General features: G+C 48.9%; 1 protein-coding gene and 1 long non-coding RNA gene across 11 annotated transcripts; one reads left to right on the forward strand and one right to left on the reverse strand.

Moving 5' to 3' along the window:
- Positions 1–51,568: 51,568 nt before the first annotated feature.
- On the forward strand, positions 51,569–230,609 carry COBL (cordon-bleu WH2 repeat protein). 10 transcript variants are annotated; one of them, XM_074341030.1, is made up of 16 exons: positions 51,569–51,818; positions 120,236–120,439; positions 125,980–126,190; positions 128,025–128,253; positions 130,396–130,440; positions 134,029–134,126; positions 136,268–136,342; positions 150,944–151,126; positions 176,128–176,266; positions 177,880–178,050; positions 208,184–208,493; positions 219,552–219,649; positions 220,517–222,411; positions 223,310–223,429; positions 224,052–224,315; positions 229,245–230,609. In XM_074341030.1, the coding sequence occupies exons 1-16, from the start codon at positions 51,778–51,780 to the stop codon at positions 229,260–229,262; spliced, it is 4,101 nt and encodes a 1,366-aa protein (XP_074197131.1). In that variant the 5' UTR covers positions 51,569–51,777; the 3' UTR covers positions 229,263–230,609. The 10 variants fall into 10 exon arrangements, with proteins under 10 accessions (XP_074197131.1, XP_074197138.1, XP_074197132.1 ...); XM_074341035.1 differs by lacking the exon at positions 51,569–51,818 and adding an exon at positions 103,132–103,261; XM_074341033.1 differs by lacking the exon at positions 51,569–51,818 and adding an exon at positions 103,188–103,327.
- LOC141573227 (uncharacterized) lies at positions 57,942–59,305 on the reverse strand. Its single transcript, XR_012498936.1, has 3 exons — positions 59,222–59,305; positions 58,436–58,645; positions 57,942–58,056 (listed from the first exon to the last, which is right to left on the reverse strand). It is a non-coding gene; the product is annotated as an uncharacterized LOC141573227 (long non-coding RNA).
- Positions 230,610–243,793: the final 13,184 nt, after the last annotated feature.

A 243,793-nucleotide genomic window follows, 5' to 3' on the forward strand; every position in this document is an offset into this window, starting at 1 on the left:
GACTTTGCATATGAAAACATGCACTTCTTCCTGCAACTACCATGTTTCTGCGAAAATAAGACTGCGTCTTATATTAGTTTTTGCTCCAAAAGACGCATTAGGGCTTATGTTCAGAGGATGTCATCCTGAAAAATCATGCTAGGGCTTATTTCCGGTTAGGTCTTATTTTCGGGGAAACACAGTATGAGAGAAGACAATTGGCAGTTCTTCTCAAGTTCTTTGTACGAAGGCATGGGTGATTTTAAACTGTCAACCCAGTGGGGATTACGAGTTTTTGCCAAAGAAATCTGGATCCTGAAATTCCTGAGGCTTCCCGACACTTTTCACACCTGCATAAAGCAATACAAGGGTGGGACTTGGACACTGAGAGAGCTGAGTCCCTTGCACAAAGAGACCTTTGCTTTGCTGTTCTGCAGAATTTAGTTGGGGATAATAAAATGATGTCTGGACAAACACCCCATTTATAGTCAAAAGCTTTGTTCACAATACTGATAGACAATGTCAAGAAAAGTACGGCACTAGAAACTTTTGCCAGCATCATATGTGCAGCCGGCATTAGCTCAGTCTAGCAGAGGTGGAATAAATACTGGTCCAAAGAGACAAGAAATTGAATATACAGATGTGAAACCTATGTCACACCAGTCTCAGGATAGCCTGCAGGTGGGGGGATGGCAGAGACAGAGTTCTGAGAAACGAAGGGCTTGAAGCCCAAGAGAGTAGTGGAATGCCCTCTCACTGTGATTGCAGGTGATGAAAACAGGGTCATGAGTAAAGCTGCTCACAGATAAAAATCTATGTGCAGGGTTTGGGTGGACATAAGTTTTCAATTTATTTGGTAAATACCAAGGAGCGTGGTTGCAGGGTTGTGTGGTAAGACTGTAATAATCTGACAGCCTGTCTTCCAATGTGGCCACACCATTTTGTATTCCTACAAGCAAGGAATAGGATTCCTGCTGCGCCTTGTCCTACGCAGTATTTGGTGCGATCAGTGTTTCAAGTCTGACCTTTCTAATCAGTGCATAGTGCTAACTTGTTTGTTCTTAAGTTGAGGAAGTTCCCCTTTATTCCTAGTTTGCTAAGCTATCATAAACACATGTGGGGTTTTATCAAATGCTTTCTCTGCACCTGTTGATGTGATAATGTGGTTTTGCTTCGTTAGCCTGTTGATGTGATGGAATACACTGACTTATTTTCAAATGTTGAAACAGTCTTGCGTACCTGGGGTGAATTCCACTCAGTCTTTGTGTATAATCCTTTTTATGCATTGTTGGATTCAATGTGTTACAATTTTGTTGAGAATTTTTGCATCTGTGTTCATGAGATATGTTGGTTTGCAGTGTTCTATTCTTGTAATGTCTTTGTCTGGTTTGAATATGAAGGTATTGCTGACCTCACAGAATGATTTAGGGAGTACTTTTTTGTTTCTATCTCCTAGAAGAGTTTAGAAAGAACTGGTGTAGTTTTTCTTTTGTTTTGTTTTCATAAATTTTTGGTAGAAACCATTAGTGAACCCATCTGTTTGGGAAGGTTAGTGACTATTGATACAATTTATTTAATAGATATAGGCCTATTCAGATTGTTGATTTCTTCTTGTGTGAATTTGGTAAGTTGTATCTTACAAGGAATTGGTGCCTTTCACCTAGGTTGTTAAATTTGTGAGTATAAAGTTGTTTATACAAATCCCTTATTTTCCTTTTAATGTCCATGGGATCTGTAGTGATGTCCCCTCTTTCATGTTTCACATTTGTAATTTGAGTCCTGTTTCATTTTCATCCTGGTCTGTCTGTCTAACGATTTATCTATTAGGTTGGTGGAAAGGTAACTGCGGTTTTTGCAATTATTTTTAAACTTTTACACTGCCATTACTATTGCACCAACCAATTTTTTTACTGATCTTTACAGCTTTTAGGTTTACTGACTTTATTATGCTCTTGTTTTCAATTGTATTGATTTCTGCTCTGATTTTTCTTATTTCTTTTTGTCTGTTTATTCAGTTTAATTTGTTCTTCTTTTTATCTAGTTTCTTAAGGTAGAAGCGTTACTGATTTTAGATCATTTGTCCTTTCTAATGTATGCAGTCAGTGCTACAACTTTCCCTCTCAGCACTGCTTTTGTTACATTCCACAAGTTTTGATATATTGTATTTTCATTTCATTTTGTTCAAAATATTTTTTAATTTATCTTGAGATTTCTTTTCTGATTAATGTTTTATTTAGAAATGTGCTGCTTATCTCCAAGATATCTTTCTGTTACTAATTTGTGGTTTAATTCCACTGTGATCTGAGCACAGACATTGTATGATTTCTGGCCTTTTAAAGTTAAGGTGTATGGGGGAAAGGGGGGATTGTTTGTGTGTTTTTTTTGGTTTTTTGGGTTTTTGTGGGTTTTTTTGTGTTTTGGTCTTAGAATGTGATCTATCCTGACGACTGTTCCATGTAAGCTTGAGGAGAATGTATACTCTTCTGTTGTGGGATGCAGTCATCTATAGGTGTCAATTTCGTCAAGCTTCTGAGTTCAACTACGTCCTAACTGATTTTCTGCCTGCTGGCTCTGTCCATTTGTAATAAAAGGCTGTTAAACTTTCCAGCTATAACAATGGATTCATCGATTGTCTCACATATTTTGATACTCTGTTGTTAGCTACATACAGATTAAGGATTAGTATGTCTTCTTGGAACATTGACCCAATTTATCATAATATAATGCCTTTCTTTACCTCTGATAACTTCTCTTGCTTTGAAGTCTGCTCTGATATTAATGTCTCAACTCCTGCTTTCTTTTGATTAGTACTAGCATGGTATATCTTTCCGTGTACCTTATTTTCAATCTGTATGCATCTTTACATTTAAAGTGAACTTCTTCTAGACAACACATACTCAGGTCTTTTATTTTTCGCTTCATTCTGACAATGTCTGTTTTTTAATTGGTGTGTTTAGACCATTGATGTTCAAAGTGATTACTGGTATAACTGGATTAATAGCCAACATATTAATTATTGTTTTCTATTTGTTGCTCTTATTCTTTGTTTCTATGTTTGTTTTGCACACTTTTTCTGCCTTTTTTATTTTAGTTGAGCATTTTACATAATTCAATTTTCTCTCCTTTCTTGGCATATCAATTGTATTTTTTTTCCTACTTTTTATAGTGGTTGCCCTAGAGTTTGCAGTATACATTTACAACTAATCCAACACTTTCAAATACCACAATACTGCTTTATGGGTAGAGCAAGTATCTTATAACAACAAAATATTCCACATGTATGTATGTATGTATGTATGTATACACACACATACACATACACACACACACACATACACACACACACACACACACACACACACACACACACACACAGGAGGCCTGACAATTAAGTTTGTGAACTTATTGCAATGATGTTGCTAAACTTTTTTGATATCAAAGGAATTATTCATTATGAATTTGTACCAACTAGACAACAGTTAGCCAACTTTACTATTTGGAAGAGCTGAAAAGACTGCATGAAAAAGTTAGACGACCTGAACTTTTTGCCAACAATTCATGGCTCTTGCATCACGACAATGCACCAGCTCACAAGGCACTGTCTGTGAGGGAGTTTTTAGCCAGTAAACACATAACTGTATTGGAACTCCCTCCCTACTTACCTGACCTGGCCCCCAGTGACTTCTTTCTTTACCCAAAGATAAAGGAATTAGTGAAAGGAAGACATTTTTATGACATTCAGGACATCAATGGTAATATGATGACAGCTCTGATGGCCATTCCAGAAAAAGAGTTCCAAAATTGCTTTGAAGGGTGGACTAGGTGCTGGTGTCGGTGCATAGCTTCCCAAGGGGTGTACTTCAAAGGTGACTGTAGTGATATTCAGCAGTGAGGGGTGTAGCACTTTTTCTAGGATGAGTTCACGAACTTAAGTGACATTCATGTGCGTATACATTGTTGCTATTATTATTTTGAACACACTGCTATCTGTTAGGTCAATTAATAATAAGACAAATAAAAGTGTTTATTTTACCTTCACTTATTCATTCTCTGACTAATTTCCCATCCTTTACGTAGATCCAAGCTACTAACATATATTATTTTATTTTTCTCTGAAAAACTTCTTTTAACATTTCTTTTAAGGCAGGTCAAGTAGCAACAAATTCTCTTCTTGTTTGCCTGAGGAAATCTTTATTTCTTCATAACTTTTGAAGAATAATTTCACAGGATACAGTACTCTAGTTGGTGGGTTGCTCTGTTTGTTGGTTGGTTAGTTTGTTTTTTAATCGAAACACTTCAAATGTTTTACTCCACTCTCCTTTTGCTTACATAGTTTCTGAGGAGATGTCAGATATAATTCTTATCTTTGCTTCTCTCTAGATAAGGTGTTCTTATTTCCCCCCTTGGTTTCTTTCAAGATTTTTATCACTGATTTTCTGAAGCACCAAACTGATATTCCCAAGTGCAGTTTTTCCTGCTTGGTCTTCTCTCATCTTCCTGGACCTGTGGTTTGGTGTCTCACATTAATTTAGGGAAAATTCTCAGTTATTGCTTTTGTTTCGTTCTGTCTTCTCCTTCTGACAGTCCTATTATACTTACGAATAGCCTTTGTATTGTTCATAGTTTTTGAATATTCTATTCTAATTTTCTAGTCTTTTTAATTACTCTTTTTTCTCTCTGCCTATCACTTTATAAATTTTTATTATCATATCTTCAAGCTTGGAGACTTTCCTCAGCCATTTCCAGTCTACCAATGAGTCTATCAAAGACATTCTTTAATTCTATTACAGCGCTTGTAATCTCTAGCATTTCTCTTGGATTCTTTCTTAGAAGTTCCATCTCCCTGATTACATTATACATCTGTTCTTGTATACTGTCTAATTTTTCTCATTAAATCCCTAAGCATACTAATCATAATATTTTAAAATTCCTGATCTGATGATTGCAACATGCCTGCCATATCTGTCTCTGGTTTGTATGCTTGCTTTCTCTCGTCAAACTTTGTTGCCTTTTAGTATGCCTTGTAGTTTTTTGTTCCATGGTGGACCTGATGTACTGGGTACAAGTCACTGCAGTGAACAGGTCTTTAGTGATTCAGAGGCAAGTTGTTGGGGGGAGGGAAGTGCTCTGCAGTCCTAAGATTAGGTCTCAGTCTTTCGGTGACCCTGAGTGCCTGCACTGTGTGTGACCTTCACCGGTGCTTTTCCAGTTTTCCCCCCTCTCCGATGGCACAGGATGGCTGCAGGGGCTGGAGTTAGGTATTTCCCTTGCTCCAATCAGGTTAGGCTCTGACAGATCCCCAGTGGGTTGGTTAAGCTCCGGTAAAAGTTTCTCCTGAGGGCAGACCTTGTTAAAAAGCACAAAATGCTCTAACATATTTCCTTTCCCCCACCCACTGCTGGAAGCCGGTGGGATTTTTCTCTGATATTGACTAGGAGGATATGGTGGCACTCCTGGCAAGACAACTCACAAAACTGGGGGACCCTCCCAAATGACGGGGTCCCCTGAGGTCTTCAGCTCTCAGAGTTGTCCTCACCGAGCCTCCAGTAATTCATCAATTACATGCAGGTTCTCCTTCCCGGCACTGGTTCCCACAGAAGTTTCAGCTCAGGTAAACTTCCATCCCACCTGTCTCTACAGTTTGGGGGCAGCAGTTTGCCCTGTGACCTCTCTTCTCTGACAGATCTAAGAAGAGCTGTTGGTGATTCCGTTTGTTCAGGTTTTCACTGTTGTCAGGATGGAGTGCTAACTTCTGAGCTCCTTACATGTCAGACCAGAAAACGGAAGTCCTTGCCTGAGCTCTTTTTAAGGCAAAGAACTATATGGAAAAATTCTCAGTTTTTTTTGTTTTTTGTTTTGTTTTATTTTGTTTTGTTTTTTCCCGTTAAAATATGATTACTTTGTAGTTCAGTGTGGCTTATCTCAAGTCTTAAGGAAGAAAAATTGTTCTGAGCTTGAGCTAAGAAAACTGTCTTTTCCAATAATCCATTATAGCTTCTTTTAATAAAACACGAGAGGTGCTACCTCCGATGTGTCTCTGTCTTTATGTAAACTGCCAGGAAATGCAGACTTAAGTGCACACTGCATTCAAGTAGCTCTCTTTTTAGCTGGGACTTCAGGTGGAGGTCTCCCTACCCCAGGCTCTCCTTTCATATGCACTTCTTATCTCTCTGCTTTCTGAGGTAATGATTTCTTTATTATAATTGGCCTCAAGTCTTTTGCTCAAATCGGTATAGTATAACTGCTCATGATCTTTCAAAAGCTGGTCCTCTTTTTAAAATATTCTCTTGATAAGCTAAGAGTTCTTGAAGGAGATGCTTCAATAGATCAGCTGGTGATTCTGGAGGCACCAACAGAGAGACAGTCCCCTTCTTAGCACGCAGGAACCATCATAACAACAAGGGTCTCAGTGGAGAAATGAGGGTCAGCCTAGTCGAGCCTGGGCCACAAATGGGAGTAGACAGAAAGAGGACAAACTGCAGCTGAAGCACGAAACTGAAAAGTTTTATTAACTGACCTTTAAAGAAGAACCTAGTTAACTAAGGATACTCCACTAAAAGCCTCTGTGCCAGAACCACTAAATTTCATGATCTGATTGAGTCCTCGGCGGGAGCCCTGGGCCTGAGTGCTAATGGACCTGGACAGCAATGCAAATGTCAATGTCAGTTCCCAGGGAAGCACTTTGGCGAATGCTCCTACCAGCAGGGCTTAAAATAACGTCGGGGGAAGTCAGAGAGCCCCCGCTCTGGGGCCTCCGGAAGGACACGCACCCAAATCCCTGCTCTGTGGAGATGAACTGCCACTGTCCTGACCTCAGACACTGGTTTCTAGCTCCTGAGAGAGGCCAGCACACGCAGGTCCTCTGGCTGCCACACCTCCTGCCACCAGCATCCCCACCCAGCCTCAAACCAGGCTGTCCCGCAAGGTGTGGCCTCTGGCCTGGCCAAGACGTATATTGCTTATGGAGCACTAAAGTATAACAGAAAGGATAAATAAGGAAAAGAATAGAGAGAGAGAGAGAGACCTAGTTGCAGTCATCTTTACATGAATATCCCTGGACTTTCCTGAATCGCTAAATTCAATTTTATTGTAATTCTCTCTAACTGTTTGTCCTTTGAGCAGAAACTTCCTTCTCACTTTCAGGGCACTGTGCGTCCCGTGCCCGCATTATCCTCCATCTCCCTTCTCTCACGGGCAGGTCCTCAGACTGCCGTCCCCAGACCACATCCTGCTAGAAATGCAAGTTCCTGCCTCGTCCTGGACCTACTGAGTCAGGAACTCTGGGCTGGCCCAGCAGTCAGGGTCCTACCTGCCCTCCAGGACACTCAGAGGCGCCTCCCTGCAAGGATTCCTGCGCCAAGAAGACCTGGGCTCACCCCTCCGGTCACTGTATCCAGCGCCAACCCAGAGGCACCCGGTCTTCACCACCACGTGCCAGGCCCAGAACGGCCCCCTCTGGAATCTGCCCTGTGCTGCTCCTTCGAGAGCAGTTTGCTGGGCAGACAACTGTGTGAGCATGTCCCCAGAGGGCAGCTCCCCCATTCGCAGCTCAGGGAAGCACCTCCCCTCTTGGAGGGTCAGTTCCTTGGCTGTCTGGTGCCCCCAGTAGGGCTGTCCTCGCAGGGGTGACATGAAGTGTCTTCAGATGAATACACACGAAGCCCAATGCACAGAGCAGAGACTCAGGAGATGACGATTCTTTCCTTCCATCTAAAGCAGCGACCCATCCCCCGAGCCATCTTAATTGCACGGTGCATTGTTCAACACCCATCACAAATGCTGTTTTTTTCAGGAAGATTTCCTAATGCCCTCCATCATGTCTAGTAAATCCTGCTTTGTGTTTTTGTCATGAGGTGACTCTCCTGTCGCAGTACTCACCAGCAGCGCTGCAGGACCAGGGCGCACGTCCTCGGCTCTCTGCAGCCGGATGCCGTGCACAGAGCGCAGAGGTGTCTGTACCACGTGCGAAGCCCCGGCAGACACCTGACACCGCCTCAGTCACCTCCTGGTCTGTGGGAAGGGAAACACCAGGTGCTCAGCACAGCTTCTCACGTGAATATTCTCCATGCCGCCTCAAGACGTGGGAATGCTGCCTGGTGGACTCGACTCAGTCTATTGAGTATATAGCCCTGTTAGGGGCTCAAAGGTGTCCCCCCAAATTTAGGTGTGTCTGGGCACATCCTTCCTTCCTGGACCCTCCCGTAGTTCCCTCCCGGTAGCTTCCTGCCACAGCCTCCCCTCACGATGGCTCGTCTGGTACCAATACCCTGTTCCTTGGTTAACGTTTTCTATCTCCAGGTCCAACGTGAATGTGATTGATTTTTGGAGCCCACTCTGTGTTCCCACATAGCTTTGTGGTCTCTACACTGGCTCCCACCACAGTTTGTACTTACTGAGTTCTGCACCTCTGTCAGATTGGCAGACACTGACGTACCCCTGAAGCGGCTGTATCCCCTCCTCTCGCACATGGGACGACATAGGACACACTGCCATGCTCAGTGACAGTGAGGTCAGGTTGGACAGCTGCCATGCTGCTGCAGTCCTACACAAGACCTGTGGCCAGAACGTCCCCCAATAAGTCTTTGTCACCACTGTTCTCTGTAGAATAGCGATCGTTGTTTATTCACAGCTGTTAGTTTCTATCTAGAATAAGAGAATGGTTTTGGAGAAACACAGCTTAGTGGGGACAGGAGGAATTCAAATACGGACCTGCTCAGTGGGAGGGGCCTGTCAGACATCCACATGGGAGGGGGGGATACATGTATACATGCTGTTCAAAGATAAACGGAGGTACAGCAAAAATGTTAAGAGTTCATTTAAGCAAAAATAGATTTGACTTGGGCAGCATGCCATCTAACAGGAGCTGTACAAAAACAAAGACTTTTATAGTCAGAGGGAGTGGGAACGAGGTGCTTACAGAGAAAAACAGCACGTTGGTCAAGGGAAGACCACTTTCTTAGGGGTGGCCGGGTTCTACCACCCAGATGACCTCACCAGTGCTGACCAGGGGACTCCTGATTGACTGGTTTGAGATGCCACTTCTGGGAGAGCCAAACTGGGATTAGGTCATGGTTGGTGGTTTAGCGTAAGTGACTCCATTTTGTAACCTGTTACCTTATTTTAAACAAGACAAAGTTCAGGCTACAGGTCGAGGCTAGAGATAGAACTAGGAGGCCCCAGCGAGAAAAACGCATTGGGATTACACATGATGACATAGGGCGGGGTGGGAGGAAAAGAAGGGAAGTGAGACACGAGCCTTGAGACCTTTAACTTTCTCAGCGAGTGATTGGAGCCGCAAGGAGCCACCTAGGCGTCTGAGCCGGGTGGTCAATCAGAGATGCTCACAGAAGCCACGTGGGGGAAGAAACAGTCCTGAGCATTAGGAAGAACGTGAAGGCACCGCTTCCGATGGATGTTATTTTCTCAGTGACACAAGGAGTAAGGCTATTGAGTGAGCAGCAGACCACGTGTTGGAGCTTTGACAAGTGGCGACGTGTAAAGCTGGCAGCGCCAGGCTTCCTGTCCCATTTGGAAGAGATGGAAAAAGGCACACGTCTCTCCACGATGTCGCAAGCATTTACCCTAAAGACACAAAAGTCAAGGAGAAAAGATCTTAGGGGCAAAACACTCTAATCTGTAGCAGTGAATATAATCTCCTGCTGGGTACATTTCAAATAGGTGCCCACAGAGAAAATAGAAGGAAAACAAGACCAGCAAATATCTGACGTGTCAAAGACAACCTAATGCTCTTTTTGTCTTAATGGCCACCCATTCGTTCTGCATTCCTTTTTCTTTTGCAGGTATTTTGCGATGGAAGACTCAAAGTATAGGCTCTGTTATGACGACAACTATTCAAAGCGATTGTCGCACTGAGATCGCCAGGCGTTGCAAACATTTAAAAGTGGGCATTTGCACCAAATGAAAGGAAGTCGTTTCATTCTTTGCCAACCTCTCAGGAAAAGATGCACTTGGTTAAAAGGGTCATGCAATTGCCCAGGAAACAATAACCTCAGATTTTTCACAATAAATAGCATTTCAGTGCCTGTTCCAGTTCCCATTAGGCTTTCCACAGGTACCCGGCCTCTCTTCCCGGGAGCTTACAGCGCTCTCAGAATTGGCCTCATTTGTCCATGTGACAAGGCAGGAGTGGCTGTTTCAAGTCTGTTTTGCAGATGGTAGAGACATGATGCAAACGGACTGGTTTATCTGGGGCGTCTGACTCCTTAGCTACGTGGTTTCAACTAGACAGAAATGTCTGCGAGCAGGACATTCCGAACGAAGAACAAGCACAAAACAAATTGGTGCTTTCGGTAGAAACCAATCTTTCACCAGCCCCGTACAGTACACACGTCTCTTTCCTTCCTACCTAGGTACGTATTTATATTTATAAGGCAATGTTATTTCCTTCTCAGTCATAGTTCTCATACACACGTCAGCATTTCCTTGAAGTGATTTCCCAACACCACAGAGAAAAATTGATTTTGATCTGTCAGAAAGAATTAGGTCCCCAATTTAAAAAGCAATTATTCTCATTGACATCTAATTTGGCAGGAAGCCAGGAGATGGGGCGCTGGGCTGCACTGATGGACCCCAGTAATGGCAGGGCTCAGAGGGAGAGAGGAAGCCAGCAGCACACCTGAGGAGTGGCCCGGCCGGGGCCTGCCAGCTGTGACTTCCGACCAGCCTGGAGGGTGTAAGTCCCGGGCTCCTGGCTGTGAAACGAACCTGTGCCCTCAGATCCTGGGTCGTCAGATCGGCTGGCTTGTCAAGAGAAAAGGGAAGTTTGCATGACTATGTGAGTCTCCACATTTGTAAATGCTGTCAAATATTTCCATTCCTTTTGCGTTCACTGTGTGGGCCAGACGTAACATGTCGGCACCCCAAATCTCTCGGGCCCTGCAGTTTGCAGACTGTGCATGAGAGGAATAGCCAGCTCTCTTGCTCTTTGATCTTTGTGGTTGGTGGTGCTTTTGTTCCAAGAATCAGATGTTGGTGAAAGGAGCCCAGCCTCACGTGATGTGAGGTGGAACTGGAGAGGCAGCCCCAATGTCGGCTGCACTGGCAAAGCCAAACTGTTCATTTACGTCACCTGTCACACTGTTGCCTGCACTTCCATCAGCCTCACAGCTCCCCGGGCTGGCTCTGCCCTGCGTGCTGCGGGGAGGGAACGTGCTAACAAGGAGCCTTCATTGCCCAGATTGAAAAGCCTTCCTTTTCCTGGAGCTTTGGTTTGACTCCTGTAGCCGGGGCCAAGCTCGCTCCAATCAGAGCCGAGCACACACTTCTGATCCGCTATGTCCTACTCTCCTGCCTCCTCAGCCATGGAAACACAAAGAAAATCAGAGAAAATAATGAAACCAAAGAGATAAAAGATGAACTCTTAGATCCTGAATGTTAAATCTGGATCTGTGCCCGTTTTGTTCTAAGTGGCTTATTTAAAAATGCTCCGTTCCCCACCTCAGTGCGGTTCCCCTCTCTCAGCTCCCCTCTGGCTTCCTTTGGGTAAACTCAACCCAAATATTGGCCAACCCCTGCATGCTCACACCTGAAACGGGGTTGTGTACTCACAGGAGGCTTACAGAAAACAAGTAACAAATAATTTAAGGAGTTCATTAGTTAAGAAGTATTTGTAGGCACCCCCTTAAAATCACTTTATTTTGCACTGCTTAAATCCATTCATTTTTTCGCCCCCAGAGGTACGTAGGTCCAGCAGAATGTCTCCTAACAGATTCAGCCTGGACAATAGCAAGGTGGAAATCACTTTAATTCTCATTCCAGAAAAAGGAAAGCACAGACGAAGCTCCTTTCAGTCACGTCAGATGAACGCCTCTGCCTGAAGGTCACAGCCTGACGGCCACAGGAAGACCCAAGTTCCACCAGGGTCTTTCATGCAATCCGACTTTCAACCCTTGTGCTTTAGGAAAAGATATTATTGTTGAACAAACGATTAAGTGTTTCTACGTGAAACCGTTTCTGAAAACATAATCCTGACGTTTTCAGTCTTGGGGGACACGGTCCAGGATTTCTGTGGTGCAACAGTGACACCCAGTGGCTACAGGCAGAAATCTGTCCTTCACCCCAGGTTAGTGAAAGGAGCTGGGAAGAGCCTTTGAGACTCCACAGGAAGGAAGGTGTTGGGGGGGTTGGGGACATTCTGGCCTGATGACACCAGAACATGGTTGGTCAGAGAGGACAGGGGTTTGGGCCTGTCCCAGTGCCAACCACCCTAGCAAGACCTGGAGAACGTGGGCCCACACGAACGATTCTCGTGAACTGAACGTAGACCGGATGATGACAGGTTGTCGATGCTGGACCAATCCTCAGAGACCACCAAGGCCCAAAGCAGTCACGTGACACCCACACATCAGCCCAGGACTCTGTAGGTTGGACAGAAATATGGGCCTCCTAGGCCAGACGTGCTTCCCCGTGGCATCAGAACACACGGCGATAAATTTGAGGGACTATAAAGAAGCGTGTGGGACGAAGTAAGAATATGCCTCTGACCTTTATAGGAATTTAAACTAATACTGAAATACTGAACACTGAGAATTCGTGCAGTTCTGCAAATCACAAGTCAGAGATAATATCAAGTGCCAGCCATGGCTTGTCCCCTTACTATAGTGAGGGTGGAGGCTGTGGCTGTGGAACAAAGCTGGAGACGCTGCTGGGAACTGTCAGACGTGCGCAGGCTGCTGGTCAGATGGCCTTCCTCCCGGTAGGTGGTTCTCCTGGTGCAGAGCCAGGAACTTACAGCTGCCCCTCCAGGAGCAGCACGCGTTTCCCCACCTCACCTCCCCGTAACTCTCAAAGATGGCTTGTTTCTTAATCAGTGACAGGCAAGGCAAGCAGTGTTAGAGCTAGATGACGTGGGCACGAGTGTGAGTTTCTGGTGCCTATTAATTGTGTAAGTTTAGTTAAGTAAGGATGCCAAAAAAATGTATACACATTTTAAGAAAGGAGAAAAATCTATTAAAATTATAATACTCAATATACACTGAAAACAAAAGATGAATACAAGTCACGTTGACTTCTGCAATTATAAGAGGTGCTCAAAGTGGTTACCATCAGTGTCCAGACACTTCAGATTATGGCAAACTACTGCTTGAGCAATGTTGACCAAAGTGTCCACTTGCATACATTTTTTTGGCACCCCTGGTATTTTAAAATAATAACTCTGAACTCACAGAGTGACTGGTAGACTAACAATATAAGCAAGTTTATAGCACCCAGCACCTAAAATGAAATTATTTCTATTCTGACATTTTACTACGAAACATTTCACACATACAGAGAGTTGACAGCATTTCACAGTGGACACCCATCTTATCTCATATTAGCCATCTGGATTCTGCAATTAACATTTCCCTACACTTGCTGTGTCACTTACCTCTCCATCTTGTTATTTTCTGATGTGCGTAAAAGGTGTAGACATCAGTGCATTTCCACTTGCCATTAACTAGAGTTCAATATTTGCTTATGGTCCTATTTTATTCTCTGGAGGTAAAGTTCACATATAATGAAATGCACAAATGTTAAGGAGGCTGTTTGATGGATTCTAGAAAATGCTCATGCTCTAAACCCAAGCCCCTGCCATGATGTAGAACCTCACATCAGCCCGGAAAATTCCTCATGACACATTGCAGTAGGTTCCTGACCCTCCCCAAGAGGCAACCACATCCCTGGTCCTTTTCATCAGACATTGGTTTTGCTCCCATCAAAAAACTGACCCAAAGGGACTCAGAACCTGCGGTACATGGCTGGAGGCCCTGCCTCCCGTAATATACTGACAAAAAGTTCTATCCCAAAATCTACACGTTGCTCATTATGCTTTGTATCTTGGTTTCTAAGAAGAGTTGTATCAATAAGATGACAGATGCACCCACGTGTGCAGTGTGCAAGCGCCGCCTCACTTCACGCGCGGGAACTTTACCAGCAACTGAAGACTTCCTCTGCAGCACCAGCAATGACGCGCTCCACCACCAGATGGCAGCAGCAGCTCGTCCCGAGGGTCCTCGCTGCTCTGTCCAGCGCCTTCAGCACGACGCGTCCTCCACGCCACATTCCCAAAGCGCACTTTCTGTTAGCAACAAGATGCCAGCGATGATGAAGAGCACCGACATTTAAGGACAGAATTGCTAAACAGGTAAATTAACTGCAAGCAAGATTCCACAGAGGAGGCTAAGTAACGTGTGGTGGATATTTGCTTGGGGCTCCTTGGTCAGCCTTGGAAGGGGCGGAGAATGGGCGGGTCAGAGCTGCCGAGGACACAAGTCTGAGGACTGATGACAGAAGGCCGCCTACAGAATTGGTTCCCCGGAGTTAGTGATATTTAACAGGGATGAAGAAAAGACCTTCACTGGAGCTTCAGAAAATAAGTGTCAGCATGAGGGTGAGCAGGTGAATGGGCACAGCATCTCCCAATTCTGTCTCTCAGATTCTAATTTGAATTAACAAAGGATGTGACAAGGCTTCCTCTGCACTGGACCATCAGGAATGATAGGACCCACAGCCAAAAACTATTGGAGAATATTTCATAACAGCCAGGGGAAAAGTTAGAGGATGGTCCCAGGGGCCAGTTCAATACTCACTAATGTTTTTCGCAGTGTTTGCGATGCCCTAGAAACCAAGAAAGCATCACGTCGGTAACCAATTGCATGACAGTGCAGGAAAGAACTAGAAGAACTAGAACACACAGAATTTACAGAGTTGGGAAGGTTTAAAAAGCACTTCCGATGATTAGAAATGATCAAAAGGGTAACGAACCTCTTTCAGCATTTCTTTTTTTTTTTTTAAGATTTTATTGGGGAAGGGGAACAGGACTTTTATTGGGGAACAGTGTGTACTTCCAGGATTTTTTCCAAGTCAAGTTGTCCTTTCAAACTTAGTTGTGGAGGGCACAGCTCAGCTCCAGACCCAGTTGCCGTTCTTAGTTGCAGGGGGCACAGCCCACCATCCCTTGTGGGAGTCGAGGAGTCCAACTGGCAACCTCGTGGTTGAGAGCCCACTGGCCCATGTGGGAATCAAACTGGCAGCCTTTGGAGTTAGGAGCATGGAGCTCCAACCGCCTGAGCCACCAGGCCGGCCGTCTCTTTCAGCATTTCACTCCCTTTCATCAAGAGGTTGAAGTCCAAGATGAGCTCTTGTGGAACATTAAGGAAGAAAATTTGTGTGACGGACGATGGTTAGAACAGACCAGGGCTTTGCAAGTGTGGCCCCTGTCCCACTCATCGCATGCACCACAATTCAGGTATAAAAGGATAATTTTAGGAGGTGCTCAGACATACGTTACCTGACATAACACATGGTAATAGGTTTAATTCTGAGAAACCAATGGACAGGCCTTGTGAGATCTTGACTCACAACCACAGTTCCCACCCACAGCCAAAGGAAACCACGAGAGATGTCCCTCTAGTTGCAAAGGGGGCATTCCCACAGTTAGAGCGTGCTTCACTCCCCCACCTAGCTAAGCGTTTGCCCAAAACCCGAGGCCCATGTGAAGCACCGGTGCAGGCCTCATGCCCGCACTTCCTCCGCCTGGGGCACTCCCACTGCAGCCAGCTCACCAGCTCCTCTGTGTAACCGAAGTCACGTCCTGCTGGTTGCCGGGCTGGGGGGTCACCAGTCCCTTTGCTCTTCGGTCTCAGACCTTGAAACCTTAGAGTTTTACTAAGATAAGTTAAAAGATGGGGGGTGGGGGGAAATCTAAATCCTTTCCAAATAAAGTGAAATACTGAAACATTAATTGCTAAATAACTTCTTAATACAGAAAAAAACGAGAAGATACATTTGGATCTGTTAATGAATGTATTGAGCTTTGCTGAGGAAACACATTTCTAAAAATTATTCAATCTATTACCAGTCAAAAAGTCTCTGTTTTTAGAGATTATAAAATGTATTCATACATTTGCCAGTCTAAAGAATGCCAATTGCTTGTTTGGCTTTCACTAAAATTGAGATTTCTAAGGGTTAAAATCATTGATGTAATATGTGATGATAACAAAACAATTTGATAATAATTATTAACATGACTTTTAAAATACTTTTATGATAAAGTAACTGATGGTTGGTGGGCCTACTCTAGGTAATTTTTGGTTTTACTTGAATCATTTATTCAGCAACTGTTGATGGAATATTTCTTCTATAATAATAAGTTCTAGGCATGGGGTATACAGCCCTCTAAACTAAGTCTCTGCCCTCATATTGCTCACATTTAATGAGGGAGAGACAAATATTAAATAAGTATGTTAGTTTGTTAGGGCTGCCATAACAAAGTGCCACAGGCTGAAGCCACAGAAACTTACTGTCTCAGAGGAGGCCAAAGTCCAAAACCAAGGTGTCAGCTGGGCTGGTTTCTGCTGAGGCCTCTCTCCTCGGCTTGTAGGGGCCAGTTTTCCCCGTGTCCTCACATCCCTGTGTGTCTGTGTCCACATTTCCCTCCTTATAAGGACAAGAGTTATATTGGATTAGGACCCTGTCTTGTGACCTTATTTTAATTTAATGACCTATTTGAAGACCATATGTCCCAATACAGTCACATTCTGACCTCAACATATAAATTTGGAGGGAAGGGGAGGACACAGTCAGCCCATAACAACAGGCAAATGCATTGACAATATCGCACGTGATGGTGATTACCAAGCAAAAACTAAATCGGGGAAGCGGGTGAGGAAGTGCAATCGCAACTACGCTAGTAAGAGAGGACCTCTCTGATGAGGCCGCTGGGAGGAAGAAAGGGAACAAGCCCCGTAAGTGCCGAGGCAGGAACGCTGCCGGCGGGAGGGAAGGATGGGCTGATGCAAAGGTGAGGGGAGGGCACACCTGCTGTGCTCTGGCCGGAGCGGAGCCCCGTGTGGCTGGGCGGAGGTCCTGTGTGGGTATCAGTCACGGCTGGCGCTGAGCCTACCGGCCACGAGAGCTGGTTATTACATGATTTAGGAATTTTGTTTGCAAGTTGATATCACATTGATCGCTTCAGACTGGCTGTGATGGAAAGATTAATACTATGGAAATCAGCAAATGCCACAAATCACGCTTTCCCCTCCCCGCCCTTTGGGGAGCCAGCGGTTAAAACATTTACAGCACATCAGTGGATAAGGAGAGAGGAAATGGGTGATTCAGAGAAATAGCAGGAAGTCAGATCCTGAGGGCTGAAAAGCCACTGCAAGGCTTCTATTCAGAGTGAGTGTGGGGACAGAGTCCCAGAGAGCAGTTTCCAGGCTCTCAGCCTCACGTGGAAAGGTGCTGGCTCAGGTAGTAGATGGTCATCAGCTGTAACTAGTTGGCCATCAGCTGTAACCAGTTAGCCATTGGCCACTGATATAACCGCGGTGTCTACATTGATTGGTTGGTTGGTTGGCAGAGAAGCAAACAGCAGATTGTGGCTCCTGCTTCCTGTGTCTCCAACCCAGCCGCCAGCAAGAAATAGTGGTATGACTCCCCTATCTATGGCTCGTTGGTGTTCCTTTTCAGCCTCACCATATCCTGCGTTCTGGTGCAGGGATCGGGACCAAAGACCCCGAATGACAGTGAGAGAAAGGGCCTTGGAAGGCTTTGAGGCGAAGGGGACACTGCTGGACTTTTGTTTCTAAAGGATGGCTCTGCAGCAATGTGGGGACAGACTTCCAGTGGACAAGGCTGGAAGCAGGCAGACTAGCAAGGAGGCTGGTGCCCAAATCCAGGTGAGAGGTGACGGTGTCTTAGATCCGCAGTACGGAATTGGCCGAGTCGAGAAGACACCGGTAAACTTATTTTGGAAGTAGGAACAGCAGCATAGGCTGCAGAATGTGAGAGAGAGGGGCCTCGGGGTGACTTGGAGGATTGGGCTGCAGCCACCAGCAGAGGAGCTGCCTGGCACTGCTGGAAGCAGGGCAGGCGCCTGGGGCGACGGGAAGTGTGAGGTGGGCATGCAGACCCCGGTGGACTTGTCGAGCAGGCAAACGCTCCTCAATTTCAGAAGAGAGGTCCAGATGCGCTACATTCCCATCTCAAGTACGCGTGACCTTTCCACGCAGGACAAAACAGTGGCCTTGCAATGCAGCTTAGTGTCAGCGCAAGCTTTGCTTGCTCAGGTGTTTGCAACCACGCATCACTAGGGGGCAATATAAGCTAAGTTTTCATTATTTAGCAATCGAAAGGGAATTGGAGCGAGCAGGTAAAATGATGGAGAATGTCAGGGTCAAGAGGCAGGTGTTCTAACCGAGCATGGCGTTTCCCCTTAGAGGCTGAGGGGGGGCCGTGGCATTCTTCAGGAGGGGTCATTTATGTCAGGTCACCAGGAGTCAGGAGATTGGAAAACTGACACGGTCAAAACGAGTGAAAAGGTCATTCTTTACTTGAATCAGACCCACTATTTACTTACTGCATTTGCCCAAATGGTAGGCAAACGGTATCATTTCTTTGTGAGTTAGTGTATCAGTGGTAGTGAGGAGAGCAAGGTCATGCACAGTCCCTATGGCCTTGACAAGGGCAGGGAAAGGTCATGGAAGTCCTTCCTAAGGCCCCTAACGACTTGCCTTTGGAGCTCTATCCACCTGGTTGCAGTTTTCTAGAAAGGACAAGGGGGGTGGTGGCAGGGTTTCCCAAAAGAGCTGTTTGCTCAGAAGCCACAATGAAGCAATGAGTCATCAGTATAAGACATTGAAAGCAAGTTAAATTTGAATGAGGGTAGGAAGCAAAGAGGTGAGAAGGCACATAATCACAGTGTGATTCACTATGTGGGGGAGGGGGAGTGAGTGATTTAAACAAGATCAAGGCCAGGAGCAATTTCCTGGGGGGAGAGTCCCAAAGGCTGCTGCTCCTGAGACCTGCCCTCCAGCTGGGAGGTGCACTGTGGTCATCACCACGCTGGTGGTGCTGGTGGTACCACTGGTGCCTCGGGACCCGCTTTGCGATGCGGGGCAAAGGAGAAATTCAGTCTCACAGCCTCACCATCCACCCGCTAAGGACTTTCCTTAAGGCTCTCGGTAACCTGGAAGGAAAGTTATCTTCACAAGCAAAGAAGAAAACCACACAAGGACCCATTCCATCCAGTGCCTGGGTCCCTGTGCTGAGGACACAATGGTTGTTCTTCCACAACGACGTAGCTACAATCAAAAAAAGATGCGAAAACTCAAAGGTCTGTATAAAACACATAAAACTATAAAACACATATATATGTATTTATCTCAAGTACTTGAGAGTCCCCAGCAATGCTATGAGACAAACGCAATTTTGTCTGCTTTTTACAGTAAGAATCAAAGAGACTAACACTCCCCTTGTGCTCCAGACGAAACTAAAATTTAGCTGTGTGTTTGACTGTTTTTTCCTCAATATAGAAAAAGGCATAGGTTGCTGCAAGTAAAGTGGAACATTTTAAAAGTAGTGATGTGGTTTCTTTTTAAAGATGTTTATTAAAAATATAGCTAACGTACAATATTGTATTTATAGTAGTTTCAGGGGTACACCATAGTTAGTCAACATTTATACACCTAAAGAAGTGATCACCATGATAAGTCCACAACCATCTGACACCGTACAACACTGTCACAAATTATTGACTGTATTCTCTATGCTGTACATTACATCTCCGTGACTGTTTATACTTGGAAATTTGCACCTCTTATTCCCCTTCACATTCCCCCCCCTTTTAAATCTTCCTATTACAATTGACATTCAATATTAATTTCAGGTGTGCAGCATATGGTTAAACATTTATATAATTTAAGAAGTGATTCCCCTGACTAATCTAGCACCCACCTGGCACTATGCATAGTTATTACCATATTATTGTCTATATTCCCTGTGCTTTACTTTACATCCCTGTGACTATTTTGTAACTACCAGTTTGTACTTCTTAATCCCTTCACCTTTTATCACCCACACCCCAACACCCTTCCCATCAGAAAACCACCAAAATGTTTTCTGGATCTATGAGTTTGTTTCAATTTTGTTTGTCTGTTTATTTTGTTATTTAGATTACACTTATAAGAAAAATCGCACTGCATCTGTCTTTCACTCTCTGACATACTCCCCTCAGCACAGTACACTCCAGGTCCATCCATGCTGCCACAGATGTCAAGAACCCATTCATTCCCTTCCAGGGCCGAGCAATATTCCATTGTGTATATGTACCATTTCCTCTTTATCCATTCTTCCATAGATGGACACCCAGGCTGCCTCCATATCTTGGCCATTGTAAACAAGGGGATATACATGTCCCCTTGAAGAAGGTAAGTTGCTTGCTTACATTTTTAGTTATTTTTCTGGACTTTCCTCCTGTTCTTTCATTTGGGATGCATTCCTTTGTCTCCTGATTTTGGCTGCTTCTCTGTTTGTTTTTATGTATTAGGTAGATCTGCTTTGTTTCCCAGTCTTGCCAAGTGGCTTTATGTAGTAGGTACCTTGTGTGGCCCAGTCTCCCTGGTCACCTGCTCCGGGAATGTCCCTTGTGTGGGTTGTATGTGCCCTCCTGTTATAGTAGAGCCTTGATTGCTATTGGCAGGTTAGTGGGTGAGATTGACCCTCAGGCTGATTGGCTGTGGGGTTTGGCCACGTCCACAGCTTATGGGCTGCTGTGGGGGGGGGCTTACCCCCACTGAGTGGGATTTGCCCCAATGGGCTGTGGTACCTATTGAGACCACCCTTTGTGTGTGCTGCTTGTGGGGCTAATTGGGCAGTGCTCTGCTATGGTGTGAAGCCAACCTCTAAATATTTTGGTTCTGAGGCCTCTTGGGAGGGGCTCCGGTGCAGGCCCAGGTCACCCACTGTCTGTGATTGGCCAGAGACTACCTGGTAGGACAAAGTGATCCGTGGTTGTTCACTGCCTGGGCGACACCTGGAGGAGCGTGGGAGAGGCCACACTGTAAACTGAGGATGGCTGTCACCAGCATCGGGTCTGGGGCAGCTCAGCAAAAAGCCAGGACACCCCGAGGGCTGCTGCCACCTGCTGGCTCTCTTAAGGTTCAGCTACTGATAAAGCCTCATGCGGTAGGCAAGTTGGGTGAGGCAGGGTCTCAGGGAGTCACTAGAGTAGGAAGAGATGTGGTCACCAGGCTAATGTAAATTCTGGTTTGGTGCCAGTGCTGAGCTTGGAGCTACTCAGCAAAAGTCTCAAAGCTCACTGAGGCCAGTCACCACCCTCCTGGGGCCAGTGGACTTGATAGTTTTCCTAGGAAGAGTGTAATGCCAGTGGGGCTGGCTGCTCACTGAGAAAATGCCTCTGGTGTTGGGGTAGTTGTGTGGGGCGGGGTCCCAGTGGAGCTCACCAGGCCAATCAGATTCAGACTTGGCCTGTGGGGGCGGACTCAACTCAGGAAATATGGAGACCAATTGCTGGCATGGAAAGAGAACAGGGAAAATGGCAACTATTCTCCAGCCCTGCCATCGAAGCCACACACCTCACTCTGCTCCTCATATGCTTTTGATGCCCCTGAGTCACTGTCCATCCAGTGGAGCCCAGGGTGAGTGTCTGTGAGTGAACAAATCTATGTGTGAGATGTAGAAGAGAACAGCTGGGTTTCCCGCAGCCTCCGACCCACCTGGATGGTCGGAGTCCCCACTGTTTTCCACAGCCAGATGTCGTGGGGGCTCCTCTTCCTCACATCAGTGCTCTGGGCGGGGGAGGCCAGGGTGGGGCTGCGGACTGTCTCTCTCTTCCCGGGAAAACCTCTGCAACTGAGATATCCCACCTGGTTCTCACCTCAAACCCTGTGGAGGTTTGAGACCTGTTCGGTGTTTTCTGCCCCTCCTACTGGTCTCGCCGTGGCTTCTACTTTATATCATTAGTTACAAAACTTCTGTTCCACCAGACTTCAGATGGTTTTCCAGGTTGATTGTTCTATAATTTAGTTGTAATTTTAATATGTTATGGAAAGAACCAGACACAGTGTTTATCTACTCCCCGATCTTGGGCCTCCCCAGTGGTGATGTGGTTCTATGTCTGGGAATATACAGCAGAACTGTCGAAGCAGAAAATCATATTGGCCATCATTCTAAAGTTTACAATTTAATATGTTAACAAGTTACCCTAATGGTTTTTTAAAAAATTGTTGCAGAAGGAGTTATATTTTCAAGTGTAGCCTGGAGCCCCAATGTATGAACTCATAAAAGGTGATGCTTTTTGGCCTAAAGTGGGGGCCCTCATGTTTAGTGTGTCATCACCCCACATCCCACGTGGCTGTCCCTGAGGCTTCATCTTGCAAACTTTCTTTCCCTCGGAAACAATGTGTGTATTTTGGCTAAAAACCAAATTTGTTTAATGCACAAGGTAGTTTTTTAAAAATCAAGTTTAATCTTAAAGACTATACGTATTATTTCATAGTCAAACCACCAGGACCTGGGAGTAAGTGAAACAGTGTTTCCATCCCCATAAGTAGGTTGGAGGGTCAAGGCTTCTACTTCACAGCCCAGCTCAGCCAGCACATTTGGAAGTTAGCGCCTGAAAGCCACACCCAGAATTCCTTTACGATTCCTCATTTCTGTTCTTAGTATCGGTCACCGAGGTTATCAGTGGACAACTTGTTCTCCTTTCCCATCGTCTCAAATCAGTTCACTCCCCACTAGCGCCAACCTACCCTGTCCTTCTCTAATTCCCCAGCAGCGCTCAGCTGCCCATCACTCTCTCCATCCTGAACCTTCACCATCAGTCCTGAAACATGGTCCACATCATGTGACTCCCTTGCTCAGACGTTTTCAGAGCTTCCTGCCCTCACCAGAATGAAGTCCAAACGCACTGGTCCATGGGCCAGGCTGTCAGCCCTGTTGCCCAGCCACTCCGCTGTCTCACTACGCCCCTCCTGTTTATTTAGTCACAGCAGCACTGGGAGGAGATGATTGATGTGACAAACCCAGAACAAGGGGCTCCTGAGGCTGGGCTGAACTGGGAGAGTGTTACCTCAGTCATCAGGGACCAAGAAGGGACATGCATCTCTGACTGGGCTCCAAGGGTTCAAGGTCACAGAGGAGAAGGGAACACTGGGAGCTGAGTCTCTGGGGGTGGGGAGATGGAAACAGAAGGAATGACGTCAGAGTGGGCAGGACTTGGGAGACTGAGGAGCCCTGACGGTGACGCCAGCACCACCTGCACCTGGAAGAGGCTGGTACTAACAATAGAAACACAGACCCTACGTAATAACAGAATTGAACCACTGTGGAGACAGATGTGGTGCAGAAGGAACCACGACGGGAGAGCGGAACGGCGTCCATACGGGGCAGTGAATTGTGACAGGCTGACTAGAGTCCTGTGTTAATTAGGACTGAGGTTCCCTCAGGCCCCAGAAAGAATGTGAGCGCCTCCCACAGACGCAGAGAACGGGTGTCTCTAGTGCCTGCTCATCTCTCTGAGTCAGTGACTCTCCCAACCTCAGGTCTTGTCTTCTTACCGATTTTCCATAAGCTTCCTCTACAGCAAGACCCAATTAAAATGCTGCCGCCTTGATGAAAACACACCTAAAGTGTCTCTTCTACCTGGTAGAAGCTTCCTGTATGCCAGAAGCCAGAGATAACTATTCATGGAAAACTTACACTGAAAAGAAGCTGACGTTGATGTGAGTAGATGGGATGTTTCAGAGCCACCCCGACCTGAGTAGGAGCAGAGGTTTAAGGGCTGTCCATCCAAACCAGAAAACTGCACTCATGGCTGAGCTCTCCTGTGTGCAGGTCTATGGGGTAAACAGGAGAGACCTGGGCTTCTGTAGTTAGAAGACTTGTAGGAATCAAATGCCAGCCAAGGACGTGAATGAGGGAATGGTCAGGCAGTGGGGACATCAGGAAACCCCAGTTTCATGGACAGCAAAGGAGGAGCATGTGGCAAGGAATGGAGTGTCATCATTGTCCAGTGACAAGCGAGGCGAGGACGCTGAGAATTGGGAACAAAAGGCCTCTGGGCTTCACCGCATTCCAGTTGGTGCTCTACGTGTGCAGTGTCAGCAGACTAGAGGGGCCTATGTGATGGAGGCTTAGAGGAAGGAGGGATCCCCAGCGACCACCAGTCGTCACCTACGGACCACACGCTAAAGAAGTTGGGCAGCAAAAGGAAGGGGTTCAGGGCGTAGGTGTCCCACTGGTCAAGCACCATCTGGAGAAGGTGGAGAACTGTGACAGCCAGAGGTGCGGGCAGCTTGTGTGCAGCCTCTCCAGCCTGCCTGCCGTCGTGGCGCCATCTGTGTTCAGGGTGTAATCCCCAGCTTTTCAAGTCGAAATTCCACTTTTTCTGGAGCCCAGCACTGATTTGATCAAGGCCAGTGATTGACACTGACTGACCTCACAAGAGCCAAATGTAGAAACCAGAATATCCACTTATGCAATTACGATAAGCATGAGTCGTTAGGGAAGTGTAATTAAGACTACTGTGAGATTCCTCCAGAAACGTATCAGAATGGGTAAAATTTAAAAGACTTAACAATACCATGTTTCCCCGAAAATAAGACCTAGCCAGACCATCAGCTCCAATGTGTCTTTTGGAGCAAAAATGAATATAAGACCTGGTCTATTCTATTCTATTCTGTTCTATACCTGGCTTATAGTAAAATAAGACCGGGTCTTAATATTACTTTTTGCTCCAAAGACGCTTTAGCACTGATGGTCCGGCGAGGTCTTATCTTTAGGGAAACACAGTAGTAAGGACTGGTGAGCTTGTGTCTCAGTCAGACCTCTCAGATCCTGCTGGTGGGAGTACAAATTGGTACAGCCACTGTGGGAAACTCAGCAGCTGCTACAACTGAGCACACACCTGCTCTCAGACCCAGTGGTTTTATTCCTGGATGTAACGCTGAGAGGTCTTACGTGCTCGTGTCCGCCAAACACATCCCAGAACGGGCACAGCAGCTTTGTCTGTAGTTGCCCAACACGGAAACCAGCCCAAAGGTGACTCAAGAATAGACTAGGTGAATAAATTGTGATGTGGCAGACGACAGAACAGAGCAGAGCGATGTCAGGCGCTAACGGCTACTCCATGGATCTTCAGGGATGGACCTCACACCGAAAGAGGCCAGACACAGACACCGCAGTGCTTGCTCTGGAGTTTTGGTAGGGAAGGGACCAAATACTGGGGATGTAACGGCTCTGTATCTTGACCTACTGTGTGGTAGCATAGTGTACACACAGTTAGAAAACCTCAGGGAGCTGTGTATTTAAGACTGTGCACTTGACAACATTTATGACACTTAACAAACCTTAACAGAAAAGAGCTTCGTTAGATGGTAAGTAGCATTGCAGCATGAAGCTAAGATTTTACTAAATGAATGAGACCTGTTATCTCTGAAAACAATACGAGAACCCTGACGAGATGAGCCCTGAAAACCAGATCAGAAGCCGCTTTCTGATAGAAGTGCTCCTGGAACACAGTAGACACTCAATAAATCTATTGGTAACTAACAAATAATTAATAAACCGAAGCTGATCTAAAGGACTAACTCAAAGAAGCAAGATTAAAACGTTAGTTTAAACCGATCGTAGAAACAGTAGCAAAATAGCACTTTGAAAACTCCCTCTGGCTCTGTCCTCTATCTGTGTTTCTTTATTTTTTAATAACGAGATCCTTTGTAGTGAAGTTGAGGCTCATATTTGTGGCTCAGTGGCAATTTGTTTTAATTTTGTATAAATCTGATACATTGGGAAACCTTGTAAACTAAGTTTGAATTCAATGAGGAGATCCTGGCTTTTTGCCAAAAGTTGGTGATACTAAAATGAACAATGGTAAAGTGAAACTGTCGTAGGTGATGGGTAAATAGTCTTTGTCAAACTTCAACTTAGTGAAATTTGCCCAGCAGGTCAAGTGTGGAAACTTGGATGGCTGAGTCCCCCAAGCTGCCAGTTTCAGGCTGTTACAGAAAATGGTTATTTAACACAGTAAAAGTGGAAGAAACTCCAAAGTGACTTTTCCCCGCATGCTGCTACTTCGAGAAACAAAATCTGTCTCATCCAGTGACACGGTGCCATCTAATAGGCTGTGAAACGTGGCTTAGTGAACTGAACGATTACATTGTCATATGCAACAGCCATTTCTATTTTTTTCCCTTTTTTATTCACTTTTGAATTTTTTTCGATCACACTTGACATACAATATCATATTAGTTTCATGTGTACAGTCTAGTGGTTAGACATTTATATAACTTATGAAGTGATCTCCCAATAAGTCTGGAAGTCTAGTTCCCACCTGGCACCATACAGAGTTATTGCAATATTATTGACTATGTTCCTTAGGCTGTACTTTGCATCCCTGTGCCTTTTTGTAATTACCAATTTAAAGCCACTTATACATTTTATCTTCATTTCTTGTCTTCTTGGGTTCCAATTGTAGAAATCCAGCGAGCACTCCTATGCAATCCGCTCAGGAATACTGGGGACACTGTCGCTTACAGCAGGGAAGTAAGGTTACCCAACAGTGTCATGTCATGAGACTCGCTCTAAGAGAGCCTGGTGGCGGTCGCCGGCAGTGGGCCACCTCTGGGCTCAGTAGCAAAGCTTTACCTGATGGTTTCGCGCCGACACTGAGCAGGGGGAGTAAGTGCGCCCCCTCTGGTACTTCCTGGTAGTGCAAGGAGGGCTAGGCTGGAATCGGGAATAGCAGGTCCTGGAGCAAGGTCGTTTTGTTGAACGTTGATGAGATGCAGTAGGAACTTAATTCTCCTTCATATCAGTTAGCCTGTGGTAAAATCGTTACACATCGTTTTGCTTAAAGGCGCAGAACCTATCAACGGCATTAAGTGAGGACTCAGTGTAGGTACGGTTCAGGTGAAGGCAGTGGAGGGGCGTCGTAGTGGCCTCGCTCGGCTCTTGTACCATCGTGGAGGGATCTTAGCTCAGGTTCTAATCATCAGCCTTCGTGTGTAAGTTCCTGTGTATATGTGTGAGCCCATCACGGATTTGTTTAAGGAAAACGGTTCACATGAACCGAATTCACAAGAAGACAATGTAGAAACCAGATATCAGCTTCCTAAATTATGGTGAGATGTGCCAATATCGAGAAGAGGTATTAGTCATATGTCTTTGCTCTGTTGGAAAACTTACCTGGGAAACAGATTGTAACCAGAAAACTGGGAACAGGCAATTAGTCTGAAGGCAAAGGCCCTGGGGTTGACACGGTCTGAGGCCACATTTCTCCTGGGACCCTGGGCCCACTGGTCACGACTCTGCCCCTGTACACGGAGCTGGAGAAATCTGACCAAGCCTGACCTGTGACGCCTTTTTCTAGGCTCTGTGACGTGCGTGCACGCTGCCTCTATTAACCTGTTCTGCACAGATGTGAACAGGCCCCGGATTCTTGCTCATTCAGATATGTCTTCCTTAGGGCAATTTCTGTGGACAGTTGGGCTCATTAATTATGTGCTGATTTTATTTGCTGAATAATTAGGGTCTGACTTGTAGGTTCTTAGCAGCACCTCACCGTAGCAGCAACACCTATATCCTGCCCACAATTTTGGGTTTAGTCTGATACTAGCTAACCATGTGACTCTGGGCAAGTCAATTCACCTTTTTTGGACCAAAGCTATGGAATCTGTAACATTTAGCATATAAGGCAGAATTTAGACAAAATCGCTTCTTGAGGTTACTTCCAAACTGAAATTAATATTTTCAAGGAGAAGTGAACCTAAAACTCGAGCATTCACATAATACATTAGAGCTCAGATTTGCTTAGAGACCACGGGAATCCTGGCAGATCCCCCTTGGCAGAATTCCTTACGGGTTTTCTGCTCAGTCTCTTAGCAGCCAGTGAAATCACACATGAGGAAATACACTTCTTTTCATACAATGGTTCCTTAGATCAGTTTGACAATTTGCAGTTTATAAGAGTTGACTGCTTCATGACAATTACATGAGGTATCCATTGTCATGTACCCTCATCATACAGACTGGGAGGAAAGGAGCCTCAGAAGTTTTAAGTGGTGTGCCCTCACTGCTCTCTCTGATAATTACAAGCTGAGTGTCCCCCAGGAGAAGTCCAATGTCAAACCCGGTGCCTCTGCCAGCACACAACGTGCCTGGCCTTCAGACCTATTTGCCTCCTCACGACTTACAGGGGATTGCAGCCCCGTGCATTCATGTGAGAGTCTGCTGTCAGCCAGACCATCAGCATGTACAGCAAGCACGATTTAAACAGGGAAGGATAGAAAAGGCAGCTCAGCATACATTCCACATGTGTCGCCCAGAAGCGGGGCTGGTCCACCCCATGGAAAGACTCACTCATGGAATAAGGAACTACTGCACAGGCCCCTGAGTAGCTGAAGTTTCCAGGAGGGAAGGATGCCAAGGCAAATCGGACACCAGGCATCCCATCCGTTCTTCCTCATGGATTGAAACGCAACACCTGCCTCACAACGCACACCCTGCTATCCCTTTCCTTATTTGGAAGGCGCTATCATAGCTCAGACCTGAAATGCGAGCAGCCCTGCCCCTGGACAGCCTGTATTATGTGTCACGAGAACATCAGATCCAGAAAGAGACACTTGGAATGCTTGTGTGCCCAGTAGTCTGTGAAGCTCAACACGAATCTCTGACTTGCAAGCGGCTGGCCTGATGGTGCCCAGTGTACACACTTATGATCATGGGAACGCAAACAGGAAGTGGTGACCAGCTCTTCGGGCTGAGTCAGGAAGCATGACAGGGGATGCTTCTCACGACATCAATGTGAACCAATTGGCTAATTGATAACCACTTCCATGCAATCAAATCGATTCCTCTTTTCTTTGGAAATGTGCCTGAATTGCACATGAGTAAGAGGAATGGAATTTAATTACTATATCTTGGACCAGAGAAGTCAAGATTCTATGTCCTGGTATCTTCTCCCATTCCCTTCCAGCAAAAGGAAGGGAGAGAGAGAGAGAATTTACAATACATACCCATTCACAAATACATGACTAAAATAAAAACTGAATTTAACAATTTGTAATAATTTTACACTGGTATGACCTCCAAAGCACACCTTTCCTTAAGACTCTATGTGAGACAAGAATATGCAATCATAGGATGGGATGGAAGTCGATGGCTGTCCCTGGGACGATTTTGTATCTTTTTACTTTTCGCATTCAATATAAATATAGTTGCCTTTTTTTTTGAGTTATTGATATTCTCCAGAAAATATTTTATTCACATAGCAAGTAATTCATATAATGGAGTACAAAGAACACATACATTCTAACCAAGTTTTTATTATAACTTTATTTTTTGGAATATGCTGGCCACCCAGAGTCCTTGCACTGATTGACAAGCTCCACGAAGGAAGCCGAAGTATCAATCTCTAACATATTTAGCACAAAACAAGGAACTTTTTTTTGTATTTTTATTGCTGACTCCTTCATTTACCAACATAATCATAAACATAAATAATTCGTGTAATTCGTAGGGTGGGTCCATGAGACCATTTTTATGAGCACTTTTTATAGATGGGACCTGCAGTCATGTGAGTGTGATGTGTGACACGGAGCATTGTCACGATGGAGGATGATTTACGGCACAGTTTAAAACACACCTTCTCTCAACCGTGGCTCACACCTGACTGACGGCACCGAACAAGTTGAAACTCGTCACACTCTGTTACTAAAGTTTGATGCACCACTTCCCATATTGAAGATCCCTGCCTTTCCATTGGATGGCACTTGGCAGCAGCATTCACCGTATTTTGTGATCACAATGGAAAGGATCTGTGTCACACATCACTTCTGGTATATGGCAATTTCTGTCAAATAAAAACATTACAGTGTGTCCTCATCCACTTTATTCACCGGATCTGGCAACGTGTGACTTCTAGCTCTTCCCCAAAGTCAAAATGACCATGAAAGGTAAACATTTTTAATCCATTCAGGACATCGAGGCAGCCATGACAGTGAAACTAAAGACACTCATGAAAGAGGACTTCCAGAACTGCTCCAGAAAGTGGCAAGAATGATGGGATAAGTATGTTCAAAGCAAGGGGAAGTCTTCTGAGGAGGATTAATGGCAATGTGTCTTTTACTGTAACATTTTCTTTTGAAATTTAAACATTCACCATGGTTTTTTATCACACCTCATATATCAAATAATAATTTTTAAAAGTTAAAATCACCACAAAACCCACTATCAGAAGTAAACACTCCAACATTGTGTTCCACTGTCTTAAATCTCTCCATGTGTGTTTAAGTGTACAGTTGACCCTTGAACAATGCAGTGTCAAATATCCACAGATAACTTCTGATTCCCCAAAAACATCACTACTAATAGCCCACTGTTGTCCAGAAGCCTTACTGATAACGTAAACAGTTAATTAACATGTATTTTGTATGTTATATGTATTATATACTGTATTCGTACAACAGAGTAAGCTAGAGAAAAGAAAATGTTATTAAGAAAATCATAGGAAAGAGAAAATACATTTACAGTACTGTATATATTTATCGATACCGTAATTTTTCATCACCTGTTTACAAGATGAATCATCGGTCTGTCTGTACCCACATCGATATTACCTTATATGATACAAAGCACTGTAGATGTTACACGTATTACTAGCACTAGACATCAAAAATGGAAAGATAATGTAAAAAAGAAATTTGTATTTATTTACAGGTATAACAATTTATGCATTGACAATGAAAAAGCAGCAGTAGCACTGCTTTAGGACAGCCTATTGCAATCAATACAATTGCTTCACAGTAGTAAGAAAATCTCAAAAAATGTTTCCAATATATTTATTGAAAAGAATTCATGTATAAGTGGACCTGTGCAATGCAAATCCATGCTGTTTAGGGATGAACTGTATACATATTATATATACACACACACACACATATATGTACGTATGTGTGTATGTGTATATATAGTTACAAAGTGTAACTTTTCAAGTTATTAGGCATAATGGGAATAATATCATTAACATAACTCAGTGAAAGCATTCTGTATGCCAAAGACCTTACCAAATGGCCAAGACACTTGGGCACTGATCACATCCCAAAGCGAACATAGTATTTCCACTTGGATCCTAACGGCAAGTGCAAATTCTCTAGCGGGAACTTACGCTAAGGCCATAATGGTGTAATGCAACTTCCCAATCTGCAGCTGCTGGTTAGAAATTATATTTGATGTTAAGGAGGAATCAAAGTGCAGGTGTTAAACAAAAAAGCACTAACCTAACATTCTTTAGAAATTTCCAAATAGCTTAATTGACTAGTATAATGAGTAAAAAATACCAGCCCCTCTCCGGTAGCTGTGGATGAAAGGCCTACACCAGACTCCAAAGATCACTTTGTTTCATCAGTACCGATATTTTGTAGCCAGAAAACTTTCTTTTAGAAGTGGGAGCAGCCTGACTCCTGTGGCAACGCTCCCTGACGTCCTTTTCTAGTTTTCCTTTGACTGGGAGTCTTTTATCTGCTTTCACCTGTATTGGTTCTTGCTGTTTTCGGTCCAGTCTGTACTACAGAGGGCATTTGACACGTTTTCTGTCAGGTGGGTACTTACCTACTTTCAACTCAGGAGGTGCAGAGAGCAACAAAGAGAGAGGGGAAGTGAGGGCTAATGATTGCAAAGGTAATGAGGGAAATGCAAATTACGGAAGGCTCATTTGTCAACCTAATGAGACCTGACACCTTTTTGTATTTCCATCTAAATAGGTAGAAATTTGGGGAATGCTGTTTACCTGTGAAACAGATAAAAGAGAACCATGGGTTCTGACCAGCTCAGGTGAACAGCACAGAAGAGCTGTGCACCCCCTGGTTGGAGCCCCCCCCCATCTAAACACTCCTCTCCCTTGGGACAGTAGTGATGCCTGGTCTCTTGAAATTCATAGAGAATGGTAACCAGCTTGCACATTGTTGAGTCCACTGGACCATCCACACCTGTCAGATGGCAGGGCACCTGAAAACAAAAGCCTTTTGTAGATGGGTTGGCACCATCTGTGAAGTACTCCCACAGCTGCCACCCACATTGTTTTCCCCTCCATAGAAAATAGGAGAAAAGGGGACAGGCAGATAGTATCATACAACTAAGCAAAGGGTCTTTCTTCTGCGGGGGCAGAAGAAACGTTCCTTTAACCCTGCTAGAATCTTTCAGCTTGTCTAATAATCAAATAGACATGAGACAGATTACCAAGAGAAAATGACCAAATTTAATTATATACCTGTATACGTCTAGGAACCCTACATATGTGAGAGGTTGGGAAACAGAGCGTTCAAATGAGGTACGGATGACATTCTGAGCTAAGGATGAGGTAAGGTGTCCTGGGGCTTCAGAGGGGAAGGAGGGTTATTGCTGATAAGAAAAATAGCTGTTCAATAATCAGAAGTTGGCCCTGCCCTATAGGTAGGTCATACAGAGTGACTTCTGGTGGTAACTCGTGCTGGGCAAGGCCCTTAATTTAAACTCTTTAAGGGGGAGAACTCAAGTTACTCATGAGTTCACAGGGTCTCAGTTGGCTTCAGCTCAAAATAATTCACACGCCAAAGAGGCATGTCTTGGGGAGGCCTGTTCTGAACCCCTTCACTTTTTAAAGTGAAAGGCAGCATCCCAATAATCAGAAATGGCAGGACATGTCACCAGGACGGCAACATCATCACAGAGGTCACGGGACATCAGAATGTTTCTTTCATCCATCTAGTTTCCTTGACATTGAGCACAGCTCACTTCTCACCCTGCTGGCAGGAGGATTGATGGTTAACATGGTACCACTTTACGCCATCTGGTTTCATGGTGATAGCTGATTAAAAACTCCGACACTGAGCGCTGCTGTTCAGTGAAGAAGAGCAGACTAGACACTCAACTGCTGATTTGGCGATGTTGACAGAGTTTGAGAAAATATTTACATTTTACACTGGCCCAAAGGGCTCATGACTATTTGTTTTCCTCCTTGTGGTTGTTTTCTCTCTATGAATGTACACATTTCGACACTCAGAACTGACAAACACCAGAATCAAATAACACACACACAAAGGCCTAACATCTCAGGGTCTAACCTCACTGTCAGGTAAGACTACGTTTGTGCCCTGCCAGAGAGATCAGAATTTAGCTTACTTTCAGAAGTCTCTGTGGGGGGAACTTCATCCCCCACTTTGGCAAGTTTTACAGTTAGGCGACCAATTGTTCCACTCTGAATATTCTGCACTGCATTCCGGATTAAAGCATTTCTGCTCTCCTAACCAACCAAATCCAGGTGGTTAATTATTTTGAGTGTTTTCTGCCACCTCAGGCATAGGCTAAGAAGGAATTCAGACAAACCACAGACTAAGAAGGACTTCGAACGGGTGCGTCTTACGATATATGATTTACATACAGCTCAATAAAAAAGGACAGAAGAGGGTAGCACCCCTATACACACACCTTATTTATGTAAATACGTAGGTATGGATTTACTTCTTTGTTTTCTCGGTTGCTTGGCTTTCAAAAGAACCATAATGAATACAATATAAAGCTTGTCTCAGCAATGACGAGGGTTTCGCCCTCTTCCGTCTTCAGTGCAAGACTTTGGTTCTCTGACATGTCATGGCACCTGATGGTAGCTTTCTCTTCTTAGTTAACACTAATTCCACATGTTCTATGTTTATAATTTACTTTTGTTCATCTATATTGGCCTTATGCGTTCATTCATTTATTTTTGCTTGCTTTTGTTATTTATTTTCTATGATATTACAAAATCATGCCCTCTTGTTCAGTACAACTCAGTGGCACTACCATTCACCTGACAGACCAGACTAACCTCACGAGACAGCGCACCTTCCATCTGTCGCCTATACCTTGCTCGCCTTGCTCTGTCCCACCCGCCCCCGTCCCCTGTCTGAGTGCAGTGCGGCTGTAGAGAATCACCACGCTGGCTGATACAGCAGGCGTCACCTGCTCCCTTGGGCCACCGTCTCTGTTGTCTTCTTGCTTTTGTCCCAGTCAGGTGGCCAACTACTGATGAACAGACAGTAGTTTCTACTTTCTTTGTAGCTCTCCTTTTCTCCTAAGACTGTTCTCTCCCCACAGAGTCTAGTCAATGTACTGCTGAACTGTGGAAGCCACAATGTGCCAAGGCCGGTCTGAATTGCTCCCCTCTATTCTGGGGCCCTGTTTGTCCCTGACGAGCTCTGTACCAGCTGCACACGCACGAAGCATGCTTTCCACTCCATCTCGCCCAGGTCATTGATAAAGATGTTAAACAATACTGGGCCCCGGCCCAAGCACTGAAGAACACCTGTTCTGTTACTCTGGTTATCACTGATCCGGCGATAGCCGCTCTCTGGGGACACACCTCCGGCCAGGTGCGCACTAATGCTCGTGATGCTTTCCCCTGCAATTCATGTATCTGTCTGGAAATAGTGGCTTGTTCAAGGGGTTTCATAAATGACGTACAAGCACAGCAGTCACAGAGGTCAACATTTAAAGGAACGTGGAATCATCTGCTATCTAAAAGAACTCTGAGCCTTCACGTGTGTACCTTGCATTAAGAGAAAATAAGGCCATTAATTGTTGCATAAGGGAGTAGTCTTGTACACACAGTCTTGACTCACCACTTACTAACAAGCCCCAAGTCTTATGAACAGGCAATCTGTAACGTGGCCGTGACGATTCACTTTCAAGGATAGTACAAAACAGGCACCTTCCACTAGCAGCTTTCTCTATGCTCGTTTTGGATCTGGTTCTCCATCTAGCTGCTCCTAACTCAAAAATTTCTGACTCAGTGGCATCTTTCTAGGTTATAACTCCTCCCTTAAGATAAAGCTAGATGCAAATGGAACACGAGGTTAAGTTGAAGAGAGGTCCTACGAACGAGCATGGCGGAAACAGGACCATCCAGGCATTTACTTTCACTTTATGATGGACTGAAAGAGTCCCTGCACCCGGTGCAAGGAGCCTGTTGGCAGCGTCTCTCCTCCCCCGGGCTGCAGGCCTGAGGGTCCAGCCCCACGTCCCGCCTGGCACAGCCGCCACTCGTAGCTCAGTGTGGTGACCGGCCACGTCAGAGGGCTGGGCTCAGGTGCCAACTGTGTCCCACCAACTGTGTGAACTGCCGCAACCACTCAATGCCTGTTTCCTCTTCTGCAAAAAGGGGGTAAACCATTACTTCATGGAGGACTTTAAGTGAGTTAATATGTTTAAAAAAAAAAAAACCTCCTTAGAATGTTTTCAGTCACATAGTAATCAGTCAGCTTAAAAATTCTATAAGTCTATGCAGCTCTTCCAAAAATGTCTTCATCTAATTATGATAAAACATCCGACAAACCTTAACTGAGGGATTTTCAATAACACTAATAATGACAGTAATAGGAATAACAAGCTGTCACATTAGAGGAGGCCATTGCATGCGGTGTGGCGCCCCGGCGGATCCTGCCACAGGAGGAGGGGGAAGAGCTGGGCTTGCAGCCGCCGTCTGTGGTTTAGGAAAGTACTGCACCCGTGTCAGGTGCCTGTTTTAAGCATGGCTACTGTTATATAGCACGTGGAGGTGACAGGAAGGTGGGTGAGGGCCGCATGAGAACGCTCCGTGCTATTTTTACAACTTATCTTTAAGTCCAAAACTGTTTGAAAACATTTCAGAATGCTATTTTTCAAAAAAAAATCAAGGTTCTGTTTAGTTTTCAAAACTCTGCTGTGTGTGTGTGACTTAGTGTGGTCCCCACCCCCCGTTGATGTCTTCTTTTATAATTGTATCTTCTTAAACACACACATGTAGAGACGGCAACATGGGAGGTGAGGCCGTGGAGTGCGTGCCCACGTGGCGGTCACCCGGGGCTGGGCGGTCACCCTGCGTAGAGAAGCTGGGGGGGGGGGGCATGCTCAGCTGGCCACACCCGAGAACAGAGACAAGGGCAGAAGTGGGAGGGGTGTGGTGTCCCCAGAGGGTATTGAAGTGACCGATTCCTGCATGTGGCTTGCTGATGGAATGATCCAGCACAAAGAGGAAAATGTGATGGTCCAGGAAAACGCAGAGATGGCAGGAGCAGCTGGGCCTTGGCGCTGAGCCTGGTACCCTCAGGAAGGAGGGAAAGGCAGCTGCCCGGGCGGGTGGATTGAGAGAGGGGAGGCGAGAACGTGCTTTTCTGATTCTTGTTCCCTCCTGAAGATGAGCAGGTGCAGGGAGAGGGGTGGGAAGGGCACGTGGGGACCTCGGGAGATTCACAGGGTGTGAAATGCTGTCGTGGAGGATGGGCCAGCGAATGCCCCAGGGAAACTCCACCTGGCAGGGTGCAGGGCCCCATGAGGTGCGTGGCCCCAAATTCATTCTCCCTGCGGTATCTCCTCCAGTCACTCTCAGCAGACGAGGCCGAGGGCCCGGGTCCTCCAGGTGAGGAGAGGAGGTGGGTGGGAAGGGCCTGGTGTGGAGCCCAGGGTGGAAACGCCTCCCGGGGCCCTGGAGTCAGCTGAAAACAACATGGGTGGCTGACTGCAGTCCAGGGGTGTGGAGGACGCCACCTGGGGCGATGGGGCGTGAGGCTCCTGGGGATGGACAGGGATGTGGCCCTGCAGCTGTGTCCGGATTGGGACGGAGGTGGGGCAGCCACTCTGCTCTTCTCACTCCTCCTCGCTAGCTCGTGGGTGTGTGGGCCTTGGTCTGCTCTCTCCCATCTCATCTTCTCGGGACCTGGTTTTTCAGCTCCGCCCTCTCTTGCATCTTGATTCTATTTCTCAGCCAATGCCTTTGCTTCCCAACTCCATTTTCAAAAGGCTCGTCCCAGTGAGAAACCAGCCTCCAGAACCTGTTGGCTGCACTCGCAGCTCCTGGGGGTTACACATGCTGTGTGGCTCCCCACACCCTTCTTCTGCCTCCACTTCCTGTCACTGCCCTCCAGGGGCCACCGTTGCCTGAGCACCTTCCAATTCTTAGGGAGACCAGACTTCAGCTTACTTTGTCTTCCCCTCTGCTGTAAAATGGAAAAGGGACTTTTAGATTCATTCTAAAATGCAGCGTGTGCACCCAAAGTTACAGATGTGCAGGCTTCCAGAGAGGGTCGTGTACATGGGACATGTGGCAGCTTCCGCCGGCTGAAAACCTGAGGCATCTGCAAAAAAAATGTAAAGGGGACTTGGAAGCAGCCACGGAGACTTAAGGAATTCCAGGAGACAGTGGTAGCGGCTCCCTGAGTCTCGTGAGTTACAGTTGAAACATTTTCCCCCAAGAGTACTCTGGCTTCACTGGATCCCATCAGATCAGTCACAGATAGGACAATCCCAGGGCAGAGAAAACGGCAATTGGTTTTATGTACCTGCCCTAGAATCATCCCTGGGACCCCAACCTCACGCGCCCCTTCCCCTGCCTTGGCAGGGTCCTCATGGTGGTGTTAACCTAAAAATAAAAGGCCTTTCAAAGTGACAGGTGACAAGCATTTATTGAGATCTGTAAGAATAGCTACTGAGGACATACTGATTCAGGCAGAAGCTCGAATAGTGTTACCATGAGGAACAAAGGCCATGGGTGTTTCTGAGACAGGGAAGGGGGACAGTGACATCAATAGAAGGCAGGCATTGCTGTTGGTACACATAACATGACATAATGATGCTAATTTGAAACAATGTTTCAATTTTCAGTCCGATAGGCATCAGTCAGTAGTCATAATATCTGCTTTCTTGTTATTGTTGCAAACAATTCATTAGGACACAATGTTGCTTTAGGGCCGGATCCAAAGGTTATTTTTCCGTCTTAACCTCCAGAAGGTTTGAGGCATTAAACGTGCTGCCGTCCTCTGGGCGGCAGCACTGACTCCATTTTAAAGTGGCTCCGTTTATATTATTTTTTACATCGGCGATCATTCAAGTTTTCTGCTGTTGCTCTTGGCTCCTCTCTGCTCTTAGCATTCCCAATGGAGGTGTCTGCTTCCATCTCACCAGTGCCTGCGCTGCCCTCAGGGCCAACTCTAAGAGCCGTGGATGTGGCCCACACCTTCGGCCTGTGCTCCCAAAGCTGTGCTTCCACTGAGTTTTCGCTCCTGAGCCACTGAGGATCAGCCCTGTACAGGACAGAGCCCCGTCTCAGAGGCAGCAGCGGGCATCCTGCGGAAATGCGGGCGCTCACTGCCCTTCACCCTGTACCTGAAGCACTCTCCCTCTCCTGCTGGAAAGACTTCCTGGTGTCCCTGTGGGAGCCCCTGCGGTGGCAGCGGTGATCGCTAGGTCCTTACAACTCAGAGCCTTCATTCTGGTGTCTGTGGACCTGACCGTCTCTCCTCCAAGTGTCTTTGTCATGTCCCAGGAGGCCTGTTGGAGCCTCTTCCAGGTTGATCACCCGGGACGCTAATGGGATGTGCAGGACCGCCTCCCTCTGGCTCTGAGCCACCCTCATCTGGACTTTGAGGAAAGAGGGAAGTGCGTCAGCACCTCACCCAGGAGAGCACTGTGTGCCTATAGGGAGGACACCCGGGGCAGGAGACCTCAAAGCGGCCCATCAGCCCCGTCCCTCACAGGGGAAGCATCCTTGTGACAGCAGACAAAGGGCCGTGCCATGCAAACCTCGACAAAGCAAAGTTGACTAGGTTTCCTTGGGGTTGCTGACATGAGCTGCCGCCGCCACCAACCTCATGGCCACCATCCGGAAATACAACTGGCAGTGTGTGCTCCCAAGAGGTCCAGAGAGCCATCACTCTGCTGGGGACGGGATGCAGGGGCATGAAGTGAGGCAGGCGCCGTCCACCCAGCCGGGTGACAGGGAGCAGAGGGGTGGGATGCTGTGTCTGCCTGCAGGGGACCCTCTAAGAGGGAAGCCCTGGCCACGCGGGCTGCATGTGAGCAAATGAGGCCCCCAGTCCAAATCGCTGAGTTACTTTCCTCCGTGTGCACCAAGGCCATGAACTTGGTTCTTATTTTTCCTTAACTTCATAGGAAAATTGAACATATCAGGATTGGAAAACCAGCGGGCATTCCACTCCCAGCTGGGGCCCTTCCCCCACATTGCATCTGTGTGCCCATATTGTCATTTGCACACCAGGAGGCCACTAAGCCCTCACCTCCATCAGTCCCAGGTCTGTCTGTTCTCAGTCCAGCAAATAGCTTGCATATGTAAACACTGAATTCCTTCTTATTGATAAGCAGTATTCCTTGTACGGACAGGTGGCAATTTTATTTTTTTCCATTCAACTGTTGTGCACTTGGGTTGTTTCCACTTTGGGGCTCTTACAAATAAGGCAGCTTTGAACATTGATCTGTAAGTCTGTGTGGGCATATGCTTTGATTTCTCTTGAGTAAATACCTAGGATTGGGGTGGCTGGTCATATGGTAATTTTATGTTAACTTGTAAGTAACTTCCAAACTGTTTTCCTTGCTGTGTAATTTACATTCCCACAAGAAGTGGGTGCTAGCTCTGCTTTTTCCACATCCTCTCCAAAATATAATATGCTCAAGTTCTTTAATTTCTGCTATTGCAATGGAAGTGTAATGGCATTTCTTTGTGGTTTTAATTTGCATTGTGGTGCTAATGACTAACGGGGATTTTAAGTTTTTTTGTTTTCAATCTGGATAGCTTTATTTTTTTCTTTTTACTACCTTGGTGTGGCTATAATCTCCAGCACACTGTCTAATAGAGTTCATTAGAGAAAATATACTTGCTTTGTTCATAATTCTAGGGGGAAAATATTCAATCTTTCACCATTAAGTGTGATGCTACCTGTAGGTATTTTATAGATGCCCTTCGTCTGGTTAATAATAATCACTTCTATTCCTGATTTGTTGTTTTTATTTTTTAATCTGGAATGGATGTATGAATTTTACCACTTGCTTTTTTCGTATTAACTCAGATGATCATATGTTTTTTCTTTTTTCTTTTATTAACATGGTGAACTACATTGATTGATGTTTTTTAATTACACCAATTTTTCATTCCTAGGATAAATCTTTTTAGTCGCTATGTTTTAGCATATTACTTATATTTTTTACACATTCTTGAATTTAATTTGCTGAGATTTTGCAACAGCTTTTGACATCTATGTTCATGAGGAGTATTGGTTGTAGTTTTTTTGTGTTTGCCAATTCCCCTGTCTTGTCTTTCTCTGGTTTCGGCATCAGGGTCGAGCCTCATTGAATGAGTTGGGAAATATTTCCTCCTCCTCTATTTTCCAGTGGAGTTTCTGTACAGTTGATACTATTTCTTCCTTAAATGTTTTGTGAAACTCACCAGTGAAACCATCTGGGCCTGGAATTTTCTTTGTGGGAAGGTTTTCAGCTACAAATTGAGTATCGGTAATAGACATTGGGAGTTCTGGGTTACTTCTTTCTGAATGTACTTTGGCAGTTTGTGTCTTTCATAAAATTTGTCCACTTTAAATTGTCAATCTTTCAGAATAAAGTTGTTCAAAATGTTAATTTTTTTTTATCTCTTAATACGTGCAGAGCCTGTAGCGACGTGACCACCTCTCAGTCCTGAGATCAACAACTTGTATCTTTTCTCCAACCTGGTTAGTCTGTCTAGAGGCTTGCAAATTGTATTGTTCTCAAAGAACCAGCGTTTGGTTTCCTTGCTTTTTCTCTAAAGTTTTGTCTACGTTCTAGTTCATTAATTTCTGCTTTGCTCTTTATTATTTCATCTGCTTAGTTTGGGTTTAATTCGCTTTCCTTTTTTCTAGTTTTTTATGGTGAAAACTGAGCTCATTGTCTTGAGACCTTGCTTATTTTCTAATACAGGTCTTTACTCCTATATATTGTCCTCAAGGCTGATCAAACAGCACCCCACAGAATTTATACAGTGTGTTTTCATTCTCATTAAATTAAAATATTTTCTAATTTCCATTTTGACTTATTTGGTTTATGCAGACGTGTGGCATTTGGTTTTCAAAGTTTGGGGTTTTCCAGGTATTGTCTTTGTCATTGATTCTTTTCTTTGCTTTATGCTTATAATTAGTGCCAGATGAAAAGGTGCCTAAGGCAAGATTGGAAGGGCCCCAAACGCAAGAGCTTCTGTCCCTGTGCAGCGAGGGCACAGCCACCCTCTAGATGTTATACATAAATATACTCACCAACCAGGAAGCTCCCTTGAGCTTGTGTTCAGTTTTTATCAAGTTTTAATTATACAGACATGATGAATTAAACCGCTGGCCACATGATTGAACTCAAGTTCTACCCAAGGGGTTGGAGTATGAGGCTGAGAGCTCTAACCCTCTAACCAGGGCTCCGAGTCTCTGACACGGCCAGCTCCTCCCTTGGCACAATTTCAAGGCTAGCCGCGAGTCACGTCAGTAGCATAAACTCAGGGGTAGTCAAACGTGGCTCCTTATGAAAGACAAAAGGCAGTCCTCTCAGGGGATTCCAAGAGTTTTTGAAGCTCTGTGCCATAAACCAGGAACCAACGGGTATCAGATATACTCTGTAGTGTACACGCAAGTAGTTAGGCGTTCTCGAGTCATCTTTCCTCAACTTTTTCCCAGCTCACTCGTGCTGTAGTCAGAGAACATACTGTGAATGAGTTCAGTCACCTAAAATGTGTTGGAAAATGCTCCTTGACAGAATATGATGGGTTTTGATTAAAATTCCATAGGCGCATGAAAAGAATGTGTGCTCTGCAGTGGTTAGGTGTCAGAAAGGTCAAGTTTGCTACCAATTATTTGTTACTTCACTGACTTTTGTGTGGAAAGCGAATTTGTTCTTTTTTAAAATTCATTTTTAATTATAGTTGACATACAATATTATAGTGATTAGACGTTTATATGCTTTAACAGTAATCACCCTGGTAAGTCGAGCAACCATCTGACACCACACATAGTTATCAGGATATTAGTGAATCTCTTCTCCGTGCTGTGCACTACATCCCGTGACTTATGTTTCACAGTTGGAAGTTTGTACTTCTTAATCCCCTTCCTCTTTATGGCCCATTCTCCCTACTCACCGCCCCATCTGGCAAACATCAGGCTTCTCTGTATTTATGAGTCTGTTTCTGTTTCATTTGGTTTGTCCACTGGTTTTGTTTTTTAAATCCCACACATAAATGAAATCATGTGGTATTTATCTTTGTCTGGTTTGTCATTGATTTTAATTTATTTCTATTGTGCTCAGAGATTGTACTTTGTATAACTTGAAACTTTTCATGTTTTTTGACACTTCTTTTATGTCCCAGGAGGTTTTTCATCTTGATAAATATCTCATGTCTACTTGGAAAGAACGTTCATCCTGTTGTTGGTGGAATAGAGTGCTCTCTTTGACTTGTAATTTAGGAGAACGATAAACTCCAAAGTAAGAAATTTTCATCTACAACATACATCTCTCTCAGGTTGAAAACTGGCAGCTATCTCTGCTGTATTTGCCCCAGGGTTATGTTTGCCATAATCCACACAGAACTTTAAAATACCTAAATAGTTCCAACATTCAAAAGTTGGAGTGTATTCACCATTGAAATTCTAGCTCCTTGGATCCAAATAAAGCCTGAATGACCAGGCTAGCAGGATCCCCTGACTTACACACCCAATCCCCCTGAAAACAGGAGGATAAAGTGGAGTTCAGATTTATAATGGGCCTTGAGAGTTCTGCGCAGTGTTCGGACTTGACTCCTTTTAGCTGATAGAAGCCATTGAAGAATGGTAAGGCAGAGAGATGCTGGGTGGTGCCTTGAGACAGTCATACTCACGTGTGGTCAGACCGCTAAGGCATATGAACGGTAGTGCGGTGGTAGAGAGGCAACTGGCACTGTCACCCAGATACAAAAGCGTAAGTGCCTGCAGCGTTGTTGGTCTGAATGTCATGAAACTGCTGGGTCATTTTCTGGTCTGGTTCAAGGGAGGAGACACATGTCACGCCAGCTGCCTCTTAGGTAGCAGGCAGGTTTGTCAGGTTAAACTAGGTTGATTCAAATGGCCTCTGGGTTTTTTCCTTGGCTCTCCAATCATCACCCCTCTGTTTAGTCTCATCAACTACAGCTGCCAAGTGAACAGAAAGATAAAGCAGGAAGAGAGATTAAAATCCAAAATTGGGGGCTGACTACACTCTACTCTTTTAACTCTCAGGACCCAGAAAAAACAATGGACCACTTCCATAAAGGTGTCTGGAATTCATCCTTCACTGCTTGGGAGTTTAGAATTTTTCCAGTTATTTGCTCTCTGTTTTATATACAGTAGCGACAATGAAATCTGCCAGTGTACTTCCTAAGCATATAGTCTGAGATGACAAACATTTGAACATACAAGCGTGGTGTGTGCTTTTGGTCATGGTTTCAAGACCAGCCACCTTCTAGTCACCACAGCCAGTGGTGTCCACACACACTTAGCTTTGTCCTTAGCTGCTCACAGCCTAGAGCTCAGAGGCCATTTCTCCACCTCTGTGCTCCCATTCCTCCTGGTTCTGCAACTTGGGGCCTTGCTGGGTAGGGCTTTCCTTACGATCTCATGAAACTGTAGTGAGATTGTAGTGTGGAAGAGAGGAATTTATCTCTCATCTTTCTCTCAACTCAACTATATACACTCGTGTGCACTATACAGACACGTGCATATACACACACACACACGCAGAGATGCACAAATTCCCTGCCAGGAACGGGGCTGGCCCACAAGACCCAACACTCCATTGAGGCGCGGGGAAGTCGTGAGCTGTTCCTCTTTTCTGAAACATCCACGGATTTACACTTGCTAGTTAGTTATGTGTCAGACAGCGACTTATGCTGGAAACGATGACATGGAAGGAAAGAGAAAAACAGGCCGACCCATAGTTCCTTTTGCATTCCACCCGCCCGTTGGTGGAATGTGTATGTGCCAGGCAGAGAAATGAGAACAGCAGAGCTGGTTCAGTGCAGCGTTTCCACTGCCTTGGTATGAAGGGAGGACATTGGCATGTCTGAGCTACGGAATGCAAACTGTGCCATTTTGACAAGCCCATGCATTAGTGAAAGTCTCTTATATTTGCATTTTAAGCTGGCATTGCACAACATAAAGATAAGTTGTAAGATTCATGCTAATGATTTAATGTGTTTAGGTTTTCTTTACTTAGAATGACAATAAATAGCAAGTGAAAAACACCATGACAAGTTGAGAGAGACACAACTGAAAAAGGAAAAGCTTTATATTTTAGGGCCTTTGAGTACTACATTTTCCCTCTGGTTTCTGAACACAAGGCCTGGCTTTTTCATTTTCCTCTGGACTGCTTGCTGCTGGTCCTTGGCAACTGGATGATGGTCTCTGGAGGAAGTTAAGGAACTAAGATGAACATGAGGCAGGAAGGGGACCTCACAAGGCCCGTTACTACTGATCCCGAGCAGGAAACAAAACACTACTAGAGTGAGTTAGGACACTTCCCTCACTGCCTCTCCTTTGTAGTCTCTGGTGCTTGCCCTGCCCATCACTAGGGGTGCGTTCAGCAGAGCAGGCGGCCCCTCCCTTAGATGAGAATGGTTGAGTCCGTGTGCCCCTCTAGGGCTAGTGTCACTGTAGTGAGTGGGGAGGCGTGGCACAGCCAGGCACGTGGGGCTGCCTGTACCTGGGGAGCCAGAGTGCTGTTTTCTCCTCTTTATAGAAAGAACAGCTGCAGCAAGGCCAGGCTGAGGCTCAAAATCAGATGCCCCTCGGTCTGGTCTTCTCATCGCACTAGGTGATGTCGGGAGCCGTGCGTATGGGCCAGGCCGATGGGCGCCCACGGGAGGATAGCTGGGCTTTGTGTACCTCCTAGATAGCCGCACGCCCTGGTTGGAGAGAAGCCGGGCTGAGCCTCCTGCTCTAGAATCCAGGGATCCACCCAGTCCCCAGGTGCTTTTGGGGTGGATGGTGCCTGAGAAGACACCTGAAGTTACTAGAAAGGGCTGCGCCCAGCATCCTGACCAAGCACTGTCACAGACTTTGCAGCCCAGCCGGCCTCAGCCTGGCTCCAGGCCCGGCGTCCCTGGGCTGTGGAGCGCCCCTGTCTGCACAAGTTGGCAGCACCGGCCATGGCATTGATGGGCTCCAGCTCCCTGCAAGGCGGCGGCTGGAGGAGACCAGACCTCCCCCTGAGGGGTCCTGGGCATTACAGAGGCGGGGCCTCAAGATGGACAAAGGCCTGTGGGGCTCATGTGATTACCTGGAAAAATGAAAGTGATATGTAAACATGCCAGAAGTTCCTGCAAGGGGAGATCTGTTACTTCTGATGAATTTTTAACCTGGGAGTGTGGGAAGGAGCACAATCAATGCACAATTTCAGCTTCTGTCGGCACCTGTCCTGGCTGAGAACCCGCTCCTCAGCTTTGTTTTTCTTTTAATGAGTGCAACAGAAGGAAAAATGGGATGGCAAACCTGCACAGTGGCCTGTGGCATTCACTGGTCTGATATTCCTTTCTGCTTTTTCATTTTAATAAAGGCCCAGGGGTCCCCAGCCAGGATGACATGTGACGGTGCTGAGCACAGATGAGAAGCACACGAGGACCCCTGGGCTGCAGAGGGTGCCCCGTGCCACCTGGCGCCGCGCCTCAATCCAGCTCTGGTGTTACTGCTCCGTACGCTATGCGGCTCTGCCTGGGAGGATTGAAAGCGCATTCCTATCTGTCTGTGTGTGAAGAGTTGCCAATTAAATAGGGAACTTTTGTTGTGAAGGCACGGGCAGCAGAAGCGTCTCTGCTGAAATGTCATTCTAGAAAAGAGCCAGACACCCGTACGACATCTCCATCGTTAGGAATCTGCAGATTTTTGAAAATCTCAGAAAACATTCCTGGAGAATATGTTTGTTATATAACTGAGGTTTTCTAGGCTACAATATCCCGAAAACAAAAATAATGCCCAAATACCACCCAACATCAGAGTACCTAAATATATAAAGCAGATACTAACCAAAATAAAAGGGGAAACACACAGAATCCATTAATAGCTGAAGACTTGAATACCCCACTCTCAAAAATGGATACATCGCCAGACAGAGAATTAACAAGGAAACAGCAGATTTAAACAATATTTTAACCAAATGGATGGAGTATCAGACACATGGTTATATGCAATTTTCTCAAGGGCACATGACACAGTGTCTAAAACAATAACTGGAAGAAAGCTGGAAAATTCACAAATAACGTACTTCTGAACAACCAATGAATCAAAGAAGAAATCAAAAGGAAAAAAAAAATCTTGAGACAAATGAAAATGGAAACACAACATACCAAGACTTATGGGATGCAGCAAAAGCAGTGAGAAGACTGAAGTTTATAATGAAAAATGCCAATATTAAGAAAAAAGAAAGATCTCAAATAAGCAAATAAACAACCTAAAGTTACACTTCAAGGAATTCAAAAAAGAACAAGCTAAGCCCAAATTTAGCAGAATAAAGGAAAATAACACAGAGTAGAGCACAAATAAATGAAATAGATAATACGCAAACCATAAAAAAGATGAACTAAACCAAGAATTGCTTCTTTGAAAAGCTAAACAAAACTGACAAATCTTTACCTAGACTAACCCAAAAAAAAGAGAAAGGACCTAAATAAATAAAATTATAGATAAAACAGGAGAAACTGATACCACAGAAATACAAGGGATGATAATAGATTACTATGAACAACTCTATGCCAAAAAAACTGAACCAACCTAGAAGAAATGGGTGAATTTCTAGAAATATACAAACTACCAAGACTGAATCATGAAGAAATAGAAAATCTGAACAGATCAATAATGAGTAGATGATTGTAAAAGTCATGAAAAGCTCCCAACAGAGAAAAGCCCCAGGACCACACGGTTTCGCTGGTGAATCCTACCAAACATGTAAAGAAGAATTCCCTCCCATCCTTTTCAAATTCTTCAAAAAATGAAAGGAAACACTGCCAAACTCATTTTAGGAGGCCAGCATTGCCCTGATACCAAAGCCAGATAAGGACTCTACAAGAAAAGGAAACTGCAGGCCAATATCCCTGATGAACATAGATGGAAACTTCTCACAGAACACTAGCATGCCAAATTCAAGACAGTACCTCTCAGCTGTTAGAATGCATGTGGTGAAAAGGAGGTGACAAGTGTGGCGAAGGTGTGGAGGAAAGAGAACTGTTGGTAGGAATGTAAGTTGGTGCAGGCACGATGCAAAACAGTATGGAGGTTCCTCAGAAATTAAAAATAGAACTATCATGTGATCCAGCAATTCCTCTTCTGGGTATCTATCCAAAGGGGGAAAAAGTTCACTATCTCAGAAAGACATCTGCACCCCCATGTTCATTGCAGCATTATTCACAGCAGCCAAGACGTGGAGACAACCGGAGTCTATGGACAAACGAGTCATAGAGAAAGGGTAATACATGAATGTTAGTCACCATACAAAGGGGAAATCCTGCCATTGGTGACAGCACGGATAAAGGCATGGAGGGCATTTTGCTGAGTGACATAAAACAGACAGAGAAAGACAAATGCTGTCTGATCTCACTTAAATAATGGAGAGCACGCTGCTGATTGCCTGGAGCAGAGAAGGGGGGGGGGCAGAGATGGGGTGAAGGTGGCCAAAGGTCCACACTTCAGTTATGAGTAAGTCTGGGGGACGTCACGTACAGCATGGGGACGACACTGAACAGTGCTGAATTGTATGTTGCAAAATCACTAAGAGAGTAGATCTTGGAAGTTCTCACCACGCAGAAAACAATTGTCACCATGTGAGGTGGTAGATCCTCACCAGCCTTATCGCGGCGATCATTTTGCAATATATGCATATACCAAGTCGTTACATAGTAGACCTTAGGCTTACACAGCTGTCTGCCAATTACGTCTCAGTAAAGCTGGAGAGATAACAATGTCCAGCGGGAGTAGCAGGAAAACGTCCCTGCCCTTCCCTCTCCGTTGCCCCTAGAGCACTCCGAGCCACCTGTAGCCCTGGGCCTCTCCCGAGGGTGCCTTATACTGCACAGAGAAGTCGGCCCGCAGGCCTGGAGGTGCCCCCAGGCTTGCTCCTGCAGCTCTGTCCTCGCTGCTGTCACCATGTCTGCTTGCGGCTGTGGACAGTCCCTGCTCCAGGGCCTTCCTTCACACTGTCTCACAAAACACTGTCGCTCAGACGCTGTTACCTCTCAGACCTGGCAGCGACAAAATCATTCCGGCCTCTCTCTTCTCCTCGGTACATGTGGCTTGGAGACTCACTAGAAAGATGAAATTATCATTTGGGAAGGAGGCCATGGGTTGTCACAGCAAAGCACCAATTTGCAAAACCGTAAATCAAAAGTTTAGAAATGTCATTATCTTCCATTGGCTGGATCCCCCCACTCTTGAGCCATGTTAGGTAGCAGTTTTCATATGCAAAGCAGTCTGGAAAAAGATGGAATGCTGGTAATTCCAGTTTTGCTTTTTAGAATCACATCAGAATTAAATAACATTGAACAATCATGAAGGATATAGTCTTACATGTACTCTAGTATGTTCTGTACCTCAGCTGAGTGAAAATCAGGCAAGTTCTCCAAGGCAAGATCATGTGTTAAGACAAAACACACATCGGCCCAGGTCAAAAATTCCTCTTTTGTCAAAAGTCCGTGCATGCATGTTCAGAAGAGGCTCAGATTTCCAGAAAATGCTGCAAGGAATCCTAACCCCATTGCATAATCTTTGCGTGGGCTGAGGGTGTAGGTGCAATGTTACGTAAGCTCAGGGCTGAACATCTCTGCAAAGAGGCTGAGAGACGCTTCCTCTTGACAATGCATGATGGGAGAGCACAGCTCTTCGTGTGATCTCACCAGGAGGGAAACTGTGACAGTTGGTGGCTAAAATAAAAGCTTCATGACAAAGTGGCAGAATAGCCAGATTCATACATTCCCTCCATTTGCTACTTGGCAGTGAGTCCGCACACACTTGCTGACAAATACTATTCCCTCTGCTTCTGCGTTCAAAGGCTCATAGGAGAACTGGGTGCTGGGCATACATTAAAGCCACTGTGTTTGTACAATGCAGAGAAAAAAGGGTCTTGGGTAAGGTTGCCTGGGCACACATCTTTGCTCCATGTAACCTTGGGTGACTTAGTTAACTTCCCGAACTCTTAGTGTTTCCATCTCTAAAATGGGGACAACAATAGTATCTATCTTTCGGGTTGCCTCAAAAATTACATGATTAGTGTTAATGAATTTAACATAGTGCGTTCCATCCATTCACTGTCCTCAAATGGTAACTGTTAATACAGTTAATAATTCAGTCACCACATTTATTGTCTATTAGGTACACGCAGTTGAGTTGATTATTATAATAATTATTGAAAGGGATACAAAGAATAAATGTCTACTGGTAGGTACTGGAGGGCAGTCCAGAAGAAATGAACCAGGGACAGAGAGGGGGCGGCTTCAGCTCACAACCCTGTGATTTGGAGACTCTGCATTCATGAGCCTCTCCCAGAGGCCTCAGCCAGGAACAGGCCACCTCATACCCCAAACTTTTCTTGTCCCATCCCAGCCCTCTTGGTTCCTGTCCAGCTCCGATCCACACATGACGGGCTCAGCGTTGGAGGTGGTGTGACCCTGAGACCCTTCCAAACCTGACAGTGATTTCAGGCTTCCTGGGAGTCAGAACCCCTCCTCTGTGTTTCCTACTCAGCTGCTAATACCTGATAGCACTTTGTGGATCCCATCCCTTGGATTAATGGCTGGTGGCTCTGCAGATGGATTAAATGCCTGACAAGGAGCAACAGGTGAGGTGGCACCAGTTATCGGTGACGCCTAATCAAAGAACAGGGTACAGTATGAGATGGCCCGTCTCTGAGGACAAGCTACCCCTACATTCCAGTTTTACTGTGCTTGGTCCTGCCCATAAATTACCACTTTTGAAAAAACATACCACAGTTTTTTAAAAGGGAGGTTAATACTATATAATACTATATAATACCATACAGTTTTCTCAGCTATGCCACCACAGCTATAAGCAACAGGAGACAGACTAAATTAATTGAAATTCATCAAAGGTGAAAAATTTTGTGTTTTAAAAGACACCACCAAGACTGTGAAGGAATAATTCACAAGGGAGAAAATATTTGCAAGTGGTATAGCTGATGAGGACTCATACACAGAACATATAAAGATCCTGCAGAACTTAGCCACTGCACTGCGGTAGCTGGACACTGGCCAAAGCAGGAGCATTTCCACCACAAAAATGCCCTTGCGTTCCACCGGACCTGTTGGCTGGACTTCCTCCTGGGGTCCTCAGCGGGCGCCAGGCCCACCCCCACCCGTCCACTTCTGGGCTCTGGCCCCTCCCAGCTGCCCTTTGTACAGGTATCCAGAGCAAGGAGGTACCCAGAGACACTCAGGAGGACCCCTGATCCCACAGCCTTGAGGTGGGCGGAGGGAGCTGTAGAAATTCATCCGTTCAGTGTTCTCATCACTGTGGGCACCCCCTGCACCCTGCCTGTTACTGTCCTAGGCGCTGGGGTTCAGTGATGAATAAGACAAAGGCCCAATGCTGAGAGCACCTGCTACAGGAGGAGGCGGGGACAATGACCTGGACACAATGTATCCTGACATGACAGGCAGACACATATATATCCCATTCATATAGAATGTATACACTGCATTTATCTGTTTATAAATGTAACAAATATAAAGAGTTCTCTATAAATACAAATAAACTTTATCAAAATACATATAACAAATACACACACACACATAAATGCAGAAGAAAAACAAAGCAGGACAAGGGGAGCAGCAGGCTGTACTTTCATTCTCCTGCCTACAGGAGGCTGATGTTTGAGCAGAGACTGGGGTTTGAACAGCAGGAGGGAAATCCTGTGGGACAGCACCCCAAGCAGAGGCCCCAGGCTGCAAAGGGCAGGGGAGTTGGGAGAAGGCAGCAGAGGCTGAGCTGCAGGGCAATGTGCTCCACAGCCAGGAGCTCAGGTGCAAGCCCCGTTCTGGGTGAGGGCCCCGCCCGACTGCCCAAGACCTTGCTAGCTGGGACGAGGACTGCCGACCGTGTCTACACTGGTCTTCCCCCTTTGTTACTAAGAACGCTGGGGACCAGTGGACAAAGGCTCAGCCAGGTCTCTGATAGCTCATCCAAGCACAGGGTCCTCCAACACTGATCACGCTGCAGGCTCATTAGATCTGCTTTTTATTGGCCTTTTAATTCCAGTCGTTGGAACCACAGGAAATTGTCATTTTGGTAAGTCAGACTGTCACACTAACCCAAGTCTCTTGTTACTTTGGGGTGGGTTAGGAGCACGAAGGTGAACCTCAGGCAGATCAGGGTGACTCTCTCTGGACCCAGCGTGGGCTGCCTCTGCTGGCATTTATGCTACCTGCCCCCCTCTTCCCCCGTCCCCGCTCCCTCCCCTCCCCCCCGCACGGCACTCCTTGGTGGGGTTGTGCAACCACAGCGCCCCGCCGACCAGCTTGGCAAACTTGAACGTGTTTCCAAACGGAGCTCCTGGTGGCACTGCTGGGCCCTGCTCCAGCCCCATTGTTTCCAATATCCCAGGCCGCGGTGGGGGTGGGGTGGGGACTCTGCATTTCTATCAAGTTCCCAGGTGCTGCTGGGCAGGGACCCGCTTTGAGACTCGCCGCACTGGGTGTCTGTTGCATGAATGAAGGTTCTGTTGGGTTTCAGGGCCGAGAGCGCGGCACGGTCACTCACTGCCCTTCTCCAGCCGTCGTCCTCCCCCGCTGGCCCGCCCTCCGCCCGCCTCACCTCTGCTAGGTGTCTCCACTCCCGCAGCTCCTCCCCGCCCCAGCGCGGCGCGCGCGTCCGGACCCCGACCCGGCCCAGAAGGGGCGCACTCCCTCCCTGGGGCGGAGGATAGGGGAGCAGCTGGGAGGCGCCGCCCGACCCGTTCCCGGGACGCACCCCCGGCGGGCGGGCGGCCGGAGCGGCGGGGGCGGCCCCGCGGGGGAGCGGCGCACCTTGCTCCCGGCGCCCCCGCCCCGCGCCAGCCCCTCCCCGCGCGGCCCGGCCCCTTCCTGCCGTCCTCCCGGCCCGCCGCTGTCCTCCGCCGGCCCGCGTGGGCGGACGATGGGTCAGCGCGGAAAAAGTGAATGAGGGCGGCGGCAGCCAGCGCCTGACTGCCGGGCCCGCCGGCTCCATGGACGCGCAGCTCGCCTCGGCGGCCAAGCCCCCCACCGGGTAAGCGGCGGCGGCGGGGCACGGGCCGGGGCTTCGCTGCGCTCGGAGGTCCGCGGCCGCCCCGCGCGCTCGGCGCCGGGAGGGCTCGGGAACGGGAGGGCTCGGGGCACCGGGGCGGGCGCGGGACAGGGCGCCCTTTCTCTGGCCGGCGCAGAAGGGGGTTGTGTACTTTGTGCGCCCGGGTCGTTGCCCAGGTGACAGTGTCACGTTGAGGCCCGAGCATATTTCGCGTGTGTGTGTGCGTGCGCGCGCCGGCCCCCTTTGGGAGGTGCCCGCGGGCAGAGTCCCCACGGAGCCCCGAGCCCCCCTCAAACTCCCTGGAGCGTTCGCCCTGGGGGGTGGGAAGGCGGTGGAGGCCTGGCCTCCGACTCCAGCTGTCACTGACTTTCCGCCTGCGGGTGTTCAGTCGAGTGCCCCCACCCTGGGCCACGGTGCCCGCAAAATAGAGGGGAGGTTTCGCGACTTCTAAGATGTGGGGGTCCCGAGGTCTCGGAGGGTCGTGTAGAGGGCGCTGCCCTGGAGGTTTCCGTAAGGATCAATCTCCCACCCTGGCTTGCTTTTCTGGGGTCCCCTGGACAGTGGACAGGGCGCGAGGTGGGACCGGTCTGAGGTGGAGACCCCGAGCTAAGACCTGAAATCAGGGCTTGGTCCCCGCCTCTGGCCGCACCTTAGCGGTGTGTTAACGTCCTCCTCCCGTGCGTGTGCGGTCACGTGTCACACACATTTTACTCTCAGAAAGTAAAATTCCTTGGACCAGAGAAACAGACCAGCCCTTTACCTGGACAATGAGCCGAGTCTGAGCCGTTGGAGACCCAACCAGGCTGCCGGCCTGGGCGCTGCGGGGCGGCGCGCAGTCCTTTCGGGCTGGTCTGCAGCACAAGTGTTATGAGTCCTGCAAATGGAATGATGGCGGGGCGGGCCAGCACCTGCTCCCCAATAGGCCCACTTTCCACTCTAGCAACTGGTCTTGAACCAGGCCGCTTTGGGGACAACTAATCTGTTTTCTATGCAGTTGTGGTTCACTGACTCACTCAGGCCTGCGCCCGTAGGCCTCCGTGCTGCCCAAGTCTGCAAGAGGTTTTCAAACCGGCTTTTCTTTTTAAACTCTCCCTTTAATGCCAGGAAAACAGGGAGCCAGGTTAGCAAGTTAAATAACACTGAAGCTGAGGAATGTGAAAAAGAACTTTTTTTTTGTAGTGCCTTTAGTGGTGGTTATGTAATTCCCTCTGAGCAAGCAAATCTTCCCCCAAAAGAAAATAAGTGTGGGAACCCCTTTTCATGGTAATGAGCACCCCGACATGACAGAAATATGAAGCAGAATTTCCTTTAAATCAGTGGCTTTGGTGGCCTGTGTGATGAGCCTGTTTAAGGGACTGAATCATTTTGTCACTGTCATCACCTTATACGTGAATATGAAGGAGAGATCATTTAAGAGGCCAGCAAAAGTGTGTCCGGAGCATTTGTAAAGTCCTTTAAAGGAATCTGATCATAGGAGTGGGACGGTGACGAGTGAGACCGGGCACTGTGTCCAGCCTGGTGCCGGATCGGGGAGACGGAACCCAGCGTCTGGTCCTCTCCATGCTTTTCCGAGCTCTGCGTGGCCGTCACACTGCGTCCCCCCAGGAAACAAAGGACTTGTGCCACGGATGTGATAAAACACCAAACTGTTATTACGGATACATGTTGGTTCTTTTCCCACACTCAACCCACAGCATCTGCTCTGCTTGTTTCACCATCTTTGTCCAAGAAATGTAGATGCATGGCTTTTCACTTCTGACATTTCGAATTAGTTTATCAATTGTCATTTGTTTTCGTACCTTTAGAGAAGAGACATCTAGGAAATGTCAGTGTGCTTGTGTTTTCCAGACAGGAATTACATGTTTAATAATGAGCAACTGTCAATTAAAACCTGAGGGGAGAAATGGTCCTGGGCGTTTGGAGTCTCTTATGTAATTGAGGGGTCGTGCTGGCGGACCGGGAAGCAGAGACACGGGTGTGAAATTTCAGGCTTTCGTACATGTTTGCGCCAGTCAGGCCCTGATGGCTGTCCACTGCAGTGACTGTTTCCTCTTCTCCACCCCGATCTTTTGTGGCTTGACAATGAGGCGGAGCCTGCCATGCACTCCAGGGACACGAAGGTCGTTTCCTCTGACACTGTGAGCGATGGTTATCAAATCAGACTTGCAGTCAGTGATCGGTTTTCCACATGATGGTGAACAGCTGCCATCATGCACTTGTCGTTGGCTGGGACTAACAGTCTCGTTCTTGTGTAGAAACGAGCTGGTCGGAGACGAGGACTTTAGACTGTCACGTTATAAAATCAGGTCTTACAAGCGCTTCTTGAGGACCGCTGGGGGCCAGAGAAGTTAGGGAATAAATTCACAGATTGGATGACTGATTAAATTATTAATAGATGGTTATTAGTTATATTTGCTGAGGGCATAAGTATGCATTTTTAGTCGGATTGAAATGGTACGTTTTTAATAGTAATTTCATTAAGACAATGTCTTATGGCAGACTTAACTGACTGGAAAATATTCTTTTAGGAAGGAGGACATGTCAGAAAGAAAAGAACAAGTCAGACTTGGTGTGACTTCAAGGGATTTTAGAGTTCAGGTGAAGTGTAATAATTAACAGAATGTTCTAGAATACAAGAAAAGGCAAATTACCTTTTGGCAAAGTTCTCAAATATTTTTAAGTCCATTTAAGATTATCTGTTTACTTTGAATTTATCTGTTTCTGTGTAAGATGCATTCCAGTAATCGGTTATGGAACAGTGTTAAATTTCGCAGTGGACCTATATGAATAAGAATGTGTTGGGTTTGTCAAGGATACTGGTTAATTTTTTTTCTATGGAGAAAACACATATTTCTGCAGAATGGATTACTCTCCAGTGATATGAAATGTCAAAAGAGCTGGCACATTTGATCAATGGCTGCATTCAAGCACTATGCTTATGTAAAACGCAATGGAACTTTGCTAATCAATTTCATCAAAATATGAGCTTCATGTAGACATAAGGGGTAGCATATCTCTGCATAAATTTGTATTTATTTAATCAAGTTACTAGAAAAGGAATGATTTAAAAAAATTAATCGAAGTGGGTAACGTGCGTTGCTCTTGTCCTGTCAACACCCAACGTGATAATAAGTATAAGAGTCTTGCTATGATGACATTTTCTATTCAGCTCTCACAGCAAACCAATATTAATGGAATGTTAACACGTGTACACCATAATAAGACATTTGGGTTTCTCTTTAAGTTTTCTAGGCTTTTGGCTAACATGTTAGAGAATGTGTTTACATTCTTTAAAATGATAACACCACGTATAATTATTTGTTACATTAAGCTTTTCACACTTATTTGAGGTATATTTTTAAAAGGTGTTACTTCTGAACTATTCTCTTTTTTTTCTATTAATTTATCAGGGTAACAATGGTTAATAATATTAGATAACCCCCAATTTTCATGTTGGCAATTCATCTAAGAAAGTCAAAGTTAGGGTGATGTAAAGTGGAAAGTAGGAACTTGATAATTTTTCTCAATAAATTAGAGGAGTTGGACATTTCCCTGTTATAATATCAGACTATCTTTGAGCTTTTAAATATTTCTCAGTGGCTGTGGTTGTTAAGGATGATGAAACTGCAGTGTGATTAAATTTAAATTTGTAAGGTGTTGGGCCTGTCCCTGTCCTGCGTCCAGGAACTGTGGCCTGCAGCCCCCTCCCCGTCCCCCCCCACCCCGCCCCGTGTTCCCTGTATACCCTTCACCAGAGCCCAGGCAGAGTGACAGCCCCACACACGCAGCTCAGGGGTCAGTGGCCTCTTTGATCTGGGATCTGGGATTTGTGTGCACCCGAGTGCTCCCCTAATTATTAAGAAAATAAGATTATAGGCTGTATCTGCACCCCCATAATAAGTAGTTTAGGTTTCTAGGCCTTTTGTGCTTTGTTACTAAGTTTATCATTGAATTTAATTGCATTTGATCAGAAGTTTTAAAAAGTGAGCAGAAATATTTGATATCAAAGTAGTGTTTAGATCAAGGATGTGCAAATTTAAAATATATAAACACTGGGTTCTGATTTAGACTTGAAGTAAAAGCATTTGGTGCGGGGTTAATGTTTTCATTATGTGTGTCCTCCCATGGCTGCTTCTGTCCCTGTCCACATTTAATGGTGACGGCTGTGGATTCTGTGTGTTGGTTAATTTCAGTTATGCATTTTCAGTTTCTTTGTACTATAACAGAACGTAGATTTGATATATATGAAAGTTTTCATATATCTTCATCTGTACTTTTTCTCTACATAAAATATTTAATTGTGACTTATACGATTGGTATATAGATATATATTACTATATTGATAATATGTTTTTTTACTCTTTTATGATTTTCATTTTTTTAAGCAAACTGTAAATGTTACCCTCCCCTGCCCCCATTTTATGCCTTTGCTTCTTCACTGTCTCCTGCCACTTGAATGTTTACTGTTCAGGGCCACTTGCCGGCTTTCAGCACCTGAATTGATGGCAGCATTGTGTCATATCACATTTGTCAACTGCCTCTTCCTGCAGTAGTTATTAAACCTTTTTCTCGTGTATACTTTATGTGGTTTTATTTGCTTTTTACAAAGCTAATGATGGTCATTATTTTCAAGACCTAATGGTATTGATTCTAGGCTAGACTTTGCTATGTCCTCTGGTGAGTCTCCAGCCATGTCTGTTTCCTATTGTCTGGCTTAGAGACCAAGCCCCTCTGGAGGAAGCTCACTTCCCAGCTGGAAGATACTTTGTAGCCTTTAGGGTTTCACATGCTTCTGTCTGGTCTCCCTGCTTAGCTGTCATCTACAGGTCCAGTCCAATTAGAATAAATTCCACAGCCTAACACATTTCTATTAAAAAAAGGAAAAAGCTTTTCAAGCAACTGTGAGCATGTATTTTATTTAGCTGCATTTGACTAGACAGCTTCTCAGACCACAAATACTTTTGCAGATCCAATCCCCACCTCCACCAAACCGAGTGATACCTTTTTTAAGAGACACTGATTGCTTTAGATAAGTCATTGAAGCCCTTATCCCTTTAAAAATATGTATATATGTGTGTATATATACACATATATATATGATATAAATCTCCAAAGACGATCCAGATAAACCAGGAGTCATTGATCCACCCCCCTTCTCATCTTGTTGCTCAAGAACCCGGATGAAGAACCATTGTCTTAGGGACAGGACGGGCTCCCCTCCCTGCAGGCAGCAGGCTGTCCTTTCTCTGTGGGGCAGGTGGGTGTGCATCTCCCTGGGCGCCCAGAGGGCAGTGGCTTCCTGGGTCAGCAGGGTCGCTTTCCCTCATCACAAATGCCTTCTGGGTGGTAATTATCCCATTTGACTTTCTCCAATCAAAGGTGACAGGCAGGCTTGGTGGGAAGAGCACAGGCTCAGGAATGGAAAGGCCTGGTGGGGTGGGGCCCAGCATCAGCTGTGCAGACTCAGCTGACCCTCCTTAGTGTCCCCTGCGGCCACCCTCGTGGCACCTGCCCCTCCCCCGCCCAGATGTTCGGTATCCATGTCTGTCCAGCACAGGGGCCGCTGAGCACGGGACATGTAGCCAGTGCGACAGAGGCACCTGGGTTTTCACTTGCTTTCGTTTTCATCGTTGAAATGTCAATAGCCCTGGGTGGCCAGTGGTGCCACTGTGGATGGCCAGTTCCAGTGTCTCCTTTGGTCACTGTCCCTTTGTCCTTTCTGAACCAGACCTCCCACTGCTTTGTGATACTTTCTCTCTCCTCCTGGCACACAGTTGCAGCCCTGGCCTCTCTGGCTTCGCCCAGGCCTTGGAGAGTCCCTCCTGGGCTGCCACCTCTGTGGGGAGCCACAAACAGGATTTGGGTTTTGTCTAAGCGTCTGTAACCCACTGAATTCTGAGCTCGGACACAGGGATGGTACTCGAGCGTCTGTGGCGCAGCACATGGCACCCAGACAGAGCCCAGGAAGTCAGTCCTGCTTCCCTGTGTCCACGGAGGGTGTTGGAAGATGATCTCAAGACTCACATAAGCTCTAAAATCATTACCTTTGAAGTGTTCCCAGAAACTCTAGATACCGCCTAAAAAAAAAACAAAAAAGGCCTCTTTTCCTGATACTGCCACTTAATCTTGTTTTCGCCAGACTATGTGACAGCAGATCAGTTGTCACTCAAATATTTCGGACTCTGCTCAGATGCAGCTTGCCAGCTGTGGGTCCTGGGCCCTGCAGAGTGGAGAGGTGTTAGTTGTCTCATTTGAGAAACATAAAGTGACTGTATCAGACAATCCAAAGTGACGGTGGCTTCAAGAGGAGGGCATTCTCTCTGTCCCTTATGAAAAACTCAGTGCTGGTGGCCCAGGGCTGGCGCTGAGGTGTGCTATGCTCTGAATGTCTGTGTCCCCCACCCCGAATTCATACATTGATAATCCCAACCCCCATGTGATGGTGTCAGGAGGTGGGCCCTTGGGATGTGATGAGGTCATGAGGGTGGGGCCCCCGTGATGGGATTAGTGCCCTTAGAAAGAGACCCCACAGAGGGCCCATGGCCCATCTGCCCTGTGAGGACACAGCCAAAAGTCTGGGACCCAGAGGGGGGCCTCACCTGACCCTGCAGGCACCCTGACCACAGACTCCCAGCCCCCAGGACTGCGAGAAATAACTTTCTGTTGTTCATAAGCCACCGAGTCTGTGGAGTTTTCTCATTGCAGCCCAAATCACCAAGATAGGGTGCCAAGTCGTGGGGGCCAGCTTCTTTGTATGTTGTTGCGCTGCCACGGCCCCCATCTGCTCCAGCCTGGCTTGCGGAGGACACCTAGAAGGGGGTCGTGCCTTTCTGTTTAGGGTTTGACCCACAAGTCGTACGTTTCCGGGATCAACCCCCTCGCCCCCCCACTGTATAAGACCTCAGTAGCATTTGCCATTTGTGCAGGTCAGCGGTCTCAGGTACATTCACCCTGTTGTGCAACCACCTCCATTTCCAGGACTGTTTTCCACTTCCCTAAACTGAAATTCTGTCCCCATTAAGCGGTGACTCCCCCGCCCCCAGCCCCTGGCACCCATCTTTCTACTTCCTGTCTCTGTGAGTGTGGCACCTGGAAACAACAGACAAGTGGAATCTTAGCGTGACTGGCTCATCTCACGCAGCGCACTGCCCTCCAGGCCCCATGTCTAGCCTGGGTCAGAAGGTCCTTTATAAGGCAGAGCAATCCTTCACTATCTGAACACACCGCCATGTGAACCATTCTCTGTTGTGGACAGTTTTGCTCCCGCCTGTTGGCTGCTGTGAACGTGAGCGCACAGACACCTGTCCCTGTTTTTACTCCTTTCAGGTAGATGCCCAGAAGTGGGGTGGCTGGGTTGTAGGGGGGTTCTATGTATAGGTTTTTACCTCCGTCCTGTCCGTACAGCGGTGGAACCATTTTGCATTCCCAGCAGCAAGCAGCACAAGGCCTCCCGTTTCTCCACGTCCTCGCCACTGGCCTGTCCCAATGACCTGGCCACTGAAAGGCTTGGCGGCAGCTTCCAGCAGTCTTTGCCGAGAGGGTCACGGGGACTGGGAGGGCAGACTGGCAGGTGACTGTGCTGCTCCCCTTGCCACCAGGTCCTGGGGGGCCCCAGGTTTCGTCAGAATGGGTGCCCCAGCAGGTCCTTGGCTCTGCTGGAAAACATCTCAGTTTGCTCTGAGCACAGCTTGCAGAAAATGGTGCAGGGTTCCACAGGGTGGCTGTGGTCGACTGGCTGCTGGCATCTGGGACTCAGTCTCCCTGTGCGTCCTGAGGGTGGAGAAGGTGGAGGCACCCCGCCCTCTGCAGGAGAGTCTGCGCCCAAGGCTAGCGGTGCCGGCTTCCTGTCTGGAACAGATCAGGATGCCAACATTTTTCTCTTAACGATGTCATCTGTCACCCCTGCCATGCCCACCTTTGCTTGTTGAGGATGGGCACCAGCCTGGAAAGGTGGAGAAGGAAGAGGGCTTCCAGGGCCTGGGGAATTGGGTGGGTTGGAGAGAGCGGGCCTAAAATAATGAGAAGTGCCTGCAGGGGGTTTGTCTCAGCATCGGTGCTCTGTGTGGCCCGAAGAGTCAGAGAATATAAGGGAAATGAACCTACAATTACGTGCAAATAGCTTGAACAATTCCATACTTATGCAGCAAACTGTGGGGAAGGCATGTGATGGAAAAACCAGCTCTGTGTGTGTGTGCCTGCGCTGTGCGTGTGTGAGCATGAGTGTGTGTACACGCGTGTGTGTACGTGTGTGTACATGCGACATGTGTACATGTGTGTACGTGTGTGTACATGTGTGTGTGGGGGTGAGAGTGAAGTTGAAGCTGACTTCTAGCACTTGGCAGAGCAACAAATCCTGAAATCAGATTCTGGCAGTTTTTTCAAACCTAATGTTTTGGGAGTTGAATTTAAAAATAGCTTGGGTGGGAGTGATAATACAGCGAAAGTGTGTATTTGTGCTCACGTGGCTAATTTTGGAGACTTAAATACAGTTTTGTTGGCTGGAGCCCTATTAATTAAGAGCTGAACCCGCAAATGTCCAATACAGAAACCATTGGCTTGGAAAGAGACAGAACCACTGTGGCCAGAATCTCATGCCACTGAGAGCTGCTCCTGCCCAGATGCGGCTCTGCCTGCCCACTCCGCACCAGCTGCCCTGCCCTTCCATCCTGCTGTCTGTAATTATCCTGCAGAATTGCTTTGGGGTAGGATTGAAGGCTTTCTCCCTCCTCCTACTCTGTGTCTAAACCCCTTCTTACATAATGATGGTTAAGGCAGCGTCCTGACACCATCACACACACACAGAGTGAATCACAGTCTCACAAGCACCGAGTCACCCAGTTAGAATCAGAAAGTGTCCTGGGGTCGTGAAGTCTTAGCGTGCCTCGTGCCCAACCACCCGCATCGCTGCCCTTCCCACTTCTCCCAGGCGTTTGGTCGTTTTGATGCACTGACCGCAAGTTCGAGAAGACGCCTGAATGAGGTCCGTGTGTGAATTTTAGAACATTCAGAAAAGGAATGAAAACTAGACTAACTTAAATTGAAAACGACTTTAATTGAAACGTTTCCTTACTAGCCATCAATACTTTTTTAACTTATCATAATGTTTCACATTTTTAGAATGACGAGTTTTGGGTTGTACATTTTTCTAGAAGGAGGAAACGAGAGTTCTTCGAAAGGTCTCGCCTTACTTCGCATTTTAGTCACCTGTGATAATGATATTTCCGGCTGACAGGAGACTCATCATCCGCCCTGGGAGCTGGGATCCCCGTAGGCCAGCCGAACTTGGCAGCAGTCATCTCTCCGCAGCCTATGGCTGGGGTTGTCACGTGGCTGTGAAGTCAGCTCCTTGTCCTGTGCTGTCCCATCACATAAGGCAGAAGCCCAGGGCAGTTTCCAAAGCCCCATTTGCTAAGTAAAGCCCCTGTGTGGTTTCTGCAGGGAGACAGGCGGTGTCAATCAGCTGTTTCTGAGCCACCCGTGTTGCTCGACCGCATTTTCCTGAAGACACGGTTACTTGTGAGCATCTGTGTGGCTTCTTCCTTGCCTGAGACGCACGACACTCCCCACCTGGCATTTCTAGCTGCATACTAACGCCTGCGACCCTTATTTGGCACTTCCTGTTTGAAAGCCGCACGCGGGGTGTGGGAGGAAAGGACCAGATCCAACTTCGTGGGGCACCGTGAACACATTTGTGAATGAATACAGTGCATCCCATCCAGTTGTCCTTTCTCCCCTAGCAGGATGTCTGCCCTGCCTCGGGCTGGCTGAGGAATTAGTAAGCGTTTCCCAGCCTCCCTTTTGTGCTGGATGTAGACTCAGCTCACTGGCTTGTGCCCATAGGTTTACTGAAAGCCCAGACCTGTTCTCCTGCCCCACAAATGGGCTGCTGTGCAAGCAGAAGCTGACAGAGTGGATGCATGTGTGGTGACAGCAGCTGCCTGTGGGACACCTTAGCCTGGGGCGTCGCCTTAGCCTGGGGGTCACTTTCATTTGGGGGTCACCTTAGCCTGGAGGTCACCTTTGCCTGGGCCGAGCCATGACAGCCTCGCCAAGGAGCCGGGTCACCTTTACCTCCTTCGCCCTGCAGGCCGGTGGGCTCCTTGAACAGGAGCCTCCGAGGGCTGGTGTCCTCCGTCTCTGGCCCCCAGCAGGGAGGAGCTCAGAGGAAGGAGAAAGCCCAGTGGCCCTGCAGAGCGGACTGTGGTCCCTGCTGGTGGCCATTGCTGTGCTGCTCTGTTCTGACACCAAGGGACCAGGAAGGGGAAACGCACACCTAGGTGCCCTGCTGGTGTCCAGTTGGGGGTGTTTTAGTGTCGTTGAGGTGCTGTGCACATGGTTTCTTAGCTCACTCGGCGAATACGCGAGCGGAACGGCCCTCCGTCGATTTCCCACTTCACTTTCTTTCCTAACTTGTTCTTCCTCACGTTCACACAAGTGATTTACCCCTCGGGATGTGGTGCTTACCCTGTACGGAACCCTCTCCTACTGGGTAGGGCCGATAGTTGTAAATGGCACGTGCAAAGCAGGGGAGCTACCTTTTGCCTCTTCCTGTCACTGCCGAGCTGGGGAAAACATGGCTGTAGACGAGGCATCTGAATGGCAGCCCCACCGGGAAATGATATGTTTGAAATGTTTCCTTAATGTTTACTTCTCATTTTCTGAGTGTAAAATTATACAGTGTTCTTATGTCAGGGTTTAGACTTTAACAGATGAGGTTAATGGGAAGTAATGGATGACTCGTTTGAAACTGGGCTTTAATAACATACTTGTGTGCAGGCGGTACATACGCCACTTTACTAGCATTTCTACTGAGGTGGGGTGGTGTTTTGATCATTCTGAGTGTCCCCTGGCATTGACATGTGTTTTCATTAACTTCATACATGCAAAAGTGACATGTCATTGGGAAAAAACGATTTTCCCCCAGGCTTCACTTGTGTCCCTTTTTCTTTTGTCAAAGAGAAGTACAGACCACCCGTTGCTCTGCACTGGACGAGGAACACGGGCATTTGGCAGCTGTCTGGTCCCTTCCAGGGTGAGGGTGTGACGATGGTCGGAAAGCCAGGCCTTCGCATCCACTGTCTGCCACTTGAAGGCGGGCAGCCTGGGCGTGCTCAGCCCCCCCAGGACTAACATGGAGATGCTTTAACGCCTGGACGGGGTGTAGTCTCCTGGCTGTTGGGCCGGGGAGGTTCTTACAGGACTTTGCTCCAAACCTGGGCGGCGTCCAACATCCTTGCTTGATATCTTTTCCCCATGAAGAGCATATACAATAAATATGTGAGCTCAGCGCTGCACACAGTCAGCCATCTGTCACATACGTCCTATCAGCTGCTCTGCCGACTGCACAAAGCAAAAGGATGACGCCCTGCACACGTTGGTTTGGAAGTCAGATGCCAGGCCGAGCTCGTCTGTAGGTCCCCTGGGAGGGTGCATCTGTGACCCAGACAGCAGCTCAGAGGGCATTCGCACTCTCCCCGCTTGCGTTGGACCAACAGGCAGCCTACATTTTGGGAAGTGTGTCTACGCTTGTCCCAGGAAACATGGACGAGCTTTGTCAGCCCCGCACCCCAAGCGTGTGAACTTGGTAGAGATCCGTGTTCAGTATTTGCAGCTTTGACAGACATTCCTCTTGACTGTTTAAAGCAGGGGTGTCAAAACTGCGCCCCGCGGGCCAACTGCGGCCCGCAATCCATTCATTGTTAATTGGCCCGCAGCAAATTCCAAAAATATATTTAGTTTACTTAAATAAACCAGGTGAGGCAATACGTACTTCACTTCGAGTGAGTGGCCTGGCTGTTTGTGTATTTTACCGCATATGGCCCTTGGTGAAAACCATTGAAAAAAGTTTGGACACCCCTGGTTTAAAGTAACTTCCTAAGGCTTGAGGGGCTGAGCTTGCTGTGGGCCTCCTGCCGCCTCAGCCTGGGTTGGGCCAGTCCCCCGCCCCCTGCTGCCCACAGCGCCCTCAGCGCCTGTGGCCCCCGCAACTCCGTGCCCTCCACCCGCTGCTGCTCGCAGCCCCACCATCCCCTGCCCCATGTTGTGTTCCTGAAAGTGATGGCTGCGTGGACCTCATCGGGGGGTTGGGCTGTGGACTCCCCATCCAGGTTCTACTATGTCTCGTGTCCCCAGGTTTTATAAAAAAAAGGGCATACAGCGTTTCTAAAAGCAGAAATCCGAAGTTATGGCCTGTTCTGTGAACTTATTAATGGGGCTTGGGAAAATATTGCTGTATTACTGCATTTGAAAAGTAATTTGTGAATGCGTACTCTGAGCAGGCAGTGGTGGAAACAATAGCTTATTTCTAAGAATGCAACCCCACAAGTGGGTATTGTTGTCATAGTTGCAGCATTAGGTTGGGAAAATTGAGCCAATGATTTAGCACATGCCAGAAAGTGAGTCACCACGACTGCCCGTGGGGGCAGCTGAGATGCCTGTGACACAGCCCACTGACTGAGCTTTCTGTCGCCCTGTATCATTTCTTCTTTTAGGATACGAGTAGTGAGTGGTTATGTCAGAGTGACCATGAACTCAGGTTAAGTCCCTACATTTTGAAAGCACTGTTATCCTAGAATTGTGACTCTTTAGAAAAAATAAACTGCCCCCTCACTCTAGCAGTAGAATGTCTTGGGGTAGCATTTGGAAGAAATGTGTTCCCGTACTCACTCACATGTTGATACCATGAGCAGGGTTGAAAGAGGTGAAAAGGTGACTCAAGCAGGACTCTGTCCTCCAGAGGAGAGATGGAGGTGAGCGTGAGTGGCCACAGGGCCAGGGAAGCTCCGAGGAGGGCACAGGAGAGAGGAGGAGGGAGAGGGCGTCCATCAGCCTGGTGAGAACATGGTGGTGCAGGTGGGGCAGGTGGGGCAGGTGGGGCAGGTCACTGCTCCTGCCGTGTGCCCAGGCCACGCAGCAGCAGGACCGGTGTCCTGGGTGCTTATCAGGCACTGCTCAGAGCACTTGTACGTGTCACCTCACTTCACACTTACAGCAGCCTGTGAGTGTGAAATGGGTGCTCCTGTTTCTCCCATTTCTACGTGAGGATCTGAGCCACAAAGCGGTGGGTCAGTGTGACTAGGATCAGCCAGACGCCCTGGTGAACCCAGATCTGAATCCATAGTCACATGACCTAGCACAGCTCTCAACCCTGCCGTGTACCCTTCAATATTTGTGGAAAGGTCACTGTGGGCCCGGACAAAGTTCTGGCCTCAGTCTAGGAAGTGGGCAGGGTTTCCTAGGAAATGTGAGCAGCGGGATCCAAGCCAGGAATGCAGGTGTCGTGGGAGCAATGAGCACGGGGTCTCTGGGCCGTCTCCTGGTTTCTTACTTCATTCCCAGTGTGCCCCAGGAGAGAAGGTAACCACTTACCAGGCCTGGCTCAGGGGACCGCAGCCGGTGCTCACGTCACACAGGTGGGGACTCAGGCCCAGGCCTCCGAGCACACACTGCTCTGTCACCATGGGGCATGTTCAGTACGAAGCACCAGGGAACGCTGGCCACGGGACACAGCCCTCTGTGCTATAATAACTGCAGTTTGAGTTTGAGATCAAAGGCAAGCATTCGCAGATCTAATAATACAGGAAGAAGAAGCGAGGCCAGGGGACCGGGTTTTGGGATCAGAGATGCTGAGCTTGAGTTTGCAGCAGTCAGTCCCAGGGCCAGTGCCACTGAAAGTGTGGTCCCTGGGCCCACCTGCCTGAGCTGAGTATGCAGGTCACACCCGGCACCTGGCACTTCTGTAGCAGCTTGGTGCTCCTGTGTCTCCCCAGTGCCTGCTCGGAGAGGTGCCTGGTGAGCAGGGGGTGCATGGCTGTGCTCTTGTGGCCTGCTGTGGGGGCGCCTGTGGGCTGAGTGCTTTGCGTGCATGTCATTACCCCCTCGGTAGACCTGCCCGTAGGGACCAATACTGGCCCCAGTGTGGGACTGAATCCCAGAGAGGCTAACCGACTTCATCAGCGTTACAGGCCCCACGCTTGTAGTTAGGAGGCAGTGTGACAGCCACCCCCTCTGCCCCCCGCCCCACACCGTTTCAATTGATAGTATGTTCTGTCATTCTCAGCAGGACTGCCAGCCTCTGCTGTCCCCACCCCATTGCAGGCTCTCCGGAGGGCCCAGGTCCGCAGGGCTGGTGTGCCTGGGGCTGAGAGGTGCCAGACATGGGACCTGGGCCCATGCACTGAGGAGTATCACTCCTGCCCCCAGTTTGGAACTGTGACCTCAGGAAGAGACAGGAGAAGCTACGCGGAGCCTGGATCTCCGAGTCCCCACTGGTTTCCCTTCTGTCCCCCAGCAGTGTCAGACTGAGGGGTTTGCACAAGTTCTGTCTTCCTTGACAGCCAACTTCAACCTCCCAGGCGGCCAGACAGCAGGGAAGGGCTGCAGGGACATTGCAGGCTCACTAAATCTGTCTTCAGAATGAAGGCCCAGTGCCCTGAGAGGGTGCATGTGTGCCCGTGTGTGTTTGTGTGCGTGCATGCATGTGTGTATGTATGTGTGTGCACGCATGTGTGTGTATGTGTGAGCATGTGAGCATGTGCACGTGTGCTCGTGTGTGTCTCTGTGTGTGCGCGTGTGTGTGCGTGTGTGTGCAGGTGAGTGTGTGCACGCGTGTGTGCATGTGTGCGCGTGTGTATATACACTATGGAGGTAGTCTCTGCTCCTCTCTGGACAGGACGTGCTGTGCTCCTGTGTGGCCTTGGTGTGGGGCCGGGAGGTCCTAGTTGCCCCAGCAGTACCGGCCCCATCCCTTCCTGGCCCGGGCCATCGCAGTTTAGGGGATGTGTTTCAGGCGGTGTGTCCTTTGCTCTACAGCACATAGTGGTGGGTGTGGGGTGGGGGTCCTGCTTGGCAAGTGTTTCAGGGCGGGATGGGGAGAGAAGAGCTGAGACGGGACGAGGAATACTGCTGGATGAGGCTGTCCTGGGCCAAGTGGACCTGTGCCCACAGCCTGAGTGTCTTCTGTACTCACCTCTGACAGGGCTGCTGCAGGCCAGTGTGTGCTGTTAGGGGACCCAGGGTCGTGCCTGCTGCACAGGTGGCCTCCCTGCTGGTGGTAGTGGCCATTGCTCTTATCTGCTGAGTTGGACAAAGAGTGTGGTGTGTGACGTGAAAGCGTCTGTCGGACGACGATTTACATCTATGCTCTGATTTGTGGCTTTCAGAGAACCAGCATCTACCTTTGGTTAGCCTGCAGGGCAGGCATTTCCTCCACCACTTCCCAGATGGAGAAGTGGCCCCTGCATCATTTAAGGGCCATGACGTGGCTGCCAGGCTGTGGGGCCCACGCCCAGGTGTGTCGCTGCTTGGAGCTCAGCGGTGATGGAGAATGTCACTGCAGGAGCTTGCTTAGGCAGCAAGGCACACGGTGGCCTCAGGAAGACCGGCTGATCCCAGGTGACCAGGTTGAGGAACGTGGGTGAGCGAGTTCTCTACGGCTGCAAAAAGGGGACCCCTAAACTTTGCAGCATCAGGTGGGACTGGCTTTCCTGGCTGTTCTAACTCAGGCTGTGGCACGAGTTGACAGCCATGCTCTCAGTCACATACAGGGTCTGGAGGTGTCGCTGTGTCTTTGCTGACTTCTGGCAGAAGACCACAGTTCTTTGCCACATGGATCGCGCCACGTGCCTGCTTGACTGTCCTCGGCACGTGGCGTCGGTTTCCTGTGCAGCAAGGGGTTCAAGGGGAACGCAAGAGGGAGGCTGCAGTGACTTTCAGGACCGAGTGTCACGTACATCACACTGCATTTGTGAGAAGCAAGTCACCAGATCCAGCCCCACTCACGGGACAGGGATGATGCTTTCCCGTTAAAAGGGAGCAGCGTGAAGCATTGTATTCCCATACTCTGAAACCACCATGGGCAATCTGCCTTTTCCCAGAGCCACTGAGTTCAGCCACTAGCGAGGGCTCGTTCCAAGTCCACACGGGAGGGCTGGGAAGGGAGTTCCATAACCGAGTCCCCGGAGGTGGCCCTGGCACAAACCTTTCTGGTGGTGGGCGTTTACCTGGACCCAGGCTGCACATGGCCGTGAGCGGTACAAGTATGCATTGTTGTTTATACAATGATTCTCGAAATGATTACAGCCTAGCCTGTCATTGAAAAACAAAACAAAGCAGAGCTCAGGTACTGACAGGTGAGCACACATCTCAGTTTGCCCCTGTCCCAGGCTCTTGCCCGGCATTGCTTCTGAATCATGCCTACCTGACTCACGTAGGCACCTGTGTGCCTGTACCTGTTAGGGTCACTCGGCCAGGACACCCAGTTGGCTGGTGCAAACCTCACGTCCGCTCTGTCCTGTAGGCTGTTAACCGGGGATGTACGGCTGAATCGCCTGGGGCTTCCTCATTCTATAGAGGCTGTTGTTCATTTGTAATTCTCCAATTAATGCTTTTACGTCCAGATTCTTACTGCATAACACAGATACCTGGATTCTCTGTCATGAATGTGAACAAGAACTAGGATACGTTTAAAGTTGTTTGAGGAAGAAAATTTCCTTTCTAGGGTTAGTCGTCCCTTTAATCCAATCCCGTGTGCCCCTGTGCTTATAGGATGGGGGTTTGAGAGACTGAGAATGTCCGGTTTTACTGCTTTTATTGAGATACAATTGACGTGTAACACTGTGTTAGCTGTAGGTGTACCCCACAATGATTTGATATGTGAATAGATTGTAAAATGTTTACCGGAGTCAGGTTAGTTAACATGCATACCTCACATAGTTACAAAAAAACTGTTTTTGGTTCCATATGAATTTTAGGATTGTTTGTTCTGTTTTGTCAAAAATGGCACTGGAATTTTGATAGGGATCACATTGAATCTGTGGCTTTGAGAAGTGTGGAGATTTTCACAATATTAACCCATGACCACGGATAGGCTATCTCACTTGTGTCCCCTTCCTGGAGGGCCTCTGATGAAGACATGCTCAGCTCTCCCTGGGGGTTCTGATTCAGCCTGGGGGGTGAGACTCAGCCAGAGAGGAACGCAGGAGCTCCCAGGTGAGTCATGCCCAGTCCTGGCTAAAGAGTATCCGTCGTTCATCCATCGATTGTTCAGCCAGCAAGGCCTTAAACGAATTGTATGAATAAAGATATTGTCCCAGCTCTCACAGAGGCCAGCCTAGGAGTTGCCTTTAGTGTGAAAGAACTGCATGTGTAGGCCCCAAGTGTTCTCTGCTGCAAACATTTTCTCTTCAGAGGTCTTTCTGTGTGCATTTTAATGCACTTCACATGGTTTAAGCAAATTGCTTTGGAAAAAGACAGGCCCAGATTGCAAACAAGCATGCCTGCTCTACTTAGCAGCTGCCTGTGAGAAATCCACAACCTGGAAATGGTCAGAAACAAAAACTGCTCTGGGAAATACTGGCATGGTCATTTATCTTATTGTTTCCCTGAACAATTGTTCGTCTGAAAAATAAATTGATCAAAAAAGACATGGAATATTTAACTTGTGTACAATAATGCTTTGGTAAAAAAAACAAAAAACATAAAAACAATGAAAATAAAGCCCAATCTAATTTTTTATTTGCCCACATTTAATCAACCACCTTCCATGAGCATCTTAGGACAAACTCTGAATTCAAATCGTATGTGTATGATCGTCTTGGTGTTAAGTTTTTGTCATATTCCCTCCACATTATGGGTGTTTGAAAATGAAGTGATACGGGCAGCTGGTTAGCTCAGTTGGTCAGAGCGCGGTGCTCCTAACAACAAGGTCGCCGGTTCGATCCCCACATGGGCCACTGTGAGCTGTGCCCTCCACAACTACATTGAAACAACTACTTGACTTGGAGCTGATGGGTCCTGGGAAAACACACTTAAAATAAATAAAAGTTTTTTAAAAAATGTGTCTGTGTAGAGAGGCCACCTTTAAAAAAAAAAAGAAATGATCCATTTTTACTGGGGTAGGATCATTTCAATATGTATTCGTTTAATAGCTATAATTTTTTAAAAAATGTAAGTCAATTCAAATTCATCCATGTGCTGGCATCCTGGGTGTGGGTAATTTGCCCCTGACCTGACAGCCCACAATGTCCAAGCAAGGACAGATTTCTAAGCAAATAATTATGACAAAGCTGTCACAGGGCTGTGTACACAGTGCCCCCAGAACACCCAGAAAAGAAGGGGCTGTGATTCCCACTTGCGGGGTGGGGCTGAGATAAGTCAGGTTTATTTTTATGAACGGCCTTCCCAGAAAATGGTTCTGCTGAAGCGGTTCTTAAATATAATACTCCTCCCAGGCGTCTGAGAAGCTCGGAGCTGTAAATATCACACCAAGATTAGCTCCCGTAAATAGACACCTGGAGGCTTATTCAATGGGGATTATTTTTTTCCCCTAATGATCAAAAAGCAGGATAAAGAGGTGTGGAAAAGTACACATATCTGAGACTGTCAGCACTGGACACTTTTCAGAAAAGTTAACAAGAAAATTGAGGCGATTAGGTGGTATGCCCAGTGTTGTGGCCCTGGTGGCAGTGCTGGGACATGGCGTCTGTGTAGACCTGCTGCAAGCCGTCAGCACTTACAGTTAAGGAAGGGTGTTATCTGATGGCCCCTGCCTATGTGTTACCACTGCCTTGTCACCAGGATGTCCCGTTTGCTTTGCTGGGTGGGTCCTGCCCCTGCATAGGGCTCCTGTCAGTGGTGGCATGACAGGACAGGGCGATGTCAGTGGCTGCAGGCACGGCCCACACTCGGGATCATTTCTGTGGTTCCATTTAACTTGGGCAGTATTTTGTTAAATGGTTTTGATAACTTGGAATGAGTGATACAGGAGGAAATTATTCTACATAAATGGAGCACAGACCAAGTGCAAACACAGTGCTAGATCCACAGGAGATAGGAAAACACACAGTGATACCTGGACGCGTAAGAGCAAAGATAGAACGAAAATTAAAGCGTTATTCAGACAAAGCTAGACTAAAGTGATCCTGGACTGATGAGAAGCGTAGGCAGAGTGCAGCAGATGTGTGACGTGTGCCCTTCACGCAGTGTCGGGTACCCAGCCTCGGAACCGGAACCCCTGTTGGTTCTCGGTCATGAATTTTCTCTCTCATGCTCTTCTTAGTATTTTGGAGATTAGGTTCCTTTTAAGGGATTTATTCTTTTCCTCTTTGCTATTGAGAAGGTGTGCTGGAATTTGTCCCTGCTGGTTGAGGTCTGTTTACGTGCAATGGTTGAAGCATGTGGTCCGATGAGTTTTGCTGCGTGTTTACACCCTTGAAACCATCACCACAGTCAAGATGGGACTTTTCTGTTGCAGCCAGAGGCTTCCTTGTGCCTCTTTGCAGCCTTTGATCTGCTTTGTCACACTACTTTAAATGACATTTTCTAGAATCTACTGTAAATGGCATTGTGTTGTACATGCAGTGGTGCCTCGGTTTTCGAACGTAATCTGCTCCGGAAGACGGTTCGAGTTCTGAAACGTTCGAAAACCGAGGCACGGTTTCCCCCCAGAAAGGAATGCAAAATGGATTAATCTGTTCCATACCTTTAAAACCAACCCGTAACACTGCAAATTTAGCATGAATTTTACTATCTCATGATACCATAGATCCATAAAACTTACGGCGTTCGTAAACCGAAATGTTCGTCAACGGAGACGTTCGAAAACCAAGGAACCACTGTGCTCTTTTTTGGCCTAGTCTTCCCACTCAGTGTCAGATGAGTTTGATAGTCATTTGCTCAGATAGTCTTTGCACGGATATCGATCACTTTCTCGTGGGTCAATGCCTATGGGTGGAATGGCTGAGCCACGTGATGGGTTATGTTTAATGTTTTGGAAGCCGCCTGTTTTCCCAGCGGCTTTCAACATTCCACCAACAGTGGAAGAGAATTACAGTTACTCAGGCTTTAATGTTCCCCATTCTAGTGTGTGCAACGTTTAATGCATTTTAAATGTAATTTTTTTTTTTTTTTTTTTTTACTGGGGTATCAAATATGTTTAGTATCTTACTTCTTCAGTTCAGTAATTATCTGAACTCAGGGGGAGGTGGCGTAGGGGGGCATCTGCTGCAGGGGTGCCTGTACCTGCTAATGGGTGTGCGCCCAGGCCCGAGGCCATGTGGTCCCTGGGGCCCCTGTGTCCCTGAGGCCCTTGGGGTGCCTGTGGGGTCTGACCCTCTTCACTCTGGGCCCACAGGAAGTGCAAACTCGTGGCCTTAAGCCAGCCACAGGGTACTGGGAGGTTGGCCGAATCCTACTTCGTAGCTTCTGATTCTGCAATTTTTATTATTTACCTTATAATCATTTATTTTTAAATAGTATTTACCCTAAAAAATAGAAAACGATAATTTTAGAATAGATCACTTTTCAGGGGACATTCGGCAGTAAACATCCATTGCTTGCAAGATACAGTGAATTCCATTGAGATTTTAAATGACAGAAACAGAATATTTTTCTTTGGAAAATAAAAGGTGATGGAAAATTTCAAAGCACACAAATGTAGAGAATGTAGCGTGGGGACTGCCGTGGGCCCCGATGGAGCTTGTAAACTGTTAACATTTTGGGGCTTGAGGATTCTGTGGGCAGAGCCCGTCCAATGTCCTTCCATGTGCAAATCCCCGCACGTGCCCAGCTCACCGGCAGGGCTTTCTTCTTGTGCCGTCATCTCATGGTCCTGCCCGACAAAACCCATCACTCCTTCAGGACAACTGGCAGGGCCAAGAGTTTGGCCTCAGTTATTTTCCTTCTAGCTAATCTGTTGGTTCCTGTCACTGCGAGTGTCTCCTCATTTTCTTCCTGTCTCTTCTTGTCACTCCAGCTCCCTCTGTCTCTGTGCCCCTCAGGCGGTCATTGTGGGTGTGTGCTGTGCTCTCGTGTGTACAGGTGTGCGATGGTCTTATCACCCAGAGGCCTGTCTCAGGGACCCTGTGTCATGATCCCGGCGGTGCAGTGTGACAGTGCCAGGGCAGAGTCCAGCCCAGAATGACAAGCCCCGTCCCAGAGGTGTGTCTGCAGGAGCAGGGGGCCCTGGAGCTTCCACAGAAGGCCAGGGTGTTCCTGGGAGCTGGCCTGGCATCTCTGGGCAAGTGTAATGTAGTATTTAGTGTGATCATTTTAACAAGTTAATCTGCCAAAGCTTAGAAACGGGAGGAGGCGGAGGTTGTGAGGAGAGACAGCAGGGCGCCCAGAGCTATGTGGTTACGTCTGAGTTTTAGAAAAATGCCTCCGTCCTTCTGTGCCCTCTATCTCTGTCTTTATTTGGGGGCAAACTCTGGGTTAAGACAAGTTTAACGCAAGGCCAAGCATAGATCATTCCACGGCGCAGACACGTTTTTCTCCAGCCGGCCACCTGAGTGGGGGCAGCTCAGGTTTCACATAGTCCCTGCGGGGGAGGATCCTGGCCTTAGGCTGGCCCGGCCTGCCTGGCTGCTTTGTCTGCAACTTCAAAACCCAAGTGCCCCAACCATGACAGTCAGACTCAAAGTCTGATCAGTTAGGTGTGCTTGTGGCACTTGGTGTCCTCCGGGAACTCACAGCATGTAATTGGTACAGCGGGCATGCGACAGGCCATTCTCTCGTGTCCTGGTGATCGAGTCTACACCCAGCATTGTGTCTGCTGGAGGACAAGTTTCGTCCTTGCACAAATGTGACCAGCCCAGGTTACTGCTGCTCACGTGGGCGTTTCATTTCCCAGCACCTCCTCATGGTAGCACCATCTGTCGTCCTGCACTGATTTGCACTGTGTCCCACCTGTTTTCCCACGACCTTGGTGGAGGGAGAGCCTTGTATGCAGGACGGCTAATGACGCTAAAAACAGAAAACCAGGCCCGGGAGGGTGGAGGGAGGAGACATGTCAGCCATGAAAGCAGTCTGTGTGCACCAGTGAGCATCAGCTCTGTCTTTGTGTTCCTGACAATTTGGGCAGAAAGGGAACTGCTGATTTCCATGGTTCTCGTCACTGAAAGTAGGACAAGTTCTGGTTCCTCAGGTTCCTCACAGTGCCAGTGTTTTTCCTGGCACTGAAAGGTAATTAATGACTCGCACTGGTTTGTTCTGGTCACTGCTGCCCACCTGCGTGCCGAAGCTTGCTGGACAAAGAAGATTATCGACCAAGAAGGGCTCCTGGTGGCTGACTGGGCTCAAACTTAAAAACAAAGCCTAGCAGCCATTGTAAGCAGGGGCCTGTCACACAAACCACACTTCAGGGAGAAGCCCGCACTGAACTGCCTGCCTGCACTGTGCTCCTGCAGCAGAGTCAGCCCTTATAAAGGAGTTCCTGGAATCCGATTTCAACCAATAGGACTGAGACTTTCCATGTCCAATCAGAGCTGTGCAGCTATAGCCTCATTTGCATCTTCACCAACCAGTCAGAGTAGCTCCATCCTGACCAATCAGGACAATGCTTTTTGAAACAAACTGTTAGGATTTGGAGTCCTCATTTGCATGAGGATGGACCAATTAGGGACCAGGGGTGGGGACTTCTCTCTATGTAAGTCAGCTCCCCTCTGACACAGAGAGGGCACTTTCTCTTTTCATGAAAAGTAAACACTGCGTTTCCCTGGCTGGCGCTGAAACACTAAAGACAATCTCCCTGGAGCAGAGCAGGTAGAGCAGAGCTGTCCAGCCAGAGAGGGCCCCCTGGCCCGAGGGCCTCCTCCCTGCCGTGCTGCGCCATAATTGAGCTGTCCCAGACCTGTGCTGTTCTTACCGCCGTGCTGGATCCCAGTTGAGCTGTTTGCACTGAATAAAGTTTCTGTCTTTACTGCACCCAAACTGAGGATTCCTATTGGCATTGAGTTGATGCCAATGACCATCACTTGACATTCCAATTGACAAACGTGTTACTGGCGCCTCCTATGTGTGGAGTATGGTATTAGTGGCTGGAAAAGTAGAAGGAGCCTGGCATGGGGCCAGGTGACTGTTGCCGGTAACGCTGCAGAGGTGGGAGTCTGGCTCTGTGTGTGGGTTGTCACCAGGTAGGGAAGGAGTGAGCCGTCCGTCCACATCGGGATGGCAGGAGCAGGGCACAGAGGTGTGCAGAGCACGGCCTGTTTCTGGAATGATGACAGAGCTGGTTCTCCAGGAAGGGAGGCCAGTGGAGAGGCCGGTGCATCCGCATGAGAAGTCCCTTTGTGCTGCACGTCACAGCCCAGCCTTAGTTAGGCTGAGGAGGAGCGATGCAAGCTCACCAGCTCTTTAGAAAGCGCACTCTGGGAGCTGTGGGGAGGGCAAGGCTGGGGCTGGGAGAGGTGAATCAGGAGGCCACCGTCAGGCCTAGGTAGAAGACGAAGAGGGCTGAGCTCCTTGGGTCAGGCTGTCAGCAGGGACGCAAAGAGGAGGCGTTGCACACATGTGTCAGAGATAAATGACTGTATGTACTGGATAAGGAGGAAAAGGCGATTTGGGGTTTCTAGGGGTGTGACTTAGTCGACAGTGCAAGTGAGAACAGTTAATATTTGAAGGGCACTTTGCAAGGCCCTTTGGCCGTTGCCGAGATGCCATGATCCACAGAGTCCTGTGGGGCAGGTCAATTCCTCTTAGCCTCCTGTTATCTGTGGCTCAGGGAGAGGCAGAGACTTGTTCATAGTCACGCAGCCTCAGGCTCAGTGTCTGATGGTGTGCCCTCGGGCAGTTGACATAGCAAGATCTGGAATCCAGCGCCATTGGGACTAAGGAGCAGAACAACAGCTTTCCCTCTGGATGAGGATTTCGTGACGGGACTCCAGAGGTGCAGCCAGCCTGGCGTGGGCAGACTTGGGGCTTTGCACCCTGGCGGGAAGGCCGGGTGTTCCAACCAGCTTGGGAATCTACAAGGTGGAAATTTTGAAGAAGGGCCTCTCACGCCACGGCAGGAAGTGCTTCTCCACTGTGCTGGCCTCTCATTTTGCTAATGCAGCCCGTGTTCCTGGGGTGGCTGTGCCCTGGGTGCACTCTGAACTTCCCCAGGTTCTCGGATTGTCAGAGAAAATACAGGACACCCAGTTACTTGTGAATTTTAGATAAGCCATGAATATACTTTAGTGTTACCATGTCCCACATGTTCATTGTTTCTCTGGTGTTCCCATGTATCTGGGCATCCTGTGTTTTTCCGAGTTATCCTACCAGGATCAGGGAGCCAAGATTACAATCTGTAAGACCACACTGGCTGTTTTCCCACTGTAACGTGGTGATGCATAGTGAGCAACTACTTGGGGACATGTGTGAAGTAATGGGAGAGGAGAGCATCAACCCCTGCGGGCTGGCCTGGGAGGCTCAGGCAGCCAAGGACTGAGACAGGGGAGGCTGGAGGCCAGATGGTGCAGGGCTGGGGGTGACTGTCACCAGGAGGGGCCTCTGTAATTGCAGGGAGCGCGTAGGTTTAGGAAAGCATGTAGTGAGGGGATGGTGGGGTGGTTCGTGATTTTCCCAAAGGTGTCTGTTAGCAAAGGGGAGAAGAAAAGTGGGGTAGACTAGCTTGCAATATAACCGAATGGCAGACCCAGTCATCATTTGGGACAGAATAATAAGTTCCAAAGAAAAGCAGCAGTCGTGAACCAGTTGGGCACTATCCGTTGTTCACTGAAATGTGATGACTTGTGGACCCTGCTTGCCGGGAGGGGCCTCGAGTGACACTGCAGACATTTCTCTGCCCTCTCGCTCACCCAGGCTGTATCTCTGTGCCAGCCTTATTCACACGTGAAAACAGTAAGTTTTAACCTCTAATGACTATGTTATATTGCTGTTTACAAAGGCAGCAAAGGCTCATGCTTATGTACGATTAGGTGGGGAGGGAGGGTTTCCCGTAGGCATCTGTCTTGAGGATGGAGCTTGAACCCAGTTCTTATTTTCTCTTGGAATTTTCTAAATTTTATTTTTTAAATGAACGTAGAGGCAAATGGACTTACCTGGTGTCCAGTTCTGTTATTTTGATGTGTGTGTAGATCTGTGCAACGCACTGCAGCCAGGGTGGTGCCGTCACCCCCAAAACGCCCTCACACCACCCCTCGTAGCCAACCTGGCGACCACTGCTCAGTTCTCCATCACCATCGTCTCTGCCTTTGCATAAATGCCGTATAAATGGAGTCATTTGGTCTGTATTCTTTTGAGGCTGACTTCTTTCACCCAGCACACCACCTCTGAGATGCACCTGTTTGCACGATTCAACAGCTCGTCCGTTTTTATTGCTGAGTAGTGCGGTTCCATCCCAGCTGGTTAACCCATCCGCCTGTTGAAGGATGCCTGGTTGTTTCCACTGTTCTGTAATTGTGTATCGATCTGCAAAAATGTTCCTCTACAGATGTGCACGTGAGCTTCAGTGGTCACTTCTCTGCGGTACAAACCCAGGAGTGGGAATGCTGGGTCAGGTGGTATGTCTTTAAGTTGATAAGAAACTGCCAAATTGATTTCCAGAGTGTCTGTACCATTTTGCACCCCCTCCAGCAACGTATGAGACTTCCAGTTGCTTCTATCCTCACCAGCACTTGGTATTTTCAAGCTTTTTTCTTTTAGCCATTCTTGTAGGCATGCATTGGTACTAGATCATGGTTTTAACTTGCATTGGCCTAATGGCTAATGACGTGGAACATTTTTCATGTGTTTATTTGCCATCCATGTATCTTCTTTGGTGAAATCTGTGTTCAAGTTTTTTGCCTATTTTTAAATTGGATTATTTGTTTTCTTATATTTTTAAGTTTCTTTATATAACATGGATACAGCACTTTGGTGGTATATGTGATATGGAAGTATTTTTCTCCCAGTCTGTTGTTGAAGAGAGTAGACGTTTGTAATTATGAGGATGCCCCCCTCCCTTTTTTCTTTTCTTTTTTTTGCACTTCATGCTTTAGACATGCTTGGGTGCCTTGTCTAAGAACTCTTACCTAACCACAGGTCATGATGCATTTTCTCCTATGTTGTTACTTTTTCCATTTAGCACTGTGATTTATTTTGAGTTAATTTTTGTACAAGGTGTGAGGTTCAGACCAAAGTCTTCCTCCTCCACTTAGCTAGCATCTTCTTTGCTTTGGTGCACGGTGTCTAGTAGCTGTTCCAAGACCACTGTTGGAAAGACTGCCATTTGTTTAATTGCTTTTGCATCACTGTCAAAAATCAATTGACTGTATTTGTGTGAATCTATTTCTTGATTCTCTATTTTGCTTAATTGATTTATATCTGTTCCTTTACTAATACTATTGAATATTGTAGTTTAAGGTCTTGAATATTGTAGCTTTACAGTTAGTCTTAAAACAGGGTAGTATGATTCTTCCAACTTCCTTTTTTTTTTTTTTCAAAATTGTTCTGGCTATTTTCATTCTTTGCCTTCCCATGTAAATTTTAGAATTAGTTTGTCTGTACCTACAAAAAAAAAAAAATCATGCTGGAAATTTGATTGAAATTTTATTAAATCTGTAAATCAACTTGAGGCTTTCAATCCATGAACAAGATATGTCTGTTCATTTATCTAGGTCTTTTTAAATTTCTTTCATTAGTGGTTTCTCATTTTTAGCATATAGATTCTATCCATATTGGCTAAATTTGTACCTAAATATTTTAGTGTTTTGGAGCCACTGTAAATGGTATTTTAAAATTTCGGTTTCTAGTTGTTCACTGTTGTATAGAAATGTATGTAATTGATTTGTGTGTTGACCTTGTCTCTGTGACTTTGCTAAACTCACTTGTTAATTCTGTAAGGTTTTTGTTTTGTTTTGTTCGCAGATTCTTTGGGATTGTCTGTGTGTGCCTAGAAAACATGTATGGTTTTACTCCCTTCTTTCCAATCTTTGTGCCTTTTACTTCTTTTTCTTTTCTGACTGCACAATGTAGACTTCCAGTCTGAGGATGAATTAAAGGGTGAGAGCATACATCCTTGCCTTGCTCTCTATCTTAGGGAGGAAGCACCCAGCCTCGTAGAGGTTAGTATGGTACGCACTGGAGGTTTTTCATAGAGGAGGCTCCTTTCCATTCTGAGATTGCTGAGTATTTTTGATGTTGAATTAGGCAAAATGCTTTCTTTATTTCAATTGATATGTTCATGTGTTTTTTCTTCTGTAGGCAGTCAATATGGTGAATAACATTTATTGATTTTTCAAATATTGAACCAGCCTTGCATTCCTCAGATAAAACCCACTTGGTTGTGGTGTTTTGTTCCTCTTAAATATTGCTGGATTCAATTTGCTAATATTTTTGAAGATGTTTGCATTTGTGTTCATAAAGGATATTGGTATATAATTTTCTTGGGATATGTTTGTCTGGTTTTGGCAGCAGAATAATATTAGCCTCTTATAATGATTTGGGAAGTGTTCCCTCCTCTTCCATTCTTTGGAAAAGATTATGTGGAATTATTATAATATTTTTTTCTTGAATGTTTAGTAGAATTTGCAAGTGAAACCATCATGGGGCTAAAGATTCATTGTTCATTATGTTTAAAGCCTTCATCAGACATTTCCAATATATGGATCATCTTGTTGTGGCATCTGTTGGTGCCCATGTGAGTTGAGATTTTCCTTGTTCTTCACATGATAAGTAAATCTGGATTGTTTCCCAGATATTCTGAATATTATGGTGTTCTAGCTTTTGTTTAAATCTTATGAGAATATCGATGTTTTTGTTTTATCAGGCAATTGACTCAGTCGGGTTCATGTTTAAATTTCTGCCAAGCTTTCCGTGGTTATTGCTTCAATGTTAGTTCTGCTTATAAAGCTTATACTCTGCATTCAGCTCTTCCCGGCGGTTGTGCCTCCTGGGACCTGGGGGATGGTCTGTCTCAGAGGTCAGTTCTCAAAGCCTTTGGTTGCTGTTGAGGGTCAGATCCTCATGTGTGCTGTTCCCAGATGCCACCAGGAGTCCATAAACAACTTCACGGAGTTTCCTGACCTCCTTTTTGTCTTCAGTCTGCTCAGTGCTGTCTGCTGCTCTGGGCTTCCCCTTTTGGTCCACCAGCCAGAAAACTGGGGCTTTATTTACCCTGCTTTGGGGTGCCGACTTCTGGGGCAAAGCACAAGAAGAGCAGAGAGTGGAAAAAGCAGTGGGGTTTACTGTACCATTGGGACCATAACTTCTCCGAAGGGGGAGCAGAAGTTTCTTCCCTCAGAGGTTCAGGTTCCTTGGGGCTCTTACTGCTGCCACTGTGCCTGCCAGGCCCTCCGCCACCAAAGAACTGCTTGGGGGCCTGAGCTCATGAGAAGAGACGAGCATACAGGAGAATCCCCCTTCTCACTGAGCGTTGGGGACCACTTTCCTTCTCTTGGAGCTGGCTTTAGAGGGTCTCTCCTGGAGCACACTCTGTCCATGCTTTGGCTCTCTGCAGGGTCAGGCTGCATTGAGTTCAGGACTAGAAAACAAGTGGCAAACTTAGCACCAGTTTGGTGGTTTTGTGAGTTCTGGCCTTCATGCACACCTCACCTATTATACTTTACTTCTCAGCTGCTCTGTGCATTCTGGCCAGGTTGTATAGTCCGTTGAGGGGGAGAGACAGGGCACTGTGTGTTTATTCCATTAGAACTCTTTTCCTTTTTCTTTTAAAATGCTTGTGCCTGGTACATCAAGACAATGGAATATTACTTGGCACTAAAAGGAAGTGAGCTATCAGGCCATGAAAAGACATGAAGGAAACGTAAATGCATTTGACTGAGTGAAAAAGCCCGACTGAAAAGGCTACACACTGTGTAATTCTAACTCTATGACATTCTGGAAAAGGCAAAACTATGGAGACAGTAAAAGGACCTGTGGTTGCCAAGGGCTTGGGGACTGGCATGAATGGGGAGCACAGAGGAGTTTTAGAGCAGTGAAAATACCCTGTAAGATTTTGAGTGGTGCGTACATGTCACTAGACATTTGTTCAGACCCACAGACTGTCCGCCACCAAGAGTGATGCTCGAGGTTGAGGATGATTTCTGGGCGATAATGGGGTAATGTACGTTCATCAGTTGTGACAAATGCACCCCAGTTGTGAGATGATAGTGGGAAGCCGGTGCTTGTGTGGGTGAAGGAGGAACACGGGAAATCTCGGTGCCTCCTGCTGGATTCTGCTGTGAACCTAAAACTGCTCTAAACAAGAGTCTGTTCAAAAAAGAAGACATATGCCATAGGAGCTCAAATTAAAATAATTGTCGGACTTGGTGAATATGATTGAAAGTTTCGGGTGGTGTATTTAAAAGTGGAGAGGAAATAAAATGATCAGAGAAAGTGTAATGAAATGTACTTCTGGAAGGACACACAATAACTGCCACACATTTCATTTCCTTTTCTGTAGTTACGGTGTGACTGTGAATTAGTGTCTTCCATACATTTCTTGGTCTGTATCCCGTATTAGAATTACCTGGGTTTTAGTAGATAATTTTAAAGACATTAAAATGCCATGAGTTGATTTAATATTTAGAATGTGTACAATACCTTTCACAGGAGTTTGTTGTGTGGCTTCTCAATATATCATTGGGTTTTGACACGCTAACCCTGTGATTATTAGCCGCTCGGTGCTGGGCTGGTACATAGGGCGGGGCCTGCTGGTAATTTGAGAGTGACAGCAGCTGTCCCAGCCCTCATGGGGCCACAAGTGTGTGGGAGGAGAACGGTCCCCGGCGGCCGCGTGGTGCGTGGGTGCAGGCATTGGTCAGCAGGAAGTGATGAGCAGTCAGCAGGCCAGCCTGTACCAGCTGAGTTATTTCTGTAGTGGCCAGTGATCCCCTGATTTGAAACCATGGAGAAAAACAGACTTCTGCATGTTGAGGGATTTTTGTCCCCCCTGTTCTCCAGATTACAGCTTTTGTTGTGTTTTATTACTTTGGTGGTTGTTGCTTTTGGAAGAAAAGCACAGGGAAGAGGCTGATTTGTCACTCATGGGCTCTGGTGTCTGGACTCCCGGACCTATCTAAATATAGCACCGTTGTCTGTGGTGTGGCTGGAAGGGGGGGCATGAGTGACCATAAATGGGAGTGACGCTGGTCTCTGCTCTGACTGTGCTACCTCAGGTCTAGTTCTCATTCAGTTAATCTCCGGATCAAATTTACCCTGTTTGGCGTGCGTGTGCGTGGGAGTTTCTGTGAATGTGGAGCTTCTAAATTTATTTATCACTTGATATGGGTATGTAAGTTCTAGGGTTTGCAGTGCTGGCACTCAAGGTCGGCCTCTGTGTTTTTAGTGCAGAGGGATTGTCCTTCAGCGGTCCCCAGGGACTGTGCTCCTTATTTCAGGTGTCTCTCTGTGGCGTCGCGTGTAGGCAGAAAGAGGAGAGCAGCAAACGACGTAACTGGCTTGCGCTGTGCTGTGGACAGGAGCAGCCTCTCTCACTTCCCGGATCCTAAGACGCAGCTTGGGCACATGGCTGGGAGCTCAGCGCACATTTCGAGACCCCGGGTAGAAGGGAGGTGATCTGTCTGCCTTGTCCATCTACGATCATTCTGAGTGCTTCCTGTGTGTCAGCGCTGCTCAGTGCGCTCACAGGACACTGTCGAGCTGAGTTCTTGTGGCTGCCCTGGCAGGGCAGCACCACTGTCTCCATTTGACTGCACAAAACTGCAGTGTGCAAGAATATTATCTTCTGTATCTATACAAGTCCATCCATCCATTCATCGTCCACCAATCCATCCATCCATCCATCATCCATTGTCCATTCATCTATCCATATGTACATCATTCATTGTCCATCCATCCATCTATTCATTGTCTGTCCATTCATCCATCCATCCATCCATTGTCCGTCCATCCACACATTCATTCACTGTCCATCCATCCATACATACATTTATTCATTGTCCATTTATGCATCCATCCATTCATCCATTGTCCATCCATCCACCCATCCATCCATCTGTCCATCTCTGTGTTTTGTCATTAGTTATGTAAACATAGGTCACTGTGGTGAATTAGTCCGGTACACAGAATTTTTATTTTTTTAAATTAAGGATCACTGACCCATAGAGAAATAAAGGCTACATATCAACTTAAAAAATTTATTTATCCAGAGAGAAAAATGAAAAAAGCTTGTCACTCATTATACTTCTAAAATTAAAACAATGACCTAACTCTTATTTGGAAAAAATAAACAAAATTTCTTAAATTCTTCTTAAATGTTTATGTCGTATACATCCTAAATAAATACTTAAAGATACACTAAACTCCATTTGGAATTGAATTCTATAATTGGTAGGTGGGGAGGACGGCAGGAAGGAGAAAGAAATAGGTTCAGTCATGGAAGGTAGGAAGAAGAGAGAGATGGACTAGTGGGCAGAGAGAGAAAAACTAGGGCGCCAAGAGACAGGAGGGTGCCGACAGGAACTAAGACGGGGGACAGGCAGAGTGCTGGCTCCTGCTGCAGGTGGTCTGACAACCAGATGGAAATTACACCTGGTATCATGCGTGGCTCAATAGTCCTTTCTCTATTTTTTACAAGTATGTTTTTTAATTTGTTGTTTTTGAACGATGTCACATTTACAGAGATGTTACACGGTTAGTGTAAAGCATTCCCATACCCTCTCATTCAGATTTAACATTCACACTTGCTCTGTCATTCTCTGTGTGCCCTCCTTATATTTATGTGTAGTCTACAGACATACACACACACCACACCACACACACACTCCTCTCTCAGAGCAGGGCGCATCTATCCCTGAGATCCGCCCACCCCGTGCTCCCAGCCCCGCACCCCTCCCTCATCCCAGCTTTCCCTGTCTCTCTATTTCTGACTCCCGTCTTTGACACCCAGAACCTGACTTCCAATACCCTCAATGTGTTTACTTATCAGTTTAATCCCCTGTATATAACCAAACACTTTGCCATGTCATCTGCCTCCTTGATCATCTAAATCAATACTTTTTTAAGAAAAGAAAAGCAAGGAAAGGAAATGAAGTGTACCTTTTAAGAAGAGGTATATATTTCACTGAAACAATGAGGTTGGACCCGTCAATGAAGGTTCACGAGACTTGGGGGACTTTAGAATTTTAGTAGGCAGAAGAGTTTACATTGAAATAAATACTCTACTTCCATCATTTTTTACTAGCAGTTTTATTGAGATGTAATTCATAGGCCATACAGTTTACCCATTTATTTCTGTGAATTTTTCAGATACAGGAAGCCCCTGGGTAATTTCAGGCCAGAGGCCGGTTGTGAGAAGCTCAGCTGCTGGCTCACTTCTCTCATCAGTGCGCTGAGGGGGTGGAAGGTGTACGACCCTCGGGGCTTTCAGTGTGGCATTCTCCAGCGACATCTGGGGTGGGATGGCCAGGGACGGGGTGTGTGCAGCTGCCGGCTGGGCGAGCACGACAGGTGCCTGCATGCTGCCTGTCTGCTGACCGTGAACCTGGCAGCCGTGGAGGTGCTGCCGCTGCTGATTTCACGTGTAGCCATGCCCTCCAGCTGTCTTTGCCAAGCCTGACACTGGGGCTGGAGCCAGGCCTGGAGTCCCTCACCGTCTCAGCATGGGCGTCCGTGCCTTCAGCGCAGCACCAGCCACTCGGCTGTACAGTTCCCTCCGCCTGTTTCAAAGCTCTGACTGCCCAGTCTTCCCCTTTCCTTGTAAGTCTCCCATGAGCCCTCTGCCCTGTATGCTGAAGGCCAGTCTCTTTCTGGGTCTGGGGACCCCTCCCCTCCGGCCCTAGGCACCTTGGGTTGGTCAACACCAGTGTCCAGATTCTCTTGCCTGCAGCTTCACAGAAGGTACTGGGGGGAGTGGGGCCTGAGGGTCAAAGGACGGCCCCGCTGTGGCCACCTGAATGTGGGCGCCTCCCACCTGGGACCCCTTTCCCGGAAGTAGTCCAGGGCTGCACTCCCAGGCAGCCCTGGCAGGAAAACTGGGCACCGCTGCCTTTCTCTGCCCAGAGATTCCAGCCTCTGCACAACCGTGACTTTGAGTGAGTGAAAGAACATCTTATCATGGGTTCAGAATGTGCCATGCACGGCTGTCGGCGTCCACCCTGATCCGTGAGTGCTGATTAAAAGGGATGCCTCCGAATTCCTGTTTTATTGGAACCAAAAGGAGCTGCGTGTGTTTGGACCCTACGTGTCCATCTTCATTTATGAGCGTCAGGATGTTGCTGGATGTCTGTTTCTTCAAACACTTCTCAGGGTTTATTTCAGTAGCTTTTATTTGAAGAAAGCAAAGGGAGTTTCCTGGGAAAAAGAACAGGGCTCACTGCCATTGAAGAAGCAATATGACGATCGTAAGGGCTTCTTTATTAGTACAGAGAAACCCATGAAACCCAGTGGGTCAGATTTAGGGAAAACGAAGATAGACTCGGGGGAGGTGTGCGGCTACACAGGGTCGTCAGGCTTGGAAACACTCGCTTCAGGAAAAAAAAAATGGAGGTAGTTGCTTTCTACTTTCCACTACGAGGTGACAGCTGGAATGCCGGGCCTCTTGGTTGTGTTTTTTTTCACTCTGCCCTGGCCAGGTGGAGATGCCTGAAGAATTCAGAGGCTCCCAGCTGATCAGGGGGCATGGTGGCTGCTGGGGACCTCTCAGCCCTGCCCTTGTGTGTCCCAAGCAGCCTTAGGCGATTTGTGAATGAACAAAAGTGTGGCTGGGCTTCAATAAAGCTCTTCTTTTGCTCCCCCTGCCCCAACCATTTAAAAATCGTACAAACCATTCTTGACTTGTTGGAGGACCATTCGCCAGCCAAGCCCTGCGGCAGTGTCCCTGCCTGCCCTAGCCCCTCGTTGGCAACGAGGAAACGAGATCACATCCACTGTGCACACCTCCTCTTAGTGCTTTTATTCCTGACATCTTAATTCTCGTCCATCCTTCTAAGTACCTGCGTTTCCATATTCCAGGAAGTGGGCTGAGCTGGAGCAGATGGGACCTCTTCCTGGCCTCACTGCCCACTGCGGGCTCGCACCCCTGGTTCTCAGAGTCTCCTCGGTGTGGATCAGGATGCTTTTTAAACATTGAGGAACCAGAGTCTACTGGGGAATGTCCATTTTTCAGAAGCCCTCCGAGATGGTTCTTGTAAACACCAAAGCTCGTGACATGAACCTGAGCTGAAGGGTCATCCCACACGGTCCCTGGGAGCAGGGCTTCACAGGCCATTGAGGACGAGCAGTGTTGGGTTGACGCCTCAGAGACCTGTCCAGGTTTCTAGCTAATGAGCCCCCATAGCAGCTCCATAAAAATAATTCAATTTAACGAAAAATTAGATTTCAGTACCATGTCTTGGAAATGCACATGCATAGCTGCAGATTTTTCAAATCTGATATTCTTGTAGCTTTTTTTTTTTTTTTTTAGGTTGACCAATATGATGCATTTTAGCCACACATATAGTAATATTGAGTAAATTGCCATCCAGTCAATTTTGATGAGCAATATCTTGGGATCTCTTAGATCTCCTCCATCTGTGTAACTTCTGTTTCTGTATTTATTCTTCCCCCCTTTAACTCCCTATTTTCTCTAGAATTATTTCCCTGTCAGACTTCATCTCACAGTTGGATTTGACACTGGTTATTACACTTATGTCAGCATGTTATTTCTCCCAGGAATGCTTGTGTTTGCATTATCTCTCCTTACCCCGCGGACAGCACTGTCTCTCTTAAACGTGAGTCAGGTGCAAGCAGCCAGATGTTCTCGCCTCCTGCCAAACTGCCCTCCGCGTTCCCGGGCCCTCTCTTCCCCCAGGAGACTCCCAGGAACAGAGCCTGGCACACAGTAGGCACATGATAAATGTGGGAATGAATGAGCGTATTGAGGAACTTCAGGACTCTGACCAAGAATTTGCGTCTTTGGAGGAAATCTTGTTTTGAAGTCTTTCTTGAACGGAACTGCTGCTGTTTCGCCTCCTCAGTGCCAGTGCTGGCTCGTAGAAAGAGACCTTTCGAGAGTAAATGTTTTCTCTTCCCCTCTTCTTAAAAGGGTGCATTTTATTTTGCGGCAAGTGAGCTGCATGTGCTCAGACGGGCGTCCAGAGCCGGCTGCTGCCCACAGGTTATGCTTGGCACAGCGTCTCTAAGACAACAGAGGCGCTTCACAGCCTGAGTCTGTTTCAGAGGGTGTGCAAATAGCCTTCAGCTGGAAGTGCGCACACTGGAGGCTTTCTGGCTTCTCTCTGTTTCCTAGTAGTTTACTGACTTGATTAGTCCCAGACGGAGGGGAAGACGCCACACAAAGGGGCTTCTAAGGAGCCCCAGTGTCCAGGGTCACAGCTGGCCACGAGCTTAGGGTGCTTTGCTGCTTGTCCTGTCACATTTCAGTCAGGGCCACAGAGCACACCTTGTTCTCCCCCAAAGCTGCTTTGATAGGAGGACTGGCCTATCTGTGAATGCCAAGTTTCTCATCGAAACTCTCAGCAAACAGATAGTGTCTATAAAGAAACCGTGAAAAGCTCATTCCCTTTCCTGACCGGCTTCCCCAGACTCAGGGATCACTGAGCGGAGCCAAAGCCACGACTGCCTCTGTGCCGGTCTAAGCTCCGTCATGGCTGTTCCCCGGGAGGAAACCAGGAAAGAGACGAAGAGGATGCCCTGGGGATGGTCGAGCTGGAGCCAGTGCTCCTGGCCAGAACCGTGTCTGGCACTGCTGTCAGCAGCCTGAGCAGCTGGGGACGCACCGTCCACATCTGTGCTTTGCTCTCTGACCTCACTGGTCAGGTGAGGGACCCCATGTGGTGGCAGTGTCTTGGCCCTCGTGTCACTTAGGAGCACAGTGTGACACCTCTGGCCTCCCCACAGTGCCACACATCTCTCTCCACTTTTCCTGGGGTCACTGATGTCAGACATGTGACCAGTCGTTGTGAGGACAAAGCCTCCTTCTTTCTACCTCTTGGGGTGCGTGCAGACACAGTAGCCTCGTGGGACCCGTCTGAAGTGGCACTGTGCAATGAGCTATCACGGAGCTGGGGACCTCTTATCTTATTTTGCCCCCTCCTCCCCACCTCCCGCTCTCTGCCCTGGGATTGCAGGATCTACTAAGGGTCAGCCCATGACGTCAAGCTCTGTTTACTGGGGAACCTGACTCAGACACCCTCTTCTTCATCTCCCATCTGTAAGAAGGTGTTAGGGTACTCCTGCTTCATAGAACGGTGAAGATCAAGTGATTTACACGTAGATAACACCTCACAGAGCGACCACTTACTAACTTGGGGCTGTTACCAAGATTTCTTATCATTACATGAAAGTGTGGATGGAAAGACGGTGTTTGAGGGATGACAGTTGTACACACACGCTGTCATTGTGAGTTCACAGTGATGCAGTGAGTGAGGGGGCGTGAGAATTCCAAGGGCACAGCCTCTGCAGAGTCGTTGTCTCCTACACTGAGTGAACGCATGGCGGCATGGACGGCGGCGCTCTCCGGCTGGACAACGCACTAGGTGTGAATGCTGCTGTCTCCCATGCCCAGCTCTGTGACACTTTTCAGGAGAACAGTCCCCGCTTACATATTCTTTGCCCTCCTAGAGAGACGAGGGAAGAGCTGCTTCACTGAAGATATGCGAGAATGATATCTGCGGAATGGCGGATGGTAGGGAACCATCCCCGCTGGACACCCTCCCTCTGGGAGCACAGGGAAGACAGCTGGCACATCCTCTTCCTGCTTCTGCTAAAGTCTGAGCTGCAAGGGTTCACTTGCTAGTTTCTTAGAGGAATGGTCTCCCAAAGGGAGCTGTGTGTCCCAGTGTGCTTACCTCCTGACCAGTGGGTTCAGGGAAGGATAGCTTGGTCTTATCCTTTCCAAAGTTTTATTTTTGTGTAATTTCTGTAATGTTCACATTATGCTAGTGTGATATTGCAATTTATAATAAATATGTATTTGGTCATTCAGATGACCAAAGTCTGTTTCTCCTACTATATATTTGGTCTTCCACAATTCCTGGCTCACAGCTGCAGGAACTCTTGGAAGTTCCTAAATGTTGAGAGTGATAAAGTCTTACGTTATGAAGTGACTTCTGGAAGCACCTAAGGATAGGGGCTGGTTGCCAGGAAACCAACCAGGGGGTTAGAGGATTGAAACTTTCAGTCCCACCCCAGACCTCGGGATGAGAGAAGGGCTGGAGGTTGAATCAATGTCCAGTGTCCAGTGACTTAGCCAATCATGCCTGTGCAATGAAGCCTCCATAAAACCCCACGCGGACAGAGAGCTTCTGGGTTTGTGGAGATTTGGGGAGCGGCGCACCTGGAGAGGGTATGGAAACTCTGAGCCCCTTCCCACAAACTCATACTTGCTCTGTGCATCTCTTCCATCTGCTGTTCCTGGTCATATCCTGTCTGAGAAACCTCTAGTCTGGTAAGTGACTTGTTTCTCTGAGTTATGGGAGCAGCTCTAGCAAATTAATGGAACCCAAGAAGGGTTTTGTGGGAACCTCTGATTTGTAGCCAGTAGGTCAGAAGCACAGGTCACCTGGGCTTGTGGCTGGAGTCTGAGTGTGTGTGTGTGTGTGTGTGTGTGTGTGTGTGTGTGTGTGTTGGGGTGGGGGCCGTCTTGTAAGACTGAGCCCTTAACCTGTGGAATCGGTGCTGTCTCCACATAGATGGTGCCAGAATGAAGTTGAATTCTCTGACATCCTTCTGGTGTCCAAGAATTGTTTGTTGGTTTGGTGGAACCTCTACCTCCCACACACCTCCGTGGAACTGGGTCTGGGAACCCCAATTTAACTAGCAATGTTTATATATTTATAAATGAATTCATGTACAAAAACGGAGCCCCTGCTCGCCAGCATGAATGGCTGACCCCACCTGGTTTGTGCACATCAGTCCACCTGGACAGAGGTGCTGGGAGGAGATCTCTCCTGCGGCCATTGATGACAGGGGCGTGGAACAGTGTACCAGGATTGGCATTGTTCACAACGTAGAGATAACAATGGTTTCAGATTTTATTTACCGAATAATCAAGTTGATGAAATGAAATAAGTCTGTGTGCTCGAGGTTTTTCTTCAAACATTGACCTATGTGGTCTCCACGTTCACTTGGAAGGAGGGCAGTGGCAGATGGAGACTTTTAAAAAGCGAGAAGGTATCTTGGACACTTTTTGTATCATAAGCCACTGTGGCAGGCTGGGCTGTTGTATGGTTTCCTGTGCTTTCTATCTGTAATCATGTTTTTCAGCTTCGCTCCATAATAAACCACAGGTGAGAAGTTCGAGAGCCTTGACGGGGAGATGTAAGTGAATAGGGAAGACAAAATGGGGCTCATTTCGCAGATTTGCCTTAGGATATACTTCCAGACACAGCTCAGTTGCATTTGCAAGTAAACACGGTGTGTTTCTTGGCCTACCTGTCAGTAAAACTCCAAAGACCAAGTCAGAAAATGCGTGTGTGCTGGTGCTAGTATGCTGACATGTGTCCAGCTGTTCATCCGTGGGACGAGGGATTGTCCTTACACATACTGGGTCATTTGGGCAGAAGTCCTGGCAAGTCGCTGTCTGAAAAGCCATTTCTCTCTTTGTCCTTTAGCATAAAAGCCAGTGATCTTTTCAAGAAAAAGGAAAGGAAAATGTCTAACACGCAGCCACTAAGAGCAGCCTTTGCCTGTAACACACAGTCCAGTTTCAGTCTGTTTGACTACGCATTTCGTTTCCGTACAGAATATGAAATACTTTAGCATCGTGTCATTAATTTCCCCACATATAAATAAGGTTGTTTCTCACACAATTAAGGTATGCTAACAGTATGCCCCATTAGTTACGTAAAAAGTCAAGGTTTTCCTTATGTGTAATGAATATTCTAATATGTCACGTTGAATAATTCCCCAGAAGATTTGTAAGCTTACATATTACTGTGAAAGGGGATTGGGAGTCCGAAAAGAGTTGGGAAATACCTATAGGCAGAGTCCCATTGGGTTCTGACTTTTGCTATCCGCGTGTTCTCACAGGGGCGGCTACTCCTTGGGATGTGTGGGTGGGTGTCCAGGTTCTCCTCTGGTCAAACACCTGCTAATCCACGGGGACAGTTGACCCACGTGACTTCCAAGTCCTGATAGAAAGCAGGGAGCCCCCAGCCATGGAGGGAGGGTCACAGTCCGCCTGGCACAGGGAAGGTATGGCTGGGCCCCAGCCCCTCTCTCTGGGCACTTAGGGGTCTCCGCTGGCTCTCCCCTCCTCTCCCACCTGAGCACATGCACTTTGGACCTTTGGACCGCCTGCCCTCCACCTGCGTCGAGTGCAGGAGCTCTGTCCTCAGCGGCCCCTGGCAGCCACTGCCTGGCCATCCTTCTGCCTTGATTTGCCCGCTGCCCGCGGTGTTTGCCGCCTGCCCTGGCGGATTGATTCCCCGCCGGGCGTGGCCTGGTGTACAGGTTGGCGACTGGGGAGCAGCCCATGTGTGGGGTCGCAGGCCCAGGAGCAGCCCCGCTGTGGGGCTCCCCAGGTCCCAGTGCCTCGGGTCTCCTCTCTGCCTGTGGCTTTGAATTGGGGGTGGGCACGCACACCTTGCCAGAATACCAGTGTGAACCTGAAACCCAAGCCTGTGACTGTAAAACGCCTGGGGAAAGAAAAAGAAGGGTAAGAAATTCCTCTGAGGTTCGGCTTTGTAGAGGAACCACGCCTGGATCTCCAGTGGGGCTGCCTCGGTTGTTAAGCGTTGGGCCACTGTCACCTACCTTTTCAGGAGGACATGAAATTAGACACCAAAGCTGTGACAGACCCTCCCACCCCTCCCACCGCAGAGAGGCGTCCTGGGACTGGACGGAAGACAGGACCTGACATCTGCGGCCTCTTCCACCCCACAACTGAAAAATGACTTTTACTTCGGAACATTTGATGTGTGTGTGTGTGTGTGTGTGTGCGATCTATTAATCTGAGAGAACAGTATCTCCGTGTACCTCCAACATGCCCTATTTTATCACCCCATGGCCCAGGCACCCCTCACCCCAACAGCGGTGTTTCGATGTTACGAACTTAATGTACAATGGAAAGCATTTGCTTCAAGCTTCAGGGGTTGCTCTTTTTACTGTGTGTTATTTAGCAGTTACGTGAAGCAGCTCCTCTCTGCCCAGCTGTGCAGGGCTCCATGGTGTGACTGCACCTTAGTTTATCTGGACAGCTCAGAGGAAGGGCGTTTGAGTTGTTTCTGATGTTTCCATGGCGAGCACATCATGTGGACTGGCCTCTTGCGGTCGGGGTCGCCACCCGCGTGGCGGAGCCCAGTGGCTCTGAACTCGGGGAAGAGGCGTCTCAGGGCGGTGAGCCTCCGACTGGCCTCCCTGCAGCCCCGGCTGCTTCCCTCACTGGTAGGGCGTCACTTACCCTCAGTCTCAGTTTCACCGTTTATCAGAATGGGGGTGATGGCGCCTCCCCTGCAGGCTGACATGAGAATTAAAGGAAACACTGTTCTGTGCCCGCCCGGGGCACAGCCCTCAGGAAGCATTCCATAAATGCTAGTTATCTCCTTGCTTGAAATGAGGGTAATGCCCCTTGTGTCAAACTGCTTTCTGGAGACGGAATCGTTATGAAATGTTTCCTGGTTGCCAGAAAGGTGTTCAGTGACATTAGGATTGTGTCACCATCAGCAATACAATCCAACCAAACCAGTCTGGTGGGTTCTGTCCAGGCCTTTCCACTTACCCTTGAACCACAGGCGGCTGGCTGCACCTGAAACCTGTCTGCCCTACAGCCACGCCTGGGGGGGGGGGGCTCCCTTCACCGCCATAGGTGGGCCCACAGTGAACACTCCCAGGTGCTGTGACAAAACACGTTCAGAGCAGCTTACCTACCAAAGGAAACAACACACAAGTTCTTGCCCACGAAGGACGTACAGATGCCTTATGAACAGTTTCCCAGGTTGGTTCCGTCAGCTCCTTTCGTTCCTTAATCCTTAAACCTCCACATAGCGGGTGAACATGCAAAAGTCTTGGCCAGGTGACTAATTTGAGATCCCAGCGTGACCCACGTGGGCCCAGCTCCCGGAGACATGGTCTCCACCACGCTGGTGTATCTGCTGCAGGCAGGAGTCCAAGCCAGGATGTGGGGGACTGACCATGGAGACCAAGTCTGCCTCCTCCTTAGGTGGCCCAGGTGACAAAGTGACATAAGGGACATGGCACAGCATGCAGGGCTGCTGGACGGCAGCCATGGCTTATAAGGGACGAGAGGGACGTGGTGCTGGGAGAGGAAGCAGTGGACAGTGGACAGTCACACTGTGCTCTCAGGTGCCGTCCAGACTTCCCCTTGGCCTCCACCCTCCAACAGCACCCTGCAGCCTGTGCAGACGCGGGGGCTCCCGTGTGGCCACCGACCTCAGTCCCCTGGGCTCTCAGTGCAGCCTGGGCTCTAGCTCAGGCCCCTGTCAGCTCGGTCCTGTCTCCTGAAATGCCAGCCGATTTCCCTGTTTAGGTCCTGTTCTTCCAGGCTCCGCGTTCCTCTTCAGACCTTGTCTGTATTATAGAGAGTCCAATACATGACTAAGTGAAATCAGTAAGAGAACTGAGTTGGGTGGCCGGCCTGGATCTAAAATCCATGCCATTGGGAAGCCATAGCCGTTCAATGTAAACAACAACTCAGGGAATCAGCGTGTTGGACAGGAAATGAGTGTGCGTTAAACAATGCAGCAAAGTAAGGAGAGTTACTAGAACATCTGTCGTTTACCATTTGTGACCGTCATCAAGTCTTGTAGCATCTCTGAGCTCTCGGCCCCTCGCTGGCCAACGGTGCTGGTGACGTTGGCCTCGCCTCCGCAGAGCACGTGAGCACAGGATGCTGCAAGCTGTGTTCCGGAAAGAACACAGGGTGGCTCAAAGTGAGTCCTGGCCCAGCTGCCACCCCTGAGCCAGTGCTGTGGCCCCTGAACACGGAGCCTCACTTCTAACTGGAAGCACAGGGCCCTCTCGGGGTGGGCACCGCCTTTCCATGGCATTCCAGAATTGCATACTGCTACGCGTCATTGTGTGTGCTGGCAGGCCCAAACACTGGGTTTTTCTGACACACAAAGGCTTGCTTGTGACACTGAGAGTTGGCTTTCAAAAGGTCCCAGAAAAGTATGGCTGGGGTGGGGCTCCTGCTGGGAGTTTCATGGCCAGCGCATGTGTGCTGCAGCCCTTCAGTTCACTCAAGTACGTGGAGACGGAGAATGCTCATTTGCTCTTGGCCGTACAAATGCCCAGGGCCTGAGGGAGCAGGAGGCCGTTTCAATGATGCCGGCGCAGTCGCCTGCCTGGGATGCTCCGCCCCTGTGGCTGGGCCCGAGGGGACAGCTGCCGCTACAGTGCTACGAGAAATCCGTGCTCTCAGCTCAGCCGTGTGCCTTTCCAGAGCACATGTCAGATATCCTTTTAGCTGCGGGTGTGTCAGAGCAAGGAATAAAAATAGCCATCAGGCCCTTGGTAGAGAGCCGGACGCATGCCAACCCTGGGTCCAGGCCACTGGTCCTGTCGATACGGCTGCGTCTACACAAGATGGGCTCTTACGCTCTGCGGGAGCTCGGGGACAGGGCAGAGGCTAGGCTGCAACAATGGCTGGTGGCCTGAGTGCGGGAACCTCCTGGGGCCGCTTTTGCTTCGATTTGGTAAAAGGACGGTCTTGCTTTCCTGTGTGGTGATCAGTTTCATGAGCTAATGTGCCCCAGTGCCTGGCTCCCAGCAGGGCCACATGCACGGGGAGGCATGCCCTCCACCCCCAACCTGCAGACCTGTTGACCCTGCCAGTAGGCAGTGAGGTCTCAGCAGCAGGCTTTTCCCCAGACAAGCTAGCAGGCGTTTCCACACCATGCTGCTGCTTGTCCGTTCGCTTTCCTGGTGAGCCTGCATCTGGCCAAGCTTCTGACCACGTGACTCCAGCCTCAGAAATGGAGACTTTCCTCCGCGTGGGTCAGCACACTGGGCATGGATGGCAAGCGGTGTCCCCTGGGAGCGGCTCCGCTTCTTCCTTCAGTCTGGTCACAGAGACCGTGGTGAAGAGCAGACCCGGGAAAGGCCAGAGCACAGCCGTTTGGCTCTTGCCCCCGTGAACGCTGAAGGAAAGTCCGCGCGAACCGGCGGGGTGTCCACTGTCCACCCGGTGTCCCAGGCGGCTTGTCTCCGGCACGTTTTCGTGTCGTGCTCACAACAGCTGTAGGAGGGAGCCAGCATAACGTCCTCATTACATTATGCATCTTAAACATTTATTTTTAGGCAAAGGAATCTGGCATGTTCTAAATAGCAGGGTCAGAAATAGAATAGCGTGCGATTGATTCCAGCTTCACATGGATGCTGTGATTCAGTTTCTTAGTAGTGGTTTTAAGAAATAAATGTTTGGCTAACAGCTCCCCAAACCCACAAAGTACCACTGGAATTAAGGGGAGGGAGGGACACACAGAGACTGAAGTCAGTTGCAGGAAGTAACCTTTTAAACCCAGTTTCAGCTTTTGAATATTATCCGAAGTCAGAGGAACCATGAAACAGGCCGCGTTCACCGAGCCCCGTGCTCAGGTCTGAGGAAGGTCACAGGAAAGTGTGACAGATGGGCTCAGCCTCCCCAGGGGTGGTGTTCTCCTTTAAACTGTCCCCCTCATGACTTCAGTGGGTGGCTGTGATGTTTATGGAAGGAACAGGGTAGGAGAGATCACTCCATCTTGGCTGACAGACTCATGAGAATGCAATACGCCACTTTCTGGAGAGTTCTAGGCTGTCAGCAGTTCCAGAATCTAATCTAGAAGCGTAGTGGAGAGGGCTGTGGAAGCTGTCTTCTCAAAGAAGATGGAAAAGCGGGGGGTGGGGGGGGTGGGGGGGCAGGGGGGGGGAGCTGGAAGGAGAATGATGGGACCCAGGGTAACATGTGGGTATTATTGGGATTTTGTGTGAGACTCTGGCTTAGTTCAAGTTGCAGGTCAGATGCTGAAGATATTTTTTGTCTCTATTTAAAACAAAATAAAACAAAAAACAGTGTATTTTCCTTATATGCAAGTTTGTGTTCAGTTCCCAATTTAATATAAGTAGTACTTATTTCTACAATGGAAGGGCTGTGATTTAATTATGAGAAGTCCCACGCCAACCATCCTGTCCTTTTGTACATAAGAAAAAGAAAAAAAAAAAGTTATTCACAGTGTCACATCATCTACCAAAATCACTCTGCATCAACATAAAAGTGAGAGGGAAAAATCATTATGAGCCGACAAGGAGCAATTCCCAGTGATGGTCGTCAAAGGAAAAAGGCATTCTCAAGGGAACCATTCACAACTGGCTACCTGTTGTGCAACAAATAAGGGGAATAAGAATACACGTACTCTTGGCTTTCTTTTGCAAAAAAATAAAATAACAAGGAAGGGTGGAGATGTGTGGGAATGAGGTAGGTGACATAAAAATAGAAGTGAGACTTTTTGTATGTGCCTTGTTACCTGGCTTTGATTTTTGACCCAGTGTTCATATTCAGAAAACAGGCTATTAATAGTATCAAAAATGACAAAAGGAAACCAATGTTGAAAACACACAGAAACAAAAGAACCTAACTGTATAAAGTTGATAGCGCAACCACCCCGAATAAAGGCTCTACTCTGGTGATTTTTGAACAGTTTCGATTATATACCTTGAGTGGAACATTGTTTAAGAACAAAAGAAATAGCAAAGCACTTTGGAGCTTGACCTGCTTTGATTATAGTTGAGAGAAGTGTTGAGTGTTGGTGTTGTAATTCAGAAATGATTTTGGAGGTATTGAAGGACAGTAGAGAAGGGTAGGACGCACCGGTGTTACTGGACACATAATTGTAACTGTGGGAGAAGGGGCTACAAGCACTGGATTCTCCCCCCCCACCTGCCCATCCCCCATGTATAGAAAAGCAGTGATACTTTTCCGATGGGTACATGAACTATAATTTCCCTCGTAGATCTCCCAGGTATGGAGTTGGGTCAGCCAGGGTCATCCTGTGCCAGAAAGCAAGAAAGTGTTCACATGCCAAGAAAACCCGTGGGTTGTCTTGAGGGGCCTCCTACTGACAAGAAAAGTCATAGTAATAGACTGCAATGTATTACATGTTAAAAATGCATGAGTCCCTAGTATATAATGAGTTCATAGTGTGCGTCAAGGAGATGACTAAGAAAGGAGAAATGGCAGCTAAATAAATTCAGAAGAAATAACGCATTTGAAGAACCTCCCTTGACCTAGGCTAACTCACTGGGTCAAAGGTTTTCGGAGAATTGGGTATTTACACATTCTCATGTCACCCCACGGTCACACGAGGAGTGGCTGATGTTCCTCTGTAGTATTCTTGCCAAAAAAGTGTTTAATACGAATCTAATGATGAAGAAATAGAACAAATAGAGAACATTCTTCCGGCACCTGCACCATAAACAAATATCACCTCTAAATGGATCACGGACTGAAATGTTAGAGCTAAAACTATAAAACTCTTAGAAGAAAACATGGGAGTAAAATGGTCTTGGGTTGGCAAAGGCTTTTTGAAAATGACAGCAAAAGCACAGGTGGCATAAGAAAGCATGGATAAATTGGATTTCACAAAAATTTAAAAATTTTGTATTTCAAAGAACACCGTCAAGAAAGTGAAAAGAAACCCACAAACTAGGGGAAGAATATTTGCAAATCATATATTTGATTGCAGAATGTATAAAGAAGTCTCTTACTACTCAACTACAGAGAGACGAATAACCCAACTGGGAAATGGCCAAAAGGTTTCTGCAGATATTTCTCCAAAAAAGATACACAAATGGCCAATGGGCATGTGAAAAGATGTTCAACATCGTTAGCTGCTAGGAAATGCAAACCAAAACCACTTCACATTCACTGGATGGCTATAATAATAATAATAAAAAAAAAGAATAGCAAGTATTGGCAAGAATGTGCAGAAATTGGAACCTTCATGCGCTGCTGATAGGAGTGTAAAGTGTTGCAGCCACTTTGAAAAATAGTTTGACAGGTCTTCAAAATGTTAAACATGGATTCACCATATGACACAGCAACTCCACTCCTCGGTGGGAAAATATGAAAACATATGTCCACACAAAAAATTGTATGCAGACGTTCATAGCAGCATTGCTCATCTAACTGAAAACGGGAAACAAGCAGAATGTTCATCATCGACTGTTGAATAGAAAAAATAAAATCTGGTCCATTCACACGATGGAAGAGTGTGCAATAATAAAATGAATGGAGTACTACTACTCGCGACAGCATGGCTGGATCTTGGAAACATTACGGTCAGCAAAAGAAGCCAGTCACAAAAGTCCAAACAGTGTATGATTCCACTTACATGAAATGTCTGGAATAGGCAAGTCCACAGAGGCAGAAAGTAGGTCAGTGGTTGCCCAGGGCTGGGGAGATGGAAGGGAAAAGGGGGGTAACTGATATGGGCACAGGGCTTCTTCTGGGGGTGATACAAATATTCTGCAATTGTGGTGGATGGTTGCACACCTCTGTGACTATACTGAAAGCATCAAATTGTGCCGTGTAAATGAGTGAATTTATAATACATGTGAATTAGATCACAATAAAGCTGTTTTTAAAAAGTCAACGCCATGAACAGCAAAAGTACGGGGAGAGTGTTCAAGCTTAAAAGACCTAATGAAAAGCAGTGTGTGAACCTTACTTGTATCCTTGGCTGGAAAAAAAATAACTATGAAAGATAATTGTGGCACAATTCAGGAAATCCCAGTTTGGATGGGATGCTAGATAATATTTTCTTAAGTGTGATAAAGATATTGAGGTTATGTAGGGCAATGTCCTCATTCTTAGGAGTTGTTTGCTAAAGTGTTTTAGGGTGAAGTACAATTTTCTCAGCAACTTACTTTCAAATGATTAAGAAAAATGTGTGTGTGTGTGTGTGTGTGTGTGTGTACAGAGAAGGTGGATCTTGGAGTCTAGTTGGAGGGTATTTTGATGTTCATTGCACCACCAATCTTTGAACATTTTGTAGGGTTGGAATTTTAGTTTTCCGTTTTCAAATTTCACACCACTGTTTCCATTCAACGGGGCAGACATTGCTGAGTACCTACTGTGTGCCTGGCACTGGACCCAGGTGTAGTCACGGAAGTACAGTGTAGTGATGTCCATGCCGTGGGTTACTTTACGAAGTACAGAGAACTTTGTGTAATTTAGAGAAGTGATCCCTGCCTTCAAGTTGCTTGGGACAGCTACTAATGTGTCTAAATCTTGATAACCACCATTGAAAGTGATTTCTAGGTGAATCTCAACTGCGTTGAGCCTGTGGTGGCTTTGCTTGCACCCCCGGGGCAGGTCATCCAAGAACGCTCCTGTGTGAGGAGTTGCAGCTGACACCCTGAAGTGCCAGCCCGCAGCAGGCAGAACTGAATGAACAGAATCGTCTGGAGCAGCAGTTTCCTGTGACAAAGATGTTAGCATTGACCTTCGCCTCTAGAACATCGTGGGCTAATCAGCCAGTAGGTATACTTTGAACTTCGAGCTCACAGACTGCTGCGTGGTGTCCTGGAAAGCGGGATCCCTGACGTGGCAGGCGAGTTCTCTTGGTGTGCTTCCCTCATACAGTTTATATGTCCTCGTGTACGTGCAGGTGCCGCCTCGGTGTTGTGCCACCCAGGGGACGTGACCGTGACTGCTCAAGATGTTAAAAATCATTCACGTTGGAAAAGCACAGTATCATCTCTTATCAGCATAGGACTGTCATTGAGGAGACTTAAGAGCTCCGTAAGCGTTCTTACCACAAGCAGGACTTCTAAAGGTCATTTAAAGCAGGGGATTATAAAACATGACACATCCATCCCTTAGTAAAACATGCAGAGATAGGAGGATTGGCCAGTTCTTTTGATGAAGTCCTCTGTCCACTGTGTGAGTGTGGGCAGGGCTGTGTGGTGCCAGCAGAGCGTGCCCCCAGGGACGGCTGGGGCTGAAATGCAGCCTGTCTACACTCACCACGTCATGCTGCAGGGCCGTGTTTGCACGAAGGCCCACCGCCTCTGTCTAAGGTGCACGAGGGCGCGTACGGCCTGGCCGTCTGGGTCCACTGTTCTTGGTTCAGGAGCGTCTTTCTAAACCACTTCGTGACCGTGCGAACTAGAAACCTCCACTTCCATTTCTTTAAAGTGACGGGTACGTCCACATCATCCGAGTGACAAGTCCCTCTAGCTTTTCACCACGTCCCCTATTCTGTCTTTACAGTTTTCTTGCCCACACCTAATCTGACACTATTTTTTGAAATAAAGTCAATAACCATTACCACGTTTGTCCCCAGTATTGTAGATGGAAAAACCAACTCTTTTATTGTCAAACTTAAATTTTGCCGATTTACATAATATTTAATTAAATTATGTAATTATGGTAATGTGGACAACTAGCCGCGATAAATTTGTAGATAAAAACTGCTTTGTTTCAATCATTGTAAAAGCCACCTAGTGGGAGAAATTCTCTGCGTGCGTCCCCATCACCTGCTGGCTGCCGTGTTTCTTTTGGTGTCGGGGGGACACTGGCCCTGTGCTGGTCAGAGAGGAAAGACTCGCCTGTCAGACTGCGGGCCCCTGGAAGTTGGTGAAGGGAGCGCCCACTCTGCATTTTCTTCTGTTTTAGTGTTTGAGCCATGATGGGCCTGTTGCATTGTATCCGTTTCAGGTGTGCAATGTGATTGGGTGTTTGTATGTATTGCAAAATACAATGATCGCCCCATTACGTTTAGTTAACATCCATCGCATGGTAACACACGTTTTCCTTTTCTTGTGTGAGAACTTTTACAATCTCTCCAGGCAACAACTCTGCAGCTATTTGGTGGATTTGTGTCCATCTTCAGGTTGTCGCTGCTGAAGCTTTCTCAGAGCCAGCTGCTCGATACCGGGCACGAGTGGGACCCTCTGCATGTACGTTTAGGTCTGGTGACCTGGCTGGTGGCCGGCTTCTCCTTGGTAACATCCTGAAGAATGAAAGAACTGAGGGCGTGACCGTGGAGCAGCACAGGAAAGCTCTCCCTGGGGAGCCAGTGACATCAGAGGGAGGTCACACAGCATCGGGGGTGGGGGGCCCGAGGGGGGGGGATGAGGAGGAGTCAGGGAGTTTAATCCAGTGACAGGAACCTTTCAGGATGTGACTCAGGTGATCTGTGGCTGAAGGGTTTCGGAAAACTTCACTGCAGGGTCTCTCCCTCTGCCCTCACTGAGAGCGGGACTTCCTGTCAAAAACCAGATTCCCAGTCAGCTTTTCAGGTGTGAGTTCTGTGGGAGGAGGACGGGAGAGGGTTTTCAGGAATGTCCGTGCGTAAGGTGTAGCCGTCGCTTTTCTCCCGTGTCTGTTGCCTCATCCCTTCCTTCCTCATCAAACATTCCATGTTCTGAGACAGCGTGAATCCCTGCTTTTTGGGTTTATGTCCCAGGTCAGGCGCCTCTTTCTGTCACAGGAGCCTCAGGGCGTCTTTGTGTCACTCCTGCCTGGCTCGTCACGTGTCAGAATTAGCCTGACCCTGTATGGGGTCCTTTATCTGGGCCTGATACCAGCTGTCCCTTAGAGATAAGAGAGAAACAAATGGGTTCCATCATTTAAATGTATGGGTGAGGTATGAACGCACACTTGGATATAGATTATTTTAGAAAAGGGCAGATTCAGTGCGTCTCCATCAAGCCAGTTTATTCCAGTAGATCTTGCAAATCTTAGACCATTGGGGTATTACTGCAATCAGCTTGGAAACGTGAGTTATTTTCAAAGAAATAAAGATCTTAAAATATATCTTAATTGTATTTTTATTTAGGATACTTCTGGAGCTTTTGGGGAGAATCGGACAATTTTCTCCTTAAAATCTGGCCTAATCACTAGGCAGCATCTTTGTGTCTCTGGCTATTATTCTGTATGAGGCTTCTTTTATTTTTATTTTTAAAAAATCTTGCAATTAAAATATTTTTCAAATTATTTTCCATTTAAACTCATATTTAGAGATTTATAGAGACTGGGTAAGCTGAGAGTGTAAAAGCAAATGGAAACTGCATGTGTCTTTAGGAAATAAGCTCCAAAGAAATATTATCTCTTCCCTATTTGTAAAATGGAAAACGAGGTATGACGTGTGCATTACACACTTTCAAAATGCACACGTTTAGGTCCTGTACCCCATCTTGTGCCATCAGCTGACAGCCCTGAGGGAGGGTTAGCCCTTGAGTAGTTTAGGCACCGTGTAGATGTGGGTGGGGCTCCTGAATCACAGCTCAGCCCTGCCATCCACCCCCTCAAGTCCCCCACCACCCGGTTAGGAGCACGACAGCCTTTGTGCCATTCAGTTCAAGTTTCATGATGTGAAAACCTTGATGAGTCCAAAGCCACCTTCTCAGCCTGCCAGCTATTTTGGGAGCATACCTGAAATTTTCTTTTAACAATTCACCCATGTGGTCATTTATTTCTCATGTAATTTAAAAATGATTATTAAACATGTAAATGAGTCTTCTGCAGAAATAAGCCCATTGTTCTTACCAAACTTTGGGAGAAGTCTGGAGGTAAAGCGATGTGTGATAGGACACGTCATTAAGTCAGGGATATTGTAGAGTAACAACCCCCAGAAGTGACTCTCTTTCTTCATAAACAGTTGCATGTTTCCCCAGTCAGCAGTTTAATGCATTTATTAGGATGACAGGGAAGTTATATGACCATAATCTAATGCCACACCCCGTGCCAGGCTGGGCTGTGTAGGGTCCTTCTGGGGCTGAAAGCTGGACAGCCAGGCCAGGGATGTGTACCAGGGGCGAGGGTCATAGGGAGTGACCCATGATAAAGGTGGACGGAGAGGATGGGCAGGAAGCTAGGGAACAGACAGAAGAGCTGGCGGGTGGGGAGATGTGTGGTACATGTGTCCTATTGACAAGGAGTGACGTTTCCAATAGGTACCCAGGATGCCTCAGTGTTGGGCAGGGCTGACTGGCTGCCTGCCTGGGCTCCTGGGCTGCCAGGAACTGAGGAGGTGGCCCTGGTGGTGCAGATCTGTGGCTGTGGCTGTTTGTCTCCCTGGCCAAGCGTGCAATGAAATGCCATTTTGTTAATATGTTCCCATTATGTCAAGTAGGAAATTTAGGTGCTCAACTTACTTTTCTTCATTAAAACTAGGATATTTAATTTTTTTTTTCCAGTTTTGTATTCATGGAGTGATGAAAAGAAGTGGGATATTTTCTAAATGTTACTAGATATTTTTAGTGCTTTCTGCTTAAAATAAATGACACATACATACCACATGGTGTTATTCATAGATGATTTATTTTGCATTTGCAGAAATCTTAATTGAAAATAAAGTCTTTAGATAATGTGGTGCTCATGTCATAATAATTTCCTCCCAAATTTGTAAGTTGCCCTGCAGGTAGGATTGGTCTCTTAGGCAACTCTGTTGTTCATAATTTAATAATGTCAATAATAGTTTTAAAATACCAACATTTGAATAGTGCGTTATGGTTTTCAAGGAGCTGTTTGCGTATTTCACATCACTAACGTACCTCAGTTAAGTGTCTGTCTTATCACTTCTACTAAACTGTTAGCTTCCGGAGATCTGGGACCAGAAGTTACACAATGGTTTATATCACAGACTCCATAGAAAATACCTTGGACGTTCCAAACACCTGGTTACGGAATGCCTGAGTCTCTGTTTAGAATTCTGTGTTCTTTGCGTGGCTTTCCTTCTGTGGATGCCGTTCATTCCCTTGATGGGCATTTAGCAAGCTGAGGTTTTCGGTACGCTGCTGGCAGCTACTGCAGGCGACAGGTGAGGAAGAGGATGAAGGCTTGTACTCCAGGGATGGTGTCTGCACACACAGCTGTGGAGGAAGTGGTGAGCACCCCAAAATCAGAACCATATTTAGAGGTTGCAGAAGTGAGGTCTGAGTTTCATGGGGTGCAGGTGGGGAAGGAAGAGTCTGAGAAGGTGTCTCAGGAAGAGCTACGATTTCTGGGAAATGCCATCGCAGGCATAGGGGCCTCGTCAGCAAGAGCCTGAGGTGGGAAACAGGCAGGGTGGGGGACAGACTATGATGAAGGGAGGGATGGGAGCCCTTGGAAGGGGGTGGGGGTCAGCGGGGGCCTGGAAGTGGAAGCCGGCTTGAAGACTGGGCAGTGAGTGCTCTGTGTTCTCTTAGGCAGTGTCAGAGGCAGTGTCTCTTAGGCAGTGGATACAGAAGGCAGGGGAGCATTTCCTTTACCGGTGGGAGGTCAGCCCTGGGCTGCCACAGGTGATAAAATGATTCCCAAAGAGACAGCATTTCTGCTGGGAAATCAACACCACACTGTGAAAACCCTGCCCTGTGCTTTTGCACAAAGCTGATGGATCACAGGCACCGACAGAGGGCATGGCTTTGGGCTTCTCCAGGGGTCCTGCTTGCACACAGTCAGCTTCTCCCAGGAAGGAAGCCTGGAGGCACCAGGTGGGCCTGCTGGCTGCCCCCACCCCCACACCTGCTGTCCTGGTGCCGGCTGCGCTGTGCCCACCTGGCAGCTCATGAAGAATCATCTCAGCAGCCCTCGTGTGTCTTACTGCACTCTGCACTTCAGAGGACACACACACACTCCTAGGGAAACATCTGGAAGGGTAGCAAGCAGCACAGCTTATTTCTGAGGAAGTGGATCGGGGCCAGTGAGAAGAGCGCCTTGCGATTACTGCCCGTGTATTCGCTTTCATATTGTTTAAGTTTGTATGATGAGCACATCATTTTAAATTCCCAGCAGATGCAATGATCACAGCTGATGTTTACATGGAGAGTTTGCAGTCTTCACGTGTGTGACACCTGTGACCCAGGAGGGAGGGGACACCACTGTGACCTCATTTAAGTACTAGGAACCCCAGGCACACAAGGGTCACTCACACAGGCCACCGAGCCAGTAAGGGGGTTCGGGGAGTGAAACCAGAGCAGTGGGTTCTGCTGCCTCTTAAAGGTGTCATGACAAGGGGACAGACCTGTTTGGACCTCATGGAACAGCTTCCAGAGTAGGTCCCGGTGCGTGAGCTGTGCCACGTGTGCCCACCTCTCTTAGTGGACAGAGCGGGACTGGTGACGCCTCCCAGCACTGTACCTCCAGGCAGGCTTGTCCAAGTCTGCTGGCCCGGCCCTGGTCCCCTTATTCTGGTCTTTCGGTCCTGGCCCCTGGCAACCTTGGCTGCCTTCTGGGTGTGCCCAGCCTGGGCAGGACGCTCCTTTCTGGTGGTCACTAAGGCCTTCCTGTGTGCTGGGCACCTGTGTGAGGAATCGGTCCACGTGGAGATGTGAAAGTGGCATGAGACCAGCCTTCCGGAGAGAAGGTGCGTCCAGAGGCCCTGGGTTCAGGGTCGGGCCCAGGTTTGGGGCATGGAGTTGGGCTGTGCCCTCTCTGCAGCTCGTGCTTCAGGGGCCTGCTCTCAGCGGGCTATGGGGGTGTCGACTGCACATGTGGCACGGAATCCAATCACCAGGACCTATAAAACCCTGGCTTAGGTCGTCCAAGGGTCCGAGCTGTGTGCTTGTGGCTCTTACGAATGTTAAGATCATGAAATTAAATAGCATCAAATAGGTGACCCTCAGACATCGTCCAGTCTTTCGTGGGCGAGAGATTGGGGGTGCAGAGGCATCAGTGGGTGAATGCAGCTGCCCAGTTCACCACCGCTCTAGAACTTTCTGGCACCTTCTGTACATTATTCAATGTGGGGATGAATACAGCCAGGGCCATCTGCAGTGCCCCACTGAGGGATTTGGGTCCTGAAGAGCTCCAAGCATTGCAGAGTGGACCTTCTGGGAACCCGTGGAATGAGGACAGTGGCTTCAGAGGACTTTCTTATCTTTCTAAAAATGTGTGGAATGAGGAAATATTTGTACCTGGCAATGTGGCTTCCTGAGTGCTTCACCTGTTTCTTTCTCTCCTCGTCATGCCTCTTAGTTTGTCAGGTGTCCAGACTTCCATCTCATAAAACTTCTCATTGAAGTTATTTTTATGCAACATTATTATTTTTTAAACAGGAGAATAGCTTATTTCTGTCTCCTTGAGCTGAAGCCCATTACTTAAAATGCAAATCAGAAGTTATGGAAATACTGAGAAGTGGCACGTTTCTTAGTAGACTGTACTGTCAGCTCTGACAGCAAGTAACTGTCCAGCGAACGTTCTAGAAGGATCCTGTGTGTACCTGCCATTCTCACCAGCCCTGGGTTCATTTATGTTCGGATGAGCTGAGATGTGAAATTGTCCTGAACAATGTGTACAAAATATTGTTGGGCTGCAAATGACAGCATAGTACATACCAGTTCGTGGGATAATTGTGAAAAGTTTGCATGTGGTCAGCTTGTTTTTGCTATTGACTAGGTTACTGAGAAGTCGCACCACATTCAAGTCTGGGTTTAGCAACCCATGATTCTCCCTAAAAGACGAGAGATGGTGAAAGGCTAGATGTGCCAGGGAGGGCAGGGCCTTCATTCGCTCATTCATTTGCTCATTCATTCGCTCATTCATTTGTTCACTCATTTGTTCACTCATTTGTTCAACTTGGATACCAGTCAGATGTGTACCAGGTGCTTTTCTGGGGAGCGGAGGCTAGATCAGACGCCGCTCTGTCTGTCCAGAGTGTCCTGCCTGGAAGTGGGTGAGCAGCAGGGCCTCTTCTCAGGAGCCAAGCTCACAGTCCTCTGGGACCAGCTCTCTGGAGAAATTGTAGTTTTATTGTAAATGTTACTGCCGTGAAGCATGTGTAGAGCATAATTCAAAATACTAATAAAATATAGACTACCTTTCAGTGGACATTGCATAAAGCCCATTGATCACAGCCGCGTTTGCTCATTTGTGTGGAACCTCTGGTCCATCGGCACACGGTGCTTCATGATGGACACCGCAGTTTGGAATGAGTGCCAGGCGTTTTCATTCAGCACACAGAAGACCTAAGTGAGACAGTGAATGCGGGGACAGCACACTTTCCTCCATGACGCCAGACTTGTTTGCAGAACTGGACAGAGTCACTGAACGCCGCCCGACTGTTCCCTTGATTTTTTAATGCTAGGGGCAGTGTAATGAACCTACTGTAGTCAAACCAAACCAGTGCTGTGAGGTCCTGGATGTGGCTCGGGGGCACGCTGCCCTCTGAGGGAGTCTGGGCAGGAAAAGGCCTGTAAAAGGGCCCGGAGTCCTCCCTGGGCCACTGTCAGCTCTCAGCCTGATGGCCGGCCCCCGCCACCTTGGTGGGATCCAGTTTTGGGTGGAATTTCCTTTTCTTTCTCTTCCCTTGTGGTACCTAAGGGCACTGCCGTGGTGGTGGTGGTGGGAGAGCCAATAGCCGTGTCAGGACTGAGATGTCAACAAAGCCACTGTGACATAAGCCATCACTCCCTGGGCTCCGTGTGCCCGCTGACCACCCACAGCTTTCCAACAGAAGATGAACCTCAAAGCTTCAGGGACTTAAATCCTTCTGGGGGATCTGGTCGCTATCCAAAACACCATGTAAATATCGTGCTGTTAGATTGTCCTAGCCGCATAATGCTTGTAATAGTCTGAGTAATACTCGGTAATTTCACTCTAATACATCCTTTGTTTTCATTACTAATACGTTCATGTTTCTGAAATAGAGTGGATCTTAAAATACTTCTGTTGATGTTTTCAAAGACGCTATTCACGGTATCCTAGAATGGAGAAAACATGACAATAATTCTGTATTTTTTAGTAATGTCACATTAAGATTTCAAAAGCTAGTGACAAAACCACGCAGACGTGACATAATTTACTATAGGCTCTTCTGTTTTATAAGTTAAAAAATAATTGATAAAGGGATGTAATGTCAGTAGGGTTTGTGTACTGAGATCAGCAAAGCCTAAAAGTAAATTCAGCTGATACATCTTAGCTGACTTTATTTTCCACATTGTTGCTATTTGCGTTTTTAAATGGCTTTTGTAAAGTTTCAGTGTACCTTTCTGTTGCACGTAGGGGAAAAACACTGTAGACAAATCATTGTGAGGATGTAGAGAAGTATACTGCTTTGTTTCAAATCTTTGCTTGTTTAGTAACACATTAGAATTAAGCTGAAAGATACGTTAAGTTTAGCGTGTAAGAGTCATTCATGAGCTCCAAGTCACCTTGCTGAGGGGAAGTAGAAGCAGGCTAGGCTGCGGGACTGGAGGGCAGGTCCTGGCGTCCGGGCAGGAGGCGCCTCTCGGCTCCATGTATTAAAGGACTCCCAGGTCCCAGGTGCCAGGCACTCTGCTGAGCATTTCACCTCATCATTTCGATTTCAATTTGAAAGAAGCCAATGGAATGGAACAGGCTGTAGAGAGAGCCTGCAAGGAAAGGGGTGCCCCTGGGCCCTGTAGGCAGGTAAGGTGTTAGCTAAAGAGTTGGTGCAGACTTGCCCCTGGGCGTGCAGGACAGACGGAGGTGCTCCCAGCCCAGCAGGGCCCTGGCAAGCGCAGACTTGAAGAGGGAGACATGGCCACCCTGAGCCCTGAAGTGGTTGTGGGCTGGGAGGGCATGCAGTGGGGCTCAGCTGCTGCGGGGCCTGGGGACAGACAAAGACAGGTGGAGGTGGGCAGAGAAACTGCTGTCGTTTTCCCTGCACACGTCTTGTTTCCTGAGTGATCCAAGCGCCAGAGGCCCTCACCTGGATCCCCTTATTTTGTACACTCTGCCCTCACCTGGGAGTTCCTGTTCCTGTTACAGGTGGGACCTGATCTCTGATAGACAGCTGGCAAGGGCCCATGTGGCTCCTGGACCCATGCAGCTCCCACCTGAGTGCCCAGCCTCTTGCTGAGGCCTGTGCCCTGAACTTTCACTGTATCCACACCAAGGAGTCTAAGTTGCCAGCCATGAGCCGTTTTATTCAGAAGGGGTCGAATCCCTGAAAAAACCCTTGTTCACCAGAAGGGAAGTAAGTGGGCGGCCCCGTGCTGAGCCCCCTGGCTGCCCCCCCTCACTCCAGACACCTGCCCTCCTTGGAGGCCGCCCTTTGCAGCCAGCCTGTGCACCCAGCCACCCCTGGACGGTCTCTCCACTGCAAGAATTAATTTTCTCTCCTCTGCACGTCTCCTGAGATTTCTCCTTTCCCCGCCTAGTATCTGTGGTATCATAATTTCTTGTCTGACTCTCCCATTATGTTTTAAAGTAACTGCAAGCGGGAACCGGGTTTCTTCCTTTTAGAGCTTCCCACCACCCACTGCGAGGCTGAGTCCCGCTTTCCCCATCCGCACAGGGTGGCTGCGGCCCCTGGACTGCAGCTGTGACAGGTTTGTGACGTGGGTCTGTCTGAACCTCAGGAAGCGGCGTGTTCTTCTCTTGGAAGACAAGCTGAGCAAGGCTAGGCCCTGCTTCCATGAGATGCGGGACGTATTTGAAAACATATCGCCTGATGGGAACCATGGGTCCTTCTGAGGAACATGGAACCGAGTCTCTGCTGAGATTTTCCCGAGTTGCTTAGGCAGTAAATGGCTTTGGGGTGAGTAGAAGGTGGAAATGAGGCTGGACGGGCTGGGTGGGGGCAGTGGCAGCCAGAAAGAGCTCAGAGCAAGGCGGGGTGGGGGGTACTTGGGCTGGGAAGGTGGCCTGCCCCTCACCCTTCCGGGCCACTGCAGCTGGGCCGTCGTGGCCACCAGGTTTGGACATATCCACTGTCCATGCCCCCCTCTTCCTTCCTCTTCTGCTCTTGTGTTCTTTCTCTTTAAGACCGTGTTGTCCGCCTTGGGCCCCTCCCCTCCCTGAGGCCGGTGATCTGGCCCAGCCTGGGAGAAATCTGGGGAGTGGGCCTGGGGGCTTCGGGGGGCAGCATAGCAGACTCCCTTCCAAGTGTTTGGCTTTGGGTTGGTCCTGGATATCACAGCCTTGCACCCAGTTCTGGCACCTTCCACAGCCCTTTCACTGGGTTCTTTGAGGTGGGTGGGGCTTAAGACAGGGCCTGGGAGGCAGGCAGAGCATGGAGGGCTCTGGGCTTGTTCAGTGACAGGAAGGACACCGCCTCCCTCCCACCCTCCCTCTCCACATGACAGGGGGACCCAACCGCGGAGGCCTTGCCCAGCGTGGTGGATTGACAGTGTGTCAGATGATGTGAGACCAGCGTGCCCGTGGCTTAACCAGAAGGGTGTGTCCCCATGTTCTTCTCTCGGGGTTCTTGTCTTGAACTCTCGATGTTGGAGGTGTTTGGGAAACAGGCCCGGCTTTGCTGGACAGCTCTGTGCGCTCGGGTGATGGTGGCAGGTCTGGAGGACCCAGGAGAGGTCGGCGGGGAGCCGCCCGGCTCGGGTTTCTGCAGGCCCAGGCCCTATTTTGAGAATTTGAGAAACAGTTCCCGAGGAGGTTATCAGGTGTCATATTTTCAGAGGAGAATTAGAAGCATCCGGCTCTCAGCTCTCAGCACAGAAAATGTCCACATCGAGCCCGACTCACCCTGGGCCTCTATTTCTGCCTGTGTCTTCATGTCTCGCTGCTGTTTTTGCTGAAGGTGTAGTTGATTGTAGAATAATGTCAACCTACATAAAGTGCCATTTCCATGTATTTTAGTCAGTGAAAGTCCTGTGTATTTACCAGGGGCAGTAGATACATGCTTTTGCTGTTTTTACAGCAAATATGTACGAGTTTCTTCTCAGGAACTTTCCGGTTATGATGAAGTCATGAAAACGTAGGCTCAGAAATCAGACTTTCTCTAGGAGACACCGGGGGGGTGGGGGGGGGGGTGTTCCACGGAGGGTCCTTTCTCTGAACCATGATTCTGGCTGTGGCCTTGAGTGAAAGGACTTGGGTTTGTTTTCCTGAGAAATTCTCACAGCTCTGTTTTGTTCCGATCGGTTACTGGCTGTGTTGAAAGCTGGCTCGTCAGATTTCACTGCTTTTCAGTTATTTACAAAAGTAAATAGAAATAGAACGGGCTTATCAGCAAGCAGCTGGATGCATTTCAGAGTGTGTGGCAGCCTATCTAACTTCTTGCTCTGCAATTTTTATCTTAGGGTTCCCACTCAGTTTCATTCTTTTTTTTCCTTCACACTCTGCTAGAAGGAACTTAATACAACCCTGCTCCTTTTTTTCCCACTGAAGGAGAAAAACAGTGTGCGGCTTGTTGAAAGCAAAGCACTACCCCCGAGGTGGCCTTGTCTTCCGCGTCTGGAATCCCGTCTGCCTGAGACGGGCAGTTTGTTGGTATTGCTTGTCCCTTGCCAGTCCCACCAGTGAAACAGGAGGAAAACTAGAGGTTTTCCCGTGGGTCTTTTGAGCTAAAATCAATGCTCATTGGCCGGCATGTCTTTTTGGATGCTGTTGTGAAACCCAAAGGATTTCTGTCAGGACAAATAGATATCTGTCATTCCCCGAAAATGTAACTAAACCGTAAACAATTTCATTTTAATTAATGTTTGTAAACTTTCATTCTGGAGTAGTTAAGACCTAATTGATGTTTGTATTTAGTATGTCTTATACCTCCTGTGTGATAGGTGACTGCTGTTTCCATGGTGATGTGTGACTTACCCCTGGCCATTTCCATAACTATTATAATATTTAACGCCTTAATCAGTGAAATTCCCTGGTGGTTTCGTGGACTGTGGCTACTAATGGCCAAACAGCTCAGGAACAATTTGAACAAACATTTAGGAGAAAGTCATAAAAACTCTGGTTGTTATTTTCTTTGGGAAATGAGAACAGTCCTTGCTACGGAATCTCAGCTAAGGGCCCTGCTGGGAGGTGCCAGGTCCTCTTCACTGGGCGTCAGGTCCTTCCCCAGACTTGCCACAACCACAGCCACGTGGGTCCTGGGGATTCTGAACTGCCTGCCCTCAGGGTCGTCCAGAAAGGGGAAAGGAGACCCCACATCCCATGCGGTGCTTGTGTGCTTTCCTTTCTCCACTGTGCTCGTCTTTCTGTTTTGGGGGGAGGGGGAGGAAGAGGGAACTCCATTTTTTGACCAAGAAGATGAGGAGGATGAAGACGTGGCCGTTTATGGAGGGGGCTGGGCTCTGCGAGGACGAGCCCGTCTCTGCCAGTTCTCCCTCATGGAGCGAGCCCCGGGCGGGCCCCACAGCCGTAGTTCTGTTGTCACCACACGGTCGCATTTCTCAAATGCTAAGTTCAAGTGCGTATCCAGCTGGAGCTGCCCCTGTCGGTGGGACCCGGGCACCTGCTGGGAGGTGCTGCTTTGTCCTCTGTCAGGAGGAGGAGGACGGTGAGAGGACGTGAGGTAGCGGCCTTGGCACTGACCGCAGCGGAGAGGAAGCAGAGGCCTGTGGGCTTGAAGAGCCGTCCTCGGGCTCGTGGTGGCCTGTCAGACGAGGCTGGTGTTTCACTGGGGGGCAGCCAGGGAGCAGCTTGCCTCCTCGGGACTGTGCTGGCCTGCCAGACCTCCCTGGTGGGAGGAGGTCGACCAGAACGTTGGGGGCTAACTCAGGTGACACTGCAGGTCACACACAGCAAACTGCAGGGGCCTGGCCGCCAGATCCCTTCACCCCCAAGCCTGCCGTGCCCTCCCTGGGACCCTCGGGCCCTTGGCAGGGACGGGAGCTGAGAGCGTCAGGCTCCTAGGCGTGTCTGCCTGCTGCCTTATCTGTTTGGCAGCGTCTCCTGTAATCCTGGGACAGTGGTATTTGGTAGAAACTGAATACAGCCTTCAAGCCTGAAAAACCACACTGCCGCACAGAGACTGGCTGCAGGGAAACAATGAGCAGCTTGCATAGTCTTTTTAGGGGAGAAAAAAAGAAAAATCAAGTCTCTTCAGGAAAAGAAGGTACTGCATCCTGCCTGGGAGATGGCAAGAATTGCTTTACATACAAATTCAACAAATTGTTGGTCGCACAGGGTTGCTTTAGCCGTGTTAAAGGTCTGACCCATCTCTCAGGGAATAATTAGACTTTCTCCCCGAGGGAGCAGCTGCAGTGTCCACACTGGCCCACTCCAAGAAGCGGGGCGACGCGCTGTGTAAGAAGTGGCATCCTCATTAAAGACCTGCTCTGCCCCTCCTCCCTGGTCACCCCTCCTTTTCAGTTTTCACTTCCAAGGTTCAGAAGGTTTGTGACTTTTAACAAGGAACCGAGGCGACTTGTGATTTCGTTTGCTGGATGCGCCGGCCGCAGGGGACGCCTCTGCGAGCTCAGCCCTGCATCAGGTGGCACCTTTATTAATAAGTCACTAGGCTGCTGGGATCCGAGGCCACGCCGTGCGTGGTCTCAGGGCGTGGCTTCACCTCCGTGCTCCCAGGCCAGGGAACCTGGAAGGTGTCTTTCCTTCCCCCGGGCACTGCACTGGCCCAGCCCAGAGAGCCCCGCCGTCCTTGGAGGGGGCTGAGGGAGCCGCGGTGCGAGGCTGGGCACCGCTCGGGATGTGTGCAAACACTCAGGCGGTGTGAGCATGAGTAAGTTGTCTCCTCCGATCTGTTTCGTTTCATGTGATAAGAATGTGTGAAGCCCAGGGAACCAGTGCTGCCTGTGTTGGGGGCAGGAGGGGGCCTTTGCACTGCTGCACCCGCAGTGTGGCAGCCTCCGCTCTGCCTGCCCCCACACACTCATCCCTCAGCGGCACCTGGAGGGTTTGCCGGCTGGGAAATGATCCATACCTGTCCATCTTGCTGAGGCTGCGTAATAGCTGTGGGATCCAGCTCTCAAATGTTCCCTGCTGAGTGTTTGGCTGATGTGTGCTGAGATAGGGTGTTCCCATAGACACGGCCCCAGTCTGGAGTTGGGTGAGTGCTACGGATATCTTTTGTGATTGTGTCTTTGCGAATCCTATCGGGAAAGCTAATCTTTTCATGTTCAGTTACTCAAAGCTTCCCCAACCCCGGGTCAAAACGAAAATTCTATTGTGAGTATGATGTCTCGGTTGGTTTTGAAAGCATCTGCTGTATCCATGAGCTTTTCCTGGGCGTCTTGAGGAGCTAGCTTCTGTCTGCCCTCATGGAGACGGGGTGTGTGTGTGTGTGTGTGTGTGTGACCTACTAACTACACACTAACAAAAATAATCATAGCAGCTATCAGTCATGCGGTGCTGCTTACATTCCAGTGCCGTTCACAGAACTTTTCACACGTCATCTCATTTAATCCTCACGTTAAACCCATCAGATGCACGCTGACATCTGTCTCTGTTCAGCTCTTGGGAAACTAAGGCTTACGAGTTACAGGATCTGCCCAGATAGAGTCGTCTGATGGAGGGTGCACAGCCTGGCAGTGTTGTCGCTGGATCTGAACTCACAGCTGTCTGATCCGCAGCGTGGAACCGGACGGTGGGCACTGCAGCTGTAACACTGGGCTCTGGGGCAGGCTCCCTGTAGCGGTGTCTCTTTGTTGCCCCACATGTGGTGTTTTTATGGGGAAGCCCTTTCCCCTGCCTGTGCGAACGGTCTGGTGGGGTCGTCTGTGTGCCAGGATGTTCTTCGTGCTGCAGGCTGAGTATGGCCTCTTCATCTGACAGCTTCGTGGATACATTTTATCAGCCCCAGCTTATCTGGCTCTGGGGTTGCCTGTTCCTCTTGTTTTAAGTTTTGTGTTTAAAGGCAGAGGTGGTAGGGAAAGCAACCGGGCAGCTTTCCTCATTTCTCATTTATTAGAAGGAATTCTTGTGCTAGAAGGAACATTGCCCTGATGCTGGGAGGTGCTGGCCTCTGAGTGAAGGGGTGACAGGCTTCTCACCAGGGTGCCCACTCAAACGGTGGTTTGCAGGAACTGTGTGTGGGTGAGGTCGTGGGTGCAGCAGACACTCACAGGAGCCTCTGACCCTGATGGCACTGAGGGCCATGGAGTCTGGCTGGGGGCCTGTCCCGCTCACCACCTCCCTCATGCCCCCCTGACTCTGCCTGTTCTCTGTGCTGGGACTTGTGTGAGCTCTGAAGAAGCGTGAGCTCTGGTGGAAGTTCTACTTAGAAACAGGGCTTGTTCAGACCCATGTCATGGCAGACGGCTTATCTCTGTGACCATGTGCGAGCCACTTTCCCCGGGCTGCTGCCCGACCTACGCCATCTCTTCTCAGCCGCCACCGCAGGGCGCCAACGACCTAGGACAGAGCACAGAGCCGGGGCGTGTCACCATCAGCCTCCCAGGTACCCCGGAGTCCTTGTTTTCCGGAAGTAATTAAGGAGGGGCAGTGATGCCTCACGGCCTGGGTAGCCCATGGAGACGCCCGGCTGGCTCTCCAGCCTCTGCAGCTGAGTGACCATCAGTCATCCCGCCTGTAACACGGGAGGTAAACCTGCCCGGTGACGTGAGGACCTAACATACACGAAGTGCTCGGCACGCTGGCTCAGGAGTGTTCAGACACTGAGAGCTAAAAGCCCGTTTAGTGTTGGACTTGGAGACGGGCGCCCGTTGCTGGATGGTGGGTGGGGCTCGTGAGCCTCTGGCAGCTGGTCGTGTGCCCCTTGGTCATGTGTCCCCTGGTCACGTGTCCCTCAGTCATGTGTCCCCCGGTCGTGTGTCCCCCGGTTGTGTGTCCCCCGGTTGTGTGTCCCTGGTCACGTGTTCCCCAGTCATGTGCCCCTTGGTCGTGTGTCCCCCAGTCGTGTGTGTGTCCCCCGGTCGTGTGTTCCCAGTTGTGTGTCCCCCGGTCGTGTGTCCCTGGTCACGTGTCCCCTGTCGTGTGTCCCCCTGTCAGAAGGAAGCAAGGGGTGAGAGGTGGGAAGGAGCCTAGGAAATCATGGGGGGGGGTTTCTTCTCTGATGAGAGTCACTTCTTCATCTTGCTTCCAGTCGGGACTCCGTCTAAAGTACTGCAGAACTTTCTGGACTCTCTCTTTCTGTGTCCCTTTTGCAGCAGTGTCCCTCCCCGTCCCTGGCTCCTGGCCTGGGTGGAGAGGAAGGACCCCACTGCACGTTGTTCTTCATGTACTGAGAGTGTTGTCAAGGCCACCCTACCACCTGCTGTCTCCATAGTATTTTTCTCCCCATCTCTACCAACCAAGTCAGTCTATTCCTAGTTCCGCCTTTTGGGGTCTGGTGAGTCTGTTCCATGTTCTGCTGGAATTTTGTTGCCCCTGAGGGATAAACAAGGTCATGGTTGGTGGCAATAGAAGTCCCAGATTCTCTCTGATGGCAGCGTTCTTCTGGACTCCACGCCCCGAGCACTTAGTAGGTTTAAACTCTCATTGAATTCCCTTAGAAAAGTGTGGCTGTATCTTGCCAAAGGGAAAGCCACCCAGCAGATAAAATATGTTTACAAAAGAAAGCTGGTTACTTCCTCCAGCTGTGCCAGTTCCTCCCCCTGCCCCTGGCTCTTTTCTGGGCATGGCCCTGAAGTAGAGGGACCCGCAGGCCCCCTGAGGTCTGGATCTCAAGGAATGGTTTCTGAGTGGGCAAGGCTGACACCCAGCACCCAGCCTGGCAGGCGATGCTGATGGCCCCCGGGCAGGCCAGGCAGGGATGGATGAGATGCTGTTTCTCTCCACAAGGGCATTTTGAGGTGAGTTCTGAGAGGAGGTCGGGCTCGTGATGGCCGAGGTCCGGTCAGAGCTGAGTGTGCTCTGCTCATGTGGGCAGGTTCCAAAAGGCTCTAGAGTGTTCTTGGAATCATGACTGCCTCTGTGACAGTGACCCACGTATCTCTCTCCTCAAATGTAGACGTGGCCTGCCCAGGCTGAGGTCAGATGGGCGGCCAGGTGGGATCGGCTATCCCGGGGTGGAGAGGAGGCCCTGGGGTGTGGGCTCTGCACACCCCGTCCTCCGAAGGTGCTGGGGTGCAGAGGCCTTCTCTTCACACTCACAGTCGTCAGGGAGCTGGCACAGCAGGTCACGCCTGGTCGTCCTCAGCGTCCTGCTGGCCTGCCTGGCCCATCCCGGACAGACCGTACAGTGATAGACCCCAAATAGCTCACACGGGCAGCAGAAAACACCTGACAAGTCGTGGGCAACACTGAGCAGCGTATGGACCCATGTTAAAAGAGAGAGAAAAGAATGGTTGTGAGCCCTTTGATTAAATTAAAGGTCTTACAATGTTCTGAAATAGCTACAAACATGAAGCTACGCTCCTTTTATCACTGTAAAGCTAAAGCAGATTTTACAAATTAACTGAAACAAAATACAGCACAGAAGAAGTCCCATTCACAAAGGGAATAGTTGTAGCAGGTTATGTAATAGCCACCACTTCTTAGGAGGGGGAGTTCCAGCCCAGCCCTGAGCTAAGCATTTTCTCATTGACTCCGCTTGGCGAGCCTACGAGATCATTCCTGTTTTCCAGACAAGGAAACTGAGGCACAGAGGGCTGCCTCTGTATGTTGCTGAAGTCACACAGAGAGCCAGGCTCTGGACCGGGCTCACTCCCTGTCTGTCCCGATGGCCCTGGGCTGGAATCGCCAACATCCTGGCAAAAGTGCATGAAGTTCCGTGTTTGGTTTCAGTTATTCCCTGTTTATGTGAATCGTTCAACATGAAAATCGTTCAACTCGAAGGTGACGAATATTGCTGATGTCAGTGCCATCCTCACCGTTGCTTTTCTGTGATCCACGTGTTTGTTAAGCAGGAGACTGTCTTTTTAGACACACATGGCCGTTGCTTGTGGAAGTTAAATAAGTATGCAAAATAATGTGCCGTGGTGGCATTATTAACATGCTGGACTTATGTCCCATTGCATGCTTTCTCCAAACCACTGACTCTCAGCTATTACTGTGCCATGCAATCAGCCAGGAGCATTTGAGAGGGCGGTAGACTCGGGAGTCTGGGCGAGGCCCAGAGCCACACGTTTGCCGGGCAGTGTGGGGACAGTCCTGCAGGAGGGCACAGGGAATGCCTCACAGACCCCAGCTGCTCCCTCCGAGGGGAGAGGCGGGTGCCTCGTGCAGCTGTTGGCAGCAGGACGCCCCTGAGGACCATACAGCTGGCTTACAACTGCCAGACCGCCTTCCTGGAGGAAGCAGTTCCAGCTGCAGAAGCATCTGGGTTGAGAATGGCACCTCCCTCCTGCCTGCCACATAAACGGACCCGTTTAGCCAGAGCTGGCTTCACGGGTGGGTCAGTAGCCAGGAGGAGCGGGTGTGCCTGGTTTCTCTGAAATGCCCTTTAAGCACATGCTGTTTACTCCACTGCCTGCCAGGGTAGCCAGCATGTAAATGGGCATGAATCACGTAGCATGTCACTGGGCGAGCTGGCATCAGCATAGCCATGGACTTCAGTGTCTACCAGTGTTGGTCAGTAAGAAAACGTTTGAGGGAAGAAACATGGAGGGGAGTGCCCTTTGGATTCTGCTCTGGGGAAGTGGGGAGATGGGTGGTTTTCTCCTCAGTCTGTAGGCCCCAGGGCTCCTCCAGCCGGGCGGCGGCTGCTGTCCTTGTAGAGTTTGGTTCTAATCCAGCTGCCTGGCTCTGGCCCTGGGCTTTGCAGCCTCTGGGCCCAGGTGGTGTCAGCCATGCAGTCCCCCTGTTACACAGTCCCTGAGGCTCAGGGAGCAGGTCTGGAGCATTCTTTCCTGCTGCTGTGCCTAGAAGAGCTCAGATATAAAACTCAGGTGGCACAGAGCGTGCCGGCTCACATGGGAACCAGCAAACATTGCCCTGAAATTTAGGCAGTAAATGTGATGGTTTTAAGCTAAAACCACTTGGAGTGCTAACTGGTGACCTTTGAAATGCATGAAATGGTTTTACACATCTTTTTTTTTTTTCCATTTTATAAGTCGTTTCTGCAGGGCACACCCAGCGTTTTGACTGGGAGGGGCAGAGGGAGGGAGAGCTGCTTGCTCAGTGACTCATGGCCCTTGGAGCCCAGCTTCCTGCTGGCCTGTGCCGGAGGGACCCTGGGGCACTTGCCCCGGGGCTCAGATTCCTGCAGAAGCCCTATCCTTTTTACCTGCCCTCACACTCCTTGGTCTCAGGTGGACTCAAGGGCACAGCACCTGCACAGAAAGCAGTCACCTGCCTGGCAGTGCAGTGCCTGTCGGGACCTAATGAAAATTACGGGTCCGTGGTAATTACAGGAAACCGGTGGCTCTGTCTCCGTGGTGGGTCCATTGAGGGATGGAGGAGGTCGCTCTGACAAAAGGACTGAATTAGAAGTACGAACTCCTTAAGTTACTGGGATGCGAATTTACGTTATCGGGATGAAAATTTGATTTTATTAGGATGAAATTATGATTAAATTGTGGAAAAAATGCATATAAAATTTACCATGCCAACCACTTGAAAATATTCGGTTCTGTAGTGTTACTTACGCACATTCACCTTGCTGTGCAGCCAAACTCCAGAACTCTTCATCCTGCATAATGGACTCAGTTAAACAAAACATCTCAGTTAAACACAACGTTAAACCCATTCAACACCCCGCCCCGTGACCCCGTCCTTATTTTCCTAGGCTGTTTTGTGGTCTCTTGCTATAATGTATACGTCTCTTAAAGACAGACTTTTCCTAAATAAATGATATGTTGAAGCTTGTTTTCTAACAAATCTGGATTGAGCATTTTGGCACATCAAATTATACGCTTTTAAAGAATATTTAACCAGGACTGGCATAACATTGTTTTTTAAAAATTTGTTTCAGTCACATTGTTTTCAAACACCATAATTTATCCACAGTCTCATTGACCTGTGGTTACATTATTGTATGTTGTTTGCTATTGTAAATGACGTGCTGGGCAGCTGTGAACCTCCCACAATGCACTCCATGGGGTTATTTCTTTAGGATGAATTTCAGAAACGGAATTCCTGTGTGTGAGACCTCAGGCCAGGCTGCCCCCAAGGCAACGATTGGTGTATAGGAGGATTGAAGGCCTTGAGAGCTGTCACCCCTTTGTAGGTCCTCAGATGGGCAGGACATGGGACAGGAGGAGGCATGAGGCCGGCAGGCCTGCTTTCCAGCCCTGCTCGACACCAGTCAGCCCCGGTCACCGTGTGCCTTTGCCAGGGCTATCCATCTCTCTGACCCTCAGTTTTTTCAGCTGCAAAATATTTGGGGCTCAGTGAAGTGAAGTTGCTGAGATTATTGGCATGTGTTCTGGTGTCAAGTCAGTGGGAGCCATTATCAAATACCCAGGGCCTATAGAAAATGGGTTCTTATGTAAAATAAGTGAATACACATGTAATATCACACACACACACACACACACACACACACACACCTGCATAAAGTCATCAGCTCAGTGCCTTCCCTGATTGTCCGGAGGAGACAAGAATTTCTAAAAATGTTCATCAGAGAGGGTGACTCATTGCCAGGTGTTTAGAGAGCTCCTGCAAGGTGAACTGCAAATTCAAAGCATTGCCAGAAAGAAGGCGAAAGGAGAGGAAAGGGGTTGGAGTCACTCATCTCGCCACCAAACAGCCTCCTGCATCCACAGTGGCTGGTGTCAATCGGTGTTGGTCTGACGGACTTTCTGCCTAATTTAGTGTCTTGATGTCGTCATGCTCAGTGTCATGGCACCCTGGATTCCAAACGCTCAGCTGGTCAAGGAGGCAGAGCTGGGGTACAGCTCAGTGCAGGCCCTGAGCTGACAGGGTGACATAACCACCCGTGACCCCGAGAGGGATGGCCCATGCAGGCTCCCACCCCCACCCACACCTTGAGCCGTGAAAATAGCCCCAGTGGGGTGAACACGGTGCAGACGTGTTCTTTCTAGGGACACTGCTTTTCAAAAACACTTTCTCTGTTTTCCTTAATTGTTTGTTTTCTGTTAGCACTGAAATGTGCCAACATACTGATTTTAAAAAGGAAGTGCGACTCAGAAGGGATTTCTGAGGAGCGACAAATGCTTGTAAGAATTGACGATGAGGGAAGCACTTCAAAGCTGCTGGGTATTTATTTCCAGGCGGTTGTGTTATTACTTCCTGAGTTGGAAGCAGCACCTTCATTCAACCCTCTCTCTCGTCATTTAAGGAGGAAGATGAAGGCTCGCGCTCCCCCTCCTCCTGGGAAGGCTGCCACTCCGAACGTGTCCAGCGGACAGAACCCTCCCCGTGGCGTGTCCCCCGTCTGTCAGCAGAACCCGCCCCACATGCAGGACGCCCCGCGGGACAGCGCAATGGACGTCACCGTGGTTCTGCCCAGTGGGATGGAGAGGAGGACCGTGGTGAATGGCAGGTAAGGGCAGGCCCTGCCCTCAGCGTGCACGTCCGAGGGCAGCCAACAGTGGTCCCACTGTGTTGTACTTCCCCAGTGTCAGGTCGGGCCCGGGGCGTCAATCTGGGCATCTGGGCCTACGTGACAACCGGAAAATGATTTTATAGGCTGTTTGAACACACACGTTGGGAACACCGCCCCAGCCTTGGTGGCTGCCTAGAGCTGTTGAGTTTGGGGTACAGCATCTTCAACTTCGGTGACGCCAAAATGCTCTCCAGGGGCTGTCCAGGGGAGTGCTGGGGTCTGCACACCGGGAACCCTCCCGGAGCTGTGGTCCCAGAGGAAGGGCTGGGGGCGGGAATGAGCTGTGGGAGGTGGCAGATGCTCTGTAAGCGAGAGTCAGGTTCTGAGAGTTTCTGTTTCTTTATTTTCCAAGTGTCCCTCGTTCTGAGTCCACTTTCCCACTTCACTGTCACTTGAGGAGCGTGCAGTAATGTGACAGGTTTAAACTGCTTTAATAGATGTGTGGCATTTTAGTAGTGAACGTGTTATGGTTCCCCCACCATTCTTATATTTTGGGGCCAATTTCTAGTTACATTGAACAAAACCACTTCAGTGAGGTATGATTAACACACGAAACACTACCTGTTTCATTTTACAATTTGGTGAGGTGTAGGTAAGTACACATGCGCGAGCCCCTCACCTGTTAGTCTAGTTACCTTTGTTTCTAAAGAAAATGGCCATGGGGTCCAGTTCATAAATGCACAAGGAGCGGTGGCATGCCTGCCTGAAAAGTAAAAATAAGGTGTTGGAAAACATTTTCAGACTGAACACATGCTTCTAATTGTGACTTTATTTTCCCCCTTACAGTGGAAGCCACTGCCGTGTTGTTTTGCAGTGTAGCTACGCATGAGAATAGGGACAACCATAGCGATTGAGGATTAAGTAATTTTCTTTTCTAAGGAGCCCATTATAATCCCTTCTCCAAGGTTTCCTGGGGACTGAGTGTGTCAGAGCAGCAGCCTGCAGGCTTCCTTGACTGGGCCGCCCGTGTAGTAACTATTGCTCTTTCAGCAGCTTCATGTTTTGGGATTGGTTTTATCTGTCATACTCTTTAATATTACAAGTGTGGGCTAAAATCCAGTTCCTGACCCTTGCTTAAAATAGATCTAGTGTGTTTATCAACATGGGTTCTCTGCCCTGTTTTATTAGAGGACATAACCACCATCTCATAGGATAAGCAAGTGGTTTGTAATCTGTGGTGAGCCCCTAACCGTGTTATTTCCTGACATGAAAGCGTCTCGTAAAGAAAACATGATACTAATTGGAGTCTGCTGGAGTCTGCTGGTTCCCTTCTGCATATCCCAGAGATTTTTTTCCCCAAGCTTCCTTGGGCGTTAGCAATGCCAGTGTACGTCCCAGGTTGTTCTTACAAAGATTGAGAGCTGGTATTTCAGGCTGATCGTAGGGAATGTGCTGTGGCCTCCGTGGAGGAAGGGTGCCACCAGCACTTCACTGCCCAGGGCCTCTGGAAGGAGGCCCTGGAGTCCATCACTTTAATTGGGGCACAAGTAGAGCGAAGATCTTTGAAGAGACAACGCCCTTAACCGAAAGAGAGCTTCGTAAACTGTGTCAAGCATTAGAAGGTCGGGGCTGTGTCATGTTGAGGTGGCAATTAGTCCTCTCCAAGTTGGCACACGTCCCCAAGGGACCCGGGCACGAAATGGCAGGTGTGCCCTTTGCAGAATAGAGGGAATCTCCCTCGAGATTCAGTCCTGTGATTCTGACCGTCAGACCCCTTTACAGGATACGTTTGCGACCATGAGGGACTTTTAGGTCCCGACCCTTGTAAAGCAGTGCAGGCACTGGGCCTCCACGTCCCCTCTGGACACAGCCCGCATGTTTCAGGTGACGGCAAGGGAGGCTGTGGGGACCCTCCGCCTGCCCGGCTGTCCTCCATCTGCCAGCCCCCTGCAGCCCCGGGGTGTCGGAGCTGCCTCTGGTTAGGGAAATAGCTGTGCGGTCGGCCTGCTTCTCTGATGGGCCTGTGGCCTGGGCCTTGCTCCCAGGTGAACGGGCACAGGGCTGCAGGGCCCGAAGGAAGCGCACTCTTCTCCAGCAGCCGGTGAGTTAAGAAGGTGCAGTTTTGATGCTGGGGAGTCCACCGGAGAGGTAGGCTGTTCCCTAAATAGCAGGCTAACAGTCACGTTTGGTTGGGTTCAGTTTGTCTTACAGTTTCACTTGACCGATACCGTTTTTATAGACTTTCTTTTTATTTTAGAGCAGTTTTAGGTTCATAGCAAAATTGAGAGGAAGGTACAGTGAGTTGCTACGTACCTGCCCCCCCCCACACACTCACACAGCCTCCCCCACTACCAGCGTCCCCACCGAACAGGACCTGTTCCAGACGATGGGCCTGCAGTGACACAACACTGTCCCCCAGAGTCCCCAGCTTACATTAGTGTTCACTCGGTGCAGTGCCTTCTGGGGGTTTGGACAAATGGACAGTGGTGTGTGTCCACCGTTACAGTATCAAGCCACGTATTTTCATTGCCCTAAAAACCCCCTCAGAGAATATTCCTGGGACACGGAGCTCACGGTGGTTCACGGTGGTTACAGCAGCTTTGGATGAACCCTTTCTTATCAGCCCACACGATAGCTTTCATCATCCAGGTCCTAACGCACCATTTCTCGTGACCACCGCCCTAAAATGTTTCTGCCTCAGTAAGGCTTTGTGTTTGGGCTAAACCCCAGAGAAGTTGGGGGGTGGGGAAATCACTGTGCATTGCAAACTGGAATCATCCACCTGCAATTATGAAACTCCTTCCTGTGAGGGACTATGTAGATTCTAACTGCTACCCTGGGCACAGGTGGGCACGCTCTTTACTAGGCCTGCTGTTGGTGCCCTTATTGTTTTGGGTTTGGTGTCCTACCAGTCAGACAGAGGGGGAGTCTCATTTTGTGGGATCTTAAAGAAAAAAGAAAATGATTTATTCATTGAGCGAAATACACACTGAACACCTAACTTTTATGAGGCGCTGGGAAGAGGACATCCCAGCAAGCAGAAGGAAATGATAGCATTTGCAAAGTGACCAGTGTGGGCAAGAGGCGGGCAGGTTAGAGCTGGACCCAGATGTGAGCCTGGAGCCGTGCCGGTGGCCGACAGACTCCCCTGGCACCGGGCTTCTTCAGGCATCTGTCTCTTTGGTGTCCTGTCTTGTGTTCTGTCTGAGTGTTCCCTTGTACAGGACCTTTTCGGGACTGACCACCTCTGGGAGGGCCCCACTCACATTAGGCCACCTCATGTCTCTCTGGTGCCACATGATGCCACCAGACGGGACTTCCTCCCTGGTCTTCTCTGACTCTGTTACACTGGAGTTTGCCTCACCCAGGGCTTGGGGCCAGATGCTGGCCTTGGTCCCACACACGAAACTAGGCCACGTTCAGCCAGTTTAAGATTTGACAGTGCAGGCAAGTTGTGTGTGTGGGGAAACATCATATCCAGAATCAGCTGCCTCAATGTCATGTGTAACGTTGGCACCGAGGGACCTGTTTTTCCAATGAAGGTCTATGTCGTAAGTGCTAATTTCATGAGGACTTGGGGTGCACTGGTTTCCAGTGTGGTCCCTGACCAACACTGACCGCATCCCCTGGGAACTTGTTAGAAACGCAAATTCCCAGCCCAGAGTTGTGAGTGAATCAGAAACCCTAGGTGGGGCCCCCGATGTCTGCTTTACCAGGCTGGGATTTGGGGTTATGTGCGTGCTAGGCTGTGACAACTTCTGAGTCAGTGTTTCACATATGTTACCGATGATTGGATTGATAGACGGAAGATGACATTGGTAGCTTTTGCGATCTCTGGGGATTACATTCTAAGATCAATTCAAATATTTGACAGTGTGTGTGCATCTGTTTACTTGCTGGAAGGGGACCCTGGGTGGGGATGAGACGGGACACGAGAGTCAGCATCAGATGGGCCAGGTCCCAACCCCAGGTCCACCCCTTCCCAGGATCCCAGGAGAGCAGCCCCTGCCTCTCAGACTTGGGGGTCTGAGAGGGGATAGCGTGACGTGCACAGCAGGCTCCCGGCCACCAGGGCGGCGCAGTCAGAGGTGATAACCGTGTCGTCTTCAGCCTTGTTAGAAGTCCGTTTTCCATGCTGAGGCTTTTCAGTGGAGTGTCGCGTCTCTTGGGTGTTTTCTCTTCCCCGTTTTGTTGCCTTAAGCTGTTGTTAAGATAGAGAAGATTGTTATCCAGGATTGAAGGAATCAGACCGCAGCACGAGAAGTGTGCCCGCCGTGGGGGCACTTGTGAGGGTTAGAATCACCCGCCCCCAGAGAGCCGGGAGAAGGGCCGTCTCCTGAACGTCACCGGTGGTGCCAGTGTCCACTGAGAGTGCCCCTGGTTAAGGCACATGATTTACTTAATCGCTTTCTAGACAGTAGGCGGGGGTGAACTCTGCTGTGGAGATGGTTTTGAAACAATCAGCATTACTGATATTCCTCATCTGTAGCAATTGAATGAGAAATAGGGCACCTGGGGCTCCACCTGTGGTTTTCCTGTCCCATGTCCATGCCCCCCAGCAGCTCACAGCCCTCGCGTGAGTGACAAGTCAGCGGTGCCTGTGTGTTTGCAGGCCTGGTGCGGGTCCCACACCTGCACTCACCTGGTCCCCGGACCCCCGGAGAGCATAATTCTGGCCTGTAATCGTAGCCGTGCCACTTAGTGGTTAACACAGAGATTAAAGGAAAGGACCCATGCTTTCGTGAGAGGTGTAGGTGCCACTTCTTGGGAAATTAGAAAAGGAGAGGTCGGCTTTAAATGTAACAGCGCTCTACCACGCGAAGCTGCACGATGACGCTGCAATTCCCATTCTTTGGGGTGATCTGAAGTGTTGCTCTCTTCCCTCAGTAAATAGTTGCCTGTGATGGAAGCATTATGAAGACGTTTGATGTTCAAAAGTAAGGTTTTTAGCTTTTATGTCTTCAAGAAGGCATACTTTCTTTAGCAAAATAAAGAAAGCTATTCCAGTTTTAAGATACTGCATTATATTCATGAAAATGTAATGTCTTGTGCCCATCAGTGCAGCGGGTCCTCCGGTGACACCCAGCGTCATTTTGTTATAACCGTGATGAGGTGCTGTAGGAACTTAACTCTCGTGTGTATCAATTAACCTATAGAAAAACTGGTCTTGTTACATGGTGGTTCACCTAAAAGTCACAGAACCTGTCGATGAAACTAAGTGAGGACTTCCTACAATGCCATTTGTGCTAACTGACCTTACAGGATTCACACACGCGTGGACCTACCTAGAAATGTGACCGTCTGCCCAGCTATTAGGACTTGGATGTACTGGCTGATCTTTCGGTATTGTTTATCGCTGTTGAGAATGTTAAGATATTACTGTAAAATCGCACGTAAGGAGATAATATGCCGCCATCTTTCTCCATGAGCACAGCTGCTCTGCTCAGTCACCCACGGTTCATTTACGCTGTCCTCACTCAGCTCGTGGGAGGGAGGGTGCAGGTTCCCCCGATGACCATGATGTGTCCCTTTTCCAGCCATGCCATGATGGACCTCCTGGTTGAACTGTGCCTTCAGAACCACCTGAATCCGTCTCACCACGCCCTGGAGATCTGGTCCTCGGAAACCCAACAGCCTTTGAGTTTTAAGCCAAATACTTTAGTTGGGACTCTGAATGTGCACACTGTATTTCTGAAAGAAAAAGTTCCCGAAGAGAAGGTGAAGCCTGGACCGCCTAAAGTGCCTGAGGTCAGTAGGATGGGAGCCCTTTGTCGTGCAGTGACACGCGGGTGCTGGAAGTGCTTTGCAGGGGGCTGGGGAGCCCCTGTTACCTTAGTAACACATGCAGACAGCTGTGGGGACGTCTCTCCATCCATACTAGTAAAGATAGGCACTAAACCGAGTTTATGTTAGAAGACAGAAGTCTCCAGAATAGGTGTATTGTTGTAATGTTGCTCCTTTGGGTATTTTAGAAGAGGAAGGCGTCTAGAGCAGAGCATTCCTTTTGAACTTCCTGCCCAGGTGGAAACGGTCCATCATCCTGCACTTGGCAAGGTGATAGCCACTGGCCCCGTGTAGCTACTGAGCACGGGAAATTCAGCTACTGTGATCGGAAAACTGAACATGTAATTACTTTAAACTCAACCACAACTAGTGGGTGGCTACTGTTCTGGACTGGTTCTGGAGGTTCTGGTTCCATCTGGAGGTCTCCCTGCCTGGGGGGCCAGCAGGATACGTAGATCTGAGCATCTTCTTAGGGCAGGGGAGGGGACATTCCTTTTGAAAAATGGATGTCGGAAATGTTTACTCATTGCAGATGGAGAATGTCTTATTCATTGATTTTGTTCAGGCTTTGGGTTATTGATTAAAACTCACGGCAGCTGCTTATCGTGCTTTTTAAATAAGGCTTTGCTGTGGTTCTTTAGCTCCACTTACAAGCAGTGCTATTTCATATGTTTATATTCTTGGATGTATAAAATGTCTCCTGCTTTGAAAAATGTCAATTTGGCCAATATTTCATCTCCTGTGAATGTCTAGGTTTGGGTGGTTAGTACATTTTAACTGATGCCATCCGTGTACACATTTTTGGAAAGTGTCTTTGTGAATTCTTTAAGCAAAATCAGTATTCAGGGACGAGGGACCGTGTTTACACCCTGTGGCCTCTCTTACCCTCCTGGCCCCTGGGTGCTAACCCCAGGGGTAGGGGAGCTGAGGGCTGTGCATGATTTCAGTTCCAGAAGCATGGGAAAGGCTCTGTGCAGTCCACCTTCCCTCCTAAAATTCATCGAACCCTGGCACGCAGACTGGGCCGGAGAATGAGGGCCGCTCGGAGCCTCTGGTAGGAAACCCATGCTCACTGGGTCCACCCACCAGGCTCTTGGTGCCATGTGGGTGAGCGGTAAAGGCCAAGTAGCAGTTCACTGCATGCGACTCTGGCAGATTAAACGTTTCTGATGGGCCACTTTGTAGACATTTGGAATTAGCTTTAGTCAAAGTGGTTGTTTTTCTTTCTGATTACCATGTGTTGTTTTAAAAACCAAAATGTTTGAGCTTAAGCTATCTCTGTGTGTGTGGTGTGTACATGTGAGTCTGTGTGTGCACAGACGTGCACTCTATGTATCTATGCAGGTATCCACGTTCCTATGTGGGTATCTTGGCTTCTTAAACAAAAATTAGATGTCTTCTTCCATGAGGGGTTTTCTTTATGTCAAACTCCTCATAATCTATTATTTTCCCTTAGAAAATGTGTTTGAGTGCATTGTGGTCAAGTCTGGTCAGAACCCCTGACAGGCAGGCAGACAGACAGCGTCTGCATTGGATTGCAGCTGGCAGCCCCCGCTGGTGTCCATGCCCCTGTGTTGTTAGCAGTTTGTTCATTAGTCAGACAGAGTCTGAGGGAGAGTCGTTCCACTGGATGTTTATTGTTCACTAGTCAGCATGCCATTCTCCCCCATGACCACTGGATTTGTGGAAACACGCAGGCTGCTCCGAGTCTTGCCAGCCCACTTCCAGTGTAGACAGCGCTGAAGCACGGTGTGAAGGTGCACTCACAGCCTTCTCTGTGTCCGGTGTGTTCTCCCAGAAGTCCGTGCGTTTGGTAGTGAACTACCTGCGGACGCAGAAGGCCGTTGTGCGTGTCAGCCCCGAGGTGCCGCTGCAGAACATTCTCCCGGTCATCTGTGCGAAGTGTGACGTCAGCCCCGAGCACGTGGTGCTGCTCAGGGACAACGTGGCCGGCGAGGAGCTGGAGCTCTCCAAGTCCCTGAGCGAGCTGGGGATCAAGGAGCTGTACGCCTGGGACAATAAGAGAGGTGAGTCCTCCCCATGAGAACACGGGCCGCGCGCTGCCAACCGTAGCCCTCCCTGCAGCACTGCAGCGGCCAGGACATGGGTGCCTGACTTTCCAGGCACCTCGAGTCGTGTCCAAACCAGAGCTGACGTGGGCAGAAACAAATCAGGCTGCTGTCGTGCCCTGACTGTAATTCCGCCTTTTCCCCCCTGAGTCCTGAGCGTGCCCGTTACCCCTTCTCCTGTGAGCTTCCGGGAGATAAGAGCGGGAAAGGGGAGGAGAAATGCGGAGGTCCACCCCAAGGGAACTCCCCGAACCCACAAAGAAGCCACATTCTCCTGCATTTCCTTTTCAGGGGCCCAAGTCTGAAACATGGCTCATAATCCAAACAGTGGCAAAAATACACTGAGCTGTTCCCTAACGCTGCCCAAATTTCCCTTCAGTCCCTCAAGACAACTCATGAGCTCGGCCACTGTTGATGCTGGGGACACCTTACCCCTCGTGTGAATTTGGTACTTGGCCTGAGGTCACCGTTAGAGCCATTGAGGAGTGTGGCTGCTGGAGAGGCCAGTCCGGGGACAAGGCCTGATATGTCCCTAATTGACAGAGGGGCTGACTGGATTTAAACAACACTCAGATGCTCCCCCATTAATATTCTTTGACCTTAGAATTATTAAACTGGACTTTATAAAAGTATCTATTTTAATAAGCTTCATTTGATATTTGTGGCTTTTTTATTTATTCCACAAATAGTGAACAAGTTGGGCTTTTAAAATACATACATATTCAAGTTTTTCGTGTTTTTCTTCAGCTTTTTTTGAAATTCTTATAATACAAAAATAGATTTCTTTTTATTACCAAAGTGACTGTGAAATCAGTGATCGTATGGGGACTTCCCTCACCCCCAACCCTCCTGGAGGTTCCGGTCCCCAGGTCTCATTTGACATTGAAGAAAGGGTTTTAGCTCAATTACATATAAGAAGCATAGACTATTTATTCCTTCCCCCAAAAGTGTTCTGACATTTGAGAGCAGTGCATCTTGTGTTGGAGCCAGTTATCTTGTTAAACTCAGACAAGGTCGTTCTCAGCATCTGCTCCCAGCCTGGGTGTAGCCAGGGTGTCTGTCTGCTTATATCTGCCTGACTTAAATTTTGGTTTCCGTGCGTCTCTGGAAACAGAGCTTTCGCTTGGCAAGGCAGAAAGGAAAAGAAAAACTGCCCATGATTAAGTACGTGAAAGAGAGCACCTTACACAAAGCAGCATTTCGGTTTTACGCCACCCGTCAGGTGTATCTTGGAAGGGAGACGTAGAGCCTGTTACCCGGGAGCAGTGGGATAGAACCGGGCTCTCCGCTCGGGAGTGGAGCCCAGCAAGCCTGTGGCGTCCGCAGCACAGAGCTGAATGTTCCTCGGGAAACCTTCCCAGATTTGGAGCCCCCTCTTGGTCCCCACACAGGGAGGACACACAGGTGCAGCCCCTGACCACCAGACTTGGAAGCACTTCTGCACTTGGGGAAACAGCTGTGCCCAAGTCCCCGCGTCCCCTTCTGCACTGCCTTGGGCACCTGTGAGGGATCTTTTCCCTTGGGACCCCAGCAGCCGCCCCAGAAAATAAAGGAGAAGCACCCAGTGTTGCGGGGGGCCTGCTTCAGCCCAGGGCCAGCATTCCTTTCCTCTGGATCGTGCTGTGGCCACGTGCCAGCTGCCTGGAAATACTTGATTCCCACCCAGCCCAGTGCCTCCATCCTCCCCTGCTGACAGTGTTTGAGAAGCAAAGAGGGCACCCTGGAGGACATCCTGGGGAGCCCTGTCCTCTGCCCCTCTCCAGTTACGTCCCCTCCCAGGCCAGCAGCTGCTCCAGAACTTGGGGAGGAGAGGCGGGGCTGCAGGGGATGTGTTGCTAGGCAGAGGCCTTCCTCCTGGGGAATTCCTGGCCTTCGCAGCTTGAGAGCAGAAGACTTTGCTGCCACCTGCTTCCACAGTGGTGCTTAGCAGCCCGGCAGCTGCAGGCTGCAGGCGCTCAAGGCCAGGAAGCAGGCTGCTTTGCACTTGGCCTTCTCCTGGGTAGGCACAGGCAGCCCCCATCCGAGGGGCTGAGGCCTTGGCCGGGCACAGCTGCGGATCTCAGAGCTGCCCCTCACTCTCCCCTCGCCTGCCTTTTCCAGCTCTTCTGACCAAAACTCAGTCGGAGCCTTTCCTGAGCTATCGAGGTACAGTGAGCCTGGAGCGCTTGGCGGGCCAGGCTGCACTTTGCATGGCTCTGGGCTGGGGCGCTGCACGGAGTGACTGTGCAGGAGCCCGGGGATGCAGGTGTGGCTTGCAGCACCTGGGGGCGGGGGCGGCACCTCCGGGGGCGGCACCTCTGGGGGCGATTTGACGCTAAAATGAGGTTGTGGCTTGGTTTCTTGCCTCCCTGGTTGGCTAAGAAAAGAATGTCCATCATGTGAGGATTTGCTGTGCAGATCTGATTGGTAAGAAACAAAGGAGGCTGTTATACGAAACAGCCCTTTATGAACACAAGTTTAGGGCAGAGCAGAAGCCGTCCATGCAGAAGAGGCACCATCCTTCTTGCCTGTACTTACTGCCCTCGAGGTCCACCCTGCCTGCTACAGAATTTAGGGCGGTGTGGGTTGTGACATTGAACCTTTGCTGTCATGGACACGTATGTGAGTGATCCGTCCAGAGTTTGGGTTTATTCTGACACCTACTTCTTAGTAGGTTACATATGGATGTGTATGTAATTAGACACATGTATTTGCATATACTACATATACACAGGCTTAGACATGCACATATATTGGGGTTTTAACGAACCTTTTGGACTATATAACATACAGTCCAGCAAGTTCATTAAGATCCCAATGAGTTTTTACATCTTACAGAAATTCCATGTTTGTTAACTGTTTAGCAGTAGATTTTATGTCTATGAAAGCAGTGAATGCAGGCACACTTGGCATGGGCCGGCGCCCGGTGGGTGCCGTGTGTGACAGTGCTGTGGCCTGGCCGCCATCCATGCTGCTCTTGTGTGTGTATGCGTCCGTCGTGGGTGGGACAGATGGCTGTCACACGTTGTAAGAAGCACCATGACTGGACTGACGATTTGAGCAGCACAGTCACTTACGTGAAGCCTTATTAGTTCTGGTTGATTTGTTGGAATTGGGCTGAGAAGAGCGAGGGACTCAGACAGGCCTGTGTGCCCCTGGCCTCAGGGCAGCAGCGGACACTCGGGGTCATGCCTGTGAGAGCCCTGCCCATGTCACATCCTCAGAAGCGACCTGGTTCTCCCGCTGCCTTTGCTTGCTTGCTGACCTGGTCACGGAGGCCCTGGCTTCCCGTTTTCTCACCTGGGAAAGTGAGGGAGTGGTTCGCATTCGCTGGGGTTCAGGGGCTCCTGCAGCGAGCGCCCCAGCCCCCTGCACCCCTCAGTTCCCCTCCGTCGTTCTCCAGATCATTTTCGTGCTTCTGAACCGTATGTGCTTTCTTACTGATTAAGCCCCACTTTCCTCAGCTTTGTTAGCCTCACTCTACGTGCTCACGGGCAGCTGGGGCCCAGCTCAGCACGGAATCCAGGCCCTGCTGCCTCCAGGCAGCCGCAGGCTGTGGCCACTGAGGAGGTGCCTCTCGGTCCCCATGGGCAGCTCTGGGCCAGGGCCGCCCCATAGCCTGCAGCTCTGTGGGGACGGTGGCCAGCCGCTGCCACTGTCCAGGGAGAGAAACCAGAGGCCCAGTTTCCTGACAGTTTTCTGACCCCTCTTACATTCTGTGGTTGGTGTCCTAGCGGTGTGCCTGTAGCATGGTCTCTCACCTGTCAGCCCCTGTCATGTCATACATGACCTCTATCATGTCACATGCTACTCCGTTCTAGACACACGCTAGGTGTGGACGCACGCATTGAGGTAACCCCAGCTGACACACACCTGCCCTTGAGTGCAGTCCAGTTTACCTTCAGCTCTGTGCCTAACAGGGCTTGGATGCGGCTCGCTGTGACATCCCCGAGCCTGTGTGTCCCGTGTTGATGCACGTCACACCTCGTGACCGAAGCCATCTGCTTGTGGCTTTGGATGTGCAGGCACTGGTCGGCTTGGCTGGAGCCGCTGCATGGACCGAGCGCCTGCCCCGTGACTAAAACCCACGCTGTGCCACTTACAGAATGACGTCGTGAAGATGCGTGTGTGGTGTTTGTGCTGCTGGGTGGGCAGTATTGGTGTCCAGGCATGTGTCACTAACACACTGACCTTCACGTCTGCGCTCTAATTGGAGTGTGACATTCTGGGTCAGCAGACAGAACGTCGACTGATGTTTACCTCGTGTGGGTTGATATTCTGAGGGCAGACTTTGTAAAGTCCCAGTCCAGATTCTTCCACGCGTGGCCTGGAGGGCTGGCTGTGCTGCAGTGGTGTGGGAAGTCATTCCTGTCCTTCAGGAACTTCGCAGTTGTCCCTCCTCTTGCCGCATCTGTGTGCCTCGGGAGAGAACAGCTGGATGAGTTGGTGACAGAGACCTTTGGAGTGTCAGGACATGGTCCGGTGTGGGGCACAGCTGTCCGATTCATCCCCTGCCTGCCCGTCAGGACTGTGAGGCTGGGAGCAGTGGAGGGGTTCTCCCAAGCAGGCCCACTCCTCGGTGCTTCTACCCTCCACCCCACTGGTCCTCAAATGTGGTCCCCACAACCTAAGTGTCCTGGGGCCTTGGTGAACACATGGCTCTGGGCACCCCCAGAGCTTCCCGTTTGAAGGGCTGGGCTGTGCCCAAGTCCCCAGGGATGCTGATTCTGCCGGGGACCTCCTTGTCCTGGGAACCACAGGCCCTGGCTATGTTGTCACCTGCCTGACGAGCATGGGCTCGAGTGTCCCCATCTGGGACACGAGAGGGCCCATTCTAAACTCCTGGGGAAGAACACAGCCAGAAAGGGAGGAGATTCAGGATGTAGAGATCAAGAACAGAAAAAATGATGGGAGAGAAAATGGGACCCCTAGAGAATGTGATTAAAAAGGAACACATGCTGCCTGAGGCAGAGGACAGAGAATCTGGAAACATGGGTTCTGGGAGCCCTGTGGTTATGTCAGCTACCTCCGGGGCCAGCTGTCACCGCTGCCCTGCCCTGGAAATGAGTGGGGCTCTTCCATCAGGAGAGCTGTTGATTTATTTATTTAGTTAGCGTTTTCACCTCACTCACAAAGCAGATATTACATACAGATGTCTCAGTCTTTCGAGCTGTGCTGTCCTGTCACGAGCCCCGTGCAGCTCGTGGTCACCTGGAATGTGGCCAGTCCAAGTTGAGATGTGCTGTGTGACGTGCACACTGCATCTTGAAGACTTAGTACCAAATGAATGTAAACTATCTCATTAGTAGTTCTATGTTGATTACGTAATGGAATGAGAATATTTTAGATATATTGGGTTAACTGAAACATATTAAAACGAGTTCACCTGGTTCCTTTTGATGAAGCTGCCAGAGGATGTGCAGAGTTACATGTGCGGTGCCCTTTGTTTTTCTGTTGGACAGCCCTGCCTGAGAATAGTTTGATTTGTTTTTTCATTCCATACAGGGCACAACCACACCCCGAGAAAAATGCTACCCTAACCCCTGAAGAGTGTAATAATCTGTGGTGATTTCATAAACAGGACTGGAGGCTAGGAGGTGGCTCGAAATGCTCTGAAAGAAATAGTGGATGGTTTTAGTCTCTTGTAGGAACTAAAAGTTGAAGCATAGATTTGTTGAGATTTTTAAAGTGAAGTATTTAATGTCTTGTTTCATACGCTGAAAACTGACTCAGTGCTTTTTGTTTTTCTTCCAGAAACCTTTAGAAAATCATCAGTTGGCAATGATGAGACAGATAAAGAGAAGAAAAAATTTCTGGGATTTTTCAAAGTTAATAAAAGAAGTAATAGTAAGGTAATGGACTCAATGCATATATAATTCTGCATTAGGGAAAAATGGTTTCTTGAGGTGTTTGTACTCAGCCCATCTGGAAGTCTTTGAAGTGTATTTAGGATTAGGAACCCCTTCAGGTAAAGGGGGCTTAGCACTGCGGCAACACAGGATAGGCTAACCGTACTCCGCACTTGAACCCTCCCGTTTCTGTGGGTTCTTCGAGAAGCTGTGCGTGTGTCTCTCTTTTGAGTTCCCCCCTCCTCACTCCTCCTCTCCGACCTGCTGTCAGGATTCCTTAAAAGTACAGAATCAGAATTTCGTGTTTGAATTTCCCGTGATGGTAAATGTGGGCTTCAGGTTCCTGCAGAGTTTGGAGGTAAGTTTGCTGGGACTGCGTTCACCGCTGTCCTTGGTCCTCACGGCACCAGTTCTGTCTCCTTATTTCTCAGACCTCGTTGTTCCTCTGCGGCTTCCTCCTTTTGGGAGATGAAACTGCCAGCAAAGCCAGTAGCAAAGCCAGGAAGGCTTTGGTTTTAAGCAATGTGACAGAGCCTAAGTGTTGGAGACTGGCCCTCAGACTTGGCATCTGATCATTTGGCAGGAGCCACCCGACAGCATGAAAGCGCACAAATGCCACAGACCAGAAGGCCTGGTCGTGATGACAAGGGACTTCGTTTTCTGTCGTGTCCTGTCCCTTCTCCGTCTCAGACTGGCTGGATGTCGTTTTCCTTTCTCCTATGCCTCGTCTTTCATTTAGAGCCCCCTCCCATTCATTTCATTGCATTTCGCTCTGCACATGCCTCATGCAGTCATGCCCTTACTGGCTTATCTGTCGTAGTTTTGGGGATGAACGTCTTCGTTCCTTATCTCTCTCCAGTTTTGTTGTTTGGGATGCTGTGCTCAATGCAGCCTCATTGAATCTTTCCGGAAACCTGGTGAGGGAGGTACCATCGGCCCCATTTTATAGGTGAAGCAGCCAGGCTGCCCCCGCCCCGCCCCAGCCACCGTAGTTCGTGTGGATGCCAGAATCAAGCCCAGCTCGTCTGTCCAGAGCCCTCCACCCCACCCTCGCTCACACTGTACACGGCTGGACAAGTGGGGTCTCAGAGTTTCCGCATCAATGATAAGAGAGTTTGGAGCAAACAATGGTTTTTAAATGATTTCTAAAATCCTATAACGCCCTGCGGTCTATAGAAATCTTAAATGGCGGCACACTAAGGAAAGAGGGAAACCAAGGCATTTGAAGGTAAAGCGAGTCTTCACTATATTGCCTTAAAGGAAAGACATAGACACACGCGTGTGTGTTTTCTGTGTGTGTGTGTGTGTTTGTCTATATATAGATATATAAAAAAAGAGGGTATATGTACAGGAGTATCATTTTTGTTGAAGCAGATGAGGGCAAATGTCTTGTTTTAAAACTGGTGTTTTAATGTTTTTAAAGCATGATAATTTCGTATGACTTTGACATTGTTTATTATCCTAACCCAGTCGTTCTCAAAAGTATCTAAGAGCCCCGTAAGCACCGTAAGACAATTCTGCTCTTGTTGTCACACCCCCGAAGATTCTCATCTGGGGGCCAGGTGGGGCCAGGAGCTGTATTTCCCCCACTGAACCAGCTGCTTCTGTGGCTGGCGGTCAACACACCATCACGCAGAACACGCTCTTAAACAACAAAGTGCGACATCATTACTCTTTACCTCTTACAGATAGGAAGTGAGCTATTGGGTGAACTATTTCTGCGTACACCCAATTCGCAGTGCAGTGGTAAACTGGATTTTAAACTTATGAACCCTCACAACCTAGCTAATCAGTTGGTTTTCTGAGCCAGCTGCATCAGCTCAGACCCACTACTGTTTTATTATCACACATTTTCTAAGCTAAAGTGCTGCTGGGAAAAAGAAAAAAGGACACTCACCCCCATGTGTGTGAGTTTAAAACTGTGGTTTTCCGACCAGCAAGCACCCAGATTCCGGCTGTTTCAGAACAGTGTTCAGGTTATAAGCTGAGGGACGTGGCCACGGGTTGTGCCTTTTTCATGCAGATTCTGCTGCTTAGAAGTATGGCCACGCTGGCGATTTTCGCCTGAATAACTGTGAAGGATGACTTTTTGTTTGCACTTACTCTCATCTGGAGATGACGCGGGGTGTGTGCTTCTGTTCCAGGTGGAGCAGCCCCGGCTGTTGGGGGTGGACAGTGATGAGGATGCCTCACAGCTGACACCGGCCAGGAGCTCAGACGTGAGTACTGACACCAGCCGCTGGTCCCTGCTCGCCGGGCAGAGCTTGTCTCTGCTTTGCACACGCTCGGCCTTCCTAAGTATAAGTCAGCATCGAGACATGCTACGTACAGAGAAGCAGTGATAAATTCCACTTCAAGAAAAAAAAAATTGCTTGCTGATAGGGAGAAAGAGAGAGCGAGAGAGAAGAAAAGAAAGTATTATAAGCAATGTAACAATCCAATGACGAATGTTAAAGGGAGGCTTTTAGAAATAGAAAAGGAGAAGCTGGTGTAGGTCAGCGTGAACAGAAAGTTCACAGGCAAAGAAAGGTCAGTGGTACATAAAGAAATGAGAAGTGTTCCAGCTTACCCGTAATTGAGAAATACAAGTTCAGCGGACGGTGAACTTGCGTGTATCACCCGTTAGATTGGCAGAAGTCACCAGGTTCGTCAGTGTTCTCTGCTGGCTGAGCTGTGGGACCCTGTGCATGCCGCTGAGCAGAATGCAGCGTGCTGCAGCTTTTGGTGGGGAATTTGGCATGATCTAGGCTGAATATGTGGGTATATACTTTTTGACGCAGGGATCCTGCTTTTAGAAACCTATCCCAAAACTCACTGGCAAAAATCTAAAACAACTCCTGTGCAAAGAGAACTGGTTTTTGCAGCAGTGCTTGTAATAGCAAGAGGTGGAGGGAATTGGAGTGGTCCTGAGCAGGGGTTGGTGGCCTGTTCTGTGGTGTAGAAGTCACGTGACCTGAGTTCTAATCCTGGCTGTTATTGACTGTGAGATTCTGAGCAAATGAACACAAAGCGTCCAAAGTAACCTTTTGTGCACTCTTCTCTTGGTTCAAAAATACCAAAACAAAAAACAAATTCTATAAGTTTGACCCATCTATAAAGTTTGTCAACATGAGCTTCATCACATGCCACTGCATTGCTTGTTACTATAAAGTTTAAAAAAGGTTTTTGGTCAATGATGTAAAAAATCACTGCCTTAATTTAAAAAAAATTAAGAATCGTCTGGGGATGTTTTTCCATTTGCCCTGAAATACGCGGATAGTATCGTCTTTGCGTCTTGTGGATGGAAGGAGCTGCTCACTGAAGTGACGTCCGTAGCCAGAGCCCCGATACCTTCCTCATTCAGGTTGAAGTTACCCCCCTGAGTGCCTGACCCCGATGGAGGCGGCTGCAGTACAGGGGGCCTGCACTCAGGGGCCCGGGAGTTTATAGGGACGTCCACCAGTAAAGTGACGCCTTTGGAAAATTTATTGAAAACTACATTATAGTGCAAATTCCATAATTTTCGCTGCCCTGAGTCCCATGCTTGTCAGAGATCCTGTGTTTCTGCCCAGCTTCGCCCGCCTGTTCTCAACCCTGTCTAAGCAGATGCTCAAGAACGCAGGAGCGTATGTTGAGTCACTTCTGCCACCAGGGGGCAGTGCTTTCACAAGCCCAGCGAGTCCTGCGGACTCTCAGGAAGACGGCAAAGCACGGGTTCCTTTTAGCTTGCACAGGGTTGAGCTCCTCGTTAACACCTGACAAAGTTGAGTCCCTCTGTCCCATTACTCGTTGCTGCTTTTCTCTGGGGTGATAAATGATATGAGGGCCATCTTTGACCCCACAGCTCTTTCTCATTTGGGGGGGCTTTTCCTTATGATAGAAACTTGCAAAGGTATTAGGGAATCAAAATCAAACCTGGAAAGGAAATAGAGTCTACAACGTAATTTAGAAAAAACGATCTTAAGGTTCTCTGCATACCTGGTAGCCTATTAAACATGGTTTCTAAAGTTTTCATATCACACCCTCTACAATGCAGTTCTGGAAACTATCAGAGGAAGGTTTTGTTTTTAAAGCTTCAGTGAGGTTTTCTTTCCCCCAAAGCGCTTGATTCGTACAATGGGAATAATACATAAGTAGACCCTGAAAAGTTGGTTGACAGTGCTTACTGCCAATACCTAGTTCTCAATGAAGAAACAAATGTCTTCAACCTGTCGGCTGAACATATAATGTTTGTAGGGACGAGAGGCAGAAAACGTCCCTTTCAAAATATTGATTTTCCCTGTGTCCCCTTGAAACATGGGTGTCTATATTTTTCTGTTGTCTATAGTTCTTTTGTGACCGTCTCCCTGCTCTCCAGCCGACACGTATAAAACTGCCTGCACACAGGTGGGTCGTGTGAGTGACGTGTAAGTTGCTTCTGAAACCAGGGAGCAGCGCCAAGCAGAGCGGCAGCCCATCAGCATCTTTCCCATGTCAGAAAGGGCACCTCTGTCACCCCAGTGGCTGAGGCCTAAGCCTGGGCATCCTCTCTGCCTCCGTGGTCTCCCACACGCCCTGTGTGATGGTCCACACTGTGTCTCGTCTGCTGCCTCCCAATATAAATATATATATATATATATATATATATATATATATATATATATATGAAACCAAGAGCAATGAAAAGGAAAGGGATAGCTCTTCCCCTCTGCCTTAAAAAATACATTTATACATATATATATATATATATATATATATATATATATATATATATATATATATATATATATATCAGGTATATATATCAGGGTATATATATATATATATATATCAGGGTATTTTGACTCTAAAATACATATTTAGTGATATTTCCTAAATAGATTGTCTTTGATATTTGTTTCTTTAACATAATGGATTTCTGTCTTACATCATCTGGATGATTTTCTAGCTTTATAGCAAAAAAATATAAGGAAATCATAAGCGCAGATGATTGTGAAGCATATTCCTTTGAAAATGCCATGATTTACAGGAAGTAAAAAGTATGATTTTCATGTGCATTTGAATTTCCCCGTGTCTGCCTTAGTGTGATAGAATCCTAGGTGGATGCACGGAGATTGGCAGATGTGAATGTTGGCATTTTCACCGCTGATGACCCAGGCCGTCCTCCAGATAAATCATTATAATGGAACCTAGAGCAGATTTGGAACAACTCAACGCAATGTCGTTTAACGTCACCAAGCAGATGTTACCGTTCCTCGCTTTGGGTTCCAGTTAGTCAACGTGTACTGATGTGGGTGCCTGTAGGTCCTGGCTTCTGAGGATTTAATTTGCGGGGACAGAGTTGAATATGTAGCGATGAAACCAAGAATCCCTATGAATTGTGCAGTCTTTTCATTACCAAGTAAAGCTAGCGACCTTTATTTTTCTAAATGTATATTCTGTGACTCTGGCAGTGAGTGGTTCCTAACCCTCTCTTCCCATCCCTCTCAGTTGACTTGAGCTCTGTGAGGGCAGAAGCCGTTTTATCATCACCATCATCAGTATCCCTTTCTGAGTCCTGTGCGAAGCATGGAGGACGGGACACGTCCCACCACTTTCTGCTGGTCTGATTGCTTTCTGGTGTGTCCTCGTGCTTGCAGCCACTCTTGACAAAGAGTCCAGGGCTGGCTGGACCTTGGTGCAGGTTGGCTGTCACTTAATGCAGGTGTGCAGCCTTCCTCACTCTGCGTGGCTTAAGTAAGATGCCATATCCTGAAGGGGCACGCTGAACTCTTCACAACTCTTATATCTCCTAAAAAATGGGAACATGTATTTTCCCACCTTGTTCTACCTACTTAGCCATGTCAGCCACTGCGCAGCCTCCTGTGGAGACCGAGTGGGGAGGCAGCACTGCAGTCCTGACAGCAGTTCCTCTGCTGGCATCTGGTTTCTGACCCATAGTGTCCATAGGACAGACGTCTGTGCCTCGCGGGGTGCAGGGACGCAAGAGACTCACAGGCCACTCACAGGAAGACCGTTCATTGCAGGTGGCACAGAAGCCGACGGGCGACATTTGTAGAGAGCTGGGCTGTCTGTCATGCAGGCCGCAGGTCTTGGACAGACATGATGGTTTGGGTAAGATGTTGCACAGGTACCATGGCTCAGGTGAGACCGGACTCCATCCACATAGTTCATGTGGGAAGGAGCTGACGACTGGTTGGCTGTGTGAGATCATTAGATCAGTGTTGGGAGGCGTGCTGGTGCTGAGTCAGGCCGGGGGCGGTGAGTCTCGCGTCTGAGGGAGGGACTCTCCCCCCAAAAAGCCATCTGATCACCTGTGAGGAGTTTGCAGGTGGGCTCATCCTGGGTGAGAAGTTGACATCCCAGCCTTAAGACCCTGTCATTTGGGGGAAACAGAGCACTCCCCAAAAGCCAGTGCCCCCTTGGGCAGAAGGGGACATGTCACGCTTGGAACTTGTCTCTGTCCAGCCCTGAGCAGCCGCAGGTGGCCTTCGTCCGCATAATGGCAACAGCCACAGTCGGCTTCTGAAAGAGGCCAATGGTTTCCTCGCCCTGGCCTCACTGTCCAGGCTGAAAGCCGGCCAGCTCAAGTTTCTGCTTTCTCCCGGAGGAGTGCAGATGACCTGTCCCCACAGTAGTGCAGATGACCTGTCCCCACAGTTTCTCCAGGAAATGTGAACGTTTATGCTGAGGACAATCAAAATATAGGAAGGAGAATGTGGCCATTTAAAATAACTGTAACTGTCCTTCTCAGCTCTTTGGGGTGCTTCTTTTCTGGGGAACAGAACTCAGAGTCATGGACGTTCTGGGGTTCACTGCTGGCGTGTATCTTGGTGGGGGCCCACGAGCCTGTGCCTTTCCTGTTCCTGGTTGACCAGAGCTGTGGGTTATTCTGCCGAAGCGCCAGCAGAGGGCAGCGGCCACTTAGCAGACGGCGGAGCCCAGGCGCCTGCTCTCCCGCGTCTCCGGCTCGCTCCCCGCTCCTCCAGCGCTTCTGTGGAAGCGAAAAGTACTTTGTTCTCTGCGTGTGTGCAAACGGGCACAGACATGCACACACACGTGTTGAAGTTTCTCCCTGGAGACTGCCAGACTTTTTAATGGACATAAAGCGAATGAGAGACGGTCTAAAGGAAGTGATGATTTTTGTATCTGTTTCCCAGACATGCTGGGAAAAGTAGTGAAACGAACTTGGCAGTGGCTCAAATCTGTGAAAACGCGAGTCCACCAAACACCCTAGAAACCACGAGACAGATCGCTCATTTCAGCACATGGACCAGCGAGGCTCTAAACTGTTCGCGCCGCGAGTGAAACCGTAGCGGGCGTGGGGGAGGGGCGCTTGTGCTGCGATGCGTGTGCAGAAGTGCGTGCGTCCCAAGGAAGGGGTGTGACGGCGACGGGCCAGGAGCCGGGACCCACCTCTCAGTGACCCTCCAGGGGGCACGTTCAGTGCAAGTCCTGTCCCTGCGGTTTCGGGGAAACGATCCTAACCGTGGTCTGGAGCACCGCGTATTTGCAGCCTCCGCAATCCTTAGGCGAACAGCGCGCTCGCACGAGGGGGCGGACCCTGGCGTTTCCCAGTGACGCGCGGGGGTGGGACAAAGACAGGCCAATGGCAGAGCGGTGCGGCTGTGGCCGGGAGCCCTGAGGCTCAGCGTCTTGGCAGAGCCTCATGCAGGGAATGTGAGGTTTGTCTCCGGGCCTTGGAAAACCGATCCAGCAATAGGGGCTGAGCTTTCTGTGTTAGAATTGCAGTTGCAGACTTGAGTATTGACAATGCTCAGAGATTTTTGATGGCAAAAGCGAGTGACCGTATATATGTGTGTGTATACATGTCACACACACGTGCACACACTGAGTCGGGGCTGGGGCGCTGCAGCAGAGCCTGTCACATACTAGGTGCTGCAGGCAGCTCCCTGCCGGTGGCTCCTCGCTCACCGCCCTTTGCTGAGAGTCTGGGAAGCTCGCTCCCCTCCCCTCGCCCCTCCGTGCTCTCTTGCATGCCTCTTACTGAAACTGCTGGGTGTGGATCTAAGACAGGTGTGGGCTAGACCGTGACAGCCCTGATTGGACTGCCAGTGGGCGGGTTTCCAGGGAGGGGGCCCCGGAGATTCTGGATGGGCTGTGGAAAGCCAGACGGTGCTGATGTTGGCCAGGAAGGGCAGGCCAGAACCAAACCTCGCACGTGTTCACGGAGTCTCTGGGCCAAGGTCTCGGAAGCAGTGGCGTCTGAGAGGTGATGAAGGGAATTGGCTCCAGTGGGCAGGTCAGGAGGCTGCCCCGTCTTGGTAAGAGGGGGGCATTGAAGAGCACCCACAATTGTCCTTGAAGTTGGTAGAGCTGCCCCTTACAATTCAGCTGGGAGAGAATCGGGTGGTGACAGGAGCCAAAGCAGAGCCTAAGTTCTGAAGGAGCAAGAAAAGAAGAGTCGCTGATGACTGTCCGTCACCTTCTGCTGCCCTCCCTCACTCCACCTGCCCCCCACTGTTGTGCTCAGTGACCGGCTCAGTGAGAGGAAGGAGGCTTTGCTGACCCAGGACATGGAGGGCCTTCGGGGCCAGCCGAGAACAGGCTGTGAGAATGTGGTCCAGGGACCCCAGTCTGCCTGGGAAGTGTGCCGGTCACCTGTCAGTCCCCCAGAGCCAGCCGCCCCGGGCTGCCGAGTGCTGACTCTCCTCTGAGTGGCAAAACCTCTCCTCCCCCCCTCGTCACCCGTGTCATGTGCTGTACAGGGACTCCTGGCCTGGACAGAAGGTCTGCGTGCGGGTTTGGGGAGCAGGCGCCCCACTATCTCTCCATCACCCACACAGAAAGACGAGAGCACCACACCTCTCCTAGGATTGCAAGCCTATCAACGGCTGCATCTGCTTTCCGGTTTTCTCACGGGCTGCAGAAACTGCGTGTGGTAACTGCGGTGCTGGTTCACGTTTCCTCCTGCCTGCTTCCCACTGAGCTGGGAGATTGAGCAGGTCACCGCTGATCTGCACAGGTGTCCCCTCCATGTCACCTGTCTTCAGCCGGGATATCTGTGTCTCTTCCGCAGGACCCTCCTTCCACCTCTGCTGCTTCCCCGGCCTCTGGGCTGGTGCCACTCCGTGCTCCGGCACCTGCTGCTCCCCTGCTGTCACCTTCCTCCATCCCCTCTTTTTATTTCCTTAATGGGAGACTATCAGAAGAACTCCAGCATCTTAGCGCTGAAGGAGCTATGGCTACGAGAAGATCGCAGTGAGAACCTAACGGAACCTGCGAGGGGACCTTATAGGTGAACTTCACAGTGACCCTGAGATGGGAGCGCCCTGACGTCCCCTCCCTGTGGCCATGCTGACACCCACTGGATCAGCTGGGTGTCCTTTGCGTCAGGGGTGAGGCTACTGGTCATTTGTCAGTAATAGTAAAAATGACAGTATAACAGTGTATGGATGATTTACTTAGATGGACGCTGTTCAGGGTTTCCCCTGGAAAAACACTGCCATGCACTTTCTGACGTGCTTTTCCGAGAGGAAGGTGGAGGGGTGGCTTTGCAGCTCCTGTGCATGTGTGGCCGTGGGGTTCGTCACACACCTGGGTACCAGCCACCACAGAGATCGGGCCTGTAAAAATGTTGGTGGCCGACACTTGAAGGCTCTGTCCAAACAGATAAGGACAAATGAGCCCCCTCTGACCTGGGCAGTGTGTGTGATGGTTGGGCATGGAGACCCTGGACCAGGGGTTCTTTTCCTTGACTTTCAAAAGCAGGGGCCCCTGACAGGACGGCCAACGTCACACTTCCCTAGAGAATGCAAATCCAACCACAGTGTGAATAGTCCTATTTTGGATAATCAATTTTGTGGTCCCGTCTTCTGTAACATGGTGTGTCGAGATCACCATGGACCCTAAATTTCTTTGCAGATAAGAGAGGAACGTTTTGGATGATGCTTTGGAGAGTTAGTTGGCTCAATCCAGAGAGAGACCCTCGAACCACAACTGTGTTTCTTGCTTCTTAAAAATGCCATCCTGCGTTTCTTGAAGGTTAATTTTGCTGGCACACAAATCTAATCAGCTGGATTTCTCCACCTAAGGACTCGGTTACCTGGAGTTACTGAGAAGCCTTCCTGATGTGACACAGGTATCGGAAACAACCAGATCTCCTGCGAAGAGACTTGTCATTTTAGTTTTGTTTCTTTACCACGTAGAGTAATCTTGGCAGTCAGCTCTCAGACCTGCCCGATACAGCTTCCAGCAGCGTTCTCATTTCCTTTCCTCGTGGAGCCTGTGGTTTTCATAACATGCTCAGGAGCCTTTTCATAGGAGACACCTAACGTAGCTCAGCAGAATCCATTTGTCCTACGTGTGGCCATGTATGAAATCTTACTCCTGATGAGTTGGAGTAAACTAAACTTACAAGACAGATTCAAAACGTGCTCCCATGGGGATTACAGGAAATGTTGCATGCACTTTTGAGAGGGGAAACTTCTGTTTTCTTTGTTATTAGGGTTTGATTGTTTATATGAATTAGAAACTTTTTTCTCCCCAAATTAATTGTACCTCAAATCAGGTGAAATCTCGCATTAACCATAGCAGGCCATCTCACTCACATACACACACACACACACACACACACACACACACACACACACGGGCATGTTTAGATGTCATTCTCACAATTCTCAGTCTGGTCCCCCCCGTTAACCCCGCGTGCAGCCAGTCCCCTGGTCCCCTTCAGTCTTCTAATCCCTGCCCTTCTAACTACATTGTGTAGCCTGGGTTCCCTTCTGGAACTTGCCATCGTCCTGCCTTCCTGTAATGCTCTTCCTTCTCTTCCCTCCTCCACACCCTGCCACACCTGGGTAGTGTCTGCTTGCTCACACAGGGCCTGCTGGGCTTGGAGCTCACCCCCAGCACCCCGCGGGCATGACACACTCCCCACAGACCCGTGGCACGCTCCCCGTGGCCTGCCCTGCTCTCCAGTAGGACCACGGCCTTCCTGAGGGAAGGCAGCAACATGATACCTCTGTGAATTGCACGGGTGTTCATTTCGTTTTCATTCCCAAGTTCTCCAGGAATTTCTGGCTTTCTACAATCGCATTATTAAAGTTGCCCAATATCAATAATTGGCATATGCCAAACATTCAAAGGCCTGCTAACAGCCTTGCCTTTAAGACGGTCCCACGGGAAGCTTAAGTGATTACAGCCCCACCCCCACCCCCATGGCTTCACTGAGTTTTCTTGAGAGAAAATCAAACTACCAGTTGAATACGCCTTCTTTGCTCATTTTAATAAAAGCTCCAGCCAGGAGAGAAACAATCCAAAATTGTTTTGATGTTTATAACTCTCAGAGAGCTTATGGGACATTGTATTTTGTTGGCTGAAGTATCTATCCAGACCACGTAGCTTCTACAACTTTTATTCTTGTAAGGAAATGCCATCTCTCTGCCATTCCCATGGGGGCCTGGGCCAAGAGGAGGCTCCGCTCCCACTCGTCTCATATGACAGAACCTAGATTCCTGATTTCCATGACGCAGCCCATCGTGGGGATGAGCTCACGGCAAGCTGGTGTGCCCCGTGCCTCTGGGGTGGCCATTCACTCTGAGTGGCGCAGGTTTCCAAGGTGCCAGCAGACCGCGCGCTTTGGCTGAGCTGTCCAGCTCGGAGCGTGTCTGGCAGGCAGTCTGTGCTGAGGACAAGTACAGCAGGCAGCAAGCACCGTCCCGGGCAGCAAGCTTTGCCTGACGCTCGCCCAGAAGCGTGCCGGCCTCCCCAGAAGGAGAAGCAACATTCTCGCCTTTCTCACCACAACACGCCAGGGGCTTTGATGGATCTGGGCTGCTCTGCCCAGCAGGTCGTCCCGAGTGTGGGTAGGACAGTGGTGTCTGTGTCTCGTGGGGCCTGGTCATGTGGTCCTGCTTTGGATCCCTGCCAAAACCTGTATCAGAAGAGAAGGTGATGTGGAGAACAGGTCTTCCAGATTCCTCTCCCACTTGATTCTTTGACAAAGCATTGGGGGGGGGGGGGGAGGAAAAAGAAAAACAGAGAAGAAAAGTATTGGAATTGAAGTCTTTCAACAGGGAGCAGCATGGTGTGAGGAGAGGTGGCCAGACGGGCTCCTGGTGCTGAGTCGACTCGAATTCCATCCCTAAGGGGTGGAGGCCCTTGAATAGCTCAGCGCATCGTCCTGGGCCCCGGCTTTCTCATCATTAAAAAAAGATTTAGGTTAAAATTTTAATACCTACTAATTATAATACGCATTTATTTAGTTTTAACTAATTTTGATTGTTTGATAAGCATAACTTTTTTGAAAGCATATGTGAAAACATTTTAGTTTTCATATTTACTTTGTTATGTTTTTAATGACATAGTTAAATTTTGTACCCTTGAGGACAGTGACATTTAAATATTTTTGTTGTTCATCTCAATAGAGCACAATTATTTGAAAATGATTATTTTACTGATTTCACTTACATGAAAGCCAAAAATAAATTTTTGTGAAGTAAACATGTTATGCATAACAAAATTAACAAGCAAACCCTCTAAAATCATGCCATCCTAGAAGTATCTGATCTAATTTTGAAGAGTCCATATTGGTAGTACTCTTGGTGGCTGTTTTAGACTATACTCAGGGTAACCAACATACTTCCCTTAACCTTTAAATAGCAAACTCATCGGAATGCCTCACTAGCCATGTCAAGACATCACTCGCAGTTTGGCAGACTCGAGCCCGTGACTGGTCTTCACAAGACACGGTCTTCTTTACCGGAACTGACAGCTTTGAGAAATGGGGGAAAATCACACTTCATCCTTGGTTGTTTGGATTCAATTTGTCTTGAGCAGAAGGGTTTCAGTACAGCGTCTCCCCCTTTGTCTCTGCAAGCACTTTCTCGTCAGAGTCCAGCGTCCTGCACTTTGTGGCCTGAGGACCCAGCCCCGGCCCGAGTGGGGTGGTGCGTGCCTGTGAGCTGCACCGACGCCTAAGACTTGAGCGAAGAGCACACGTGGCCGTGGTACTTGCGTGGAAGCGAAACGCTGACCTTGGATTCAGTTCCTTGCTGGGTACCGATCCCTGGGGAGACAACCGGCTTTCTGCAGTGCTGGGGGCCCCAGCACCGCTATAGGGAAACCCAGGGCTAGTGGGAAGCTGGGCTGTCCCAGCGAGGTCCCTGGTGCTGCAATACTGTCCCTGACTGGGTTGTAGGCAGAACCGATTCCAGAGGCCAAGGGGAAGGCCACCCACCCAGCTGGGAGCTCGGGGTTTCTCTGCAGCTGGAGTCCTGGGTTCACCCCTGGGTCCTGCAGCTCCCCGTAGAGAAGCTGGCTTGTCCCGCCCAGCAGTGTGGCGTTCTTCAGTTACTGTGACAGGACACAATAGGTCCTATTCTAGTCTATTCTGTCCTGTCCTGTAGCGCTGCCACGGGGCCTGTGGATGCACAGCGTCTAGTCTTGTCTCCATCTGACTGTCCCTGCAACTGATAGCAGCCTGTCTGGTGCAGGCTTACAGCCCACAGTCGGAGGTCCCCTCAGGTCTGACACACGAGGGTTGTGATGGCGTTGTACCCTTTTCTCTCTAAGATCCAATGCATTGCCTTTTCGTCAGGAGAAAGACTCCTGAGAAATTCTGGTAAGACTGTGGTAGTCAAAACCTGTGCATGTGGGTGCCAACCTTTGGAAAAGAGCATGACTTCTCCCCAACAACAAAGGGACTTGGTAGTTCAAAGAAAATATTATTGACCAGTTTGGATAGGAACAGGAAACCAAATCTTTCTTGCAGGCAAGCCCTGGTCAGTCCCTCTGGAACTTTGCCACTTTGTAGCAGGAAAGAAAAAAAACCCCTGGAACTGGAATGGTAGGAGCTGAGCCGGGAGGTCTTCGCGCCAGGCTGTGTGGACTCAACTCTTGGTTTTCCATTTTATTTACTGTTGCTGTGAGTCAGCGTTTTAAAGGCCATCTGATACTTAGTGGTATTTTCCACCCAAGTTGTCCTGTGGGTTCTTTGCTCCCTCCTGTGCACAATTTCCAGACGTGCGGAAAGAGGAAGATAGTCAAACCACAAGTGCCCTCTGGGCGGCCAGAGCGTTTTGGCGGAAGGTGGGGAATCACTGCTGGAAGCGGAACGGGGCAGAGGAGCTGACAGACACGTGTGGCAGGTCCCGCGCTCGGCCTGGCTGTGCGTGTGCCGGGTGGTGGGGGATGTTTGTGGGCTGTGGAGAGCAGATCTGGGCTGAAACCCCTGTTGTGTCAACATGCGGTTATGTTCCAGAGACAGAGATGATGGGGTGTGAGAAGCCCACTGTCTGGGGTGGCAGGTGTCAGACCTGGCCGGGAGGCTGGGACAGGTCATGCTCAGCCCTCTCACTGGGGTCCCAACAAGGTCATTCTTACCAAGAATACTTACCAGAGAAGAAGGACGCTCTATGGACACCTCCAATGTGACACACATGTGTTAGGTGCTGACAACTTGGACAGGAATGCGCTTTCCCCGTTTTAAAGATGACACGTTCCCACTGTAAGGTCCCTGCCTGTGTGTGCATCGTGGGGGCCGTCAGGAGAGCTGAGGGCGGATCCTCACCTCCAGGAGGTGACAAGCTGGGTGTCAGATGCCCTGAGGCAATAGGATTGCAGATGTAAAACCTGCGACCGATACACAGTGGATGGGACGGAAAGTGCTTTAAAGGTCTGCACAGAGCTTCAGAAATTGCTCAGGGGCATGTAGAGGACAGACGTGAAGTCCTAGCAGTGCCCAGTGATGGTCAGGCACCACAGCTGTGGACAAGAGGACCTGGAAGCTTTGAGTCTGGACAGGGTGGAGTGAGGACAAGCAGTCTGCCTGGGCTTGTGAAGGGCACGGTCATGGGTGTGTGTCTACGGGACCTGAAAAGGGGCCCTGCGTGCTCCCAGGTAACGATGCAGCATGGTGTATGTCTCTCCTGCATGTTTCACAAGGTCTAACAACCCTCCACACCACATGTTCGCATCTGCTTGCATTTGGGGGTGTAAGCGAGCCAGCCAAGGAAACAGCTCCACAGCTCGAGGTGAATTAGCCAAGCTCCACTCTAATTTGCTTCACTTTACCTTCTGGACCCTCCTTTGTTAAGTAAATGCCCCTTCTGTCTCCTTGGGTCCTCACGCTTGTGATGGAGGTAGATGGAAGGCAGAGGACGTTATAGAACAGAGTTTACTTTGCATTAGCTTATTTCCATAGTAACAGGTCCAAAGTCTGCAGAGCTCAAGGGTTAGGGGAAACGTATTTTTTCTTTTCCTTTTTCCATGGGAGCTTAAAAGGAATTGAGAAATTTTCTGGGGGTCTGGCTATTTCCTGTAGACCCCTCACCTGTTTCCTACGGGAGCTTGCATTTGATGACCAGGTATCAGATACCTTTGATTCTCAGCATCTCACAACGAAGCACAAACTGAAGTAAAATTAACCTTCAGGGGTTGCTTCTTCCCTTTGACTTTCATACTTAAGTTCCAGAAAATCTGAGTCTCAAAAATGTTCTCAGGGAACAGAATGATGGTGTTGTAATTGGCACAACAGAATAGAATTTGAATCTAAGTACAGGTAACACTAGCTATAGCTGAATGTAGCACATTGATTTTAAATACGCAGACCCAGTTGCCCATGTGAAAGCGTCCCCACGAGTTCGTGATGCAACACGTGGGAATGGAGTTGCCCAGAGGTCACTCACCCATCCATTCGCTCATGCAAACGTTGGCTCAGGTCCCCCACACGCCAGGAGCTGTTAGGGGCTGGGACAAGATGGTGGGTGGAAACAGCAGTACTCACTGCCCCATGGACCCCACGTTTGATGGGGGAGAACCAAACCAATATATAATAACCGTACAGCCAGCTCACACACTCCGTGCTGAGAGCTCTGACGGTCTTTCATAGGTAGTAACCCATTTAGTTCCCATGGTGACTTTGTGCTGTAGGTGCTAGTGTTACCCCATGTGGACGGGAGGTAAACCGAAGCAGAAAATAGTGACGAACCTGGCCCGAGGTCACGCAGCTTATGAATGGCAAAGCCAGGAATCGCACGCAGGCAGCCTGTGTGCGTCATCTGTGGGCTTACCTCTCCCTGCACCGGCCTTGGTGTGGAAGGCTTCCGGGCACCGGGCTGGGGTGGACCGCCAGGCAGGGCAGGGGAGAAACCGCAGCAGGGCGGCTACGGGCTCCACTGGGTTTGTAATGTGAAATTAGAACGCGAGTTCTCTAAACGCTGCTGCACAAACACTCGTAGGACTCTATGAAGCAGACCCGACGGGGGAAGGATTGAAAGGACAGGTGTGCCCTTTAGTCTGCTCCCCAGAGGAACATGTAATTAACTGGGTGCTGGGTTGCACTTCATTTTAATTTGCTGTGTGCCTGTTGCTGCCTTCGATCGTCATGTAAAGTCTGCACAGCACATCCTTTGTACCAGTCGTTTGTTCCCACCTTCTGGAAGTTAGAAGGAAGGCGGAGCACTTCTGATGGTGGCAAAGGCGGGGCCTTCTCCATGAGAAATGCACTTCTTGGTCTGTTCTTCTTGTTTTTGGCATCTCAGAGGTCGCTCTGATGACAGAGTCAAGTTTTCAGGAGACTAGTTCATGCCTGCAGCTTGGTCGAGAGCAGTAAATCCTTCCAGCTGGTCAGTGTTGTCTTTGGGGGTTTCACAAGTTGGCCATTCCCTCTGTGATTAAGGAAACAAACCTTATAGCAGGACTCACATGTAAGCTGTCTACGATGATTTTCCCAGGGAAGTGGAAATACGGGCTTTGCACAGGCCATTCCATCCCGATGGTGACCTGATGACAGTGGGAACCTGGACAGACGGTTGGCCCCCTGGTTTGCAGGTCCGAGGGTTCCTACACAGGGAGGGCATCTCAGCGGTGACATTTCATCTGTCTGTCCCCCACAGGGCTGCTTGACGACGCCAAACTCCCCATCGGTGAATTCCCGGTCCATGACGTTGGGTCCATCCCTCTCGCTGAGCAACATCTCGGGGGTGTCGGTCCGGTCGGACATGAAGAAGCGCCGGGCCCCTCCCCCGCCGCCCCTGCTCCGGGCCGGGCCGCCTGCGCAAGACAAGGCATCGGAAAAGGTAGGAACCCGGTGGCTCTCGGGTGTGCATCTCTAAGTGCACCAGGGAATCCCCTGGAAGTGTTCCGTGTACACTCTGATCCTTTAAATCGGTGGCTTTGGCAAGGAGTGTGTAGGGTGAGTAATTGAACTTTATTTACAAGTAAAGAGATGCCACACTGCTTCAGTTATAGGAGGTAGGAAACTATCTTGGTGCCTTTAGTCCTTAAAATCCTGTGTGTTGATTACCATTGAGGTTTAGCATTGACATTTTGGGTATTGTCATGCTCACTTGATGAGAGAACAGCACTGCATGGTCAGGACACTGAGAAGCCTGGCGTTGGTAAAAGACACAAATGGCGCGTAACCGTGTATCCACGCTCCGAATAACAGGTTCACAGGAAGGAGGAGATCTGGGCAGATTAAGTTGCTTTCGATGCGATACAACGCTTGTGTGGGAAGACGTCGTCTTTGCAGAGGCTCCTTGTTAGTGCTTCCCTGAGCGCCACGTCTTGCCTTTGCGAGGGCGTGCCATTCATTACACGCTGACCAGGAAGCGTCCGTGTCCTCAGCAGCTGGCGTCTCCATTCAGACTTCTTTCCTTCAGCTCCCTGCTGGCATCTTAAAACATGACCGGAAATGTCACACTCACTTTCCACGGGGTAGGACATGCTTTGACAGTAACTCCTCTTTTCATGGCTTGCAGTGTGACACTGTGAAAAATGTGAAGTAAAGTGTTTTTCCCCCCAAAGCTGCCCTTGTTAGGGTGGGCTATGGCAGGGACAGCGCCCGATGTGGCAGGTGGGACCTTGCTTTGGGCTGGCATAGACGCCCAGTTCTCCCAGGCAGGGCGGTTTGTGCCCACAGCAGGACCACTGCACCCGCTTTCGAACACGTTGGGCGACCTGTGAGGTGAACATGAGGGTGTGTGTCCTTCATTAAGCTGCGGCTGTCCCCAAGGCCCTGTGCCCCGGCTTCCTGGCAGACGTCACACCACAGATGGAAAATGGAGCACGTTGGTGTGGAACGTACATGCAAAATGCATCAGCGTGTTAGATGTTTCCTCAAATCAGAAAAGATGTCCCTTTCCGATTTTAATGTGTTTATCCAGAGTGGGTAAAGTCTGCTTGAGTGGGGGAAAGTATAGTAAGTAGAGAATCGGGACTTCTGAATGAAAAATAAATAGTACTGTCTCCCCGCAGAATGAACAGGGTTCCCTCTCAGGCAGTAAAAGCTTTTTACTGAAATCTGCTTTATTTGGCAAAGAATGAGTGGAGAAATTGGCTCACAGAAACCATCTCCTTTTTTGAAGCATGTAAGTGGCATATGGGTTAGATTTTTAGCATTTGCTATGAACATGGTTTGTTTGGGTCTTTTTGTTTTTGTTTTGTTTTGCTTTTTTCTTTTTAAATGAAAGCTATTTTGTTGTTTACTAATTTCTGGGAAAGGAACCCAAAAATGTATTGTCGTCGTCACTGGGGAAGAACGTCAATTCCTTCTTCGTGAACTTCCTTCCATAGAAAGATAAGATGTTTGTTTGGAAAGCCTTATTTCTATGCAACTGTTACCAACACCAATATCCTGAATGAGGAGAGAAGGTTTATTTTCAAGGACATGACTAGTTTGTAAGAAATGAGAATGCTTAGGTTTTCACATTTTAAAAGACTTTCTTTCTTATCAACTGGTATTAAAAATTCAGTATTGAGTTATTCAAGTCGTAGGGGTGGAATAATTTCAGTCATCTTCCAGTTTATCTAAAACTCCTTTAAACTGTCACTTTTGTGTCCATATTGGTCACCTGATTATATACTCATAATTTGATCATTAGTGTCTGTTATTTCTAAAAGCACTTTTTGAAGAGATTTTTCGATGAAAGAAATGGGTGTTGTCCTCGTTCAAGGCTGCTAGCAGAGAAATGGGTGAGACGGTCAAGTGACACATTATCTTCCAGGAGATAACACAAGTCTCTGGGTCACACCTGCTTTTCTTGTCCCAGAATCTTGAATGTGGTTTTAATTCTGTGGAACATCCAGACAGGAGTGATACAGGCTAAGTGATTATTTCTCAAACTTGAGTGGCATCTGAAGCACCCCAAAGGGCTTGTGAAAGCACGTTTTCCTTGGCTCTGTGATAAGAGTTTCAGATTCAGTAGGTGTGGGCGGGGCCTGAGGGATTTGCATTTCAAGATGTGCCCGGGTGAACCCCACATTGAGAACCACCAGCCATAGACTGCAACCGCCCTGATCTGCCCTATCTGAATTTGGACCGATCACCTGTGAGAGAGGGTCTCACTCAGTATAAATATTTTTCGTAGATGTGGAGATCTACGGACAATACCTTCAGTAGGAGAAAGTTACCTAAAAATGAAGTCATCTGTGCTATGCAATGATCACAGGTGCAGTTAGCTGAGGCCTACAGTTGTATGTTAAGACAAATCAATGGCTCTCCCTTCTCGCTGGGACCCAGGGGACGCTCCTGTGAGGGGACAGAGGAATTGCCAGTGGTGGGGGGACCTTTCTTGGTTTGTCATCTCCCCGTTCCGCACTGCCCTCTCCCCGTTTTGCTCCAGGCCGAGATGGCCCCTCCTGCTTGCCCTTGGCCCCGATCAATGGCCAGAATTCTTGCTGCACCTGTGTTTGGGTCAGAGCCCCCTTTGTATACCAAGTCTTAGAGACCTGTCTCCAAGGAGACTGATGGAAGTGAAAAAACACTGATTTCAGAAGTGTTGCTCACGGAGCCAACTTACAAATGGCAGCATCTCTGGACAATACCTGCAAAACGTGCTCATCTTGAAGGGAAAAGAAGTGAAAAGAGCCCCAAGAAGTGGGGGTCTCTGCCCTATGCCAGAACTGGAAACGGCCGTCACAGAGTCAGGGTGCCCTGCAGAGCCTGGCTGCCGCTACAGGACACGGCCCCCGGAGCCTGGCCCACCTCTGAGCAGGGTGCTGCATGTCACAGCTTCCCTGTCCTGACGAGGAAGAGCAGGGTGGCAGGATGGTGCAGGTGGCACAGACACTGAGCAGCTGCCAGGCCTTGAGGACCGAGGGAAGGGTCAGGAGCAGTGGTGCGGCCACAGATTGGACCTGCCACGAGTGTGTTTGTTGTCCGTGATATGGGCACAGACCCTCACACAGTCAGGAGATGAAATGGAAGGATGCAAACGGATGCACACGAGACCTAAAGCCCCTGTGTCCCCTCCCGGCCCGCCTACCCTCTCTGTGTTCAGTGCCTTTCTGTGGGCCCAGGTTTCCCTCCCTTGCTCTCTGTGTATCCTGTTAAATTCCCTTCAGTCAGTTTCGTGTCCCGATCTCTCTTAACCATGCTTCTTCAAAATATATACACACACGTGTGTGTGTGTGTGTGTGCGTGTATGTGTATCACACTTTATTCACCATTTGTAAAAATAAGTTGTTTGATTTAACCCCCACAACCATCCTGGCACGTTTGCTGTTTACGATGTCCCTTCTTCAGCTGAGTTGGGGAAACTGAGTCTCAAACCAGGCTTCAGGGCCCGTCAGGGACCATGCAGCCGATTCCAGCCCAGCTCTGCATCCTCCCAAGTCCACTGGTACCGTCTCGCTCACCGCCCTCCTAACCAGAGCGGCCAGGACCATCCCTTCACCTGCAGAAACAGAACAGATGACACAAAGCTGGGTTTAGAGATGGGACACATTCCCTCGGTGAGTTTGCAAGAGACGAAAACAAACCGTGGTCAGGAAGAGGGTGTCGCATCCAGGTGGGGTTCCTACGTAGTCCTCTGGCACTGAGCTCAGAGTTTGCATAGACTTCAAATCACACTCCCTGGCTCACGGCCAGGACTCTTCCGGGTGTGGCAGAAGCCTTCCCACATCCACCTCTGCTACCTGGAACAGCACACGCTGCTGAGGGAGGGCCCCTCTCCTTTCCACTGGGCAGTGTCGTCCCTCCTGGGAGGGTCCAGAGCAGAGCAGGGTGGCATGTTGTGTTGGGCGTCTTTCTCTCCCAGGAGCTGAATGACCCAGGTCACCCTTCCGCCCTCCAGGTTCCCTGCAGTGAAACCCCTATTCCTCCTGCCGCCCAGCGGCCCTTCCTCCTGCGCTGACAGGAAGGGCGGTCTCCGTCCCACGCTGTCCCCTGCCAGACCTTTTGGTCTCTTCTGTGTGTTTGTTTCTGGGCCTGTTATGGATGTTTCTTTCTCTGGAAAATTCAGAAGTCTTACTAGAACGAAAGACATTTCAAGCACCCTCTCCCCCAACAGCACTCCCACCCCCGCTTTTTTTGTCCCAAGCAGGATGCAACAAGTGACTTCCTGTGAAAAGAAAATGCATTTTCCCAGCTGCACCCTCCCCTTTAGCAGGGTACAAACTCTCTTTGCTGTGTTCCCTGCTATTTTGGTTCCTTCAAGATACAAACAGAACCACTTTCTCAGACAGCGGCCACCTTGCGCTCTCTGGTTGTAGACGGCGGTCTAACTCACTCAGGGGCCACATGTCACCCTCTCATGGCTTCTGTCTCTTTCTCTTGGGGTGACGGGCCATTCCGAGACACGGTGACTCAGAATGCATTGTACTACGTTTGTGATTTTCCAGTTTGGTGTCTTTGTAGTGACAACTCACGTTTTCAGCTCTTCTCAGAGCAGAGGGCAGTAACATGACACTACGTAAAGGGACCACGGTGACAAAGTTCAGTAAGAACCATAGCACCCATCTCCGGTCCCCATAGCATGGAGCACACGCAGCTTGTAATTGTCATCCACTTGGCTAAGTCCCCAGCTTGGGACAGTGACTTGTTCCCCACTGTGCCCCTGGTCCCCAGCACAATACCTGGCATGCAGTGGACCCTGAAGGGTATTTCATGAACAGATATAAATAAGGGCCCAATGACAGAACAGCTAAGGAGAGCCATGGAGACCACGAACCTTATTAACGTCAGTCTTCATAAATGACTCGTCATCCACGGAGGGAGGTCTCTGGTGACACACACAGGGACGGTGGCCTGGTGTTGATCAGTGTCTCATGGAGTGTGGGAGGCTTAGGTGGATGGCGGGAAAATAGGTGGGGGGCGGGGTGCTGTCAGGATCTAAGTGACTTGATAAGCTGGGCAGAGGTCAGTCAGATAACTTCCCAGGTAGGGGGTGTTGAGGCTGAGTGAGGGTCTCTAGTGGCCCCTGCGCTCCACATGCTGTAGGCCCCGTATAAGAGTAACCCCGTCCCCAGGTCCCATCCAGTCTCCTGCATATGCCCCAATCCACAGCTGACCCTGGGGCACCCAGATTTCCAGGGCAAGAATGGGGGTGCCTAGGTAAAGACTGCAGGCGCTTTGGCAGTGCTGGCGGTCAGTTGAGGCTGTGAAGTGTTTATGACAGGCTTAGCCTACACCAGCAGAAGTGTGACGATCGATCAGGATGACGTGGCACTCGTCCCACTCAGTGCTAGTCTGTACCTGGACTGACTGTGTGTCAACACCATATTAGAAGAGAAAAAACCAAAACAAAACACTAAGGATCTCCGAAGAGCATTCTGGGAATTGAAGAGACAGGAAGTCACTGTCCCTTATTTTAAAAATAGCAGAAATGAGAATATTTTAGCTGAGAAAAATAAGCTGTCACTGAAGCTCGACATCCCTGGGCAGACGTTTCGGTTCCCACCCTGACACGGGGCTACGCTGTATTTCTCCAAAGGGCAGGGCAGGGACCAGTGTGTGGACATCCTAGAAACGTTTATTTTAGTTGAATATGGGAAAGAATTTCCTGTCAGGCAGAGTTGGGTGAGAGAGTGATGATTGTGGGGACAGAGTCAGATTCAGTGTCTGCTTATATCATCTTCTAGCAAGACATGCTGCATCATCTTGCACTGTCGTACCCACTTTTGGGGGACTGTGGTCCCATTTTATAGATGGCAGGGCACACACGGTTAAGTGACTTGCTCAGGGTCACCACAGTGAGTAGAACTAAACAGCAAAGTAGGATCCCGGTGTTGGGGGAAGTCCGTGTACCATCCACAGTCTGAGTTTCGCCCAGCACACTCACCGCCTACTCGCTTATATGAAGGGCATGCTGGGCTGCTAGGGCTGCCATCACAAAATACCAGTCTGGGAGGCTCATGCAACAGCAAGTGCTTTTCTCACAACTCTGGAGGCTGCAAGCCCACCATCCAAGTGTTGGCAGTTGTAATATTGTGATTTATAAAACCTTTCCTAAAGGATGGGAGCAACAAAGGTGGCTTTTCTTATGTTAATGAGGTGACTTGAAAAGCCCCTAAATACTGGGCTGGTTGCAGGGGAGCCAACCATGGGATTGGAGGGTTGGGACTTTCAGGCCCATCCCTGACCCCCAGGGAGGGGAGAGGAGCTGGAGGTTGAATCAGTCACCAATAGCCAATGATGTAACCAATGGTGCCTATGTAATGAAGCCTCCGTAAAAATCCAGAAGGAGAGCTTCCAGGTTGGTGAGCACATGGAGATTTGGGGGAGTGGCTTGCTTGGAGGGGCATGGAAGCTCTGTGCCCATTCCCCGTGCCTTGCCCTAAGTGTCTTTTCCATCTGGCTGTTCCTGAGTTATATTCTTTCATAACAAACCAATAATCTGGTAAGTAAAATGTTCCTCTGAATTCTGTGAGCCACTCTAGCAAATTAATCAAACACAAGGAGAGGTCATGGGAACCCCAATTTATAGCCAGTCTAGCCAGCTGGTCAGAAGCACAGGTGACACCCTGAACTTGTAATACGTGTCTGAAGTGTTTGTGTGTGGGGGGCAGTCTTGCAGGACTGAGCCCTTCACCTGTGGAGTCTGATGCCATCTCTCTGTGAGGAGAAGTGTCAGGATGGAGTTGAATGGCAGGACCCCCAGCTGGTGTCCGAGGCAGACGCTCAGCGAGGCTGGTTTCTCCTGAGGCCTCTTCTCCGCGCTTGTAGAGGCCGCCTTTCGCTGTCTCACGTGGCTGCACCTGTGTGTGTATCCTTCTGTTTCTTCTTCTTCTATAAGGAAGGCAGTGCTATCAGATGGAGTAGGGCCACCCTAATGGCCTCATTTTACCTTAATCACCTCTTAAAGGCCCTAACTCCACACACGGTCACATTCCGAGGTCCTGGGGGTGAAGGCTTCAGCGTGTGCACTTAGGGGACAGAATTCAGTCTGTAACAAAGTCTCTGTTTATGTGCAAAGCAATGTTCTTGGCCATGAGGAATTCAAGGACGAGTCCTTTCAGTCCCTTAAAAGCCCTCAATATTTGACTGGAGCAGACAATTTCTGCCCCCCAGTAGCAGAGAATGGCCTGTGTGTGGGTGGACTATGGAGAATGGGTCCAAACCAGCAGCAGTGATCCACCCATGGAAGTTCCTGCCTGCAGCCTTGCTTTTTATGATTCCACCTAACCCCCGTTTCAGATCGGATCAGGGGCCAGAGACTGGACTGGGCGAAGGTGTCACTTGTAAATTGTTTCCAGGTCGGTACCATGCACATCATGGATTGAGTCCTGGGGGAGAAAGGTTACATTCTGGCCAGTGGTGTTTTCATTGCTAAGTCCCTTAGTGATGGAAGCCCCTGTGCTAGACCAGCAAAATCACTCCCCATGGCTGTTGGGCAGAGAAGAGCTTCATCCAATCCTCAGCCAACTGGGCCCAAGGTCAGAATAAGGACGGTTATAATGATCCCACAGTGGTTCAGTTCTTGTTGTGTTTCAGGTACTGTGCAAAGACCTATGTACATCATGTGCTGTAAGTAAATCTCTACAGTATGCTTATGAAGTAGGTACCAGTCTTACCTCCATCACACCAGTGCCAACACCAAGGTGTGCCAAAGGCAGGGAGGTAGCAGGGCTGCCGACCTTTCCTGCAGGCAGCTGTCATGCATGGGTGCTGACTGGACTCAGAGGGGACCCTGTGGCCATCGGGTGGCAGGCAGCATGCAGGACTAGGAGATATTCAAGCCTGAATCTCTGCTCTGCACCTTGAGCAGGAGATGATACGGGTCAGGTGGGAGCTCGGCGGTGTATAACGCCCTGTCTGTCTGCTCCATCATCTCCTTTGAGGCAGAGGTTCTCAAATGGAGAGAACGTTTGACATGGAGGACCTTACTTGTTTACTCATCATTGACTGGGAAGTCATGTGTTTACTATTGGAGAATCAAAACTGCAAGCTAAAAAAATAATTCTGAAAATCTTCTTGAAGGAAGAATAGACTCGTGCATGGCCCATGTCACATAGGAGAGCAGTTTCCTAATGCTCCGAGTTCATGGAGCTCTTCTCAACAGCCCGTCTTGCTTGTCATGGAAGGAATTCTGCAGCTGAAACATCTGACAGAATCAGGATGCAATCACTTCACCTCCATATTGGACCTCTGTCAAGGAAATCCAGCCAAACTGGCGAGCTGGTGATGAGGACGCTAGGCTATGGTCCTGTATAAAACTGCTGTCTAGACACAACAACTAAACAAACTGTCTAGACACGACAACTAAACAAAGAGTTCTTTTCGCCTGGCTTGCCAGTACCAAAGATATGTAAACTTGACACGTCCGACGCCCAGGCTGAACGATAAACTACATTAAAAGAAATAAAGTGCCCAGCCACTAGGGCAGGCGTGGCTGCACACCCTGTAAATATATGTACCAATGCAGCTCGGGTGTGGATATCTGTTGATTTTGAGATGCCTCCTGTATTTTTTGGCTCTAGCCAATCGCCAAAAATCTGCTTATCTGCTCATAGAATATATTACAGGGTCTCCAAAGTCTTGACAGGAATGAGGCATAAACAAGAGGCCCTGTGTCAAGTCCTTTTGGACTGAGCCATCCGCCGTTGAGTCTACATTTTTCAAAAACAGTCATGTCATTTCATCTTCGAATGTTCCAGATATAAAGTATACCTGCCTGCTTAGCAAACACACAAAACGAGAGCAGAATGAAATGATGGATGTGCATGAACTCTTTTGCAATAAACAGCCAAGGATCGGTTTTGTTTATGTCCTGAAATATGGAAAAGCAAATATGAAATTTATTACGGTACAGAATGCTCTCTGAGGAGGTTGGAGGAAACGGAGCTGCTGAGGAGGTCATCTCTGGGGTTTCGATGTTTCCTTCTTCCCTGGCTGTGGCCAAAGGGGGGACTGCATTGTGTTCAGGGCAAGTGCTGTTCATTCGCCAACACAAACAGCCATGGGAACCTGCGGGGTCCCTCGCGGAGCCTGTGCAAACAGGCGGCTGCAAAGGAACTTCCTCGGGGGCAGATAACAGCGTGGTCAGTAATCAGAGTTTGCAGGGAGAGGAAATGGGAGCTATTTAAGTAAGTTGTTTCCCATCTACGTTTTGTATGGATCCTTTCCTCCCTGACACTTCCAGCCAAAGAAGCAAGTGTTTGTTTGAAGATTAGATTCTTACATATTTTTAGCTGTCATTAGAGCGTGACATTTTATGGAGGCCACTGATAAAATCAAAATGAAAAGTGAGCTTGCCACTTTTCTACACATTGACTCGTGGTGACACAGAGGAAATGAAAATCTCAGCTTCATATTATAGAGTCCCACTGTTTAAATATCCACTGTTTAAGTATGTTGTTCATACCCTTGGACTCTGTCATTTTTGTCACTTTGCTTCGGTTGCTGCTCATGTCAGCAGGCAGTGTGTTTCACTGGAAAGCGCAACTGGTGACAGTGTGATTTCACTTTTATCCTTACACGTTGCTTCTTTGCATCTAAGTGGTTTTAGGAGTCTTTCCAATCACCTTGGTAATCAACAATCAGAAAAGTGGGTTTTGTCATTGTCACCTTCATCTTTGAAACATTTGATCCATTCCTCAACCAAACGCAATGTTAGTCTCTGTGAAGCTTTTACTGCTTCACTGGGACACACTCAACAGAGTGAGAAAGCAACCTATAAAATGGGAGAAAATATTTGCAAATCATATAGCCAATAAGGGATTAATAGCCCGAACATATAGAGAACTCCTGAAACTCAACAGCAACAAAAAGTAAACAACCCGATTGAAAATGGGTAAAGGACTTGAATAGACATTTAAAGAAAATGTACAAAGGGCCAATAAGCACATGAGAAGATGCTCAGCATCACTAATCATTAAGGAAATGCAAAGCAAACCGCAATGCGATGCCATCTCACTCACATCTGTTAGGCTTAGGATGGCTACTGTAAAAAAAATAAAAAGGACAGTGTGGTCAAGGATGTAGACTAATGAGAACCTTTGTGCGCTGCTGGTGGGATGGAAATTGGTGCAGCCACTATGGAAAACAGTGCGGAGGCTCCTCAAGAAATTAAAACTAGAGCCACCTTATGACACAGCAATTCCACTTCTGGGTACTCATCCAAAGGAAATGAAATCAGGACATTGAAGAGATTCTGCACCCCCATGTTCAGTGCAGCATTAGTCACAAGAGCCAAGCCACAGAAACAGCCTAAGTGTCCTCCAATGGATGAACAATTAAGAAAAGTAGTGTATATACACGATGGAATATTATTCAGCCAAGAAAAAGAAGGAAGTTCCCCCATTTATGACAACATCGATGAACCTGGAGGGCATTATACTAAGTAAAACTACTCAGAGAAGGGCAAATACTGTATGATCTCACTTATATGTGGAATCCGAAAACAAAAAACAAAACAAAACAAAAACCTCATAGAAACAGAAGATTGGTGGTTGCCCAGGGTGGAGATGGGGAAATGAGTGAAGTGGGTCAAAAGCTATAAACCTCCAACTATAAAATGAAGGATTTCTGGGGATGTAAAGTGCAGAATGGCGATTGTAGTTAACAATGCTGCATTACATACTTGAAAGTTGCTAAAAGAGCAGAATTTAAATGTTCTCACAAAAATAAGTAGCTGTGAATTGATGGATGTGTTATCGTGGTGATCATTTCACAATATATATATGGGTATCAAACCATCACGTTGTGCACCTTAAACTTGCACAACGCTGTATGTAAATTATATTCTCAATAAAGTTCTAAAAAATGATCTAAGTCAAAGAAGTAACAAAGGAAATTAGAAACTATTTTTAATAAATAATTTGAATAAAACTATAACATTAAAGTTTGTGGGATGCAGCTACAGAAATGCTTATAGAAAACTTTATAACTTTAATGCTTGTATTAGGAACGAAAAAATTGTTAAAAAAACAAATATTTAAGGTGATAAAAAAATGGAACAAAATAAACCCAAAGGGGGGGGAAAAGAGATATACAGCATAAAGAACATAAATCCATCAAACCCAAGATAATAGAGATAATTGAAATGAACATTTCAACCAGATGGTCAAGTCACGTCTAGATTGATCTAAGGAAATGTGAGAGAACACAAATGAGCAGTATAAGGAATGAAAGACAACTTATTAATGTGATTCTATAAACATTTTAAAAAATAAGGAAATGGTGTAATCTTTATACCAGCAGTTTTGAAAACTTAGATGAAATGGACAAATTCATTACAAAATACGACTTACCAAAATTGGCATAAGCTGAAATAAAAAATCCGATGAGGCCACTGAATACTGTGGTGCTGGCAATGACAGTGATTCTTTACCATTAGTACACACATGCATTCATTATGTATATACAGTATGTACATTCGTTCATTGTGTATATATAGCATATACGTCTGTTCATTATGTATATACAGTACATACATTCATTCATTCCACCAGGTGTTTTGAGTGCCTACTGGATGCTACAGGGAGGTAGCTAAAATGCTCCAGGGAGCCAGTGTTGGCACAGAAAAGAAACAAGTTAACAAATACAAGGAATGTTTTCAGCTGTAAGTGAGTACGGAAGTCCCGCCTTATTCATGGGGACGCATTCTAAGACCCTCGGTGGAATCCTAAAACCACAGACTGTGCCAAATTCCACATATACTATGCTTTTTCCTATACGTATGCGTACATACCTATGATAAAGTTTCATTTACAAATTAGGCACAGTAGGAGATTAAGAGCCATCACTGATAATAAAGTAGAACAGCTACAACAATACACTGTAATAAATTCATGTGAACGTGTCTCTGTCTCTCCAAGTGTCTCATTGTGCTGCACTCACCTTTTCACTTAAAGAAACTCCTTACGGCTTCTCTGTAGCATATCCGAACTGCCAGAACTGCTACTCTTGTGCTTTGGGGCCATTATTCAGTAAAATAAGTGTGACTTGAACACAAGCTCCACAGCCGTTGATCTGCCATCCGAGATGGCTACTAAGTGGCTAATGGACGGGGAATGAGTACGGTGTGGCTATGCCGGACAAAGGGGCGATTGGCGTCGTGGATGCGACAGAGTGGGAGGGTGTGAGATTTCATCACACTCCTTAGCATGGCGAGCAATTCAAAACTTATGAATTGTTGTTTTCTGGAATTTTCCATTTACTCTTTCTGGACCACAGTTGGCACCTGAAACTGCAGCAAGCCAAGTGGAATGAGGACTACGGCACGGGTTCCAGCTGTCAGTGACATGATTGAGACTGAGGTGACAGGGTGGCCGATTAGATTCTGAAGTGGGAGAACAACTCTCGGTGCCAAGAGCTCACTGGCCGTGTGACATCCTGGAGAAGCAAATGCCAGGCAGAGAGACAGCTGTTGTAAGGCTCTCAGTCGGGCACCCTTGTGCTGAGGCTCTGAGAATGGTCGATGTATCATTTGTAAGACAACTTCCAGGTTCATCTCGGCAGTCTGATATTTTGGTCATGTATTAGATGAAAGACAAGCAAGGGGACCCTGTGTGTCTTTATCAATAGTCTTTTCTTGCACGTCTCTAATAAAAATGAACTTCAAAAAGTTATTTCTGCAGCAGGAGAACTTAGTATATACATCAAAGTCTCTCTGTACCTGGTGGTATTTAATGGTCGTGTATGTGTCGGTGCAGACTCAGTTCTGGGAACATTGTTTACATGGGACAGTCTGTGTCATGGTAGATGGCGCTCTTGGCTGCATTTATTTCCTTCAAGCTGGAAAGTTCATTATAACTAAACAGTCCTGAGATGTATGCCCTCTCGGTCCCTGCAGAAGGGCTTCTGGCACATTGTGGTGCCATGTTAGTGCAGGTAACATATGGATGCTCTTGGAGTTTCAATAAAAACCTTATGCAACACTGTCCAGACTTTTCCAGCCTTATAGAAACAGCTGGCTAACTGTGGTTTCTTTGATTATTTAAACTTTTCTCCTAAGTGGGAGGTTTTTGTTTGGGAAAAAAATTATGTTAATTGCCCAATTCCAACACTTATTGTTTCTGCATTTGGAATAGATGGGAACCAGCACTTAACTGTGGGTACCGGTGAGAAAGGACAGAACATAGGGGTGGGGTCTGCTCACACTGGTGCACTGGCCTTGTGGGACTAGCCCTTGGGTGAGGGGCACCCTGTGTGGCCTGTCACAGTGCTGTGGAAAGCCCACATCCATGCCTCACTTTCTAGTCCACTCCCTGTGGATGGGAGGACGGAGACCGGAGACCCGGAGTCGAGGTCTTAGATCTTTTGCAACAATTGAGAGTGCGGGCCACACCCTCTAATTGGCAGTGAGGAGAGGATCAGATAGAATAGCCTGAAGACACACACAGTGGCCGGGGCTGCTCTTGGCATCTTGTGTGGCCTTCGACAAAGCAGGGCAGGAGTGATCTGAGTGAGTGGGTTTAGGTCACATGGAAATGGTTCAGCTCAGTCATAGACTCCTGATTAAGTTTAGACAATTCCCATAAAACAGGCAATCTTAGGTTTTATGCAGAGAATCACACTTCACTCCACCAAGTTCAAGTTTGTTTCATATTTCTAGTAAACCAAAACATTAAGTACTAAGAACAGGGAATAACATATTTTCTGATATGGAGGAGAAATTACTCCAAATGATATTGAAAAGGACGGATTTCTTTGTAAAGGACTCATTCAACCATAGAAAATGTCTTTTTTTCAAAATCTATTGTTTTGGTGGATATAATCACAACAAAAGAAGCAGAGTATTCTTTTGTGTGGTTCTTTGTGTGTTTCTGTTTAGCCTTTTGTGTTTACCAAGGAACAGAGTGTTAAGGCACCACGTCCGTCATTTTAATGCACGGAATTGGGTGACACTGAAATCTTCTAGTCACTGAAATACTAACAAAGAACGTTTTGTCAGAGAAGATAGAAGATTTTTGGAGAGAGATTAGACAAAAGTAAGACTATGGTTTCTTAATGGAAACTTTATAGATAATACCAATGGTAGTTCATGAAAGTGTTTACTTTTCAGTGCATAGTTCTAATAGCCCATAGACTAATAAAGCCTGATTCAGTCTGTAGTATTTATGGGGTTCACATTTGATTTCTTTCAGATATTCTGCATACAATAAGTCCTCATTTAATGTCAATAGGTTCTGTGACTTTAAGCAAAGTGACGTATAACAAATCCAATTTTACTGTAGGCTAATTGATCTAAATAAGAGTTAAGTTTTTAGGGCATCTCATCAGTGTTATAACAAAACACACTGAAAGAAACTGCATTGGTTTGCACTGGACATTTCCGGTCAAGCTTAAGAATACTGCTGAAATCCTGGTCCTAAAATCAACAAAACTTACGATAAAGCTTAGAGGCTCCACATGAGCTGTCACCGCAGGGAAAGTCTGTCCCAGGAGCAGGAACCAATGTGTCCCCGAGAAATGAGCACAGAACACATGCATTCCACACCCCAGACCTATGCCAAAGGATCGCCATCGTTTCTGGAAGAAAGTTGGGATGCCCGGGTTTCCCGCATCTAACGGGTGGACTGCGACATTAAGAGTCATTGCGCTTGTTGGAGTTTTGGGGTTTGATTGTGAGACATGCTGTGAGGCACAGAATGCTTGGGGCATGGTGTCTGGGCACCGTAGGCAGCTGTTGGCAGAGAGATGCCACGCTTATTATATTCAGGACATCTGGACGAGGGTGACTGAAGCTAATGAGGAACTTGTTTGGGACACACCTGCCTCGGTGCATGTGATGTTTACCTGGGCCCTGGGCACGCGTGTCCTCATGCAAGGGCTCCTCGCATGGGCTGTGCGACAGCACAGAAAGGCACAAAGGAAATGGTCCCTGTGCACGTCCTTGATGAGGGAGGGTCCCAGCGCTGGGTCAGCTCCGGCAAGCAACACGGAGAAGCCTCCTGAAAGGCCTGGCCAGCAGCAGTGGGCACGGAACTTACACGGCCCGGGAACCACGGCAAGTTCGTGGGCGTGCAGAGAGGCTTGCGTAGGTCTGGGTCGCCTGGGGAGGCCATTTCATATTTGTAAGTAATTCATATTTACATGTTAATAACAAACGGTATATTTTTAAAGGACCCATTTCTTAAGAATTCTCTGTAGTTCTTGCTTCCAACTTTAGGGGCAAAAGAACTAAGCCACAGAAAAGCAGACCAAACTTCATTGGAATAACAGTGCTTATATGTAGCAAGGATAATTACGCGGTGTGCAGGATACACTTTTTAACATACATAGACTCTAATTTTTAGAACAGTTTGAGGTTTACAGCCAAAGTGAGAAGAAGGGATTGAGAGTTCCCGTACGCCCCACTGCCCTCACACACTCAGCCTCCCGTTATCACCCCCCCACGAGAGTGGTAGGTCCATTTGTTACAACTGATGAACCTACGTTAATACGTCCCTGTCACCCAAAGTGCATGGCTGACCCAGGGTTTTTGGTGTTGGACATTCTGTGGGTGTGGACGGCTGTGCAATGACGTGGATCCACCATTCTGGTATCATACAGGGTATTTTCACTGCCCTAAAAGTGCTCGGAGCTCTGCCTCTTCATCCCTCTCCTGCAGCCCCGATCTCCGTAGCTTTGCCTTTTCCAGAAGTCACATAGTTGGGATCAAACAATACGTAGCCTTTGTAAGTTGGCTCTGTCACTTAGTAATGTGCATTTATCTTTCCTCCAGGTCTTTTCATGGCTTGGTAGCTCATTTCTTCTAGCTCTGAGTAGGATTCTGTTGTCCGGATGGGCCACGGGTGATGGATACACGCATCTCCTGAAGGACATCCCGGTTGCCTCTGAGTTCAGCTGCTGTTAACATCTCTGTGCAGGGTGTCCAGCTGCTTTGATTAAACACCTGGAGCCTGATTGTTAGGTTGTATGATAAGAGGACATGTTTTGTTTTTAAGAAACGACCACTCTGTCTCCTTGCTCTATGGTTTTGCATCCACACCAGCAACGAGTGACAGTTCCTGCTGGTCCACGTCCTCACCCGTGTCTCTTCAGAGAGACCTTTCTCTACCTGCCTGTTTATATTACCCATGTGAACTCTCCATCCCCAGCCCCACAAAAACATGTCACTGCCACGTTTCTATCTTAAGGAAAGTGGATCACTCCCTAAAATTATCCAATTGTTTTTCTGAGTAGAGGGAATGAGTTATCTTTTTTTTTTGTCCCCTTTGTGTAGAACAGCGCCTGGCACAAAGCAGGTATTTAGTCAAATTTTGAATGAATGAATGAATGACAGCACTATGGAAATTGGCTCGGAAAAGGGAGAGATTGGTGTCAAGACAGTGAGATGGGAGGCATTTGAAATAATTCAGGCAGGAAATGCTGAGCCTGAATGAAGGCTAGTAGCAAAGGGAGACAGGTAGGAGGTGTGGTTTCCAGGGACCTTCAGAAAAAGATCTGAGGAGCGTCAGCAGCAGCGTGATCCGGAAGTGAGTGAGGGATGGGCCATCGGTGGCCTCAGTGATGCCCCAACATCCAGCAACACCAGGAAGGGACAGGCAGGGCAGGTCTGTAGGTGTGGATTATGACTTGGGACTTGTGTCTGCAGTATCTTCAGGACACATTCAGGGGAGAGCCAGTTGGCAGCTGTACCTGGAGCTCCCGGGTGGGTGTAGTCGCAGGGACAATTAGAGAAATATCTGTTCATAGGTGAGTCGGGAAGGTGGGAGTGGATGGGAAACAAAAGGAGGGAAGAGAGGAACCCAGAAGGAGCATCGTTCAGAGGACGGAGAGCAGTTGCCCAGGGGAGAAGAAAGAGAACCTGCAGAAAACTGCGCAGCTCAGGGAGGGAGAAAGGTGTGCAGCCGCAGGAGGAGTCTGACTTTTACCCTGAAGACGGAATCTAGGTTCTGGCTGAGGGAGAGGTTGGCCAGACTGGAACGTGGACCACAGTGAGGATGACGCTGGCAGAGGAAGGAGGAACAGGGATGTGTTTGTTGACTTCTGGCAGGGAGTTCCTCCTCCTGGATGGGAGGCTTGTTTGCTCAGGTGGAGGTGCTGTCACAGCCTGGCGAGCGCTGCCTATCGTCACTTCTGTTTGTTAAGAGGAGCCTCGCTAGTGCTGCAGCCCGTCTTCCCCAGACTTCTTTCTAAATCTGAAGCCCCTTGTCTTCTGTCACATCTGTGTGTGGATGTGGGATGGAACCCTGTCCTGTTCCTCGCCAGCACCCTGGGCTTCACCACCGGGAAGGCCTGAGGCCACAGTCAGCATTCAGAGGCGTGAGGGCTTTGCCTGTGGAGCCCACGCCAGCGATGGGCAACTTTCTTACATGCATGGCTACAAAACTGTAAAAATAGGAATGTTTCCACCATTACTTAAAACATAAAAAGATTAGAAACCTACAGATAACTATCTATGCACATATTTCTAGCTAATACTAATTTAGCAGAAAAACTAACCCTTAACAAATATTTCTTGAAATGGTACAAGATTCTTTGGTACACGTTGGGGAATATGAAGGGAAATCAGACTTAAGAATTCCATGTTAAAATCTCTATTAAAAAACCCAAAACTGTGCTAAGTGAGGTAGAAAGAAAGTGCTTACACAGCACCTTGTGTTTCTTCTCATAACTTTCCATGGCGCACGCCCAGTGTTTGCCTTTCTGGAATTACCAAAGGTAGTGGTGATAGAGTTTGTTTTCCCCTGGCAGCATGCCTTCTCCCCCCTGGTAAGAGGGGTTCAGTTTTAGCAGATGGAACATAAACCCCCAAAGAGAGTCCTTTGGTTGGCCGGAGGCAGCAGGGTTTGGTTGAGTTGCCTGAGCCTTGCGTAGGACTAAGAATAAAGCAGAATCCCCAAACATTCGATGGATCCTGGAATTCCCATGGCCAAAAATATTATCTAATAGCAGCAAATAACTGACAAAAATTTCCCCCACCTTGGGGAGAGGTCTGTGGTATGGTTTGTACAGTTTCAGGAAGAACTCTTTTTTTTCTTTCTTTCTTTCTTAATTTAGTAGAGAAATGGCTACATGTCAGATCAGTTAGAATTTGGCCCATGCTGTTCCAGGATGACACCCAGCAGGGACACTGCTGCCATCAAGACTGCCATTTGCTGTCACAGGGTTAGTGCTACTCCATCTGTAGTGACCAAAGAAAAATGGCGGCATATCCTGACAGCAAGAGTCACTTTGGAAATTAAGACTCTACAGGGACATGTAAGGTTCAGAGTCCTGTGTTTTGTATTTCCCTGGTGACCAGGGAGGATGTATTCTTCATGCGGTTATTAGGGAACCTTGCAAGGTGCGGGGTGTCCCCAAAGGCTTCCTCTAAGACCAGGATATGATGTCATCGTCTCCTTGAGGACCTCCCCACATTTTCAGGAGGAAAGGCATGCTTTTGTATTGTACCTGAGCACTGTCTCCGCAAGGCGTCTCTCACCTGGGAGGGACCGCAGAGCAGGCGTTCTAGCCCCCTCGCTCCCCTCCCTCCTGTCCTTCCTCCCCTTCCTCACTCCCTCTTTTTTTTTTGAGCAAGAGACAATCAACAAACATAGAAATGTAAGTGTGTAAAGCAAAAGGAAGCCGGAGCGTGGGACAGGGGTGACAGAGGGTGGGTGGTTTTCAGGGGCCGTCAGGGGGCAGGGTGCACGTAAAGGGGAGGTCAGGCTGGGGACATGTAGGGACAGCCTGGAGGCAGAGCATGGCAGGCTGGGGGCAGTGAGGTGGTGGGGTCAGGTGAGGGTGGTCAGGGCTGTTTTAACACGTTGCGTACAGCGGGGTTTAAATCCCTCATGAAGATTCTCGTGATCCGTACGCAACGTGTTAATGGGAATGTACTTGACATATAACATTGTGTAAATTGATGGTGTGCAACACGGATTTGGCACATTCGCATGTTGTGCTGTTTACATATGATCGCCGTTATATCCATGTTCGCACCTGTCTCAGGTGACGTGATTGTCGTTTGTGTGTGTGTGTGTGTGTGTGTGTGTGTGTGTGTGGTGGGAATAATTAAGTCCTCGTCTCTGAGCAGTTTGGTGATTCTAATCCAGCGTTGTCTGTGTTCACTATCCTGTGCGCTGTCTCAAGGACTTATTTCTCTACTTGTTGTAAGTTTGTGCCCTTATATATCTCTCGTGTCCCCCACACCCAGCCCCTCGTAACCCCCATTTTACTCTCTGTTTTTCTGAGTTTGGCTTTTTAAAATTCATGCATAAGTGTGATCGTACAGTGTTTGTCTTTCTCTGTCTGGCTTGTCTCACTTAATACAATGCCCTGGAGTTCCAACCATGTTGTCTCAGCTGGCACCCAAATGGCCACGAGATGCATGAAAGGTTCTCAGCGTCACCAGGCTCCCAGGAAGTGCCAATCTAAACCACAGTGAGAGGTCACCTCATTCCTGTCAGGATGACCATCATCAATAAATCAACACACAACAGTGCTGGCGAGGCTGTGGAGAAAAGGGATCCCTCATGCACTGTTGGTGGGATTGCAGACTGGTGCAGCCACTATGGAAAACAGTACAGAGGTTCCTTAAAAATTTAAAAATAGAACTACCTTATGATCCAACGATTGCGCTTTCTTATCCGAAGAAATCCCCAAACCCTGATTTGAAAAGGCATCTGCACCGCCATGCTCACGGCAGTGCTGTTTACAGTAGCCCAGACGTGGACGGCTCCCCCCTGTGCTACCCGTTCTCTACATCAGAACTTCTCTTCCCTCCTCAATGCTCTGACCTCCAGTCACGTTCCACGTAACTGGCACAGAGAGATGCAGCGATCAAGGAAGCCGCAGTGGAATGACTGCTCTCTGCAAAGACCCGGAAACCCAGGGCTCTGTCCCTGCCCCAGGGGAGGGCGTCCTGGCTGCCAGACACAGGTGGGAGGCATGTGAGAATCAGCCCTGACCAACCAAAGTGGCCACTGGTTCTAAGGAGGAAGAACACGGTAGGGGCAAGCTTGAGGAAGCGAGCAGAACTGGATTTCGAGTGTGCCTCCAAGAATGTGCGGAAGATATGCCTCAGGTTTCAAAAATGTTTCCTAAAGCAACACCTTCGAGCACAGATTGGTTTCTCATCTGGCCGGGAGGTGGAAGTTCTACCACAAGGGACAGTGAAAATGCCATGGGCTGTCACTGCCCGTGGAGTCACAGGACTGGACGTGGCCGTTCAGAGCTGCAAGGTGTTTCCTTGCAGACCTACTGGATGGGGAAGGCGATGGAAGGAACGTGGTTAAGAGTGTGGGCTTGCAGTCCAGCCATGGTCATAGCCCAACTCTGCCTGCTTGTCAGCGGTGTGGCCTTGGGCAAGTCATGTCCTGCGAGCTTTCGTTTCTTCCTTTAAAACAGGCAGTAAAACACCTCTCTTGGGGGCGTCCGAGGGAGTCCCATGAGATACACTTGGCACCCCTCGTAAATGTTTAATAAATCTTTGTTGCTGCCAATGTTAATACTATTTTCTAAAAGTCTGTAAATATATCTACTAGCAGACTTTTGTCTAAACACCTTAAACTAACAAAAGCTCCAGAAACAAAATGTTGCCTTTACATCTTGCGTTGAGTGGCGTCCTAGACCTTGCCAAACACTTTTCAAACACGTTATCTTCATTAATTTATCAGGAGTTGCTCTGTGCCGGGAAATACATAGTCTTCACCGATGTTTGCTGGGTGGCTGTGATGGGCTCTGCGAGGACTGCCGGGGGCTGAGCTGGGCCGTCTTGGCAGAAGCTCAGGAGTTTGATGTTTCTCCAAGTCTTGTAATGAGGAGTGAGCCAGAACTTTCTTTCAACAGGTGAAATTGCTTTTCCAAACTGGGTAAGCCAGCACTGGCTCCCCGCTCCCCTCTTCTAATTATCTCTGACTTGGTGGTGATACTTAGCAGAACCCCAGAACAGGTTATTGTTATATATGTGGGATCTCGCAGGATTCCCAGGGACCAGCATGAATTCGCAGAAGAAACCCTGTCCCCAACGAAGCCCCAAACTACAGCCCTGGCCGTGTTTCGAGCCTAGAAGGTCATGTAAATGTAGACTCCTCTCTCCTTCAGTAGACTGGGAACAACATGAATTCCGTAATTCCTGGCACAGAATAAGGACTCATCTGCTCGTTGCTTAATTGAAAGAGCAAGAGAACAAATGACATTTGACATACACTGTCTTTTAAGAAGAGATTGAGAAACGTGAACTAGAAAGAAATGCAGGTGGGCAAGTCCATAGCCTATGAACAGTCCTCATTAAGTAGGGACTGACCTGACACTGAGGAAGAAATGCAGGTACCAGAGCCAAGGCTGTATGCCTTTCAATGTTGTCGTCAACAACTGGATGGGAAGGAGAGGCCAGAGTATGGTGGTGCAGGTGGTTAAGGCCAAGCGCCCCACGTGGGAGCCCAGCTCACCCACACACCCACGTTCGAGTGAGAACAAGGGGCCAAAGTCATAAATAGAAGCTAACAGAAAGATGGGACGGTTTGCTGTCCACTTGTTTGAAAGAGTCTCAGTGACTTGATGACAAGCTCAGTGTGAGCTAACCACGTGGCAAGGATTCTTAAAACTGAGACGGCAAGTTTAGAATCTGATGGTCCTGTGAGCTTTCATGTTCCTTACCTCAGAAGTTTCAGTAAAGGCATTTATGGAAAACTCAAAAAAAAAAGAGAAAGAAAAATGAGTGTTGGAAAAATGGAAAGATATAATTACAAAGGTGTTCCAAGAGTTTTATTTGTAATAGCCCAAACCAAATAATCTTAATATTCTGCCAGTGATAAAGGAGGCTAATTGAATTAATTGTGGCTCATGGATCCCATGGAATACTGGGCAGCCTTTTAAAACACATGGGAAAATGTGGCTGATAAAATGAGCTAGTCTGTCTCTCCCCTTTTGAAACCCACTGACGATGAGTAAAAAGTACTGGTCCAGTGTGACAGAAAGAAGACCTCCAGACCCCGCCCTGTCATGCACAGCTGGAGGGTGGCCCTTGCACTCAGGACAGGGAAGAACCTACAGACGCCGGCTGCAGGACCCCAGCCAGGCTGAGTCCACCAAGAACTGCGAGAAGTGAAATCCACGGGCTGACAGCCGGGCCTTCCCACTGGACTCCCGCTCTGAAAGCCCAGCTTCCATCTCAGACAGGAGGCTGGAAGAGTCCCCTGCATGGCAGAGAGAATCCTTGGACGTTTGAGGATCCCCCACTGAGGGGGATTCCTGCCCAGGCACCTGCGGGAATCCCACTAGTGTGTCAACAGACCTCATCCACAGAAACACGCTTAATTATAGGCAATTAGCCAAAAGATCCCCGGAAATTGAGGAGAGGTTGAAATGACAGGTGCCAAGACAAAGAGGGAGGAAAAGCAAGTTGAAAAAAAGACAATGCATAACATAGAAGAAAACAAAATAAAAACCATTTAATAGATGTAAATAATAGCCTCAGAGAGAAAAAAGAAGGTATTGTATCCAGGGAAACATGATAGAATCCACTTTAAAAAATATAGAAAAAGCTCTTGGAAATTAAAAATGTAGATGCAGAATTTTTAAAATTTGCCAGGGTTGGAAAATGAAATAAGCGATTTTATTTTGAAGGAAAAAAAAACATTTTTAAATTAGGCAAGAATATTTCAGAATAATTAGAAAATTGATTTAGAAGCCTCAGTGTTCAACTAATCAGAATCCAGAGGGAGACAGAGAAGAGAAAACAGAGGGAAGAAAAAAAATCTGAAAGAAATAATGCTGGAATATTCTGCAGAATTAAAGGATACATGGATGGCAGGGAACAACAAATGCCCAGACAGTGGGTAACAGGATTCCACCCAGAGTGCGCATGGTGAAATTGTGGGGCTCCAGGCGTGAGAGGAGCCTCAACATTTGCAGAAGGAAAGCAGAGAAGTCCCAGCAGACTGAGAGCCAGCTCAGCTGGATGGGGGCTGCTTGGTGTCTCCCAGCTGGGAGACGCTGCAGTAACGGGTCAGCCTTTTCAGAGACACTGATTTCCAGCCTAGATTTCCACAGGCGCCGCTACTGACTGATCAGGGTAATCGAATAAAAACATTTTTAGATTTTCAAGGTCTCATAACTTTATCTCACACACGTCTTGTCCTAGGAGACTGCTAGAGACTGCTCCGCTGGAATGAAGAAGTGACTTTAAAAAACGAAAAGTACAGCATCCAAGAAACAAGGGGAGGAAAAAGTAGAGGAAAAGGAATTTCCAGGAAAGTCAATCACAAAAAGTTAGAAAACAAATCAGTTATCAAGTTCAGAGGAAACAAAAAAGTAACCTAGAAAGAAAATGTAGTCAGCATACATCTCAGCTGGAGAAACTTCCTCTTGAAGAAAATTTCTGTTTTATATAATTATAATATCTGTAACTATATACGTATAACTACATATGAATGGAAGTCCTGTGCTATAATTTTTGGAAAGACTGGGGAGGAAAAGTGTGAGAGAGAGAGAGAGAGAGTGTGTGTGTGTGTGTGTGTGTGTGTTTCCGCACGTGCATGTATCTCAGACTAAATCCTCCTCTAGAGTAGGAAGCCGAAACCTAACGTGAAAATCGGGAAATCGTAGCATGAGCTCGTTTAGGAGAAGGGAGTTTGTAGTGTTGCTAATGGAGTAGAGGCAGCGGACAAGGAACTCTAAGCTTTATGGAAATATTTGGCTTTTTTGGTCCATGTTTTGCATAAAACACATTGAGAATTGTGAAGGTATAAGACGTGGTTATAATATATTGTAGTAGAAGGATAGAAAAAATACAACTTTTAAAAGAAAAACTAAAGACCAGAAAAATGTATGCCAACTGTTGGTAGTTAATCTGAGTGCTAATAGAGTGATGTTTTTCACTTCCTTTTGCTCATATAACTTGATAAATTTTACAACAAATGTGTATTGCTGGTAAAATTGTAAAAGAAGACTTTTAACACAGACGCACATGCACACACTGTGAGCCTGAGTTAATCAACCAGGGGCCACCAGAGCAGGACTCGATGCCACCGTGGGGGGGGGGGGGCGCTGGTGGGCACCCGTCCCAGGATGAGCCCGGAACCATCTGGACTGACTGGACTGGGGTCCAGGGCGTGGCTGCAGCTCCCTGACGGGGGACCCGAGCACAGTCATGGTTCCGTTACTGGCACATCTCCGCACACGGTCGTGCTCATTAACCACATTTCCACCCGTGAGAGCGAGTGGTGACAACTCTGTGGTGAGGCGGCCAGGAGGACAGTGATGCACTTTCAGGAGCAAGGGCCTCTCACCAGTGCGTTCTGTCCTGCGTTGACCTGCGGCCTTGAGCCGCTGTGAGTTTGTCATTGTCTTTGATGGGAGCTGGGCTGCTCCCCTGAATGGGACCGCCCCACAGGCTAACTGCAGGCCCCACAGGCTGACCGGAGGCCTGACTGTGATCACAGGTCCAGGTCAGCCTGTGCAGTTATGAGTCCTGGCAGCTCAGGACGCGCGGAGGCAGGAGAGTGACCGGAAGTCAGGATGAGGGTGATGCTGGAGCCACCCCTTCCATTCTTCCCTTGGAAGGCACAGTCATGGCAGCTCTTGATAACGCTTCCAGAAGGAATAGTTCTCTTTGGCGTTTGATTAACAGCTAGGGATCCCTGTTCTCATATTTAGGCTGAAGAGAAGTTGCCAACTTACCTGCTTTGCCTGGAGTCCCCACAAAATATGGGGCACAGCCCCAGCCCTGTGCTCAGAGAGGTATTGAGGGGTGTCTGTGAGCATCCTGGGTCACCTCAGGGTCACTCTATGGCGACACAGCAAGGCCTCACCCCACTGCCTGCGCTGCCTGCCCAGGGACCCCAGAAAGGGGACTGGCCACCTGGCTGCCCCCTTTAGAGAACCTTGTTCCATGGAGTTTGTCCAAGCCGTGAGTCCCATATGCACCCCACTCCTGGCAGAACCACCCCGACACTGACTGTCTTTCTGTGTGCTTTACAGGTGTCTCTCGGGTCACAGATGGACTTACAGAAAAAGAAGAGGCGGGCACCAGCCCCCCCGCCACCACAGCCCCCGCCGCCTAGCCCCCTGGTGCCCACGCGCATGGAGGACCGGGAGGAGAACAGGAAGAGCGCGACTGGTGAGTGAGCTCGCCTGCTGACTGCACGCTTCTGGGGCTCACCCGTGTGTGGAAGTTGAGCACTGCTTCTAACTTGCAGTAGCATTAATGTGCAAGATATTTATGCTCAAGAAAGCAAGTCTGGAAATAAACTGTCTGGAGTTGCGAGTCCCCGTAATATCTTACGGGCACATTTTCTGGATGTGATGCAGACATTTACACGGTGGGGATGGTGGGGAAGGTGGAGAACAGCTGAAGCAGCTGCGGGAGTGTGGATGCAGGACGTGTGCCTGGTGGTTCTCAGGATGATGGGTGTGGATGCTGCTTTGAAAGACATCTAGGCCTCAGGACATCTATAGGTCCGTTGACAACAGTTTAGTAACTTTTTGACTGCCCTGTTTGACAGTAATCTCCACTTTCTACCTTTTACATATGCAGCAAAGGCCCTGATATTTAAGAGAAAAGAGAACCCAAAGGAAAGAGGGTGGAATCATAATATCTGTGAGAAGAGGAACCTATTAGATCGTTACATCCCACACCCTCATTACATGTGAAGTGGAGAGAAGTGACAAAGGTCTCTAGATCCACGAGCCGAGGATGGTTTGTTTTTATTCTAAAATAACTTGGTAGTGTTATTTCATTTGTATGGAATACAGTGGGGTCTTGGAGAGCAGGGGTTGCCTGACATAATCCCCCACAATCACAGGTGCATCACAGCTCATAGAAGCCATCGGGTGCCCTCTCCAGTGCCATTTTCTCCACTTGGCACCCACACATTTGCCTTTTGTCCTAATAGCTGTACCCGCCCCCCCGGCCCCAAGGATTAGTGGTCATTGTCAGTGTCTAAAACTTTAGTAAGAGCTACTTAGCTGTTTGTTCTCCAACTCAGGACCCTCTCCAAAGCAGAGCTGAAAATGGCCACTGTAAACAGTGGAACAGGTTGACAGAATGAATGGGCTTAGAGGTTAGCTAAAGTGATGGGTACTTGACCCGTGATCGGGAACAGATAGAGAAAACTAAAACACACGTCTGTGACCTGGGATAGACTGACATTAATAAGAGAAGTGCCTTTTAACTTGACAGAGATGTTTAAGGGGCTTTTAAGAATAGTTTTAAGCCTAGCATTTAAAAATAGTTGCACCCACTAGAAACAAATTACCACTGGGCAGATATTTCCAAATTGGCCTGAGGTTAGAGCACTACGTATGTAAAATGTTCAAGTGTGAGTGTGGCTGGAATTGGTGCTGAGTGAGAGATTTCGTACCTGGTGTGACTAGAGTTGGTGCTTGATGTGGTTGAATTTGGTGCTGGGTGAAGTTGGATTTGGGGATTTGGTGCTGTGTGGTTGGCTTGGGTTCAGGATGTCATTGAACTTGGTGCCACGTTGTTGGATTTGGTACTGGGAGTGTAGGATTTGGTGCCTAATAAGGTTGGATTTGGTGCTGAATGAGGTTGGATTTGGTGCCATGAAGTTGGAGTTGGTGCCGGGTGTGGTTGGAGTTGGTGCCCGCGTGTCTGCCTTTGGAGCTGTGAGGTGGTTCCTGGTACAGGGGAGTGGTGATGATGTGCCCTCTTGGAGGGCAGAGAGCCTGTGGGCTTCACCCTCTGAAGTAACCCCCATTGATTCCATGTAGGTGTTGGACGGCAGGTGCCACAAAAGCCTCCCAGAGGCATGGCTCGGGGGCCCCCGCAATTAGTACTCCCCCCGCCCCCGCCTTACCCTCCTCCAGACACAGACGTTGCAGAGCCTCTCGGCTTTCCCGGGGAAGGCGCTGCTTCCGAGGCCTCCAACTTGAGACCCACACGTACGTGCCCGTCATTCCCTTGTCCATATGTGTTGGCCACTCATCTCTCTGTCCCTGGTGTCGGGGCTGGCTTTCCAGACTTTCCATTCTTGCTTGGGATATTTGTACCTCCCACTCCAGCTTTTCCTTCCAAATGCTCAATGCAGTGTGTCCTGTGCCCAGTGAGTGCTGTGCAGGTACCTGTAGAAAGGGCTTTAACCCGTTCATCACACACACTGTGGTTAGACGTCAGCCAGAATAATACCGCGAGGGTGGAGACAGTCAGCTAGAGGCTCACGATCCTCAGAGTAGAACTAACCTCAGAATGTCTGCAGATGGCGGCGGCCAGCACAGTCCCCCACAGCCGTGATGAGACACGCGTGTCAGCTCACAGGCCAAGCTGCGAGTGCACAGGCGGGCCGTGGTCCAGAGCTGGGAGCGCTAACGAGTTAGACCCTTGGCCCATGTGGCCAGTAGCCAGGCAGTAGCACTGTCACTCTGAAGGCACCAGAGGGGAAATGCTGGATTTGAGCGTAGTAATAGCCAGAAGGAAAGGCTCCTTCTGTTGCTATCTTGTCACACCCCGTCTGAGATCAGGCTCTCCTCATTGTTTCCTGGGATTTCCTCTGGACAGTGATAAACACTACAGATACTCTTCCCAGCTGTGTAACAGTTTGATGTGTTTAACTGTATATATACGTATATAGTTGGCATCCTCCGTACGCCAAGCCTGTGCGTGTCTCTGTCAGAACCCCCCTCACCCCCACCCTGTGCAGTGATGTCTGGTTATAAAGCAAGCACGTCCCGGGCTGTGTTTCCTAGCAGCATCGTGTCACTCTGCACTCAGCCCTGTGAGAGGCTGGTGCCCACACGAGTGCTAGAAAGTTCTTACTTGTCTGCCATTGGACCGTTTGATCCTTTGGACCATTTGTTCCTTTTCCATCTTCTCTGGAAATGACAACTCTCTTACTGCCAGCTTCTGGGGAAAGAAGATAACTGTTGGATTACTTTCTCTAGGCAAAATAATCCTGATTCATTTTATCTTTCTTTACAAATACTTCTCTTCCATCCTTAAAATGTTTGCTTGTCTTGACGTTGCCCATGCTTCCGAATGCAGATGAATTGTTGTAGGGCGCTCAGAAATTTGGGATGAGACGTATTGGTCCGAAAGATGGCAGCCGAGGCTCAGACAGCTCCAAGCGTTTCATCCCTGAAGAAAGCGGGTTTGAGCCCCACACACCTAGGCCATGAGCATTCAGTGGCACTCCTCTGGCTGGTCCCCTCACCCCCAGATGCGCTTCCCTGGGGAACCAGTGAGGGAGGAACAGTAGAGCGAAAACTGTCAAGCTGAGTACAACCCACTCGCAGTTCGGGAATGGCCATAGACCAGTAGCTCTGCGGGGCCTACACAGAATGGAAGGGCCAGGCCTCGTGCACCATCCCACACTGACCTGGTGCAAAGGCGCAGGCCCCAGCTTCCCCCGGCCTCCCTGTGTGTGGGGAGAATGGCAGACAGGGGCTGGGAGGGCAGCTTACAAAGGCCCACGTCAGATTTGAGAAGTAAAGCTTCCTCCCATGTCTCCGGTGCTGTGACAGCATTTCCCTCCCCTGTGCCTCACAGACTTTCCAAAAGAGGTGGGGATAGAGAGTGGAGCCAAGCAACAGACTGGGCCCGCAAAGACGAGACTCACTCTCTGCTCCCCACGTGGCTCTGTGTCCCCTGGTGGACCCCATGTCAGTTCTTCCCAGGAGGTCATCTCCCAGGTCCATGTGATCTGGGGCGCCCCCATCCAGCCCTCCTTCTCTTCCCTTCTCCTCCTCTTGCATCCCACGGAAATGCTGGTTCTGGAGGGAAGAACGGGTGGGACAGGAGGTGGAGGCCCTGCACCAGGGGTCCGTCCCCGCGCGACCTGGCCTGGGCCCTGCAGGGATGGGCTCCACAAGCGTCTGTCCTGCTCCGGAGCCCTGGCTGCTTGTGCACCAGAAGTCTGCGAGTCCCACGTGGAGCTTCTGTCTTTCCTGATGAGCAGAAGTGCCTGACCACTGACCACTGGTACAGCATTCAACATGGGCTCTCCTGCCCACCAGGCAGAAGGCAACCCGCTGTCTTCAATTCAGTCTTGAAAAACGTTGAGGAAAATGAACCCTTTGTTATCGTTTATTTCATTTTTCTCACGTTGAAATCTGGGTGTACTTTCCCGTCTCGAAGGAGCTATAGATTGTGAGCTCCTAAAATGTTACGTGTGACTCTGCCCCTGGTTGGTGTCTACCCCTCACTTACGCTCCGACTCAAACTTCTGGTTCTTTCTAGACGTGGAAGCTCAGTTGTGAGAGTTTTATGTCGGCCACAAGCCCGTGTATATCTCCTTCTGGGTTCCATTTTAGGCCTGTGAACCTTGTAAAAGAAACGGTGTGTCCATGTGGAAACTTACCGAGTACCTACGAGGACCAGGTGGTCCACGTGGCATCATACATGTGAGTTCTCTGTCAGCCACACCACGGCTCTGTCCTTAGGAGAAACTGAGCCAGAGAAGTTATGTCATTGGCCCCAGGCCTTGCCACAGAATCCGTACCTCGATATCTCGGACGCTCAATCTTTCTTTTTCAGTCGTGTTCTGGTCTGGCCTGTTAGAGTGCCTTCAGCTGTGTGGTGGGTACCTTTGAAGGGGTTTCCAATGACCCCCACCCCATGTTCACCCCCTTCTGTAACCTCCCCTTGAACATGGAATGGATTTAGTGATTCCCATCTAATGAACAGACTATGGTAGAAGTAGCGGCATGTCACTTATCACTTGTGAGATTAGGTAACAAAAGACGGGCTTCTATCCTGGGCACAGCCACTCATGCTGGGGAAAGCCAGCTGCCATATTGGGAGCTGCTGCCTGGAGAGATCCCCATGGCAAGGGGCTGAGGCCCTCAGTCCACTGACCGTGGGAACTGTGTCCTGCTAACGGCCACTGGAGTGGCCTGGAAGCAGATCCACTCTTGGTAGGGCCCCTAGTGGAGACCACAGCCTCACATGGCACCTTGATGACAGCCTGAGTGACCTTGAGGGGGGGCACCCTGCTAAGCTGTGTCCAGATTCCAGACCCCCAGAAGCTGAGGGGTAAGAAGTGCTCACTGTTTGAGCCTCGAAGGTGTGAGGTAACTTGCTCTGTAGCAGTTGACAGCTAATACAGACTGCAAGGAAGAGAAGCCCGTCCCAAACCTGCTTGCAGGTGGGGCCATCTTATCTCCTGCAACAGGAGTCCCAGAGTGGACGAGACGTCATGCTGGTTCGGTCTGAAGCCTAACGTTGTCACGGGTTGAGGTTCTCTCCGTCTCTTCTCTGTGTGTCTTTGGGGCTGCCACCTCCTCAGGCTGGTACCGAGGGGGCTATGGTTGGCCCGTGCATCACATCCAGACACCAGCATCTTCAGAGGAGCAAGAGACACTATCTCTTCTAATAGTTTCGTAGGAAAACGCAACTTCTCCCAGAAACCCCCTCCTGCGCTTTCTGTCATGTCTCACTGACTGGAATTGGGTAAGACACAAACCCAATCCCTGGTAAGAATGGATTCACCTTAGAACAGTCAGGCCCGTGCCGGCAGCCAGGGATCAGGGCAGCTGCCCCTGAGGTGTATGGAGGTTGCCAGTCAACACTGCAGCCCTGTTCATTGGCAATGTGGGGCACACACACCTCTTGAACAGCCGAGCCAGGTTGCAGCCGCCAGTTTGGTTGCCGCGTGTGGGTGGTAAGGCATGTCGTATAGAAGTAGGTACAGCTAGGGGACTGTGTGCCCCTAGAGAAGTCAGATGAGTGACTCAAAGGCAGTGTGGCTACCCAGGAACCGTCCTCCTCAAAGGACAATTGAAATGCAGGACTGGCCATGTCAGGCCTGGCCTCCACCTCCATCTGTCATTTCCTGTTTTGCAGACCAGGGGAACTCCCAGAAATGCTCCTGACATTAGAACAGGTGCCCATTTAGCACCCCTAGACTGAAGGTCTGGTTTCTCAATGATCTTAGTAGCTAAGAGGATAGCAGAATAGGGCTGGTGCAGTTATATGTCTGACCTATAAAGTTGTGGAATCCTGTATCTCATTTAAAAGTGCTTCCTGCTATAAGAAGCATACTTTTATCTCTTCCAAAACACAACGCAGCGTTTCCAAAGTCAGCCTGGGGCGAGTGGGAAGCCGTGTGTGTCCAAAGGACTGGCTCTCTGCCATCACTTGTGCCGGACTGCAGCTCCCCTTGCCCAATCGTGTTCTCAGCTCCTGTCTTGCAGCCATGGCTAGGTCAAGGGCAGCTTATAGAGTCCGAGTTGGTAAATACTTACTGCACGAGTGGGAGAAGAATGGTTAAGCTGTGTCACCTCTCACAGCCTAATGGCACAAAGGTCAGCATGAATGGGTCTTTGGAGGTGTGTTTGAGCTTCTTTAGCGTAATTATAGTAACAGTGGAATAGTGGTTCCCTGCTCTGTGTCCTATTATCTTTTTCTTTCTTTTTAATGTGATTTCATACTAACCTTTAGGTAGTTAATAATGGCCAATTGCTTTGTGTGCACGTCTAAACCAATGTAATGGTGCATATGGATTTTTTTTGCTTATAACTTTCTAACCAGGTTGCTGTCTGCTGACATTTGATTTCAGTTGACTCACAGTGATGGAGCCTAGCCCACTAATTGCATTGAATTGTGTGTTTACAAGATTTGCAGTTCTGGTTATGATTAGGCTATTAACAAGTCATCAGTTTCTTATTCCAATGAGAAGACCCTGGGGATTTAAACATCAATGCATATAGAGCTCAAATTACAGAACCTCAATTTGCTTTATATTTTTAAAATCAAACTGTCCAATGACTGTCATTTTTTAATACGTTTTCCTACACCAGCCTTGAGCAAATCAGTCTTTCCTTAGGTATACCTTTCCAGGGTAATTGGCAAAGAATTTTAAAGGCATAGAGTGAAAACGGTTCATTGTTCCTTGTTCTGAATAATGTATAGAGTTAAAGCACCAGTGACAACCATTGTGATGCTTCCAGCCGATGGGCTTTCAGTTTGTGAACAAGTACCTCATTCTAAGGAACTTTAGGGAAGTTCTAAAATAAGGAAAATAAAATGAGAGAAATAAACTACCCATTTTCAACTAGAAGATAATAATTGGAGCTTGGCGAATGTAAAATTAACAGTAATAATAACCACAACAATAATTCCCATTATAGGCAGTCTGATGCAGCAGAACTGAGAATCTGAACATACTTTGGGCACCGCTCTGTGACTTGCTGGCACATGGCTGCAGTCAAACCCCTCACGCCCAGACCAGATGCTGACTGAAGGCTCAGCTCAGTGGAAAGCCGTGCACTCGCCTGAGCAGAGAGCCTAACGCTTAGATAATAGGACATGCCCCTTGAGTTGGGACCAATCCTCCTCAAAGTCACCTAACATTGTACTCTAAAATTTGAACCCAAATTAAACACATTTTCTGCTTCAAAACAAAGTAGCTCATTCTAAAGCTGTGACACAAGTCCAGTTCTGGGATCTTATTTGTCACAGAAGCACCCCTGCAACCCCACAGGTGTGTGGGCTTCAGCACAAGCGGGAGAAGGCTCTTGCCCCTGTTCTGTGTTTATTTGCCGCTTTTTGTCCCATGACAACAGAGCCAGGCACACCTGCTCCTGCTGCCACAAGAAAGGGCTCAGCATCCAGGCCAGTGGGAAGTGGCTGGTGAGCAAGTGGCCCTTCTCATAAAATGGAAGGAAATCGGTGATTGTGGGAGCAGAATCTGTCCCTCCTCAGAAATACATTCAGAAAAATGGAACTGATATTGTAGCCTGCGATTATTGTACCTCGAACACCACTAAATTCACCCAATACGGACTAAAGAACGAATGTTCCTTAGACGCAGAGTGGTGAGAATCACACTAGAGCATCGTGACAGAGCTATGTATAACATTAAAAAAACAGCAACGATGAACTTGTTTCCTTTTGTTTGCTGATTATGTTTTAGCCCTTTATTCACAAGCCACTATGTCCCTGACTTGAGAGAGAGCTGAAGCGCTTAGTGACAACTCAGTGGAGCAGGTGTGCCCTGCACCTGCTCACACCCGCTGGTGAGAACAGGTTGTTGAAATGTCAAGAATCTTTAAGCCAGGGGCTAAACAGAACCATTACTAAAAGTAAATTATGTAAGCTTACAATTAAATACATAATATTAAAACCAAAGGTAACAAATACTGAAAACTCATCCCTTCCTAATTATTTTACTACCTTTTACTATTTCTATGTTCTTGAGGTTATTTGCATATATGAATCAATGTGATTCAATAATATATAAAATCCTATATAGCGTCTTTTCCCAATACCACATTCAGCTACTGGTGTCAGCAGCTGGTAATCAGCCATGGAGGGAGTATTTACACCATGGAAATGGGCAAAGGTTGCAAATCAGGGCTTGATTTATTGCCATATTGATTGTCTAGATGTAAGACAGTGATTGGAGAATATTAAGAAGGAGATTAAATTTAAAAAGCACGTCATATCAGAGGCCAATGCATTGTGCAGAGCACAGAAAAAGTGGAAGACTTAGTCTTTCATCTTTCAAAAACCATTGTTTGACTCAGCAGTTATTCCTGTGATTGACAAACAAGCTAAATTCCAACATATGTCTTCATGGTTTGATGTTCATCTCACGCCTTAACCTAAAATTACCAATGTACATTCAGGTTGAAACTATGCATATTTGTCAGTAGTAATAGGTTGGCTACAGACTTTTAAAATGGGCAGAAATTAATGAAATTATTCTGTGAGAATCAGTTGGTTATAGAGAATTTACAACAAAGAATAGTGTATATTTTATTTTTACTTGTAAATTTTGTGCTCTGCATCCTTTATATCAGTAAAACTTTATCTATCTACCTATCTATCCATCCATCTCTTTTATTTTTTCCAGAGAGCTGGTTACTAACCATTTACCAGCCTACTACTACAAAGGAATAACAAATATAAATAGGAATGCTGAAAGGAAGTAAAATTATTTAGTTAAAAACGCTAACAGCAAATTTATTTTTGATATTCGTTAAGTCACTGCTCACACCCTGGGCTGACACAGATAATCACAAGTGTATATGTCTCGTGAAACGTTAATTTGCAGCATAACATCAAGTTAGGCATAAAATAAAACCAATTTTAGTTCTTACATTGAGAGCTTTGAGAACTTCTGGGTTCATATAAATTTAAGTTCTTCCCAGAAGTAAGGAATGGACAGCTTGATTTTTCAAGAATGGTTCAAGATTTTTATTAATTATTGTGTTGTTTTATTAGTTAAAAAGTGAATAGGACTCACGAGCCAAGCATCCCCTTACTGATAATAGTCTTCTAAACCGTCTTAAGGATTATTATGAGGTGATAAGAATTCAGGCCCAGCCCCTCTTTATTTTAATTCCTACCCCTGGAGGCCTTCAGGGCCTTAAGCGCCTCCCGTGCAATGATGGCCCTGTGTCAGACGGTCAGTCTCTCACTGGAGGAAAAAGCAAGACCCAGGAGGAGTTCGCTCCTTGAGAACAGTGGCTCTCCACAAGCCTTTGCAGTGACGTCTTTCTCCATCTCATCGGTCAGTCAGTCAGTCAGGCAGTCAGTCAGTCAGTCCGTGTTTCCGGAGCGTGTGTGAGCCGCATGCAGTGTCGCATTATCAAGGTTAGACTGCTCTGCAATGGAGAGCATCCTGAAGCTGTGCCTGTTTTTCCTTGGAGCTCTGCAAGTCACTCACACTTTTCCAGGAGATTAGAAAAGGCTTTTGCCTCTCAGCTGGTCGGCATCTGCCAGGAAGGACCTTAGGGTTTCACACCAAATCCACGTCAGGTCATTTGACCACCTAGAGGACACCAGTGAGGGCAGGGATGCTCGCGGTATAGCTCTTCCCGAGCACAGAGACATGCAGGTTGGATCGCTAGACCCTTGTGACAGCGGCCACAGACAAAGACTGAAAGGAAATCAATGCAAGGAACAATAACAGCAGTGTGACTTGGCTGACACCTCACGCTCTGTGCACTGTTAAATCCCCAGGGCCTGCAAGGTGAGTGGTGAGGACCACTTGTGTGATGACAGTTTGCGTTCATACTTTGCCGTTTATTTCCCCCGCAGTTTATTGCTGTGCGTCATTCCCTAGTCACGTCAAGCGCTTCTGACGACATCCCTTCCCGGAGCTGCGCCCTCCGACTTCCGGTCTTCCTGTCCTGACTCTGACTCTCCCGTTCTCCGTGTAACAGGCTCACGTGCATACCGCAGTTTATTCTCTTTAGAATTTACATACAAGTGCGTCAACAACAGAGATTTGTTTGACCAAGGTTCCTATTTCCTTGTAGGAGGCAAAGCCTTTTATATGTAAACTCTAGGTTGATCATACTGACCTGTCTGAAAGTCCCCCTTTCATTAGGATACATGGATACGTTTTTATTGAGAACCTTGCTTTATTTTAATTATTATTAATGCATATTTTTCTCATTCAATATTCAGTTGAAAATGTCTTCCCCGTTTTCCTTTAAACTTAATTGTGTCCGTACATTGGCCAGTGCAGTCAGTGTGCGCAGGACTGAAATATTCTGTCTGCCTAGTCCAACCAAGTGCCTGAACACGTGAACTGCACGTCTAATCTGCAGAAACTGGGACTCAATCCTATCGATGGGCTCAGGGACTCCCAGGACCCAACTTCTTTGTAAGAGTCTTTCAGGTTTTCCTATTACTGTGTCCCCACTGCTTAGATAGTTGACAAAAAGAAAACCGAGGAAGAAGGATGTACCTCATGTCACCTACTCATTGTGCACTCGGCCCTTCACCTACTGGTTCACCAAACATTGAACTTGCTCTATACGAGGCCTTGTGACAACTTCAGGGCTGTTACAGTGAGTGGCACAGGCTCTACCCTTGGATTGTACTCACCTGTGGCTACCAGGTGACAGGAAGTAAGGCGGCTCCATTCGACAAATGCTAATCTGCAGGTCAGTACACATGACCAAATGCTCCAGGGCATGACATCCAGGTCCTGGAGAGGTGGAGACAACTTTGCCGAGAATGTGGCATTCTTCTCCCATTGTGAGAACACCCATCCAACTACTGAGAACTAGTCGTCACCTGAGCTGTCCTGAGACACACAGAGCAGGTGAAAATAGTCATGTTAAGATTCAGGATTTAGGGGCAAAGAACTTGCTTGCTTTCACAAACTTTTTTTGTGCAAAGAGATTTTTGAACTGAAGGATCTTGTCATGTTTCTCTCCGAAAGATTTTTTGTTTTAATGATACTGCTCAAAGTAAGAAAAAAGAATCAGTGAGTGTTTTTTACTTGTCTAACTGTTGTCTGGCTGATCCCATTGAAAACATTAGCAATGACTAATGTAGGAACTATCACAGCTGATACTGGTATTAAAAATAAATATCAAGCAAATTTTTATAGAAATGCATAACTAGTGCTAGCTAGAACCAATCTAGTGCCATGCGTTGGTAAAAAAACACAAAAAAACACACAAGATACAGAAATTACGAGGAAACAGAACAAGTTAGAAAGTGCCTCTTTTTGTGTGTGTTGAAATAAAGAACTTTTGTCTGATAAGTAGCCGTCATTTGACCTCAAATCATTAAGTGGGGAAAGTCTAAACAAGAAAAGGCAATGTTTACCTAAATGTTGGGGAAAGCAGCAGGATTTATGATCCGGACTTTAAAGATTGTAGAAGATTGTACATAATTACAGCAATTAGCGTTTGTGCAAGAAGCAGCTACTAGGCTGAGAAAGATGGCAGTAGGACATCTGAAGGCAGGAAGGAGAAGAACGGGGGAAACGGGTGCTGCCCTTAGAGTTATTGGTCAGGGAGACAGAAAGTACGATGCAAAGGATACATCCAACTCTGTTGAGAAACAGAGGACATAGACGTGGGGGATGAGTACGCAACTCAGTGGAGCTGAACGACTGACGTGAGGAAGGTCGGACGCGGCCCCTCCGATTTACTGGGCCATGAAGTCAGCCTCAGCCGGAGACGTGGACTCTGGACAGTACCTCAGGGGTCTCTGTCACCAAGATGGCCTGATACACAGCTGGGAAACCTCAGGGCAATTTGATGAACGAGTTTTAGCAATCTCCGTATGTCACAACACTGCTAACCAGCATTAGAATCTTCTAGCAATCAGACAGATTAATTCCGTGAAGATTCCGCTGCCTCCCTGCAAAGCCCTTGCATTTCAGAGCTGTTTTCATACCTGATTCACCTCAGAACCCGTCCCTCCTTGGGGGTCATTCGTGCTCCTTGTAAGCCAACATGAGAACAACCTGTTTTTTTCTCCATCATGTTACACATACAATCAAGAGTTACACTAAAAGCACGCATATCTGAGGTAGCCCCCATTTTCTGATCAGCAAGACACAAATCGGATGCCCTGATGACTGGCCTGTACCCCTGAAGTTCACAGGAGTCGCTCAAGAAGACCAGCTGTGCAGCAAGTGTGAATGTAAAACACACATTGACTCTGTGTTACTGTTCAACTACCACTGGCTGAAATTCTTAAATTCTCCCCCAAGAATCACCGTCAGCAGTGACAGTGGGAAATGTTGCAGTTTGTAATTTGCAGCCCAGTTTATATGCCAAGATTTGCCCTCTCACTTCACAGGTGCTTTTGACCTTTTCGTAGGAAGATTCTGAAATTATTTAATGGTAAATAAATGCTCCTAGTTCTACAGATGCAACAGTTTGGACAGATCTTAGTACAGTTTACTCACTGGTATTATTTTAGCATCCGTTCTAAGCAGTCACAGGCCACATCTGTGCTTGTGACGCTTATCAACTGCTAATCTTCACAGTTTTCATGCGAATTTGGGTCCCTAATATGATACTGTTTGTTCCCAACTTTTATAACTCACATAATCTGATTTAAAACATGTCCGTATGCAGACTAACCTTCTCCATGGCAAAACAAGGCTTTTACAATCAGGTGGGATTACGTGTTCTGAACATTACGAGAGGAGGTGAGGGCCCTGCCCGCAGGGCTGGAGGTGTCTGGGGCAGCACGGCTGATTATAGATTGTCTAGGAATTAATCCACTCCCACAGCACTCCCTTCTCTCCCCTCTGAGCTGTGTGTGCGTGTGTGTGCACACACATGTGTGACATGTGTGTTAACTGCTCCGTCATTCATGTCCAACAAATGTGGAGGAGAAAAAAGTCAGAATAGTCTGCCCCTCTTAGTCGCCATGGTGAAATGACAACGAGCAAACTTCAAAGTCTCCGGTGAGGACGAAGGTCCCAGTCTTGAATAAATGGCTGAGGCTCAGCCTTATCTGTGGTCTTAGTCCCAGGCTTGATTTGACACCAGGCGCTACACAGAATCAGCAGCCCTCCTACCACACACTCTCTTCCTGGAAACTGCGGGATTACACTTATCGTCACTTTCTGTGTTTGTTCTGCCTTTAAATGCTTTATGTAACTCTCCTTTTTCCTCCTTCTTAAGACAATAATAAACTTTTATGACTGGATGAAGCTGAGTAAAAGTCAGACGGTGGCATCTGCCTATATCCATCAGTGAGGAAAAAAAACACACCCAAAACGAGATGAGAGCTTTTGAGGTCATTCAGACTGGCTACCTTGTTTCCAGGGTGACAAATCTGCTGTCTGGTTTTAGGGAGGAAAGTGTGGGGTGGGGGAGAACCAAACGTGGGATCTAAATCAGAATGCCAGTGTAGACCACCCTTTCTTTGGCCTGTAAGGAACTTAGGATATAGGGGAAATAGTAATGTATCCGGGTATGTTCCGTATGGATAAGAAGTGGCCGTGAGGAATATAAAGGCTTCCTAAATAGCACAAATTCTAAATCAAAAGCGGAAAATGGCGGGCAGATGCCATATCTGGCCCATGCATTTGTTCTGTTTGATGGATGAAGGTTCCAGTGTTAACTCGGGTTTGCCTCAAACCTCTGTGTCCCCTGGACTGTGAAGTGCCTCCATGTTGGCTGTGGCTCCTCGAGGGCGGAGAGCGTACCCCGTGCGTGCACCGCTCCGCCCTGGGACTCCTGTGAGGTATCATTATTCTAGGGCTGTTGTTTTCACAGTCAGAGAACGAGGGGCCTGTGATGGTGTCTCACAGCCAGGCTCCTGACTGTCGTGGGCAGAAGGGGAAGATGAAAACCAACAGAAATGAAGGCTCAAGGAAAACAAGGGAAACCGGAGTTCTTGGTGGAAGTAAGGGCTGTTTTACCCCTGGCCTGTTTCTCTCACGGACGTCTCCTGCCTAAACCTTGCAGTTTGACTTGCACGCTCAGCCGTTTCTTTCTCCATCTTCTCTTCTGCAGGCAAACCCCAAGTCTGCAGCCACCCTGTGGTGTCGGCAGAGCTGGGAAGGGAGTCCCACTGGATCCTCACGTGCTCCTTCCTCTGTGAGCCCCACTCTGTGTCTCTTCCTCTTACAGGGACACCAGTCCTTTGGGTTAAAACCCACCCTAACACCCTCATTCCAGCTTCATCACATCTTTAAAGTCATGCAAATGCAGTCGTATTCTGAAATACTGGGGGTTGGGACTTTAACATAGGAATTTGTGGGGAACACCAGTCACCCTGTGACAGCTGGTGTTTATTGTCCCCCGTTTGGGGACACAGGCTGCAGAGCCCATGTGGTGCCCATGCACAGGGCCAGTCCGGCTGCTGCCTCTGTCCAGCTGCGCTGACCTTGCCTAAATCCGACAGTGGCCGGGCCACCTGGGGGCTGCCTTGGCAGGTGTGGCCTGGCTGTGCCCTGACTTTGGATTCCAGCCTTGACCCCGAAGTTCACGCAGTATCTGCAGCTCGTATCAGCAGGAAGGCAGGCCCAGGCGCCGGGAGCTGTCTCCAGCAGGCAGGAGCTCACACTCCTCTCTCCACGTCCCAAGTCAGATGTACCTGTTCCCTCTCCTCCTCCCCATGCGCACACTCCTCTCCGCCTGCACTGAGATCTTTCACCAGCTGTGAATGTGTGTACACACGCACACCTGCAACCTGTCTTGTCCTTGGGCACCTCAGAACCGTGAGGCTTTGGAGGTGATTCCTAGCAAGCTCCATGTACCCCTCTTGTTTTCCCTGTGTCCCCTGTGTGGGGGTCACACTGCTGTGAAGTCGTTTTATATGAGCCAGCTGCTAAATGGCACTCCTGAAATCTGTGTCAGTCACACGGCCCTAATGCAATGGATTCCATCATAAAAGTCACCACACTGTCACTGGGTGTCCCCACTGTGAGGCGTGTGAGGAAGGGACCCACGTGTGAACCAGGAGCTCATTGCAGACTTTCCAATGAGCGGGGCGGGGGGGGGGGGGGGGGGTGGGCTCCACAGCCTGGCGGCCTCTGTGCTTTGTTAGATGAGGTTTCTCAGCCTGTACAGGGTTTCTTCAGTTGTTTCAAGCTGCTGAATCAGTTAGTAGGCTCTTTCTTCTTTTGTGATTCAAAACAGAACTGCAACAACATTTAACATCGTAACCATTTTCCAGCGTACACCTCAGCGACACTAATACCTTCGCACGGCCGCAACACAGAACTCCAGGGCTTCGTCATTGCGCCGTCCAGACCTTTATGCCGTTGAGCGTGAACTCCCCGCCCCTCGCCCAGCCGCTGGCACCCACCTTTCTACTTTCTGTTTCTATGAATTTCACTGCTCTAGGAACATCGTACAAGCAGAATCACACAGTATTTGTCTTTTTGTGACTGTCTCATTTCACTTACGTATGTCCTCGAGGTGCATTCATTTTGCAGTATGAGGCAGGATGCACTTCCTATTTAAGGGTGAATAATATCCTGTTAAATGTGCACACTGTGTTTTGGTTATCCATCCATCTGTCCACATGCATTTGGGTGGCTTCCCTCTCTTGGTCACTGTGAATGCTGCTGCAGTGAACAGGAGCTCAGGGTCTCTTTGAGACGTGACTCTCAGTTCTTTTGGATGGATACCCATAAGGATATTGTTGGTGAATCAGTTAGTATGCTTTTGCCTGCAACACACACTGGCTTAGTGCACAAGGAAATTTGTAGAAGTTCCTGCAAGCCTAGCAATTGGGGAGTCCCTTCACCCAAACTCAGTCACGTGGACATTCCGAGCCCTTCAGTGTGGCCCAGGGAGGGCCTGCAGCCATTGGCTGCAGCTAGAATGCACAGACCAATCACCAGCAAGGACGACAGGATGGCCACGTGTGATTGGACGGCCAGGATGCATCTCCCAGGGAACCTGCTGGATGCTGAGGGAAGCATGTCAGCTAAAGTCGAGCCCATGTACTAGGAACGCAGACGACAGCCTTTGGCCTGGGGCAACTCACCCACCTCTCTGTGCTGGACTGTCTTCATTCTGACACCAAAGGTTGTTTGGAGAATTACACATGCGAGAACCAATCAAGCATTTAGAACAATGGCCACCTCTCAATAAATCCTAACTATACGAAGGAGGCCAACATTTCAAATACAGGAGATTGTGCGTTAATGTCTTGGTTTGTGCTTTTCAACAAAATTAGATGTGGCAGCACCAGTTTTCCTCATGAAAGAAACAGTGTGGGATGCAGCAATAAGTGTTTGATCTACACAGATACAGACTGTTGTCTGCCTTTCCCCCACATCTGGACTCACATCTGTCTGTTGCACATGTCCCTTGTGATGGACAGTGGTCCCTGTGTGCCGGTCTGCTTGGGTCCCCTGCTCTAGTCAAACTGGAGAGATGAAGTAACTCAAGCCCTCATTTTAAAAAATCAAATAAGCCTTAAAACATTTCATTTTTTCCTTATATGCTCACACCATGGTGCAGGGCTGTTTCTGACTTCCTCCTTTTTCTTAGGCTATGAAATGACTACATATCACCTTTGAAGAGACTTCTCAGGATGAGTCTGTTTACAGCTCACGAAAATGAAGTGCCCGCTCTGGGCCGTGCCAATCCTTTCCGGGCACTGAGGGTGGTACGTCCTCTCACCCTGTCTTTACGTGACCGCTGGGTCACATGCAGCCTGGGCGCACATGGGGTCCAGGGAGGACGCCACCGCTTACTTCTGTATGTGCCTCAGCTCTGCACAGGGTCGTGCTGCCCTGGCGGTACGCCTGGGCCCGGGCTGTCCCCAGGACAGCTGAGCCGGAGCTCCGAAGGTTTGCGCATGCAGCCACCATCCCAAGGCCGAGTCCTTGGTGGCGGCCAGGCTGAGCTGCCTCAGAGGACACACTGAGCCATGCCCCTGGCTGAGAAGGGAAACGTCATGTTGCCTCCCAGCCCTTGTGCCTCGGCAGGTGCCCGTGTGTCCATGTGATGATGACACATAGAAGTAAATAGGCCGTGGTATCTCCCAGGGCCACGGGGGCTGGCGTGGCTGCACTTCAACTGGCCGAGCTTCATTGGGACCCTTGGACCGGTGGCTCATGGGCTGTGTCTGCATCCACTGGTGCAACGGGCAGCCTCTGTCCATGTCTCAGCCGATAGCCCGAGTGCCAGGCCACCGAGGCCCTGTGGTGACACTGTGACTCAGAAATCCGGCCCAGAGCTGGGAATTAGGGACGGAGACATCAGACAGGTGGCTGCATTGTCAAGCAAGTGTGCTTGCCATTTTCCAGCTGCCACCCCTCACAGCCACGCAGACAAGCAGGACGGTCCAGGTCGTGTCGCTCCCACACCCTCACTGGGTCTGCTGTTCCTGTCATACCACTCCACCAGGTGCACCCCGGGACAGCTAGTGTCACAGGCTTACGGTCACCAGTTAGACCACTGCTATGTGGATGCTTCACTTTTCAGAACAGTTTCAAAGCATAAGAAGGTAATGAAGCTTTTAAAAAAAATTAGGACTATTTTAATCCTCTTTTCTCCTCAGCACTGATGGAGTAGAGAGCTGTCCGATGTGTCTATCTTAGCGTAGTTCAGGATGAAAGCGTTCAGGATGAAACACACCTGTGTGGATCACCTACTACATGCTGGGTACCGGCACGGCAGAGTCACCAGCCATGGAAGGATACGACAGCCAGGTCAACCTGCGTGAGAGGAAGAACGTAGCGCACCACGCTTTACCAGCCCCTGGAGAGGGTCGGCCCAGAGCCTGCCCTGAAGGTGGTCTGCTTGGTCCCTTGGGTCATTCTGTCCCCAGAAAACCAGCGAACAGATGAGGAAGGGAATGGGCCCAGTGGTATGTCACACTGTGGGGCCATGAGAACAGATCCCGCTAGAATGCCAGCCCAGGGGACACTGGGGGACTCGAGAAACCAGAGCAGCACGGGAGCATCCCTGCTGCATCTCCTGCCTTCCGAGAACCCAGACCCCGAGAAGCACCCCCTGACCAGTGCTTTGCATTCTGAAGTGGAGGCATTTGGGGAGACAGATGTTCCAGTTGTGTAAAGGCATGTTCCACCTGGACACACACGTGTTTTCCTTGAAACTCATTCCATCCAGGATATTTGGGAAAGGGAAGAGGCATGTTTTCCCCACCAAACATTCTCACTCAGGGCGTGACCAACATTCCCACTTAATCAGGCGGATGACAAGGAAAAGTGTGTGGAAAAGATCATATTTCACCAACTTTAATGGTTGGTGTGTCAGATTTGTGCATGAGTTGTCTTTGCAGAGTTTTACCTAATGGCGGAGGAAATCTTTGTACCCAAATATATGATCAGGTCAACTTCAAGGGAGCCAAGTCGCGGCAGAGAACAGAGCAGAGCAGAGGCCCTGAAGCACTGGCCCAGCCTGAGCCCCAGGTGGTGCTCCCGGCTCTGTGCTCCCGGCTCCATGCTCCCGGCTCCGTGCTCCTGGGTCTGTTCTGTGCTCCCGGCTCCGTGCTCCTGGGTCTGTTCTGTGCTCCTGGCTCTGTGCTCCCGGCTCCATGCTCCTGGGTCTGTTCCATGCTCCTGGCTCCGTGGTCCTGGCGCTGTGCTCCTGGCTCTGTGTGCCTGGGAGAGCAGGATGGCCGGATTCAAAGGTGCAGCTGTCCTGCTCAAGGGCCTTACAGAAAACAAGCCTTTCCACAGAATGGATGAAACACTTCTGAAGCATCTCTCTCTCGTTTTTTAGGATTAACCTCAAACAAGCCTTATGAGAAAATAACTGCTCACTTTAAAATAATCTACATCTCTAGCGTACTCTGGATGCACCAGAACTAAATGACTGGAGGTCTTTGTAAAAAATGCTCTTGTCTTAAGCACTGGCCATTTCTAAGGCTGCTTGGTCATAAGAAGGTCACACGTGGAAGGAGGCAGCACGGGCTGTTCAGACACTTCCCCCCACATAACCAACATGCAGATCACCTTTCCCCAGACACCGCATCTACTTGGCCTCGGATTCAGATAAGGGTCAGGACAAGATGATCGCAGTCTCCGCTGTGCCTCTCAACACCTGTGCTTCAGCCTGTGCTGTGAGGTCCACACGTGCTTGGCCTCCCGAGGGGGCATCTCGGTGGCTACTCGTTAGTGCACATTTGTGGTGTTGGAGCTGAACTCGGGACTAAGAGCCCAGTGTCTCCTGCACGAGAGAGAGAGCAGGAACACAAAATACAAAAAACACTGCTTCATTCAGACCGCACATCCTAAGACCCCATGTCAGTGAGCATGTTCTTAGATTTCCCAGTTTGGGGGAGTCCGGGCCCGGTAATGATGACATCTGCCTATAGAGCAATCACGAGTCACGCTAACAACAGTCTCACACAGTGGCTGCACGGAGGCGGCGCCCTCGGCAGGTCCCAGGCCTGTCCTCCGACTGCCCGGGGGTGGCCTGCAGCCTCCACGGCTGGTCACGCTCATTCTGTCCTCATCTACTGATGAGAATGTCAAGGCTGGCGGCCACATTGGCTCTGGCCACCCGTGGGTCAGCACCACATTTGTTCACACTGATGCAGAAGATGTAAGAGAGAAGTCGTGTCCAATCAGTTGAGCACAACGCAAGTACATAAACAGTGATGTGTCTGATTTTTTCCCCCACATATTTAAGGAATTTTTACATTTATGCCGAAAGCTTCTAAAAAAACAGAGACTAGAAGGAAAAGCAACCAAATGTAAATGCATCTTGGGCATGAGTGAGTCTTTCCTTCTCAGTTGTCCGTGTTTTCCTGACTTTCTATACTAGAGGGGGAAAAAAGGAAAAACAACAACAAAAAAACCCCACTTCATTTTAAAACTCTAAGGAATCCTGGTAGAAAGACTCTGGGAACGTGCAGTTATAGTTGGGGGGTGTCTCTGAACCCAAGTGGTTGGGAGAGGGGGTGGGGCTGGCCCTCCTTCCTTGGGATGCAGGGTAAGGTCGGTGTTGGCCTCCCAAGGGGGCGACATGCCACTCAGAGTCCCTGCAGCAGATGCTGGAAACTGAGGCTGGAGCTGCTCATGGCCCGCGAGGTCATTTTGGGTACTGGTGGGTTTTGCTGAGGTGAGCGCTTTTTGGCCAAGAAAGCCAAGTTATTTTGGGCCACCATAATTGTGAGTTAGACAGGTGGTTTGCGTGTGACAGGGTGAATTTACTGGCTGTGTAGTCTGTTGATTTTGGACAAGGCTGGAAACAATTCTGTACAAGTTTCCTAGAATGACGGGTCTGACGTGGAGCTGTCTTACCACCGTTACCAGAAAATGCACATTTCCAAGGCAGGCTGGACTCGGGGGGGAAAGATTAGCATGTTACTTGTCATATTTTTATGCTCACAACTCTGTACTGTATCTGAATGGCTTTCAGGCAGTGCTTTTGCCGTGTGTGTGTGTGTGTGTGTGTGTGTGTGTGTCAGTGTCAGAAGAGCACACTACACAAGCATAGTTATGTCACTTAGCTGCCCTGTACTCACTTTTGAGGACATCTTAGCGTTTTGTGACTTCTAAATTTTTTTGGAACAAATATCTATTAGAATGTCTTTTAAAAATATTAAAAATATGTTTATACCTTAGTCCAGACCCAGGTAATGGTTTGAATAAGCACCTTTACAGTCTGTGCTAGTCAGTCGGTCCCTGACATCAGGCAATTTATACAAATAATAAGGCAGAAAGCATCAAGCTGGTCAGCAGAGCTGATTGTAGGGGGAGGGAACGACGTGGAAACTGGAGACAATAATCCAGAGACTCATCCCCTCACTCCGTATTGATGAGAGCTTTTTAACCCCAGGTAAATTTTGAGGCATCTCTCCCTAGCTCTGTGACAGCCTTTGGGACACATGTGACTTTGAGTCTGATTGTGGTCTTTTGTCCAGTTCTCCAGTGTCCCCAGATCCGTTTTCCTTCTGCTCTGCTGCTGCCTCCAGTGAGGGGTCCAGGTACACCTGCCCCGCTCACACCTCCTTCCCCAGGTTCTTTGTCACCCCTTCCTCCAATATCATTTTTTCTCTTTTTGTTTGGGGCATATTTTAGAGCCATTCGGGATGTGTTTTGTGTTTGTAAGTCATTTCCCCATTCTGTTTTTCTGAAACTGTTCTAATGTAGTTTCCTACATTATTTCTGCAAGTAATTATTTCCACTGTCTCGTCCTGAGAAAAATGTCACTTGTAACTTGTTGTGGACAGTGTAGTGGCTTCCCATGCACCAGGAGACATGTGAAGGGCATCGTGGAGTCCCTTTTGAGAGCGGGTGCTGACTGTGAGCTAACAGTGGGTCTGTTAGCTCCAGTGCCTTTTGCTGGAGAAGTTGCTGTCTTTGAACGTAGCAGTGAAGACCTGAGGAGGAGGTGAATGAAAACCACGTGGCCATGCGCATGGTCTCTGCAGTGGCTTAGCCAGGGGAGAGCGAGCTGGCCAGCTGGCCGGGCCGTGTTTGAGGCAGTGCTTCCGCAGGGTGGACCTCCAGGGGCAGCGTCAGCATCACCTGGGAACGTGTGAGATGTGCAGCTCTCTGTCCCCCAGCCGAGACCCAAGGGGTCAGAAACTGGATGGGGCGAGGGGTCGCTGAGCAATCTGTATAGCACACCACATCAGACACCGGCCAAACGGGAGAACTGAGAGCTCAGGTGCTTGTGGCCCGACAATGACCGGAGCTGCCGTCACTGTGACCCTGTGCCCTGCTTGCCCCTCCACCCCTGTCATCCCATTGAGTCTGCACTGCACAATGCACTGGGACAGCACAATCGCGGTGATTTCTGGGGCTCACCTCTGAGTAGGGACATAGGATGTCAGCCCCATAGTAACAGTGGTGTGGGCACTGCCAGGCCAGGGAAGGCATGGAGCCGGGGCCGCTGGATAGCGGGCTTCCTGGAGGAGGGAGGGCTTGAGGTACCCTGGAAGGAAGAGGAAGACTTGCAAGAGGAAGGAGAAGGGCACTTCCGAGAACTGGAAGGAGAAAATGTCTCAAGTTAGAAGCAGACATCACAGCCACCCTGAGGTCAGACATGGGGTCGCTTTGCTCCGCGAAACCTCCCGGCTGCATGGGTGCTGTCTCCGGCTTCTCCTTCTGCCTGCAGCTATCTCCCAGCTGCTCCCCTGAGATGTCAGCCCGTACAGGAGGAAAGGTTGTGAGCCGGGGTAACCGGGCCACCATCTCCCACAGCTGAAACAAGAAAGGCCACGGAGGGACACGTACTCTAAGTCAAGGTTCCCTACTTTCCCAGCAACGTTGTGGGATAAATGCCCTGAAAACTCCTTTGGCTACGAAGCTTCTTCAAATGCTGAATTTTACGTACTGAGCATCATTTTTAATGTATAGCTGAGCTTGCAAGAGAGTAAATGTTGTTGTATTGGCCTGAAAATGAGGACGGGTCACAGACGAGAAGGGCGAGAGAAGCTGAGGGGCCGTGGCTTGTCAGGAGAGGGGCTGCTCTGTTACCCAGGCCGCCCCTGGGGTCCAAGGTGAGCGGGACCCCAGAGGCTGCACTCAGTGGACAGAACGGAACGCAGGGGAGCCCGAGGAGAAGACCCCAGAAGGGCACCCTCTACAGGCCAGTCTGGCAGGAGAATGGAGGGAAATGTCGTCGTAGCATCAGTTCCACTGAAAACTTAGTTTTTGGATGAATACAGCCAGCCATGCACGAAGGCCCATTGCAGTGGCCCAGATGCCAAGCTGGGAAAGAAAGGCAGAAAGAGCCGTTTCACACAAATCCACTGGGAACGTTAACGTAGCTCATAGATGTTGTAGACGGTGAACGTTTATAAACCACCGATGAGGAAGTGACAGGACTTTGTCATCTGACAGAAAGAAAAAAAGTTTTCCTTTTCTTTGTAGTTTTTCTTAGAAACACGTAATGAAACATTTTACGGCAGAAGAGTGGTGACAATTGTCTGTACCCACTACCCCCACTTTTTGGTACAATCTAAGGATGGCGTGGGGTGGGAAGAAGAGGGAGCCAACTCAGCCAAATAGCACAGAGTCATTTAATCAAAAGAGGAAAGAGAGACGGTCTAAACTGTAAGACAAATTCAAATGGATGTTTTTATAAAAGGCATTGAGGACTGTGATAGATATCTCCAACGTCGGTTCTCCGTAAGATGCAAAAATGCTCTTTATTTGGTCAGTTTTATGTTAACTTTGGGTCAGTAGTGATGCCAGGCAGCGTATTATGGAAAGCTGGGCCAATGTAAGCCACATACTGTTCTCTAGAGTCCTGATTATAAAGAGATAGAACCTAGAAGAAGCAGACGGTGTTTTTCTGAGCTTGCCTTTCTCAAACGGCAGATGACTCAGCTTTGCTTCATGCCAGAGCGAATCCTCGTCAATTCGAGTTTGAGTCCCTTGGCAACTTGGCAAGTCCCCGGATGTCGGGGTATCTGAGGTGTTGATTCAACCCCATTCATGGTCTTTGACCTGCTGGACAACCTGGAGACGGCGTTTCTGTTTTGATGATAAACGTCATCAGCTATCAGCCTACTCCCCACACTTCCCGCTCTCTTCTGAGGGGAGGCCCAGAAATGCGTAGGTCAGAAAGGACTGAATTTGTTGTCTCAGAATTAGTTTAGGATATATTGAAATCCCTGGACAAATGGGACCAAAATTTGCCCCGCAGAACACGGGAGAAAATCTTTTGGCTTAGAAAAGTGTCCGTGTAGGTCTGCTCAGTAAGACTCATTTAACATTTTCCTGGTGCAAGAACCTTAGTGGGACTTTTCCTTGACATGTGATTTCGTGTGACTTGGAATGGACTCGCCCCATTTATGGGCCTGGCTGAGTATGTTTCTGCAGCACACACCCTCAGGGATGGATTAAAGAATTTGTTGGCTGGGGCTTCTTTTATAAATTGCAAAATAGGAATAATGGTACCCACACTGCAGGGGGCATTGGCGCTAATAAGGAGGTAGGTAAGTATTACCCGTTTCAACATTGCAGAGTGTCAGAACCCAACGGCCACAGTGTGGTTTCCACGTATCACTGTGTGGACCTGTACCACCGCGTAGTAATTAGCCAACAGTCTAATATTGTAGGCTACTCCTAAAGCCATGACCTCAGCATAGACGGGAGTCCTGCTTGGAGATTTGCTAAAAAATCAGGCACCTGAAATCACAAGGAAGTTTCAATTTCAAGGCAGCTGAACTGAGTCGAAGGACTCTCAGCCACCGTCAGAGAAACTGGCCATCCTGTCCACGTGGAGGCCTCCCCAGAAGGTGATGTCCCTCTGCCCTGCGGACCTCTCCGTAGCTCCATCTGCCAGAAGGCTCTGTATTGTGTCCTAAGGAAACACCAATGTTCACATACGGGAAGCAAACTGACTCCCTGTCACTACTGACACCCTCCTTTAGAAACATGAAAAAGAGTCACAAATCAATCAACAACTTTTTTAATGCCTGAAAGAGGGACAACAAACTGCTCAAAGGAACTAAGTCCAAAGGGGGTGAGTTAATTTAGGAAAAAGAACAGAACTTTAAATATTTTGGATCATTGCTTCAGAAAATGTTAATAGGTGATCGCATACAGAACACAAGAACAGGCTATTATTTTTTTAAAAATTAATAAAGAAAGAACATCCAAAAGTTCTTGGACATTAAATGCACATCCTCAGAAACAGACACACTGAGGCACATTGTGATGAAAATGTTGATATTCACAGATAAAGAGGAGAAGCTTACCAAGTCCTAGAGGAAGGTCCTGTATAACCGGGCAGAATCACTGGCCTCTGGGGTCTCATCTGTGAGGCGGGACGCCAGAAACAGTGGGGCTGGATACAGGCTGGAAGGGGAGGGTTGATCGGAACCTTACTTTGGCTTCGCTCTACTCAGCCCAGGATGAGGGTTAAGTGAAGATAACCTTCGGGCTTGGAGCGTAAGCTAGATCCTAACCTGCATTGTTCTGAAAATGTAATCACTCAAATGTGCAATCCAAATAACGGGAAATAAACGTTGGAAAGAGAAACATGACATTCAGCTGTCACATTTAATACAAGGTTTTTTAAAATATGAGTTTCTATAATGGAAACACCAAAACATAAAAAATATATCATTTATATTTTATGTTTATATGTTATATTTATAATTATACATTATATTTATAATTTTGATGTAATTAATTTTATGTGTATTTATATTTATACTAAATATATTAGTACATTGAATATTTTAAAGTATATGTACATATTAATTTACATATTTATATGTATATTAAATATATTTTACGTTATGATATACATTTAACATATATTTAATATATATATATTTATGGAAAAATTAAGGCAATTCAGACATTTATAGACAGGACTCTTCAGTTTCAAGAGGCAGAAATATGTCTTGAACTTGGTAACAAAATGGTTTTTTGTGGGGTTTTTTGGCCCACGTAACTGGTCATGGCTGGGTCCATGAGCCCCTGGGCTGTTTTGGGCTTGTGTCCCTCTCACCTGAATGACAGCCATTTATCCCTGACCCCCACTCCATTGGTTCCAGCATGATGAGACCACCTTCCCAGGGCCCTGGCAGGAAGGTCCTCAGACAGCCTTGATTGTCTGGCTTAGGACATGCGCTCATCTTAGGAGCTGTCACTGAGTCGACAGATCAGATTGGCCAGCCTTTGGTACATGTCCCGCCCATCCTCTGTGACAGGGGCGATTAGACTGAGATGCTGAGTATTAGGTTAGCTACAGGAAGGAGAGTTTCATTTAGCACAAACAGGGAGATGGCTGGACGGACAGGGCAGAGGCTGTTTCCTATGTGTGTCTTTAAAAGCACAGCAGTCGGAACACAGCCGTGTGTTATGATGACAAAATGGAATTTTTCTCCGTCCAGGTCTCTAGTCAGCGCACTAGGCCCACAGGATTAGAGTTATGGGTCAGGCTTTAGAGACCCATGTTGGTCGGACCCGCTGGTCGACACCGAGAATTCTTCATTGTCCTGGGTTCTTGAAGAAAACCCTATGTGCACACATATGTATATACGTGCAGTGACGCTCACCAGTGAGCTGGCTGCCTGTGGTCTCCGTCATCTCCGAGAGCCAGGTCTGCGGGCCTTTTGGACAAGAACGCTGACAGAAAATGGTAAATAGGCTGCAACTACAGAAGCTGTCATTTTGAATGGAATGAAGACGTAATCATCACGTTGAAGGACCAAGGAATCAATGACAGGAAGAAGGCACCACACGGGGGCCACCAGTCAGGGCAGAGTCTCCGTGACACTGGTCACAGAGGGTCCCTTCAAGGCTCTCATCTGAAACCCACCCTCCACCCGCCGGCTCCTGAGTATTTGCACACGTGTGTGCACACAGTGACACAGTCACGTGTATCACGTGACAACCACGGTGTCTGACACTTCCCATTCAGCCTTGTGTTTCTGTGCTTTTGCTCATTCTTGGACCCGACTGCCCTCCTCCACCCGCCCAGACCAGACTTGTTTCCCGCTCTTGCATTGACCATGTGCTCCCCACCCCCACTCTGAAGTCATCTCACCTGCACTGTGTGTTGGTGGCTTTGACGTGGGCGCGCATCCCCCTGGGAGGGCATCAGGCCTTTCCGAGGGGGTCCCTTTCCGGATGTTGTGCCTCCATATGGATTCGTTGCTAAAACTGAGGTATCTGAGAGCTCACCTGGGGCAGCGTCAGAGCCAGGGTCCCCCTGACTCCACGTTCAGGACGCCCTCTCCTCCCTCACAAGACAGGCGTTGCTCTCAGCCATCAGGGGTCTCACGGGGCTGCAGTTACTCAGGTGGACAGACCTTACACCTGACGCCTGACAAAGGGAACGTGGAATTCCTGGGAGAGGGCGGAGCAAGTGAATAAGTCAAGTGATTTGTCAGCAAACTCTTTGGATCATTAGCTGGTTTCCAAGTCCTCTTGTCAACCAACTTGACAAAGAATCTAATTGAGTCGTCAAGTTACAGATCATGAAGCATACATTTTGTGACAGATTAATTAAGTGAGATACAGAAGAAAGGTTTGAAAGACCGAGTGGCGTGATGTCACCACAGAACTCCTCGGTTACCTCCACTTACTTACGGGAACAGGGTTTCCTGCCCCGTGTTGAGAAGACTGAGTAAAGGCGCTGCCTCGCTCTCGCAGTGAGTCCTCCACTGACTTCTAAGGAAACAGTTCAACAGGCCTCGTTTAGCACAGTTTGAGATGCATTTCTAAGGACATGTTACCTTTTTGTTTAGCAAATATCAAAAGTCCTAAAAGACGTACGCACGTTTATTGGCTGTGTCCTATTCATTATCACAGTGATAACTACTCAGTAGAGAAAAACAGAATTTACCATGATGTGGTGAGAGGAAACAAGAACTAAAGTCTAATTTGTGTGTGCATTTTATACAGAGAGGTTTGATCAACAGAAGAAGATTTTCAAGCAGAAAGTACATGCAATGAGCTGAGATTACAGGGGGTAGTGGGATGGAAGTAAGTTCAAGAAAGACGAGCCAAGTTCTAAAACTCTGCCTGTGAAAAGCAGAGCTTGCGTTCCTTTCTATGTGGAGGGTTCTGGGCATCAAAATGCTATCGTATTTAGATTCCTTTTATTAGATTTTTTAAAAAGATGAAACATTTGAAAATTTCATATTTACAATGCAGTAGAAAGTATTACATCTGTTGCAACCAATGGAACTCATGATGGAAATTTTCTGGTGTCGATTGAACATTTTAAACACGGTTGTTCAAAATTATTTGGGGGATGTGTATGAAAAATATTAGTGACATACATGGTGTAGGTTTATACCAAGAGTTCAAGAGCGCTTTACCTGTCTGTACCTACCTTATTTTCCCTTGTTTTTCCCAGGCAGGGAACTAAACCCAGGCAGGTTGAGATGCAGAATGGGCATTTCTTGTTGGCCGTGAGTGGCACATGGAGACAATACAACCATCGGTGGTGTTACGAGGATGCATTTGGTCTTTGACACGTTGTCTCTGGGCCGTGGTGAAACTGTCTCTTGACAATTCTCCTTTCATAATGACCAGCAAATAAGCAGCATTGTAGGATATCAGGTCTTTCATTTGCGTTCAATAAAATAAAATAAGATAAATGAATCCATTGCAAAAAGTACTGGGAACATGTTTACATTTAGTATTTGAAATTTTCTTTGGTGATTTTGGAAAAGAAAAACTCAATGGATCTAATACTGAGCTGAGAACGAGTGTGTTCACCTTGAGGACTTAATAGCCTGAAGTGAGCATTTCCTTCTTTACGCTTGAGCTGGAGAGTTTCCCAAAGGTCTCCTTTAGATGTAATGGCATTTGACCCATGGGCTTGTGTAATGTTGGTGGAGGACGACGGAAGGGTTACTGGTCCTGACATAGGCTCGGTGGCTGTTCATTTAGAAGAGAATTTAATCATAAATTCATATGAGGCTTCTGTTAAAGACAAATGAACCGTTTTTCACATTTGCAATAATCACTTTTTTAGTTCAAAGAGGTTGCTCATGCCTTAAGACGAGCCAACATGCCAATGCATTAATTAACTCAAAATAGTGAGTTACGCTTTTAGGGCCGACAAAAATAGCAGAAGGGATACAAGCAGTGCTGTATTCCTTTTAAGATTCCCACGAAGTCACTGAGAATTGTCAGAAGAATGTTTACATCCTGTATTTTGATTTGGAATTCCAGAGAAAGATAGAATTCTAGATCTAGAAGGGACTTGAGAGCCTGTCAGAACCAACTTGCTTCTTTTACTAAAAAGGAGGGGGTTGTTCAAAGTCCCAAGGACCGGGAGCATGACATGGGGTCTGGGCCCCTCCTGTGTCCCCTGGTGCCGCTGGCTGTTGGGCTGGAGTCGCTGCAGCACCCTGGCTGCATGGAAACCCTCAGCTGAGGGTGGGAACTGGGGCACACGGAGCAGCTAGACGGCCCTGCACCATTAGCTCATTTAGAAATTGTCAAAACATGTCATAGCTCGTGGGGTTAATAACAGGAATGAGCCAGAAGGAGAAAAGATAATGAGGGGGCAGGGTGAGCACCATGGGGGCGTCTGGTTCCAAGGAACAGACTCTCAGACTGACAGAGCTGAGAGCAGAAAGATGAAAACACACCAGCCAGGCTGCGTGCCTCACAGGAGTGTCGGTTCCCACCTTCGGATCATGCTGGAAGCACCAGACGTGGTCCATGCAGGTCCCCAGCCTTTGTGCATGCTGCCCTCTCTCCCAGGCTTGCAGCACCCGGCCTGGGCTCTGAGCTGGGTGCAGCGTCACTTCTGTCCTCTCCCCTCTGACTCCCTCACGGCACCCACTGCCTGTGGCAGGTGGCATTGCACCTGGCTCCTGCTCCCTCCGGCATGCTCCGTGACCACCCTCACTATGCTCAGGTGAGCTCCCTTACCTGCTCCTGCCCAGCGCCAATGCCCGGCCCTGGCACAGGTGCACAGGTGGGCCCTCACTGAACACCTGTCATATGGGTTCAAGGATGGCATCCCTCGGGCCCTATGGAAGTTTACCCGTGAGAAATGGAGGACTCACCTAGGCAAGAGGGCAGGTCTGGTAATCGCTCTGCTGACTGTACACTTTTAAATGGTTTAACACGTGCACACTGAATATAGACTTCTCACATCTTGCTGGCTTAGGGTTCGCAGTTGGCTGAATTTAGAGCAGTGACTCTCAACTTTTCTCTTTTTATTGCTACAAAACTTCTGAGGAATATAAAGCAATTCAGACAAGCATTCTCAGTGCTGGAACTGGATTGAAAGGGGGTGGGGCAGGCTTGGAGCCCCACCCCTCAGGGATGCATTCTGAGGGGGCCCGGATGCCAGGAGAAGCCAGCCGCAGGCGGTCCTAATGTTTCCAGGGGGCCAGTTGGGCGTCCTGCTTCACCCCTGAGTGAGAGCTGTTGGTGCGGTCGGGGGAGGGGCAGGGCGGCCCTAGCACTTACTCAGTACCTGCCGTGTGCTGTCCCCCTTCCTTTGACCAGCCGGCCCCACTCTACCTGAGCAAACTCACCCAGGGTGGACATTACCACATGGCATGGCACTGTCGCCCTTGCGTACGTGTCTGTCCCCTCGGAAACGGTGAGTCACCAGAGTCGAGACTCTTGCATTAGGAATCTGTGTTCCCAGGTCCAGTCATGGGGCCCTTCCCAGCAGTGGACGCACGGCGGGGACCTGTACTGTGGATTGGCATCCTGTTTGGTCTCTGCTGCAGCCCTGAGGGCCAAGTAGCCACCCACCTCCTGACGAAACTGAGCCAGAGGGGTCAAGACAGCTGACCCGGGCTGCCATCCACTGCTCTGTGGGGATTCGAACCCGGGACCTCTGTGCTCTCCCACCACATAGAAAAAAATGCGTTCCTTTACTTGACCTTGTTCAGTGAGGGTGACAAAAGCGAAGGCAGGACACAGGTCTGCTCGGCCATCTGCGCTGCAGTGGATGGCAGTGCAGAGAGCAGCTCTGAGTGGGGTCAGTGCCGTGAAAGGACATCTCAGGGCTGAGTCACAACACAGGCTGTGTGGACAGAGTGGCCGGCCACCAGCCCAGGTGTGACAGCAGAGCCGCAAACCATTGTCAGAAAAGACTTGCTTGTGTTAATTCACAGGCAGTGTTTCTTCTCCATATTTGCCCCCAATTAGGAGTCTTGCAACAAAAACCAGGAAGGAAGCTGGAAGAAAGGGTCCATTGTGGGGGCGCAGTCACCGGCCAGGAGACACTGCCTGTGCATTTGTGCTTCTGCACAGTCGCTCCTTTGTCTTCTGTCCTTCACTTGTTAGCTCTCCTGTGAAATGTCTGCTTTGGAAAGTTTCTGTCCGTTTGTTCATTTCATTGTTGGGGATCTCCAGTGAACCAGCTCCAGGAGGAATGTTCTCCTTGGTGTTCTTTTGGTTTTGTTCGTGCTCTGTCATTAGTCTGCTGTCCTGTTAAAATGACGGTGGTGTGGGTGCCATGGCGACGTCACCGGACTAGCAGGGCACTTGGCGTGGCCTTCACTTGGTTTAGCCATTCATTCATTCGTCAGAGGAATGAATTTTCAATGAAGCACAGTGAAACTACAGCCAGCACAGACCTTATTTCCCCAACTACCATAACAGTGCTGCCTTGGATCGTATGTCTTGAGGAGCCATGAAGTTTAAAATCAATTTCTACATTAAATTTTTAAAAATAAGAACCCTGGTACACAGCTGTCTCAGAGTTGTGCACACCTGTCCCTTCCAACTCCAGAGTTAGTAAGAGTCCTCTTCTCCATGCAGAGATCTTAAAACACCTGGGCATTCAGAAAGAAAGAAAGTAACAGCCTCATTCAACTTACACGTGATGTGTTTCTAAGTAGCCTGTTACATGTGCTCAGGGGCCACGTAACCTCAGCCAAGGACACTGTTGTTCTGAGTCTTTTCAGTTTTACTAGAAGCTTCTCTCCCAAGATCGCCTTGTATTTAAACCAGAACTTACTGTGTCACTTATGAAGATGAAGGGAGAGCAGATGCCGACAGTGCCGTTAATATTTCAGGCCAAATTCCAGATGTTCCTGTGGAATGTTTGTCACAAGTTCCCCAATAGTATTGTTTATGTCTCAGTTCGTTTATACTTTTAAAACCCCTACTTTTTAAAAGAACTCATTTTAAAGCAAATTCAGTTATAACCCAGGGTCAGCCTGGAAACCATTGCACCCACCGCGTCATTTCTGAATCTTTGAATGTGTTTGTCTGTCGTCACACGCGATTCAAATTCAAAAGGCTGATTCATAATATGTTGAATGTTGAGGGGAAATCTTGCTCTCCATCCCTCGCATGCCTGTGGCTCCCCAGGCTGAAACATTTCTGGAGGAAGCCGTGTTTGAATGCCTCGATTCCTGGCACCCCAAATTCCAAACTTCTGGTGTGTTGAGCAGATTGGGGTGCCCTGGTTGGGGGGTGTAGACACTGAGGTGTTGGCTGATCTATCCTTGCCGTGTTTTGTCCAGTGAGCCTGCCCCTGAGGCCCGGCAGCCCCTGTGGCATGGACGGGGCCCCCCTGCTGCCCTCAGAGGCCGAGGAGACTGTGTCTGTCGGCAGCTGTTTCGCATCTGAGGACACAACTGAGGACTCAGGGGTGATGAGCTCCCCCTCAGACATCGTCTCCCTGGACTCCCAGCACGACAGCACCAAATCCAAAGACAAGTGGGCCACAGACCAGGAGGACTGCAGTGACCAGGACCTAGCTGGGACCCCGGAACTGGGTCCCCAGAAGAGCCCCTCGTGGGAGAGGAGCTGCCCTGGGAACTGGCATTTGAGGTGAGTTGTGGGACAGCTGGGCGGGGAGGGCCGTCCTGGTCTGGAGGAGCAGTTGTTTGTCACGGTGACCAAACACTCGTTAAGAGTCTGCTGCCGGCCAGGTGCCCTCCACATGGTCACCACTCCTGATTCGGGCGTTTGCTCTGTGTGACCCTGTCTCCCTGCTCTTTCCTGATGTGCAGGTGTCTATAAATAACTCCTAGTCATATCATTTGTTCAGACACTTTTATAAATGGCACCCTACTCGTCCTGTACGTTTTCAGTCAGCATCCTGTTTTTAGGATTTATCCATGATGAGGCATGTGTCATTAGTGCATTGTTTTTGTTTTTGTTTTTTTCATTTTTTAATTAATGGACACTTAGGTCATTCAGGTTTTCCAGCACTGGACACAATAAGGAAGCGATACACGTGTCTGTTTACACACAGAGAGTTTTCTAGAAGAGAAATTATTAAACCTTCAGGAAAACTCTTCAGCTGCATGGAGTGCTGACAGATACTGTCCGATTCCACAGCCAGTGGGGTCAGTGCTGAACTGCCTGCCTGTCCCGTCTGCACCAGGGTGTGGGCCCGTCGGCAGCTTGAGCTTGGCGGTCACATAGGTGTCAGGTGGTATTTCATGTGGTTTTAATGTACAATTCTCTTATTAGGAAGGATGACAATCTTTGCATATGTGTACTAACAATGTGATTTTCCTTTTCTGTGAATTGCCTTTTAGTAGACTTTGACCTTTTAAAAAAAATTGCAGTTACTTTTTTTTTTAAAAAAAAGTCATCAATGTGTCCTTTCTCAGTTATTTCCACAGATAGAGTCTTTAAGACTGTGGCTTGAATTTAACTTTGGGTTTTTATTGTTGTCCTATGAAAATTGCTTTTTGATGTTGTTGAATTCATCCTCTTTCTCCTGAATATCTATGATCTTGCACATTTAAGAGCCGTTTCCCATACCTTAAAAGACTGAAGTTTGTCTGCATCTCTTGCTAAGTTTAGTGTGGCTTTCTCACATTTAGGTTTCTCCTCTACCTGGGGTTTATTTGGGGCTGTGGTGTGAAGAAAGTATCTTATTTTTTCCCACTGATTCCTAGTTCCACTTTGGTCACATACGAAGTTTCTAGCACTTTTCCATAGTACTGGCTTGTTTATCCATCATTGACCCCGCACCACACTATCCTAATTCCTTTCTTTATTCTCATATAGAAAAGCAGGTTAATTCTTAGTAGCCCATCACTGTTTTTTTTCACCTTTTAAATAATTTTAAAAATTATTCACACAATGTTATAAAACAGAAATAAAAATAAAGTAGAATAATAAAAATAATTCATAAGTCGGTCACCAAAATGAATGAATGCTATTGTATTTTTCATGTTTTGTTCCACTTTTGTCCATATGAACATGCAAATCTTCATCTGGTTAATGGAATTCTAGCATCAATAATATTTTATTTTGATTTATTTTTACGTAACAGTTTATCAAGAGCATTTCCCCATTTGTCAAGTATACTCTAATAATTTTAATGTCCAGCTTTTCAATCTTAAGGACAATTTCAAGGACAAGTTTATATTTCATCAGACAGGAACCTAGAAGGTGGCAATCGGCCCATTCCTTCTGCACCCCAGACGAGATGCATTTAGCTGAGGTTGGCTGTGCTGTTTGCATCTATGAGAGCTGAGAAAAACTGTGGTATTTCCTTCTCAGTCCATGTAACGTCATGACAGACTCCCTCTCTGCAGCAACCTCCGGGCCTGTTCTGTTCGTTTGCATGAGGATTGCACACACAAGCCTCCACATCTGACACTGAGCAGACGTTTGTAACTCTGCCCTGGGGAAGCCGTGTCAGTCACAGTTTGCTTTGCTGGTCTTGGCCCTGATGTAAAATCCTGCTGATTTGTGTCCAAATGCAATAGTCCATGTTGTCTGTGGCCACAGCCAGGATGATGACGGAGCCTTTGGAAGCCGGCGCTCTGTCCGCCTGGGAGCAGGGCATGTCTGTCTGGCCTCATCTCTGGGGTGCCTCTGAATTTGAGTAGCATGGGGAGGGGGCTCTGGAACCAGACAGGCCCATGGTGGAATCCCACCGCCACTAGCTAACTGGATGTCTGGCCGTCGAGAGCCCACCTCACTGCCAAGCCTTTCATTTGCTTATGAACGTACAGGTCCTGCCTCTCACCTTTCAGAGATTTGGTGAGCCTGTGAATGCCCCGTGCACATGGCACAGTGTGTGCCCCATCGCTGTGGAGTAGGACCCATTGCCAGTTATGGCTGTTAGTTTAGGAAACGGGTGCCAGAGGATGGGCAGCAGGGCACTTTCCTTCTCTGGGTCAGCGTGGCTGTCACACGGGGTTGAAAATGATCCCAGCCCTGTCTGTGCTGTTCCATTGTTTGTCCCAGAGTTGAGATCGACTCTCTGCCATGATTTTTCATGGAATGACCATAGTTTTTTTTACAGGAGTTTCCTCCACCGACAAATTGGACATAGTCAGAGAGGTCAGGCAGGCACACCACACATGTATGTCCAAATGCTTGGTTTTCAATAAGAGCCTATAGTGTGCTTGCTGCAGGGGTCGCAAACTCAGAGGCCGCAGAGAGAGGTGGAAAGTGCATGTTTTCTCTAAAGAACCAGCCTCACTCCAGCCTCCAGCTTTTGCCCTATGGGATTACAGACCCAATAGGGCCGGTTCTGAAGAGAAGCCAGAAATCTAGGTTTTTGTGTGTGGCTTCCCTAATTTTCAGTGTTGCCATTCAATTCGAACATCCAGGGCCACCTAAATACCTGTGTGTGCTGCGTGCGGCCTGTTCCCGACGTGCACTCTGAGTGTGGAAGGCCTGGCCCTTCCTTCTCCGCTCTCTGATTTCCCAGCTGTGGAGTATCCGCAGCTGCAGTTACTCACGTATTCCCTCCATAAAGCTCTTAAAAATGCCTTTCACAAGTAAATTTGGGAGGTCATTCTGTCTTCCTGTTAGTGAAAACCTCTCACAAACTCTACAGCAAAGAAGCCTGTTACGTGTTCCCCTCTGGAGTCCCTCTCAATGTTTGTCAGAATGATGGTCCGTGAAGCACTTGGGAAGCGCTGTTCTCTGGATGTCACACCCTCCACACTGTCGCGCTTAAAGCATTTGGCAGAACACACCTCAGGTACACGGAGAGAGAACGCCCCTCTCGAGCACAGTGCCTCCCAGACACAAGCTGTGTGGTCCTGCGCTCAGCACACAGCCGGCTGAGAGCCCTGCAGCAGAAAGGCGGGGAAGCCTGGAGGGGGCAGGCTGGGGCTGGGGCTGGGGCTGGGCCAGACCGCGGGAGCTGTCCAGCACTGCCTCGGAGAGGAAGTCTGCAGAGCTCAGGCGAGCCTCGAAGACAGCCAATTGCAGGTGGCCAGACTGGCCAGTGGTCAAGTGCAGAGACCTGTGCTAAGGGGCTGGCAGCCCAGAATCCAGCTGGAATTGTGTGGGAGCAGAACTAACCACCACTCACGGAGGTGTGGCCTGGCCCTGGCCCCTGGACAGAAGCCCTGTATCAGAACACTGCACAGGAGTGCCGGTGCAGCAGCTATGGAGAGGACCAGTGATGAAGAACCCTTTCCTGATATCCCACACTCCCAGGGGAGGATGGGCCAGCGAACAAGGCCTGTCACAGTGTGCTCGCCCAGCCTGCACTGCATCTCAGGTGCCCTTGAAATCCGTGCATCAAGACCATGTTTCCGAGGGCACTCGAGGGGACATACCACTGTTCTCGGTGCCTGGCTCTGCCCTCATGATTCTCACACCGAGTTTCTGCAGCTAATCCTAAGACAGCCATTATGTCCTCAGAAGACACGTTCTTCCTGCGTGGCAAACAGTGACAATCCAGGGCCTGGCGGTGACAGTGAGACACCCTCCCCCCCACACAATTGTCTGAATGCCAGATCTCAGAGGCTTGGGCAAAGCCAAAGTGACCCTTTGCTGTGACTGGCAAAGCTGGGCCTCTCCAGGTGGGGAGTGGATTCTGAGAGTTTGTGGAGCTGTCCCCAGTCATCTCTGCCTGCAGGAACTCCACGACACGGCCAGCCCCCAGTCAGATGAGGAGCGTTCTGATTTTCAGCTTTGCCTGAGCACCTTATATTGCCCTCACTCCGCTGCCCCTCAGGTGTTCGCTGAGTCCTGTGGAGAACAGAGTAAGACTCTTTGTGACCTGAGAAGACCCAGAGTTAAGTACCGATTTGCTTGAGTGTCTCTCCTTTCTCTGTACTCTGCAGATTGCAGGCACGTAGGGTTCTTTGGCTGGGGCCCCATGGCCTGGGCCCCATGTTCACAAATCGAAGGCAAGTACCATTTCCTCCAGAGCTCCCGCTCAGCTGAAAGCACCTTCTTCACCTGGTCAGCCCAGTGGCCAAGTTTCCCAGCTCCTGTCCATGCAGTTGACCTACAGCCTCCTCTTTCATCAGTGGCAGTGTGGGCTGGGCTCCGTCTAAGGCCCTTGGAGCCAAGCTTTGGAACTGAAGAGTCTCAGGAATAAATACTGGTCTTCTAAAGAGGGCAAATCTGAATGCTTGGTAATGACTGGAATACGTTTTATGTGCTGTGATCTGAAAAGGATAGATTTTCCATCAAGTCTTTGACTGGATCCAATTATAATTTTTCATTGCAACATAACTCTATGTCCTTGACCCTGTAAGTGGGACATCAAATTCCCAGAGTCATCCCTCCACTTAGTGCCTCCAGTAAATAAGTTCCTTAAGGAAGAATTCAGCCCAAAAGCACACAAGCAAGAGAGTGGCATGCGGTTATGAGCCCCTCATTGTGGGGACACCTGGGAGTGGCCTTCTGCGTAGCTCTGCCCTGGGCAGGTGGCTTGTCACCAATACCTGCATTTGCTTGCGGGTCTCTTCCCAGATGCATCTTTCCTTTGTATGTGGCCCAGAGCAACTCAAAGGGAAGAGTAAAAGTCCATGGTCAGATTGCCTGGGGTCATATCTGCACCTGGTGATATGCTGGGGACTGCATGCCCTTGGGCCAGTCACTTGACCTGTCACTTCGATGTCTTGTCAGTGCAATGAAGCCGTGTAGTAAGTGCCTGCTGCTTAGAAGACAGCCTGGCATATTGCCAGCCTTCAGAAAATGATAGCTGTTGTTATTGCTGGTGCTGTTGTTATTTACAGCTGCCTGTGGAAGGGTGCAGATTGCTGGGAAATCCTTAAAATGTGTATCTAGCTCTGATCATTTGCCTCTTTGAACTATTTATAACACCTTTGTTTGAAAAGAAACTATACACACACACACACACACACACACACACACACAGACTCATGTCTGTCTGGAGATAGATGGCGGAGAGAAACTGAGAGCGCTGTTGCCTCCTACCTCCTCCGGGGGAAGTGACAGTGGAACTTGCATGATTTTTATACCCTTGAATTCAAAGGCAGTCTTGCTGTAACAGGCAGCTTACCCATCAGTGGATAAACAGTGTGGCATTCAGTTCTGGGGTCCCTTCACAAGCATCAGTTCATTCTGCAGGAGCTGGATGGGGTGTGTGAGGGACACTGGGTATGTGGGTTTTGGGCTCTGTGTTTTGAACAGTAGGGCCACACTGAAATCATGCGCGGAGCCCCAGGAGACAGAAGGTGTAGCTTCTCCAGGTGAAGGGCACCTCCCTGAATTGCCCTCTGCCCTCCCCTCCCTACCTGGCAACCCCTCAAGTTCCTTCTGAGCCCTGCTTGTCAGTGGGCGGTGGGCATGATGGCTAGAGAAGTGAGAAACTGTCTTTTACCTGCAGGGTTTATGGCTTCAAGTCATTTTATGGAACTGAGACTGCACAGGTCACTAGTGGAGGGGCCGGAAAAGGGTTTTCCACTAGATCATACCAACTTCTAGAGCCCTGGAATTTTATCACTACAGGAACTGTGACCTGGGATGCACTTGGAAATAAATTGTACCATCCAGAACCCTGGAACTTTGTAATGCTAGGACCTTTGGACCTGGGGAACATTTAGAAACATTTTATACTGTCTAGAACTAGGGAACTGTGTAATTACAGGGACTTTGTGCCTACAGGAACATTTAGACACATTTAACACCTAAAACCCTGCAACTTTGTAACTTCATTTACAAAGGAGCATTTACAGCACGTTTAAGACTTTAAAGAACCTTAGTACAGTAACCACTGGCCACACTGGGCTATGAGCACTTGCCTAGTGGCTGGCCCTAGGTGACGTGTGCTCCAAGAGTAAAACATCCTCCAAATTTGGTCTGAAAAAAAACTCATCTTATATTAATTACATGTAGAAACAATGAAAATAATGTGGGTTGAATATTGGTTTAAGTATACTAATTACTTAAGTATACTAATTAAAGTTAAAGTTAAAGAAGGTATCTAATTAAAATTAATCTGACCTACTTATTTTTACCGTTTTTAATGTGACTACATGGAAATTTAAAATTACATGTGTGGCTCATACTACATTTCTATTGGATACCATTGTTCTAGAATCCTGCAGCTTTGTAAATACAGGAGCATTTGTTAATGGAATGGGGAAGTTAAGCATATAGGACTGTCATCAGCTGTGTATTTTCCCAGGTTTCTTGCCTTTAGTTTATCAAGTAATTTTTTTGAAATCTTATGGGTTGCTTTGGTTGTCATCAGCAGATGCAATTGCTACCTGAAAGGGACATCTTTTTCCTCTCCCGCTCTTTTTATTTTTTCATAATTCTGCCACTGAATAAATTATTTAAGGAAACTCTTCTAGCCACATCAAATAGAAAAATGACTGAATGTGCAAGAATGGGTTGTAATCAGCCCATGCTCGTCTTTTCTTTCTCATATGAAATGAAAACAACAACAACATGAAAAGCACCTCTTTGTCTTGACACAGATTTGACCCAACTGCTCCTAGTTCTGGTTCCTGAAGGCGTGGCAAGTCATCAGGCCTGCATCCCCTGGGGACACCCACCTTGCTGCCCCCGCCCCCACCACTTCCTGGACAGACTCTGGTTTGAAACTTGTCAGTACTGTCCTCTGTCCCTCATAATTTGATGCAGCAGTGGCCTAACCGTCATCGTGTTCTCTGCAGTCACCTCCGTGTGACAAAAGGCTGCTGGTAATGTTTATTCAACATGTGCAGCCCAGTATCAGAATGTCTGTGCTATGTTTGTTCTTTATTTCCTTGGCCTGAAGCCACAACCAACTGTCAATAAGAAACATAGCTAAAGACTGGCTATGGGTTGGGGGTGGGGAGTGGTGCATCTGTGCATGGTCACCTTAGGCTGCACAGAGGCCGATGCTTCCTGCCAAGTCTGGACTCCTCAGGGACATACGCAGGCGCTGCAGCTAAGCCCACAGCAGGCTGCCCTCCAGGCCCAGGGAGAGGGATGCTTATAATCCATTAGTAACCCCTGGGGAGAAGTGATGGTGGGGTGAGGAAGGAGAAACAAACATGGCTAATCTCTCCCTCCTGAGATTTTACATTGGAAAGCAAAACTAGATACCTCGCTACTGGCTTTGCATTTTGTCAGTTAATCCATTCACGCTGAAGCCTGGGGCCCAGAGTGGAAGCCTTGCTTGGCCTCAAGGAAAGAGCCGGGTGGTCTGCAGGCCCCGCCCTCCCCTCCTGGGCAGGACTGGGCTCAGCAGCCTCCTGAGAAACAGCAGCCCAGGACCTGGGCTGGCTGGGCAGATCCTGGCTTCCTCGCCAGCGCTGGCTCGTTTCACGTGACCACTCTCTCCCCCTGGGCAAGCAGCACCCTAAGAAACCAGACTCATACTGGAGCCTTAGAGCAAGCAGGCTGAGCCAGGGGCTGAAATGGGGGACGTGTCTGCAGAGCTGGGAGCACAGCATCTGGCCAAACCTGTGAGGTGTGGGTGAGGCAGATGGAGGAGGGGCAGGGCAGGAAGGAGAAGCAGGTGGGAGGGAACAGCAGGAGGTGGAGGGTCCCCAGATTTCAGTGACAGGGCTTGGCCTGCAGAGGGCAGGAACCAGCTCAGCTGCCCTGAGCCCCTGGGGCTGGGCTCCTGAGGCTTTTTATCCCCCTGCCCAGGCAGCAGGAAGACAGTGAAGGGGGGGCTGGCACTCAGGCTGCAGCCGCCTGGTCTACGGTCGCCAGGCTCATAGCTACACCCTGGGACTGTTAGGCACTCAGTAACAAAATTGTACCCCAAAATGTAAAGTGCTTTGCAAGAAAGAATTATTGGTCATTAGAGGGCCAAAGGATTATTTAAAATTTGCCCATTTAAAAGATTATTTTGTCACTCAAGCTGCTTTGTACCAAAATGAACATAATTCTAAAAAAAAAAAAAAAGGAAGAAATATTCGTGGTACTTTATGAGTTTAAACAAATCACACTGGCGGGTGGTGTTTGTGTACATTTCGATCTGAGCCTTGTCCATTGGCAAGTTATTTTTAGACCCTCACAATCATGTATATAATTACAGTGGACCCTTGAACAACGTGGGGGTTATGGAAGCCGACCCCCACCCACTCAAAACCCCCCAGTATAACTTTCAACTCCCCAGACACTTGCTTGTCGCTCAGTTTCTTCAGGGGGGTGGTTCCAGAATGCACCCCCTCCTCCCTACAGGGACCGAGACATGAGGACGCTGCAGTCCTCATGTAAGATGGTGTAGCAACAGTGCATACAGTTGGCCCTTAGTACCCAGGGACTCCTAGCCTCGGAAGGAAAAACTGGTTTTGATCCCTGGTTGGTTGAATCCAGGGATGCAAGACCCTGGGATCTGACCGGACGACTCTATACCTCTTGACAAACACCCGCATATCTCTGGGCCCACACACTTTGCACCAGGGTGTTCAAGGGTCAACTGTAGATGTCTGGATTTCCCTCAAACATGCTGGCTTAAGCGCTGACGTCTTACTGGCTGATTTCCACACGCAGTGATTTCTCTAGCTCCCTCCCCCTGGAGCGCTTCTCACCAACACAATGAACGTTGTTGTGTGTCTGCCTTTCCTTCCCTGGGATTCTTTCCTTAAGGGAAGTTATCGGCAGAGAGGCTGATGACCCAAGTTCTCACAAAGGTAAAGCTTCGTCTTTGTCCCTTGGTGTCCATTTCAACATTACTTTCCAGTGAAAGCCAGTAGCAATGGCGTGAGTGTCTCAGAATCACTGCATTTTCGTCAGCCTGCAATGACTTTTTTTCTCTCGTTTAACATTCATAAAATGATAACATCCGTGGATTTGTATCTTAAATTTGTTTTTCGTTCTTATTAATGTTACTCTGTTCTCATAGAGAAGTGTGATTGTGCATACTCTGAAGTCAAGGCACATCCTTTGAAGTGAAAGTATAGATATAAGTTTGTGATATTAGCTGGGCTGTAAGCATCCTAAACTAGGAACAAACATTTTAAAAGTGCTCGGTTTCCCATTGCAAATACTGTTTTGTGTACAGCACTGTCCATTTTTCTTTGCCATATACTTTAGTAAATATTCAAAGTAAATTTACTTAAGCAGTCACATTCCATGAAAGAGAAAAACACAACTTCAGTAAAATGCATTGAAATACTTAGTCTAAGGCAAGAGCAGTGGGAAAGATGGTCTGCTTCCCGGGGTCCTTAGTTGTCGGTCCACAGCCAACCTCTTTGCCTGGCTGCTCAGAGGGCATCAGCTCAGACTAATCTGGGAGCCACTTCCTGGCTCCGAAAAGGACAGTCAGTCGCCCATTAAGAAAGACTCATTTATCAGAGTACAGACTTTGCTATGTGAGGATGGTTCCAAGCGTACTGCATGCATTATTATCTGGGCCCAATTCACAGTGATGGAAACGGGTCCTCAGTTATAACCATCAGCGGAGAAGACCGGCAGTGTTCGTAAGGCAGACAGTTGCCACATGCGTGTGTCTGTTCTCTGATGACGAACACGTAGACACAAGTGCCCTTGTAAAGGCCATTTTCAAATTGCTTTGGCAGCAGTCGTCCCATGGATGCTATTGTCTCATCCCAATGATGCAAATAAAGCAGGATTGACTCTCACGAGTAGGCGGGCTGACACCTTCCTGGACGCGCGGGTGGCAGGATGGCCCTGCACACCCAACATGGTTGGTCCTTCCCTACACTTAAGAGCCCATGTGGCCTTGGACAGGTCTGTTGGTCTCCTGACACATAGTTTTCTACCTGTAATAAGGCAGTGACAACACTGTCTGCCTTACAAATTGCTAATGAGAAGGAGAACAAGATCATCTGTGCAGAAGAGCTCAGCTCCAGGCCTGGAACAGGCCGTGACACAGGCGTGCTGGGCGCTTGGCTGTGAGGCGCTACCTCCTGTCAGGTCTCGGAAGACGCCCCTGAGGTCGGCCAGGAGAGGGAGCTGTATTTCTGTCACTGCTGTTACCACTTTTGCCTCCATCGTCATCATTTTTCTATTTCCTATTAAAGACCCAGGAAGCACAGCTCTGCGGGGGAGGTACTCAGGCCCTCCAAGCCCTGTCCCCTCCGTCACCTGCCCAGGGTGTGAATTAAGCTAAAGTGAAAGCAGGGAAAAGGGACCTGCTGCAGTATGTTGCCCTGCTGGGGTGAGCACAGCCTGGCGACACCTCTGTGCCAGACCGTGCAGCTTCCATCACCAGAGCCTCCCAGGATCTGATGGAACCGCCCCCAGGGCTTAGCAACGACCTGGCTGTGCGGGGCTGGGGGCTGAGAGCCCAGTGCCTGGCAACCATGTGTTTGCAAACTTGGTATCCAGATGGTCTCACTCCTTATTACTGTCTGAGGTAGGAGCCAGGTGCAGGCGAGTACAGTACAGATAAGCAAGCAAGTCTTGTTGGCTTGTCTGCTCGTCCGTGCAAAGGCTGCTGCTGCCGGGTACGGCTTAGTCCTCGGGCTGTGGGTGCACAGGGCCGGTGTGGGTGCAGAGCTGCTGACCCTTTGGGGCCACACCTCACACACACACACACACACACACACACACACCCCATATACACCATCTGTGTCTCAGTAGCTCCAAGGATGACATTGGTCCAGTGAGTGTAGAACAGTATGAATGTGAATATGATTTATACCGTCCTCAGATATTTCTAGAAAAGAATAAATTAAGTAAGTAATAAGAGGAGTGAATGAATGCTCTTGCTTTCTCTTTGGTCTTCCCTAGAACTGAGAAAGCCGCAGCAGCCGCCAATGATGACAGAGACCTGTTTATCACTGGACAGTTCCAGCAAACCCTGGCAGAGCTGGACGGCGATCTGGAAGGTAAGAACTACCCTCCCACACTCGGACGTCCTACTGTGTGGCAGCAACGCGCTGTGTGTAACGACCCCACATGGGTGTGCAGGAGGGAGAGCAACTCCGTTTGCAGAAAGCCTGGGTGTGCGGGCAAACGTGCAGCTGAGCACAGCTCCACACAGGGCTTTTCCTCAGGGGGCTGCGCAGCGCCGTGCAAAGCCTGCACAGCTGCCTACAACCTGCCCTGAGTAATGCCGATGTCACACATCAGCAAGTCTTGCACAGGCATGAAGAAGAGGAAAACCAGCCCTGCAGGACCCAGGTGAATTAGGGAAACCTTGGTGACACACAGACACACAGGTTTCTTTATGAACATGGCTAGCCTTTCCATCTCTCAGGAAAATGCAGGGCACACACCTGGATGGGGGCCTTTTGTAATGCAGCAGCTCGCACCTGCTGTTCTCGGGGTGCACCTGGGGGCGCGACACCGTAAGGCCAGAGCTGATGCAGATAGGCCTGTGGTGAAGAGCAAGACGGGGGCAAACTCCAGATCCACCTTTGTGTTCTGTACAAGGACACAGTGTTTCCAGAGGGCTTGAGATTAGGGATCTATTCTTAAGGGGAGGACGTTGGCAAAATGTGTCTCCCCCCTTCATCTTGAGACATCGGGGACCCGCCAGCTGCTCCTGTGCTGAATAAGGAAATGGTGCCTCCGGCCCAGGTACATGTAGATTAGAAACGGAAATGGTACTTTACAATGAACACAAATAAGTTACACAAAAGTAGCCTCAGGGAAATCACAGTCTGATGTGATACCTTGAGCCTCAGAGCCTAGGAATCGTGCACCGTGCACATCTGTGCACATGTGTGACTCGTGTTTGCACTTCTTTGCAGAAATGGAAGAGAGTTACGAAAGTGACACCAGCTCTCTCACCGGCTCCATCAATGGGGTGTCTCGTCCGTACATGCAAGGTGCTGTCATCGCCGAGAGTGATGCGGACATGATCCCAGTGACATTCATAGGGGAGGTTTTGGATGATCCTGTGGAGTCGGCATTGTTTTCCAACAAAAACAACAACGCTGGCTCTTTTGACAGGGGCAGCGCAGCCAGCAGGCTGTCCTGCCTGCCTCCCGCCCAGGCTGGGCCCAGCCAGCAGCATGGAAGGAAGAGGGCGGAAGCACTGGCCTCACCCGCCCCTGCCCGGGACGCTGGGAGAGAAGCCAGCACGGCCTCGTGCGACACCCGTAAAGGTGTGGGTCCAGGGGTTATGGAGCCCAGGGTGACTGCTGCCTCAGAGCTGCACACGCGTGACCTAAAGGCCCAGGACAGAGACAAGGAACGTGGCTCTGCTCCTGCTGGGATGGCACAGGCCGTCAGGAGAGCAACTTCTCCGCCACTGGAGGAGAAGGGAGACATCACTAAGGACGCCTCAGCACCACTGTCATGGTGTCAGCGAGGCCAAAACCCAGGCGGAAGTTTCGGACTGAAACATGGCCTTACAACGTACAAAATTGTCCCTCCGAAATCAGAGATGAGGTGTTACGACAGGGGAGTATCGCTCTCAACGGGCGCCATTAAGATTGACGAGCTGGGGAATCTGGTGAGCCCCCACGTGAATGGGGGCAGGACCATCGCCCTGTCGTCCTCTGCTCTTGAAAAAGAGACGCAGCCCGTTGGAAAAGTCAGAGAATCCCGGAGGTCCCACTCTGTGGAAAAGCACTCTGGCTGGCACACAGAGGGCTCGGCCAAGAGACCGGTCACCCCCACCCCCGCCGCGCCAGCAAAACCGCTGCATCCCGAAAGCAGGCTCGGAGCAGAGCCCACCTTCCTGGACCCCAAAGTGACATCGCCCCAGCAGCAGTCCCCCCAGCAGGACGATGGGAAAAATCTCGGGGCAGGCGAGAGCCGGCCGCCCACGGCAGCCACTTCTCACAAGAAAGTGCCAGCAGCTAGTGCCGCACATGTCCTGTTTCTCAAGCCTCAGAGAAGAACATCCAGTCAGTATGTGGCCTCTGCCATTGCCAAGCGGATAGGGCCCCCTAGAGCCCACGCCGACGTGGTGAGGAAGCATGGCAATGCTGGGAAGACCCACGCAGGCAGAGCGCCAGAGCTCACCGGACGGCCCCCCTCTGCGAAAGCCGGTGCCACCCCCAGCCCCGGCCCAGAGTCACGCTTAGGTAAAGATGAGGCAAAGTCGCCGTGTGGTCACCTTCCCAGCACCAACGGGGAAGAATCAGCAGTAGGAGCCCATCCCAGAGGCCAGGTCAGTGGCCCCCATGGAAAGCTGTCCACTCAGGACTGCCCTGCTGGCACCCACAGAAGTCCCTACGTCCCAGTAGTCACAGCTTCCCACAGGGATCATGTTTCCGTGGGGCAGAGCTGTGGTTTCGGTGGGAAGCAAAGCACCATTCACCACAGGACCAGCTCAGCATCTGACCCCACGTGCAGGCCGGTCAGCACCAGCCCCCCACCTCCTCGCTCAGGAGCAGACCAGGCTCCTGACAGGGCCCTGGTGAATGGCTCCAGGTGGGTCTCCATCCACAGTGAGCCCCCTCCCTCTCCGAGAGCGTCCGGCATGAACAGCCACGCCGTCCCCGAGCAGGAGCAGAAGCCCAGTGTGTTATGCACGGACATACATGACACCGACGGTCCATCGTCACCCAGCATCTTCGGGCCAAAGAAGAAGTTCAGACCTGTTGTCCAGAGGCCGGCACCCAAAGACACGTCCCTGCACAGTGCCCTCATGGAGGCCATCCACTCGGCGGGGGGCAAGGACAGGCTGCGCAAGGTGAGTACCACGCAGGTACCTGTTGCAGGGGGCCTGTCGCCTCCGTGCTCGGGCCTGGTCCTCAGCTGGCACTGGGGGAGGGGACGGCAAGGACACGCAGGGGTCCGCACGGGTTCATTTTCACCAGATTTCTGCTTCACTGCCCACGGAGTATCCGAGCAGAACCACTAGGACAGAAAGCCACTGGGCCTGTCCTCTCTGCCTTCAGGCCCTGCCTACCCCAGGCAAAGATGTCCCAGTAAACAGTCCTGGTGGTGGAGCGGTGGGTGCGTCATCCACGCTGGCCCTTGAACAGTGGAGGGAGCAGGTGGGCAGTCCGCACAGGCCACTCCTGCCCGACGTCCTTCAGTCACAGTAGGAACTGTTTAGGGCACCCCTTCCCCTTATCTAAGCATTTGACGCATTGCAAATATCTCATTGAATTGCTACACCACATAAAATTGTCTCCAAAATCAGACGAGGTGTTATGACAGGAATATCGCTCCCAACGGGCGCCATTAAGACTGACAAGCCGGGGAGTCCCCATGTATGACTGGAACTGCTTCCTGCATCTTGCAGGTGAGCAAACACAGGCCCCGGGTCACACTGCCAGCCAGTGGGGACCCAGGATCCCCACCCAGGTCTGCAGGACTTAACAGCACCTATCAGCTCTGGAAAGCGAGGACATAAGCGGCATTGCCCGAGGCCCCAGATACATAGCCTGTGGTTGTTATGTCACGTGGGATCACTGCAGCCTCTCAGTTGGGTGTGTCCTGTGGGGAAGCATCCTGCCTCTGACAGAGAGGGACTGTAGGATGGATCCCACAGGACTCAGCTGCTGGGCATTGGTTGTCCTTTGTGCTGCCTGCCACCTGGCATTTCTCCATCTCCTGAGTGACGTGTGCTGTACTGTCCCTAGACTGCAGAGCCCAGCTCAGAGGGAGGCATGAAGAAGCCGTCCTACACGGACACGGAAAGCGAGCATTCGGCCCTGCTGGCAGCCATCCGAGGGCATCGCGGTGCCAGCAGCCTGCGGAAGGTAAGGCGAGAGCCCACACGGCTTCCTGGGCCCTGTGGGGGCTGCAGAACGCAGGCCGGTGTGAGCTGATGGGGGCCATCCGGGGAACGGCCCACCCGGCCGCCACTCAGACCGGCCACTGCACAGGACGGGCCAGAGCGCCCAGAGGCTCCCCTCCCTTTCCCACCTGCCTCCCCAGCACTGAGTCAGTTCCTGGGGTGCCCAGCGTGGCTTCAGGGCTTAGATCACCCCAGAAGTAACACCTGGCACTGACCTGACCTGACCTTAGGAGCCAACGGGGACTCGAGTTTAGGGTGAGAGGGTGTCATCCTGCTCCCACACCCAGGACCCCAGGAACAGCGAGTATGACGGGCACACGCAGGGCATGGCGTGTGTGTCCTCCCGACAGTCAGTCGTGCTGGTGTGTGCGGCCCTCAGGCCGGTCCTCACGTGCCAACACAAGCAGGCCGCAGGGAGCTCAGTAAGGCACGAGTGCCACCTTGCTCCCTGCCGCCAGTCACTGGCACTGGAGGAGCTCGGGACGCGAGCAGACACCCCTCCGGGCTGGCTGTGGGGTAAGGCAGCCGTGCACTGCCCACGGAAAGGCCCTTCAGGTGTTGTCATTTAACCGTGTCTTTGCTAGGTGACGTCCTCTGCCTCTGAGGAGCTCCGGAGTTTCCGGGATGCTGCGAGGTCTGCAAATGGGTCGGGACCCACAGGGCTGGAAGACCTCGGCGGTCAGCCCCCGCCCGCCCTGCCGCCCCCAGCCCCTCCGGCTGCCCCGGCTCTCTCCACATCCAGGACAGTGTCCAGGTCCAGCTCAGGCCCCCTCGACAACCCGGTGGACGCCAGGCAGGCTTTGATGGACGCCATCCGCTCAGGCACCGGGGCCGCCAGGTTGAGAAAGGTGACGGACGAGGGGCTGCGTGTGAGCCTCTGTGGGGTGACAGGGAGGTGGAGGAGGGCCACGCACCTACAGGTGGGACCACCAGGCACGAGGCAGCAGCCAGGGAGGAGGGTTGGCAGCAGTGCGTCCTGGACCACACTGACCGGAGGGGCCATGTACGCCCTCAGCCGGGTGGGGAGGTCAGCCCAGATTAGCTCCTGGGGTTCTGGGGGGCTCACCTCCCTGCTGGCCCCTGAGCACACGTGCACCACCTACCCTGATGGGTCCAGGGACAGGCTGAGCAGGAGCCTGTGATGTGTCCTGCAGAGCACATGTCACACTCGGGGTGAGAGTATAATTTCTTTCTTTCATTTCCCTCCCTGGCATCGTGTTTGAAAATGATTGGGTTTGAAGTCCGTGAGGCAGAACACACTCTGCGTGGACTTTGCTGGGCTGCTCACCTGCCTGGGTCCCTGACAGCCATAGGATTTGTGGCCCCCACGATGACAGTCCCAAGTTAAAGGGGTACTTGGGCCGACGGCTTCTGAGAGCTGTTTCCACTCCAGACCAGTCCGTAACTTGCAGTGGGTCTGGGGAGTTTTGCTGGTACAGGAGGCGAGCAGTAGGTCTTCTCCTCTGAGAGATTGTTTCCAGATACTACGCGCGTAGCCACATGCGCAGGAGGGCTCACTGCTAAGGGTCCTCATTTTCCATACAAAGTGCACAAGTAACTGGGACTCAGACAGGTCAGTGTGGCTACAGACAGGACCTGGAAGCAGGTGACCCCTGCTGTGTGCTCTGAAGGGGGCGGGGGCCCCAGGACGGTGGGCCAGGTTCACGTAGGGCTGGCAGCACTGCTCAGAATAAAAAGGCAGCTTGCATTCCTGTTCCCCTCAGGAGCCAGTGGCAGCAGAGGACAGGGGAAGAGGCCCTCCCTCCTCAGGCGGCATGGCCCCCAGGGGCAGTACCCACTGCAGCCACAGGTGCCCAGAGGGGCTTCCTGCGCAGGAACGGCCTGCACGCCCACTGACCAGAGCTTCCACAGGGCCCCTGCCATGGCTCTCGGGCCCCCAGAGCTTGCCCCGTGTGACAGTGAGGAGCAGTGGCATGTGCACCTCGGTAGGACCCGAGACATCACATAGCTCGGACGCTGGCCATTATCACCGAGCGCATAGCCCCACCCCCACCTCGGGACGCTGGAGAGGAAGTGTCCTTAACCAAATGGCACTGGGCAGGGGCAGGCTTCACACTCCCCCTCCGGAGGGGAGGGCAGTTAAAAATTGTGGAGGGCTTGTGGGTTTTCTTTCTTTCGTTTTAATTATTTTTGTTATTTCTATGGAATGTATGTGTTGATGAACTTATATAGTTATATTATGTAAAATGAGGGAGAGTGAAGAAATTGGGGTGAATGGCTAAGTAAGGGTCCTGGAAGTGAGAGCGCGTGACTTCTGCTGGACACACATCTGTACCTTCAGCCTCGAGACACGTCTCCTCCAGACGCGTCCAAATCTCGGGCTGAAAGTGCCAATCTTTCAAAAGTCGTCCTCGCAGAGTCTAAGTGACATGGGCAGGGATCTGCCCTCATAGCCCCGCTGGCCCCCAAGGATGTTTCTTAGTTTCTCAAACAGGGTTTTTCTCAAAGTAAAATGCACAGGACATCTAGATCCGGACTCGGACTTTCTGGGGCTTTGAGCCTATAAACCTCAGTTTTCAAGTATTTCCCAAAGGGCTCTACACGCAGGTTTGCCAGTGGGGCTTTCGGTGTCCTCTGAGTAACACTGAATGCAGTATGGAAAGCCTGTGGCCACACACTGCACTCGTCTCTGACATACAGTCACCTCGCTGACGGGCTTTGGATCTTTTCAAAATAGACACCGCTCTCTCCACCTTGCAGGAGTCGTCAGAAGCACGGGCCCAGAGAGGTCAGCAGCTTGCCTAAGGCCACACAGCTGGGAAGTGCCTGACCACTTCCACTTTACACCCCAGGAGTTCTCTCTCTGAGATGCTCTCCTGTGCCTTCCAGAAAGAATGAAAAAAAAATAAAAAGAAAACAAAAAAAAAAAGGAACAAAGGAAGCTATGCTTTGAGAAAGAAAGTGGGGAGAAAAGCTGGGAGAGTGGGGTGGGCAGAGAGAGAAGGGCCAGCTGGGCATTTGGTGATGACGCAGAAGGGAGTGTGTGCAGCTGCATTGCCAGGCGGGCAGCACGAGAGCTGGGCGTGTCTGGGAAAGGTCCTTGTGGCCATAAAGTTCTGGCTGGGGCCCAAGGCCAGGCGGCTGTTTGTCACAATCTCAGCTTTCGTTCAGCTGCCACAAGTGGCATTTGAAAGCCCACGTTTTGATTGTTTGTTGGATTAGTCTGAGTGTTGTGACCTGCCTTCTCCATCCTGGAAAGGCCAGGGCAGTAAATATTTACATGGCACATCTGAGCTTTTCATGCCTGAACAGTTTACAAGATGCCCTTGGACTAAAGGCCAGGTCTGAGTGACCAGGAGGAGTGTGACAGAGGAGACCATGCCCTTTACTCTTTATCACTGCTCTACTCAGATGCATGTTAACGGGTACCTGGGGCTGACGACCGGACAGTGTCACTGCTGTGCCCAGTGGCCCGGAACTTGTCCCCACTCACACTCTGCATCTCAGAATCACGGAAAACCTGCTGAAGGAAATGTGGCAGCATTTTCCAGCAGCCCCAGGTCAGCTGCTGTCGGGGACACACGGGTGTGGCTGGGCCAAGCTGGCTTCCCCTGGAACCAATGATTTCTTCTCCTGGAGGTGTGTCCCTGACTTCATTTTCTAGTGGCTTGCCATCCTAGTTGGTGGGGAGCGGACCTGTGGCACAGGGCACCCGTGCAGTTCAGGCAGCAGGGCCGGCTGCTTTTTTCTAAGACGCTTGCTCAGATGGCACTTGTCTGCAAGGCGTGGGCCGTGGAGATTTCTGCTGGCTTTGCACAAATGTGCTCAGTGTATATTATGGCACTTGAACCTCTAAGGCAGGGGTGTCCAAACTGCGGCCCGCAGGCCAACCGCGGCCCACAACCCATTGTTAATTGGCCCACAGCAAATTCCAAAAATATATTTAGTTTACTTAAATAAACCAGGTGAGGCAATACGTACTTCACCTCAAGTGAGTGGCCCGGCTGTTTGTGTATTTTACCACATATGGCCCTTGGTGAAAAACGTTGAAAAAAGTTTGGACACCCCTGCTCTAAGGTGTCTGAAGTTTAAAGAGAAATGCATGGAGCCTATTTGAAAAGATAACTTACATGCTCTTTAAAAATAAGCTCATCTGTGTTTCCCACCTTTGGGGGCCCCTCTGGGTCTCTTAGCCGTGTTGGCTGCTGTTGTACCCATCTCGCAGATTGTCCCCTGCCTTTGGCTGCATGTTCAGAGCCCCCTTTGGACACCTCTTCCTCTGCCCAAGCCGGCACTCGGGCCCAGGACCTAGTCCTACGACCTTCTCTCTCCCAAATCTGCTCACTCTCCCTGGGGCAGCCCCATCGCCGTCCAGACTCCGCTGCCCCCACTTCTGTCTCCATCCCAGGCATCGCCTGTGCATCCAGTGCGTTTCCAGTCATCGTGTGTATGCCACACGCTGAAACTCAGTAGGTTCAGAGTTGGGTCATGTCCCTCAACACCCCTTCTCGTCCTGCGTTTCGTTTCTCAGCTGGGTGTGGAGGAGGCTGATGGAGCTGGGAGGCTGGGGGGCTGGCATGCTCGTCAAGACAAAAGGCAGGTTGGGCCGTGAGGGCCAGCAGTGTGGGACCACGTTCTGGTCATGTGAGCCTGCGGGGGTGCTCCTTGCGAGTATTTGATCAGGTGCAAGTTACCCTCTCTGAACCTGCGTTTCCTCATCCTTACGTTGGAGGCAATACCCGCAATGTGAACAACACACTAGCAAATCGCTTATGTGGTTGAGCTGAGGTGTTAATGAGATGAGACTTGTCCAGTGCTGGAAATGGTGCCGTACGTGCAGTGAGCACACACGAAATAGCCGGGTGGTGCTTGTTAGTGTTTAAAGAAATCTCTTTGTGTCCATGGATATTCGCTGTGATGACACACTGAGAAGCAGGACGGGAGGCCTGGGCATGACACCGTTCATTTTAGAACACGTTGAGTGCCATGAGAATGCCCACGTTCTTCCACACAAATCTGTCCCTTTTTTAAAAGATGCTGTCAACCTTCGCCCTTAGAGGCACAGAAATAGTCCCTCAAAATTCTGCCAATCAAATTGTCCGCAGTTGAGCTATTGCAGAAGGTGTGGGGCAGAAGGAAGGGGAAGTCTGAGCTTTCGCCTCCCATTGGAACAGTCACGTGTGAGGTCGTTCCTGCCATAGACACTCAGCAGCCCGAACGTTATACACCCGGGATGTAATGGTGAGCCTGTCGTGGTCCCCCAGGAGCCCCACACCAGCGGTGGGGCGATGAGGCTGTTGGGACAGCGTGGCAGGCAGGCTGGGGTGTCTGAGAGCATGGCCAAGTGGCTGTGATCTGATTGGCCGGCTGAGGACATGGAACAGGAGAGCCTTTCGGGGTGTGCGAATGAATGCTCGTTCTTGAAGAAGGACGAGTCGTGTCCCAGCAGACAGAGAAGCACCACAGCTAGAGGCCACCGGGCAAGTAGGACAGAGGCAGGGCTGGAGCTGGGGCACCTGACGGGCGCCTGACGGCTCTGGGAGAACGCTGGGTTCTACAGCTGCGTCGTGCACGCCCCAAGGGTTCCATGTTTTCTCTCCTGAGCAACAGTGAGACCTTGACAGCCTTTAAGCATGTTTGTGCCTCTGAGTTTTCTCTTTGGAGCTACGAGTTGAATGGGGACCAGTGTAAAACGTTGGCATGTCGGGAGAGTGAAGTGGCAAGGATGGGTCTGCCAGTAGGTTCTTAGCACGCGGGCATCTGCGCCTTGCCTTCCTGACGGACCCTGAGTAACTGGGGCTCTTTCTTCGCTGCAGGTGCCCCTGCTTGTGTGACCCCACAGTAAGAGCAGAGCGCGGCCGAGACCCACCTGTCGGACGCCCACAGTCACCGCGGGAGCACGCCCCAAGCGAGGGCCTCAGGATTCGCTGTGCTTCCTCGTCTGCAGGCCAAACCTCGTCGTTGATTTCCGTCCTGTATAATGGCTCACGGGAGGGGAGCACCGCTCTGCTGCGTGGCTGTGTGCCAAGGAAATGTGTCTTGCCTCTGAATATTTAAAGTTGCCAATAAATGACTCTGTTGGCAGGTTGATGGGGATATAAATGCTGGAGCCCAGCACGACACTTAATTATACAGATGGGTGAAGTGCAAAGAATTATGCCTTAGACCAATGTTTGGACCTTCAAGAGTTTTTGTTGTTGTTGTTTTTAACCACATGTCAATGCTTAAAACCATCTAGTTGTTTAACGTCTTTTGAGTTCTAGGGGAAAAAGATCTAAACCAATTGAAACAAGCTGAATGTAACATCCTACGTGGGTAGTAAGAAAAAAAGTCAAGGCTTTTCAACGGTGATGTTGTAGAGTAATGAAACTGCTAGTTCTTATTCCTCAACAATTTGGGAGACAAACCTCGTGGAGGGGCCACACGATGATCGGAGCAGCTGAGGTGTAAAACTCTGCGGTGACACCCAGAATGAGAATCACATGAGCACTGTGGACGGGGCAGCTCTGAGTTCTGCAGCGGCAGCGGGGCTGAGATCAGGACGGCAGTGGCGTGCACGGCCAGTGCCCACCTGGACAGTTGTCCCCCACGGGCTGTGAAGTAGACCGGACCTCCCTCAGGAGGGCTGTGTATGGAGCCTGGTGACCTCCCTGGGCGCCTTGGAAACCCTGCATGGGGCCAGGAGCCGGGATGCTGGTGTCTGCATGTCCCTGAGGTGGACCCAAGATTGTGCTAAAATTTCATGATTTGAGAAAAAAATCTGGACAGTTGCCCAACAGATCAGTGGTCTCCCGTGTGCCCTATGGCAGTCTTCCTATAGCGCATGGCACGCAGTCACCAGTATTTTTAATAAAGGGTGACTGCAGCCGTGCTTTTTCACATCTCTCCCTAAAACATACCGTTATATTGAAAAACAGCTCCTTAAGAGGTTAGTAGACATCAAGAAGAGTTCATGAGATAAAATCTCTGTCTTAAGGATACGACAGACAGGGTGGGGTCAGCTGAATGTCCCGGGCCACTTCCGATCCGGACGCCAGTGGTGTGGAAACCTGGCTCCGCAATGTCTCATTGCCGTCACCCACCTCCCCTGGGGTGGTGAGAGCACCCAGCCAATCACCCCAAAGCCACGCTGTCTCTACTAGTTGCCTTTTCGTGCCACAAATAAAAACACTGAAATTGTAGCCATGGTGTCAATTTTATGACTTCAGACCATAGTTTATTAGGAGATCCTGTCCCCAAAATAGAAAGGAGAAATTTTTTTTTCAATCAACAAATATTTATGGCTGCTGTGGGAAAATCTGGGTTGACGCTCACAGTGGTGACCCCCAAATCTGGCTCTCTCCCGATTGCACCGCAGCAGACGATATAAAGCCAAGAGGAAATGATCCTGTCTCAGGAGACTGAGACACGAAGCATTTTTAGTGTCATCGTAGACAGGAAATGTACCCTTCTTCTCCCTGGGCTCCAGGGCTGGGAAAGGGCCCCTAATTAGTAAGGCATACCATGTACAGTGTCTGTGGGCCTGAGGTGACAGGTCTGGGTACGGGGACACGGGGGCTCTGCTGTCAGAACTCTACAGCCGGGGATCTCGCTCGACACAGCTGCAACCCTGTCCTGTGACCTGGTGTCACTTCAGCATCCAGCAAACAGTGTGGGTCCTGTGGGAGATCTCATCCTTCCTACTTTTTTGGGTGGCCTTGTAAGCAGGGAGGTCCCCACTGCTAATAAACAAGACTTAGAAACCAGCAAGGCCCCATGCGATTTTCTGGTGAGCAACTGCGTGACCTAATCTGAACATTTCCTGGTCCCAAGGGCAAAACACCAGGAGGGTTCATGCAGAAAGTCTCGTTAGGGGACAGAGCGGGAAGCTGACTCGGAGGCGTCTTCTAAGGGTTCCTGGGCTCCCCCAGTCCCACCGGGGCTCAGCTTCCTGATGAGGAGTTCTGGCTCGGCTCTCCCAGACATGGCGGCTCTGAGTCCCCTGCCACCTGAGCCCTGTCTGATAGGAGATGAGAGGGGCGCCCTGGGGAGGGGCGAGACAAGCCCAGTACGCCCACTTGCTCCCCAGTAGAGATGCAGCTGCTGTAAGAGCCGTCGGCGATGCTTATAAGCTCCTCTTGCAGAGGAGGAAAGTGAAGATCAGAAGACATGACTTCCCAAGGTGACCCAGCTGGCGCGAGTCTGAGTGAGGCCCAGGAGGCTCCAGGGCTGGGGCTGTCCCAGTGCCCTGAGGTCCCCAGGCAGCAGAACCAGATGTGGGGCCACGAGGGGACGCGGCAGCGGGTTCCCGGGTGGGCTCCTTGTCAAACACCACATCTGGAACATCTTTCCTGACATAGATTCCCCAGACCACTGGCTCTCAAGGGGAAAGTGGTCACATTCCCAAGCTGGGAGGGTTTATTTATTTTTTCTTCTCTATTTCCTCGCTTTCACCAGATTTTCTTTATTAAGCAAGTGCTAATTTGATCATTTAAAACATAGGCATGGACTCACTGTGTGTGAGTCCAAGCCTGCCTGGGTGAGGGGCACGGCTCTTGGGTAAACAGTGTCCAAGTGCCGCTGGCTCCCCTGTCCCTGGTCCCGTGACGTTGAGAGTCAGTTCTGACTCGACTCCAGCTTGCCTCTGACGCCCTGGGAATCTCCATCTTCCCTGTGGCAGCGTGGCTGTCAGCCCATGGCCCTGTTTTCCATGGGCTCCCGCCTGAGAGGGGTGACCTTTCTGAGGACTTGTCCCATCAGGGTGGCAGTTTCAGCTCTGGGAACTGCCGACCGGTGGGAACGGTGGGAACTCCACACCCGCATCTCAATCATCGCTCTGGTTGCAGGTTCGGCCCACAGGACAGGTACTGCCAAGAGGCATGTTGCAGGGTGGTTTGAACATGACGCTGGAGTCAGAAAGACCAGCTGCGATCCTGGCTGCCACACAGTGCCCAGGCCACGTGACCAGGACAGCAATCTAGCCTCTGAGTTTCCTCATCTACAACGGGAGCAAAAGGGCAGCAAGGACATCGTAAGGTCGTGAGTGCTAAAGAAGACACACGTGCACTTAGCAGGGAGCCTGCATGTAGGAGGCCCCCAGTAGACGGTAACTGTTATTACAAGGAAGCTCAAGTATTTGATTCAGGCTGTTTGGCACAGAGTTGAGAACACTGGTCTGAAAAGACAAGAGCCGTAAGTCCTAGTCTAAACTACAGCGGGTGGGGGCGGGGGCCAGTCTCCCCTGCTCCATGAGCTTCCATCTCTTCATCTGTAAAGTGAAGGATTTGGACTTAATGAGCTCTCGACACCCAATATTCTGGAATTGTGTGTTTCAGGCAGAAAGATCTCTCTGTTGCTTGTGTCAGCCAGAGTCCAAGAAAAAGCCCCACAGAGATGGCTGATTTGAGGAAAACTTAATACCAGGGTGGGCAGGGGTCAAGGACAGTGGCAAGCCCAGGGCCACCATGGGGAGGGTCTTACCCAGCCCTCAGTCGGGAAGGGCAAGGCCAGGAACAGACACCGCAAACTGGCAAGGGTTCTAGAGGTGGCGGAGGACAGAAGATGTGACCTCGGAGAGAGAAGTATAGCTACTGCCAGACTGTGGCCTGGCACAGACAATAGACACCCCAAACTCTCTCTTCTGCCCTGCTGTCTCTTCCAGTGCTTCCCATGGTCCACACCCAGCCAGAACTCACAGGACAGGGAGCTCGGTGCAATCCACAATGGCCAGCCTCCCAGGGTAAAGACCGTGAGGTGGGAAAGACAGAAAACGTTCTGGAAGGGCGAACGGAATAGCCCAGTGCCTGATGAGGAAAAGGCAAAGGAGACAAAAGCTCAGTCCGTCATCACAACAGCGGTGTCTGAAAACACAGGTGCCTGTGGTGGGTGGACACCAACACTGACCATCTGGCTTCTGTGGGACTGTCGGTCTTCCAGGTGACACAGGGTGTAATGTTCTCTGCACCGATGGCAGGTTTGCAGTCCCCCATTTCTGCTTACGTTATTATGACAGAGGAAATGTGCATCCACTGCTCTCGTTTACCAAAGTTAATCATTCGTTAATTTCCCTTCCCAAATCATGCACGTGGCCAAGAAGCCCAAAGCTGCTCCCAGCTTTCCGTGTAATGAATGAGCTTGTCTGATTGCAAGGATAAAAAGTCAGTCTCGTATTTTCATCATTATGATTTAGCAAGCTACTTTATTCCTGTCTCTTACGGCCCTGAAATGAGCCAACTCCCAGGGGAAAAAACATTTAAGAAAGTGGACAATATTGATGAATTATAGAATAACTGCAAAGGGTGATTCACTAGTAATGTGGAATTTCCAGGGACCCAAAAATGGCACAAGCTGGAAGATGCCAGCAGTATGAGTTAGGTACCGAGAATTTCCAGTTAGTAATTGCATGGCCATGTGGCCAATACATCAGCTTTGGAACTCTTAGGAGATTTCCAGAACGAAGAGAGAAGAGCACAGGTCTTGAGCAGGACTTAGACATGAACGGGCATCAGTAGGGCTGTATGTTCCTCTCCTTAAATTCTGGCGGCCACTGGGCTATGTGCTGGAGAACCAGTGAGAGCAGGGCCCAGCCCCTCCCATAAGGAGATCTCTGTTTGTGGGGCAGGGAGGGGGTGCAGACAAGTGGTGGGGCACGTCACAACAAGTGCAGGGTGCTGTGGACACGTACAATATAGGCCCCAAACCCCAGCTAGGGGTGTCCAGAAGCTTCTTGGAGGTGACACCTGAGTTGATGACCAAAGAATGAGGAGTTAGCCGTGGGTTCTAGACCGAGAGAAAGGGTGCAGTAAAGCCAGAGCAAAACGGAGCGAGGTGGACATTTCTGAGGAAAACCGTGGAAGGTTCTGGAGCTTTCTAAGCTGCAGCGTGGACGTCATCCCGGAGTCCATCAGGAGTCACTGGAGAGTCTGTCAGGAGGAGCAACGTAGAAACATCCCTCTGTCTACAGAATGGTTGATGGCTCGGAAAGGAGCAAGGGGAGGAAGTAAAGTCAGTAGGAAGTGAGCTCTAGCCATCGAAGTGCAGGGAGTGGGAGAGGGGTGAGGGCTGGCAGTTTGCCTGGGGGAAGCTCGGAGGGTTTTCTTGGCGACCGCAAGATCCAGCTCATATGGAGAGTTCCAGAAAGGATCAGAAACTGCAAACAGGCACAAGGCCACCAAGACGTCCCGTATGTGACCAGTGAAGGAATCAAGCCTCAGTAACCAGGTGTGGTGAGTAAAATACGTTAAACCGGGGACACTACCTTTCCCATCATTTATGTGTAATTGATGCAATTGTAGGTTGCACTGTGCTTTCTCTAATTGCAAGGGTATTTTTGTTTGTTTGGTTTTGTTTGTAATTGTACCTATGATGAGAGAACCTTTTCTGCATTCCCAAAGCTAGCTAAGCCTGGGCCTAGGTAGTGCAGCTACCTGTGTTACCTTTTGCCACACCGTCCATCACGTGAGCCAGAAATCCAGGAGGGGCGGTCAGAGCTATAAGGGAAGTATATGCTGCTTTGGGATATTACGCTGGTTAGTTTTAAGAAGCAAAAGACGCAGGAAAAACCTTTGCCCGTCTCTCTACCTGCCTAAGAGAATTTAGACAGAGGACCTGCTCCAGAAGGGAGGGACCGTCACAGGTAAGCGTGTTTAACATGAACGAGGTGAGAGTCAGGGAGGACCCACCGAGGCCCCTCGGGTCAGAGTCCTCTCTGTGTCTCATTGTTAAAGATGCCCCAGCAAACATTGATTCACCAAACATCTCCTTTCCATCTCCATGTCAATTGCCTCCCTGCCCTTTCAAGTCCCAACCCTCCCTTAGATCCAGATGGCACATACGCCTGCCCTGCCTGTATGTCACCAGGCCTCAGGTGCTTATGCACCCCAGATGTGTACACACAGTAAAGGGGCTCATTTTCTCCCACTAATCTGTCTCATGTTAGCTCATTTCTTAGCCCAGCCAGCAGAACATAGACAGGTGGGACTAAATTCTTTGTGCCCCCACAACATGCGTCTCTCCTACTGGCTGACTCCCAGAGGTCTCGAGGGCCGTGACAGGCAGATGCACCTTCCAGAAATGGAGAGGTTTCACCAGTGACCTCAAGTCTGGGGTCTGAACTCCCAGACAGGACAGTAAACACCCAGGGGTCAGGATGACGTGGGCACCCCAAATAAGCTCTGGGAGATGGAACATCAGGGCACCCGTGAAGCTCTTGAGGTCACTGCTATGGGCTAAATTGTAGCCCCTTAAATTCATATGTCGAAGAGCTGACCTTACCCAGGAACCAGTGGGTTGGCCCGACAGAGCCCCACGCATCCTGATTCAGCGGATCCAGTAGGAAGCAGACTCGGAAGTCCCTGCTTCCCCAGGGCTGGCGTGGACACAGTTGTGGCCTTTGGTGTTTTCTTGTTACATCTTGTCCCCAGCCAGACCATCATCCTCCTGTTGTCATTGGACAGGCCCCACAGAAGGTTCCAGACTGCCGTCTTCTCCAGGTTGGCAGTTCAATACAGTGGAAGACCTCAGCGAGGCAGATGGGAATGCTCGCAGGATGATTGACATGCCGTGAGCACCCTGCCACTGGCCGGGCAGAAAGGGAGACTGAGAGATGGGGCCACGGGCCGAGACTGCTCCGCCAGTGAGGGGGCTGCTCACAGACGCAGGGGCCTGGCCTAGGGCCGCGGGGTCACCGTGTCCGTCCCCGGGCTCTCCCACAGGCTGCCTGCCTGTGCCACATGCACCTGCATGTCATCAGGAGGCCACCAGGGCCTCTGAGCTTGTGCAAGTTCTTTCCTCGCTCACCTGTGTCTTTTCATGGAGAGCGAGAAATCGTTTTCTGCCTAACGTCAAAATAAAACTCATGAAGTGCTGGCTCTTCAAAGGGATGGCTCAAATACTGTCCTTTAACCCCAATATAAAATGTCCCCCAAATCCCAAGGAAGGGTGTCCTCTACTTCAGGAGTCGCTGTCTATACGGCAGAGGCAGAAGAGGCCAGCTCCAGCCGTGGGGGTGGATGAGCAGGGGCTGGGCAAGCTCACCCGTTTCTACCCCAGCTCCATCGCCCACTGACCACAGGGCTTTGGACAAGCCACAAAAGCCCTTGAACGTGGCTTCCTGACCTATAGGAGTCACTCTCTTGCTTTCTGGCCATTAATCCTCACTTTGCTACACTTGGTGATGCAGGGATCCTCACATCACATTCTGCTGAGTGCCACCTCCCAGCACCTAGGACCCTGGTGAGGACCCAACTCCCCCTGACGTGCACCGAGCCATCGAGCCCGATGCCCAGCCCTCAGAGAGGTGGGCTTGTCCAGCTGTCTGTGTAGTGGCCTCCACGTTCCTCTAGGTGTCACAGAAACGTGAACAGTTGCCATCATGCCGTCACTAAGGAGCACGGTGAGCAGGACAGCTGCAGGGGCCGTTCCCCCCACAGTGGACCCCATGCTGGTGGACAGTGGCCCAAGGCTGTCCTTTGGGCAAGGCCATTCTGCCGTCTGCTGATCTGCCAGCCTCACTCGGGCCACTGCCTCCGTGGCCCACTGCTCGCACCTTCACCATCTGCCTCCACTGATGCAGGTTACGGGGACGTCGTGCACTGAACGTTCCGGGTTTGCCCAGTGTCTGTCTGCTTCGACATTTGATCATGTTATCTGGACAAGGCAAGTGGCAAAGCTCTCACACTGTGTGAGACAGTCCTGGTCGGTGTGAGGAGGCGGGAGAGGGCATGTGTGTGCGAGTGTGTGTGTGCGTGTGTGTGTATGTGTGTGCATATGTGTGTGTGCATATGTGTGCGTGTGCCTGTGTGTGTGTGTGTGGTGGGGGTGAAGAGACCCGCCTGCTGCCAGGAGCTAGCCTGCAGAGGTATCCAGAGGTAGGCGGGGTCTTCTCGGGGTTCCCTCAGCCAAGGATCTAACTTCACACAGCTCTCACTCTGCAGGTTTCCTGCTCCTACTTGAAAACCCTCTTGTGTCCAGGCCTTGACTTCCCAGCCCTGCAGGCGGCAGGGAGAGATGCCTATCTCCTCACCACCGTGCTGCACAGTGGGAAGCCTTCAGCACCGCTTTGCTCTGGCACCAGACAGTTGCTTTTTACAAGAATTAACCCACCCATCTGCCTTCCAGTTTGCAGAAAGTTTCCCCCCCCACACACACACACACATGCTGCCAGGAAAGGATGTGTGGCCAAGCAAGCTTACTGGTAATTAACATGTCATGGCACCTATCACGAAGAATGCCTGGAACACTTGGCAAACAGCTGCACAGAGTTTCACAACCAGGAGCAGGTGCCAGCCCTGCTTCTAGCAGCAGGCAGGTACTGTGGCATCTGCATCAGCACCGCCATTGCCAGCACGCGCGGGTGACTCTCTCTGCATGCAGGTGACTTCTGATTGCTTAACAGGACCCTTTTTAAATAGTGGAAGTCTGCACAGGCTTTGGGGATTATCAAAGTACAAACAGTAGGAAGCAGGGAAGGGGTGGGGGTGGGGCTTTGTTCAGCTGGCATCTTCTCAGGCCGGCTTGGCCATGTGGACACGGGGAGTCTTTGGTGGGACTAGATTAAGAATCAAGCAACAGACAAACCCCAGTGCTGGCTTTAATTCCTGCCACAGAAACAGTTCCATTCAGCAGGAGGAGCGAGGCTCACGGCATCCCAGTTTGAAGGACAGTGTGGCCGCTCCTCCTGGAAACCACTCTCTGTGGAAGGGCCTCCATGCATTGCTTCTTTCATCTTCAGTGTCTACTGGAGACGAGTGGGCGGTGATATGGTCCCATTTTGTAGACGAGGAAACAGGGAGGCATAAACACTGCCCATAACCGTTCCCCGAGGAAGAGGCCAAGCCGGACATAGCCCCAGTTTACCCAACTGTACAGCCTGTGTGTCATTGTGAGGACACTCCCATAGGGCGAGACTCCCATAGGGCGAGACTTTTACCTTCAGAGAAGGGCCGTTGGCCATCAGCACTGATTTCCTAACTGGGAAAAATTGTTTGCCACGCAGGAGAGTCTAAACAGTCTCATCGAGGAATAAGTTCATAATGAGAATTAAGGTTTTCCAGACTCTCACATTTTGACTCCTCACATATGTAATGCTTCTTGGTTTCCAGATGGCCTGGGATGCCACTTTATTCCCTCTTAATTCCAAGACATTTTCAGGACACTGCTCTTAAAATTCCAAGTGGATAGATCTTGTCTTTTTATTTGTTTTCCTTTTGTTTCCTAATTTCCAGTTTTGTTGCATTGTCATCAACAATGTGGCTGTTTCAATTTCTGCTTTTTGGAGTTTTCTGAGCTTTTCTTTATGGCCTGGGACATGGTAAGTTTTATAAACAGCCCATGGTGTATTCTTCCTCTGCTGTGTAATGTTCTGGAAACATACGTGATGTAAACATATTATTTTATACTCTATATCTTCACTTTTTTGTCTAACAGTTTGGAGTTATATAAGTTTCAGTGCCATTGTAGTAGGTGATTAAAGTTTTATATATTTGGTGGAGTGTCAATTTCGCCAACAGAAAAGATGCCACTTTGTCCCATGTAATGTTTTTTGCCTGAATTCTATTCTTCATAGTCACATAACAATTTAAGCTTTATTTTTTAACATTTGCTCTTATATCTTTGCTCATCCCCGTTTTCAACCTGTCTGTGTAATTTAATTTGGGTGTTTTTGTTTTATTATGAACATGGCATTGGAGTATTTTCAAACAAAACTTGTGAGTCTTGTCTCCTGTTTTGTGCATACTTCTAACATTTTTTTAAAAACCTATTGAAAACTATAATTTTTGGTCAGTATCAAGAATTAATCATAGTTGATTATTTCCTCCCCCTTCAAGCAAAATAAGAATCTTAACACATTTTTCCCTCCAGTGTCTTGTTGCAATTGCCTAAAGTTTTCATGACTTAAAGTTTTCTACATTATATCTTTGTTTCCTTAAGAATTATTTTTTAAATCATTTTTGTGTCAGTCACAGCTGTGTGTGGCCAAAAATTAAATAAATAACCCCCCCCCCACACACACACGTGCACACACAAAGAAACCCCACAACTCTGGCCCATCTGAGCTGAAGTTACCAGGTAGTCCGTTTGTGTCTGGAAAGATGGAGAAGGGGGTGTGGCCCCCACCACTCCCAACATGGTTTCTTAACTGCTTCTAGGTCTTTGTGTCCCCACCTCAATGCCATTTTCTCATCAGGAGTACCTGATTAGCTGACTCCTGGTCACATAACCACACCCCAGGTGGCAGTCTAGCATTCTAGCATTTCCCCCCAGATTACATCCTCAGTACATTTCTTTCACAAAGGATTCATAGCAGGTAACTGTGCCAAATCCTAGCTGTCTGAAATTCTCCTTAAACTGCCCTTGTTCTCTAATTAAGTCTTAGCAGGTTCAGAATTCTCACTGGGGCTGGTCCAGGTGGAGGGATGTAAATATAGAATAATACACCAGGGGCACAGGAGGGCGGTCAGGTGGGGAATGAGCCGTCCCCAGGGCCCTGAGAAGGGGCTCAGCTCTGCTCAGCCTGCGGACACTGCAGAACTTCTGCCTCCTCCTCGAGTCAAACACAGGCACCAACAGGGTCCCTCCCAGCCTGGCGGGCACGCACCCCAGCCCAACTGCCCTCCGCTGCTCGCCCTGCCCTGCGTCCTCCAGGCTCACTGCCTAACATGTTCACTGGCCTATTTGCTTATCGTCTGCCTTCCTCCGTGAGAGCCAGGGGTTTGTCTTGTGTGTTGCAGTGTTCCTGAGGCCTGACCCAGGATGAGCACTCGATATTTGCTGAATAAGTAAAAGTGTATGATGGACCAACAGCCCGCCAACACCTTCACTTACGGTCGCTGGGCCCAGAGACTGCACACACTACCTCACCTAGCCATCTCAGGGTCTCGGCCTAAAACACACGGGGAAGCTGCGTCTCACAGACCTGGATGCTGGCTAAGTGATTGCAGAGCACAGGTTCCACCATCTCTCTTCCCTGCACTGACAGAAGTGCCAGTGCCCTGATGGGTGTCTCCGTATCTGTGAAAGGAGGGGGGGCAGAGGGCCAGTGAGGCTCAGGTTCCCTGCGTGGCGCTCAGAGCTCGTCCTGTGCCTGAGACCATCCTGCCCTTGGGTTTAGCTCAGGAAGAGGGACGGAGAGCCGTCAGAACCTGACACACAGCCCACCCAGAAGGCTCAGCCACGCCCCTGCCTCCCTGCAGACCCCACCAGGAGACAGGGAGCTGGGGTCTCGTGCAAACCTTCTCCCCCCATGCTGGGTGTGCCAAGTTCACAGCTGCTGAGCACGTGGCCACATTCTTGACTCCAAACATTAAATAACAGGAAGCGTTTTGTGCCTTTGTCAAGAGAGGGTACAGGGCTCCCTGAAACAGTTCCCAATCTGGAGGTGTGCTGTCCATAAAACCACAGGGGATATTTGCTTTTGTCTCTTGACTGGCCGCCATCGAGAATATGTAAGCACCTTGATTGTGAGTCGCTGTTGTTCCAGCAGGGTGCCCTGAGAGGCACAGAGAGAGTGGCAGTGCCCTGAGAAACCCTGGCTGTGTCCCAGGAGACTGATGGTACCCTAAGAAGCCCAGGAAGGCTGGCCGTGCCCAGAAGGACTCGTGGTGCCCTGAGAGGCCCTGGCTGTGTCCAGGGAGACTGGTGGTACCCTAAGAAACCCAGGAAGTCTGTGCCCAGAGGTACTGGTGGTGCCCTGAGAAATCCTGGCTGTGCCCAGGCATTCCTGGGTTGTCTTGTGCGTCTCGCCCTGGATAAGACGGCAGGTCTATGACACGTTCAGTGACCCTGTGGACTCCCCGGGGGTCCACCCGTCTTCCACTGACTTCACTCTCCAAAGGTCCCCGTCACAGAGACGTGGACGGCAGTGGTCCCGACGGACACTGGCCTCCAGGACAAACCATCATGCAGCTCCCAGGCCAGCCTGCCTCACTCCAGGGCCTCCCCTGGCCTTGACCTCGTCCAGGGCGAGACGCACTCATGATTGTGCCACGGCTCCTTGCAACTGCCTGACGTGACCCCATGCAGAGTCCTGTTTCATTTCTGTGGTCCTGGAAACCAGCTGATCTGCGGGGCTCGGGGAGGGGGGGGGCAGCTGGGGATACTGCCTTCTGCTGTACATGAGAACTAGCCTTCAAACCCCTGATTCTTAGACAGGAACGGATGAGCATCGCGACTGATGGGGGGTCAACCTCCCCCCATCCCGGGAGAGGACCCAGGCCCGCTGGCCAGGGCACTTTGGAAGCTGTGCACTGTGGGCTGACATGATACCTCAGGGCCAGCTTTGAGTCCTGGTGGCCGGTGCCACAAACGGGCTCGTTTTTTAAACGGTGAAGCTCCAAGGAGTGTTTTGTTGTTGTTGTTAATCAAAAGCTTATCTTCTAAAAGAACTATTTTATGTTTTATTCTGAAATATGTAATACAAACTCTATGCTACACTTTCTTTCTAGTTCCTGGTGATGAGCAACACCTGTGTGAGGACAGCTCCTTTCTCTCAGCTGTCATTATATAGGTGACAGGTTTGTTATGGACCTTCTGAAATGGGGTGAGCAATCATGTCTTTTAAAATGAAAAACTAAATTGGGTTAATATCCAAAATACATAAAGAACTCATACAACTCAATAGCAAAAAGAACAAATAACCCAATTTAAAACTGGGCAAAAGGCCTGAACAGACATTTCTCCAAACACATAAACGTGGCCAACAGCTGCATGAAAAGCTGTTTGACATCACTAATCAGGGAAATGCAATCAAAACCACAATGAGATACCACCTCTCACCTGCCCTTTGTAACAATATGGATGGACAAGTAGGCTTTAGCCTAAGGTAAGTCAGACAGACACAGACCAATACCCTATGGTCTCACTCATATATGGAATCTGAAAACAACAACAACAAACTTACAGAAAAACACATTAGACTTGGGGTCGCCAGAGGCAGGGGTGGAGATGGGGAATTATACCTACTAAGGTGCAAACTTTCCATTTTAAGACAAATGAGTACTGGGGATATTACTGTACAAGATGATTAAAAAAAAAATTCCAGGTGCGATCCTTGGAGGGGGACGTTGAATTAAATCCCCAAGTGGAGACTGAGGCTTATTTCCGCGGACTCCTTCTTAGGGGCCTGTTTTGCTTTTTTGGTGTTTGGTTATCTCCCCACCAAGCAAAGAAGAACAAAGATGTTAGTAAAATCGTTGATTCTATCTGTAATCAAACAATTGCTTGCACTGTGTGGTTAGAAACAGACAAACCAGGAAAGATGTGAGTCACAGTGACTTATATGGGGAATGACAACTGTCTGCATCCAGGGCCTATTTCCTGCGCTGCTTTAGTGTGACTTCCCTGCAGCCCCTCCTCCAGGGATTAAGCTTTTGTCAGCATCCTTCACTGCAGGTTCTCCCTACATTTCACACAGGCTCCAACTTTGGGCCATAAACTTCTCCCACCCCAACACACAGACATTGCTTGAGGCCAGTTGTTCTAAACGGGATTTCAGCAAATCAGCTTTTACCACCTGCAGACCTCTGGGGGTCCTCTGCTACCTGTGCAGGGATTTCAGATCTCACTGTGGCTGTGCTCCTTGAGCCCCTTCCCTTCACCTGCAAAGATCTCTAGACCTCAGATGCACCAGTCACAGACAGAGAAGCTTGTGTCTGGCTTAAGGAGTCCATTCTCCTGTGAAAATACCCCCTGGGAGTCATTTACACCTGAGTAAGAATTAGTTGCCCTGAGCTATTCTTCTTTTTTTTTTTACAATAGAAGAATGATTCAACTTTCTTTTCTTTTTTTTTTTTAATTTTATTTTATTAAATTTATTGGGGTGACAATTGTTAGTAAAATTACATAGATTTCAGGTGTACAATTCTGTATTACATCATCTATAAATCCCATTGTGTGTTCATCACCCAGAGTCAGTTCTCCTTCCATCACCATATATTTGATCCCCCTTACCCTCATCTCCCACCCCCCACCCCCCACCCCCCTTACCCTCTGGCAAATGAGCTATTCTTTTTAAAAAATTAATTAATTGACATTCAATATTATTTTATATTAATTTCAGGTGTACAGCATAGTGGTTAGACATTTATATAATTTAAGAAATGATCCCCCTGACTAGTCTAGTACCCACCTGGCACTATGCATAGTTATTACCATATTATACACTATATTCCCTATGCTGTACTTTACATCCCCATGACTATTTTGTAACTACCAGTTTGTACTTCTTAGTCCCTTCCCCTTTTTCACCCTGACCCCTAACCCCCCCATCTATCACCCCAACAAATCTAGTACCCATCTGACACCATACACAGTTATTACCATATTATTGACTATGTTCCTCATGCTCTACCCTACATCCCCATGACTACTGTGTAACAACCAGTTTGTA

Source organism: Rhinolophus sinicus, linkage group LG09 (assembly GCF_036562045.2).
Source record: "Rhinolophus sinicus isolate RSC01 linkage group LG09, ASM3656204v1, whole genome shotgun sequence".
Lineage (NCBI taxonomy): Eukaryota > Metazoa > Chordata > Mammalia > Chiroptera > Rhinolophidae > Rhinolophus > Rhinolophus sinicus.

What these genes read in the sequence shown, in the direction of transcription:
- COBL (XM_074341030.1), top strand. Translation starts at nt 51,778, where the DNA reads ATGGACGCGCAGCTCGCCTCGGCGGCCAAGCCCCCCACCGG. An exon ending in ATAAAAGAAGTAATAGTAAG is followed by an intron (nt 134,127 to 136,267) that starts GTAATGGACTCA and finishes CTTCTGTTCCAG; the next exon opens with GTGGAGCAGCCCCGGCTGTT. An exon ending in CACCGGCCAGGAGCTCAGAC is followed by an intron (nt 136,343 to 150,943) that starts GTGAGTACTGAC and finishes TGTCCCCCACAG; the next exon opens with GGCTGCTTGACGACGCCAAA.